Here is a 288,358-nt window from a genome sequence, read left to right as displayed (position 1 = left end):
GTTCCATCGTCATTAGGAGGCCCTGAATGTTACAATTAACTATCAGTTTTTCGTCGGATTCGAAAATCTAGACCCACAGCAGACGAACCATTAGGTGCCCGAGGCAGCAATATCCCCTTGGAGACAAATCGGCTGGAGGACGATGTATTGAATGCCGACGCATTTTGAGTCTTCTATCGTCATTAGAAGGCCCTGAACGTTACAATTAACTATCATTTTTGCGTCGGATTCGAAAATCTAGACTCACAGGGGAACGACCATACGGTGCCCGAGGCAGCTATTGACCCTTGGAGACAAGTCGGTTGGAGGACGATGTATTGGATCGCGACGCAAAATGAGTGTTCCATCGTCATTAGGAGGCCCTGAATGTTACAATTAACTATCAGTTTTTCGTCGGATTCGAAAATCTAAACTCACAGGAGAACGACCATAAGGTGCCCGAATCAGAAATAGGCCGTTGGAGACAAGTCGGCTGGAGGCCGATGTATTGAATCTCGACGCAATTTGAGTGTTCCATCGTCATTACAAGGCCCTGAACCTTACAATTAACTATCAGTTTCGCGTCGGATTCGAAAATCTACTCACAGGAGAAGTTCATACGGTGCTCGAGACAGCAGTATACCCCTTGGAGACAAATCGGCAGGAGGACGATGTATTGAATCTCGACGCAATTTGAGTCTTCTATCGTCATTAGGAGGCGCTGAACGTTACAATTCACTATCATTTTTGCGTCGGATTCGAAAATCTAGACTCACAGGAGAAAGATCAAATTGTGACCGAGACAGCAATATCCCCTTGGAGACAAGTCGGCTGGAGGACGATGTATTGAATCTGGACGCAATTTGAGTGTTCCATCGTCATTAGAAGGCCCTGAACGTTACAATTAACTATGATTTTGGCGTCGGATTCGAAAATCTAGACCCACAGGAGAACCACCATAAGGTGCCCGAGGAAGCAATAGACCCTTGGAGACAAGTCGCCTGGAGGACGATGTATTGAATCTCAAACGCAATTTGAGTGTTCCATCGTCATTAGAAGGCCCTCAACGTTAAAATTAACTATCATTTTTCCGTCGGATTCGATAATCTAAACTCACAGGAGAACGACCATACGGTGCCCGAGGCAGCAACAGACCCTTGGAGACAAGTCGGCTGGAGGACGATGTATTGAATCTCGACGCAAAATGAGTGTTCCATCGTCATTACAAGGCCCTGAACGTTACAATTAACTATCATTTTTGCGTCGGATTCGAAAATCTAGACTCACAGGAGAACGACCATTAGGTGCCCGAGGCAGCAATAGACCCTTGGAGACAAGTCGGCTGGAGGACGATGTATTGGATCGCGACGCAATTTGAGTCTTCTGTCGTCATTAGGAGGCGCTGAACGTTACAATTCACTATCATTTTTGCGTCGGATTCGAAAATCTAGACTCACAGGAGAAGGACCATGTGGTGCCCGAGGCAGCGATATCCCCTTGGAGACAAGTCGGCTGGAGGCCGATGTATTGAATCTCGACGCAATTTGAGTGTTCCATCGACATGACAAACCCCTGAACCTTACAATTAACTATCAGTTTCGCGTCGGATTCGAAAATCTACTCACAGGAAAAGTTCATACGGTGCTCGAGACAGCAATATACCCCTTGGAGACAAATCGGCTGGAGGACGATGTATTGAATTTCGACGCAATTTGAGTGTTCCATCGTCATTAGAAGGCCCTGAACGTTACAATTAACTATCATTTTTGCGTCGGATTCGAAAATCTAGACTCACAGGAGAACGACCATAAGGTGCCCGAGGCAGCAATAGACCCTTGGTGACAAGTCGGCTGGAGGCCGATGTATTGAATCTCGACGCAATTTGAGTGTTCCATCGTCATTAGAAGGCCCTGAACGTTACAATTAATTATGATTTTGGCGTCGGATTCGTAAATCTAGACTTACAAGAGAACGACCATAAAGCGCCCGAGGCAGCATTAGACCCTTGGAGAGCAGTCGGTTGGAGGACGATGTATTGGATCGCGACGCAAAATGAGTGTTCCATCGTCATTAGGAGGCCCTGAATGTTACAATTAACTATCAGTTTTTCGTCGGATTCCAAAATCTAAATTCACAGGAGAACGACCATAAGGTGCCCGAGGCAGCAATAGACCGTTGGAGACAAGTTGGCTGGAGGCCGATGTATTGAATCTCGACGCAATATGAGTGTTCCATCGTCATTACAAGGCCCTGAACCTTACAATTAACTATCAGTTTCGCGTCGGATTCGAAAATCTACTCACAGGAGAAGATCATACGGTGCTCGAGACATCAATTTACCCCTTGGAGACAAATCGGCTGGAGGACGATGTATTGAATCTCGACGCAATTTGAGTCTTCTATCGTCATTAGGAGGCGCTGAACGTTACAATTCACTATCATTTTTGCGTCGGATTCGAAAATCTAGACTCACTGGAGAAAGATCATATTGTGCCCGAGACAGCAATATCCCCTTGGAGTCAAGTCGGCTGGAGGACGATGTATTGAATCTCGACGCAATTTAAGAGTTCCATCGTCATTAGAAGGCCCTGAACGTTACAATTAACAATGATTTTTGCGTCGGATTCGAAAATCTAGACTCACAGGACAACGACCATAAGGTGCCCGAGGCAGCAATAGACCCTTGGAGACAAGTCGGCTGGAGGACGATGTATTGAATCTCAACGCAATTTGAGAGTTCCATCGTCATTAGGCGGCCCTGAACGTTACAATTAACTATCATTTTGGCGTCGGATTCGTAAATCTAGACTTACAAGAGAACGACCATAAAGTGCCCGAGGCAGCATTAGAGCCTTGGAGACAAGTGGGCTAGAGGACGATGTATTGGATCGCGACGCAATTTGAGTGTTCCATCGTCATTAGGAGGCCCTGAATGTTACAATTAACTATCAGTTTTTCGTCGGATTCGAAAATCTAGACCCACAGCTGACGAACCATTTGGTGCCCGAGGCAGCAATATCCCCTTGGAGACAAATCGGCTGGAGGACGATGTATTGAATGCCGACGAATTTTGAGTCTTCTATCGTCATTAGAAGGCCCTGAACGTTACAATTAACTATCATTTTTGCGTCGGATTCGAAAATCTAGACTCACAGGAGAACGACCATAAGGTGCCCGAGGCAGCAATATCCCCTTGGAGACAAGTCGGCTGGAGGCCGATGTATTGAATCTCGACGCAATTTGAGTGTTCCATCGGCATTAGGAGGCGCTGAACGTTTAAATTCACTATCATTTTTGCGTCGGATTCGAAAATCTAGACTCACAGGAGAAAGATCATATTGTGCCCGAGACAGCAATATACCCCTTGGAGACAAGTCGGCTGGAGGACGATGTATTGAATCTCGACGCAATTTGAGTGTTCCATCGTCATTAGAAGGCCCTGAACGTTACAATTAACTATGATTTTTGCGTCGGATTCGAAAATCTAGACTCACAGGGGAACGACCATAAGGTGCCCGAGGCAGAAATAGACCGTTGGAGACAAGTCGGCTGGAGGCCGATGTATTGAATCTCGACGCAATTTGAGTGTTCCATCGTCATTACAAGGCCCTGAACGTTACAATTAACTATCATTTTTGCGTCGGATTCGAAAATCTAGACTCACAGGAGAACGACCATTAGGTGCCCGAGGCAGCAATAGACCCTTGGAGACAAGTCGGCTGGAGGACGATGTATTGGATCGCGACGCAATTTGAGGCTTCTGTCGTCATTAGGAGGCGCTGAACGTTACAATTCACTATCATTTTTGCGTCGGATTCGAAAATCTAGACTCACAGGAGAAGGACCATGTGGTGCCCGAGGCAGCGATATCCCCTTGGAGACAAGTCGGCTGGAGGACGATGTATTGAATCTGGACGCAATTTGAGTGTTCCATCGTCATTAGAAGGCCCTGAACGTTACAATTAACTATCATTTTTGCGTCGGATTCGAAAATCTAGACTCACAGGAGAACGACCATAAGGTGCCCGAGGCAGCAATAGACCCTTGGTGACAAGTCGCCTGGAGGCCGATGTATTGAATCTCGACGCAATTTGAGTGTTCCATCGTCATTAGAAAGCCCTGAACGTTACAATTAACTATGATTTTGGCGTCGGATTCGTAAATCTAGACTTACAAGAGAACGACCATAAAGTGCCCGAGGCAGCATTAGACTCTTGGAGAGAAGTCGGTTGGAGGACGATGTATTGGATCGCGACGCAAAATGAGTGTTCCATCGTCATTAGGAGGCCCTGAATGTTACAATTAACTATCAGTTTTTCGTCGGATTCGAAAATCTAAATTCACAGGAGAACGACCATAAGGTGCCCGAGGCAGCAATAGACCGTTGGAGACAAGTCGGCTGGAGGCCGATGTATTGAATCTCGACGCAATATGAGTGTTCCATCGTCATTAGAAGGCCCTGAACGTTACAATTAACTATGATTTTTGCGTCGGATTCGAAAATCTAGACACACAGGAGAACGACCATAAGGTGCCCGAGGCAGCAATAGACCCTTGGAGACAAGTCGGCTGGAAGACGATGTATTGAATCTCGACGCAATTTGAGAGTTCCATCGTCATTAGGCGGCCTTGAACGTTACAATTAACTATCATTTTGGCGTCGGATTCGTAAATCTAGACTCACAGGAGAAAGATCATATTGTGCCCGAGACAGCAACATCCCCATGGCGACAAGTCGTCTGGAGGACGATGTATTGAATCACGACGCAATTTGAGTGTTCCATCGTCATTAGAAGGCCCTGAACGTTACAACTAACTATCATTTTGGCGTCGGATTCGTAAATCTAGACTTACAAGAGAACGACCATAAAGTGCCCGAGGCAGCATTAGACCCTTGGAGACAAGTCGGCTTGAGGACGATGTATTGGATCGAGACGCAATTTGAGTGTTCCATCGTCATTAGGAGGCCCTGAATGTTACAATTAACTATCAGTTTTTCGTCGGATTCGAAAATCTAGACCCACAGCAGACGAACCATTTGGTGCCCGAGGCAGCAACATCGCCTTGGAGACAAATCGGCTGGAGGACGATGTATTGAATGCCGACGCATTTTGAGTCTTCTACCGTCATTAGGAGGCGCTGAACGTTACAATTCACTATCATTTTTGCGTCGGATTCGAAAATCTAAACTCACAGGAGAAGGATCATATTGTGCCCGAGAGAGCAATATCCCCTTGGAGACAAGTCGCCTGAAGGACGATGTATTGAATCTCGACGCAATTTGAGTGTTCCATCGTCATTAGAAGGCCCTGAACGTTACAATTAACCATCATTTTTGCGTCTGATTCTAAAATCTAGACTCACAGGAGAACGACCGTAAGGTGCCCGAGGCAGCAATAGACCCGTGGAGACAAGTCGGCTGGAGGACGATGTATTGGATCGCGACGCAATTTGAGTCTTCTGTCGTCATTAGGAGGCGCCGAACGTTACAATTCACTATCATTTTTGCGTCGGATTCAAAAATCTAGACTCACAGGAGAAGGACCATGTGGTGCCCGAGGCAGCGATATCCCCTTGGAGACAAGTCGGCTGGAGGCCGATGTATTGAATCTCGACGCAATTTGAGTGTTCCATCGTCATGACAAAACCCTGAACCTTACAATTAACTATCAGTTTCGCGTCGGATTCGAAAATCTACTCACAGGAGAAGTTCATACGGTGCTCGAGACAGCAATATACCCCTTGGAGACAAATCGGCTGGAGGACGATGTATTGAATCTCGACGCAATTTGAGTCTTCTATCATCATTAGGAGGCGCTGAACGTTACAATTCACTATCATTTTTGCGTCGGATTCGAAAATCTAGACTCAAAGGAGAAAGATCATATTGTGCCCGAGACAGCAATATACCCCTTGGAGACAAGTCGGCTGGAGGACGATGTATTGAATCTCGACGCAATTTGAGTCTTCTATCATCATTAGGAGGCGCTGAACGTTACAATTCACTATTATTTTTGCGTCGGATTCGAAAATCTAGACTCACAGGAGAAGGATCATATTGTGCCCGAGAGAGCAATATCCCCTTGGAGACAAGTCGCCTGGAGGACGATGTATTGAATCTCGACGCAATTTGAGTGTTCCATCGTCATTAGGAGGCCCTGAATGTTACAATTAACTATCAGTTTTTCGTCGGATTCGAAAATCTAAACTCACAGCAGCCGAACCAATTGGTGCCCGAGGCAGCAATATCCCCTTGGAGACAAATCGGCTGGAGGACGATGTATTGAATGCCGACGCATTTTGAGTCTTCTGTCGTCATTAGGAGGCGCTGAACGTTACAATTAACTATCATTTTGGCGTCGGATTCGTAAATCTAGACTTACAAGAGAACGACCATAAAGTGCCCGAGGCAGCATTAGACCCTTGGAGAGAAGTCGTTTGGAGGACGATGTATTGGATCGCGACGCAAAATGAGTGTTCCATCGTCATTAGGAGGCCCTGAATGTTACAATTAACTATCAGTTTTTCGTCGGATTCGAAAATCTAAATTCACAGGAGAACGACCATAAGGCGCCCGAGGCAGCAATAGACCGTTGGAGACAAGTCGGCTGGAGGCCGATGTATTGAATCTCGACGCAATATGAGTGTTCCATCGTCATTACAAGGCCCTGAACCTTACAATTAACCATCAGTTTCGCGTCGGATTCGAAAATCTACTCACAGGACAAGTTCATACGGTGCTCGAGACAGCAATATACCCCTTGGAGACAAATCGGCTGGAGGACGATGTATTGAATCTCGACGCAATTTGAGTCTTCTATCGTCATTAGGAGGCGCTGAACGTTACAATTGACTGTCATTTTTGCGTCGGATTCGAAAATCTAGACTCACTGGAGAAAGATCATATTGTGCCCGAGACAGCAATATTCCCTTGGAGACAAGTCGGCTGGAGGACGATGTATTGAATCTCGACGCAATTTGAGAGTTCCATCGTCATTAGGCGGCCCTGAACGTTACAATTAACTATCATTTTGGCGTCGGATTCGTAAATCTAGACTTACAAGGGAACGACCATAAGGTGCCCGAGGCAGCAATAGACCCTTGGAGACAAGCCGGCTGGAGGCCGATGTAATGAATCTCGACGCAATTTGAGTGTTCCATCGTCATTACAAGGTCCTGAACCTTACTATTAACTATCAGTTTCGCGTCGGATTGGAAAATCTACTCACAGGAGAAGTTCATACGGTGCTCGAGACGGCAATATACCCCTTGGAGACAAATTGGCTGGAGGACGATGTATTGAATCTCGACGCAATATGAGTGTTCCATCGTCATTACAAGGCCCTGAACCTTACAATTAACTATCAGTTTCGCGTCGGATTCGAAAATCTACTCACAGGAGAAGTTCATACGGTGCTCGAGACAGAAATATACCCCTTGGAGACAAATCGGCTGGAGGACGATGTATTGAATTTCGACGCAATTTGAGTGTTCCATCGTCATTAGAAGGCCCTGAACGTTACAATTAACTATCATTTTTGCGTCGGATTCGAAAATCTAGACTCACAGGAGAACGACCATAAGATGCCCGAGGCAGCAATAGACCCTTGGTGACAAGTCGGCTGGAGGCCGATGTATTGAATCTCGACGCAATTTGAGTGTTCCATCGTCATTAGAAGGCACTGAACGTTACAATTAACTATGATTTTGGCGTCGGATTCGTAAATCTAGACTTACAAGAGAACGACCATAAGGTGCCCGAGGCAGCAATAGACCCTTGGAGACAAGTCGGCTGGAGGCAGATGTATTGGATCTCGACGCAATTTGAGTGTTCCATCGTCATTAGGAGGCCCTGAATGTTACAATTAACTATCAGTTTTTCGTCGGATTCGAAAATCTAGACTCACAGCAGCCGAACCTTTTGGTGCCCGAGGCTGCAATATCCCCTTGGAGACAAATCGGCTGGAGGACGATGTATTGAATGCCGACGCATTTTGAGTCTTCTATCGACTTTAGGAGGCGCTGAACGTTACAATTAGCTATCATTTTAGCGTCGGATTCGTAAATCTAGACTTACAAGAGAACGACCATAAAGTGCCTGAGGCAGCATTAGACCCTTGGAGAAGAGTCGGCTAGAGGAGGATGTATTGGATCGCGACGCAATTTGAGTGTTCCATCGTCATTAGGAGGCCCTGAATGTTACAATTAACTATCAGTTTTTCGTCGGATTCGAAAATCTAGACCCACAGCAGACGAACCATTTGGTGCCCGAGGCAGCAATATCCCCTTGGAGACAAATCGGCTGGTGGACGATGTATTGAATGCCGACGCATTTTGAGTCTTCTATCGTCATTAGAAGGCCCTGAACGTTAAAATTAACTATCATTTTTGCGTCGGATTCGAAAATCTAGACTCACAGGAGAACGATCATAAGGTGCCCGAGGCAGCAATATCGCCTTGGAGACAAGTCGGCTGGAGGCCGATGTATTGAATCTCGACGCAATTTGAGTGTTCCATCGGCATTAGGAGGCGCTGAACGTTTAAATTCACTATCATTTTTGCGTCGGATTCGAAAATCTAGACTCACAGGAGAAGGACCATGTGGTGCCCGAGGCCGCGATATCCCCTTGGAGACAAGTTGGCTGGAGGCCGATGTATTGAATCTCGACGCAATTTGAGTGTTCCATCGTCATTGCAAGGCCCTGAACGTTACAATTAACTATGATTTTTGCGTCGGATTGGAAAATCTAGACTCACAGGGTAACGACCATACGGTGCCCGAGGCAGCTATTGACCCTTGGAGACAAGTCGGTTGGAGGACGATGTATCGCGACGCAAAATGAGTGTTCCATCGTCATTAGGAGGCCCTGAATGTTACAATTAACTATCAGTTTTTCGTCGGATTCGAAAATCTAAACTCACAGGAGAACGACCATAAGGTGCCCGAGGCAGCAATAGACCGTTGGAGACAAGTCGGCTGGAGGCCGATGTATTGAATCTCGACGCAATATGAGTGTTCCATCGTCATTACAAGGCCCTGAACCTTACAATTAACTATCAGTTTCGCGTCGGATTCGAAAATCTACTCACAGGAGAAGGTCATACGGTGCTCGAGACAGCAATATACCCCTTGGAGACAAATCGGCTGGAGGACGATGTATTGAATCTCGACGCAATTTGAGTGTTCCATCGTCATTAGAAGGCCCTGAACGTTACAATTAACTATCATTTTTGCGTCGGATTCGAAAATCTAGACTCACAGGAGAACGACCATAAGGTGCCCGAGGCAACAATAGACCCTTGGTGACAAGTCGGCTGGAGGCCGATGTATTGAATCTCGACGCATTTTGAGTCTTCTATCGTCATTAGGAGGCGCTGAACGTTACAATTAACTATCATTTTGGCGTCGGATTCGTAAATCTAGACTTACAAGAGAACGACCATAAAGTGCCCGAGGCAGCATTAGACCCTTGGAGAGAAGTCGGCTGGAGGCCGATGTATTGAATCTCGACGCAATATGAGTGTTCCATCGTCATTACAAGGCCCTGAACCTTACAATTAACTATCAGTTTCGCGTCGGATTCGAAAATCTACTCACAGGAGAAGTTCATACGGTGCTCGAGACAGCAATATACCCCTTGGAGACAAATCGGCTGGAGGACGATGTATTGAATCTCGACGCAATTTGAGTCTTCTATCGTCATTAGGAGGCGCTGAACGTTACAATTCACTATCATTTTTGCGTCGGATTCGAAAATCTAGACTCACTGGAGAAAGATCATATTGTGCCCGAGACAGCAATATCCCCTTGGAGACAAGTCGGCTGGAGGACGATGTATTGAATCTCGACGCAATTTGAGTGTTCCATCGTCATTACAAGGCCCTGAACGTTACAATTAACTATGATTTTTGCGTCGGATTCGAAAATCTAGACTCACAGGAGAACGACCATAAGGTGCCCGAGGCAGCAATAGACCCTTGGAGACAAGTCGGCTGGAGGACGATGTATTGAATCTCGACGCAATTTGAGAGTTCCATCGTCATTAGTCGGCCCTGAACGTTACAATTAACTATCATTTTTGCGTCGGATTCGAAAATCTAGACTCACAGGAGAACGACCATAAAGTGCCCCAGGCAGCATTAGACCCTTGGAGACATGTCGGCTAGAGGACGATGTATTGGATCGCGACGCAATTTGAGTGTTCCATCGTCATTAGGAGGCCCTGAATGTTACAATTAACTATCAGTTTTTCGTCGGATTCGAAAATCTAGACCCACAGCAGACGAACCATTTGGTGCCCGAGGCAGCAATATCCCCTTGGAGACAAATCGGCTGGAGGACGATGTATTGAATGCCGACGCATTTTGAGTCTCCTATCGTCATTAGAAGCCCCTGAACGTTACAATTAACTATCATTTTTGCGTCGGATTCGAAAATCTAGACTCACAGGAGAACGACCATAAAGTGCCCGAGGCAGCAATATCCCCTTGGAGACAAGTCGGCTGGAGGCCGATGTATTGAATCTCGACGCAATTTGAGTGTTCCATCGTCATTACAAGGCCCTGAACCTTACTATTAACTATCAGTTTCGCGTCGGATTGGAAAATCTACTCACAGGAGAAGTTCATACGGTGCTCGAGACAGCAATATACCCCTTGGAGACAAATTGGCTGGAGGACGATGTATTGAATCTCGACGCAATTTGAGTCTTCTATCGTCATTAGGAGGCTCTGAACGTTACAATTCACTATCATTTTTGCGTCGGATTCGAAAATCTAGACTCACAGGAGAAAGATCATATTGTGCCCGAGACAGCAATATACCCCTTGGAGACAAGTCGGCTGGAGGACGATGTATTGAATCTCGACGCAATTTGAGTGTTCCATCGTCATTAGAAGGCCCTGAACGTTACAATTAACTATGATTTTTGCGTCGGATTCGAAAATCTAGACTCACAGGGGAACGACCATACGGTGCCCGAGGCAGCTATTGACCCTTGGAGACAAGTCGGTTGGAGGACGATGTATTGGATCGCGACGCAAAATGAGTGTTCCATCGTCATTAGGAGGCCCTGAATGTTACAATTAACTATCAGTTTTTCGTCGGATTCGAAAATCTAAACTCACAGGAGAACGACCATAAGGTGCCCGAGGCAGCAATAGACCCTTGGTGACAAGTCGGCTGGAGGCCGATGAATTGAATCTCGACGCAATTTGAGTGTTCCATCGTCATTAGAAGGCCCTGAACGTTACAATTAACTATCATTTTTCCGTCGGATACGAAAATCTAGACTCACAGGAGAACGACCATAAGGTGCCCGAGGCAGCAATAGACCCTTGGAGTCAAGTCGGCTGGAGGACGATGTATTGAATCTCGACGCAATTTGAGAGTTCCATCGTCATTAGGCGGCCCTGAACGTTACAATTAACTATCATTTTGGCGTCGGATTCGTAAATCTAGACTTACAAGAAAACGACCATAAAGTGCCCGAGGCAGCATTAGACCCTTGGAGACAAGTCGGCTGGAGGACGATGTATTGGATCGCGACGCAATTTGAGTGTTCCATCGTCATTAGGAGGCCCTGAATGTTACAATTAACTATCAGTTTTTCGTCGGATTCGAAAATCTAGACTCACAGCAGACGAACCATTTGGTGCCCGAGGCAGCAATATCCCCTTGGAGACAAATCGGCTGGAGGACGATGTATTGAATGCCGACGCAGTTTGAGTCTTCTATCGTCATTAGGAGGCGCTGGACGTTACAATTCACTATCATTTTTGCGTCGGATTCGAAAATCTAGACTCACAGGAGAACGACCATAAGGTGCCGGAGGCAGCAATAGACCCTTGGAGACAAGTCGGCTGGAGGCCGATGTATTGAATCTCGACGCAATTTGAGTGTTCCATCGGAATTAGGAGGCCCTGAACGTTAAAATTAACTATCATTTTTGCGTCGGATTCGATAATCTAAACTCACAGGAGAACGACCATACGGTGCCCGAGGCAGCAACAGACCCTTGGAGACAAGTCGGCTGGAGGACGATGTATTGAATCTCGACGCAATTTGAGTGTTCCATCGTCATTACAAGGCCCTGAACGTTACAATTAACTATCATTTTTGCGTCGGATTCGAAAATCTAGACTCACAGGAGAACGACCATAAGGTGCCCGAGGCAGCAATAGACCCTTGGAGAAAAGGCGGCTGGAGGACGATGTATTGGATCGCGACGCAATTTGAGTCTTCTATCGTCATTAGGAGGCGCTGAACGTTTCAATTCACTATCATTTTTGCGTCGGATTCGAAAATCTAGACCCACAGGGGAACGACCATACGGTGCCCGAGGCAGCTATTGACCCTTGGAGACAAGTTGGTTGGAGGACGATGTATTGGATCGCGACGCAAAATGAGTGTTCCATCGTCATTAGGAGGCCCTGAATGTTACAATTAACTATCAGTTTTTCGTCGGATTCGAAAATCTAAACTCACAGGAGAACGACCATAAGGTGCCCGAGGCAGCAATAGACCGTTGGAGACAAGTCGGCTGGAGGCCGATGTATTGTATCTCGACGCAATTTGAGTGTTCCATCGTCATTACAAGGCCCTGAACCTTACAATTAACTATCAGTTTCGCATCGGATTCGAAAATCCACTCACAGGAGAAGTTCATACGGTGCTCGAGACAGCAATATACCCCTTGGAGACAAATCGGCTGGATGACGATGTATTGAATCTCGACGTAATTTGAGTCTTCTATCGTCATTAGGAGGCGCTGAACGTTACAATTCACTATCATTTTTGCGTCGGATTCGAAAATCTAGACTCACAGGAGAAAGATCATATTGTGCCCGAGACAGCAATATACCCTTGGAGACAAGTCGGCTGGAGGACGATGTATTGAATCTCGACGCAATTTGAGTGTTCCATCGGCATTAGGAGGCCCTGAACGTTACAATTAACTATCATTTTTGCGTCGGATTCGAAAATCTAGACTCACAGGATAACGACCATAAGGTGTCCGAGGCAGCAATAGACCCTTGGTGACAAGTCGGCTGGAGGCCGATGTATTGAATATCGTCATTAGAAGGCGTGAACGTTACAATCAACTATCATTTTTGCGTCGGATACGAAAATCTAGACTCACAGGAGAACGACCATAAGGTGCCCGAGGCAGCAATAGACCCTTGGCGACAAGTCGGCTGGAGGACGATGAATTGAATCTCGACGCAATTTGAGAGTTCCATCGTCATTAGGAGGCCCTGAACGTTACAATTAATTTTCATTTTGGCGTTGGATTCGTAAATCTAGACTTACAAGAGAACGACCATAAAGTGCCCGAGGCAGCATTAGACCCTGGGAGACAAGTCGGCTGGAGGACGATGTATTGGATCGTGACGCAATTTGAGTGTTCCATCGTCATTAGGAGGCCCTGAATGTTACAATTAACTATCAGTTTTTCGTCGGATTCGAAAATCTAGACTCACAGCAGACGAACCATTTGGTGCCCGAGGCAGCAATATGCCCTTGGAGACAAATCGGCTGGAGGACGATGTATTGAATGCCGACGCAATTTGAGTCTTCTATCGTCATTAGGAGGCGCTGAACGTTACAATTCACTATCATTTTTGCGTCGGATTCGAAAATCTATACTCACAGGGGAAGGATCATATTGTGCCCGAGACAGCAATATCCCCTTGGAGACAAGTCGGCTGGAGGACGATTTATTGAATCTCGACGCAATTTGAGTGTTCCATCGTCATTACAAGGCCCTGAACCTTACAATTAACTATCAGTTTCGCGTCGGATTCGAAAATCTACTCACAGGAGAAGTTCATACGGTGCTCGAGACAGCAATATACCCCTTGGAGACAAATCGGCTGGAGGACGATGTATTGAATCTCGACGCAATTTGAATCTTCTATCGTCATTAGGAGGCGCTGAACGTTACAATTCACAATCATTTTTGCGTCGGATTCGAAAATCTAGACTCACAGGAGAAAGATCATATTGTGCCCGAGACAGCAATATACCCTTGGAGACAAGTCGGCTGGAGGACGATGTATTGAATCTCGACGCAATTTGAGAGTTCCATCGTCATTAGGCGGCCCTGAACGTTACAATTAACTATCATTTTGGCGTCGGATTCGTAAATCTAGACTTACAAGAGAACGACCATAAAGTGCCCGAGGCAGCATTAGACCCTTGGAGACAAGTCGCCTGGAGGACGATGTATTGGATCGCGACGCAATTTGAGTATTCCATGGTCATTAGGAGGCCCTGAATGTTACAATTAACTATCAGTTTTTCGTCGGATTCGAAAATCTAGACTCACAGCAGACGAACCATTTGGTGCCCGAGGCAGCAATAACCCCTTGGGGACAAATCGGCTGGAGGACGATGTATTGAATCTCGACGCAATTTGAGTCTTCTATCGTCAGTAGGAGGCGCTGAACGTTACAATTCACTATCATTTTTGCGTCGGATTCGAAAATCTAGGCTCACAGGGGAAAGATCATATTGTGCCCGAGACAGCAATATCCCCTTGGAGACAAGTCGGCTGGAGGACGATGTATTGAAACTCGACGCAATTTGAGTGTTCCATCGTCATTAGAAGGCCCTGAACGTTACAATTAACTATGATTTTTCGTCGGATTCGAAAATCTAGCCTCACAGGAGAAAGATCATATTGTGCCCGAGAAAGCAATATCCCCTTGGAGACAAGTTGGCTGGAGGACGATGTATTGAATCTCGACGCAATTTGAGTGTTCCATCGTCATTAGAAGGCCCTGAACGTTACAATTAACTATGATTTTTGCGTCGGATTCGAAAATCTAGATTCACAGGGGAACGACCATACGGTGCCCGAGGCAGCTATTGACCCTTGGAGACAAGTCGGTTGGAGGATGATGTATTGGATCGCGACGCAATTTGAGTCTTCTATCGTCATTAGGAGGCGCTGAACGTTACAATTCACTATCATTTTTGCGTCGGATTCGAAAATCTAGACTCACAGGAGAAGGACCATGTGGTGCCCGAGGCAGCGATATCCCCTTGGAGACAAGTCGGCTGGAGGCCGATGTATTGAATCTCGACGCAATTTGAGTGTTCCATTGTCATTACAAAGCCCTGAACCTTACAATTAACTATCAGTTTCGCGTCGGATTCGAAAATCTACTCACAGGAGAAGTTCATACGGTGCTCGAGACAGCAATATACCCCTTGGAGACAAATCGGCTGGAGGACGATATTGAATCTCGACGCAATTTGAGTCTTCTATCGTCATTAGGAGGCTCTGAACGTTACAATTCACTATCATTTTTGCGTCGGATTCGAAAATCTAGCCTCACAGGAGAAAGATCATATTGTGCCCGAGAAAGCAATATCCCCTTGGAGACAAGTCGGCTGGAGGACGATGTATTGAATCTCGACGCAATTTGAGTGTTCCATCGTCATTAGAAGGCCCTGAACGTTACAATTAACTATGATTTTTGCGTCGGATTCGAAAATCTAGATTCACAGGGGAACGACCATACGGTGCCCGAGGCAGCTATTGACCCTTGGAGACAAGTCGGTTGGAGGACGATGTATTGGATCGCGACGCAAAATGAGTGTTCCATCGTCATTAGGAGGCCCTGAATGTTACAATTAACTATCAGTTTTTCGTCGGATTCGAAAATCTAAACTCACAGGAGAACGACCATAAGGTGCCCGAGGCAGCAATAGACCGTTGGGGACAAGTCGGCTGGAGGCCGATGTATTGAATCTTGACGCAATTTGAGTGTTCCATCGTCATTACAAGGCCCTGAACCTTAAAATTAACTATCAGTTTCGCATCGGATTCGAAAATCTACTCACAGGAGAAGTTCATACGGTGCTCGAGACAGCAATATAACCCTTGGAGACAAATCGGCTGGAGGACGATGTATTGAATCTCGACGCAATTTGAGTCTTCTATCGTCATTAGGAGGCGTTGAACGTTACAATTCACTATCATTTTGGCGTCGGATTCGTAAATCTAGACTTACAAGAGAACGACCATAAAGTGCCCGAGGCAGCATTAGACCCTTGGAGACAAGTCGCCTGGAGGACGATGTATTGGATCGCGACGCAATTTGAGTGTTCCATCGTCATTAGGAGGCCCTGAACGTTAAAATGAACTATAATTTTTCCGTCGGATTCGATAATCTAAACTCACAGGAGAACGACCATACGGTGACCGAAGCAGCAACAGACCCTTGGAGACAAGTCGGCTGGAGGACGATGTATTGAATCTCGACGCAATTTGAGTGTTCCATCGTCATTACAAGGCGCTGACCGTTACAATTAACTATCATTTTTGCGTCGGATTCGAAAATCTAGACTCACAGGAGAACGACCATAAGGTGCCCGAGGCAGCAATAGACCCTTGGAGACAAGTCGGCTGGAGGACGATGTATTGGATCGCGACGCAATTTGAGTCTTCTATCGTCATTAGGAGGCGCTGAACGTTACAATTCACTATCATTTTTGCGTCGGATTCGAAAATCTAGGCTCACAGGAGAAAGATCATATTGTGCCCTAGACAGCAATATCCCCTTGGAGACAAGTCGGCTGGAGGACGATGTATTGGATCTCGACGCAATTTGTTCCATCGTCATTAGAAGGCCCTGAACGTTAGAATTAACTATCATTTTTGCGTCGGATTCGAAAATCTAGACTCACAGGAGAACGACCATAAGGTGCCCGAGGCAGCAATAGACCCTTGGAGACAAGTCGGCTGGAGGACGATGTATTGGATCGCGACGCAATTTGAGTCTTCTATCGTCATTAGGAGGCGCTGAACGTTACAATTCACTATCATTTTTGCGTCGGATTCGAAAATCTAGACTCACAGGAGAAGGACCATGTGGTGCCCGAGGCAGCGATATCCCCTTGGAGACAAGTCGGCTGGAGGCCGATGTATTGAATCTCGACGCAATTTGAGTGTTCCATTGTCATTACAAAGCCCTGAACCTTACAATCAACTATCAGTTTCGCGTCGGATTCGAAAATCTACTCACAGGAGAAGTTCATACGGTGCTCGAGACAGCAATATACCCCTTGGAGACAAATCGGCTGGAGGACGATGTATTGAATCTCGACGCAATTTGAGTCTTCTATCGTCATTAGGAGGAGCTGAACGTCACATTTCACTATCATTTTTGCGTCGGATTCGAAAATCTAGGCTCACAGGAGAAAGATCATATTGTGCCCTAGACAGCAATATCCCCTTGGAGACATGTCGGCTGGAGGACGATGTATTGAATCTCGACGCAATTTGTTCCATCGTCTTTAGAAGGCCCTGAACGTTAGAATTAACTATCATTTTTGCGTCGGATTCGAAAATCTAGACTCACAGGAGAACGACCATAAGGTGCCCGAGGCAGCATTGGACCCTTGGAGACAAGTCGGCTGGAGGCCGATGTATTGGATCTCGACGCAATTTGAGTGTTCCATCGTCATTAGAAGGCCCTGAACGTTACAATTAACTATCATTTTTGCGTCGGATTCGAAAATCTAGACTCACAGGAGAACGACCATAAGGTGCCCGAGGCAGCAATAGACCCTTGGTGACAAGTCGGCTGGAGGCCGATGTATTGAATCTCGACGCAATTTGAGTGTTCCATCGTCATTAGAAGGCCCTGAACGTTACAATTAACTATCATTTTTGCGTCGAATACGAAAATCTAGACTCACAGGAGAACTACCATAAGGTGCCCGAGGCAGCAATAGACCCTTGGAGACAAGTCGGCTGGAGGACGATGTATTGAATCTCGACGCAATTTGAGAGTTCCATCGTCATTGGGCGGCCCTGAACGTTACAATTAACTAACATTTTGGCGTCGGATTCGTAAATCTAGACTTACAAGAGAACGACCATAAAGTGCCCGAGGCAGCATTAGACACTTGGAGACAAGTCGGCTGGAGGACGATGTATTGAATCTCGACGCAATTTGAGTGTCCCATCGTCATTAGGAATCCCTAAACGTTAGAATTAACTATCATTTTTGCGTCGGAATCGATAATCTAAACTCACAGGGGAACGACCATACGGTGCCCGAGGCAGCTATTGACCCTTGGAGTCAAGTCGGTTGGAGGACGATGTATTGGATCGTGACGCAATTTGAGTGTTCCATCGTCATTACAAAGCCCTGAACCTTACAATTAACTATCAGTTTCGCGTCGGATTCGAAAATCTACTCACAGGAGAAGTTCATACGGTGCTCGAGACAGCAATATACCCCTTGGAGACAAATCGGCTGGAGGACGATGTATTGAATCTCGACGCAATTTGAGTCTTCTATCGTCATTAGGAGGAGCTGAACGTTACATTTCACTATCATTTTTGCGTCGGATTCGAAAATCTAGGCTCACAGGAGAAAGATCATATTGTGCCCTAGACAGCAATATCCCCTTGGAGACATGTCGGCTGGAGGACGATGTATTGAATCTCGACGCAATTTGTTCCATCGTCTTTAGAAGGCCCTGAACGTTAGAATTAACTATCATTTTTGCGTCGGATTCGAAAATCTAGACTCACAGGAGAACGACCATAAGGTGCCCGAGGCAGCATTGGACCCTTGGAGACAAGTCGGCTGGAGGCCGATGTATTGGATCTCGACGCAATTTGAGTGTTCCATCGTCATTAGAAGGCCCTGAACGTTACAATTAACTATCATTTTTGCGTCGGATTCGAAAATCTAGACTCACAGGAGAACGACCATAAGGTGCCCGAGGCAGCAATAGACCCTTGGTGACAAGTCGGCTGGAGGCCGATGTATTGAATCTCGACGCAATTTGAGTGTTCCATCGTCATTAGAAGGCCCTGAACGTTACAATTAACTATCATTTTTGCGTCGAATACGAAAATCTAGACTCACAGGAGAACTACCATAAGGTGCCCGAGGCAGCAATAGACCCTTGGAGACAAGTCGGCTGGAGGACGATGTATTGAATCTCGACGCAATTTGAGAGTTCCATCGTCATTGGGCGGCCCTGAACGTTACAATTAACTATCATTTTGGCGTCGGATTCGTAAATCTAGACTTACAAGAGAACGACCATAAAGTGCCCGAGGCAGCATTAGACCCTGGGAGACAAGTCGGCTGGAGGACGATGTATTGGATCGTGACGCAATTTGAGTGTTCCATCGTCATTAGGAGGCCCTGAATGTTACAATTAACTATCAGTTTTTCGTCGGATTCGAAAATCTAGACTCACAGCAGACGAACCATTTGGTGCCCGAGGCAGCAATATCCCCATGGAGACAAATCGGCTGGAGGACGATGTATTGAATGCCGACGCAATTTGAGTCTTCTATCGTCATTAGGAGGCGCTGAACGTTACAATTCACTATCATTTTTGCGTCGGATTCGAAATCCTATACTCACAGGGGAAGGATCATATTGTGCCCGAGACAGCAATATCCCCTTGGAGACAAGTCGGCTGGAGGACGATTTATTGAATCTCGACGCATTTTGAGTGTTCCATCGTCATTACAAGGCCCTGAACCTTACAATTAACTATCAGTTTCGCGTCGGATTCGAAAATCTACTCACAGGAGAAGTTCATACGGTGCTCGAGACAGCAATATACCCCTTGGAGACAAATCGGCTGGAGGACGATGTATTGAATCTCGACGCAATTTGAGTCTTCTATCGTCATTAGGAGGCGCTGAACGTTACAATTCACAATCATTTTTGCGTCGGATTCGAAAATCTAGACTCACAGGAGAAAGATCATATTGTGCCCGAGACAGCAATATACCCTTGGAGACAAGTCGGCTGGAGGACGATGTATTGAATCTCGACGCAATTTGAGAGTTCCATCGTCATTAGGCGGCCCTGAACGTTACAATTAACTATCATTTTGGCGTCAGATTCGTAAATCTAGACTTACAAGAGAACGACCATAAAGTGCCCGAGGCAGCATTAGACCCTTGGAGACAAGTCGCCTGGAGGACGATGTATTGGATCGCGACGCAATTTGAGTGTTCCATGGTCATTAGGAGGCCCTGAATGTTACAATTAACTATCAGTTTTTCGTCGGATTCGAAAATCTAGACTCACAGCAGACGAACCATTTGGTGCACCAGGCAGCAATAACCCCTTGGAGACAAATCGGCTGGAGGACGATGTATTGAATCTCGACGCAATTTGAGTCTTCTATCGTCAGTAGGAGGCGCTGAACGTTACAATTCACTATCATTTTTGCGTCGGATTCGATAATCTAGGCTCACAGGGGAAAGATCATATTGTGCCCGAGACAGCAATATCCCCTTGGAGACAAGTCGGCTGGAGGACGATGTATTGAAACTCGACGCAATTTGAGTGTTCCATCGTCATTAGAAGGCCCTGAACGTTACAATTAACAATGATTTTTGCGTCGGATTCGAAAATCTAGACTCACAGGGGAACGACCATACGGTGCTCGAGGCAGCTATTGACCCTCGGAGACAAGTCGGTTGGAGGACGATATATTGGATCGCGACGCAAAATGAGTGTTCCATCGTCATTAGGAGGCCCTGAATGTTACAATTAACTATCAGTTTTTCGTCGGATTCGAAAATCTAAACTCACAGGAGAACGACCATAAGGTGCCCGAGGCAGCAATAGACCGTTGGAGACAAGTCGGCTGGAGGCCGATGTATTGAATCTCGACGCAATTTGAGTGTTCCATCGTCATTACAAGGCCCTGAACCTTACAATTAACTATCAGTTTCGCGTCGGATTCGAAAATCTACTCACAGGAGAAGTTCATACGGTGCTCGAGACAGCAATATACCCCTTGGAGACAAATCGGCTGGAGGACGATGTATTGAATCTCGACGCAATTTGAGTCTTCTATCGTCATTAGGAGGCGCTGAACGTTACAATTCACTATCATTTTTGCGTCGGATTCGAAAATCTAGACTCACAGGAGAAAGATCATATTGTGCCCGAGACAGCAATATCCCCTTGGAGGCAAGTCGGCTGGAAGCCGATGTATTGAATCTCGACGCAATTTGAGTGTTCCATCGTCATTAGATAGCCCTGAACGTTACAATTAACTATCATTTTTGCGTCGGATTAGAAAATCTAGACTCACAGGAGAACGACCATAAGGTGCCCGAGGCAGCAATGGACCCTTGGAGACAAGTCGGCTGGAGGCCGATGTATTGGATCTCGACGCAATTTGAGTGTTCCTTCGTCATTAGAAGGCTCTGAACGTTAGAATTAACTATCATTTTTGCGTCGGATTCGAAAATCTAGACTCACAGGAGAACGACCATAAGGTGCCCGAGGAAGCAATAGACCCTTGGTGACAAGTCGGCTGGAGGCCGATGTATTGAATCTCGACGCAATTTGAGTGTTCCATCGTCATTAGAAGGCCCTGAACGTTACAATTAACTATCATTTTTGCGTCGGATACGAAAATCTAGACTCACAGGAGAACGACCATAAGGTGCCCGAGTCAGCAATAGACCCTTGGAGCCAAGTCGGCTGGAGGACGATGTATTGAATCTCGACGCAATTAGAGAGTTCCATCGTCATTAGGCGGCCCTGAACGTTACAATTAACTTTCATTTTGGCGTCGGATTCGTAAATCTAGACTTACAAGAGAACGACCATAAAGTGCCCGAGGCAGCATTCGACCCTTGGAGACAAGTCGCCTGGAGGACGATGTATTGGATCGCGACGCAATTTGAGTGTCCCATCGTCATTAGGAGGCCCTGAATGTTACAATTAACTATCAGTTTTTCGTCGGATTCGAAAATCTAGACTCACAGCAGACGAACCATTTGGTGCCCGAGGCAGCAATATCCCCTTGGAGACAAATCGGCTGGAGGACGATGTATTGAATCTCGACGCAATTTGAGTGTTCCATCCTCATTAGAAGGCCCTGAACGTTACAATTAACTATGATTTTTGCGTCGGATTCCAAAATCTAGACTCACAGGGGAACGACCATACGGTGCCCGAGGCAGCTATTGACCCTCGGAGACAAGTCGGTTGGAGGACGATAAATTGGATCGCGACGCAAAATGAGTGTTCCATCGTCATTAGGAGGTCCTGAATGTTACAATTAACTATCAGTTTTTCTCCGGATTCGAAAATCTAAACTCACAGGAGAACGACCATAAGGTGCCCGAGGCAGCAATGGACCCTTGGAGACAAGTCGGCTGGAGGCCGATGTATTGAATCTCGACGCAATTTGAGTGTTCCATCGTCATTACAAGGCCCTGAACCTTACAATTAACTATCAGTTTCGCGTCGGATTCGAAAATCTACTCACAGGAGAAGTTCATACGGTGCTCGAGACAGCAATATACCCCTTGGAGACAAATCGGCTGGAGGACGATGTATTGAATCTCGACGCAATTTGAGTCTTCTATCGTTATTAGGAGGCGCTGAACGTTACAATTCACTATCATTTTTGCGTCGGATTCGAAAATCTAGACTCACAGGAGAAAGATCATATTGTGCCCGAGACAGCAATATCCCCTTGGAGGCAAGTCGACTGGAAGCCGATGTATTGAATCCCGACGCAATTTGAGTCTTCTATTGTCATTAGGAGGCGCTGAACGTTACAATTCACTATCATTTTTGCGTCGGATTCGAAAATCTAGACTCACAGGAGAAGGATCATATTGTACCCGAGACAGCAATATCCCCTTGGAGACAAGTTGGCTGGAGGACGATGTATTGAATCTCGACGCAATTTGAGTGTACCATCGTCATTAGAAGGCCCTGAACGTTACAATTAACTATCATTTTTGCGTTGGATTCGAAAATCTAGACTCACAGGAGAACGACCATAAGGTGCCCGAGGCAGCAATAGACCCTTGGAGACAAGTCGGCTGGAGGACGATGTATTGGATAGCGACGCAATTTGAGTCTTCTATCGTCATTAGGAGGCGCTGAACGTTACAATTCACTATCATTTTTGCGTCGGATTCGAAAATCTAGACTCACAGGAGAAGGACCATGTGGTGCCCGAGGCAGCGATATCCCCTCGGAGACAAGTCGGCTGGAGGCCGATGTATTGAATCTCGACGCAATTTGAGTGTTCCATCGTCATTAGAAGGCCCTGAACGTTACAATTAACTATCATTTTTGCGTCGGATACGAAAATCTAGACACACAGGAGAACGACCATAAGGCGCCCGAGGCAGCAATAGACCCTTGGAGACAAGTCGGCTGGAGGACGATGTATTGAATCTCGATGCAATTTGAGAGTTCCATCGTCATTAGGCGGCCCTGAACGTTACAATTAACTATCATTTTGGCGTCGGATTCGTAAATCTAGACTTATAAGAGAACGACCATATAGTGCCCGAGGCAGCATTAGACCCTTGGAGACAAGTCGGCTGGAGGACGATGTATTGGATCGCGACGCAATTTGAGTGTTCCATCGTCATTAGGAGGCCCTGAATGTTACAATTAACTATCAGTTTTTCGTCGGATAAGAAAATCTAGACTCACAGCAGACGAACCATTTGGTGCCCGAGGCAGCAATATCCCCTTGGAGACAAATCGGCTGGAGGACGATGTATTGAATCTCGACGCAATTTGAGTGTTCCATCCTCATTAGAAGGCCCTGAACGTTACAATTAACTATGATTTTTGCGTCGGATTCGAAAATCTAGACTCACAGGGGAACGACCATACGGTGCCCGAGGCAGCTATTGACCCTCGGAGACAAGTCGGTTGGAGGACGATATATTGGATCGCGACGCAAAATGAGTGTTCCATCGTCATTAGGAGGCCCTGAATGTTACAATTAACTATCAGTTTTTCTCCGGATTCGAAAATCTAAACTTACAGGAGAACGACCATAAGGTGCCCGAGGCAGCAATAGACCGTTGGAGACAAGTCGGCTGGAGGCCGATGTATTGAATCTCGACGCAATTTGAGTGTTCCATCGTCATTACAAGGCCCTGAACCTTACAATTAACTATCAGTTTCGCGTCGGATTCGAAAATCTACTCACAGGAGAAGTTCATACGGTGCTCGAGACAGCAATATACCCCTTGGAGACAAATCGGCTGGAGGACGATGTATTGAATCTCGACGCAATTTGAGTCTTCTATCGTCATTAGGAGGCGCTGAACGTTACAATTCACTATCATTTTTGCGTCGGATTCGAAAATCTAGACTCACAGGAGAAAGATCATATTGTGCCCGAGACAGCAATATCCCCTTGGAGGCAAGTCGGCTGGAAGCCGATGTATTGAATCTCGACGCAATTTGAGTGTTCCATCGTCATTAGATAGCCCTGAACGTTACAATTAACTATCATTTTTGCGTCGGATTAGAAAATCTAGACTCACAGGAGAACGACCATAAGGTGCCCGAGGCAGCAATGGACCCTTGGAGACAAGTCGGCTGGAGGCCGATGTATTGGATCTCGACGCAATTTGAGTGTTCCTTCGTCATTAGAAGGCTCTGAACGTTACAATTAACTATCATTTTTGCGTCGGATTCGAAAATCTAGACTCACAGGAGAACGACCATAAGGTGCCCGAGGCAGCAATAGACCCTTGGTGACAAGTCAGCTGGAGGCCGATGTATTGAATCTCGACGCAATTTGAGTGTTCCATCGTCATTAGAAGGCCCTGAACGATGCAATTAACTATCATTTTTGCGTCGGATACGAAAATCTAGACTCACAGGAGAACGACCATAAGGTGCCCGAGACAGCAATAGACCCTTGGAGACAAGTCGGCTGGAGGACGATGTATTGAATCTCGACGCAATTTGAGAGTTCCATCGTCATTAGGCGGCCCTGAACGTTACAATTAACTTTCATTTTGGCGTCGGATTCGTAAATCTAGACTTACAAGAGAACGACCATAAAGTGCCCGAGGCAGCATTCGACCCTTGGAGACAAGTCGCCTGGAGGACGATGTATTGGATCGCGACGCAATTTGAGTGTTCCATCGTCATTAGGAGGCCCTGAATGTTACAATTAACTATCAGTTTTTCGTCGCATTCGAAAATCTAGACTCACAGCAGACGAACCATTTGGTGCCCGAGGCAGCAATAACCCCTTGGAGACAAATCGGCTGGAGGACGATGTATTGAATCTCGACGCAATTTGAGTGTTCCATCCTCATTAGACGGCCCTGAACGTTACAATTAACTATGATTTTTGCGTCGGATTCGAAAATCTAGACTCACAGGGGAACGACCATACGGTGCCCGAGGCAGCTATTGACCCTCGGAGACAAGTCGGTTGGAGGACGATATATTGGATCGCGACGCAAAATGAGTGTTCCATCGTCATTAGGAGGCCCTGAATGTTACAATTAACTATCAGTTTTTCTCCGGATTCGAAAATCTAAACTCACAGGAGAACGACCATAAGGAGCCCGAGGCAGCAATAGACCGTTGGAGACAAGTCGGCTGGAGGCCGATGTATTGAATCTCGACGCAATTTGAGTGTTCCATCGTCATTACAAGGCCCTGAACCTTACAATTAACTAGCAGTTTCGCGTCGGATTCGAAAATCTACTCACAGGAGAAGTTCATACGGTGCTCGAGACAGCAATATACCCCTTGGAGACAAATCGGCTGGAGGACGATGTATTGAATCTCGACGCAATTTGAGTCTTCTATCGTTATTAGGAGGCGCTGAACGTTACAATTCACTATCATTTTTGCGTCGGATTCGAAAATCTAGACTCACAGGAGAAAGATCATATTGTGCCCGAGACAGCAATATCCCCTTGGAGGCAAGTCGACTGGAAGCCGATGTATTGAATCTTGACGCAATTTGAGTGTTCCATCGTCATTAGAAGGCCCTGAACGTTACAATTAACTATCATTTTTGCGTCGGATTCGAAAATCTAGACTCACAGGAGAACGACCATAAGGTGCCCGAGGCAGCAATGGACCCTTGGAGACAAGTCGGCTGGAGGCCGATGTATTGGATCTCGACGCAATTTGAGTGTTTAATCGTCATTAGAAGGCCCTGAACGTTACAATTAACTATCATTTTTGCGTCGGATTCGAAAATCTAGACTCACAGGAGAACGACCATAACGTGCCCGAAGCAGCAATAGACCCTTGGATACAAGGAGGCTGGAGGCTGATGTATTGAATCTCGACGCAATTTGAGTGTTCCATCGGCATCAGGAGGCCCTGAACGTTAAAATTAACTATCATTTTTGCGTCGGATTCGATAATCTAAACTCACAGGAGAACGACCATACGGTGCCCGAGGCAGCAACAGACCCTTGAGGACAAGTCGGCTGGAGGACGATGTATTGAATCTCGACGCAATTTGAGTGTTCCATCGTCATTACAAGGCCCTGAACGTTACAATTAACTATCATTTTTGCGTCGGATTCGAAAATCTAGACTCACAGCAGACGAACCATTTGGTGCCCGAAGCAGCAATATCCCCTTGGAGACAAATCGGCTGGAGGACGATGTATTGAATCCCGACGCAATTTGAGTCTTCTATTGTCATTAGGAGGCGCTGAACGTTACAATTCACTATCATTTTTGCGTCGGATTCGAAAATCTAGACTCACAGGAGAAGGATCATATTGTACCCGAGACAGCAATATCCCCTTGGAGACAAGTTGGCTGTAGGACGATGTATTGAATCTCGACGCAATTTGAGTGTTCCATCGTCATTACAAGGCCCTGAACGTTACAATTAACTATCATTTTTGCGTCGGAATCGAAAATCTAGACTCACAGGAGAAGGACCATGTGGTGCCCGAGGCAGCGATATCCCCTTGGAGACAAGTCGGCTGGAGGCCGATGTATTGAATCTCGACGCAATTTGAGAGTTCCATCATCATTAGGCGGTCCTGAACGTTACAATTAACTATCATTTTGGCGACGGATTCGATAATCTAAACTCACAGGGGAACGACCATAAAGTGCCCGCGGCAGCATTAGACCCTTGGAGACAAGTCGGCTGGAGGACGATGTATTGGATCGCGACGCAATTTGAGTGTTCCATCCTCATTAGGAGGCCCTGAATGTTACAATTAACTATCAGTTTTTCGTCGGATTCGAAAATCTAAACTCACAGGAGAACGACCATAAGGTGCCCGAGGCAGCAATAGACCGTTGGAGACAAGTCGGCTGGAGGCCGATGTATTGAATCTCGACGCAATTTGAGTGTTCCATCGTCATTACAAGGCCCTGAACCTTACAATTAACTATCAGTTTCGCGTCGGATTCGAAAATCTACTCACAGGAGAAGTTCATACGGTGCTCGAGACAGCAATATACCTCTTGGAGACAAATCGGCTGGAGGACGATGTATTGAATCTCGACGCAACTTGAGCCTTCTATCGTCATTAGGAGGCGCTGAACGTTACAATTCACTATCATTTTTGCGTCGGATTCGAAAATCTAGACTCACAGGATAAGGATCATATTGTGCCCGAGACAGACAAGTCGGCTGGAGGACGATGTATTGAATCTCGACGCAATTTGAGTGTTCCATCGTCATTAGAAGGACCTGAACGTTACAATTAACTATCATTTTTGCGTCGGATTCGAAAATCTAGACTCACAGGAGAACGACCATAAGGTGCCCGAGGCAGCAATAGACCCTTGGAGACAAGTCGGCTGGAGGCCGATGTATTGAATCTCGACGCAATTTGAGTGTTCCATCGGCATTAGGAGGCCCTGAACGTTAAAAGTAACTATCATTTTTCCGTCGGATTCGATAATCTATACTCACAGGAGAAGGACCATGTGGTGCCCGAGGCAGCGATATCCCCTTGGAGACAAGCCTGCTGGAGGCCGATGTATTGAATCTCGACGCAATTTGAGTGTTCCATTGTCATTACAAAGCCCTGAACCTTACAATTAACTATCAGTTTCGCGTCGGATTCGATAATCTACTCACAGGAGATGTTCATACGGTGCTCGAGACAAATCGGCTGGAGGACGATGTATTGAATCTCGACGCAATTTGAGTCTTCTATCGTCATTAGGAGGCGCTGAACGTTACAATTCACTATCATTTTTGCGTCGGATTCGAAAATCTAGGCTCACAGGAGAAAGATCATATTGTGCCCGAGACAGCAATATCCCCTTGGAGGCAAGTCGGCTGGAAGCCGATGTATTGAATCTCGACGCAATTTGAGTGTTCCATCGTCATTAGAAGGCCCTGAACGTTACAATTAACTATCATTTTTGCGTCGGATACGAAAATCTAGACTCACAGGAGAACGACCATAAGGTGCCCGAGGCAGCAATAGACCCTTGGAGACAAGTCGGCTGGAGGACGATGTATTGAATCTCGACGCAATTTGAGAGTTCCATCGTCATTAGGCGGACCTGAACGTTACAATTAACTATCATTTTGGCGTCGGATTCGTAAATCTAGACTTACAAGAGAACGACCATAAAGTGCCCGAGGCAGCAATAGACCCTTGGAGACAAGTCGGCTGGAGGACGATGTATTGGATCGCGACGCAATTTGAGTGTTCCATCGTCATTAGGAGGCCCTGAATGTTACAATTAACTATCAGTTTTTCGTCGGATTCGAAAATCTAGACTCACAGGAGAAGGACCATGTGGTGCCCGAGGCAGCGATATCCCCTTGGAGACAAGTCGGCTGGAGGCCGATGTATTGAATCTCGACGCAATTTGAGTGTTCCATCGTCATTAGAAGGCCCTGAACGTTACAATTAACTATCATTTTTGCGTCGGATACGAAAATCTAGACACACAGGAGAACGACCATAAGGTGCCCGAGGCAGCAATAGACCCTTGGAGACAAGTCGGCTGGAGGACGATGTATTGAATCTCGACGCAATTTGAGAGTTCCATAGTCATTAGGCGGCCCTGAACTTTACAATTAACTATCATTTTGGCGTCGGATTCGTAAATCTAGACTTACAAGAGAACGACCATATAGTGCCCGAGGCAGCATTAGACCCTTGGAGACAAGTCGGCTGGAGGACGATGTATTGGATCGCGACGCAATTTGAGTGTTCCATCGTCATTAGGAGGCCCTGAATGTTACAATTAACTATCAGTTTTTCGTCGGATAAGAAAATCTAGACTCACAGCAGACGAACCATTTGGTGCCAGAGGCAGCAATATCCCCTTGGAGACAAATCGGCTGGAGGACGATGTATTGAATCTCGACGCAATTTGAGTGTTCCATCCTCATTAGAAGGCCCTGAACGTTACAATTAACTATGATTTTTGCGTCGGATTCGAAAATCTAGACTCACAGGGGAACGACCATACGGTGCCCGAGGCAGCTATTGACCCTCGGAGACAAGTCGGTTGGAGGACGATATATTGGATCGCGACGCAAAATGAGTGTTCCATCGTCATTAGGAGGCCCTGAATGTTACAATTAACTATCAGTTTTTCTCCGGATTCGAAAATCTAAACTCACAGGAGAACGACCATAAGGTGCCCGAGGCAGCAATAGACCGTTGGAGACAAGTCGGCAGGAGGCCGATGTATTGAATCTCGACGCAATTTGAGTGTTCCATCGTCATTACAAGGCCCTGAACCTTACAATTAACTATCAGTTTCGCGTCGGATTCGAAAATCTACTCACAGGAGAAGTTCATACGGTGCTCGAGACAGCAATATACCCCTCGGAGACAAATCGGCTGGAGGACGATGTATTGAATCTCGACGCAATTTGAGTCTTCTATCGTCATTAGGAGGCGCTGAACGTTACAATTCACTATCATTTTTGCGTCGGATTCGAAAATCTAGACTCACAGGAGAAAGATCATATTGTGCCCGAGACAGCAATATCCCCTTGGAGGCAAGTCGGCTGGAAGCCGATGTATTGGATCTCGACGCAATTTGAGTGTTCCTTCGTCATTAGAAGGCTCTGAACGTTACAATTAACTATCATTTTTGCGTCGGATTCGAAAATCTAGACTCACAGGAGAACGACCATAAGGTGCCCGAGGCAGCAATAGACCCTTGGTGACAAGTCGGCTGGAGGCCGATGTATTGAATCTCGACGCAATTTGAGTGTTCCATCGTCATTAGAAGGCCCTGAACGTTACAATTAACTTTCATTTTGGCGTCGGATTCGTAAATCTAGACTTACAAGAGAACGACCATTAAGTGCCCGAGGCAGTTTTCGACCCTTGGAGCCAAGTCGCCTGGAGGACGATGTATTGGATCGCGACGCATTTTGAGTGTTCCATCGTCATTAGGAGGCCCTGAATGTTACAATTAACTATCAGTTTTTCGTCGGATTCGAAAATCTAGACTCACAGCAGACGAACCATTTGGTGCCCGAGGCAGCAATATCCCCTTGGAGACAAATCGGCTGGAGGACGATGTATTGAATCTCGACGCAATTTGAGTGTTCCATCCTCATTAGAAGGCCCTGAACGTTACAATTAACTATGATTTTTGCGTCGGATTCGAAAATCTAGACTCACAGGGGAACGACCATACGGTGCCCGAGGCAGCTATTGACCCTCGGAGACAAGTCGGTTGGAGGACGATATATTGGATCGCGACGCAAAATGAGTGTTCCATCGTCATTAGGAGGCCCTGAATGTTACAATTAACTATCAGTTTTTCTCCGGATTCGAAAATCTAAACTCACAGGAGAACGACCATAAGGTGCCCGAGGCAGCAATAGACCGTTGGAGACAAGTCGGCTGGAGGCCGATGTATTGAATCTCGACGCAATTTGAGTGTTCCATCGTCATTACAAGGCCCTGAACCTTACAATTAACTATCAGTTTCGCGTCGGATTCGAAAATCTACTCACAGGAGAAGTTCATACGGTGCTCGAGACAGCAATATACCCCTTGGAGACAAATCGGCTGGAGGACGATGTATTGAATCTCGACGCAATTTGAGTCTTCTATCGTTATTAGGAGGCGCTGAACGTTACAATTCACTATCATTTTTGCGTCGGATTCGAAAATCTAGACTCACAGGAGAAAGATCATATTGTGCCCGAGACAGCAATATCCCCTTGGAGGCAAGTCGACTGGAAGCCGATGTATTGAATCTTGACGCAATTTGAGTGTTCCATCGTCATTAGAAGGCCCTGAACGTTACAATTAACTATCATTTTTGCGTCGGATTCGAAAATCTAGACTCACAGGAGAACGACCATAAGGTGCCCGAGGCAGCAATGGACCCTTGGAGACAAGTCGGCTGGAGGCCGATGTATTGGATCTCGACGCAATTGGAGTGTTCAATCGTCATTAGAAGGCCCTGAACGTTACAATTAACTATCATTTTTGCGTCGGATTCGAAAATCTAGACTCACAGGAGAACGAAAATAAGGTGCCTGAGGCAGCAATAGACCCTTGGTGACAAGTCGGCTGGAGGCCGATGTATTGAATCTCGACGCAATTTGAGTGTTCCATCGTCATTAGAAGGCCCTGAACGTTACAATTAACTATCATTTTTGCGTCGGATTCGAAAATCTAGACTCACAGGAGAACGAGCATAACGTGCCCGAAGCAGCAATAGACCCTTGGATACAAGTCGGCTGGAGGCTGATGTATTGAATCTCGACGCAATTTGAGTCTTCTATTGTCATTAGGAGGCGCTGAACGTTACAATTCACTATCATTTTTGCGTCGGATTCGAAAATCTAGACTCACAGGAGAAGGATCATATTGTACCCGAGACAGCAATATCCCCTTGGAGACAAGTTGGCTGGAGGACGATGTATTGAATCTCGACGCAATTTGAGTGTACCATCGTCATTAGAAGGCCCTGAACGTTACAATTAACTATCATTTTTGCGTCGGATTCGAAAATCTAGACTCACAGGAAAACGACCACAAGGTGCCCGAGGCAGCAATAGACCCTTGGAGACAAGTCGGCTGGAGGACGATGTATTGGATCGCGACGCAATTTGAGTCTTCTATCGTCATTAGGAGGCGCTGAACGTTACAATTCACTATCATTTTTGCGTCGGATTCGAAAATCTAGACTCACAGGAGAAGGACCATGTGGTGCCCGAGGCAGCGATATCCCCTTGGAGACAAGTCGGCTGGAGGCCGATGTATTGAATCTCGACGCAATTTGAGTGTTCCATCGTCATTAGAAGGCCCTGAACGTTACAATTAACTATCATTTTTGCGTCGGATACGAAAATCTAGACACACAGGAGAACGACAGTAAGGTGCCCGAGGCAGCAATAGACCCTTGGAGACAAGTCGGCTGGAGGACGATGTATTGAATCTCGACGCAATTTGAGAGTTCCATCGTCATTAGGCGGCCCTGAACGTTACAATTAACTATCATTTTGGCGTCGGATTCGTAAATCTAGACTTACAAGAGAACGACCATATAGTGCCCGAGGCAGCATTAGACCCTTGGAGACAAGTCGGCTGGAGGACGATGTATTGGATCGCGACGCAATTTGAGTGTTCCATCGTCATTAGGAGGCCCTGAATGTTACAATTAACTATCAGTTTTTCGTCGGATTCGAAAATCTAGACTCACAGCAGACGAACCATTTGGTGCCTGAGGCAGCAATATCCCCTTGGAGACAAATCGGCTGGAGGACGATGTATTGAATCCCGACGCAATTTGAGTCTTCTATCGTCATTAGGAGGCGCTGAACGTTACAATTAACTATCATTTTTGCGTCGGATTCGAAAATCTAGACTCACAGGAGAAAGATCATATTGTGCCCGAGACAGCAATATCCCCTTGGAGGCAAGTCGGCTGGAAGCCGATGTATTGGATCTCGACGCAATTTGAGTGTTCCTTCGTCATTAGAAGGCTCTGAACGTTACAATTAACTATCATTTTTGCGTCGGATTCGAAAATCTAGACTCACAGGAGAACGACCATAAGGTGCCCGAGGCAGCAATAGACCCTTGGTGACAAGTCGGCTGGAGGCCGATGTATTGAATCTCGACGCAATTTGAGTGTTCCATCGTCATTAGAAGGCCCTGAACGTTACAATTAACTTTCATTTTGGCGTCGGATTCGTAAATCTAGACTTACAAGAGAACGACCATTAAGTGCCCGAGGCAGTTTTCGACCCTTGGAGCCAAGTCGCCTGGAGGACGATGTATTGGATCGCGACGCATTTTGAGTGTTCCATCGTCATTAGGAGGCCCTGAATGTTACAATTAACTATCAGTTTTTCGTCGGATTCGAAAATCTAGACTCACAGCAGACGAACCATTTGGTGCCCGAGGCAGCAATATCCCCTTGGAGACAAATCGGCTGGAGGACGATGTATTGAATCTCGACGCAATTTGAGTGTTCCATCCTCATTAGAAGGCCCTGAACGTTACAATTAACTATGATTTTTGCGTCGGATTCGAAAATCTAGACTCACAGGGGAACGACCATACGGTGCCCGAGGCAGCTATTGACCCTCGGAGACAAGTCGGTTGGAGGACGATATATTGGATCGCGACGCAAAATGAGTGTTCCATCGTCATTAGGAGGCCCTGAATGTTACAATTAACTATCAGTTTTTCTCCGGATTCGAAAATCTAAACTCACAGGAGAACGACCATAAGGTGCCCGAGGCAGCAATAGACCGTTGGAGACAAGTCGGCTGGAGGCCGATGTACTGAATCTCGACGCAATTTGAGTGTTCCATCGTCATTACAAGGCCCTGAACCTTACAATTAACTATCAGTTTCGCGTCGGATTCGAAAATCTACTCACAGGAGAAGTTCATACGGTGCTCGAGACAGCAATATACCCCTTGGAGACAAATCGGCTGGAGGACGATGTATTGAATCTCGACGCAATTTGAGTCTTCTATCGTTATTAGGAGGCGCTGAACGTTACAATTCACTATCATTTTTGCGTCGGATTCGAAAATCTAGACTCACAGGAGAAAGATCATATTGTGCCCGAGACAGCAATATCCCCTTGGAGGCAAGTCGACTGGAAGCCGATGTATTGAATCTTGACGCAATTTGAGTGTTCCATCGTCATTAGAAGGCCCTGAACGTTACAATTAACTATCATTTTTGCGTCGGATTCGAAAATCTAGACTCACAGGAGAACGACCATTAGGTGCCCGAGGCAGCAATGGACCCTTGGAGACAAGTCGGCTGGAGGCCGATGTATTGGATCTCGACGCAATTGGAGTGTTCAATCGTCATTAGAAGGCCCTGAACGTTACAATTAACTATCATTTTTGCGTCGGATTCGAAAATCTAGACTCACAGGAGAACGAAAATAAGGTGCCTGAGGCAGCAATAGACCCTTGGTGACAAGTCGGCTGGAGGCCGATGTATTGAATCTCGACGCAATTTGAGTGTTCCATCGTCATTAGAAGGCCCTGAACGTTACAATTAACTATCATTTTTGCGTCGGATTCGAAAATCTAGACTCACAGGAGAACGAGCATAACGTGCCCGAAGCAGCAATAGACCCTTGGATACAAGTCGGCTGGAGGCTGATGTATTGAATCTCGACGCAATTTGAGTCTTCTATTGTCATTAGGAGGCGCTGAACGTTACAATTCACTATCATTTTTGCGTCGGATTCGAAAATCTAGACTCACAGGAGAAGGATCATATTGTACCCGAGACAGCAATATCCCCTTGGAGACAAGTTGGCTGGAGGACGATGTATTGAATCTCGACGCAATTTGAGTGTACCATCGTCATTAGAAGGCCCTGAACGTTACAATTAACTATCATTTTTGCGTCGGATTCGAAAATCTAGACTCACAGGAAAACGACCATAAGGTGCCCGAGGCAGCAATAGACCCTTGGAGACAAGTCGGCTGGAGGACGATGTATTGGATCGCGACGCAATTTGAGTCTTCTATCGTCATTAGGAGGCGCTGAACGTTACAATTCACTATCATTTTTGCGTCGGATTCGAAAATCTAGACTCACAGGAGAAGGACCATGTGGTGCCCGAGGCAGCGATATCCCCTTGGAGACAAGTCGGCTGGAGGCCGATGTATTGAATCTCGACGCAATTTGAGTGTTCCATCGTCATTAGAAGGCCCTGAACGTTACAATTAACTATCATTTTTGCGTCGGATACGAAAATCTAGACACACAGGAGAACGACAGTAAGGTGCCCGAGGCAGCAATAGACCCTTGGAGACAAGTCGGCTGGAGGACGATGTATTGAATCTCGACGCAATTTGAGAGTTCCATCGTCATTAGGCGGCCCTGAACGTTACAATTAACTATCATTTTGGCGTCGGATTCGTAAATCTAGACTTACAAGAGAACGACCATATAGTGCCCGAGGCAGCATTAGACCCTTGGAGACAAGTCGGCTGGAGGACGATGTATTGGATCGCGACGCAATTTGAGTGTTCCATCGTCATTAGGAGGCCCTGAATGTTACAATTAACTATCAGTTTTTCGTCGGATTCGAAAATCTAGACTCACAGCAGACGAACCATTTGGTGCCTGAGGCAGCAATATCCCCTTGGAGACAAATCGGCTGGAGGACGATGTATTGAATCCCGACGCAATTTGAGTCTTCTATCGTCATTAGGAGGCGCTGAACGTTACAATTCACTATCATTTTTGCGTCGGATTCGAAAATCTAGACTCACAGGAGAACGACCATAAGGTGCCCGAGGCAGCAATAGACCCTTGGAGACAAGTCGGCTGGAGGCCGATGTACTGAATCTCGACGCAATTTGAGTGTTCCATCGGCATTAGGAGGCCCTGAACGTTAAAATTAACTATCATTCTTGCGTCGGATTCGATAATCTAAACTCACAGGAGAACGACCATAAGGTGCCGAGGCAGCAACAGACCCTTGGAGACAAGTCGGCTGGAGGCCGATGTATTGAATCTCGACGCAATTTGAGTGTTCCATCGGCATTAGGAGGCCCTGAACGTTACAATTAACTATCATTTTTGCGTCGGATTCGATAATCTAATCTCACAGGAGAACGAACATAAGGTGCCCGAGGCAGCAATAGACCCTTGGAGACAAGTCGGCTGGAGGCCGATGTATTGAATCTCGACGCAATTTGAGAGTTCCATCATCATTAGGCGGTCCTGAACGTTACAATTAACTATCATTTTGGCGACGGATTCGATAATCTAAACTCACAGGGGAACGACCATAAAGTGCCCGCGGCAGCATTAGACCCTTGGAGACAAGTCGGCTGGAGGACGATGTATTGGATCGCGACGCAATTTGAGTATTCCATCCTCATTAGGAGGCCCTGAATGTTACAATTAACTATCAGTTTTTCGTCGGATTCGAAAATCTAAACTCACAGGAGAACGACCATAAGGTGCCCGAGGCAGCAATAGACCGTTGGAGACAAGTCGGCTGGAGGCCGATGTATTGAATCTCGACGCAATTTGAGTGTTCCATCGTCATTACAAGGCCCTGAACCTTACAATTAACTATCAGTTTTGCGTCGGATTCGAAAATCTACTCACAGGAGAAGTTCATACGGTGCTCGAGACAGCAATATACCTCTTGGAGACAAATCGGCTGGAGGACGATGTATTGAATCTCGACGCAACTTGAGCCTTCTATCGTCATTAGGAGGCGCTGAACGTTACAATTCACTATCATTTTTGCGTCGGATTCGAAAATCTAGACTCACAGGATAAGGATCATATTGTGCCCGAGACAGACAAGTCGGCTGGAGGACGATGTATTGAATCTCGTCGCAATTTGAGTGTCCATCGTCATTAGAAGGACCTGAACGTTACAATTAACTATCATTTTTGCGTCGGATTCGAAAATCTAGACTCACAGGAGAACGACCATAAGGTGCCCGAGGCAGCAATAGACCGTTGGAGACAAGTCGGCTGGAGGCCGATGTATTGAATCTCGACGCAATTTGAGTGTTCCATTGTCATTACAAAGCCCTGAACCTTACAATTAACTATCAGTTTCGCGTCGGATTCGAAAATCTACTCACAGGAGATGTTCATACGGTGCTCGAGACAGCAATATACCCCTTGGAGACAAATCGGCTGGAGGACGATGTATTGAATCTCGACGCAATTTGAGTTTTCTATCGTCATTAGGAGGCGCTGAACGTTACAATTCACTATCATTTTTGCGTCGGATTCGAAAATCTAGGCTCACAGGAGAAAGATCATATTGTGCCCGAGACAGCAATATCCCCTTGGAGGCAAGTCGGCTGGAAGCCGATGTATTGATTCTCGACGCAATTTGAGTGTTCCATCGTCATTAGAAGGCCCTGAACGTTACAATTAACTATCATTTTTGCGTCGGATACGAAAATCTAGACTCACAGGAGAACGACCATAAGGTGCCCGAGGCAGCAATAGACCCTTGGAGACAAGTCGGCTGGAGGACGATGTATTGAATCTCGACGCAATTTGAGAGTTCCATCGTCATTAGGCGGATTTGAACGTTACAATTAACTATCATTTTGGCGTCGGATTCGTAAATCTAGACTTACAAGAGAACGACCATAAAGTGCCCGAGGCAGCAATAGACCCTTGGAGACAAGTCGGCTGGAGGACGATGTATTGGATCGCGACGCAATTTGAGTGTTCCATCGTCATTAGGAGGCCCTGAATGTTACAATTAACTATCAGTTTTTCGTCGGATTCGAAAATCTAGACTCACAGCAGACGAACCATATGGTGCCCGAGGCAGCAATATCCCCTTGGAGACAAATCGGCTGGAGGACGATGTATTGAATCCCGACGCAATTTGAGTCTTCTATTGTCATTAGGAGGCGCTGAACGTTACAATTCACTATCATTTTAGCGTCGGATTCGAAAATCTAGACTCACAGGAGAAAGATCATATTGTACCCGTGACAGCGATATCCCCTTGGAGACAAGTCGGCTGGAGGACGATGTATTGAATCTCGACGCAATTTGAGTGTTCCATCGTCATTAGAAGGCCCTGAACGTTACAATTAACTATCAGTTTTGCGTCGGATTCGAAAATCTACTCACAGGACCATAAGGTGCCCGAGGCAGCAATAGACCCTTGGTAACAAGTCGGCTGGAGGCCGATGTATTGAATCTCGACGCAATTTGAGTGTTCCATCGTCATTAGAAGGCCCTGAACGTTACAATTAACTATCATTTTTGCGTCGGATTCGAAAATCTAGACTCACAGGAGAACGACCATAACGTGCCCGAAGCAGCAATAGACCCTTGGATACAAGTCGGCTGGAGGCCGATGTATTGAATCTCGACGCAATTTGAGTGTTCCATCGTCATTAGAAGGCCCTGAACGTTACAATTAACTATCATTTTTGCGTCGGATACGAAAATCTAGACTCACAGGAGAACGACCATAAGTTGCCCGAGACAGCAATAGACCCTTGGAGACAAGTCGGCTGGAGGCCGATGTATTGAATCTCGACGCAATTTGAGTGTTCCATCGTCATTAGGAGGCCCTGAATGTTACAATTAACTATCAGTTTTTCGTCGGATTCGAAAATCTAGACTCACAGCAGACGAACCATTTGGTGCCCGAGGCAGCAATATCCCCTTGGAGAGAAATCGGCAGGAGGACGATGTATTGAATCTCGACGCAATTTGAGTGTTCCATCCTCATTACAAGGCCCTGAACGTTACAATTAACTATGATTTTTGCGTCGGATTCGAAAATCTAGACTCACAGGGGAACGACCATACGGTGCCCGAGGCAGCTATTGACCCTCGGAGACAAGTCGGTTGGAGGACGATATATTGGATCGCGACGCAAAATGAGTGTTCCATCGTCATTAGGAGGCCCTGAATGTTACAATTAACTATCAGTTTTTCTCCGGATTCGAAAATCTAAACTCACAGGAGAACGACCATAAGGTGCCCGAGGCAGCAATAGACCGTTGGAGACAAGTCGGCTGGAGGCCGATGTATTGAATCTCGACGCAATTTGAGTGTTCCATCGTCATTACAAGGCCCTGAATCTTACAATTAACTATCAGTTTCGCGTCGGATTCGAAAATCTACTCACAGGAGAAGTTCATACGGTGCTCGAGACAGCAATATACCCCTTGGAGACAAATCGGCTGGAGGACGATGTATTGAATCTCGACGCAATTTGAGTCTTCTATCGTTATTAGGAGGCGCTGAACGTTACAATTCACTATCATTTTTGCGTCGGATTCGAAAATCTAGACTCACAGGAGAAAGATCATATTGTGCCCGAGACAGCAATATCCCCTTGGAGGCAAGTCGGCTGGAAGCCGATGTATTGAATCTTGACGCAATTTGAGTGTTCCATCGTCATTAGAAGGCCCTGAACGTTACAATTAACTATCATTTTTGCGTCGGATTCGAAAATCTAGACTCACAGGAGAACGAAAATAAGGTGCCTGAGGCAGCAATAGACCCTTGGTGACAAGTCGGCTGGAGGCCGATGTATTGAATCTCGACGCAATTTGAGTGTTCCATCGTCATTAGAAGGCCCTGAACGTTACAATTAACTATCATTTTTGCGTCGGATTCGAAAATCTAGACTCACAGGAGAACGACCATAAGGTGCCCGAGGCAGCAATGGACCCTTGGAGACAAGTCGGCTGGAGGCCGATGTATTGGATCTCGACGCAATTGGAGTGTTCAATCGTCATTAGAAGGCCCTGAACGTTACAATTAACTATCATTTTTGCGTCGGATTCGAAAATCTAGACTCACAGGAGAACGAAAATAAGGTGCCTGAGGCAGCAATAGACCCTTGGTGACAAGTCGGCTGGAGGCCGATGTATTGAATCTCGACGCAATTTGAGTGTTCCATCGTCATTAGAAGGCCCTGAACGTTACAATTAACTATCATTTTTGCGTCGGATTCGAAAATCTAGACTCACAGGAGAACGAGCATAACGTGCCCGAAGCAGCAATAGACCCTTGGATACAAGTCGGCTGGAGGCTGATGTATTGAATCTCGACGCAATTTGAGTGTTCCATCGGCATCAGGAGGCCCTGAACGTTAAAATTAACTATCATTTTTGCGTCGGATTCGATAATCTAAACTCACAGGAGAACGACCATACGGTGCCCGAGGCAGCAACAGACCCTTGGAGACAAGTCGGCTGGAGGACGATGTATTGAATCTCGACGCAATTTGAGTGTTCCATCGTCATTACAAGGCCCTGAACGTTACAATTAACTATCATTTTTGCGTCGGATTCGAAAATCTAGACTCACAGCAGACGAACCATTTGGTTCCCGAGGCAGCAATATCCCCTTGGAGACAAATCGGCTGGAGGACGATGTATTGAATCCCGACGCAATTTGAGTCTTCTATTGTCATTAGGAGGCGCTGAACGTTACAATTCACTATCATTTTTGCGTCGGATTCGAAAATCTAGACTCACAGGAGAAGGATAATATTGTACCCGAGACAGCAATATCCCCTTGGAGACAAGTTGGCTGGAGGACGATGTATTGAATCTCGACGCAATTTGAGTGTACCATCGTCATTAGAAGGCCCTGAACGTTACAATTAACTATCATTTTTGCGTCGGATTCGAAAATCTAGACTCACAGGAGAACGACCATAAGGTGCCCGAGGCAGCAATAGACCCTTGGAGACAAGTCGGCTGGAGGACGATGTATTGGATCGCGACGCAATTTGAGTCTTCTATCGTCATTAGGAGGCGCTGAACGTTACAATTCACTATCATTTTTGCGTCGGATTCGAAAATCTAGACTCACAGGAGAAGGACCATGTGGTGCCCGAGGCAGCGATATCCCCTTGGAGACAAGTCGGCTGGAGGCCGATGTATTGAATCTCGACGCAATTTGAGTGTTCCATCGTCATTAGAAGGCCCTGAACGTTACAATTAACTATCATTTTTGCGTCGGATACGAAAATCTAGACACACAGGAGAACGACCATAAGGTGCCCGAGGCAGCAATAGACCCTTGGAGACAAGTCGGCTGGAGGACGATGTATTGAATCTCGACGCAATTTGAGAGTTCCATCGTCATTAGGCGGCCCTGAACGTTACAATTAACTATCATTTTGGCGTCGGATTCGTAAATCTAGACTTACAAGAGAACGACCATATAGTGCCCGAGGCAGCATTAGAGCCTTGGAGACAAGTCGGCTGGAGTACGATGTATTGGATCGCGACGCAATTTGAGTATTCCATCCTCATTAGGAGGCCCTGAATGTTACAATTAACTATCAGTTTTTCGTCGGATTCGAAAATCTAGACTCACAGGAGAAAGATCATATTGTGCCCGAGACAGCAATATCCCCTTGGAGGCAAGTCGGCTGGAAGCCGATGTATTGGATCTCGACGCAATTTGAGTGTTCCTTCGTCATTAGAAGGCTCTGAACGTTACAATTAACTATCATTTTTGCGTCGGATTCGAAAATCTAGACTCACAGGAGAACGACCATAAGGTGCCCGAGGCAGCAATAGACCCTTGGTGACAAGTCGGCTGGAGGCCGATGTATTGAATCTCGACGCAATTTGAGTGTTCCATCGTCATTAGAAGGCCCTGAACGTTACAATTAACTTTCATTTTGGCGTCGGATTCGTAAATCTAGACTTACAAGAGAACGACCATTAAGTGCCCGAGGCAGTTTTCGACCCTTGGAGCCAAGTCGCCTGGAGGACGATGTATTGGATCGCGACGCATTTTGAGTGTTCCATCGTCATTAGGAGGCCCTGAATGTTACAATTAACTATCAGTTTTTCGTCGGATTCGAAAATCTAGACTCACAGCAGACGAACCATTTGGTGCCCGAGGCAGCAATATCCCCTTGGAGACAAATCGGCTGGAGGACGATGTATTGAATCTCGACGCAATTTGAGTGTTCCATCCTCATTAGAAGGCCCTGAACGTTACAATTAACTATGATTTTTGCGTCGGATTCGAAAATCTAGACTCACAGGGGAACGACCATACGGTGCCCGAGGCAGCTATTGACCCTCGGAGACAAGTCGGTTGGAGGACGATAAATTGGATCGCGACGCAAAATGAGTGTTCCATCGTCATTAGGAGGCCCTGAATGTTACAATTAACTATCAGTTTTTCTCCGGATTCGAAAATCTAAACTCACAGGAGAACGACCATAAGGTGCCCGAGGCAGCAATAGACCGTTGGAGACAAGTCGGCTGGAGGCCGATGTACTGAATCTCGACGCAATTTGAGTGTTCCATCGTCATTACAAGGCCCTGAACCTTACAATTAACTATCAGTTTCGCGTCGGATTCGAAAATCTACTCACAGGAGAAGTTCATACGGTGCTCGAGACAGCAATATACCCCTTGGAGACAAATCGGCTGGAGGACGATGTATTGAATCTCGACGCAATTTGAGTCTTCTATCGTTATTAGGAGGCGCTGAACGTTACAATTCACTATCATTTTTGCGTCGGATTCGAAAATCTAGACTCACAGGAGAAAGATCATATTGTGCCCGAGACAGCAATATCCCCTTGGAGGCAAGTCGACTGGAAGCCGATGTATTGAATCTTGACGCAATTTGAGTGTTCCATCGTCATTAGAAGGCCCTGAACGTTACAATTAACTATCATTTTTGCGTCGGATTCGAAAATCTAGACTCACAGGAGAACGACCATAAGGTGCCCGAGGCAGCAATGGACCCTTGGAGACAAGTCGGCTGGAGGCCGATGTATTGGATCTCGACGCAATTGGAGTGTTCAATCGTCATTAGAAGGCCCTGAACGTTACAATTAACTATCATTTTTGCGTCGGATTCGAAAATCTAGACTCACAGGAGAACGAAAATAAGGTGCCTGAGGCAGCAATAGACCCTTGGTGACAAGTCGGCTGGAGGCCGATGTATTGAATCTCGACGCAATTTGAGTGTTCCATCGTCATTAGAAGGCCCTGAACGTTACAATTAACTATCATTTTTGCGTCGGATTCGAAAATCTAGACTCACAGGAGAACGAGCATAACGTGCCCGAAGCAGCAATAGACCCTTGGATACAAGTCGGCTGGAGGCTGATGTATTGAATCTCGACGCAATTTGAGTCTTCTATTGTCATTAGGAGGCGCTGAACGTTACAATTCACTATCATTTTTGCGTCGGATTCGAAAATCTAGACTCACAGGAGAAGGATCATATTGTACCCGAGACAGCAATATCCCCTTGGAGACAAGTTGGCTGGAGGACGATGTATTGAATCTCGACGCAATTTGAGTGTACCATCGTCATTAGAAGGCCCTGAACGTTACAATTAACTATCATTTTTGCGTCGGATTCGAAAATCTAGACTCACAGGAAAACGACCATAAGGTGCCCGAGGCAGCAATAGACCCTTGGAGACAAGTCGGCTGGAGGACGATGTATTGGATCGCGACGCAATTTGAGTCTTCTATCGTCATTAGGAGGCGCTGAACGTTACAATTCACTATCATTTTTGCGTCGGATTCGAAAATCTAGACTCACAGGAGAAGGACCATGTGGTGCCCGAGGCAGCGATATCCCCTTGGAGACAAGTCGGCTGGAGGCCGATGTATTGAATCTCGACGCAATTTGAGTGTTCCATCGTCATTAGAAGGCCCTGAACGTTACAATTAACTATCATTTTTGCGTCGGATACGAAAATCTAGACACACAGGAGAACGACAGTAAGGTGCCCGAGGCAGCAATAGACCCTTGGAGACAAGTCGGCTGGAGGACGATGTATTGAATCTCGACGCAATTTGAGAGTTCCATCGTCATTAGGCGGCCCTGAACGTTACAATTAACTATCATTTTGGCGTCGGATTCGTAAATCTAGACTTACAAGAGAACGACCATATAGTGCCCGAGGCAGCATTAGACCCTTGGAGACAAGTCGGCTGGAGGACGATGTATTGGATCGCGACGCAATTTGAGTGTTCCATCGTCATTAGGAGGCCCTGAATGTTACAATTAACTATCAGTTTTTCGTCGGATTCGAAAATCTAGACTCACAGCAGACGAACCATTTGGTGCCTGAGGCAGCAATATCCCCTTGGAGACAAATCGGCTGGAGGACGATGTATTGAATCCCGACGCAATTTGAGTCTTCTATCGTCATTAGGAGGCGCTGACCGTTACAATTCACTATCATTTTTGCGTCGGATTCGAAAATCTAGACTCACAGGATAAGGATCATATTGTGCCCGAGACAGACAAGTCGGCTGGAGGACGATGTATTGAATCTCGTCGCAATTTGAGTGTCCATCGTCATTAGAAGGACCTGAACGTTACAATTAACTATCATTTTTGCGTCGGATTCGAAAATCTAGACTCACAGGAGAACGACCATAAGGTGCCCGAGGCAGCAATAGACCCTTGGAGACAAGTCGGCTGAAGGCCGATGTATTGAATCTCGACGCAATGTGAGTGTTCCATCGGCATTAGGAGGCCCTGAACGTTAAAAGTAACTATCATTTTTCCGTCGGATTCGATAATCTAGACTCACAGGAGAAGGACCATGTGGTGCCCGAGGCAGCGATATCCCCTTGGAGACAAGCCGGCTGGAGGCCGATGTATTGAATCTCGACGCAATTTGAGTGTTCCATTGTCATTACAAAGCCCTGAACCTTACAATTAACTATCAGTTTCGCGTCGGATTCGAAAATCTACTCACAGGAGATGTTCATACGGTGCTCGAGACAGCAATATACCCCTTGGAGACAAATCGGCTGGAGGACGATGTATTGAATCTCGACGCAATTTGAGTCTTCTATCGTCATTAGGAGGCGCTGAACGTTACAATTCACTATCATTTTTGCGTCGGATTCGAAAATCTAGGCTCACAGGAGAAAGATCATATTGTGCCCGAGACAGCAATATCCCCTTGGAGGCAAGTCGGCTGGAAGCCGATGTATTGATTCTCGACGCAATTTGAGTGTTCCATCGTCATTAGAAGGCCCTGAACGTTACAATTAACTATCATTTTTGCGTCGGATACGAAAATCTAGACTCACAGGAGAACGACCATAAGGTGCCCGAGGCAGCAATAGACCCTTGGAGACAAGTCGGCTGGAGGACGATGTATTGAATCTCGACGCAATTTGAGAGTTCCATCGTCATTAGGCGGATTTGAACGTTACAATTAACTATCATTTTGGCGTCGGATTCGTAAATCTAGACTTACAAGAGAACGACCATAAAGTGCCCGAGGCAGCAATAGACCCTTGGAGACAAGTCGGCTGGAGGACGATGTATTGGATCGCGACGCAATTTGAGTGTTCCATCGTCATTAGGAGGCCCTGAATGTTACAATTAACTATCAGTTTTTCGTCGGATTCGAAAATCTAGACTCACAGCAGACGAACCATATGGTGCCCGAGGCAGCAATATCCCCTTGGAGACAAATCGGCTGGAGGACGATGTATTGAATCCCGACGCAATTTGAGTCTTCTATTGTCATTAGGAGGCGCTGAACGTTACAATTCACTATCATTTTAGCGTCGGATTCGAAAATCTAGACTCACAGGAGAAAGATCATATTGTACCCGTGACAGCGATATCCCCTTGGAGACAAGTCGGCTGGAGGACGATGTATTGAATCTCGACGCAATTTGAGTGTTCCATCGTCATTAGAAGGCCCTGAACGTTACAATTAACTATCAGTTTTGCGTCGGATTCGAAAATCTACTCACAGGACCATAAGGTGCCCGAGGCAGCAATAGACCCTTGGTAACAAGTCGGCTGGAGGCCGATGTATTGAATCTCGACGCAATTTGAGTGTTCCATCGTCATTAGAAGGCCCTGAACGTTACAATTAACTATCATTTTTGCGTCGGATTCGAAAATCTAGACTCACAGGAGAACGACCATAACGTGCCCGAAGCAGCAATAGACCCTTGGATACAAGTCGGCTGGAGGCCGATGTATTGAATCTCGACGCAATTTGAGTGTTCCATCGTCATTAGAAGGCCCTGAACGTTACAATTAACTATCATTTTTGCGTCGGATACGAAAATCTAGACTCACAGGAGAACGACCATAAGTTGCCCGAGACAGCAATAGACCCTTGGAGACAAGTCGGCTGGAGGACGATGTATTGAATCTCGACGCAATTTGAGAGTTCCATCGTCATTAGGCGGCCCTGAACGTTACAATTAACTTTCATTTTGGCGTCGGATTCGTAAATCTAGACTTACAAGAGAACGACCATAAAGTGCCCGAGGCAGCATTCGACCCTTGGAGCCAAGTCGCCTGGAGGACGATGTATTGGATCGCGACGCATTTTGAGTGTTCCATCGTCATTAGGAGGCCCTGAATGTTACAATTAACTATCAGTTTTTCGTCGGATTCGAAAATCTAGACTCACAGCAGACGAACCATTTGGTGCCCGAGGCAGCAATATCCCCTTGGAGAGAAATCGGCAGGAGGACGATGTATTGAATCTCGACGCAATTTGAGTGTTCCATCCTCATTACAAGGCCCTGAACGTTACAATTAACTATGATTTTTGCGTCGGATTCGAAAATCTAGACTCACAGGGGAACGACCATACGGTGCCCGAGGCAGCTATTGACCCTCGGAGACAAGTCGGTTGGAGGACGATATATTGGATCGCGACGCAAAATGAGTGTTCCATCGTCATTAGGAGGCCCTGAATGTTACAATTAACTATCAGTTTTTCTCCGGATTCGAAAATCTAAACTCACAGGAGAACGACCATAAGGTGCCCGAGGCAGCAATAGACCGTTGGAGACAAGTCGGCTGGAGGCCGATGTATTGAATCTCGACGCAATTTGAGTGTTCCATCGTCATTACAAGGCCCTGAATCTTACAATTAACTATCAGTTTCGCGTCGGATTCGAAAATCTACTCACAGGAGAAGTTCATACGGTGCTCGAGACAGCAATATACCCCTTGGAGACAAATCGGCTGGAGGACGATGTATTGAATCTCGACGCAATTTGAGTCTTCTATCGTTATTAGGAGGCGCTGAACGTTACAATTCACTATCATTTTTGCGTCGGATTCGAAAATCTAGACTCACAGGAGAAAGATCATATTGTGCCCGAGACAGCAATATCCCCTTGGAGGCAAGTCGGCTGGAAGCCGATGTATTGAATCTTGACGCAATTTGAGTGTTCCATCGTCATTAGAAGGCCCTGAACGTTACAATTAACTATCATTTTTGCGTCGGATTCGAAAATCTAGACTCACAGGAGAACGACCATAAGGTGCCCGAGGCAGCAATGGACCCTTGGAGACAAGTCGGCTGGAGGCCGATGTATTGGATCTCGACGCAATTGGAGTGTTCAATCGTCATTAGAAGGCCCTGAACGTTACAATTAACTATCATTTTTGCGTCGGATTCGAAAATCTAGACTCACAGGAGAACGAAAATAAGGTGCCTGAGGCAGCAATAGACCCTTGGTGACAAGTCGGCTGGAGGCCGATGTATTGAATCTCGACGCAATTTGAGTGTTCCATCGTCATTAGAAGGCCCTGAACGTTACAATTAACTATCATTTTTGCGTCGGATTCGAAAATCTAGACTCACAGGAGAACGAGCATAACGTGCCCGAAGCAGCAATAGACCCTTGGATACAAGTCGGCTGGAGGCTGATGTATTGAATCTCGACGCAATTTGAGTGTTCCATCGGCATCAGGAGGCCCTGAACGTTAAAATTAACTATCATTTTTGCGTCGGATTCGATAATCTAAACTCACAGGAGAACGACCATACGGTGCCCGAGGCAGCAACAGACCCTTGGAGACAAGTCGGCTGGAGGACGATGTATTGAATCTCGACGCAATTTGAGTGTTCCATCGTCATTACAAGGCCCTGAACGTTACAATTAACTATCATTTTTGCGTCGGATTCGAAAATCTAGACTCACAGCAGACGAACCATTTGGTTCCCGAGGCAGCAATATCCCCTTGGAGACAAATCGGCTGGAGGACGATGTATTGAATCCCGACGCAATTTGAGTCTTCTATTGTCATTAGGAGGCGCTGAACGTTACAATTCACTATCATTTTTGCGTCGGATTCGAAAATCTAGACTCACAGGAGAAGGATAATATTGTACCCGAGACAGCAATATCCCCTTGGAGACAAGTTGGCTGGAGGACGATGTATTGAATCTCGACGGAATTTGAGTGTACCAACGTCATTAGAAGGCCCTGAACGTTACAATTAACTATCATTTTTGCGTCGGATTCGAAAATCTAGACTCACAGGAGAACGACCATAAGGTGCCCGAGGCAGCAATAGACCCTTGGAGACAAGTCGGCTGGAGGACGATGTATTGGATCGCGACGCAATTTGAGTCTTCTATCGTCATTAGGAGGCGCTGAACGTTACAATTCACTATCATTTTTGCGTCGGATTCGAAAATCTAGACTCACAGGAGAAGGACCATGTGGTGCCCGAGGCAGCGATATCCCCTTGGAGACAAGTCGGCTGGAGGCCGATGTATTGAATCTCGACGCAATTTGAGTGTTCCATCGTCATTAGAAGGCCCTGAACGTTACAATTAACTATCATTTTTGCGTCGGATACGAAAATCTAGACACACAGGAGAACGACCATAAGGTGCCCGAGGCAGCAATAGACCCTTGGAGACAAGTCGGCTGGAGGACGATGTATTGAATCTCGACGCAATTTGAGAGTTCCATCGTCATTAGGCGGCCCTGAACGTTACAATTAACTATCATTTTGGCGTCGGATTCGTAAATCTAGACTTACAAGAGAACGACCATATAGTGCCCGAGGCAGCATTAGACCCTTGGAGACAAGTCGGCTGGAGGACGATGTATTGGATCGCGACGCAATTTGAGTGTTCCATCGACATTAGGAGGCCCTGAATGTTACAATTAACTATCAGTTTTTCGTCGGATTCGAAAATCTAGACTCACAGCAGACGAACCATTTGGTGCCTGAGGCAGCAATATCCCCTTGGAGACAAATCGGCTGGAGGACGATGTATTGAATCCCGACGCAATTTGAGTCTTCTATCGTCATTAGGAGGCGCTGAACGTTACAATCCACTATCATTTTTGCGTCGGATTCGAAAATCTAGACTCACAGGAGAACGACCATAAGGTGCCCGAGGCAGCAATAGACCCTTGGAGACAAGTCGGCTGGAGGCCGATGTATTGAATCTCGACGCAATTTGAGTTTTCCATCGGCATTAGGAGGCCCTGAACGTTAAAATTAACTATCATTCTTGCGTCGGATTCGATAATCTAAACTCACAGGAGAACGACCATAAGGTGCCGAGGCAGCAACAGACCCTTGGAGACAAGTCGGCTGGAGGCCGATGTATTGAATCTCGACGCAATTTGAGTGTTCCATCGGCATTAGGAGGCCCTGAACGTTACAATTAACTATCATTTTTGCGTCGGATTCGATAATCTAATCTCACAGGAGAACGAACGTAAGGTGCCCGAGGCAGCAATAGACCCTTGGAGACAAGTCGGCTGGAGGCCGATGTATTGAATCTCGACGCAATTTGAGAGTTCCATCATCATTAGGCGGTCCTGAACGTTACAATTAACTATCATTTTGGCGACGGATTCGATAATCTAAACTCACAGGGGAACGACCATAAAGTGCCCGCGGCAGCATTAGACCCTTGGAGACAAGTCGGCTGGAGGACGATGTATTGGATCGCGACGCAATTTGAGTATTCCATCCTCATTAGGAGGCCCTGAATGTTACAATTAACTATCAGTTTTTCGTCGGATTCGAAAATCTAAACTCACAGGAGAACGACCATAAGGTGCCCGAGGCAGCAATAGACCGTTGGAGACAAGTCGGCTGGAGGCCGATGTATTGAATCTCGACGCAATTTGAGTGTTCCATCGTCATTACAAGGCCCTGAACCTTACAATTAACTATCAGTTTCGCGTCGGATTCGAAAATCTACTCACAGGAGAAGTTCATACGGTGCTCGAGACAGCAATATACCTTTTGGAGAAAAATCGGCTGGAGGACGATGTATTGAATCTCGACGCAACTTGAGCCTTCTATCGTCATTAGGAGGCGCTGAACGTTACAATTCACTATCATTTTTGCGTCGGATTCGAAAATCTAGACTCACAGGATAAGGATCATATTGTGCCCGAGAGAGACAAGTCGGCTGGAGGACGATGTATTGAATCTCGACGCAATTTGAGTGTCCATCGTCATTAGAAGGACCTGAACGTTACAATTAACTATCATTTTTGCGTCGGATTCGAAAATCTAGACTCACAGGAGAACGACCATAAGGTGCCCGAGGCAGCAATAGACCCTTGGAGACAAGTCGGCTGAAGGCCGATGTATTGAATCTCGACGCAATTTGAGTGTTCCATCGGCATTAGGAGGCCCTGAACGTTAAAAGTAACTATCATTTTACCGTCGGATTTGATAATCTAGACTCACAGGAGAAGGACCATGTGGTGCCCGAGGCAGCGATATCCCCTTGGAGACAAGCCGGCTGGAGGCCGATGTATTGAATCTCGACGCAATTTGAGTGTTCCATTGTCATTACAAAGCCCTGAACCTTACAATTAACTATCAGTTTCGCGTCGGATTCGAAAATCTACTCACAGGAGATGTTCATACGGTGCTCGAGACAGCAATATACCCCTTGGAGACAAATCGGCTGGAGGACGATGTATTGAATCTCGACGCAATTTGAGTCTTCTATCGTCATTAGGAGGCGCTGAACGTTACAATTCACTATCATTTTTGCGTCGGATTCGAAAATCTAGGCTCACAGGAGAAAGATCATATTGTGCCCGAGACAGCAATATCCCCTTGGAGGCAAGTCGGCTGGAAGCCGATGTATTGAATCTCGACGCAATTTGAGTGTTCCATCGTCATTAGAAGGCCCTGAACGTTACAATTAACTATCATTTTTGCGTCGGATACGAAAATCTAGACTCACAGGAGAACGACCATAAGGTGCCCGAGGCAGCAATAGACCCTTGGAGACAAGTCGGCTGGAGGACGATGTATTGAATCCCGACGCAATTTGAGTCTTCTATTGTCATTAGGAGGCGCTGAACGTTACAATTCACTATCATTTTAGCGTCGGATTCGAAAATCTAGACTCACAGGAGAAAGATCATATTGTACCCGTGACAGCAATATCCCCTTGGAGACAAGTCGGCTGGAGGACGATGTATTGAATCTCGACGCAATTTGAGTGTTCCATCGTCATTAGAAAGCCCTGAACGTTACAATTAACTATCAGTTTTGCGTCGGATTCGAAAATCTACTCACAGGACCATAAGGTGCCCGAGGCAGCAATAGACCCTTGGTAACAAGTCGGCTGGAGGCCGATGTATTGAATCTCGACGCAATTTGAGTGTTCCATCGTCATTAGAAGGCCCTGAACGTTACAATTAACTATCATTTTTGCGTCGGATTCGAAAATCTAGACTCACAGGAGAACGACCATAACGTGCCCGAAGCAGCAATAGACCCTTGGATACAAGTCGGCTGGAGGCCGATGTGTTGAATCTCGACGCAATTTGAGTGTTCCATCGGCATCAGGAGGCCCTGAACGTTAAAATTAACTATCATTTTTGCGTCGGATTCGATAATCTAAACTCACAGGAGAACGACCATACGGTGCCCGAGGCAGCAACAGACCCTTGGAGACAAGTCGGCTGGAGGACGATGTATTGAATCTCGACGCAATTTGAGTGTTCCATCGTCATTAGAAGGCCCTGAACGTTACAATTAACTATCATTTTTGCGTCGGATTCGAAAATCTAGACTTACAGCAGACGAAACATTTGGTGCCCGAGGCAGCAATAGACCCTTGGAGACAAGTCGGCTGGAGGACGATGTATTGGATCGCGACGCAATTTGAGTCTTCTATCGTCATTAGGAGGCGCTGAACGTTACAATTCACTATCATTTTTGCGTCGGATTCGAAAATCTAGACTCACAGGAGAAGGACCATGTGGTGCCCGAGGCAGCGATATCCCCTTGGAGACAAGTCGGCTGGAGGCCGATGAATTGAATCTCGACGCAATGTGAGTGCTCCATCGTCATTAGAAGGCCCTGAACGTTACAATTAACTATCATTTTTGCGTCGGATACGAAAATCTAGACACACAGGAGAACGACCATAAGGTGCCCGAGGCAGCAATAGACCGTTGGAGACAAGTCGGCTGGAGGACGATGTATTGAATCTCGACGCAATTTGAGAGTTCCATCGTCATTAGGCGGCCCTGAACGTTACAATTAACTATCATTTTGGCGTCGGATTCGTAAATCTAGACTTACAAGAGAACGACCATATAGTGCCCGAGGCAGCATTAGACCCTTGGAGACAAGTCGGCTGGAGGACGATGTATTGGATCGCGACGCAATTTGAGTGTTCCATCGTCATTAGGAGGCCCTGAATGTTACAATTAACTATCAGTTTTTCGTCGGATTCGAAAATCTAGACTCACAGCAGACGAACCATTTGGTGCCCGAGGCAGCAATATCCCCTTGGAGACAAATCGGCTGGAGGACGATGTATTGAATCCCGACGCAATTTGAGTCTTCTATCGTCATTAGGAGGCGCTGAACGTTACAATTAACTATCATTTTTGCGTCGGATTCGATAATCTAGACTCACAGGAGAACGACCATAAGGTGCCCGAGGCAGCAATGGACCCTTGGAGACAAGTCGGCTGGAGGCCGATGTATTGGATCTCGACGCAATTTGAGTGTTCCATCGTCATTAGAAGGCCCTGAACGTTACAATTAACTATCATTTTTGCGTCGGATTCGAAAATCTAGACTCACAGGAGAACGACCATAAGGTGCCCGAGGCAGCAATAGACCCTTGGTGACAAGTCGGCTGGAGGCCGATGTATTGAATCTCGACGCAATTTGAGTGTTCCATCGTCATTAGAAGGCCCTGAACGTTATAATTAACTATCATTTTTGCGTCGGATTCGAAAATCTAGACTCACAGGAGAACGACCATAACGTGCCCGAAGCAGCAATAGACCCTTGGATACAAGTCGGCTGGAGGCTGATGTATTGAATCTCGACGCAATTAGAGTGTTCCATCGGCATCAGGAGGCCCTGAACGTTAAAATTAACTATCATTTTTGTGTCGGATTCGATAATCTAAACTCACAGGAGAAAGACCATACGGTGCCCGAGGCAGCAATAGACCCTTGGAGACAAGTCGGCTGGAGGACGATGTATTGAATCTCGACGCAATTTAAGTGTTCCTTCGTCATTACAAGGCCCTGAACGTTACAATTCACTATCATTTTTGCGTCGGATTCGAAAATCTAGACTCACAGGAGAAGGATCATATTGTGCCCGAGACAGACAAGTCGGCTGGAGGACGATGTATTGAATCTCGACGCAATTTGAGTGTTCCATCGTCATTAGAAGGACCTGAACGTTACAATTAACTATCATTTTTCCGTCGGATTCGATAATCTAAACTCACAGGAGAACGACCATACGGTGCCGGAGGCAGCAACAGACCCTTGGAGACAAGTCGGCTGGAGGATGATGTATAAAATCTCGACGCAATTTGAGTGTTCCATCGTCATTACAAGGCCCTGAACGTTACAATTAACTATCATTTTTGCGTCGGATTCGAAAATCTAGACTCACAGGAGAAGGATCATATTGTGCCCGAGACAGACAAGTCGGCTGGAGGACGATGTATTGAATCTCGACGCAATTTGAGTGTTCCATCGTCATTAGAAGGACCTGAACGTTACAATTAACTATCATTTTTCCGTCGGATTCGATAATCTAAACTCACAGGAGAACGACCATACGGTGCCGGAGGCAGCAACAGACCCTTGGAGACAAGTCGGCTGGAGGATGATGTATAAAATCTCGACGCAATTTGAGTGTTCCATCGTCATTACAAGGCCCTGAACGTTACAATTAACTATCATTTTTGCGTCGGATTCGAAAATCTAGACTCACAGGAGAAGGACCATGTGGTGCCCGAGGCAGCGATATCCCCTTGGAGACAAGTCGGCTGGAGGCCGATGTATTGAATCTCGACGCAATTTGAGTGTTCCATCGTCATTAGAAGGCCCTGAACGTTACAATTAACTATCATTTTGGCGACGGATTCGATAATCTAAACACACAGGGGAACGACCATAAAGTGCCGGCGGCAGCATTAGACCCTTGGAGACAAGTCGGCTGGAGGACGATGTATTGGATCGCGACGCAATTTGAGTGTTCCATCCTCATTAGGAGGCCCTGAATGTTACAATTAACTATCAGTTTTTCGTCGGATTCGAAAATCTAGACTCACAGCAGACGAACCATTTGGTGCCCGAGGCAGCAATATCCCCTTGGAGACAAATCGGCTGGAGGACGATGTATTGAATCCCGACGCAATTTGAGTCTTCTATTGTCATTAGGAGGCGCTGAACGTTACAATTCACTATCATTTTAGCGTCGGATTCGAAAATGTAGACTCACAGGAGAAGGATCATATTGTACCCGTGACAGCAATATCCCCTTGGAGACAAGTCGGCTGGAGGACGATGTATTGAATCTCGACGCAATTTGAGTGTTCCATCGTCATTAGAAGGCCCTGAACGTTACAATTAACTATCAATTTTGCGTCGGATTCGAAAATCTACTCACAGGACATGTTCATACGATGCTCGAGACAGCAATATACCCCTTGGAGACAAATCGGCTGGAGGACGATGTATTGAATCTCGACGCAAATTGAGTCTTCTATCGTCATTAGGAGGCGCTGAACGTTACAATTAACTATCATTTTTGCGTCGGATTCGAAAATCTAGACTCACTGGAGAACGACCATAAGGTGCCCGAGGCAGCAATAGACCCTTGGTGACAAGTCGGCTGGAGGCCGATGTATTGAATCTCGACGCAATTTGAGTGTTCCATCGTCATTAGAAGGCCCTGAACGTTACAATTAACTATCATTTTTGCGTCGGATTCGAAAATCTAGACTCACAGGAGAACGACCATAACGTGCCCGAAGCAGCTATAGACCCTTGGATACAAGTCGGCTGGAGGCTGATGTATTGAATCTCGACGCAATTTGAGTGTTCCATCGGCATCAGGAGGCCCTGAACCTTACAATTAACTATCATTTATGCGTCGGATTTGAAAATCTAGACTCACAGCAGCCGAACCATTTGGTGCCCGAGGCAGCAATATCCCCTTGGAGACAAATCGGCTGGAGGACGATGTATTGAATCCCGACGCAATTTGAGTCTTCTATTGTCATTAGGAGGCGCTGAACGTTACAATTCACTATCATTTTTGCGTCGGATTCGAAAATCTAGACTCACAGGAGAAGGATCATATTCTACCCGAGACAGCAATATCCCCTTGGAGACAAGTCGGCTGGAGGACGATGTATTGAATCTCGACGCAATTTGAGTGTACCATCGTCATTAGAAGGCCCTGAACGTTACAATTAACTATCATTTTTGCGTCGGATTCGAAAATCTAGACTCACAGGAGAACGACCATAAGGTGCCCGAGGCAGCAATAGACCCTTGGAGACAAGTCGGCTGGAGGACGATGTATTGGATCGCGACGCAATTTGAGTCTTCTATCGTCATTAGGAGGCGCTGAACGTTACAATTCACTATCATTTTTGCGTCGGATTCGAAAATCTAGACTCACAGGAGAAGGACCATGTGGTGCCCGAGGCAGCGATATCCCCTTGGAGACAAGTCGGCTGGAGGCCGATGTATTGAATCTCGACGCAATTTGAGTGTTCCATCGTCATTAGAAGGCCCTGAACGTTACAATTAACTATCAATTTTGCGTCGGATACGAAAATCTAGACACACAGGAGAACGACCATAAGGTGCCCGAGGCAGCAATAGACCCTTGAAGACAAGTCGGCTGGAGGCCGATGTATTGAATCTCGACGCAATTTGAGAGTTCCATCGTCATTAGGCGGCCCTGAACGTTACAATTAACTATCGTTTTGGCGTCGGATTCGTAAATCTAGACTTACAAGAGAACGACCATATAGTGCCCGAGGCAGCATTAGACCCTTGGAGACAAGTCGGCTGGAGGACGATGTATTGGATCGCGACGCAATTTGAGTGTTCCATCGTAATTAGGAGGCCCTGAATGTTACAATTAACTATCAGTTTTTCGTCGGATTCGAAAATCTAGACTCACAGCAGACGAACCATTTGGTGCCCGAGGCAGCAATATCCCCTTGGAGACAAATCGGCTGGAGGACGATGTATTGAATCCCGACGCAATTTGAGTCTTCTATCGTCATTAGGAGGCGCTGAACGTTACAATTCACTATCATTTTTGCGTCGGATTCGAAAATCTAGACTCACAGGAGAACGACCATAAGGTGCCCGAGGCAGCAATAGACCCTTGGAGACAAGTCGGCTGGAGGCCGATGTATTGAATCTCGACGCAATTTGAGTGTTCCATCGGCATTAGGAGGCCCTGAACGTTAAAATTAACTATCATTCTTGCGTCGGATTCGATAATCTAAACTCACAGGAGAACGACCATAAGGTGCCGAGGCAGCAACAGACCCTTGGAGACAAGTCGGCTGGAGGCCGATGTATTGAATCTCGACGCAATTTGAGTGTTCCATCGGCATTAGGAGGCCCTGAACGTTACAATTAACTATCATTTTTGCGTCCGATTCGATAATCTAATCTCACAGGAGAACGAACATAAGGTGCCCGAGGCAGCAATAGACCCTTGGAGACAAGTCGGCTGGAGGCCGATGTATTGAATCTCGACGCAATTTGAGAGTTCCATCATCATTAGGCGGTCCTGAACGTTACAATTAACTATCATTTTGGCGACGGATTCGATAATCTAAACTCACAGGGGAACGACCATAAAGTGCCCGCGGCAGCATTAGACCCTTGGAGACAAGTCGGCTGGAGGACGATGTATTGGATCGCGACGCAATTTGAGTGTTCCATCCTCATTAGGAGGCCCTGAATGTTACAATTAACTATCAGTTTTTCGTCGGATTCGAAAGTCTAAACTCACAGGAGAACGACCATAAGGTGCCCGAGGCAGCAATAGACCGTTGGAGACAAGTCGGCTAGAGGCCGATGTATTGAATCTCGACGCAATTTGAGTGTTCCATCGTCATTACAAGGCCCTGAACCTTACAATTAACTATCATTTTTGCGTCGGATTCGAAAATCTAGACTCACAGCAGCCGAACCATTTGGTGCCCGAGGCAGCAATATCCCCTTGGAGACAAATCGGCTGGAGGACGATGTATTGAATCCCGACGCAATTTGAGTCTTCTATTGTCATTAGGAGGCGCTGAACGTTACAATTCACTATCATTTTTGCGTCGGATTCGAAAATCTAGACTCACAGGAGAAGGATCATATTCTACCCGAGACAGCAATATCCCCTTGGAGACAAGTCGGCTGGAGGACGATGTATTGAATCTCGACGCAATTTGAGTGTACCATCGTCATTAGAAGGCCCTGAACGTTACAATTAACTATCATTTTTGCGTCGGATTCGAAAATCTAGACTCACAGGAGAACGACCATAAGGTGCCCGAGGCAGCAATAGACCCTTGGAGACAAGTCGGCTGGAGGACGATGTATTGGATCGCGACGCAATTTGAGTCTTCTATCGTCATTAGGAGGCGCTGAACGTTACAATTCACTATCATTTTTGCGTCGGATTCGAAAATCTAGACTCACAGGAGAAGGACCATGTGGTGCCCGAGGCAGCGATATCCCCTTGGAGACAAGTCGGCTGGAGGCCGATGTATTGAATCTCGACGCAATTTGAGTGTTCCATCGTCATTAGAAGGCCCTGAACGTTACAATTAACTATCATTTTTGCGTCGGATACGAAAATCTAGACACACAGGAGAACGACCATAAGGAGCCCGAGGCAGCAATAGACCCTTGAAGACAAGTCGGCTGGAGGACGATGTATTGAATCTCGACGCAATTTGAGAGTTCCATCGTCATTAGGCGGCCCTGAACGTTACAATTAACTATCATTTTGGCGTCGGATTCGTAAATCTAGACTTACAATAGAACGACCATATAGTGCCCGAGCCAGCATTAGACCCTTGGAGACAAGTCGGCTGGAGGACGATGTATTGGATCGCGACGCAATTTGAGTCTTCTATCGTCATTAGGAGGCGCTGAACGTTACAATTCACTATCATTTTTGCGTCGGATTCGAAAATCTAGACTCACAGGAGAAAGACCATAAGGTGCCCGAGGCAGCAATAGACCCTTGGAGACAAGTCGGCTGGAGGCCGATGTATTGAATCTCGACGCAATTTGAGTGTTCCATCGGCATTAGGAGGCCCTGAACGTTAAAATTAACTATCATTCTTGCGTCGGATTCGATAATCTAAACTCACAGGAGAACGACCATAAGGTGCCGAGGCAGCAACAGACCCTTGGAGACAAGTCGGCTGGAGGCCGATGTATTGAATCTCGACGCAATTTGAGTGTTCCATCGGCATTAGGAGGCCGTGAACGTTACAATTAACTATCATTTTTGCGTCGGATTCGATAATCTAATCTCACAGGAGAACGAACATAAGGTGCCCGAGGCAGTAATAGACCCTTGGAGACAAGTCGGCTGGAGGCCGATGTATTGAATCTCGACGCAATTTGAGAGTTCCATCATCATTAGGCGGTCCTGAACGTTACAATTAACTATCATTTTGGCGACGGATTCGATAATCTAAACTCACAGGGGAACGACCATAAAGTGCCCGCGGCAGCATTAGACCCTTGGAGACAAGTCGGCTGGAGGACGATGTATTGGATCGCGACGCTATTTGAGTGTTCCATCCTCATTAGGAGGCCCTGAATGTTACAATTAACTATCAGTTTTTCGTCGGATTCGAAAATCTAAACTCACAGGAGAACGACCATAAGGTGCCCGAGGCAGCAATAGACCGTTGGAGACAAGTCGGCTGGAGGCCGATGTATTGAATCTCGACGCAATTTGAGTGTTCCATCGTCATTACAAGGCCCTGAACCTTACAATTAACTATCAGTTTCGCGTCGGATTCGAAAATCTACTCACAGGAGAAGTTCATACGGTGCTCGAGACAGCAATATACCTCTTGGAGACAAATCGGCTGGAGGACGATGTATTGAATCCCGACGCAATTTGAGTCTTCTATCGTCATTAGGAGGCGCTGAACGTTACAATTCACTATCATTTTTGCGTCGGATTCGAAAATCTAGACTCACAGGAGAAGGATCATATTGTGCCCGAGACAGACAAGTCGGCTGGAGGACGATGTATTGAATCTCGACGCAATTTGAGTGTTCCATCGTCATTAGAAGGACCTGAACGTTACAATTAACTATCATTTTTGCGTCGGATTCGAAAATCTAGACTCACAGGAGAACGACCATAAGTTGCCCGAGGCAGCAATAAACCCTTGGAGACAAGTCGGCTGGAGGCCGATGTATTGAATCTCGACGCAATTTGAGTGTTCCATCGGCATTAGGAGGCCCTGAACGTTAAAATTAACTATCTTTTTTCCGTCGGATTCGATAATCTAAACTCACAGGAGAACGACCATACGGTGCCGGAGGCAGCAACAGACCCTTGGAGACAAGTCGGCTGGAGGACGATGTATAAAATCTCGACGCAATTTGAGTGTTCCATCGTCATTACAAGGCCCTGAACGTTACAATTAACTATCATTTTTGCGTCGGATTCGAAAATCTAGACTCACAGGAGAACGACCATAAGGTGCCCGAGGCAGCAATAGACCCTTGGAGACAAGTCGGCTGGAGGCCGATGTATTGAATCTCGACGCAATTTGAGTGTTCCATCGGCATTAGGAGGCCCTGAACGTCACAATTAACTATCATTTTTGCGTCGGATTCGATAATCTAATCTCACAGGAGAACGAACATAAGGTGCCCGAGGCAGCAATAGACCCTTGGAGACAAGTCGGCTGGAGGCCGATGTATTGAATCTCGACGCAATTTGAGAGTTCCATCATCATTAGGCGGTCCTGAACGTTACAATTAACTATCATTTTGGCGACGGATTCGATAATCTAAACTCACAGGGGAACGACCATAAAGTGCCCGCGGCAGCATTAGACCCTTGGAGACAAGTCGGCTGGAGGACGATGTATTGGATCGCGACGCAATTTGAGTGTTCCATCCTCATTAGGAGGCCCTGAATGTTACAATTAACTATCAGTTTTTCGTCGGATTCGAAAATCTAAACTCACAGGAGAACGACCATAAGATGCCCGAGGCAGCAATAGACCGTTGGAGACAAGTCGGCTGGAGGCCGATGTATTGAATCTCGACGCAATTTGAGTGTTCCATCGTCATTAGAAGGCCCTGAACCTTACAATTAACTATCAGTTTCGCGTCGGATTCGAAAATCTACTCACAGGAGAAGTTCATACGGTGCTCGAGACAGCAATATACCTCTTGGAGACAAATCGGCTTGAGGACGATGTATTGAATCCCGACGCAATTTGAGTCTTCTATCGTCATTAGGAGGCGCTGAACGTTACAATTCACTATCATTTTTGCGTCGGATTCGAAAATCTAGACTCACAGGAGTAGGATCATATTGTGCCCGAGACAGACAAGTCGGCTGGAGGACGATGTATTGAATCTCGACGCAATTTGAGTGTTCCATCGTCATTAGAAGGACCTGAACGTTACAATTAACTATCATTTTTGCGTCGGATTCGAAAATCTAGACTCACAGGAGAACGACCATAAGGTGCCCGAGGCAGCAATAAACCCTTCGAGACAAGTCGGCTGGAGGCCGATGTATTGAATCTCGACGCAATTTGAGTGTTCCATCGGCATTAGGAGGCCCTGAACGTTAAAATTAACTATCATTTTTCCGTCGGATTCGATAATCTAAACTCACAGGAGAACGACCATACGGTGCCGGAGGCAGCAACAGACCCTTGGAGACAAGTCGGCTGGAGGACGATGTATAAAATCTCGACGCAATTTGAGTGTTCCATCGTCATTACAAGGCCCTGAACGTTACAATTAACTATCATTTTTGCGTCGGATTCGAAAATCTAGACTCACAGGAGAACGACCATAAGGTGCCCGAGGCAGCAATAGACCCTTGGAGACAAGTCGGCTGGAGGACGATGTATTGGATCGCGACGCAATTTGAGTCTTCTATCGTCATTAGGAGGCGCTGAACGTTACAATTCACTATCATTTTTGCGTCGGATTCGAAAATCTAGACTCACAGGAGAAGGACCATGTGGTGCCCGAGGCAGCGATATCCCCTTGGAGACAAGTCGGCTGGAGGCCTATGTATTGAATCTCGACGCAATTTGAGTGTTCCATTGTCATTACAAAGCCCTGTACCTTACAATTAACTATCAGTTTCGCGTCGGATTCGAAAATCTACTCACAGGAGATGTTCATACGGTGCTCGAGACAGCAATATACCCCTTGGAGACAAATCGGCTGGAGGACGATTATTGAATCTCGACGCAATTTGAGAGTTCCATCGTCATTAGGCGGACCTGAACGTTACAATTAACTATCATTTTGGCGTCGGATTCGTAAATCTAGACTTACAAGAGAACGACCATAAAGTGCCCGAGGCAGCAATAGACCCTTGGAGACAAGTCGGCTGGAGGACGATGTATTGGATCGCGACGCAATTTGAGTGTTCCATCGTCATTAGGAGGCCCTGAATGTTACAATTAACTATCAGTTTTTCGTCGGATTCGAAAATCTAGACTCACAGCAGACGAACCATTTGGTGCCCGAGGCAGCAATATCCCCTTGGAGACAAATCGGCTGGAGGACGATGTATTGAATCTCGACGCAATTTGAGTGTTCCATCGGCATTAGAAGGCCCTGAACGTTACAATTAACTATCATTGTTGCGTCGGATACGAAAATCTAGACTCACAGGAGAACGACCATAAGGTGCCCGAGGCAGCAATAGACCCTTGGAGACAAGTCGGCTGGAGGACGATGTATTGAATCTCGACGCAATTTGAGAGTTCCATCGTCATTAGGCGGACCTGAACGTTACAATTAACTATCATTTTGGCGTCGGATTCGTAAATCTAGACTTACAAGAGAACGACCATAAAGTGACCGAGGCAGCAATAGACCCTTGGAGACAAGTCGGCTGGAGGACGATGTATTGGATCGCGACGCAATTTGAGTGTTCCATCGTCATTAGGAGGCCCTGAATGTTACAATTAACTATCAGTTTTTCGTCGGATTCGAAAATCAAGACTCACAGCAGACGAACCATTTGGTGCCCGAGGCAGCAATATCCCCTTGGAGACAAATCGGCTGGAGGACGATGTATTGAATCCCGACGCAATTTGAGTCTTCTATTGTCATTAGGAGGCGCTGTACGTTACAATTCACTATCATTTTAGCGTCGGATTCGAAAATCTAGACTCACAGGAGAAGGATCATATTGTACCAGAGACAGCAATATCCCCTTGGAGACAAGTCGGCTAGAGGACGATGTATTGAATCTCGACGCAATTTGAGTGTTCCATCGTCATTAGAAGGCCCTGAACGTTACAATTAACTATCATTTTGGCGTCGGATTCGTAAATCTAGACTTACATATAGTGCCCGAGGCAGCATTAGACCCTTGGAGACAAGTCGGCTGGAGGATCGCGACGCAATTTGAGTGTTCCATCGTCATTAGGAGGCCCTGAATGTTACAATTAACTATCAGTTTTTCGTCGGATTCGAAAATCTAGTCTCACAGCAGACGAACCATTTGGTGCCCGAGGCAGCAATATCCCCTTGGAGACAAATCGGCTGGAGGACGATGTATTGAATCCCGACGCAATTTGAGTCTTCTATCGTCATTAGGAGGCGCTGAACGTTACAATTCACTATCATTTTTGCGTCGGATTCGAAAATCTAGACTCACAGGAGAACGACCATAAGGTGCCCGAGGCAGCAATAGACCCTTGGTGACAAGTTGGCTGGAGGCCGATGTATTGAATCTCGACGCAATTTGAGTGTTCCATCGGCATTAGGAGGCCCTGAACGTTAAAATTAACTATCATTCTTGCGTCGGATTCGATAATCTAAACTCACAGGAGAACGACCATAAGGTGCCCGAGGCAGCAACAGACCCTTGGAGACAAGTCGGCTGGAGGCCGATGTATTGAATCTCGACGCAATTTGAGTGTTCCATCGGCATTAGGAGGCCCTGAACGTTACAATTAACTATCATTTTTGCGTCGGATTCGATATTCTAATCTCACAGGAGAACGAACATAAGGTGCCCGAGGCAGCAATAGACCCTTGGAGACAAGTCGGCTGGAGGCCGATGTATTGAATCTCGACGCAATTTGAGAGTTCCATCGTCATTACAAGGCCCTGATCCTTACAATTAACTATCAGTTTCGCGTCGGATTCGAAAATCTACTCACAGGAGAAGTTCATACGGTGCTCGAGACAGCAATATACCTCTTGGAGACAAATCGGCTGGAGGACGATGTATTGAATCCCGACGCAATTTGAGTCTTCTATCGTCATTAGGAGGCGCTGAACGTTACAATTCACTATCATTTTTGCGTCGGATTCGAAAATCTAGACTCACAGGAGAAGGATCATATTGTGCACGAGACAGACAAGTCGGCTGGAGGACGATGTATTGAATCTCGACGCAATTTGAGTGTTCCATCGTCATTAGAAGGACCTGAACGTTACAATTAACTATCATTTTTGCGTCGGATTCGAAAATCTAGGCTCACAGGAGAAAAATCATATTGTGCCCGAGACAGCAATATCCCCTTGGAGGCAAGTCGGCTGGAAGCCGATGTATTGAATCTCGACGCAATTTGAGTGTTCCATCGGCATTAGAAGGCCCTGAACGTTACAATTAACTATCATTGTTGCGTCGGATACGAAAATCTAGACTCACAGGAGAACGACCATAAGGTGCCCGAGGCAGCAATAGACCCTTGGAGACAAGTCGGCTGGAGGACGATGTATTGAATCTCGACGCAATTTGAGAGTTCCATCGTCATTAGGCGGACCTGAACGTTACAATTAACTATCATTTTGGCGTCGGATTCGTAAATCTAGACTTACAAGAGAACGACCATAAAGTGACCGAGGCAGCAATAGACCCTTGGAGACAAGTCGGCTGGAGGACGATGTATTGAATCCCGACGCAATTTGAGTCTTCTATCTTCATTAGGAGGCGCTGAACGTTACAATTCACTATCATTTTTGCGTCGGATTCGAAAATCTAGACTCACAGGAGAACGACCATAAGGTGCCCGAGGCAGCAATAGACCCTTGGAGACAAGTCGGCTGGAGGACGATGTATTGAATCTCGACGCAATTTGAGAGTTCCATCGTCATTAGGCGGACCTGAACGTTACAATTAACAATCATTTTGGCGTCGGATTCGTAAATCTAGACTTACAAGAGAACGACCATAAAGTGACCGAGGCAGCAATAGACCCTTGGAGACAAGTCGGCTGGAGGACGATGTATTGGATCGCGACGCAATTTGAGTGTTCCATCGTCATTAGGAGGCCCTGAATGTTACAATTAACTATCAGTTTTTCGTCGGATTCGAAAATCAAGACTCACAGCAGACGAACCATTTGGTGCCCGAGGCAGCAATATCCCCTTGGAGATAAATCGGCTGGAGGACGATGTATTGAATCTCGACGCAATTTGAGTGTTCCATCGGCATTAGGAGGCCCTGAACGTTAAAATTAACTATCATTCTTGCGTCGGATTCGATAATCTAAACTCACAGGAGAACGACCATAAGGTGCCCGAGGCAGCAACAGACCCTTGGAGACAAGTCGGCTGGAGGCCGATGTATTGAATCTCGACGCAATTTGAGTGTTCCATCGGCATTAGGAGGCCCTGAACGTTACAATTAACTATCATTTTTGCGTCGGATTCGATATTCTAAACTCACAGGAGAACGAACATAAGGTGCCCGAGGCAGCAATAGACCCTTGGAGACAAGTCGGCTGGAGGCCGATGTATTGAATCTCGACGCAATTTGAGAGTTCCATCGTCATTACAAGGCCCTGATCCTTACAATTAACTATCAGTTTCGCGTCGGATTCGAAAATCTACTCACAGGAGAAGTTCATACGGTGCTCGAGACAGCAATATACCTCTTGGAGACAAATCGGCTGGAGGACGATGTATTGAATCCCGACGCAATTTGAGTCTTCTATCGTCATTAGGAGGCGCTGAACGTTACAATTCACTATCATATTTGCGTCGGATTCGAAAATCTAGACTCACAGGAGAAGGATCATATTGTGCACGAGACAGACAAGTCGGCTGGAGGACGATGTATTGAATCTCGACGCAATTTGAGTGTTCCATCGTCATTAGAAGGACCTGAACGTTACAATTAACTATCATTTTTGCGTCGGATTCGAAAATCTAGGCTCACAGGAGAAAGATCATATTGTGCCCGAGACAGCAATATCCCCTTGGAGGCAAGTCGGCTGGAAGCCGATGTATTGAATCTCGACGCAATTTGAGTGTTCCATCGTCATTAGAAGGCCCTGAACGTTACAATTAACTATCATTTTTGCGTCGGATACGAAAATCTAGACTCACAGGAGAACGACCATAAGGTGCCCGAGGCAGCAATAGACCCTTGGAGACAAGTCGGCTGGAGGACGATGTATTGAATCTCGACGCAATTTGAGAGTTCCATCGTCATTAGGCGGACCTGAACGTGACAATTAACTATCATTTTGGCGTCGGATTCGTAAATCTAGACTTACAAGAGAACGACCATAAAGTGACCGAGGCAGCAATAGACCCTTGGAGACAAGTCGGCTGGAGGACGATGTATTGGATCGCGACGCAATTTGAGTGTTCCATCGTCATTAGGAGGCCCTGAATGTTACAATTAACTATCAGTTTTTCGTCGGATTCGAAAATCTAGACTCACAGCAGACGAACCATTTGGTGCCCGAGGCAGCAATATCCCCTTGGAGACAAATCGGCTGGAGGACGATGTATTTAATCCCGACGCAATTTGAGTCTTCTATTGTCATTAGGAGGCGCTGTACGTTACAATTCACTATCATTTTAGCGTCGGATTCGAAAATATAGACTCACAGGAGAAGGATCATATTGTACCAGAGACAGCAATATCCCCTTGGAGACAAGTCGGCTGGAGGACGATGTATTGAATCTCGACGCAATTTGATTGTTCCATCGTCATTAGAAGGCCCTGAACGTTACTATTAACTATCAGTTTTGCGTCGGATTCGAAAATCTAGACTCACAGGAGAACGACCATAAGGAGGCCGAGGCAGCAATAGACTATCATTTTTGCGTCGGATACGAAAATCTAGACACACAGGAGAACGACCATAAGGTGCCCGAGGCAGCAATAGACCCTTGGAGACAAGTCGGCTGGAGGACGATTATTGAATCTCGACGCAATTTGAGAGTTCCATCGTCATTAGGCGGCCCTGAACGTTACAATTAACTATCATTTTGGCGTCGGATTCGTAAATCTAGACTTACATATAGTGCCCGAGGCAGCATTAGACCCTTGGAGACAAGTCGGCTGGAGGATCGCGACGCAATTTGAGTGTTCCATCGTCATTAGGAGGCCCTGAATGTTACAATTAACTATCAGTTTTTCGTCGGATTCGAAAAACTAGTCTCACAGCAGACGAACCATTTGGTGCCCGAGGCAGCAATATCCCCTTGGAGACAAATCGGCTGGAGGACGATGTATTGAATCCCGACGCAATTTGAGTCTTCTATCGTCATTAGGAGGCGCTGAACGTTACAATTCACTATCATTTTTGCGTCGGATTCGAAAATCTAGACTCACAGGAGAACGACCATAAGGTGCCCGAGGCAGCAATAGACCCTTGGTGACAAGTCGGCTGGAGGCCGATGTATTGAATCTCGACGCAATTTGAGTGTTCCATCGGCATTAGGAGGCCCTGAACGTTAAAATTAACTATCATTCTTGCGTCGGATTCGATAATCTAAACTCACAGGAGAACGACTATAAGGTGCCCAAGGCAGCAACAGACCCTTGGAGACAAGTCGGCTGGAGGCCGATGTATTGAATCTCGACGCAATTTGAGTGTTCCATCGGCATTAGGAGGCCCTGAACGTTACAATTAACTATCATTTTTGCGTCGGATTCGATATTCTAATCTCACAGGAGAACGAACATAAGGTGCCCGAGGCAGCAATAGACCCTTGGAGGCAAGTCGGCTGGAGGACGATGTATTGAATCTCGACGCAATTTGAGAGTTCCATCGTCATTAGGCGACCCTGAACGTTACAATTAACTATCATTTTGGCGTCGGATTCGTAAATCTAGACTTACAAGAGAACGACCATATAGTGCCCGAGGCAGCATTAGACCCTTGGAGACAAGTCGGCTGGAGGACGATGTATTGGATCGCGACGCAGTTTGAGTGTTCCATCGTCATTAGGAGGCCCTGAATGTTACAATTAACTATCAGTTTTTCGTCGGATTCGAAAATCTAGACTCACAGCAGACGAACCATTTGGTGCCCGAGGCAGCAATATCCCCTTGGAGACAAATCGGCTGGAGGACGATGTATTGAATCTCGACGGAATTTGAGAGTTCCATCGTCATTAGGCGGCCCTGAACGTTACAATTAACTATCATTCTTGCGTCGGATTCGATAATCTAAACTCACAGGAGAACGACCATAAGGTGCCCGAGGCAGCAACAGCCCCTTGGAGACAAGTCGGCTGGAGGCCGATGTATTGAATCTCGACGCATTTTGAGAGTTCCATCATCATTAGGCGGTCCTGAACGTTACAATTAACTATCATTTTGGGGTCGGATTCGATAATCTAAACTCACAGGGGAACAACCATATAGAGCCCGCGGCAGCATTAGACCCTTGGAGACAAGTCGGCTGGAGGACGATGTATTGGATCGCGACGCAATTTGAGTATTCCATCGTCATTAGGAGGCGCTGAACGTTACAATTGACTATCATTTTTGCGTCGGATTCGAAAATCTAGACTCACAGGAGAAGGACCATGTGGTGCCCGAGGCAGCGATATCCCCTTGGAGACAAGTCGGCTGAAGGCCGATGTATTGAATCTCGACGCAATTTGAGTGTTCCATCGTCATTAGAAGGCCCTGAACGTTACAATTCACTATCATTTTTGCGTCGGTTTCGAAAATCTAGGCTCACAGGAGAAAGATCATATTGTGGCCGAGACAGCAATATCCCCTTGGAGACAAGTCGGCTGGAGGACGATGTATTGAATCTCGACGCAATTTGAGTGTTCCATCGTCATTAGAAGGCCCTGAACGTTACAATTAACTATGATTTTAGCGTCGGATTCGAAAATCTAGACTCACAGGGGAACGACCATACGGTGCCCGAGGCAGCTATTGACCCTCGGAGACAAGTCCGTTGGAGGACGATGTATTTGATCGCGACGCAAAATGAGTGTTCCATCGTCATTAGGAGGCCCTGAATGTTACAATTAACTATCAGTTTTTCGTCGGATTCGAAAATCTAAACTCACAGGAGAACGAACATAAGGTGCCCGAGGCAGCAATAGACCGTTGGAGACAAGTCGGCTGGAGGCCGATGTATTGAATCTCGACGCAATTTTAGTGTTCCATCGTCATTACAAGGCCCTGAACCTTACAATTAACTATCAGTTTCGCGTCGGATTCGAAAATCTACTCACAGGAGAAGTTCATACGGTGCTCGAGACAGCAATATACCCCTTTGAGACAAATCGGCTGGAGGACGATGTATTGAATCTCGACGCAATTTGAGTCTTCTATCGTCATTAGGAGGCGCTGAACGTTACAATTCACTATCATTTTTGCGTCGGATTCGAAAATCTAGACTCACAGGAGAAAGATCATATTGTGCCCGAGACAGCAATATCCCCTTGGTGGCAAGTCGGCTGGAAGCCGATGTATTGAATCTCGACGCAATTTGAGTGTTCCATCGTCATTAGAAGGCCCTGAACGTTACAATTAACTATCATTTTTGCGTCGGATTCGAAAATCTAGACTCACAGGAGAACGACCATAAGGTGCCCGAGGCTGCAATGGACCCTTGGAGACAAGTCGGCTGGAGGCCGATGTATTGGATCTCGACGCAATTTGAGTGTTCCATCGTCATTAGAAGGCCCTGAACGTTACAATTAACTATGATTTTTGGGTCGGATTCGAAAGACTAGACTCACAGGAGAACGACCATAAGGTGCCCGAGGCAGCAATAGACCCTTGGTGACAAGTCGGCTGGAGGCCGATGTGTTGAATCTCGACGCAATTTGAGTGTTCCATCGTCATTAGAAGGCCCTGAACGTTACAATTAACTATCATTTTTGCGTCGGATTCGAAAATCTAGACTCACAGGGGAACGACCATAAGGTGCCCGAGACAGCAATGGACCCTTGGAGACAAGTCGGCTGGAGGCCGATGTATTGGATCTCGACGCAATTTGAGTGTTCCATCGTCATTAGAAGGCCCTGAACGTTACAAATAACTATGATTTTTGCGTCGGATTCGAAAATCTAGACTCACAGGAGAACAACCATACGGTGCCCGAGGCAGCAACAGAACCTTGGAGACAAGTCGGTTGGAGGACGATGTATTGAATCTCGACGCAATTTGAGTGTTCCATCGTCATAACAAGGCCCTGAACGTCGGATTCGAAAATCTAGACTCACAGGAGAACGACCATAAGGTGCCCGAGGCAGCAATAGACCCTTGGAGACAAGTCGGCTGGAGGACGATGTATTGGATCGCGACGCAATTTGAGTCTTCTATCGTCATTAGGAGGCGCTGAACGTTACAATTCACTATCATTTTTGCGTCGGATTCGAAAATCTAGACTCACAGGAGAAGGACCATGTGGTGCCCGAGGCAGCGATATCCCCTTGGAGACAAGTCGCCTGGAGGCCGATGTATTGAATCTCGACTCTATTTGAGTGTTCCATTGTCATTACAAAGCCCTGAACCTTACAATTAACTATCAGTTTCGCGTCGGATTCGAAAATCTACTCACAGGAGAAGTTCATACGGTGCTCGAGACAGCAATATACCCCTTGGAGACAAATCGGCTGGAGGACGATGTATTGAATCTCGACGCAATTTGAGTCTTCTGTCGTCATTAGAAGGCCCTGAACGTTACAATTAACTATGATTTTTGCGTCGGATTCGAAAATCTAGACTCACAGGGGAACGACCATACGGTGCCCGAGGCAGCTATTGACCCTCGGAGACAAGTCGGTTGGAGGACGATGTATAGGATCGCGACGGAAAATGAGTGTTCCATCGTCATTAGGAGGCCCTGAATGTTACAATTAACTATCAGTTTTTCGTCGGATTCGAAAATCTAAACTCACAGGAGAACGACCATAAGGTGCCCGAGGCAGCAACAGACCCTTGGAGACAAATCGGCTGGAGGACGATGTATTGAATGCCGACGCAATTTGAGTCTTCTATCGTCATTAGGAGGCGCTGAACGTTACAATTCACTATCATTTTTGCGTCGGATTCGAAAATCTAGACTCACAGGGGAAGGATCATATTGTGCCCAAGACAGCAATATCCCCTTGGAGACAAGTCGGCTGGAGGACGATTTATTGAATCTCGACGCAATTTGAGTGTTCCATCGTCATTAGAAGGCCCTGAACGTTACATTTAACTATCATTTATGCGTCGGATTCGAAAATCTAGACTCACAGGAGAACGACCATAAGGTGCCCGAAGCACCAATAGACCCTTGGAGACAAGTCGGCTGGAGGCTGATGTATTGAATCTCGACGCAATTTGAGTGTTCCATCGGCATTAGGAGGCCCTGAACGTTAAAATTAACTATCATTTTTGCGTCGGATTCGAAAATCTAGACTCTCAGGAGAACGACCATAAGGTGCCCGAAGCACCAATGGACCCTTGGAGACAAGTCGGCTGGAGGCTGATGTATTGAATCTCGACGCAATTTGTGTGTTCCATCGTCATTAGATGGCCCTGAACGTTACAATTAACTATCATTTTTGCGTCGGATTCGAAAATCTAGACTCACAGGAGAACGACCATAACGTGGCCGAGGGAGCAATAGACCCTTGGAGACAAGTCGGCTGGAGGACGATGTATTGAATCTCGACGCAATTTGAGAGTTCCATCGTCATTAGGCGGCCCTGAACGTTACAATTAACTATCATGTTGGCGTCGGATTCGTAAATCTAGACTTACAAGAGAACGACCATATAGTGCCCGAGGCAGCATTAGACCCTTGGAGACAAGTCGGCTGGAGGACGATGTATTGGATCGCGACGCAATTTGAGTGTTCCATCGTCATTAGGAGGCCCTGAATGTTACAATTAACTATCAGTTTTTCGTCGGATTCGAAAATCTAGACTCACAGCAGACGAACCATTTGGTGCCCGAGGCAGCAATATCCCCTTGGAGATAAATCGGCTGGAGGACGATGTATTGAATCCCGACGCAATTTGAGTCTTCTATCGTCATTAGGAGGCGCTGAACGTTACAATTAACTATCATTTTTGCGTCGGATACGAAAATCTAGACACACAGGAGAACGACCATAAGGTGCCCGAGGCAGCAATAGACCCTTGGAGACAAGTCGGCTGGAGGACGATGTATTGAATCTCGACGGAATTTGAGAGTTCCATCGTCATTAGGCGGCCCTGAACGTTACAATTAACTATCATTCTTGCGTCGGATTCGATAATCTAAACTCACAGGAGAACGACCATAAGGTGCCCGAGGCAGCAACAGACCCTTGGAGACAAGTCGGCTAGAGGCCGATGTATTGAATCTCGACGCAATTTGAGAGTTCCATCATCATTAGGCGGTCCTGAACGTTACAATTGACTATCATTTTGGGGTCGGATTCGATAATCTAAACTCACAGGGGAACGACCATAAAGAGCCCGCGGCAGCATTAGACCCTTGGAGACAAGTCGGCTGAAGGACGATGTATTGGATCGCGACGCAATTTGAGTGTTCCATCGTCATTAGGAGGCCCTGAACGTTACAATTAACTATCAGTTTTTCGTGGGATTCGAAAATCTAAACTCACAGGAGAACGACCATAAGGTGCCCGAGGCAGCAATAGACCGTTGGAGACAAGTCGGCTGGTGGCCGATGTATTGAATCTCGACGCAATTTGAGTGTTCCATCGACATTACAAGGCCCTGAACCTTACAATTAACTATCAGTTTCGCGTCGGATTCGAAAATCTACTCACAGGAGAAGTTCATACGGTGCTCGGGACAGCAATATACCCCTTGGAGACAAATCGGCTGGAGGACGATGTATTGAATCTCGACGCAATTTGAGTCTTCTATCGTCATTAGGAGGCGCTGAACGTTACAATTCACTATCATTTTTGCGTCGGATTCGAAAATCTAGACTCACAGGAGAAGGATCATATTGTGCCCGAGACAGCAATATCCCCTTGGAGACAAGTCGGCTGGAGGACGATGTATTGAATCTCGACGCAATTTGAGTGTTCCATCGTCATTACAAGGCGCTGAACGTTACAATTAACTATCATTTTTGCGTCAGATTCGAAAATCTAGACTCACAGGAGAACGACCATAAGGTGCCCGAGGCAGCAATAGACCCTTGGAGACAAGTCGGCTGGAGGACGATGTATTGGATCGCGACGCAATTTGAGTGTTCCATCGTCATTAGGAGGCGCTGAACGTTACAATTGACTATCATTTTTGCGTCGGATTCGAAAATCTAGACTCACAGGAGAAGGACCATGTGGTGCCCGAGGCAGCGATATCCCCTTGGAGACAAGTCGGCTGGAGGCCGATGTATTGAATCTCGACGCAATTTGAGTGTTCCATTGTCATTACAAAGCCCTGAACCTTACAATTAACTATCAGTTTCGCGTCGGATTCGAAAATCTACTCACAGGAGAAGTTCATACGGTGCTCGAGACAGCAATATACCCCTTGGAGACAAATCGGCTGGAGGACGATGTATTGCATCTCGACGCAATTTGAGTCTTCTATCGTCATTAGGAGGCGCTGAACGTTACAATTCACTATCATTTTTGCGTCGGTTTCGAAAATCTAGGCTCACAGGAGAAAGATCATATTGTGCCCGAGACAGCAATATCCCCTTGGAGACAAGTCGGCTGGAGGACGATGTATTGAATCTCGACGCAATTTGAGTGTTCCATCGTCATTAGAAGGCCCTGAACGTTACAATTAAGTATGATTTTAGCGTCGGATTCGAAAATCTAGACTCACAGGGGAATGACCATACGGTGCCCGAATCAGCTATTGACCCTCGGAGACAAGTCCGTTGGAGGACGATGTATTTGATCGCGACGCAAAATGAGTGTTCCATCGCCATTAGGAGGCCCTGAATGTTACAATTAACTATCAGTTTTTCGTCGGATTCGAAAATCTAGACTCACAGCAGACGAACCATTTGGTGCTCGAGGCAGCAATATCCCCATGGAGACAAATCGGCTGGAGGACGATGTATTGAATGCCGACGCAATTTGAGTCTTCTATCGTCATTAGGAGGCGCTGAACGTTACAATTCACTATCATTTTTGCGTCGGATACGAAAATCTAGACTCACAGGAGAACGACCATAGGGTGCCCGAGGCAGCAACAGACCCTTGGAGACAAGTCGCCTGGAGGCCGATGTATTGTACTCACAGGAGAAGTTCATACGGTGCTCGAGACAGCAATATACCCCTTGGAGACAAATCGGCTGGAGGACGATGTATTGAATCTCGACGCAATTTGAGTCTTTTATCGTCATTAGGAGGCGCTGAACGTTACAATTCACTATCATTTTTGCGTCGGATTCGATAATCTAGACTCACAGGAGAAAGATCATATTGTGCTCGAGACAGCAATATCCCCTTGGAGGCAAGTCGGCTGGAAGCCGATGTATTGAATCTCGACGCAATTTGAGTGTTCCATCGTCATTAGAAGGCCCTGAACGTTACAATTAACTATCATTTTTGCGTCGGATTCGAAAATCTAGACTCACAGGAGAACGACAATAAGGTGCCCGAGGCAGCAATGGACCCTTGGAGACAAGTCGGCTGGAGGCCGATGTATTGGATCTCGACGCAATTTGAGTGTTCCATCGTCATTAGAAGGCCCTGAACGTTACAATTAACTATGATTTTTGCGTCGGATTCGAAAATCTAGACTCACAGGAGAACGACCATAAGGTGCCCGAGGCAGCAATAGACCCTTGGTGACAAGTCGGCTGGAGGACGATGTAATGGATCGCGACGCAATTTGAGTGTTCCATCGTCATTAGGAGGCCCTGAATGTTACAATTAACTATCAGTTTTTCGTCGGATTCGAAAATCTAGACTCACAGCAGACGAACCATTTGGTGCTCGAGGCAGCAATATCCCCATGGAGACAAATCGGCTGGAGGACGATGTATTGAATGCCGACGCAATTTGAGTCTTCTATCGTCATTAGGAGGCGCTGAACGTTACAATTCACTATCATTTTTGCGTCGGATTCGAAAATCTAGACTCACAGGGGAAGGATCATATTGTGCCCGAGACAGCAATATCCGCTTGGAGACAAGTCGGCTGGAGGACGATTTATTGAATCTCGACGCAATTTGAGTTTTCCATCGTCATTAGAAGGCCCTGAACGTTACAATTAACTATCATTTTTGCGTCGGATTCGAAAATCTAGACTCACAGGAGAACGACCATAAGGTGCCCGAAGCAGCAATAGACCCTTGGAGACAAGTCGGCTGGAGGCAGATGTATTGAATCTCGACGCAATTTGAGTGTTCCATCAGCATTAGGAGGCCCTGAACGTTAAGATTAACTATCATTTTTGCGTCGGATTCGATAATCTAAACTCACAGGATAACGACCATACGGTGCCCGAGGCAGCAACAGACCCTTGGAGACAAGTCGGCTGGAGGACGATGTATTGAATCTCGACGCAATTTGAGTGTTCCATCGTCATTACAAGGCCCTGAACGTTACAATTATCTACCATTTTTGCGTCGGATTCGAAAATCTAGACTCACAGCTGACGAACCATTTGGTGCCCGAGGCAGCAATATCCCCTTGGAGACAAATCGGCAGGAGGACGATGTATGGAATCCCGACGCAATTTGAGTCTTCTATCGTCATTAGGAGGCGCTGAACGTATCAATTCACTATCATTTTTGCGTCGGATACGAAAATCTAGACTCACAGGAGAACGACCATAAGGTGCCCGAGGCAGCAATAGACCCTTGGGGACAAGTCGGCTGGAGGCCGATGTATTGAATCTCGACGCAATTTGAGTCTCCTATCGTCATTAGAAGGCCCTGAACATTACAATTAACTATCATTTTTGCGTCGGATTCGAAAATCTAGACTCACAGGAGAACGACCATAAGGTGCCCGAGGCAGCTATAGATCCTTGGAGACAAGTCGGCTGGAGGCCGATGTATTGAATCTCGACGCAATTTGAGTGTTCCATCGGCATTAGGAGGCCCTGAACGTTAAAATTAACTATCATTTTTCCGTCGGATTCGATACTCTAAACTCACAGGAGAACGACCATACGGTGCCCGAGGCAGCAACAGACCCTTGGAGACAAGTCGGCTGGAGGACGATGTATTGAATCTCGACGCAATTTGAGTGTTCCATCGTCATTACAAGGCCCTGAACGTTACAATTAACTATCATTTTTGCGTCGGATTCGAAAATCTAGACTCACAGGAGAACGACCATAAGGTGCCCGAGGCAGCAATAGACCCTTGGAGACAAGTCGGCTGGAGGACGATGTATTGGATCGCCACGCAATTTGAGTCTTCTATCGTCATTAGGAGGCGCTGAACGTTACAATTCACTATCATTTTTGCGTCGGATTCGAAAATCTAGGCTCACAGGAGAAAGATCATATTGTGCCCGAGACAGCAATATCCCCTTGGAGACAAGTCGGCTGGAGGACGAAGTATTGAATCTCGACGCAATTTGAGTGTTCCATCGTCATTAGAAGGCCCTGAACGTTACAATTAACTATGATTTTTGCGTCGGATTCGAAAATCTAGACTCACAGGAGAACGACCATAAGGTGCCCGAGGCAGCAATAGACCCTTGGAGACAAGTCGGCCGGAGGACGATGTATTGAATCTCGACGCAATTTGAGAGTTCCATCGTCATTAGGCGGCCCTGAACGTTACAATTAGCTATCATTTTGGCGTCGGATTCGTAAATCTAGACTTACAAGAGAACGACCATAAAGTGCCCGAGGCAGCAATATCCCCTTGGAGACAAATCGGCTGGAGGACGATGTATTGAATGCCGACGCAATTTGAGTCTTCTATCGTCATTAGGAGGCGCTGAACGTTACAATTCACTATCATTTTTGCGTCGGATTCGAAAATCTAGACTCACAGGGGAAGGATCATATTGTGCCCGAGACAGCAATATCCCTTTGGAGACAAGTCGGCTGGAGGACGATTTATTGAATCTCGACGCAATTTGAGTGTTCCATCGGCATTAGGAGGCCCTGAACATTACAATTAACTATGATTTTTGCGTCGGATTCGATAATCTAAACTCACAGGAGAACGAACATAAGGTGCCCGAGGCAGCAATAGACCCTTGGAGACAAGTCGGCTGGAGGCCGATGTATTGGATCTCGACGCAATTTGAGTGTTCCATCGTCATTAGAAGGCCCTGAACGATACAATTAACTATCATTTTTGCGTCGGATTCGAAAATCTAGACTCACAGGAGAACGACCATATGGTGCCCGAGGCAGCAATAGACCCTTGGTGACAAGTCGGCTGGAGGCCGATGTATTGAATCTCGACGCAATTTGAGTGTCCCATCGTCATTAGAAGGCCCTGAACGATACAATTAACTATCATTTTTGCGTCGGATACGAAAATCTAAACTCACAGGAGAACGACCATAAGGTGCCCGAGGCAGCAATAGTCCCTTGGAGACAAGTCGGCTGGAGGACGATGTATTGGATCGCGACGCAATTTGAATCTTCTATCGTCATTAGGAGGCGCTGAACGTTACAATTCACTATCATTTTTGCGTCGGATTCGAAAATCTAGACTCACAGAAGAAAGAACATATTGTGCCAGAGACAGCAATATCCCCTTGGAGACAAGTCGGCTGGAGGACGATGTATTGAATCTCGACGCAATTCGAGTGTTCCATCGTCATTAGAAGGCCCTGAACGTTACAATTAACTATGATTTTTGCGTCGGATTCGAAAATCTAGACTCACTGGAGAACGACCATAAGGTGCCCGAGGCAGCAATAGACCCTTGGAGACAAGTCGGCTGGAGGCCGATGTATTTGATCTCGACGCAATTTGAGTGTTCCATCGTCATTAGAAGGCCCTGAACGATACAATTAACTATCATTTTTGCGTCGGATTCGAAAATCTAGACTCACAGGAGAACGACCATAAGGTGCCCGAGGCAGCAATAGACCCTTGGTGACAAGTCGGCTGGAGGCCGATGTATTGAATCTCGACGCAATTTGAGTGTTCCATCGTCATTAGAAGGCCCTGAACGTTACAATTAACTATCATTTTTGCGTCGGATACGAAAATCTAAACTCACAGGAGAACGACCATAAGGTGCCCGAGGCAGCAATAGACCCTTGGAGACAAGTCGGCTGGAGGATGATGTATTGGATCGCGACGCAATTTGAGTCTTCTATCGTCATTAGGAGGCGCTGAACGTTACAATTCACTATCATTTTTGCGTCGGATTCGAAAATCTAGACTCACAGGAGAAGGACCATGTGGTGCCCGAGGCAGCGATATCCCCTTGGAGACAAGTCGGCTGGAGGCCGATGTATTGAATCTCGACGCAATTTGAGTGCTCCATCGTCATTAGAAGGCCCTGAACGTTACAATTAACTATCATTTTTGCGTCGGATTCGAAAATCTAGACTCACAGGAGAACGACCATAAGGTGGCCGAGGCAGCAATAGACCCTTGGAGACAAGTCGGCTGGAGGACGATGTATTGAATCTCGACGCAATTTGAGAGTTCCATCGTCATTAGAAGGCCCTGAACGTTACAATTAACTATCATTTTTGCGTCGGATTCGAAAATCTAGACTCACAGGAGAACGACCATAAGGTGGCCGAGGCAGCATTAGACCCTTTGGAGTCAAGTCGGCTGGAGGACGATGTATTGGATCGCGACGCAATTTAAATGTTCCATAGTCATTAGGAGGCCCTGAATGTTACAATTAACTATCAGTTTTTCGTCGGATTCGAAAATCTAGACTCAAAGCAGACGAACCATTTGGTGCCCGAGGCAGCAATATCCCCTTGGAGACAAATCGGCTGGAGGACGATGTATTGAATGCCGACGCAATTTGAGTCTTCTATCGTCATTAGGAGGCGCTGAACGTTACAATTCACTATCATTTTTGCGTCGGATTCGAAAATCTAGACTCACAGGGGAAGGATCATATTGTGCACGAGACAGCAATATCCCTTTGGAGACAAGTCGGCTGGGGGACGATTTATTGAATCTCGACGCAATTTGAGTGCTCCATCGTCATTAGAAGGCCCTGAACGTTACAATTAACTATCATTTTTGCGTCCGATTCGAAAATCTAGACTCACAGGAGAACGACCATAAGGTGGCCGAGGCAGCAATAGACCCTTGGAGACAAGTCGGCTGGAGGACGATGTATTGAATCTCGACGCAATTTGAGAGTTCCATCGACATTAGGCGGCCCTAAACGTTACAATTATCTATCATTTTGGCGTCGGATTCTTAAATCTAGACTTACAACGGAACGACCATATAGTGCCCGAGGCAGCATTAGACCCTTGGAGACAAGTCGGCTGGAGGACGATGTATTGGATCGCGACGCAATTTAAATGTTCCATCGTCATTAGGAGGCCCTGAATGTTACAATTAACTATCAGTTTTTCGTCGGATTCGAAAATCTAGACTCACAGCAGACGAACCATTTGGTGCCCGAGGCAGCAATATCCCCTTGGAGACAAATCGGCTGGAGGACGATGTATTGAATCCCGACGCAATTTGAGTGTCCTATCGTCATTAGGAGGCGCTGAACGTTACAATTCACTATCATTTTTGCGTCGGATTCGAAAATCTTGACTCACAGGAGAACGACCACAAGGTGCCCGAGGCAGCAATAGACCCTTGGAGACAAGTCGGCTGGAGGCCGATGTATTGAATCTCGACGCAATTTTAGTGTTCCATCGGCATTAGGAGGCCCTGAACGTTACAATTAACTATCATTTTTGCGTCGGATTCGATAATCTAAACTCACAGGAGAACGAACATAAGGTGCCCGAGGCAGCAATAGACCCTTGGAGACAAGTCGGCTGGAGGCCGATGTATTGAAACTCGACGCAATTTGAGAGTTCAATCATCATTAGGCGGTCCTGAACGTTACAATTAACTATCATTTTGGCGTCGGATTCGATAATCTAAACTCACAGGGGAACGACCATAAAGTGCCCGCGGCAGCATTAAGACCCTTGGAGACAAGTCGGCTGGAGGACGATGTATTGAATCTCGACGCAATTTGAGTGTTCCATCGTCATTACAAGGCGCTGAACGTTACAATTAACTATCATTTTTGCGTCAGATTCGAAAATCTAGACTCACAGGAGAACGACCATAAGGTGCCCGAGGCAGCAATAGACCCTTGGAGACAAGTCGGCTGGAGGACGATGTATTGGATCGCGACGCAATTTGAGTGTTCCATTGTCATTAGGAGGCGCTGAACGTTACAATTGACTATCATTTTTGCGTCGGATTCGAAAATCTAGACTCACAGGAGAAGGACCATGTGGTGCCCGAGGCAGCGATATCCCCTTGGAGACAAGTCGGCTGGAGGCCGATCTATTGAATCTCGACGCAATTTGAGTGTTCCATTGTCATTACAAAGCCCTGAACCTTACAATTAACTATCAGTTTCGCGTCGGATTCGAAAATCGACTCACAGGAGAAGTTCATACGGTGCTCGAGACAGCAATATACCCCTTGGAGACAAATCGGCTGGAGGACGATGTATTGCATCTCGACGCAATTTGAGTCTTCTATCGTCATTAGGAGGCGCTGAACGTTACAATTCACTATCATTTTTGCGTCGGTTTCGAAAATCTAGGCTCACAGGAGAAAGATCATATTGTGCCCGAGACAGCAATATCCCCTTGGAGACAAGTCGGCTAGAGGACGATGTATTGAATCTCGACGCAATTTGAGTGTTCCATCGTCATTAGAAGGCCCTGAACGTTACAATTAAGTATGATTTTAGCGTCGGATTCGAAAATCTAGACTCACAGGGGAATGACCATACGGTGCCCGAGGCAGCTATTGACCCTCGGAGACAAGTCCGTTGGAGGACGATGTATTTGATCGCGACGCAAAATGAGTGTTCCATCGCCATTAGGAGGCCCTGAATGTTACAATTAACTATCAGTTTTTCGTCGGATTCGAAAATCTAGACTCACAGCAGACGAACCATTTGGTGCTCGAGGCAGCAATATCCCCATGGAGACAAATCGGCTGGAGGACGATGTATTGAATGCCGACGCAATTTGAGTCTTCTATCGTCATTAGGAGGCGCTGAACGTTACAATTCACTATCATTTTTGCGTCGGATACGAAAATCTAGACTCACAGGAGATCGACCATAGGGTGCCCGAGGCAGCAACAGACCCTTGGAGACAAGTCGCCTGGAGGCCGATGTATTGTACTCACAGGAGAAGTTCATTCGGTGCTCGAGACAGCAATATACCCCTTGGAGACAAATCGGCTGGAGGACGATGTATTGAATCTCGACGCAATTTGAGTGTTCCATCGGCATTAGGAGGCCCTGAACGTTAAAATTAACTATCATTTTTCCGTCGGATTCGATACTCTAAACTCACAGGAGAACGACCATACGGTGCCCGAGGCAGCAACAGACCCTTGGAGACAAGTCGGCTGGAGGCCGATGTATTGAATCTCGACGCAATTTGAGTCTTCTATCGTCATTAGATGGCCCTGAACGTTACAATTAACTATCATTTTTGCGTCGGATTCGAAAATCTAGACTCACAGGAGAACGACCATAAGGTGCCCGAGGCAGCCATAGATCCTTGGAGACAAGTCGGCTGGAGGCCGATGTATTGAATCTCGACGCAATTTGAGTGTTCCATCGGCATTAGGAGGCCCTGAACGTTAAAATTAACTATCATTTTTCCGTCGGATTCGATACTCTAAACTCACAGGAGAACGACCATACGGTGCCCGAGGCAGCAACAGACCCTTGGAGACAAGTCGGCTGGAGGACGATGTATTGAATCTCGACGCAATTTGAGTGTTCCATCGTCATTACAAGGCCCTGAACGTTTCAATTAACTATCATTTTTGCGTCGGATTCGAAAATCTAGACTCACAGGAGAACGACCATAAGGTGCCCGAGGCAGCAATAGACCCTTGGAGACAAGTCGGCTGGAGGACGATGTATTGGATCGCCACGCAATTTGAGTCTTCTATCGTCATTAGGAGGCGCTGAACGTTACAATTCACTATCATTTTTGCGTCGGATTCGAAAATCTAGGCTCACAGGAGAAAGATCATATTGTGCCCGAGACAGCAATATCCCCTTGGAGACAAGTCGGCTGGAGGACGAAGTATTGAATCTCGACGCAATTTGAGTGTTCCATCGTCATTAGGCGGCCCTGAACGTTACAATTAACTATCATTTTGGCGTCGGATTCGTAAATCTAGACTTACAAGAGAACGACCATAAAGTGCCCGAGGCAGCAATATCCCCTTGGAGACAAATCGGCTGGAGGACGATGTATTGAATGCCGACGCAATTTGAGTCTTCTATCGTCATTAGGAGGCGCTGAACGTTACAATTCACTATCATTTTTGCGTCGGATTCGAAAATCTAGACTCACAGGGGAAGGATCATATTGTGCCCGAGACAGCAATATCCCTTTGGAGACAAGTCGGCTGGAGGACGATTTATTGAATCTCGACGCAATTTGAGTGTTCCATCGGCATTAGGAGGCCCTGAACGTTACAATTAACTATGATTTTTGCGTCGGATTCGATAATCTAAACTCACAGGAGAACGAACATAAGGTGCCCGAGGCAGCAATAGACCCTTGGAGACAAGTCGGCTGGAGGCCGATGTATTGGATCTCGACGCAATTTGAGTGTTCCATCGTCATTAGAAGGCCCTGAACGATACAATTAACTATCATTTTTGCGTCGGATTCGAAAATCTAGACTCACAGGAGAACGACCATATGGTGCCCGAGGCAGCAATAGAACCTTGGTGACAAGTCGGCTGCAGGCCGATGTATTGAATCTCGACGCAATTTGAGTGTCCCATCGTCATTAGAAGGCCCTGAACGTTACAATTAACTATCATTTTTGCGTCGGATACGAAAATCTAAACTCACAGGAGAACGACCATAAGGTGCCCGAGGCAGCAATAGTCCCTTGGAGACAAGTCGGCTGGAGGACGATGTATTGGATCGCGACGCAATTTGAATCTTCTATCGTCATTAGGAGGCGCTGAACGTTACAATTCACTATCATTTTTGCGTCGGATTCGAAAATCTAGACTCACAGAAGAAAGAACATATTGTGCCAGAGACAGCAATATCCCCTTGGAGACAAGTCGGCTGGAGGACGATGTATTGAATCTCGACGCAATTCGAGTGTTCCATCGTCATTAGAAGGCCCTGAACGTTACAATTAACTATGATTTTTGCGTCGGATTCGAAAATCTAGACTCACTGGAGAACGACCATAAGGTGCCCGAGGCAGCAATAGACCCTTGGAGACAAGTCGGCTGGAGGCCGATGTATTGGATCTCGACGCAATTTGAGTGTTCCATCGTCATTAGAAGGCCCTGAACGATACAATTAACTATCATTTTTGCGTCGGATTCGAAAATTTAGACTCACAGGAGAACGACCATAAGGTGCCCGAGGCAGCAATAGACCCTTGGTGACAAGTCGGCTGGAGGCCGATGTATTGAATCTCGACGCAATTTGAGTGTTCCATCGTCATTAGAAGGCCCTGAACGTTACAATTAACTATCATTTTTGCGTCGGATACGAAAATCTAAACTCACAGGAGAACGACCATAAGGTGCCCGAGGCAGCAATAGACCCTTGGAGACAAGTCGGCTGGAGGATGATGTATTGGATCGCGACGCAATTTGAGTCTTCTATCGTCATTAGGAGGCCCTGAACGTTACAATTCACTATCATTTTTGCGTCGGATTCGAAAATCTAGACTCACAGGAGAAGGACCATGTGGTGCCCGAGGCAGCGATATCCCCTTGGAGACAAGTCGGCTGGGGGACGATTTACTGAATCTCGACGCAATTTGAGTGCTCCATCGTCATTAGAAGGCCCTGAACGTTACAATTAACTATCATTTTTGCGTCCGATTCGAAAATCTAGACTCACAGGAGAACGACATAAGGTGGCCGAGGCAGCAATAGACCCTTGGAGACAAGTCGGCTGGAGGACGATGTATTGAATCTCGACGCAATTTGAGAGTTTCATCGACATTAGGCGGCCCTAAACGTTACAATTATCTATCATTTTGGCGTCGGATTCGTAAATCTAGACTTACAACGGAACGACCATATAGTGCCCGAGGCAGCATTAGACCCTTGGAGACAAGTCGGCTGGAGGACGATGTATTGGATCGCGACGCAATTTAAATGTTCCATCGTCATTAGGAGGCCCTGAATGTTACAATTAACTATCAGTTTTTCGTCGGATTCGAAAATCTAGACTCACAGCAGACGAACCATTTGGTGCCCGAGGCAGCAATATCCCCTTGGAGACAAATCGGCTGGAGGACGATGTATTGAATCCCGACGCAATTTGAGTGTCCTATCGTCATTAGGAGGCGCTGAACGTTACAATTCACTATCATTTTTGCGTCGGATTCGAAAATCTTGACTCACAGGAGAACGACCACAAGGTGCCCGAGGCAGCAATAGACCCTTGGAGACAAGTCCGCTGGAGGCCGATGTATTGAATCTCGACGCAATTTTAGTGTTCCATCGGCATTAGGAGGCCCTGAACGTTACAATTAACTATCATTTTTGCGTCGGATTCGATAATCTAAACTCACAGGAGAACGAACATAAGGTGCCCGAGGCAGCAATAGACCCTTGGAGACAAGTCGGCTGGAGGCCGATGTATTGAAACTCGACGCAATTTGAGAGTTCAATCATCATTAGGCGGTCCAGAACGTTACAATTAACTATCATTTTGGCGTCGGATTCGATAATCTAAACTCACAGGGGAACGACCATAAAGTGCCCGCGGGAGCATTAGACCCTTGGAGACAAGTCGGCTGGAGGACGATGTATTGGATCGCGACGCAATTTGAGTGTTCCATCGTCATTAGGAGGCCCTGAATGTTACAATTAACTATCAGTTTTTCGTCGGATTCGAAAATCTAAACTCACAGGAGAATGACCATAAGGTGCCCGAGGCAGCAATAGACCGTTGGAGACAAGTCTGCTGGAGGCCGAGGTATTGAATCTCGACGCAGTTTTGAGTGTTCCATCGTCATTACAAGGCCCTGAACCTTACAATTAACTATCAGTTTCGCGTCGGATTCGAAAATCTACTCACAGGAGAAGTTCATACGGTGCTCGAGACAGCAATATACCCCTTGGAGACAAATCGGCTGGAGGACGATGTATTGAATCTCGACGCAATTTGAGTCTTCTATCGTCATTAGGAGGCGCTGAACGTTACAATTAACTATCAGTTTTTCGTCGGATTCGAAAATCTAAACTCACAGGAGAATTACCATAAGGTGCCCGAGGCAGCAATAGACCCTTGGAGACAAGTCGGCTGGAGGCCGATATATTGGATCTCGACGCAATTTGAGTGTTCCATCGTCATTAGAAGGCCCTGAACGATACAATTAACTATCATTTTTGCGCCGGATTCGAAAATCTAGACTCACAGCAGACGAACCATTTGGTGCACGAGGCAGCAATATCCCCTTGGAGACAAATCGGCTGGAGGACGATGTATTGAATGCCGACGCAATTTGAGTCTTCTATCGTCATTAGGAGGCGCTGAACGTTACAATTCACTATCAGTTTTGCGTCGGATTCGAAAATCTAGACTCACAGGAGAAGGATCATATTGTGCCTGATACAGCACTATCCCCTTGGAGACAAGTCGGCTGGAGTACGATGTATTGAATATCGACGCAATTTGAGTGTTCCATCGTCATTAGCAGGCCCTGAGCGTTACAATTAACTATCATTTTGGCGTCGAATTCGATAATCTAAACTCACAGGGGAACGACCATAAAGTGCCCGCGGCAGCATTAGACCCTTGGAGACAAGTCGGCTGGAGGACGATGTATTGGTTCGCGACGCAATTTGAGTGTTCCATCGTCATTAGGAGGCCCTGAATGTTACAATTAACTATCAGTTTTTCGTCGGATTCGAAAATCTAAACTCACAGGAAAACGACCATAAGGTGCCCGAGGCAGCAATAGACCGTTGGAGACAAGTCGGCTGGAGGCCGATGTATGGAATCTCTACGCAATTTGAGTGTTCCATCGTCATTAGAAGGCCCTGAACGTTACAATTAACTATCATTTTTGCGTCGGATACGAAAATCTAAACTCACAGGAGAACGACCATAGGGTGCCCGAGGCAGCAATAGTCCCTTGGAGACAAGTCGGCTGGAGGACGATGTATTGGATCGCGACGCAATTTGAATCTTCTATCGTCATTAGGAGGCGCTGAACGTTACAATTCACTATCATTTTTGCGTCGGATTCGAAAATCTAGACTCACAGAAGAAAGAACATATTGTGCCCGAGACAGCAATATCCCCTTGGAGAAAAGTCGGCTGGAGGACGATGTATTGAATCTCGACGCAATTTGAGTGTTCCATCGTCATTAGAAGGCCCTGAACGTTACAATTAACTATCATTTTTGCGTCGGATACGAAAATCTAAACTCACAGGAGAACGACCATAGGGTGCCCGAGGCAGCAATAGTCCCTTGGAGACAAGTCGGCTGGAGGACGATGTATTGGATCGCGACGCAATTTGAATCTTCTATCGTCATTAGGAGGCGCTGAACGTTACAATTCACTATCATTTTTGCGTCGGATTCGAAAATCTAGACTCACAGAAGAAAGAACATATTGTGCCCGAGACAGCAATATCCCCTTGGAGAAAAGTCGGCTGGAGGACGATGTATTGAATCTCGACGCAATTCGAGTGTTCCATCGTCATTAGAAGGCCCTGAACGTTACAATTAACTATGATTTTTGCGTCGGATTCGAAAATCTAGACTCACAGGAGAACGACCATAAGGTGCCCGAGGCAGCAATAGACCCTTGGAGACAAATCGGCTGGAGGCCGATGTATTGGATCTCGACGCAATTTGAGTGTTCCATCGTCATTAGAAGGCCCTGAACGATACAATTAACTATCATTTTTGCGTCGGATTCGAAAATCTAGACTCACAGGAGAACGACCATAAGGTGCCCGAGGCAGCAATAGACCCTTGGTGACAAGTCGGCTGGAGGCCGATGTATTGAATCTCGACGCAATTTGAGTGTTCCATCGTCATTAGAAGGCCCTGAACGTTACAATTAACTATCATTTTTGCGTCGGATACGAAAATCTAAACTCACAGGAGAACGACCATAAGGTGCCCGAGGCAGCAATAGACCCTTGGAGACAAGTCGGCTGGAGGATGATGTATTGGATCGCGACGCAATTTGAGTCTTCTATCGTCATTAGGAGGCGCTGAACGTTACAATTCACTATCATTTTTGCGTCGGATTCGAAAATCTAGACTCACAGGAGAAGGACCATGTGGTGCCCGAGGCAGCGATATCCCCTTGGAGACAAGTCGGCTGGAGGCCGATGTATTGAATCTCGACGCAATTTGAGTGTTCCATTGTCATTACAAAGCCCTGAACCTTACAATTAACTATCAGTTTCGCGTCGGATTCGAAAATCTACTCACAGGAGAAGTTCATACGGTGCTCGAGACAGCAATATACCCCTTGGAGACAAATCGGCTGGAGGACGATGTATTGAATCTCGACGCAATTTGAGTCTTCTATCGTCATTAAAAGGCCCCGAACGTTACAATTCACTATCATTTTTGCGTCGGATTCGAAAATGTAGGCTCACAGGCGAAAGATCATATTGTGCCCGAGACAGCAATATCCCCTTGGAGACAAGTCGGCTGGAGGACGATGTATTGAATCTCGACGCAATTTGAGTGCTCCATCGTCATTAGAAGGCCCTGAACGTTACAATTAACTATCATTTTTGCGTCGGATTCGAAAATCTAGACTCACAGGAGAACGACCATAAGGTGGCCGAGGCAGCAATAGACCCTTGGAGACAAGTCGGCTGGAGGACGATGTATTGAATCTCGACGCAATTTGAGTGTTCCATCGTCATTAGAAGGCCCTGAACGTTACAATTAACTATGATTTTTGCGTCGGATTCGAAAATCTAGACTCACAGGAGAACGACCATAAGGTGCCCGAGGCAGCAATAGACCCTTGGAGACAAGTCGGCTGGAGGACGATGTATTGAATCTCGACGCAATTTGAGAGTTCCATCGTCATTAGGCGGCCCTGAACGTTATAATTAACTATCATTTTGGCGTCGGATTCGTAAATCTAGACTTACAAGAGAACGACCATAAGGTGCCCGAGGCAGCAATAGACCCTTGGAGACAAGTCGGCTGGAGGACGATGTATTGGATCGCGACGCAATTTGAGTGTTCCATCGTCATTAGGAGGCCCTGAATGTTACAATTAACTATCAGTTTTTCGTCGGATTCGAAAATCTAGACTCAAAGCAGACGAACCATTTGGTGCCCGAGGCAGCAATATCCCCTTGGAGACAAATCGGCTGGAGGACGATGTATTGAATGCCGACGCAATTTGAGTCTTCTATCGTCATTAGGAGGCGCTGAACGTTACAATTCACTATCATTTTTGCGTCGGATTCGAAAATCTTGACTCACAGGAGAACGACCACAAGGTGCCCGAGGCAGCAATAGACCCTTGGAGACAAGTCGGCTGGAGGCCGATGTATTGAATCTCGACGCAATTTTAGTGTTCCATCGGCATTAGGAGACCCTGAACGTTACAATTAACTATCATTTTTGCGTCGGATTCGATAATCTAAACTCACAGGAGAACGAACATAAGGTGCCCGAGGCAGCAATAGACCCTTGGAGACAAGTCGGCTGGAGGCCGATGTATTGAAACTCGACGCAATTTGAGAGTTCAATCATCATTAGGCGGTCCTGAACGTTACAATTAACTATCATTTTGGCGTTGGATTCGATAATCTAAACTCACAGGGGAACGACCATAAAGTGCCCGCGGCAGCATTAGACCCTTGGAGACAAGTCGGCTGGAGGACGATGTATTGGATCGCGACGCAATTTGAGTGTTCCATCGTCATTAGGAGGCCCTGAATGTTACAATTAACTATCAGTTTTTCTTCGGATTCGAAAATCTAAACTCACAGGAGAATGACCATAAGGTGCCCGAGGCAGCAATAGACCGTTGGAGACAAGTCTGCTGGAGGCCGATGTATTGAATCTCGACGCAATTTGAGTGTTCCATCGTCATTACAAGGCCCTGAACCTTACAATTAACTATCAGTTTCGCGTCGGATTCGAAAATCTACTCACACTAGAAGTTCATACGGTGCTCGAGACAGCAATATACCCCTTGGAGACAAATCGGCTGGAGGACGATGTATAAAATCTCGACGCAATTTGAGTCTTCTATCGTCATTAGGAGGCGCTGAACGTTACAATTAACTATCAGTTTTTCGTCGGATTCGAAAATCTAAACTTACAGGAGAATGACCATAAGGTGCCCGAGGCAGCAATAGACCCTTGGAGACAAGTCGGCTGGAGGCCGATATATTGGATCTCGACGCAATTTGAGTGTTCCATCGTCATTAGAAGGCCCTGAACGATACAATTAACTATCATTTATGCGCCGGATTCGAAAATCTAGACTCACAGCAGACGAACCATTTGGTGCACGAGGCAGCAATATCCCCTTGGAGACAAATCGGCTGGAGGATGATGTATTGAATGCCGACGCAATTTGAGTCTTCTATCGTCATTAGGAGGCGCTGAACGTTACAATTCACTATCAGTTTTGCGTCGGATTCGAAAATCTAGACTCACAGGAGAAGGATCATATTGTGCCCGATACAGCACTATGCCCTTGTGACAAGTCGGCTGGAGGACGATGTATTGAATATCGACGCAATTTGAGTGTTCCATCGTCATTAGAAGGCCCTGAGCGTTACAATTAACTATCATTTTGGCGTCGAATTCGATAATCTAAACTCACAGGGGAACGACCATAAAGTGCCCGCGGCAGCATTAGCCCCTTGGAGACAAGTCGGCTGGAGGACGATGTATTGGATCGCGATGCAATTTGAGTGTTCCATCGTCATTAGGAGGCCCTGAATGTTACAATTAACTATCAGTTTTTCGTCAGTTTCGAAAATCTAAACTCACAGGAAAACGACCATAAGGTGCCCGAGGCAGCAATAGACCGTTGGAGACAAGTCGGCTGGAGGCCGATGTATGGAATCTCGACGCAATTTGAGTGTTCCATCGTCATTACAAGGCCCTGAACCTTACGATTAACTATCAGTTTCGCGTCGGATTCGAAAATCTAGACTCACAGGAGAAGGATCATATTGTGCCCGAGACAGCACTATCCCCTTGGAGACAAGTCGGCTGGAGGCCGATGTATTGAATCTCGACGCAATTTGAGTGTTCCATCGTCATTACAAGGCCCTGAACCTTACAATTAACTATCATTTTTGCGTCGGATACGAAAATCTAAACTCACAGGAGAACGACCATAAGGTGCCCGAGGCAGCAATAGACCCTTGGAGACAAGTCGGCTGGAGGACGATGTATTGGATCGCGACGCAATTTGAGTCTTCTATCGTCATTAGGAGGCGCTGAACGTTACAATTCACTATCATTTTTGCGTCGGATTCGAAAATCTAGACTCACAGGAGAAGGACCATGTGGTGCCCGAGGCAGCGATATCCCCTTGGAGACAAGTCGGCTGGAGGCCGATGTATTGAATCTCGACGCAATTTGAGTGTTCCATTGTCATTACAAAGCCCTGAACCTTACAATTAACTATCAGTTTCGCGTCGGATTCGAAAATCTACTCACAGGAGAAGTTCATACGGTGCTCGAGACAGCAATATACCCCTTGGAGACACTTCGGCTGGAGGACGATGTATTGAATCTCGACGCAATTTGAGTCTTCTATCGTCATTAGAAGGCCCCGAACGTTACAATTCACTATCATTTTTGCGTCGGATTCGAAAATGTAAGCTCACAGGCGAGAGATCATATTGTGCCCGAGACAGCAATATCCCCTTGGAGACAAGTCGGCTGGAGGACGATGTATTGAATCTCGACGCAATTTGAGTGCTCCATCGTCATTAGAAGGCCCTGAACGTTACAATTAACTATCATTTTTGCGTCGGATTCGAAAATCTAGACTCACAGGAGAACGACCATAAGGTGGCCGAGGCAGCAATAGACCCTTGGAGACAAGTCGGCTGGAGGACGATGTATTGAATCTCGACGCAATTTGAGAGTTCCATCGTCATTAGGCGGCCCTGAACGTTACAATTAACTTTCATTTTGGCGTCGGATTCGTAAATCTAGACTTACAAGAGAACGACCATATAGTGCCCGAGGCAGCATTAGACCCTTTGGAGTCAAGTCGGCTGAAGGCCGATGTATTGGATCGCGACGCAATTTAAATGTTCCATCGTCATTAGGAGGCCCTGAATGTTACAATTAACTATCAGTTTTTCGTCGGATTCGAAAATCTAGACTCACAGCAGACGAACCATTTGGTGCCCGAGGCAGCAATATCCCCTTGGATACAAAACGGCTGGAGGACGATGTATTGAATCCCGACGCAATTTGAGTGTTCTATCGTCATTAGGAGGCGCTGAACCTTACAATTAACTATCAGTTTCGCGTCGGATTCGAAAATCTACTCACAGGAGAAGTTCATACGGTGCTCGAGACAGCAATATACCCCTTGGAGACAAATCGGCTGGAGGACGATGTATTGAATCTCGACGCAATTTGAGTCTTCTATCGTCATTAGGAGGCGCTGAACGTTACAATTCACTATCATTTTTGCGTCGGATTCGAAAATGTAGGCTCACAGGCGAAAGATCATATTGTGCCCGAGACAGCAATATCCCCTTGGAGACAAGTCGGCTGGAGGACGATGTATTGAATCTCGACGCACTTTGAGTGTTCCATCGTCATTAGAAGGCTCTGAACGTTACAATTAACTATGATTTTTGCGTCGGATTCGAAAATCTAGACTCACAGGAGAACGACCATAAGGTGCCCGAGGCAGCAATAGACCCTTGGAGACAAGTCGGCTGGAGGACGATGTATTGAATCTCGACGCAATTTGAGAGTTCCATCGTCATTAGGCGGCCCTGAACGTTATAATTAACTATCATTTTGGCGTCGGATTCGTAAATCTAGACTTACAAGAGAACGACCATAAGGTGCCCGAGGCAGCAATAGACCCTTGGAGACAAGTCGGCTGGAGGACGATGTATTGGATCGCGACGCAATTTGAGTGTTCCATCGTCATTAGGAGGCCCTGAATGTTACAATTAACTATCAGTTTTTCGTCGGATTCGAAAATCTAGACTCAAAGCAGACGAACCATTTGGTGCCCGAGGCAGCAATATCCCCTTGGAGACAAATCGGCTGGAGGACGATGTATTGAATGCCGACGCAATTTGAGTCTTCTATCGTCATTAGGAGGCGCTGAACGTTACAATTCACTATCATTTTAGCGTCGGATTCGAAAATCTAGACTCACAGGGGAAGGATCATATTGTGCACGAGACAGCAATATCCCTTTGGAGACAAGTCGGCTGGGGGACGATTTATTGAATCTCGAAGCAATTTGAGTGCTCCATCGTCATTAGAAGGCCCTGAACGTTACAATTAACTATCATTTTTGCGTCGGATTCGAAAATCTAGACTCACAGGAGAACGACCATAAGGTGGCCGAGGCAGCATTAGACCCTTGGAGACAAGTCGGCTGGAGGACGATGTATTGAATCTCGACGGAATTTGAGAGTTCCATCGACATTAGGCGGCCCTGAACGTTACAATTAACTATCATTTTGGCGTCGGATTCGTAAATCTAGACTTACAACAGAACGACCATATAGTGCCCGAGGCAGCATTAGACCCTTGGAGACAAGTCGGCTGCAGGACGATGTATTGGATCGCGACGCAATTTAAATGTTCCATCGTCATTAGGAGGCCCTGAATGTTACAATTAACTATCAGTTTTTCGTCGGATTCGAAATTCTAGACTCACAGCAGACGAACCATTTGGTGCCCGAGGCAGCAATATCCCCTTGGAGACAAATCGGCTGGAGGACGATGTATTGAATCCCGACGCAATTTGAGTGTCCTATCGTCATTAGGAGGCGCTGAACGTTACAATTCACTATCATTTTTGCGTCGGATTCGAAAATCTAGACTCACAGGAGAACGACCACAAGGTGCCCGAGGCAGCAATAGACCCTTGGAGACAAGTCGGCTGGAGGACGATGTATTGAATCTCGACGCAATTTGAGTCTTCTATCGTCATTAGGAGGCGCTGAACGTAACAATTCACTATCATTTTTGCGTCGGATTCCAAAATCAAGACTCACAGGAGAAAGATCATTTTGTGCCCGAGACAGCAATATCCCCTTGGAGACAAGTCGGCTGGAGGACGATGTATTGAATCTCGACGCAATTCGAGTGTTCCATCGTCATTAGAAGGCCCTGAACGTTACAATTAACTATGATTTTTGCGTCGGATTCGAAAATCTAGACTCACAGGAGAGCGACCGTAAGGTGCCCGAGGCCGCAATAGACCCTTGGAGACAAGTCGGCTGGAGGACGATGTATTGGATCGCGACGCAATTTAAATTTTCCATCGTCATTAGGAGGCCCTGAATGTTACTATTAACTATCAGTTTTTCGTCGGATTCGAAAATCTAGACTCACAGCAGACGAACCATTTGGTGCCCGAGGCAGCAATATCCCCTTGGAGACAAATCGGCTGGAGGACGATGTATGGAATCCCGACGCAATTTGAGTGTCCTATCGTCATTAGGAGGCGCTGAACGTTACAATTCACTATCATTTTTGCGTCGGATTCGAAAATCTAGACTCACAGGAGAACGACCACAAGGTGCCCGAGGCAGCAATAGACCCTTGGAGACAAGTCGGCTGGAGGACGATGTATTGAATCTCGACGCAATTTTAGTGTTCCATCGGCATTAGGAGGCCCTGAACGTTACAATTAACTATGATTTTTGCGTCGGATTCGAAAATCTAGACTCACAGGAGAACGACCATAAGGTGCCCGAGGCAGCAATAGACCCTTGGAGACAAGTCGGCTGGAGGCCGATGTATAGGATCTCGACGCAATTTGAGTGTTCCATCGTCATTACAAGGCCCTGAACCTTACGATTAACTATCAGTTTCGCGTCGGATTCGAAAATCTACTCACAGGACAAGTTCATACGGTGCTCGAGACAACAATATACCCCTTGGAGACAAATCGGCTGGAGGTCGATGTATTGAATCCCGACGCAATTTGAGTGTCCTATCGTCATTAGGAGGCGCTGAACGTTACAATTCACTATCATTTATGCGTCGGATTCGAAAATCTAGACTCACAGGAGAACGACCACAAGGTGCCCGAGGCAGCAATAGACCCTTGGAGACAAGTCGGCTGGAGGACGATGTATTGAATCTCGACGCAATTTTAGTGTTCCATCGGCATTAGGAGGCCCTGAACGTTACAATTAACTATGATTTTTGCGTCGGATTCGAAAATCTAGACTCACAGGAGAACGACCATAAGGTGCCCGAGGCAGCAATAGACCCTTGGAGACAAGTCGGCTGGAGGCCGATGTATAGGATCTCGACGCAATTTGAGTGTTCCATCGTCATTACAAGGCCCTGAACCTTACGATTAACTATCAGTTTCGCGTCGGATTCGAAAATCTACTCACAGGAGAAGTTCATACGGTGCTCGAGACAACAATATACCCCTTGGAGACAAATCGGCTGGAGGACGATGTATTGAATCTCGACGCAATTTGAGTCTTCTATCGTCATTAGGAGGCGCTGAACGTAACAATTCACTATCATTTTTGCGTCGGATTCGAAAATCTAGACTCACAGGAGAAAGATCATATTGTGCCCGAGACAGCAATATCCCCTTGGAGACAAGTCGGCTGGAGGACGATGTATTGAATCTCGACGCAATTCGAGTGTTCCATCGTCATTAGAAGGCCCTGAACGTTACAATTAACTATGATTTTTGCGTCGGATTCGAATATCTAGACTCACAGGAGAACGACCATAAGGTGCCCGAGGCAGCAATTGACCCTTGGAGACAAGTCGGCTGGAGGCCGATGTATTGAATCTCGAAGCAATTTGAGAGTTCCATCGTCAATAGGCGGCCCTGAACGTTACAACTAACTATCATTTTGGCGTCGGATTCGTAAATCTAGACTTACAAGAGAACGACCATAAAGTGCCCGAGGCAGCATTAGACCCTTGGAGACAAGTTGCTGGAGGACGATGTATTGGATCGCGACGCAATTTGAGTGTTCCATCGTCATTAGGAGGCCCTGAATGTTACAATTAACTATCAGTTATTCGTCGGATTCGAAAATCTAGACTCAAAGCAGACGAACCATTTGGTGCCCGAGGCAGCAATATCCCCTTGGAGACAAATCGGCTGGAGGACGATGTATTGAATGCCGACGCAATTTGAGTCTTCTATCGTCATTAGGAGGCGCTGAACTTTACAATTCACTATCATTTTTGCGTCGGATTCGAAAATCTAGACTCACAGGGGATGGATCATATTGTGCACGAGACAGCAATATCCCTTTGGAGACAAGTCGGCTGGGGGACGATTTATTGAATCTCGAAGCAATTTGAGTGCTCCATCGTCATTAGAAGGCCCTGAACGTTACAATTAACTATCATTTTTGCGTCGGATTTGAAAATCTAGACTCACAGGAGAACGACCATAAGGTGGCCGAGGCAGCATTAGACCCTTGGAGACAAGTCGGCTGGAGGACGATGTATTGAATCTCGACGCAATTTGAGAGTTCCATCGACATTAGGCGGCCCTGAACGTTACAATTAACTATCATTTTGGCGTCGGATTCGTAAATCTAGACTTACAACAGAACGACCATACAGTGCCCGAGGCAGCATTAGACCCTTGGAGACAAGTCGGCTGGAGGACGATGTATTGGATCGCGACGCAATTTAAATGTTCCATCGTCATTAGGAGGCCCTGAATGTTACAATTAACTATCAGTTTTTCGTCGGATTCGAAAATCTAGACTCAAAGCAGACGAACCATTTGGTGCCCGAGGCAGCAATATCTCCTTGGAGACAAATCGGCTGGAGGACGATGTATTGAATCCCGACGCAATTTGAGTGTCCTATCGTCATTAGGAGGCGCTGAACGTTACAATTCACTATCATTTTTGCGTCGGATTCGTAAATCTAGACTCACAGGAGAACGACCACAAGGTGCCCGAGGCAGCAATAGACCCTTGGAGACAAGTCGGCTGGAGGCCGATGTATTGAATCTCGACGCAATTTTAGTGTTCCATCGGCATTAGGAGGCCCTGAACGTTACAATTAACTATCATTTTTGCGTCGGATTCGATAATCTAAACTCACAGGAGAACGAACATAAGGTGCCCGAGGCAGCAATAGACCCTTGGAGACAAGTCGGCTGGAGGATGATGTATTGGATCGCGACGCAATTTGAGAAGGCTCAAACTGCGTCGGGATTCAATACATCGTCCTCCAGCCGATTTGTCTCCAAGGGGATATTGCTGTCTCGGGCACAATGTGATCCTTCTCCTGTGAGTCTAGATTTTCGAATCCGACGCAAAAATGATAGTGAATTGTAACGTTCAGCGCCTCCTAAGGATGATAGAAGACTCAAATTGCGTCGGGCTTCAGTACATCGTCCTCCAGCCGATTTCTCTCCAAGGGTCTAATGCTGCCTCGGGCACTTTATGGTCGTTCTCCTGCGAGTCTAGATTGTCGAATCCGACGCAAAAATGATAGTTAATTGTAACGTTCAGGGCCTTGTAATGACGATGGAACACTCAAATTGCGTCGAGATTCAATACATCGTCCTCCAGCCGACTTGCCTCCAAGGATCTGAGGCTGCCTCGGGCACCGTATGGTCGTGCTCCTGTGAGATTAGATTATCGAATCCGACGCAAATATGATCATTAATTTTAACGTTCAGGGCCTCCTAATGCCGATGGAACACTCAAATTGCGTCGAGATTCAATGCATCGGCCTCCAGCCGACTTGTCTCCAAGGGTCTATTGCTGCCTCGGGCACCTTATGGTCGTTCTCCTGTGAGTAGATTTTCGAATCCGACGCGAAACTGATAATTAATTGTGAGGTTCAGGGCCTTGTAATGACGATGGAACACTCATTTTGCGTCGCGATCCAATACATCGTCCTCCAACCGACTTGTCTCCAAGGTTCAATAGCTGCCTCGGGCACCGTATGGTCTTTCCCCTGTGAGTTTAGATTATCGAATCCGACGCAAAAATGATAGTTAATTGTAACGTTTAGGGCCTCCTAATGACGATGGGACACTCAAATTGCGTCGAGATTCAATACATCGTCCTCCAGCCGACTTGTCTACAAGGGGATATTGCTGCCTCGGGCACCAAATGGTTCGTCTGCTGTGAGTCTAGATTTTCGAATCCGACGAAAAACTGATAGTTAATTGTAACATTCAGGGCCTCCTAATGACGATGGAACACTCAAATTGCGTCGATATTCAATACATCGGCCTCCAGCAGACTTGTCTCCAAGGGTCTGTTGCTGCCTCGGGCACCATATGATCCTTCTCCTGTAAGTCTAGATTTTCGAATCCGGCGCAAAAATGATAGTGAATAGTAACGTTCAGCGCCTCCTGATGACGATAGAACTCTCAAATTGCGTCGAGATTCAATACATCGTCCTCCAGCCGACTTGTCTCCAAGGGTCTAATGCTGCCTCGGGCACCTTCTGGTCGTTCTCTTGTAAGTCTAGATTTTAGAATCCGACGTAAAAATGATAGTTAATTGTACCGTTCATGGCCTCCTAATGCCCATGGAACTCTCAAATTGCGTCGAGATTCAATACATCGGCCTCCAGCGGAATTGTCTCCAAGGGGATATTGCTGTCTCGAGCACCGTCTGAACTTCTCCTGTGAGTAGATTTTCGAATCCGACGCAAAAATGATAGTTAATTTTTACGTTCAGGGCTTCCTAATGCCGATGGAACACTCAAATTGCGTCGAGATTCAATACATCGGCCTCCAGCCGACTTGTCTCCAAGGGTCTATAGCTGCCTCGGGCACCTTATGGTCGTTCTCCTGTGAGTCTAGATTTTCGAACCCGACGCAAAAATGATAGTTAATTGTAACGTTCAGGGCCTCCTAATGCCGATGGAACACTCAAATTGGGTCGAGATTCAATACATCGTCCTCCAGCCGATTTGTCTCCAAGGGGTATATTGCTGTCTCGAGCACCGTATGAACTTCTCCTGTGAGTAGATTTACGAATCCGACGCGAAACTGATAGTTAATTGTAAGGTTCAGGGCCTTGTAATGACGATGGAACACTCAAATTGCGTCGAGATTCAATACATCGTCCTCCAGCCGACTTGTCTCCAAGGGTCAATAGCTTCCTCGGGCACCGTATGGTCTTTCCCCTGTGAGTTTAGATTATCGAATCCGACGCAAAAATGATAGTTAAATATAACGTTTAGGGCCTCCTAATGACGATGGGACACTCAAATTGCGTCGAGATTCAATACATCGTCCTCCAGCCGACTTGTCTACAAGTCTGTCTCGAGCACCGTATGAACTTCTCCTGTGAGTAGATTTTCGAATCCGACGCGAAACTGATAGTTAATTGTAAGGTTCAGGGCCTTGTAATGACGATGGAACACTCAAATTGCGTCGAGATTCAATACATATCCTGTGAGTCTAGATTTTCGAATCCGACGCAAAAATGATAGTGAATTGTAACGTTCGGCGCCTCCTAATGACGATGGGACACTCAAATTGCGTCGAGATTCAATACATCGTCCTCCAGCCGACTTGTCTCCAAGGGGATATTGCTGTCTCGGGCACAATGTGATCGTTCTCCTGTGAGTCTAGATTTTCGAATCCGACGCAAAAATGATAGTGAATTGTAACGTTCAGCGCCTCCTAATGACGATAGAAGACTCAAATTGCGTCGGGCTTCAATACATCGTCCTCCAGCCGATTTGTCTCCAAGGGGATATTGCTGCCTCGGGCACCAGATGGTTCGTCTGCTGTGAGTCTAGATTTTCGAATCCGACGAAAAACTGATTGTTAATTGTAACATTCAGGGCGTCCTAATGACGATGGAACACTCAAATTGCGTCGCGATCCAATACATCGTCCTCCAGCCGACTTGTTTCCAAGGGGATATAGGTGCCTCGGGCACCACATGGTCCTTCTCCTGTGAGTCTAGATTTTGGAATCCGACGCAAAAATGATAGTGAATTGTAACGTTCAGCGCCTCCTAATGACGATAGAAGACTCAAATTGCGTCGCGATCCAATACATCGTCCTCCAGCCGACTTGTCTCCAAGGGTCTAATGCTGCCTCGGGCACTTTATGGTCGTTCTCTTGTAAGTCTAGATTTACGAATCCGACGCCAAAATGATAGTTAATTGTAACGTTCAGGGCCGCCTAATGACGATGGAACTCTCAAATTGCGTCGAGATTCAATACATGGTCCTCCAGCCGACTTGTCTCCAAGGGTCTATTGCTGCCTCGGGCACCTTTTTGTCGTTCTCCTGTGAGTCTAGATTTTCGTATCCGACGCAAAAATGATAGTTAATTGTAACGTTCAGGGCCTTCTAATGACGATGGAACACTCAAATTGCGTCGAGATTCAATACATCGGCCTCCAGCCGACTTGTCTCTAAGGGGATATCGCTGCCTCGGGCACCACATGGTCCTTCTCCTGTGAGTCTAGATTTTCGAATCCGACGCAAAAATGATAGTGAATTGTAACGTTCAGCGCCTCCTAATGACGATAGAAGACTCAAATTGCATCGCGATCCAATACATCGTCCTCCAGCCGACTTGTCTCCAAGGGTCTTTTGCTGCCTCGGGCACCTTATGGTCGTTCTCCTGTGAGTTTAGATTATCGAATCCGACGCAAAAATGATAGTTAATCTTAACGTTCAGGGCCTCCTAATGCCGATGGAACACTCAAATTGCGTCGAGATTCAATACATCGGCCTCCAGCCGACTTGTCTCCAAGGGTCTATTGCTGCCTCGGGCACCTTATGGTCGTTCTCCTGTGAGTCTAGATTTTCGAATCCGACGCAAAAATGATAGTTAATTGTAACATTCAGGGCCTCCTAATGACGATGGAACACTCAAATTGCGTCGCGATCCAATACATCGTCCTCCAGCCGTCTTGTCTCCAAGGATCTAATGCTGCCTCGGGCACTTTATGTTCGTTCTCTTGTAAGTCTAGATTTTCGAATCCGACGCAAAAATGATAGTTAATTGTAACGTTCAGGGCCGCCTAATGACGATCTAACTCTCAAATTGCGTCGAGATTCAATACATCGTCCTCCAGCCGACTTGTCTCCAAGGGTCAATAGCTGCCTCGGGCACCGTATGGTCGTTCCCCTGTGAGTTTAGATTATCGAATCCGACGCAAAAATTGTAACGTTTAGGGCCTCCTAATGACGATGGGACACTCAAATTGCGTCGAGATTCAATACATCGTCCTCCAGCCGATTTGTCTCCAAGGGGATATTGCTGCCTCGGGCACCAAATGGTTCGTCTGCTGTGAGTCTAGATTTTCGAATCCGGCGAAAAGCTGATAGTTAATTGTAACATTCAGGGCCTCCTAATGACGATGGAACACTCAAATTGCGTCGCGATCCAATACATCGTCCTCCAGCCGACTTGTCTCCAAGGGTCCAATGCTGCCTCGGGCACTTTATGGTCGTTCTCTTGTAAGTCTAGATTTACGAATCCGACGCCAAAATGATAGTTAATTGTAACGTTCAGGGCCGCCTAATGACGATGGAACTCTCAAATTGCGTCGAGATTCAATACATCGTCCTCCACCCGACTTGTCTCCAAGGGTATATTGCTGCCTCGGGCACCTTATGGTCGTTCTCCTGTGAGTCTAGATTTTCGAATCCGACGCGAAACTGATAGTTAATTGTAAGGTTCAGGGCCTTGTAATGACGATGGAACACTCGTTTTGCGTCGCGATCCAATACATCGTCCTCCAACCGACTTGTCTCCAAGGGTCAATAGCTGCCTCGGGGACCGTATGGTCGTTCCCCTGTGAGTTTAGATTATCGAATCCGACGCAAAGATGATAGTTAATTGTAACGTTTAGGGCCTCCTAATGACGATGGGACACTCAAATTGCGTCGAGATTCAATACATCGTCCTCCAGCCGACTTGTCTCCAAGGGTCTGTTGCTGCCTCGGGCACCGTATGGTCGTTCTCCTGTGAGTTTAGATTATCGAATCCGACGCAAAAATGATCGTTAATTTTAACGTTCAGGGCCTCCTAATGCCGATGGAACACTCAAATTGCGTCGAGATTCAATACATCGGCCTCCAGCCGACTTGTCTCCAAGGGTCTATTGCTGCCTCGGGGACCTTATGGTGGTTCTCCTGTGAGTCTAGATTTTCGAATCCGAAGCAAAAATGATAGTTAATTGTAACATTCAGGGCCTCCTAATGACGATGGAACACTCAAATTGCGTCGCGATCCAATACATCGTCCTCCAGCCGACTTGTCTCCAAGGATCTAATGCTGCCTCGGGCACTTTATGGTCGTTCTCTTGTAAGTCTAGATTTTCGAATCCGACGCAAAAATGATAGTGAATAGTAACGTTCAGGGCCGCCTAATGACGATGGAACTCTCAAATGGCGTCGAGATTCAATACATCGTCCTCCAGCCGATTTGTCTCCAAGGGGTATATTGCTGTCTCGAGCACCGTATGAACTTCTCCTGTGAGTAGATTTTCGATTCCGACGCGAAACTGATAGTTAATTGTAAGGTTCAGGCCTTGTAATGACGATGGAACACTCATATTGCGTCGCGATCCAATACATCGTCCTCCAACCGACTTGTCTCCAAGGGTCAATAGCTGCCTCGGGCACCGTATGGTCTTTCCCCTGTGAGTTTAGATTATCGAATCCGACGCAAAAATGATAGTTAATTGTAACGTTTAGGGCCTCCTAATGACGATGCGACACTCAAATTGCGTCGAGTTTCAATACATCGTCCTCCAGCCGACTTGTCTACAAGTGGATATTGCTGTCTCGGGCACAATATGATCCTTCTCCTGTGAGTCTAGATTTGCGAATCCGACGCAAAAATGATAGTGAATTGTAACTTTCAGCGCCTCCTAATGACGATAGAAGACTCAAATTGCGTCGGGATTCAATACATCGTCCTCCAGCCGATTTGTCTCAAGGGGATATTACTGCCTCGGGCACCAAATGGTTCGTCTGCTGTGAGTCTAGATTTTCGAATCCGACGAAAAACTGATAGTTAATTGTAACATTCAGGGCCTCCTAATGACGATGGAACACTCAAATTGCGTCGCGATCCAATACATCGTCCTCCAGCCGACTTGTCTCCTAGGGTCTAATGCTGCCTCGGGCACGTTATGGTCATTCTCTTGTAAGTCTAGATTTTCGAATCCGACGCAAAAATGATAGTTAATTGTAACGTTCAGGGCCGCCTAATGACGATGGAACTCTCAAATTGCGTCGAGATTCAATACATCGTCCTCCAGCCGACTTGTCTACAAGTGGATATTGCTGTCTCGGGCACAATATGATCCTTCTCCTTTGAGTCTAGATTTGCGAATCCGACGCAAAAATGATAGTTAATTGTAACGTTCAAGGCCGCCTAATGACGATGGAACTCTCAAATTGCGTCGAGATTCAATACATCGTCCTCCAGCCGACTTGTCTCCAAGGGTCTATTGCTGCCTCGGGCACCTTATGGTCGTTCTCCTGTGAGTCTAGATTTTCGTATCCGACGAAAAAATGATAGTTAATTGTAACGTTCAGGGCCTTCTAATGACGATGGAACACTCAAATTGCGTCGAGATTCAATACATCGGCCGCCAGCCGACTTGTCTCCAAGGGTCTATAGCTGCCTCGGGCACCTTATGGTCGTTCTCCTGTGAGTCTAGATTTTCGAATCCGACGCAAAAATGATAGTTAATTGTAACGTTCAGCGCCTCCTAATGACGATAGAAGACTCAAATTGCGTCGCGATCCAATACATCGTCCTCCAGCCGACTTGTCTCCAAGGGTCTATTGCTGCCTCGGGCACCTTTTGGTCGTTCTCCTGTGAGTTTAGATTATCGAATCCGACGCAAAAATGATAGTTAATTTTAACGTTCAGGGCCTCCTAATGCCGATGGAACACTCAAATTGCGTCGAGATTCAATACATCGGCCGCCAGCCGACTTGTCTCCAAGGGTCTATAGCTGCCTCGGGCACCTTATGGTCGTTCTCCTGTGAGTCTAGATTTTCGAATCCGACGCAAAATTGATAGTTAATTGTAACATTCACGGCCTCCTAATGACGATGGAACACTCAAATTGCGTCGCGATCCAATACATCGTCCTCCAGCCGACTTGTCTCCAAGGATCTAATGCTGCCTCGGGCACTTTATGGTCGTTCTCTTGTAAGTCTAGATTTTCGAATCCGACGCAAAAATGATAGTTAATTGTAACGTTCAGGGCCGCCTAATGACGATCTAACTCTCAAATTGCGTCGAGATTCAATACATCGTCCTCCAGCTGACTTGTCTCCAAGGGTCAATAGCTGCCTCGGGCACCGTATGGTCGTTCCCCTGTGAGTTTAGATTATCGAATCCGACGCAAAAATTGTAACGTTTAGGGCCTCCTAATGACGATGGGACACTCAAATTGCGTCGAGATTCAATACATGGTCCTCCAGCCGACTTCTCTCCAAGGGGATATTGCTGTCTCGGGCACAATATGATCCTTCTCCTGTGAGTCTAGATTTTCGAATCCGACGCAAAAATGATAGTGAATTGTAACGTTCAGCGCCTACTAATGACGATAGAAGACTCAAATTGCGTCGGGATTCAATACATCGTCCTCCAGCCGATTTGTCTCCAAGGGGATATTGCTGCCTCGGGCACCAAATGGTTCGTTTGCTGTGAGTCTAGATTTTCGAATCCGGCGAAAAGCTGATAGTTAATTGTAACATTCAGGGCCTCCTAATGACGATGGAACACTCAAATTGCGTCGCGATCCAATACATCGTCCTCCAGCCGACTTGTCTCCAAGGGTCTAATGCTGCCTCGGGCACTTTATTGTCGTTCTCTTTTAAGTCTAGATTTACGAATCCGACGCCAAAATGATAGTTAATTGTAACGTTCAGGGCCGCCTAATGACGATGGAACTCTCAAATTGCGTCGAGATTCAATACATCGTCCTCCAGCCGACTTGTCTCCAAGGGTCTATTGCTGCCTTCGGCACCTTATGGTCGTTCTCCTGTGAGTCTAGATATTCGTATCCGACGCAAAAATGAAAGTTAATTGTAACGTTCAGGGCCTTGTAATGACGATGGAACACTCAAATTGCGTCGAGATTCAATACATCGCCCTCCAGCCGACTTGTCTCCAAGGGGATATTGCTGTCTCGGGCACAATATGATCTTTCTCCTGTGAGTCTAGATTTTCGAATCCGACGCAAAAATGATAGTTAATTGTAACGTTCAGGGCCTTGTAATGACGATGGAACACTCAAATTGCGTCGAGATTCAATACATCGTCCTCCAGCCGATTTGTCTCCAAGGGGTATATTGCTGTCTCGAGCACCGTATGAACTTCTCCAGTGAGTAGATTTTCGATTCCGACGCGAAACTGATAGTTAATTGTAAGGTTCAGGCCTTGTAATGACGATGGAACACTCATTTTGCCTCGCGATCCAATACATCGTCCTCCAACCGACTTGTCTCCAAGGGTCAATAGCTGCCTCGGGCACCGTATGGTCTTTCCCCTGTGAGTTTAGATTATCGAATCCGACGCAAAAATGATAGTTAATTGTAACGTTTAGGGCCTCCTAATGACGATGCGACACTCAAATTGCGTCGAGTTTCAATACATCGTCCTCCAGCCGACTTGTCTACAAGTGGATATTGCTGTTTCGGGCACAATATGATCCTTCTCCTGTGAGTCTAGATTTGCGAATCCGACGCAAAAATGATAGTGATTTGTAACGTTCAGCGTCTCCTAATGACGATAGAAGACTCAAATTGCGTCGGGATTCAAAACATCGTCCTCCAGCCGATTTGTCTCAAGGGGATATTACTGCCTCGGGCACCAAATGGTTCGTCTGCTGTGAGTCTAGATTCTCGAATCCGACGAAAAACTGATAGTTAATTGTAACATTCAGGGCCTCCTAATGACGATGGAACACTCAAATTGCGTCGCGATCCAATACATCGTCCTCCAGCCGACTTGTCTCCTAGGGTCTAATGCTGCCTCGGGCACTTTATGGTCGTTCTCTTGTAAGTCTAGATTTTCGAATCCGACGCAAAAATGATAGTTAATTGTAACGTTCAGGGCCGCCTAATGACGATGGAACTCTCAAATTGCGTCGAGATTCAATACATCGTCCTCCAGCCGACTTGTCTACAAGTGGATATTGCTGTCTCGGGCACAATATGATCCTTCTCCTGTGAGTCTAGATTTGCGAATCCGACGCAAAAATGATAGTTAATTGTAACGTTCAGGGCCGCCTAATGACGATGGAACTCTCAAATTGCGTCGAGATTCAATACATCGTCCTCCAGCCGACTTGTCTCCAAGGGTCTATTGCTGCCTCGGGCACCTTATGGTCGTTCTCCTGTGAGTCTAGATTTTCGTATCCGACGAAAAAATGATAGTTAATTGTAACGTTCAGGGCCTTCTAATGACGATGGAACACTCAAATTGCGTCGAGATTCAATACATCGTCCTCCAGCCGATTTGTCTCCAAGGGGATATCGCTGCCTCGGGCACCACATGGTCCTTCTCCTGTGAGTCTAGATTTTCGAATCCGACGCAAAAATGATAGTGAATTGTAACGTTCAGCGCCTCCTAATGACGATAGAAGACTCAAATTGTTTCGCGATCCAATACATCGTCCTCCAGCCGACTTGTCTCCAAGGGTCTATTGCTGCCTCGGGCACCTTTTGGTCGTTCTCCTGTGAGTTTAGATTATCGAATCCGACGCAAAAATGATAGTTAATTTTAACGTTCAGGGCCTCCTAATGCCGATGGAACACTCAAATTGCGTCGCGATCCAATACATCGTCCTCCAGCCGACTTGTCTCCAAGGATCTAATGCTGCCTCGGGCACTTTATGGTCGTTCTCTTGAAAGTCTAGATTTTCGAATCCGACGCAAAAATGATAGTTAATTGTAACGTTCAGGGCCGCCTAATGACGATCTAACTCTCAAATTGCGTCGAGATTCAATACATCGTCCTCCAGCCGACTTGTCTCCAAGGGTCAATAGCTGCCTCGGGCACCGTATGGTCGTTCCCCTGTGAGTTTAGATTATCGAATCCGACGCAAAAATTGTAACGTTTAGGGCCTCCTAATGACGATGGGACACTCAAATTGCGTCGAGATTCAATACATCGTCCTCCAGCCGACTTCTCTCCAAGGGGATATTGCTGTCTCGGGCACAATATGATCCTTCTCCTGTGAGTCTAGATTTTCGAATCCGACGCAAAAATGATAGTGAATTGTAACGTTCAGCGCCTACTAATGACGATAGAAGACTCAAATTGCGTCGGGATTCAATACATCGTCCTCCAGCCGATTTGTCTCCAAGGGGATATTGCTGCCTCGGGCACCAAATGGTTCGTCTGCTGTGAGTCTAGATTTTCGAATCCGGCGAAAAGCTGATAGTTAATTGTAACATTCAGGGCCTCCTAATGACGATGGAACACTCAAATTGCGTCGCGATCCAATACATCGTCCTCCAGCCGACTTGTCTCCAAGGGTCTAATGCTGCCTCGGGCACTTTATTGTCGTTCTCTTTTAAGTCTAGATTTACGAATCCGACGCAAAACGATAGTTAATTGTAACGTTCAGGGCCGCCTAATGACGATGGAACTCTCAAATTGCGTCGAGATTCAATACATCGTCCTCCAGCCGACTTGTCTCCAAGGGTCTATTGCTGCCTTCGGCACCTTATGGTCGTTCTCCTGTGAGTCTAGATATTCGTATCCGACGCAAAAATGAAAGTTAATTGTAACGTTCAGGGCCTTGTAATGACGATGGAACACTCAAATTGCGTCGAGATTCAATACATCGCCCTCCAGCCGACTTGTCTCCAAGGGGATATTGCTGTCTCGGGCACAATATGATCTTTCTCCTGTGAGTCTAGATTTTCAAATCCGACGCAAAAATGATAGTTAATTGTAACGTTCAGGGCCTTGTAATGACGATGGAACACTCAAATTGCGTCGAGATTCAATACATCGTCCCCCAGCCGACTTGTCTCCAAGTGTCTGTTGCTGCCTCGGGCACCGTATGGTCGTTCTCCTGTGAGTTTAGATTATCGAATCCGACGCAAAAATGATCGTTAATTTTAACGTTCAGGGCCTCCTAATGACGATGGAACACTCAAATTGCGTCGAGATTCAATACATCGTCCTCCAGCCGACTTGTCTCCAAGGATCTAATGCTGCCTCGGGCACTTTATGGTCGTTCTCTTGTTAGTCTAGATTTTCGAACCCGACGCAAAAATGATAGTTCATTGTAACGTTCAGGGCCTCCTAATGCCGATGGAACACTCAAATTGCGTCGAGATTCAATACATCGTCCTCCAGCCGATTTGTCTCCAAGGGGTATATTGCTGTCTCGAGCACCGTATGAACTTCTCCTGTGAGTAGATTTTCGAATCCGACGCGAAACTGATAGTTAATTGTAAGGTTCAGGGTCTTGTAATGACGATGGAACACTCATTTTGCGTCGCGATCCAATACATCGTCCTCCAACCGACTTGTCTCCAACGGTCAATTGCTGCCTCGGGCACCGTATGGTCTTTCCCCTGTGAGTTTAGATTATCGAATCCGACGCAAAAATGATAGTTAATTGTAACGTTTAGGGCCTCCTAATGATGATGGGACACTCAAATTGCGTCGAGATTCAATACATCGTCCTCCAGCCGACTTGTCTACAAGGGGATATTGCTGTCTCGGGCACAATATGATCCTTCTGCTGTGAGTCTAGATTTGCGAATCCGACGCAAAAATGATAGTGAATTGTAACGTTCAGCGCCTCCTAATGACGATAGAAGACTCAAATTGCGTCGGGATTCAATACATCGTCCTCCAGCCGATTTGTCTCAAGGGGATATTACTGCCTCGGGCACCAAATGGTTCGTCTGCTGTGAGTCTAGATTTTCGAATCCGACGAAAAACTGATAGTTAATTGTAACATTCAGGGCCTCCTAATGACGATGGAACACTCAAATTGCGTCGCGATCCAATACATCGTCCTTCAGCCGACTTGTCTCCTAGGGTCTAATGCTGCCTCGGGCACGTTATGGTCATTCTCTTGTAAGTCTAGATTTTCGAATCCGACGCAAAAATGATAGTTAATTGTAACGTTCAGGGCCGCCTAATGACGATGGAACTCTCAAATTGCGTCGAGATTCAATACATCGTCCTCCAGCCGACTTGTCTACAAGTGGATATTGCTGTCTCGGGCACAATATGATCCTTCTCCTGTGAGTCTAGATTTGCGAATCCGACGCAAAAATGATAGTTAATTGTAACGTTCAGCGCCGCCTAATGACGATGGAACTCTCAAATTGCGTCGAGATTCAATACATCGTCCTCCAGCCGACTTGTCTCCAAGGGTCTATTGCTGCCTCGGGCACCTTATGGTCGTTCTCCTGTGAGTCTAGATTTTCGTATCCGACGAAAAAATGATAGTTAATTGTAACGTTCAGGGCCTTCTAATGACGATGGAACACTCAAATTGCGTCGAGATTCAATACATCGGCCGCCAGCCGACTTGTCTCCAAGGGTCTATAGCTGCCTCGGGCACCTTATGGTCGTTCTCCTGTGAGTCTAGATTTTCGAATCCGACGCAAAAATGATAGTTAATTGTAACGTTCAGCGCCTCCTAATGACGATAGAAGACTCAAATTGCGTCGCGATCCAATACATCGTCCTCCAGCCGACTTGTCTCCAAGGGTCTATTGCTGCCTCGGGCACCTTTTGGTCGTTCTCCTGTGAGTTTAGATTATCGAATCCGACGCAAAAATGATAGTTAATTTTAACGTTCAGGGCCTCCTAATGCCGATGGAACACTCAAATTGCGTCGAGATTCAATACATCGGCCGCCAGCCGACTTGTCTCCAAGGGTCTATAGCTGCCTCGGGCACCTTATGGTCGTTCTCCTGTGAGTCTAGATTTTCGAATCCGACGCAAAATTGATAGTTAATTGTAACATTCACGGCCTCCTAATGACGATGGAACACTCAAATTGCGTCGCGATCCAATATATCGTCCTCCAGCCGACTTGTCTCCAAGGATCTAATGCTGCCTCGGGCACTTTATGGTCGTTCTCTTGTAAGTCTAGATTTTCGAATCCGACGCAAAAATGATAGTTAATTGTAACGTTCAGGGCCGCCTAATGACGATCTAACTCTCAAATTGCGTCGAGATTCAATACATCGTCCTCCAGCTGACTTGTCTCCAAGGGTCAATAGCTGCCTCGGGCACCGTATGGTCGTTCCCCTGTGAGTTTAGATTATGGAATCCGACGCAAAAATTGTAACGTTTAGGGCCTCCTAATGACGATGGGACACTCAAATTGCGTCGAGATTCAATACATGGTCCTCCAGCCGACTTCTCTCCAAGGGGATATTGCTGTCTCGGGCACAATATGATCCTTCTCCTGTGAGTCTAGATTTTCGAATCCGACGCAAAAATGATAGTGAATTGTAACGTTCAGCGCCTACTAATGACGATAGAAGACTCAAATTGCGTCGGGATTCAATACATCGTCCTCCAGCCGATTTGTCTCCAAGGGGATATTGCTGCCTCGGGCACCAAATGGTTCGTTTGCTGTGAGTCTAGATTTTCGAATCCGGCGAAAAGCTGATAGTTAATTGTAACATTCAGGGCCTCCTAATGACGATGGAACACTCAAATTGCGTCGCGATCCAATACATCGTCCTCCAGCCGACTTGTCTCCAAGGGTCTAATGCTGCCTCGGGCACTTTATTGTCGTTCTCTTTTAAGTCTAGATTTACGAATCCGACGCCAAAATGATAGTTAATTGTAACGTTCAGGGCCGCCTAATGACGATGGAACTCTCAAATTGCGTCGAGATTCAATACATCGTCCTCCAGCCGACTTGTCTCCAAGGGTCTATTGCTGCCTTCGGCACCTTATGGTCGTTCTCCTGTGAGTCTAGATATTCGTATCCGACGCAAAAATGAAAGTTAATTGTAACGTTCAGGGCCTTGTAATGACGATGGAACACTCAAATTGCGTCGAGATTCAATACATCGCCCTCCAGCCGACTTGTCTCCAAGGGGATATTGCTGTCTCGGGCACAATATGATCTTTCTCCTGTGAGTCTAGATTTTCGAATCCGACGCAAAAATGATAGTTAATTGTAACGTTCAGGGCCTTGTAATGACGATGGAACACTCAAATTGCGTCGAGATTCAATACATCGTCCTCCAGCCGATTTGTCTCCAAGGGGTATATTGCTGTCTCGAGCACCGTATGAACTTCTCCAGTGAGTAGATTTTCGATTCCGACGCGAAACTGATAGTTAATTGTAAGGTTCAGGCCTTGTAATGACGATGGAACACTCATTTTGCCTCGCGATCCAATACATCGTCCTCCAACCGACTTGTCTCCAAGGGTCAATAGCTGCCTCGGGCACCGTATGGTCTTTCCCCTGTGAGTTTAGATTATCGAATCCGACGCAAAAATGATAGTTAATTGTAACGTTTAGGGCCTCCTAATGACGATGCGACACTCAAATTGCGTCGAGTTTCAATACATCGTCCTCCAGCCGACTTGTCTACAAGTGGATATTGCTGTCTCGGGCACAATATGATCCTTCTCCTGTGAGTCTAGATTTGCGAATCCGACGCAAAAATGATAGTGATTTGTAACGTTCAGCGTCTCCTAATGACGATAGAAGACTCAAATTGCGTCGGGATTCAAAACATCGTCCTCCAGCCGATTTGTCTCAAGGGGATATTACTGCCTCGGGCACCAAATGGTTCGTCTGCTGTGAGTCTAGATTCTCGAATCCGACGAAAAACTGATAGTTAATTGTAACATTCAGGGCCTCCTAATGACGATGGAACACTCAAATTGCGTCGCGATCCAATACATCGTCCTCCAGCCGACTTGTCTCCTAGGGTCTAATGCTGCCTCGGGCACTTTATGGTCGTTCTCTTGTAAGTCTAGATTTTCGAATCCGACGCAAAAATGATAGTTAATTGTAACGTTCAGGGCCGCCTAATGACGATGGAACTCTCAAATTGCGTCGAGATTCAATACATCGTCCTCCAGCCGACTTGTCTACAAGTGGATATTGCTGTCTCGGGCACAATATGATCCTTCTCCTGTGAGTCTAGATTTGCGAATCCGACGCAAAAATGATAGTTAATTGTAACGTTCAGGGCCGCCTAATGACGATGGAACTCTCAAATTGCGTCGAGATTCAATACATCGTCCTCCAGCCGACTTGTCTCCAAGGGTCTATTGCTGCCTCGGGCACCTTATGGTCGTTCTCCTGTGAGTCTAGATTTTCGTATCCGACGAAAAAATGATAGTTAATTGTAACGTTCAGGGCCTTCTAATGACGATGGAACACTCAAATTGCGTCGAGATTCAATACATCGTCCTCCAGCCGATTTGTCTCCAAGGGGATATCGCTGCCTCGGGCACCACATGGTCCTTCTCCTGTGAGTCTAGATTTTCGAATCCGACGCAAAAATGATAGTGAATTGTAACGTTCAGCGCCTCCTAATGACGATAGAAGACTCAAATTGTGTCGCGATCCAATACATCGTCCTCCAGCCGACTTGTCTCCAAGGGTCTATTGCTGCCTCGGGCACCTTTTGGTCGTTCTCCTGTGAGTTTAGATTATCGAATCCGACGCAAAAATGATAGTTAATTTTAACGTTCAGGGCCTCCTAATGCCGATGGAACACTCAAATTGCGTCGCGATCCAATACATCGTCCTCCAGCCGACTTGTCTCCAAGGATCTAATGCTGCCTCGGGCACTTTATGGTCGTTCTCTTGAAAGTCTAGATTTTCGAATCCGACGCAAAAATGATAGTTAATTGTAACGTTCAGGGCCGCCTAATGACGATCTAACTCTCAAATTGCGTCGAGATTCAATACATCGTCCTCCAGCCGACTTGTCTCCAAGGGTCAATAGCTGCCTCGGGCACCGTATGGTCGTTCCCCTGTGAGTTTAGATTATCGAATCCGACGCAAAAATTGTAACGTTTAGGGCCTCCTAATGACGATGGGACACTCAAATTGCGTCGAGATTCAATACATCGTCCTCCAGCCGACTTCTCTCCAAGGGGATATTGCTGTCTCGGGCACAATATGATCCTTCTCCTGTGAGTCTAGATTTTCGAATCCGACGCAAAAATGATAGTGAATTGTAACGTTCAGCGCCTACTAATGACGATAGAAGACTCAAATTGCGTCGGGATTCAATACATCGTCCTCCAGCCGATTTGTCTCCAAGGGGATATTGCTGCCTCGGGCACCAAATGGTTCGTCTGCTGTGAGTCTAGATTTTCGAATCCGGCGAAAAGCTGATAGTTAATTGTAACATTCAGGGCCTCCTAATGACGATGGAACACTCAAATTGCGTCGCGATCCAATACATCGTCCTCCAGCCGACTTGTCTCCAAGGGTCTAATGCTGCCTCGGGCACTTTATTGTCGTTCTCTTTTAAGTCTAGATTTACGAATCCGACGCCAAACGATAGTTAATTGTAACGTTCAGGGCCGCCTAATGACGATGGAACTCTCAAATTGCGTCGAGATTCAATACATCGTCCTCCAGCCGACTTGTCTCCAAGGGTCTATTGCTGCCTTCGGCACCTTATGGTCGTTCTCCTGTGAGTCTAGATATTCGTATCCGACGCAAAAATGAAAGTTAATTGTAACGTTCAGGGCCTTGTAATGACGATGGAACACTCAAATTGCGTCGAGATTCAATACATCGCCCTCCAGCCGACTTGTCTCCAAGGGGATATTGCTGTCTCGGGCACAATATGATCTTTCTCCTGTGAGTCTAGATTTTCAAATCCGACGCAAAAATGATAGTTAATTGTAACGTTCAGGGCCTTGTAATGACGATGGAACACTCAAATTGCGTCGAGATTCAATACATCGTCCCCCAGCCGACTTGTCTCCAAGTGTCTGTTGCTGCCTCGGGCACCGTATGGTCGTTCTCCTGTGAGTTTAGATTATCGAATCCGACGCAAAAATGATCGTTAATTTTAACGTTCAGGGCCTCCTAATGACGATGGAACACTCAAATTGCGTCGAGATTCAATACATCGTCCTCCAGCCGACTTGTCTCCAAGGATCTAATGCTGCCTCGGGCACTTTATGGTCGTTCTCTTGTTAGTCTAGATTTTCGAACCCGACGCAAAAATGATAGTTCATTGTAACGTTCAGGGCCTCCTAATGCCGATGGAACACTCAAATTGCGTCGAGATTCAATACATCGTCCTCCAGCCGATTTGTCTCCAAGGGGTATATTGCTGTCTCGAGCACCGTATGAACTTCTCCTGTGAGTAGATTTTCGAATCCGACGCGAAACTGATAGTTAATTGTAAGGTTCAGGGTCTTGTAATGACGATGGAACACTCATTTTGCGTCGCGATCCAATACATCGTCCTCCAACCGACTTGTCTCCAACGGTCAATTGCTGCCTCGGGCACCGTATGGTCTTTCCCCTGTGAGTTTAGATTATCGAATCCGACGCAAAAATGATAGTTAATTGTAACGTTTAGGGCCTCCTAATGATGATGGGACACTCAAATTGCGTCGAGATTCAATACATCGTCCTCCAGCCGACTTGTCTACAAGGGGATATTGCTGTCTCGGGCACAATATGATCCTTCTGCTGTGAGTCTAGATTTTCGAATCCGACGCAAAAATGATAGTGAATTGTAACGTTCAGCGCCTCCTAATGAAGATAGAAGACTCAAATTGCGTCGGGATTCAATACATCGTCCTCCAGCCGATTTGTCTCAAGGGGATATTGCTGCCTCGGGCACCAAATGGTTCGTCTGCTGTGAGTCTAGATTTTCGAATCCGACGAGAAACTGATAGCTAGTTGTAACATTCAGGGCCTCCTAATGACGATGGAACACTCAAATTGCGTCGCGATCCAATACATCGTCCTCCAGCCGACTTGTCTCCAAGGGTCTAATGCTGCCTCGGGCACCTTATGGTCGTTCTCTTGTAAGTCTAGATTTACGAATCCGACGCCAAAATGATAGTTAATTGTAACGTTCAGGGCCGCCTAATGACGATGGAACTCTCAAATTGAGTCGAGATTCAATACATCGTTCTCCAGCCGACTTGTCTCCAAGGGTCTATTGCTGCCTCGGGCACCTTATGGTCGTTCTCCTGTGAGTCTAGATTTTTGTATCCGACGCAAAAATGATAGTTAATTGTAACGTTCAGGTCCTTCTAATGATGATGGAACACTCAAATTGCGTCGAGATTCAATACATCGGCCTCCAGCCGACTTGTCTCCAAGGGGATATCGCTGCCTCGGGCACCTTATGGTCGTTCTCCTGTGAGTCTAGATTTTCGAATCCGTCGCAAAAATGATAGTGAATTGTAACGTTCAGCGCCTCCTAATGACGATAGAAGACTCAAATTGCGTCGCGATCCAATACATCGTCCTCCAGCCGACTTGTCTCCAAGGGTCTATTGCTGCCTCGGGCACCTTATGGTCGTTCTCCTGTGAGTCTAGATTTTCGAATCCGACACAAAAATGATAGTTAATTGTAACGTTCAGGGCCTTGTAATGACGATGGAACACTCAAATTGCGTCGAGATTCAATACATCGTCCTCCAGTCGACTTGTCTCCAAGGGTTTGTTGCTGCCTCGGGCACCGTATGGTCGTTCTCCTGTGAGTTTAGATTATCGAATCCGACGCAAAAATGATCGTTATTTTTAACGTTCAGGGCCTCCTAATGCCGATGGAACACTCAAATTGCGTCGAGATTCAATACATCGGCCTCCAGCCGACTTGTCTCCAAGGGTCTATTGCTGCCTCGGGCACCTTATGGTCGTTCTCCTGTGAGTCTAGATTTTCGAATCCGACGCAAAAATGATAGTTAATTGTAACATTCAGGGCCTCCTAATGACGATGGAACACTCAAATTGCGTCGCGATCCAATACATCGTCCTCCAGCCGACTTGTCTCAAAGGATCTAATGCTGCCTCGGGCACTTTATGGTCGTTCTCTTGTAAGACTAGATTTTCGAATCCGACGCAAAAATGATAGTTAATTGTAACGTTCATGGCCGCCTAATGACGATCTAACTCTCAAATTGCGTCGAGATTCAATACATCGTCCTTCAGCCGACTTGTCTCCAAGGGTCTATTGCAGCCTAGGGGCACCTTATGGTCGTTCTCCTGTGAGTCTAGATTTTCGAACCCGACGCAAAAATGATAGTTAATTGTAACGTTCAGGGCCTCCTAATGCCGATGGAACACTCAAATTGCGTCGAGATTCAATACATCGGCCTCCAGCCGACTTGTCTCCAAGGGTCTATTGCTGCCTCGGGCACCTTATGGTCGTTCTCCTGTTACTCTAGATTTTCGAATCCGACGCAAAAATGATATTTAATTGTAACGTTCAGGGCATTGTAATGACGATGGAACACTCAAATTGCGTCGAGATTCAATACATCGGCCTCCAGCCGACTTGTCTCCAAGGGTCTATTGCTGCCTCGGGCACCTTATGGTCGTTCTCCTGTAAGTTTAGATAATCGAATCCGACGCAAAAATGATAGTTAATTATAACGTTCAGGGCCTCCTAATGCCGATGGAAGACTCAAATTGCGTCGAGATTCAATACATCGTCCTCCAGCCGACTTGTCTCCAAGGGTCTAATGCTGCCTCGGGCACTTTATTGTCGTTCTCTTTTAAGTCTAGATTTACGAATCCGACGCCAAAATGATAGTTAATTGTAACGTTCAGGGCCGCCTAATGACGATGGAACTCTCAAATTGCGTCGAGATTCAATACATCGTCCTCCAGCCGACTTGTCTCCAAGGGTCTATTGCTGCCTTCGGCACCTTATGGTCGTTCTCCTGTGAGTCTAGATATTCGTATCCGACGCAAAAATGAAAGTTAATTGTAACGTTCAGGGCCTTGTAATGACGATGGAACACTCAAATTGCGTCGAGATTCAATACATCGCCCTCCAGCCGACTTGTCTCCAAGGGGATATTGCTGTCTCGGGCACAATATGATCTTTCTCCTGTGAGTCTAGATTTTCGAATCCGACGCAAAAATGATAGTTAATTGTAACGTTCAGGGCCTTGTAATGACGATGGAACACTCAAATTGCGTCGAGATTCAATACATCGTCCTCCAGCCGATTTGTCTCCAAGGGGTATATTGCTGTCTCGAGCACCGTATGAACTTCTCCAGTGAGTAGATTTTCGATTCCGACGCGAAACTGATAGTTAATTGTAAGGTTCAGGCCTTGTAATGACGATGGAACACTCATTTTGCCTCGCGATCCAATACATCGTCCTCCAACCGACTTGTCTCCAAGGGTCAATAGCTGCCTCGGGCACCGTATGGTCTTTCCCCTGTGAGTTTAGATTATCGAATCCGACGCAAAAATGATAGTTAATTGTAACGTTTAGGGCCTCCTAATGACGATGCGACACTCAAATTGCGTCGAGTTTCAATACATCGTCCTCCAGCCGACTTGTCTACAAGTGGATATTGCTGTCTCGGGCACAATATGATCCTTCTCCTGTGAGTCTAGATTTGCGAATCCGACGCAAAAATGATAGTGATTTGTAACGTTCAGCGTCTCCTAATGACGATAGAAGACTCAAATTGCGTCGGGATTCAAAACATCGTCCTCCAGCCGATTTGTCTCAAGGGGATATTACTGCCTCGGGCACCAAATGGTTCGTCTGCTGTGAGTCTAGATTCTCGAATCCGACGAAAAACTGATAGTTAATTGTAACATTCAGGGCCTCCTAATGACGATGGAACACTCAAATTGCGTCGCGATCCAATACATCGTCCTCCAGCCGACTTGTCTCCTAGGGTCTAATGCTGCCTCGGGCACTTTATGGTCGTTCTCTTGTAAGTCTAGATTTTCGAATCCGACGCAAAAATGATAGTTAATTGTAACGTTCAGGGCCGCCTAATGACGATGGAACTCTCAAATTGCGTCGAGATTCAATACATCGTCCTCCAGCCGACTTGTCTACAAGTGGATATTGCTGTCTCGGGCACAATATGATCCTTCTCCTGTGAGTCTAGATTTGCGAATCCGACGCAAAAATGATAGTTAATTGTAACGTTCAGGGCCGCCTAATGACGATGGAACTCTCAAATTGCGTCGAGATTCAATACATCGTCCTCCAGCCGACTTGTCTCCAAGGGTCTATTGCTGCCTCGGGCACCTTATGGTCGTTCTCCTGTGAGTCTAGATTTTCGTATCCGACGAAAAAATGATAGTTAATTGTAACGTTCAGGGCCTTCTAATGACGATGGAACACTCAAATTGCGTCGAGATTCAATACATCGTCCTCCAGCCGATTTGTCTCCAAGGGGATATCGCTGCCTCGGGCACCACATGGTCCTTCTCCTGTGAGTCTAGATTTTCGAATCCGACGCAAAAATGATAGTGAATTGTAACGTTCAGCGCCTCCTAATGACGATAGAAGACTCAAATTGTGTCGCGATCCAATACATCGTCCTCCAGCCGACTTGTCTCCAAGGGTCTATTGCTGCCTCGGGCACCTTTTGGTCGTTCTCCTGTGAGTTTAGATTATCGAATCCGACGCAAAAATGATAGTTAATTTTAACGTTCAGGGCCTCCTAATGCCGATGGAACACTCAAATTGCGTCGCGATCCAATACATCGTCCTCCAGCCGACTTGTCTCCAAGGATCTAATGCTGCCTCGGGCACTTTATGGTCGTTCTCTTGAAAGTCTAGATTTTCGAATCCGACGCAAAAATGATAGTTAATTGTAACGTTCAGGGCCGCCTAATGACGATCTAACTCTCAAATTGCGTCGAGATTCAATACATCGTCCTCCAGCCGACTTGTCTCCAAGGGTCAATAGCTGCCTCGGGCACCGTATGGTCGTTCCCCTGTGAGTTTAGATTATCGAATCCGACGCAAAAATTGTAACGTTTAGGGCCTCCTAATGACGATGGGACACTCAAATTGCGTCGAGATTCAATACATCGTCCTCCAGCCGACTTCTCTCCAAGGGGATATTGCTGTCTCGGGCACAATATGATCCTTCTCCTGTGAGTCTAGATTTTCGAATCCGACGCAAAAATGATAGTGAATTGTAACGTTCAGCGCCTACTAATGACGATAGAAGACTCAAATTGCGTCGGGATTCAATACATCGTCCTCCAGCCGATTTGTCTCCAAGGGGATATTGCTGCCTCGGGCACCAAATGGTTCGTCTGCTGTGAGTCTAGATTTTCGAATCCGGCGAAAAGCTGATAGTTAATTGTAACATTCAGGGCCTCCTAATGACGATGGAACACTCAAATTGCGTCGCGATCCAATACATCGTCCTCCAGCCGACTTGTCTCCAAGGGTCTAATGCTGCCTCGGGCACTTTATTGTCGTTCTCTTTTAAGTCTAGATTTACGAATCCGACGCCAAACGATAGTTAATTGTAACGTTCAGGGCCGCCTAATGACGATGGAACTCTCAAATTGCGTCGAGATTCAATACATCGTCCTCCAGCCGACTTGTCTCCAAGGGTCTATTGCTGCCTTCGGCACCTTATGGTCGTTCTCCTGTGAGTCTAGATATTCGTATCCGACGCAAAAATGAAAGTTAATTGTAACGTTCAGGGCCTTGTAATGACGATGGAACACTCAAATTGCGTCGAGATTCAATACATCGCCCTCCAGCCGACTTGTCTCCAAGGGGATATTGCTGTCTCGGGCACAATATGATCTTTCTCCTGTGAGTCTAGATTTTCAAATCCGACGCAAAAATGATAGTTAATTGTAACGTTCAGGGCCTTGTAATGACGATGGAACACTCAAATTGCGTCGAGATTCAATACATCGTCCCCCAGCCGACTTGTCTCCAAGTGTCTGTTGCTGCCTCGGGCACCGTATGGTCGTTCTCCTGTGAGTTTAGATTATCGAATCCGACGCAAAAATGATCGTTAATTTTAACGTTCAGGGCCTCCTAATGACGATGGAACACTCAAATTGCGTCGAGATTCAATACATCGTCCTCCAGCCGACTTGTCTCCAAGGATCTAATGCTGCCTCGGGCACTTTATGGTCGTTCTCTTGTTAGTCTAGATTTTCGAACCCGACGCAAAAATGATAGTTCATTGTAACGTTCAGGGCCTCCTAATGCCGATGGAACACTCAAATTGCGTCGAGATTCAATACATCGTCCTCCAGCCGATTTGTCTCCAAGGGGTATATTGCTGTCTCGAGCACCGTATGAACTTCTCCTGTGAGTAGATTTTCGAATCCGACGCGAAACTGATAGTTAATTGTAAGGTTCAGGGTCTTGTAATGACGATGGAACACTCATTTTGCGTCGCGATCCAATACATCGTCCTCCAACCGACTTGTCTCCAACGGTCAATTGCTGCCTCGGGCACCGTATGGTCTTTCCCCTGTGAGTTTAGATTATCGAATCCGACGCAAAAATGATAGTTAATTGTAACGTTTAGGGCCTCCTAATGATGATGGGACACTCAAATTGCGTCGAGATTCAATACATCGTCCTCCAGCCGACTTGTCTACAAGGGGATATTGCTGTCTCGGGCACAATATGATCCTTCTGCTGTGAGTCTAGATTTTCGAATCCGACGCAAAAATGATAGTGAATTGTAACGTTCAGCGCCTCCTAATGAAGATAGAAGACTCAAATTGCGTCGGGATTCAATACATCGTCCTCCAGCCGATTTGTCTCAAGGGGATATTGCTGCCTCGGGCACCAAATGGTTCGTCTGCTGTGAGTCTAGATTTTCGAATCCGACGAGAAACTGATAGCTAGTTGTAACATTCAGGGCCTCCTAATGACGATGGAACACTCAAATTGCGTCGCGATCCAATACATCGTCCTCCAGCCGACTTGTCTCCAAGGGTCTAATGCTGCCTCGGGCACCTTATGGTCGTTCTCTTGTAAGTCTAGATTTACGAATCCGACGCCAAAATGATAGTTAATTGTAACGTTCAGGGCCGCCTAATGACGATGGAACTCTCAAATTGAGTCGAGATTCAATACATCGTTCTCCAGCCGACTTGTCTCCAAGGGTCTATTGCTGCCTCGGGCACCTTATGGTCGTTCTCCTGTGAGTCTAGATTTTTGTATCCGACGCAAAAATGATAGTTAATTGTAACGTTCAGGTCCTTCTAATGATGATGGAACACTCAAATTGCGTCGAGATTCAATACATCGGCCTCCAGCCGACTTGTCTCCAAGGGGATATCGCTGCCTCGGGCACCTTATGGTCGTTCTCCTGTGAGTCTAGATTTTCGAATCCGTCGCAAAAATGATAGTGAATTGTAACGTTCAGCGCCTCCTAATGACGATAGAAGACTCAAATTGCGTCGCGATCCAATACATCGTCCTCCAGCCGACTTGTCTCCAAGGGTCTATTGCTGCCTCGGGCACCTTATGGTCGTTCTCCTGTGAGTCTAGATTTTCGAATCCGACACAAAAATGATAGTTAATTGTAACGTTCAGGGCCTTGTAATGACGATGGAACACTCAAATTGCGTCGAGATTCAATACATCGTCCTCCAGTCGACTTGTCTCCAAGGGTTTGTTGCTGCCTCGGGCACCGTATGGTCGTTCTCCTGTGAGTTTAGATTATCGAATCCGACGCAAAAATGATCGTTATTTTTAACGTTCAGGGCCTCCTAATGCCGATGGAACACTCAAATTGCGTCGAGATTCAATACATCGGCCTCCAGCCGACTTGTCTCCAAGGGTCTATTGCTGCCTCGGGCACCTTATGGTCGTTCTCCTGTGAGTCTAGATTTTCGAATCCGACGCAAAAATGATAGTTAATTGTAACATTCAGGGCCTCCTAATGACGATGGAACACTCAAATTGCGTCGCGATCCAATACATCGTCCTCCAGCCGACTTGTCTCAAAGGATCTAATGCTGCCTCGGGCACTTTATGGTCGTTCTCTTGTAAGACTAGATTTTCGAATCCGACGCAAAAATGATAGTTAATTGTAACGTTCATGGCCGCCTAATGACGATCTAACTCTCAAATTGCGTCGAGATTCAATACATCGTCCTTCAGCCGACTTGTCTCCAAGGGTCTATTGCAGCCTAGGGGCACCTTATGGTCGTTCTCCTGTGAGTCTAGATTTTCGAACCCGACGCAAAAATGATAGTTAATTGTAACGTTCAGGGCCTCCTAATGCCGATGGAACACTCAAATTGCGTCGAGATTCAATACATCGGCCTCCAGCCGACTTGTCTCCAAGGGTCTATTGCTGCCTCGGGCACCTTATGGTCGTTCTCCTGTTACTCTAGATTTTCGAATCCGACGCAAAAATGATATTTAATTGTAACGTTCAGGGCATTGTAATGACGATGGAACACTCAAATTGCGTCGAGATTCAATACATCGGCCTCCAGCCGACTTGTCTCCAAGGGTCTATTGCTGCCTCGGGCACCTTATGGTCGTTCTCCTGTAAGTTTAGATAATCGAATCCGACGCAAAAATGATAGTTAATTATAACGTTCAGGGCCTCCTAATGCCGATGGAAGACTCAAATTGCGTCGAGATTCAATACATCGTCCTCCAGCCGTCTTGTCTCCAAGGGTCTAATGCTGCCTCGGGCACCTTATGGTCGTTCTCCTGTGAGTTTAGATTATCGAATCCGACGCAAAAATTATAGTTAATTGTAACGTTTAGGGCCTCCTAATGACGATGGAACACTCAAATTGCGTCGATATTCAATACATCGGTCTCCAGCCGACTTGTCTCCAAGGGTCTGTTGCTGCCTCGGGCACCATATGATCCTTCTCCTGTAAGTCTAGCTTTTCGAATCCGACGCAAAAATGATAGTGAATAGTAACGTTCAGCTCCTCCTGATGACGATAGAACTCTCAAATAGCGTCGAGATTCAATACATCGTCCTCCAGCCGACTTGTCTCCAAGGGTCTAATGCTGCCTCGGGCACCTTATGGTCGTTCTCTTGTAAGTCTAGATTTTAGAATCCGACGCAAAAATGATAGTTAATTTTAATGTTCAGGGCTTCCTAATGCCGATGGAACACTCAAATTGCGTCGAGATTCAATACATCGGCCTCCAGCCGACTTGTCTCCAAGGGTCTATTGCTGCCTAGGGGCACCTTATGGTCGTTCTCCTGTGAGTCTAGATTTTCGAACCCGACGCAAAAATGATAGTTAATTGTAACGTTCAGGGCCTCCTAATGCCGATGGAACACTCAAATTGCGTCGAGATTCAATACATCGGCCTCCAGCCGACTTGTCTCCAAGGGTCTATTGCTGCCACGGGCACCTTATGGTCGTTCTCCTGTGAGTCTAGATTTTCGAATCCGACGCAAAAATGATAGTTAATTGTAACGTTCAGGGCCTTGTAATGACAATGGAACACTCATTTTGCGTCGCGATCCAATACATCGTCCTCCAACCGACTTGTCTCCAAGGGTCAATAGCTGCCTCGGGCACCGTATGGTCGCTCCCCTGTGAGTTTAGATTATCGAATCCGACGCAAAAATGATAGTTAATTGTAACGTTTAGGGCCTCCTAATGACGATGGGACACTCAAATTGCGTCGAGATTCAATACATCGTCCTCCAGCCGACTTGTCTCCAAGGGGATATTGCTGTCTCGGGCACAATATGATCCTTCTCCAGTGAGTCTAGATTTTCGAATCCGACGCAAAAATGATAGTGAATTGTAACGTTCAGCGCCTCCTAATGACGATGGGACACTCAAATTGCGTCGAGATTCAATACATCGTCCTCCAGCCGACTTGTCTCCAAGGGGATATTGCTGTCTCGGGCACAATATGATCCTTCTCCTGTGAGTATCTATTTTCCATTCCGACACATAACTGCTAGTTAATTGTAACATTCAGGGCCTCCTAATGACGATGGAACACTCAAATTGCGTCGCGATCCAATACATCGTCCTCAAGCCGACTTGTCTCCAAGGGTCTAATGCTGCCTCGGGCACTTGATGGTCGTTCTCTTGTAAGTCTAGATTTACGAATCCGACGCCAAAATGATAGTTAATTGTAACGTTCAGCGCCGCCTAATGACGATGGAACTCTCAAATTGCGTCGAGATTCAATACATCGGCCTCCAGCCGACTTGTCTCCAAATTGCTGCCTCGGGCACCTTATGGTCGTTCTCCTGTGAGTTTAGATTATCGAATCCGACGCAAAAATGATAGTTAATTGTAACGTTTAGGGCCTTGTAATGACGATGGGACACTTAAATTGCGTCGAGATTCATTACATCGTCCTGCAGCCGACTTGTCTCCAAGGGTCTAATGCTGCCTCGGGCACCTTATGCTCGTTCTCCTGTGAGTTTAGATTATCGAATCCGACGCAAAAATTATAGTAAATTGTAACGTTTAGGGCCTCCTAATGACGATGGAACACTCAAATTGCGTCGATATTCAATACATCGGTCTCCAGCCGACTTGTCTCCAAGGGTCTGTTGCTGCCTCGGGCACCATATGATCCTTCTCCTGTAAGTCTAGATTTTCGAATCGACGCAAAAATGATAGTGAATACTAACGTTCAGCGCCTCCTGATGACGATAGAACTCCCAAATTGCGTCGAGATTCAATACATCGTCCTCCAGCCGACTTGTCTCCAAGGGTCTAATGCTGCCTCGGGCACCTTATGGTCGTTCTCTTGTAAGTCTAGATTTTAGAATCCGTCGCAAAAATGATAGTTAATTGTAACGTTCATGGCCTCCTAATGCCGATGGAACCCTCAAATTGCGTCGAGATTCAATACATCGGCCTCCAGCGGAATTGTCTCCAAGGGGATATTACTGTCTCGAGCACCGTATGAAGTTCTCCTGTGAGTAGATTTTCGAATCCGACGCAAAAATGATAGTTAATTTTAACGTTCAGGGCTTCCTAATGCCGATGGAACACTCAAATTGCGTCGAGATTCAATACATCGTCCTCCAGCCGACTTGTCTCCAAGGGGATATTACTGTCTCGGGCACAATATGATCTTTCTCCTGTGAGTCTAGATTTTCGAATCCGACGCAAAAATGATAGTGAATTGTAACGTTCAGCGCCTCCTAATGACGATAGAAGACTCAAATTGCGTCGAGATTCAATACATCGTCCTCCAGCCGATCTGTCTCGGGCACCTTATGGTCGTTCTCTTGTGAGTTTAGATTTTCGAATCCGACGAAAAACTGATAGTTAATTGTAACATTCAGGGCCTCCTAATGACGATGGAACACTCATTTTGCGTCGCGATCCAATACATCGTCCTCCAACCGACTTGTCTCCAAGGGTCAATGGCTGCCTCGGGCACCGTATGGTCCTTCCCCTGTGAGTTTAGATTATCGAATCCGACGCCAAAATGATAGTTAATTGTAACGATCAGGGCCGCCTAATGACGATGGAACACTCAAATTGCGTCGAGATTCAATACATCGTCCTCCAGCCGACATGTCTCCAAGGGTCTGTTGCTGCCTCGGGCACCGTATGGTCGTTCTCCTGTGAGTTTAGATTATCGAATCCGACGCAAAAATGATCGTTAATTTTAATGTTCAGGGCCTCCTAATGCCGATGGAACACTCAATTGCGTCGAGATTCAATACATCGGCCTCCAGCCGACTTGTCTACAAGTGGATATTGCTGTCTCGGGCACAATATGATCCTTCTCCTGTGAGTCTAGATTTGCGAATCCGACGCAAAAATGATAGTTAAATGTAACGTTCAGGGCCGCCTAATGACGATGGAACTCTCAAATTGCGTCGAGATTCAATACATCGTCCTCCAGCCGACTTGTCTCCAAGGGTCTATTGCTGCCTCGGGCACCTTATGGTCGTTCTCCTGTGATTCTAGATTTTCGTATCCGACGAAAAAATGATAGTTAATTGTAACGTTCAGGGCCTTCTAATGACGATGGAACTCTCAAATTGCGTCGAGATTCAATACATCGTCCTCCAGCCGATTTGTCTCCAAGGGGATATCGCTGCCTCGGGCACCACATGGTCCTTCTCCTGTGAGTCTAGATTTTCGAATCCGACGCAAAAATGATAGTGAATTGTAACGTTCAGCGCCTCCTAATGACGATAGAAGACTCAAATTGCGTCGCGATCCAATACATCGTCCTCCAGCCGACTTGTCTCCAAGGGTCTATTGCTGCCTCGGGCACCTTTTGGTCGTTCTCCTGTGAGTTTAGATTATCGAATCCGACGCAAAAATGATGGTTAATTTTAACGTTCAGGGCCTCCTAATGCCGATGGAACACTCAAATTGCGTCGAGATTCAATACATCGGCCGCCAGCCGACTTGTCTCCAAGGGTCTATTGCTGCCTCGGGCACCTTATGGTCGTTCTCCTGTGAGTCTAGATTTTCGAATCCGACGCAAAAATGATAGTTAATTGTAACATTCAGGGCCTCCTAATGACGATGGAACACTCAAATTGCGTCGCGATCCAATACATCGTCCTCCAGCCGACTTGTCTCCAAGGATCTAATGCTGCCTCGGGCACTTTATGGTCGTTCTCTTTTAAGTCTAGATTTTCGAATCCGACGCAAAAATGATAGTTAATTGTAACGTTCAGGGCCGCCTAATGACGATCTAACTCTCAAATTGCGTCGAGATTCAATACATCGTCCTCCAGCCGACTTGTCTCCAAGGGTCAATAGCTGCCTCGGGCACCGTATGGTCGTTCCCCTGTGAGTTTAGATTATCGAATCCGACGCAAAAATTGTAACGTTTAGGGCCTCCTAATGACGATGGGACACTCAAATTGCGTCGAGATTCAATACATCGTCCTCCAGCCGACTTCTCTCCAAGGGGATATTGCTGTCTCGGGCACAATATGATCCTTCTCCTGTGAGTCTAGATTTTCGAATCCGACGCAAAAATGATAGTGAATTGTAACGTTCAGCGCCTACTAATGACGATAGCAGACTCAAATTGCGTCGGGATTCAATACATCGTCCTCCAGCCGATTTGTCTCCAAGGGGATATTGTTGCCTCGGGCACCAAATGGTTCGTCTGCTGTGAGTCTAGATTTTCGAATCCGGCGATAAGCTGATAGTTAATTGTAACATTCAGGGCCTCCTAATGACGATGGAACACTCAAATTACGTCGCGATCCAATACATCGTCCTCCAGCCGACTTGTCTCCAAGGGTCTAATGCTGCCTCGGGCACTTTATGGTCGTTCTCTTTTAAGTCTAGATTTACGAATCCGACGCCAAAATGATAGTTAATTGTAACGTTCAGGGCCGCCTAATGACGATGGAACTCTCAAATTGCGTCGAGATTCAATACATCGTCCTCCAGCCGACTTGTCTCCAAGGGTCTATTGCTGCCTTCGGCACCTTATGGTCGTTCTCCTGTGAGTCTAGATTTTCGTATCCGACGCAAAAATGATAGTTAATTGTAACGTTCAGGGCCTTGTAATGACGATGGAACACTCAAATTGCGTCGAGATTCAATACATCGTCCTCCAGCCGACTTGTCTCCAAGTGTCTGTTGCTGCCTCGGGCACCGTATCGTCGTTCTCCTGTGAGTTTAGATTATCGAATCCGACGCAAAAATGATCGTTAATTTTAACGTTCAGGGCCTCCTAATGACGATGGAACACTCAAATTGCGTCGAGATTCAATACATCGTCCTCCAGCCGACTTGTCTCCAAGGATCTAATGCTGCCTCGGTCACTTTATGGTCGTTCTCTTGTAAGTCTAGATTTTCGAACCCGACGCAAAAATGATAGTTCATTGTAACGTTCAGGGCCTCCTAATGCCGATGGAACACTCAAATTGCGTCGAGATTCAATACATCGTCCTCCAGCCGATTTGTCTCCAAGGGGTATATTGCTGTCTCGAGCACCGTATGAACTTCTCCTGTGAGTAGATTTTCGAATCCGACGCGAAACTGATAGTTAATTGTAAGGTTCAGGGCCTTGTAATGACGATGGAACACTCATTTTGCGTCGCGATCCAATACATCGTCCTCCAGCCGACTTGTCTCCAAGGGGATATCGCTGCCTCGGGCACCTTATGGTCGTTCTCCTGTGAGTCTAGATTTTCGAATCCGTCGCAAAAATGATAGTGAATTGTAACGTTCAGCGCCTCCTAATGACGATAGAAGACTCAAATTGCGTCGCGATCCAATACATCGTCCTCCAGCCGACTTGTCTCCAAGGGTCTATTGCTGCCTCGGGCACCTTATGGTCGTTCTCCTGTGAGTCTAGATTTTCGAATCCGACACAAAAATGATAGTTAATTGTAACGTTCAGGGCCTTGTAATGACGATGGAACACTCAAATTGCGTCGAGATTCAATACATCGTCCTCCAGTCGACTTGTCTCCAAAGGTTTGTTGCTGCCTCGGGCACCGTATGGTCGTTCTCCTGTGAGTTTAGATTATCGAATCCGACGCAAAAATGATCGTTAATTTTAACGTTCAGGGCCTCCTAATGCCGATGGAACACTCAAATTGCGTCGAGATTCAATACATCGGCCTCCAGCCGACTTGTCTCCAAGGGTCTATTACTGCCTCGGGCACCTTATGGTCGTTCTCCTGTGAGTCTAGATTTTCGAATCCGACGCAAAAATGATAGTTAATTGTAACATTCAGGGCCTCCTAATGACGATGGAACACTCAAATTGCGTCGCGATCCAATACATCGTCCTCCAGCCGACTTGTCTCCAAGGAGCTAATGCTGCCTCGGGCACTTTATGGTCGTTCTCTTGTAAGTCTAGATTTTCGAATCCGACGCAAAAATGATAGTTAATTGTAACGTTCAGGGCCGCCTAATGACGATCTAACTCTCAAATTGCGTCGAGATTCAATACATCGTCCTCCAGCCGACTTGTCTCCAAGGGTCAATAGCTGCCTCGGGCACCGTATGGTCGTTCCCCTGTGAGTTTAGATTATCGAATCCGACGCAAAAATTGTAACGTTTAGGGCCTCCTAATGACGATGGGACACTCAAATTGCGTCGAGATTCAATACATCGTCCTCCAGCCGACTTGTCTCCAAGGGGATATTGCTGTCTCGGGCACAATATGATCCTTCTCCTGTGAGTCTAGATTTTCGAATCCGACGCAAAAATGATAGTGAATTGTATCGTTCAGCGCCTACTAATGACGATAGAAGACTCAAATTGCGTCGGGATTCAATACATCGTCCTCCAGCCGATTTGTCTCCAAGGGGATATTGCTGCCTCGGGCACCAAATGGTTCGTCTGCTGTGAGTCTAGATTTTCGAATCCGGCGATAAGCTGATAGTTAATTGTAACATTCAGGGCCTCCTAATGACGATGGAACACTCAAATTGCGTCGCGATCTAATACATCGTCCTCCAGCCGACTTGTCTCCAAGGGTCTAATGCTGCCTCGGGCACTTTATGGTCGTTCTCTTTTAAGTCTAGATTTACGAATCCGACGCCAAAATGATAGTTAATTGTAACGTTCAGGGCCGCCTAATGACGATGGAACTCTCAAATTGCGTCGAGATTCAATACATCGTCCTCCAGCCGACTTGTCTCCAAGGGTCTATTGCTGCCTTCGGCACCTTATGGTCGTTCTCCTGTGAGTCTAGATTTTCGTATCCGACGCAAAAATGATAGTTAATTGTAACGTTCAGGGCCTTGTAATGACGATGGAACACTCAAATTGCGTTGAGATTCAATACATCGTCCTCCAGCCGACTTGTCTCCAAGTGTCTGTTGCTGCCTCGGGCACCGTATGGTCGTTCTCCTGTGAGTTTAGATTATCGAATCCGACGCAAAAATGATCGTTAATTTTAACGTTCAGGGCCTCCTAATGACGATGGAACACTCAAATTGCGTCGAGATTCAATACATCGTCCTCCAGCCGACTTGTCTCCAAGGATCTAATGCTGCCTCGGGCACTTTATGGTCGTTCTCTTGTAAGTCTAGATTTTCGAACCCGACGCAAAAATGATAGTTCATTGTAACGTTCAGGGCCTCCTAATGCCGATGGAACACTCAAATTGCGTCGAGATTCAATACATCGTCCTCCAGCCGATTTGTCTCCAAGGGGTATATTGCTGTCTCGAACACCGTATGAACTTCTCCTGTGAGTAGATTTTCGAATCCGACGCGAAACTGATAGTTAATTGTAAAGTTCAGGGCCTTGTAATGACGATGGAACACTCATTTTGCGTCGCGATCCAATACATCGTCCTCCAGCCGACTTGTCTCCAAGGGGATATCGCTGCCTCGGGCACCTTATGGTCGTTCTCCTGTGAGTCTAGATTTTCGAATCCGTCGCAAAAGTGATAGTGAATTGTAACGTTCAGCGCCTCCTAATGACGATAGAAGACTCAAATTGCGTCGCGATCCAATACATCGTCCTCCAGCCGACTTGTCTCCAAGGGTCTATTGCTACCTCGGGCACCCTATGGTCGTTCTCCTGTGAGTCTAGATTTTCGAATCCGACACAAAAATGATAGTTAATTGTAACGTTCAGGGCCTTGTAATGACGATGGAACACTCAAATTGCGTCGCGATCTAATACATCGTCCTCCAGCCGACTTGTCTCCAAGGGTCTAATGCTGCCTCGGGCACTTTATGGTCGTTCTCTTTTAAGTCTAGATTTACGAATCCGACGCCAAAATGATAGTTAATTGTAACGTTCAGGGCCGCCTAATGACGATGGAACTCTCAAATTGCGTCGAGATTCAATACATCGTCCTCCAGCCGACTTGTCTCCAAGGGTCTATTGCTGCCTTCGGCACCTTATGGTCGTTCTCCTGTGAGTCTAGATTTTCGTATCCGACGCAAAAATGATCGTTAATTTTAACGTTCAGGGCCTCCTAATGCCGATGGAACACTCAAATTGCGTCGAGATTCAATACATCGGCCTCCAGCCGACTTGTCTCCAAGGGTCTATTGCTGCCTCGGGCACCTTATGGTCGTTCTCCTGTGAGTCTAGATTTTCGAATCCGACGCAAAAATGATAGTTAATTGTAACATTCAGGGCCTCCTAATGACGATGGAACACTCAAATTGCGTCGCGATCCAATACATCGTCCTCCAGCCGACTTGTCTCCAAGGAGCTAATGCTGCCTCGGGCACTTTATGGTCGTTCTCTTGTAAGTCTAGATTTTCGAATCCGACGCAAAAGTGATAGTTAATTGTAACGTTCAGGGCCGCCTAATGACGATCTAACTCTCAAATTGCGTCGAGATTCAATACTTCGTCCTCCAGCCGACTTGTCTCCAAGGGTCAATAGCTGCCTCGGGCACCGTATGGTCGTTCCCCTGTGAGTTTAGATTATCGAATCCGACGCAAAAATTGTAACGTTTAGGGCCTCCTAATGACGATGGGACACTCAAATTGCGTCGAGATTCAATACATCGTCCTCCAGCCGACTTGTCTCCAAGGGGATATTGCTGTCTCGGGCACAATATGATCCTTCTCCTGTGAGTCTAGATTTTCGAATCCGACGCAAAAATGATAGTGAATTGTAACGTTCAGCGCCTACTAATGACGATAGAAGACTCAAATTGCGTCGGGATTCAATACATCGTCCTCCAGCCGATTTGTCTCCAAGGGGATATTGCTGCCTCGGGCACCAAATGGTTCGTCTGCTGTGAGTCTAGATTTTCGAATCCGGCGATAAGCTGATAGTTAATTGTAACATTCAGGGCCTCCTAATGACGATGGAACACTCAAATTGCGTCGCGATCCAATACATCGTCCTCCAGCCGACTTGTCTCCAAGGGTCTAATGCTGCCTCGGGCACTTTATGGTCGTTCTCTTTTAAGTCTAGATTTACGAATCCGACGCCAAAATGATAGTTAATTGTAACGTTCAGGGCCGCCTAATGACGATGGAACTCTCAAATTGCGTCGAGATTCAATACATCGTCCTCCAGCCGACTTGTCTCCAAGGGTCTATTGCTGCCTTCGGCACCTTATGGTCGTTCTCCTGTGAGTCTAGATTCTCGTATCCGACGCAAAAATGATAGTTAATTGTAACGTTCAGGGCCTTGTAATGACGATGGAACACTCAAATTGCGTCGAGATTCAATACATCGTCATCCAGCCGACTTGTCTCCAAGTGTCTGTTGCTGCCTCGGGCACCGTATGGTCGTTCTCCTGTGAGTTTAGATTATCGAATCCGACGCAAAAATGATCGTTAATTTTAACGTTCAGGGCCTCCTAATGACGATGGAACACTCAAATTGCGTCGAGATTCATTACATCGTCCTCCAGCCGACTTGTCTCCAAGGATCTAATGCTGCCTCGGGCACTTTATGGTCGTTCTCTTGTAAGTCTAGATTTTCCAACCCGACGCAAAAATGATAGTTCATTGTAACGTTCAGGGCCTCCTAATGCCGATGGAACACTCAAATTGCGTCGAGATTCAATACATCGTCCTCCAGCCGATTTGTCTCCAAGGGGTATATTGCTGTCTCGAACACCGTATGAACTTCTCCTGTGAGTAGATTTTCGAATCCGACGCGAAACTGATAGTTAATTGTAAGGTTCAGGGCCTTGTAATGACGATGGAACACTCATTTTGCGTCGCGATCCAATACATCGTCCTCCAGCCGACATGTCTCCAAGGGGATATCGCTGCCTCGGGCACCTTATGGTCGTTCTCCTGTGAGTCTAGATTTTCGAATCCGTCGCAAAAATGATAGTGAATTGTAACGTTCAGCGCCTCCTAATGACGATAGAAGACTCAAATTGCGTCGCGATCCAATACATCGTCCTCCAGCCGACTTGTCTCCAAGGGTCTTTTGCTGCCTCGGGCACCTTATGGTCGTTCTCCTGTGAGTCTAGATTTTCGAATCCGACACAAAAATGATAGTTAATTGTAACGTTCAGGGCCTTGTAATGACGATGGAACACTCAAATTGCGTCGAGATTCAATACATCGTCCTCCAGTCGACTTGTCTCCAAAGGTTTGTTGCTGCCTCGGGCACCGTATGGTCGTTCTCCTGTGAGTTTAGATTATCGAATCCGACGCAAAAATGATCGTTAATTTTAACGTTCAGGGCCTCCTAATGCCGATGGAACACTCAAATTGCGTCGAGATTCAATACATCGGCCTCCAGCCGACTTGTCTCCAAGGGTCTATTGCTGCCTCGGGCACCTTATGGTCGTTCTCCTGTGAGTCTAGATTTTCGAATCCGACGCAAAAATGATAGTTAATTGTAACATTCAGGGCCTCCTAATGACGATGGAACACTCAAATTGCGTCGCGATCCAATACATCGTCCTCCAGCCGACTTGTCTCAAAGGATCTAATGCTGCCTCGGGCACTTTATGGTCGTTCTCTTGTAAGACTAGATTTTCGAATCCGACGCAAAAATGATAGTTAATTGTAACGTTCAGGGCCGCCTAATGACGATCTAACTCTCAAATTGCGTCGAGATTCAATACATCGTCCTCCAGCCGACTTGTCTCCAAGGGTCTATTGCTGCCTAGGGGCACCTTATGGTCGTTCTCCTGTGAGTCTAGATTTTCGAACCCGACGCAAAAATGATAGTTAATTGTAACGTTCAGGGCCTCCTAATGCCGATGGAACACTCAAATTGCGTCGAGATTCAATACATCGGCCTCCAGCCGACTTGTCTCCAAGGGTCTATTGCTGCCTCGGGCACCTTATGGTCGTTCTCCTGTTAATCTAGATTTTCGAATCCGACGCAAAAATGATATTTAATTGTAACGTTCAGGGCATTGTAATGACGATGGAACACTCAAATTGCGTCGAGATTCAATACATCGGCCTCCAGCCGACTTGCCTCCAAGGGTCTATTGCTGCCTCGGGCACCTTATGGTCGTTCTCCTGTAAGTTTAGATAATCGAATCCGACGCAAAAATGATAGTTAATTATAACGTTCAGGGCCTCCTAATGCCGATGGAAGACTCAAATTGCGTCGAGATTCAATACATCGTCCTCCAGCCGTCTTGCCTCCAAGGGTCTAATGCTGCCTCGGGCACCTTATGGTCGTTCTCCTGTGAGTTTAGATTATCGAATCCGACGCAAAAATTATAGTTAATTGTAACGTTTAGGGCCTCCTAATGACGATGGAACACTCAAATTGCGTCGATATTCAATACATCGGTCTCCAGCCGACTTGTCTCCAAGGGTCTGTTGCTGCCTCGGGCACCATATGATCCTTCTCCTGTAAGTCTAGCTTTTCGAATCCGACGCAAAAATGATAGTGAATAGTAACGTTCAGCTCCTCCTGATGACGATAGAACTCTCAAATAGCGTCGAGATTCAATACATCGTCCTCCAGCCGACTTGTCTCCAAGGGTCTAATGCTGCCTCGGGCACCTTATGGTCGTTCTCTTGTAAGTCTAGATTTTAGAATCCGACGCAAAAATGATAGTTAATTGTAACGTTCATGGCCTCCTAATGCCGATGGAACTCTCAAATTGCGTCGAGATTCAATACATTGGCCTCCAGCGGAATTGTCTCCAAGGGGATATTCTTGTCTCGAGCACCGTATGAACTTCTCCTGTGAGTAGATTTTCGAATCCGACGCAAAAATGATAGTTAATTGTAACGTTCAGGGCCTCCTAATGCCGATGGAACACTCAAATTGCGTCGAGATTCAATACATCGGCCTCCAGCCGACTTGTCTCCAAAGGTCTATTGCTGCCTCGGGCACCTTTTGGTAGATATCCTGTTACTCTAGATTTTCGAATCCGACGCAAAAATGATAGTTAATTCTCACGTTCAGCGCCTCCTAATGACGATAGAAGACTCAAATTGCGTCGAGATTCAATACATCGTCCTCCAGCCGATTTGTCTCGGGCACCTTATGGTCGTTCTCCTGTGAGTTTAGATTTTCGAATCCGACGAAAAACTGATAGTTAATTGTAACATTCAGGGCCTCCTAATGACGATGGAACACTCATTTTGCGTCGCGAACCAATACATCGTCCTCCAACCGACTTGTCTCCAAGCGTCAATGGCTGCCTCGGGCATCGTATGGTCGTTCCCCTGTGAGTTTAGATTATCGAATCCGACGCCAAAATGATAGTTAATTGTAACGATCAGGGCCGCCTAATGACGATGGAACACTCAAATTGCGTCGAGATTCAATACATCGTCCTCCAGCCGACTTGTCTCCAAGGGTCTGTTGCTGCCTCGGGCACCGTATGGTCGTTCTCCTGTGAGTTTAGATTATCGAATCCGACGCAAAAATGATCGTTAATTTTAACGTTCAGGGCCTCCTAATGCCGATGGAACACTCAAATTGCGTCGAGATTCAATACATCGGCCTCCAGCCGACTTGTCTCCAAGGGTCTATTGCTGCCACGGGCACCTTATGGTCGTTCTCCTGTGAGTCTAGATTTTCGAATCCGACGCAAAAATGATAGTTAATTGTAACGTTCAGGGCCTTGTAATGACAATGGAACACTCATTTTGCGTCGTGATCCAATACATCGTCCTCCAACCGACTTGTCTCCAAGGGTCAATAGCTGCCTCGGGCACCGTATGGTCGCTCCCCTGTGAGTTTAGATTATCGAATCCGACGCAAAAATGATAGTTAATTGTAACGTTTAGGGCCTCCTAATGACGATGGGACACTCAAATTGCGTCGAGATTCAATACATCGTCCTCCAGCCGACTTGTCTCCAAGGGGATATTGCTGTCTCGGGCACAATATGATCCTTCTCCTGTGAGTATCTATTTTCCATTCCGACACATAACTGATAGTTAATTGTAACATTCAGGGCCTCCTAATGACGATGGAACACTCAAATTGCGTCGCGATCCAATACATCGTCCTCCAGCCGACTTGTCTCCAAGGGTCTAATGCTGCCTCGGGCACTTGATGGTCGTTCTCTTGTAAGTCTAGATTTACGAATCCGACGCCAAAATGATAGTTAATTGTAACGTTCAGCGCCGCCTAATGACGATGGAACTCTCAAATTGCGTCGAGATTCAATACATCGTCCTCCACCCGACTTGTCTCCAAGGGTATATTGCTGCCTCGGGCACCTTATGGTCGTTCTCCTGTGAGTCTAGATTTTCGTATCCGACGCAAAACTGATAGTTAATTGTAACGTTCAGGGCCTCCTAATGCCGATGGAACACTCAAATTGCGTCGAGATTCAATACATCGGCCTCCAGCCGACTTGTCTCCAAATTGCTGCCTCGGGCACCTTATGGTCGTTCTCCTGTGAGTTTAGATTATCGAATCCGACGCAAAAATGATAGTTAATTGTAACGTTTAGGGCCTTGTAATGACGATGGGACACTTAATTTGCGTCGAGATTCATTACATCGTCCTGCAGCCGACTTGTCTCCAAGGGTCTAATGCTGCCTCGGGCACCTTATGCTCGTTCTCCTGTGAGTTTAGATTATCGAATCCGACGCAAAAATTATAGTTAATTGTAACGTTTAGGGCCTCCTAATGACGATGGAACACTCAAATTGCGTCGATATTCAATACATCGGTCTCCAGCCGACTTGTCTCCAAGGGTCTGTTGCTGCCTCGGGCACCATATGATCCTTCTCCTGTAAGTCTAGATTTTCGAATCCGACGCAAAAATGATAGTGAATACTAACGTTCAGCGCCTCCTGATGACGATAGAACTCCCAAATTGCGTCGAGATTCAATACATCGTCCTCCAGCCGACTTGTCTCCAAGGGTCTAATGCTGCCTCGGGCACCTTATGGTCGTTCTCTTGTAAGTCTAGATTTTAGAATCCGACGCAAAAATGATAGTTAATTGTAACGTTCATGGCCTCCTAATGCCGATGGAACTCTCAAATTGCGTCGAGATTCAATACATCGGCCTCCAGCGGAATTGTCTCCAAGGGGATATTAGTGTCTCGAGCACCGTATGAAGTTCTCCTGTGAGTAGATTTTCGAATCCGACGCAAAAATGATAGTTAATTTTAACGTTCAGGGCTTCCTAATGCCGATGGAACACTCAAATTGCGTCGAGATTCAATACATCGGCCTCCAGCCGACTTGTCTCCAAGGGTCTATTGCTGCCTCGGGCACCTTATGGTCGTTCTCCTGTGAGTCTAGATTTTCGAATCCGACGCAAAAATCATAGTTAATTGTAACGTTCAGGGCCTTCTAATGACGATGGAACACTCATTTTGCGTCGCGATCCAATACATCGTCCTCCAACCGACTTGTCTCCAAGGGTCAATGGCTGCCTCGGGCACCGTATGGTCCTTCCCCTGTGAGTTTAGATTATCGAATCCGACGCCAAAATGATAGTTAATTGTAACGATCAGGGCCGCCTAATGACGATGGAACACTCAAATTGCGTCGAGATTCAATACATCGTCCTCCAGCCGACTTGTCTCCAAGGGTCTGTTGCTGCCTCGGGCACCGTATGGTCGTTCTCCTGTGAGTTTAGATTATCGAATCCGACGCAAAAATGATCGTTAATTTTAATGTTCAGGGCCTCCTAATGCCGATGGAACACTCAATTGCGTCGAGATTCAATACATCGGCCTCCAGCCGACTTGTCTCCAAGGGTCTATTGCTGCCTCGGGCACCTTATGGTCGTTCTCCTGTGAGTCTATTTTTTCGAATCCGACGCAAAAATGATAGTTAATTGTAACGTTCAGGGCCTTGTAATGACAATGGAACACTCATTTTGCGTCGCGATCCAATACATCGTCCTCCAACCGACTTGTCTCCAAGGGCCAATAGCTGCCTCGGGCACCGTATGGTCGTTCCCCTGTGAGTTTAGATTATCGAATCCGACGCAAAAATGATAGTTAATTGTAACGTTTAGGGCCTCCTAATGACGATGGGACACTCAAATTGCGTCGAGATTCAATACATCGTCCTCCAGCCGACTTGTCTCCAAGGGGATATTGCTGTCTCGGGCACAAATGATCCTTCTCCTGTATCTATTTTCCATTCCGACACATAACTGATAGTTAATTGTAACATTCAGGGCCTCCTAATGACGATGGAACACTCAAATTGCGTCGCGATCCAATACATCGTCCTCCAGCCGACTTGTCTCCAAGGGTCTAATGCTGCCTCGGGCACTTTATGGTCGTTCTCTTGTAAGTCTAGATTTACGAATCCGACGCCAAAATGATAGTTAATTGTAACGTTCAGGGCCGCCTAATGACGATGGAACTCTCAAATTGCGTCGAGATTCAATACATAGTCCTCCAGCCGACTTGTCTCCAAGGGTCTATTGCTGCCTCCGGCACCGTATGGTCGTTCCCCTGTGAGTCTAGATTTTCGTATCCGACGCAAAAATGATAGTGAATTCTAACGTTCAGCGCCTCCTAATGACGATAGAAGACTCAAATTGCGTCGAGATTCAATACATCGTCCTCCAGCCGATTTGTCTCGGGCACCTTATGGTCGTTCTCCTGGGAGTTTAGATTTTCGAATCCGACGAAAAACTGATAGTTAATTGTAACATTCAGGGCCTCCTAATGACGATGGAACACTCATTTTGCGTCGCGATCGAATACATCGTCCTCCAACCGACTTGTCTCCAAGGGTCTGTTGCTGCCTCGGGCACCGTATGGTCGTTCTCCTGTGAGTTTAGATTATCGAATCCGACGTAAAAATGATCGTTAATTTTAACGTTCAGGGCCTCCTAATGCCGATGGAACACTCAAATTGCGTCGAGATTCAATACATCGGCCTCCAGCCGACTTGTCTCCAAGGGTCTATTGCTGCCTCGGGCACCTTATGTTCGTTCTCCTGTGAGATTAGATTATCGAATCCGACGCAAAAATGATAGTTAATTGTAACGTTCAGGGCCTTGTAATGACGATGGAACACTCAAATTGCGTCGAGATTCAATACATCGTCCTCCAGTCGACTTGTCCCCAAGGGTCTGTTGCTGCCTCCGGTACCGTATGGTCGTTCTCCTGTGAGTTTAGATTATCGAATCCGACGCAAAAATGATAGTTAATTTTAACGTTCAGGGCCTCCTAATGCCGATGGAACACTCAAATTGCGTCGAGATTCAATACATCGGCCTCCAGCCGACTTGTCTCCAAATTGCTGCCTCGGGCACCTTATGGTCGTTCTCCTGTGAGTTTAGATTATCGAATCCGACGCAAAAATGATAGTTAATTGTAACGTTTAGGGCCTTGTAATGACGATGGGACACTTAAATTGCGTCGAGATTCATTACATCGTCCTGCAGCCGACTTGTCTCCAAGGGTCTAATGCTGCCTCGGGCACCTTATGCTCGTTCTCCTGTGAGTTTAGTTTATCGAATCCGACGCAAAAATTATAGTTAATTGTAACGTTTAGGGCCTCCTAATGACGATGGAACACTCAAATTGCGTCGATATTCAATAAATCGGTCTCCAGCCGACTTGTCTCCAAGGGTCTGTTGCTGCCTCGGGCACCACTTGATCCTTCTCCTGTAAGTCTAGATTTTCGAATCCGACGCAAAAATGATAGTGAATAGTAACGTTCAGCGCCTCCTGATGACGATAGAACTCCCAAATTGCGTCGAGATTCAATACATCGTCCTCCAGCCGACTTGTCTCCAAGGGTCTAATGCTGCCTCGGGCACCTTATGGTCGTTGTCTTGTAAGTCTAGATTTTAGAATCCGACGCAAAAATGATAGTTAATTGTAACGTTCATGGCCTCCTAAAGCCGATGGAACTCTCAAATTGCGTCGAGATTCAATACATCGGCCTCCAGCGGAATTGTCTCCAAGGGGATATTACTGTCTCGAGCACCGTATGAAGTTCTCCTGTGAGTAGATTTTCGAATCCGACGCAAAAATGATAGTTAATTTTAACGTTCAGGGCTTCCTAATGCCGATGGAACACTCAAATTGCGTCGAGATTCAATACATCGGCCTCCAGCCGACTTGTCTCCAAGGGTCTATTGCTGCCTCGGGCACCTTATGGTCGTTCTCCTGTGAGTCTAGATTTTCGAATCCGACGCAAAAATCATAGTTAATTGTAACGTTCAGGGCCTTCTAATGACGATGGAACACTCAAATTGCGTCGAGATTCAATACATCGTCCTCCAACCGACTTGTCTCCAAGGGGATATTGCTGTCTCGGGCACAATATGATCTTTCTCCTGTGAGTCTAGATTTTCGAATCCGACGCAAAAATGATAGTGAATTGTAACGTACAGCGCCTCCTAATGACGATAGAAGACTCAAATTGCGTCGAGATTCAATACATCGTCCTCCAGCCGATCTGTCTCGGGCACCTTATGGTCGTTCTCCTGTGACTTTAGATTTTCGAATCCGACGAAAAACTGATAGTTAATTGTAACATTCAGGGCCTCCTAATGACGATGGAACACTCATTTTGCGTCGCGATCCAATACATCGTCATCCAACCGACTTGTCTCCAAGGGTAAATGGCTGCCTCGGGCACCGTATGGTCCTTCCCCTGTGAGTTTAGATTATCGAATCCGACACCAAAATGATAGTTAATTGTAACGATCAGGGCCGCCTAATGACGATGGAACACTCAAATTGCGTCGAGATTCAATACATCGTCCTCCAGCCGACTTGTCTCCAAGGATCTGTTGCTGCCTCGGGCACCGTATGGTCGTTCTCCTGTGAATTTAGATTATCGAATCCGACGCAAAAATGATCGTTAATTTTAACGTTCAGGGCCTCCTAATGCCGATGGAACACTCAAATTGCGTCGAGATTCAATACATCGGCCTCCAGCCGACTTGTCTCCTAGGGTCTATTGCTGCCACGGGCACCTTATGGTCGTTCTCCTGTGAGTCTAGATTTTCGAATCCGACGCAAAAATGATAGTTAATTGTAACGTTCAGGGCCTTGTAATGACAATGGAACACTCATTTTGCGTCGTGATCCAATACATCGTCCTCCAACCGACTTGTCTCCAAGGGTCAATAGCTGCCTCGGCCACCGTATGGTCGCTCCCCTGTGAGTTTAGATTATCGAATCCGACGCAAAAATGATAGTTAATTGTAACGTTTAGGGCCTCCTAATGACGATGGGACACTCAAATTGCGTCGAGATTCAATACATCGTCCTCCAGCCGACTTGTCTCCAAGGGGATATTGCTGTCTCGGGCACAATATGATCCTTCTCCTGTGAGTATCTATTTTCCATTCCGACACATAACTGATAGTTAATTGTAACATTCAGGGCCTCCTAATGACGATGGAACACTCAAATTGCGTCGCGATCCAATACATCGTCCTCCAGCCGACTTGTCTCCAAGGGTCTAATGCTGCCTCGGGCACTTGATGGTCGTTCTCTTGTAAGTCTAGATTTACGAATCCGACGCCAAAATGATAGTTAATTGTAACGTTCAGCGCCGCCTAATGACGATGGAACTCTCAAATTGCGTCGAGATTCAATACATCGTCCTCCACCCGACTTGTCTCCAAGGGTATATTGCTGCCTCGGGCACCTTATGGTCGTTCTCCTGTGAGTCTAGATTTTCGTATCCGACGCAAAACTGATAGTTAATTGTAACGTTCAGGGCCTCCTAATGCCGATGGAACACTCAAATTGCGTCGAGATTCAATACATCGGCCTCCAGCCGACTTGTCTCCAAATTGCTGCCTCGGGCACCTTATGGTCGTTCTCCTGTGAGTTTAGATTATCGAATCCGACGCAAAAATGATAGTTAATTGTAACGTTTAGGGCCTTGTAATGACGATGGGACACTTAATTTGCGTCGAGATTCATTACATCGTCCTGCAGCCGACTTGTCTCCAAGGGTCTAATGCTGCCTCGGGCACCTTATGCTCGTTCTCCTGTGAGTTTAGATTATCGAATCCGACGCAAAAATTATAGTTAATTGTAACGTTTAGGGCCTCCTAATGACGATGGAACACTCAAATTGCGTCGATATTCAATACATCGGTCTCCAGCCGACTTGTCTCCAAGGGTCTGTTGCTGCCTCGGGCACCATATGATCCTTCTCCTGTAAGTCTAGATTTTCGAATCCGACGCAAAAATGATAGTGAATACTAACGTTCAGCGCCTCCTGATGACGATAGAACTCCCAAATTGCGTCGAGATTCAATACATCGTCCTCCAGCCGACTTGTCTCCAAGGGTCTAATGCTGCCTCGGGCACCTTATGGTCGTTCTCTTGTAAGTCTAGATTTTAGAATCCGACGCAAAAATGATAGTTAATTGTAACGTTCATGGCCTCCTAATGCCGATGGAACTCTCAAATTGCGTCGAGATTCAATACATCGGCCTCCAGCGGAATTGTCTCCAAGGGGATATTAGTGTCTCGAGCACCGTATGAAGTTCTCCTGTGAGTAGATTTTCGAATCCGACGCAAAAATGATAGTTAATTTTAACGTTCAGGGCTTCCTAATGCCGATGGAACACTCAAATTGCGTCGAGATTCAATACATCGGCCTCCAGCCGACTTGTCTCCAAGGGTCTGTTGCTGCTCGGGCACCGTATGGTCGTTCTCCTGTGAGTTTAGATTATCGAATCCGACGCAAAAATGATCGTTAATTTTAATGTTCAGGGCCTCCTAATGCCGATGGAACACTCAATTGCGTCGAGATTCAATACATCGGCCTCCAGCCGACTTGTCTCCAAGGGTCTATTGCTGCCTCGGGCACCTTATGGTCGTTCTCCTGTGAGTCTATTTTTTCGAATCCGACGCAAAAATGATAGTTAATTGTAACGTTCAGGGCCTTGTAATGACAATGGAACACTCATTTTGCGTCGCGATCCAATACATCGTCCTCCAACCGACTTGTCTCCAAGGGCCAATAGCTGCCTCGGGCACCGTATGGTCGTTCCCCTGTGAGTTTAGATTATCGAATCCGACGCAAAAATGATAGTTAATTGTAACGTTTAGGGCCTCCTAATGACGATGGGACACTCAAATTGCGTCGAGATTCAATACATCGTCCTCCAGCCGACTTGTCTCCAAGGGGATATTGCTGTCTCGGGCACAAATGATCCTTCTCCTGTATCTATTTTCCATTCCGACACATAACTGATAGTTAATTGTAACATTCAGGGCCTCCTAATGACGATGGAACACTCAAATTGCGTCGCGATCCAATACATCGTCCTCCAGCCGACTTGTCTCCAAGGGTCTAATGCTGCCTCGGGCACTTTATGGTCGTTCTCTTGTAAGTCTAGATTTACGAATCCGACGCCAAAATGATAGTTAATTGTAACGTTCAGGGCCGCCTAATGACGATGGAACTCTCAAATTGCGTCGAGATTCAATACATAGTCCTCCAGCCGACTTGTCTCCAAGGGTCTATTGCTGCCTCCGGCACCGTATGGTCGTTCCCCTGTGAGTCTAGATTTTCGTATCCGACGCAAAAATGATAGTGAATTCTAACGTTCAGCGCCTCCTAATGACGATAGAAGACTCAAATTGCGTCGAGATTCAATACATCGTCCTCCAGCCGATTTGTCTCGGGCACCTTATGGTCGTTCTCCTGGGAGTTTAGATTTTCGAATCCGACGAAAAACTGATAGTTAATTGTAACATTCAGGGCCTCCTAATGACGATGGAACACTCATTTTGCGTCGCGATCGAATACATCGTCCTCCAACCGACTTGTCTCCAAGGGTCTGTTGCTGCCTCGGGCACCGTATGGTCGTTCTCCTGTGAGTTTAGATTATCGAATCCGACGCAAAAATGATCGTTAATTTTAACGTTCAGGGCCTCCTAATGCCGATGGAACACTCAAATTGCGTCGAGATTCAATACATCGGCCTCCAGCCGACTTGTCTCCAAGGGTCTATTGCTGCCTCGGGCACCTTATGTTCGTTCTCCTGTGAGATTAGATTATCGAATCCGACGCAAAAATGATAGTTAATTGTAACGTTCAGGGCCTTGTAATGACGATGGAACACTCAAATTGCGTCGAGATTCAATACATCGTCCTCCAGTCGACTTGTCCCCAAGGGTCTGTTGCTGCCTCCGGTACCGTATGGTCGTTCTCCTGTGAGTTTAGATTATCGAATCCGACGCAAAAATGATAGTTAATTTTAACGTTCAGGGCCTCCTAATGCCGATGGAACACTCAAATTGCGTCGAGATTCAATACATCGGCCTCCAGCCGACTTGTCTCCAAATTGCTGCCTCGGGCACCTTATGGTCGTTCTCCTGTGAGTTTAGATTATCGAATCCGACGCAAAAATGATAGTTAATTGTAACGTTTAGGGCCTTGTAATGACGATGGGACACTTAAATTGCGTCGAGATTCATTACATCGTCCTGCAGCCGACTTGTCTCCAAGGGTCTAATGCTGCCTCGGGCACCTTATGCTCGTTCTCCTGTGAGTTTAGATTATCGAATCCGACGCAAAAATTATAGTTAATTGTAACGTTTAGGGCCTCCTAATGACGATGGAACACTCAAATTGCGTCGATATTCAATAAATCGGTCTCCAGCCGACTTGTCTCCAAGGGTCTGTTGCTGCCTCGGGCACCACTTGATCCTTCTCCTGTAAGTCTAGATTTTCGAATCCGACGCAAAAATGATAGTGAATAGTAACGTTCAGCGCCTCCTGATGACGATAGAACTCCCAAATTGCGTCGAGATTCAATACATCGTCCTCCAGCCGACTTGTCTCCAAGGGTCTAATGCTGCCTCGGGCACCTTATGGTCGTTGTCTTGTAAGTCTAGATTTTAGAATCCGACGCAAAAATGATAGTTAATTGTAACGTTCATGGCCTCCTAAAGCCGATGGAACTCTCAAATTGCGTCGAGATTCAATACATCGGCCTCCAGCGGAATTGTCTCCAAGGGGATATTACTGTCTCGAGCACCGTATGAAGTTCTCCTGTGAGTAGATTTTCGAATCCGACGCAAAAATGATAGTTAATTTTAACGTTCAGGGCTTCCTAATGCCGATGGAACACTCAAATTGCGTCGAGATTCAATACATCGGCCTCCAGCCGACTTGTCTCCAAGGGTCTATTGCTGCCTCGGGCACCTTATGGTCGTTCTCCTGTGAGTCTAGATTTTCGAATCCGACGCAAAAATCATAGTTAATTGTAACGTTCAGGGCCTTCTAATGACGATGGAACACTCAAATTGCGTCGAGATTCAATACATCGTCCTCCAACCGACTTGTCTCCAAGGGGATATTGCTGTCTCGGGCACAATATGATCTTTCTCCTGTGAGTCTAGATTTTCGAATCCGACGCAAAAATGATAGTGAATTGTAACGTACAGCGCCTCCTAATGACGATAGAAGACTCAAATTGCGTCGAGATTCAATACATCGTCCTCCAGCCGATCTGTCTCGGGCACCTTATGGTCGTTCTCCTGTGAGTTTAGATTTTCGAATCCGACGAAAAACTGATAGTTAATTGTAACATTCAGGGCCTCCTAATGACGATGGAACACTCATTTTGCGTCGCGATCCAATACATCGTCATCCAACCGACTTGTCTCCAAGGGTCAATGGCTGCCTCGGGCACCGTATGGTCCTTCCCCTGTGAGTTTAGATTATCGAATCCGACACCAAAATGATAGTTAATTGTAACGATCAGGGCCGCCTAATGACGATGGAACACTCAAATTGCGTCGAGATTCAATACATCGTCCTCCAGCCGACTTGTCTCCAAGGATCTGTTGCTGCCTCGGGCACCGTATGGTCGTTCTCCTGTGAATTTAGATTATCGAATCCGACGCAAAAATGATCGTTAATTTTAATGTTCAGGGCCTCCTAATGCCGATGGAACACTCAATTGCGTCGAGATTCAATACATCGGCCTCCAGCCGACTTGTCTCCAAGGGTCTATTGCTGCCTCGGGCACCTTATGGTCGTTCTCCTGTGAGTCTAGATTTTCGAATCCGACGCAAAAATCATAGTTAATTGTAACGTTCAGGGCCTTGTAATGACAATGGAACACTCATTTTGCGTCGCGATCCAATACATCGTCCTCCATCCCACTTGTCTCCAAGGGTCAATAGCTGCCTCGGGCACCGTATGGTCGCTCCCCTGTGAGTTTAAATTATCGAATCCGACGCAAAAATGATAGTTAATTGTAACGTTTAGGGCCTCGTAATGACGATGGGACACTCAAATTGCGTCGAGATTCAATACATCGTCCTCCAGCCGACTTGTCTCCAAGGGGAAATTGCTGTCTCGGGCACAAATGATCCTTCTCCTGTGAGTATCTATTTTCCATTCCGACACATAACTGATAGTTAATTGTAACATTCAGGGCCTCCAAATGACGATGGAACACTCAAATTGCGTCGCGATCCAATACATCGTCCTCCAGCCGACTTGTCTCCAAGGGTCTAATGCTGCCTCGGGCACTTTATGGTCGTTCTCTTGTAAGTCTAGATTTACGAATCCGACGCCAAAATGATAGTTAATTGTAACGTTCAGGGCCGCCTAATGACGATGGAACTCTCAAGTTGCGTCGAGATTCAATACATAGTCCTCCAGCCGACTTGTCTCCAAGGGTCTATTGCTGCCTCCGGCACCGTATGGTCGTTCCCCTGTGAGTCTAGATTTTCGTATCCGACGCAAAAATGATAGTGAATTCTAACGTTCAGCGCCTCCTAATGACGATAGAAGACTCAAATTGCGTCGAGATTCAATACATCGTCCTCCAGCCGATTTGTCTCGGGCACCTTATGGTCGTTCTCCTGGGAGTTTAGATTTTCGAATCCGACGAAAAACTGATAGTTAATTGTAACATTCAGGGCCTCCTAATGACGATGGAACACTCATTTTGCGTCGCGATCCAATACATCGTCCTCCAACCGACTTGTCTCCAAGGGTCTGTTGCTGCCTCGGGCACCGTATGGTCGTTCTCCTGTGAGTTTAGATTATCGAATCCGACGCAAAAATGATAGTTAATTTTAACGTTCAGGGCCTCCTAATGCCGATGGAACACTCAAATTGCGTCGAGATTCAATACATCGGCCTCCAGCCGACTTGTCTCCAAGGGTCTATTGCTGCCTCGGGCACCTTATGGTCGTTCTCCTGTGAGTCTAGATTTTCGAATCCGACGCAAAAATGATAGTTAATTGTAACGTTCAGGGCATTGTAATGACAATGGAACACTCATTTTGCGTCGCGATCCAATACATCGTCCTCCAACCGACTTGTCTCCAAGGGTCAATAGCTGCCTCGGGCACCGTATGGTCGCTCCCCTGTGAGTTTAGATTATCGAATCCGACGCAAAAATGATATTAATTGTAACGTTTAGGGCCTCCTAATGACGATGGGACACTCAAATTGCGTCGAGATTCAATACATCGTCCTCCAGCCGACTTGTCTCCAAGGGGATATTGGTGGCTCGGGCACAATATGATCCTTCTCCTGTGAGTCTAGATTTTCGAATCGGACGCAAAAATGATAGTGAATTGTAACGTTCAGCGCCTCCTAATGACGATAGAAGACTCAAATTGCGTCGGGATTCAATACATCGTCCTCCAGCCGATTAGTCTCCAAGGGGATATTGCTGCCTCGGGCACCAAATGGTTCGTCTGCTGTGAGTCTAGATTTTCGAATCCGACGCAAAAATGATAGTTAATTGTAACGTTCAGGGCCTTGTAATGACAATGGAACACTCATTTTGCGTCGCGATCCAATACATCGTCCTCCAACCGACTTGTCTCCAAGGGTCAATAGCTGCCTCGGGCACCGTATGGTCGTTCCCCTGTGAGTTTAGATTATCGAATCCGACGCAAAAATGATAGTTAATTGTAACGTTTAGGGCCTCCTAATCACGATGGGACACTCAAATTGCGTCGAGATTCAATACATCGTCCTCCAGCCGACTTGTCTCCAAGGGGATATTGCTGTCTCGGGCACAAATGATCCTTCTCCTGTGAGTATCTATTTTCCATTCCGACACATAACTGATAGTTAATTGTAACATTCAGGGCCTCCTAATGACGATGGAACACTCAAATTGCGTCGCGATCCAATACATCGTCCTCCAGCCGACTTGTCTCCAAGGGTCTAATGCTGCCTCGGGCACTTTATGGTCGTTCTCTTGTAAGTCTAGATTTACGAATCCGACGCCAAAATGATAGTTAATTGTAATGTTCAGGGCCGCCTAATGACGATGGAACTCTCAAATTGCGTCGAGATTCAATACATCGTCCTCCAGCCGACTTGTCTCCAAGGGTCTATTGCTGCCTCGGGCACCTTATGGTCGTTCTCCTGTGAGTCTAGATTTTCGAATCCGACGCAAAAATGATAGTTAATTGTAACATTCAGGGCCTCCTAATGACGATGGAACACTCAAATTGCGTCGCGATCCAATACATCGTCCTCCAGCCGACTTTTCTCCAAGGATCTAATGCTGCCTCGGGCACTTTATGGTCGTTCTCTTGTAAGACTAGATTTTCGAATCCGACGCAAAAATGATAGTTAATTGTAACGTTCAGGGCCTTGTAATGACGATGGAACACTCAAATTGCGTCGAGATTCAATACATCGGCCTCCCGCCGACTTGTCTCCAAGGGTCTGTTGCTGCCTCGGGCACCTTATGGTCGTTCTCCTGTGAGTTTAGATTATCGAATCCGACGCAAAAATGATAGTTAATTGTAACGTTTAGGGCCTTGTAATGACGATGGGACACTTAAATTGCGTCGAGATTCAATACATCGTCCTCCAGCCGACTTGTCTCCAAGGGTCTAATGCTGCCTCGGGCACCTTATGCTCGTTCTCCTGTGAGTTTAGATTATCGAATCCGACGCAAAAATTATAAGTTAATTGTAACGTTTAGGGCATCCTAATGACGATGGAACACTCAAATTGCGTCGATATTTAATACATCGGCCTCCAGCGGAATTGTCTCCAAGGGGATATTACTGTCTCGAGCACCGTATGAACTTCTCCTGTGAGTAGATTTTCGAATCCGACGCAAAAATGATAGTTAATTTTAACGTTCAGGGCTTCCTAATGCCGATGGAACACTCAAATTGCGTCGAGATTCAATACATCGGCCTCCAGCCGACTTGTCTCCAAGGGTCTGTTGCTGCCTCGGGCACCGTATGGTCGTTCTCCTGTGAGTTTAGATTATCGAATCCGACGCAAAAATGATCGTTAATTTTAACGTTTAGGGCCTCCTAATGCCGATGGAACACTCAAATTGCGTCGAGATTCAATACATCGGCCTCCAGCCGACTTGTCTCCAAGGGTCTATTGCTGTCTCGGGCACAATATGATCCTTCTCCTGTGAGTCTAGATTTTCGAATCCGACGCAAAAATGATAGTGAATTGTAACGTTCAGCGCCTCCTAATGACGATAGAAGACTCAAATTGCGTCGGGATTCAATACATCGTCCTCCAGCCGATTTGTCTCCAAGGGGATATTGCCGCCTCGGGCACCAAATGGTTCGTCTGCTGTGAGTCTAGATTTTCGAATCCGACGCAAAAATGATAGTTAATTGTAACGTTCAGTGCCTTGTAATGACAATGGAACACTCATTTTGCGTCGCGATCCAATACATCGTCCTCCAACCGACTTGTCTCCAAGGGTCAATAGCTGCCTCGGGCACCGTATGGTCGTTCCCCTGTGAGTTTAGATTATCGAATCCGACGCAAAAATTATAGTTAATTGTAACGTTTAGGGCCTCCTAATGACGATGGGACACTCAAATTGCGTCGAGATTCAATACATCGTCCTCCAGCCGACTTGTCTCCAAGGGGATATTGCTGTCTCGGGCACAATATGATCCTTCTCCTGTGAGTATCTATTTTCCATTCCGGCACATAACTGATAGTTAATTGTAACATTCAGGGCCTCCTAATGACGATGGAACACTCAAATTGCGTCGCGATCCAATACATCGTCCTCCAGCCGACTTGTCTCCAAGGGTCTATTGCTGCCTCCGGCACCTTATGGTCGTTCTCCTGTGAGTCTAGATTTTCGTATCCGACGCAAAAATAATAGTTAATTGTAACTTTCAGGGCCTTCTAATGACGATGGAACACTCAAATTGCGTCGAGATTCAATACATCGGCCTCCAGCCGACTTGTCTCCAAGGGGATATCGCTGCCTCGGGCACCACATGGTTCTTCTCCTGTGAGTCTAGATTTTCGAATCCGACGCATAAATGATAGTGAATTGTAACGTTCAGCGCCTCCTAATGACGTTAGAAGACTCAAATTGCTTCGCGATCCAATACATTGTCCTCCAGCCGACTTGTCTCCAAGGGTCTATTGCTGCCTCCGGCTCCTTATGGTCGTTCTCCTGTGTGTTTAGATTTTCGAATCCAACGAAAAACTGATAGTTAATTGTAACATTCAGGGCCTCCTAATGACGATGGAACACTCATTTTGCGTCGCGATCCAATACATCGTCCTCCAACCGACTTGTCTCCAAGGGTCAATGGCTGCCTCGGGCACCGTATGGTCGTTCCCCTGTGAGTTTAGATTATCGAATCCGACGCCAAAATGATAGTTAATTGTAACGATCAGGGCCGCCTAATGACGATGGAACACTCAAATTTCGTCGAGATTCAATACATCGTCCTCCAGCCGACTTGTCTCCAAGGGTCTGTTGCTGCCTCGGGCACCGTATGGTCGTTCTCCTGTGAGTTTAGATTATCGAATCCGACGCAAAAATGATCGTTAATTTTAACGTTCAGGGCCTCCTAATCCCGATGGAACACTCAAATTGCGTCGAGATTCAATACATCGGCCTCCAGCCGACTTGTCTCCAAGGGTCTATTGCTGCCTCGGGCACCTTATGGTCGTTCTCGTCTAGATTTTCGAATCCGACGCAAAAATCATAGTTAATTGTAACGTTCAGGGCCTTGTAATGACAATGGAACACTCATTTTGCGTCGCGATCCAATACATCGTCCTCCATCCCACTTGTCTCCAAGGGTCAATAGCTGCCTCGGGCACCGTATGGTCGCTCCCCTGTGAGTTTAAATTATCGAATCCGACGCAAAAATGATAGTTAATTGTAACGTTTAGGGCCTCGTAATGACGATGGGACACTCAAATTGCGTCGAGATTCAATACATCGTCCTCCAGCCGACTTGTCTCCTAGGGGATATTGCTGTCTCGGGCACAATTTGATCCTTCTCCTGTGAGTCTAGATTTTCGAATCCGACGCAAAAATGATAGTGAATTGTAACGTTCAGCGCCTCCTAATGACGATAGAAGACTCAAATTGCGTCGGGATTCAATACATCGTCCTCCAGCCGATTAGTCTCCAAGGGGATATTGCTGCCTCGGGCAACAAATGGTTCGTCTGCTGTGAGTCTAGATCTTCGAATCCGACGCAAAAATGATAGTTAATTGTAACGTTCAGGGCCTTGTAATGACAATGGCACACTCATTTTGCGTCGCGATCCAATACATCGTCCTCCAACCGACTTGTCTCCAAGGGTCAATAGCTGCCTCGGGCACCGTATGGTCGTTCCCCTGTGAGTTTAGATTATCGAATCCGACGCAAAAATGATAGTTAATTGTAACGTTTAGGGCCTCCTAATGACGATGGGACACTCAAATTGCGTCGAGATTCAATACATCGTCCTCCAGCCGACTTGTCTCCAAGGGGAAATTGCTGTCTCGGGCACAAATGATCCTTCTCCTGTGAGTATCTATTTTCCATTCCGACACATAACTGATAGTTAATTGTAACATTCAGGGCCTCCAAATGACGATGGAACACTCAAATTGCGTCGCGATCCAATACATCGTCCTCCAGCCGACTTGTCTCCAAGGGTCTAATGCTGCCTCGGGCACTTTATGGTCGTTCTCTTGTAAGTCTAGATTTACGAATCCGACGCCAAAATGATAGTTAATTGTAACGTTCAGGGCCGCCTAATGACGATGGAACTCTCAAATTGCGTCGAGATTCAATACATAGTCCTCCAGCCGACTTGTCTCCAAGGGTCTATTGCTGCCTCCGGCACCGTATGGTCGTTCCCCTGTGAGTCTAGATTTTCGTATCCGACGCAAAAATGATAGTGAATTCTAACGTTCAGCGCCTCCTAATGACGATAGAAGACTCAAATTGCGTCGAGATTCAATACATCGTCCTCCAGCCGATTTGTCTCGGGCACCTTATGGTCGTTCTCCTGGGAGTTTAGAATTTCGAATCCGACGAAAAACTGATAGTTAATTGTAACATTCAGGGCCTCCTAATGACGATGGAACACTCATTTTGCGTCGCGATCCAATACATCGTCCTCCAACCGACTTGTCTCCAAGGGTCTGTTGCTGCCTCGGGCACCGTATGGTCGTTCTCCTGTGAGTTTAGATTATCGAATCCGACGCAAAAATGATCGTTAATTTTAACGTTTAGGGCCTCCTAATGCCGATGGAACACTCAAATTGCGTCGAGATTCAATACATCGGCCTCCAGCCGACTTGTCTCCAAGGGTCTATTGCTGTCTCGGGCACAATATGATCCTTCTCCTGTGAGTCTAGATTTTCGAATCCGACGCAAAAATGATAGTTAATTGTAACGTTCAGTGCCTTGTAATGACAATGGAACACTCATTTTGCGTCGCGATCCAATACATCGTCCTCCAACCGACTTGTCTCCAAGGGTCAATAGCTGCCTCGGGCACCGTATGGTCGTTCCCCTGTGAGTTTAGATTATCGAATCCGACGCAAAAATTATAGTTAATTGTAACGTTTAGGGCCTCCTAATGACGATGGGACACTCAAATTGCGTCGAGATTCAATACATCGTCCTCCAGCCGACTTGTCTCCAAGGGGATATTGCTGTCTCGGGCACAATATGATCCTTCTCCTGTGAGTATCTATTTTCCATTCCGGCACATAACTGATAGTTAATTGTAACATTCAGGGCCTCCTAATGACGATGGAACACTCAAATTGCGTCGCGATCCAATACATCGTCCTCCACCCGACTTGTCTCCAAGGGTCTATTGCTGCCTCCGGCACCTTATGGTCGTTCTCCTGTGAGTCTAGATTTTCGTATCCGACGCAAAAATAATAGTTAATTGTAACTTTCAGGGCCTTCTAATGACGATGGAACACTCAAATTGCGTCGAGATTCAATACATCGGCCTCCAGCCGACTTGTCTCCAAGGGGATATCGCTGCCTCGGGCACCACATGGTTCTTCTCCTGTGAGTCTAGATTTTCGAATCCGACGCATAAATGATAGTGAATTGTAACGTTCAGCGCCTCCTAATGACGTTAGAAGACTCAAATTGCTTCGCGATCCAATACATTGTCCTCCAGCCGACTTGTCTCCAAGGGTCTATTGCTGCCTCCGGCTCCTTATGGTCGTTCTCCTGTGTGTTTAGATTTTCGAATCCGACGAAAAACTGATAGTTAATTGTAACATTCAGGGCCTCCTAATGACGATGGAACACTCATTTTGCGTCGCGATCCAATACATCGTCCTCCAACCGACTTGTCTCCAAGGGTCAATGGCTGCCTCGGGCACCGTATGGTCGTTCCCCTGTGAGTTTAGATTATCGAATCCGACGCCAAAATGATAGTTAATTGTAACGATCAGGGCCGCCTAATGACGATGGAACACTCAAATTTCGTCGAGATTCAATACATCGTCCTCCAGCCGACTTGTCTCCAAGGGTCTGTTGCTGCCTCGGGCACCGTATGGTCGTTCTCCTGTGAGTTTAGATTATCGAATCCAACGCAAAAATGATCGTTAATTTTAACGTTCAGGGCCTCCTAATGCCGATGGAACACTCAAATTGCGTCGAGATTCAATACATCGGCCTCCAGCCGACTTGTCTCCAAGGGGATATCGCTGCCTCGGGCACCACATGGTTCTTCTCCTGTGAGTCTAGATTTTCGAATCCGACGCATAAATGATAGTGAATTGTAACGTTCAGCGCCTCCTAATGACGTTAGAAGACTCAAATTGCTTCGCGATCCAATACATTGTCCTCCAGCCGACTTGTCTCCAAGGGTCTATTGCTGCCTCCGGCACCTTATGGTCGTTCTCCTGTGAGTTTAGATTATCGAATCCGACGCAAAAATGATAGTTAATTTTAACGTTCAGGGCCTCCTAATGACGATGGAACACTCAAATTGCGTCGAGATTCAATACATCGGCCTCCAGCCGACTTGTCTCCAAGGGTCTATTGCTGCCTCGGGCACCTTATGGTCGTTGTCCTGTGAGTCTAGATTTTCGAATCCGACGCAAAAATGATAGTTAATTGTAACATTCAGGGCCTCCTAATAACGATGGAACACTAAAATTGCGTCGCGATCCAATACATCGTCCTCCAGCCGACTTGTCTCCAAGGATCTAATGCTGCCTCGGGCACCTTATGGTCGTTCTCTTGTAAGTCTAGATTTTCGAATCCGACGCAAAAATGATAGTTAATTGTAACGTTCAGGGCCGCCTAATGACGATGGAACTCTCAAATTGCGTCGAGATTCAATACATCGTCCTCCAGCCGACTTGTCTCCAAAGGTCTATTGCTGCCTCGGGCACCTTATGGTCGTTCTCCTGTGAGTTTAGATTATCGAATCCGACGCAAAAATGATAGTGAATTGTAACGTTCAGCGCCTCCTAATAACGATAGAAGACTCAAATTGCGTCGAGATTCAATACATCGTCCTCCAGCCGATTTGTCTCCAAGGGGTATATTGCTGTCTCGAGCACCGTATGAACTTCTCCTGTGAGTAGATTTTCGAATCCGACGCGAAACTGATAGTTAATTGTAAGGTTCAGGGCCTTGTAATGACGATGGAACACTCAAATTGCGTCGATATTCAATACATCGGCCTCCAGCCGACTTGTCTCCAGGGGTCTATTGCTGCGTCGGGCACCTTATGGTCGTTGTCCTGTGAGTTTAGGTTTTCGAATTCGACGCAAAAATGATAGTTAACTGTAACGTTCAGGGCCTTGTAATGACGATGGAACACTCAAATTGCGTCGAGATTCAATACATCGGCCTCCCGCCGACTTGTCTCCAAGTGTCTGTTGCTGCCTCGGGCACCTTATGGTCGTTCTCCTGTGAGTTTAGATTATCGAATCCGACGCAAAAATGATAGTTAATTGTAACGTTTAGGGCCTTGTAATGACGATGGGACACTCAAATTGCGTCGAGATTCAATACATCGTCCTCCAGCCGACTTGTCTCCAAGGGTCTAATGCTGCCTCGGGCACCTTATGGTCGTTCTCCTGTGAGTTTAGATTATCGAATCCGACGCAAAAATTATAGTTAATTGTAACGTTTAGGGCCTCCTAATGACGATGTTACACTCAAATTGCGTCGATATTCAATACATCGGCCTCCAGCCGACTTGTCTCCAAGGGTCTGTTGCTGCCTCGGGCACCATATGATCCTTCTCCTGTTAGTCTAGATTTTCGAATCCGACGCAAAAATGATAGTTAATTGTAACGTTTAGGGCCTTGTAATGACGATGGAACACTCAAATTGCGTCGAGATTCAATACATCGGCCTCCCGCCGACTTGTCTCCAAGTGTCTGTTGCTGCCTCGGGCACCTTATGGTCGTTCTCCTGTGAGTTTAGATTATCGAATCCGACGCAAAAATGATAGTTAATTGTAACGTTTAGGGCCTTGTAGTGACGATGGGACACTCAAATTGCGTCGAGATTCAATACATCGTCCTCCAGCCGACTTGTCTCCAAGGGTCTAATGCTGCCTCGGGCACCTTATGGTCGTTCTCCTGTGAGTTTAGATTATCGAATCCGACGCAAAAATGATAGTTAATTGTAACGTTAATGGCCTCCTAATGCCGATGGGACTCTCAAATTGCGTCGAGATTCAATACATCGGCCTCCAGCGGAATTGTCTCCAAGGGAATATTGCTGTCTCGAGCACCGTATGAACTTCTCCTGTGAGTAGATTTTCGAATCCGACGCAAAAATGATAGTTAATTTTAACGTTCAGGGCCTCCTAATGCCAATGGAACACTCAAATTGCGTCGGGATTCAATACATCGGCCTCCAGCCGACTTGTCTCCAAGGGTCTATTGCTGCCTTGGGCACGTTATGGTCGTTCTCCTGTGAGTCTAGATTTTCGAATCCGACGCAAAAATGATAGTTAATTGTGACGTTCAGGCCCTTGTAATGACGATGGAACACTCAAATTGCGTCGAGATTCAATACATCGCCCTCCAGCCGACTTGTCTCCAGGGGTCTATTGCTGCCTCGGGCACCTTATGGTCGTTCTCCTGTGAGTCAAAAATTTCGAATCCGACGCAAAAATGATAGTTAATTGTAACGTTCAGGGCCGCCTAATGACGATGCAACTCTCAAATTTCGTCGAGATTCAATACATAGTCCTCCAGCCGACTTGTCTCCAAGGGTCTATTGCTGCCTCCGGTACCTTATGGTCGTTCTCGTGTGGGTCTAGATTTTCGTATCCGACGCAAAAATGATAGTTCATTGTAACTTTCAGGGCCTTCTAATGACGATGGAACACTCAAATTGCGTCGAGATTCAATACATCGGCCTCCAGCCGACTTGTCTCCAAGGGGATATCGCTGCCTCGGGCACCACATGGTCCTTCTCCTGTGAGTCTAGATTTTCGAATCCGACGTATAAATGATAGTGAATTGTAACGTTCAGCGCCTCCTAATGACGATAGAAGACTGAAATTGCGTCGCGATCCAATACATCGTCCTCCAGCCGACTTGTCTCCAAGGGTCTATTGATGCCTCGGGCACCTTATAGTCGTTCTCCTGTGAGTCTAGATTTTCGAATCCGACGCAAAAATGATAGTTAATTGTAACGTTCAGGGCCTTCTAATGACGATGGAACACTCAAATTGCGTCGAAATTCAATACATCGTCCTCCAGCCGACTTGTCTCCAAGGGTCTGTTGCTGCCTCGGGCACCGTATGGTCGTGCTCCTGTGAGTTTAGATTATCGAATCCGACGCAAAAATGATAGTTAATTTTAACGTTCAGGGCCTCCTAATGCCGATGGAACACTCAAATTGCGTCGAGATTCAATACATCGTCCTCCAGCCGACTTGTCTCCAAGGATCTAATGCTGCCTCGGGCACTTTATGGTCGTTCTCTTGTAAGTCTAGATTTTCGTATCCGACGCAAAAATGATAGTTAATTGTAACGTTCAGGGCCGCCTAATGACGATGGAACTCTCAAATTGCGTCGAGATTCAATACATCGTCCTCCAGCCGACTTGTCTCCAAAGGTCTATTGCTGCCTCGGGCACCTTATGGTCGTTCTCCTGTGAGTTTAGATTATCGAATCCGACGCAAAAATGATAGTTAATTATAACGTTCAGGGCCTCCTAATGCCGATGGAACACTCAAATTGCGTCGATATTCAATACATCGGCCTCCAGCCGACTTGTCTCCAGGGGTCTATTGCTGCGTCGGGCACCTTATGGTCGTTGTCCTGTGAGTTTAGATTTTCGAATCCGACGCAAAAATGATAGTTAACTGTAACGTTCAGGGCCTTGTAATGACGATGGAACACTCAAATTGCGACGAGATTCAATACATCGGCCTCCAGCCGACTTGTCTCCAAGTGTCTGTTGCTGCCTCGGGCACCATATGATCCTTCTCCTGTAAGTCTAGATTTTCGACTCCGACGCAAAAGTGATAGTGAATAGTAACGCTCAGCGCCTCCTGATGACGATAGAACTCTCAATTTGCGTCGAGATTCAATACATCGTCCTCCAGCCGACTGGTCTCCAAGGGTCTAATGCTGCCTCGGGCACCTCATGGTCGTTCTCTTGTAAGTCTAGATTTTAGAATCCGCCGCAAAAATGATAGTTAATTGTAACGTTCGGGGCCTCCTAATGCCGATGGGACTCTCAAATTGCGTCGAGATTCAATACATCGGCCACCAGCGGAATTGTCTCAAAGGGGATAATACTGTCTCGAGCACCGTATGAACTTCTCCTGCGAGTAGATTTTCGAATCCGACGCAAAAATGATAGTTAATTTTAACGTTCAGGGCCTCCTAATGCCGATGGAACACTCAAATTGCGTCGAGATTCAATACATCGGCCTCCAGCCGACTTGTCTCCAAGGGTCTATTGCTGCCTCGGGCACCTTATTATCGTTCTCCTGTGAGTCTAGATTTTCGAATCCGACGCAAAAATGATAGTTAATTGTGACGTTCAGGCCCTTGTAATGACGATGGAACACTCAAATTGCGTCGAGATTCAATACGTCGGCCTCCAGCCGACTTGTCTCCAAGGGTCTATTGCTGCCTCGGGCACCTTATGGTCGTTCTCCTGTGAGTCTAGATTTTCGAATCCGACGCAAAAATGATAGTTAATTGTAACGTTCAGGGCCTTGTAATGACGTGGAACACTCAAATTGCGTCGAGATTCAATACATCGGCCTTCAGCCGACTTGTCTCCAAGGGTCTATTGCTGCCTCGGGCACGTTATGGTCGTTCTCCTGTGAGTTTAGATTATCGAATCCGACGCAAAAATGATAGTTAATTATAACGTTCAGGGCCTCCTAATGACGATGGAACACTCAAATTGCGTCGATATTCAATACATCGGCCTCCAGCCGACTTGTCTCCAAGGGTCTGTTGCTGCCTCGGGCACCATGTGATCCTTCTCCTGTAAGTCTAGATTTTCGAATCCGACGCAAAAATGATAGTGAATAGTAACGTTCAGCGCCTCCTGATGACGACAGAACTCTCAAATTGCGTCGAGATTCAATTCATCGTCCTCCAGCCGACTTGTCTCCAAGGGGATATTGCTGTCTTGGTCACAATATGATCTTTCTCCTGTGAGTCTAGATTTTCTAATCCGACGCAAAAATGATAGTGAATTGTAGCGTTCAGCGCCTCCTAATGACGATAGAAGAGTCAAATTGCGTCGCGATCCAATACATCGTCCTCCAGCCGACTGGTCTCCAAGGGTCTATTGCTGCCTCGGACACCTTATGGTCGTTCTCCTGTGAGTCTAGATTTTCGAATCCGACGCAAAAATGATAGTTAATTGTAACGTTCAGGGCCTTGTAATGACGATGGAACACTCAAATTGCGTCGAGATTCAATACATCGTCCTCCAGCCGACTTGTCTCCAAGGGTCTGTTGCTGCCTCGGGCACCGTATGGTCTTTCTCCTGTGAGTTTAGATTATCGAATCCGACGCAAAAATGATAGTTAATTTTAACGTTCAGGGCCTCCTAATGCCGATGGAACACTCAAATTTCGTCGAGATTCAATACATCGGCCTCCAGCCGACTTGTCTCCAAGGGTCTATTCCTGCCTCGGGCACCTTATGGTCGTTCTCCTGTGAGTCTATATTTTCGAATCCGACGCAAAAATGATAGTTAATTGTAACATTCAGGGCCTCCTAATGACGATGGAACACTCAAATTGCGTCGCGATCCAATACATCGTCCTCCAGCCGACTTGTCTCCAAGGATCTAATGCTGCCTCATGCACTTTATGGTCGTTCTCTTGTAAGTCTAGATTTTCGAATCCGACGCAAAAATGATAGTGAATTGTAACGTTCAGCGCCTCCTAATGACGATAGAAGACTCAAATTGCGTCGAGATTCAATACATCGGCCTCCAGCCGACTTGTCTCCAAGGGTCTATTGCTGCCTCGGGCACCTTATTATCGTTCTCCTGTGAGTCTAGATTTTCGAATCCGACGCAAAAATGATAGTTAATTGTGACGTTCAGGCCCTTGTAATGACGATGGAACACTCAAATTGCGTCGAGAATCAATACATCGGCCTCCAGCCGACTTGTCTCCAACGGTCTATTGCTGCCTCGGGCACCTTATGGGCGTTCTCCTGTGAGTTTAGATTTTCGAATCCGACGAAAAACTGATAGTTAATTGTAACATTCAGAGCCTCCTAATGACGATGGAACACTCATTTTGCGTCGCGATCCAATACATCGTCCTCCAACCGACTTGTCTCCAAGGGTCGGCACCGTATGGTCGTTCCCCTGTGAGTTTAGATTATCGAATCCGACGCAAAAATGATAGTTAATTGTAACGTTCAGGGCCTCCTAATGACGATAGAAGACTCAAACTGCGTCGGGATTCAATTCTTCGTCCTCCAGCCGATTTGTCTCCAAGGGGATATTGCTGCCTCGGGCACCAAATGGTTCGTCTGCTGTGAGTCTAGATTTTCGAATCCGACGAAAAACTGATAGTTAATTGTAACATTCAGGGCCTCCTAATGACGATGGAACACTCAAATTGAATCGCGATCCAATACATCGTCCTCAAGCCCACTTCTCTCCAAGGGTCGAATGCTGCCTCGGGCACTTTATGGTCGTTCTCTTGTAAGTCTAGATTTTCGAATCCGACGCAAAAATGATAGTTAATTGTAACGTTCAGGGCCTCCTAATGCCGATGGAACACTCAAATTGCGTCGAGATTCAATACATCGGCCACCAGCCGACTTGTCTCCAAGGGTCTATTGCTGCCTCGGGCACCTTATGGTCGTTCTCCTGTGAGTCTAGATTTTCGAATCCGACGCAAAAATGATAGTTAATTGTAAACTTCAGGGCCATGTAATGACGATGGAACACTCAAATTGCGTCGAGATTCAATACATCGGCCTCCCGCCGACTTGTCTCCAAGGGTGTTGCTGCCTCGGGCACCTTATGGTCGTTCTCCTGTGAGTTTAGATTACCGAATCCGAGGCAAAAATGATAGTTAATTGTAACGTTCATGGCCTCCTAATGCCGATGGAACTCTCAAATTGCGTCGAGATTCAATACATCGGCCTCCAGCGGACTTGTCTCCAAGGGGATATTGCTGTCTCGAGCACCGTATGAACTTCTCCTGTGAGTAGATTTTCGAATCCGACGCATAAATGATAGTTAATTGTAACGTTCAGGGCCTTTTAATGACGATGGGACACTCATTTTGCGTCGCGATCCAATACATCGTCCTCCAACCGACTTGTCTCCAAGGGTCAATGGCTGCCTCGGGCACCGTATGGTCTTTCCCCTTTGAGTTTAGATTATCGAATCCGACGCAAAAATGATAGTTAATTGTAACGTTAGGGCCTCCTAATGACGATTGAACACTCAAATTGCGTCGAGATTCAATACATCGTCCTCCAGCCGACTTGTCTCCAAGGGGATATTGCTGTCTCGAGCACCGTATGAACTTCTCCTGTGAGTAGATTTTCGAATCCGACGCGAAACTGATAGTTAATTCTAACGTTCAGGGCCATGTAATGACGATGGAACACTCAAATTGCGTCGAGATCAATACATCGGCCTCCAGCCGACTTGTCTCCAAGGGTCTATTGCTGCCTCGGGCACCTTATGGTCGTTCTCCTGTGAGTTTAGATTTTCGAATCCGACGAAAAACTGATAGTTAATTGTAACATTCAGGGCCTCCTAATGACGATGGAACACTCATTTTGCGTCGCGATCCAATACATCGTCCTCCAACCGACTTGTCTCCAAGGGTCAATAGCTGCCTCGGGCACCGTATGGTCGTTCCCCTGTGAGTTTAGATTATCGAATTCGACGCATAAATGATAGTTAATAGTAACGTTTAGGGCCTCCTAATGACGATGGGACACTCAAATTGCGTCGAGATTCAATACATCGGTCTCCAGCCGATTTGTCTCCAAGGGTCTATTGCTGCCTCGGGCACCTTATGGTCGTTCTCCTGTGAGTCTAGATTTTCGAATCCGACGCAAAAATGATAGTTAATTGTAACGTTCAGGGCCATGTAATGACGATGGAACACTCAAATTGCGTCGAGATTCAATACATCGGCCTCCCGCCGATTTGTCTCCAAGGGTGTTGCTGCCTCGGGCACCTTATGGTCGTTCTCCTGTGAGTTTAGATTATCGAATCCGACGCAAAAATGATAGTTAATTGTAACGTTTAGGGCCTTGTAATGACGATGGGACACTCAAATTGCGACGAGATTCAATACATCGTCCTCCAGCCGACTTGTCTCCAAGGGTCTAATGCTGCCTCGGGCACCTTATGGTCGTTCTCCTGTGAGTCTAGATTTTCGAATCCGACGCAAAAATGATAGTGAATAGTAACGTTCAGCGCCTCCTGGTGTCGAAGAACTCTCAAATTGCGTCGGGATTCAATACATCGTCCTCCAGCCGACTTGTCTCCAAGGGTCTAATGCTGCCTCTGGCACCTTATGTTCGTTCTCTTGTAAGTCTAGATTTTCGAATCCGACGCAAAAATGATAGTTAATTGTAACGTTCATGGCCTCCTAATGCCGATGGAACTCTCAAATTGCGTCGAGATAGAATACATCGGCCTCCAGCGGACTTGTCTCCAAGGGGATATTGCTGTCTCGAGCACCGTATGAAATTCTCCTGTGAGTAGATGTTCGAATCCGACGCATAAATGATAGTTAATTGTAACGTTCAGGGCCTTTTAATGACGATGGGACACTCATTTTGCGTCGCGATCCAATACATCGTCCTCCAACCGACTTGTCTCCAAGGGTCAATAGCTGCCTCGGGCACCGTATGGTCCTTCCCCTGTGAGTTTAGATTATCGAATCCGACGCAAAAATGATATTTAATTGTAACGTTTAGGGCCTCCTAATGACGATTGAACACTCAAATTGCGTCGAGATTCAATACATCGTCCTCCAGCCGACTTGTCTCCAAGGGTCTAATGCTGCCTCAAGCACCTTATGGTCGTTCTCCTGTGAGTCTTGATTTTCGAATCCGACGCAAAAATGATAGTGAATAGTAACGTTCAGCGCCTCCTGATGACGATAGAACTCTCAAATTGCGTCGAGATTCAATACATCGTCCTCCAGCTGACTTGTCTCCAAGGGTCTAAAGCTGCCTTGGGCACCTTATGGTCGTTCTCTTGTAAGTCTAGATTTTCGAATCCGACGCAAAAATGATAGTTAGTTGTAACGTTCATGGCCTCCTAATGCCGATTGAACTCTCAAATTGCGTCGAGATTCAATACATCGGCCTCCAGCGGACTTGTCTCCAAGGGGATATTGCTGTCTCGAGCACCGTATGAACTTCTCCTGTGAGTAGATTTTCGAATCCGACGCGAAACTGATAGTTAATTCTAACGTTCAGGGCCTTGTAATGACGATGGAACACTCAAATTGCGTCGAGATCAATACATCGGCCTCCAGCCGACTTGTCTCCAAGGGTCTATTGCTGCCTCGGGCACCTTATGGTCGTACCCCTGTGAGTTTAGATTTTCGAATCCGACGAAAAACTGATAGGTAATTGTAACATTCAGGGCCTCCTAATGACGATGGAACACTCATTTTGCGTCGCGATCCAATACATCGTCCTCCATCCGACTTGTCTCCAAGGGTCAATAGCTGCCTTGGGTACCGTATGGTCGTTCCCCTGTGAGTTTAGATTATCGAATCCGACGCAAAAATGATAGTTAATTGTAACGTTTAGTGCCTCCTAATGAAGATCGGACACTCAAATTGCGTCGAGATTCAATACATCGTCCTCCAGCCGACTTGTCTCCAAGGGGATATTGCTGTCTCGGGCACAATATGATCCTTCTCCTGTGAGTCTAGATTTTCGAATCCGACGCAAAAATGATAGTTAATTGTAGCGTTCAGGGCCGCCTAATGACGTTGGAACTCTCAAATTGCGTCGAGATTATATACATCGTCCTCCAGCCGACTTGTCTCCAAGGGTCTATTGCTGCCTCGGGCACCTTATGGTCGTTATCCTGTGAGTCTAGATTTTCGAATCCGACGCAAAATGATAGTTAATTGTAACGTTCCAATCCTTGTAATGACGATGGAACACTCAAATTGCGTCGAGATTCAATACATCGGCCTCCAGCCGACTTGTCTCCAAGGGTCTATTGCTGCCTCGGGCACCTTATGGTCGTTCTCCTGTGAGTCTAGATTTTCGAATCCGACGCAAAAATGATAGTTAATTGTAACGTTCAGGGCATCCTAATGCCGATGGAACACCCAAATTGCGTCGACATTCAATACATCGGCCTCCAGCCGACTTGTCTCCAAGGGTCTATTACTGCCTCGGGCACCTTATGGTCGTCCTCCTGTGAGTCTAGATTTTCGAATCCGACGCAAAAATGATAGTTAATTGTAACGTTCAGGGCCTTGTAATGACGATGGAACACTCAAATTGCGTCGAGATTCAATACATCGGCCTCCAGCCGACTTGTCTCCAAGGGTCTATTGCTGCCTCGGGCACCTTATGGTCGTTCTCCTGTGAGTTTAGATTATCGAATCCGACGCAAAAATGATAGTTAATTATAACGTTCAGGGCCTCCTAATGCCGATGAAACACTCAAATTGTGTCGAGATTCAATACATCGGCCTCCAGCCGACTTGTCTCCAAGGGTCTATTGCTGCCTCGGGCACCTTTTGGTCGTTCTCCTGTGAGTCTAGATTTTCGAATCCGACGCAAAAATGATAGTTAATTGTAACGTTCAGGGCCTTGTAATGACGATGGAACAGTCAAATTGCGTCGAGATTCAATACATCGGCCTCCAGCCGACTTGTCTCCAAGGGGATATCGCTGCCTCGGGCACCACATGGTCCTTCTCCTGTGAGTCTAGATTTTCGAATCCGACGCAAAAATGATAGTGAATTGTAACGTTCAGCGCCTCCTAATGACGATAGAAGACTCAAATTGCGTCGCGATCCAATACATCGTCCTCCAGCCGACTTGTCTCCAAGGGTCTATTGCTGCCTCGGGCACCTTATGGTCGTTCTCCTGTGAGTTTAGATTTTCGAATCCGACGCAAAAATGATAGTTAATTGTAACGTTCAGGGCCTTGTAATGACGATGGAACACTCAAATTGCGTCGAGATTCAATACATCGTCCTCCAGCCGACTTGTCTCCAAGGGGTTGTTGCTGCCTCGGGCAGCTTATGGTCGTTCTCCTGTGAGTATAGATTTTCGAATCCGACGCAAAAATGATAGTTAATTGTAACGTTCAGGGCCTTGTAATGCCGATGGAACACTCAAATTGCGTCGAGATTCAATACATTGGCCTCCAGCCGACTTGCCTCCAAAGGTATATTGCTGCCTCGGGCACCTTATGGTCGTTCTCCTGTGAGTCTAGATTTTCGATTCCGACACAAAAATGATAGTTAATTGTAACGTTCAGGGCTTTGTAATGACGATGGAACACTCAAATTGCGTCGAGATTCAATACATCGGCCTCCAGCCGACTTGTCTCCATGGGTCTATTGCTGCCTCGGGCACATTATGGTCGTTCTCCTGTGAGTTTAGATTATCGAATCCGAGGCAAAAATGATAGTTAATTGTAACGTTTAGGGCCTTGTAATGACGATGGGACACTCAAATTGCGACGAGATTCAATATATCGTCCTCCAGCCGACTTGTCTCCAAGGGTCTAATGCTGCCTCGGGCACCTTATGGTCGTTCTCCTGTGAGTCTAGATTTTCGAATCCGACGCAAAAATGATAGTGAATAGTAACGTTCAGCGCCTCCTGATGTCGATAGAACTCTCAAATTGCGTCGAGATTCAATACATCGTCCTCCAGCCGACTTGTCTCCAAGGGTCTAATGCTGCCTCGGGCACCTTATGGTCGTTCCCTTGTAAGTCTAGATTTCCGAATCCGACGCAAAAATGATAATTAATTGTAACGTTCAGGGCCGCCTAATGACGATGAAACACTCAAATTGCGTCGAGATTCAATACATCGGCCTCCCGCCGACTTGTCTCCAAGGGTGTTGCTGCCTCGGGCACCTTATGGTCGTTCTCCTGTGAGTTTAGATTATCGAATCCGACGCAAAAATGATAGTTAATTGTAACGTTTAGGGCCTTGTAATGACGATGGGACACTCAAATTGCGACGAGATTCAATACATCGTCCTCCAGCCGACTTGTCTCCAAGGGTCTAATGCTGCCTCGGGCACCTTATGGTCGTTCTCCTGTGAGTCTAGATTTTCGAATCCGACGCAAAAATGATAGTGAATTGTAACGTTCAGCGCCTCCTGGTGACGAAGAACTCTCAAATTGCGTCGGGATTCAATACATCGTCCTACAGCCGACTTGTCTCCAAGGGTCTAATGCTGCCTCGGGCACCTTATGTTCGTTCTCTTGTAAGTCTAGATTTTCGAATCCGACGCAAAAATGATAGTTAATTGTAACGTTCATGGCCTCCTAATGCCGATGGAACTCTCAAATTGCGTCGAGATTCAATACATCGGCCTCCAGCGGACTTGTCTCCAAGGGGATATTGCTGTCTCGAGCACCGTATGAACCTCTCCTGTGAGTAGATTTTCGAATCCGACGCATAAATGACAGTTAATTGTAACGTTCAGGGCCTTTTAATGACGATGGGACACTCATTTTGCGTCGCGATCCAATACGTCGTCCTCCAACCGACTTGTCTCCAAGGGTCAATAGCTGCCTCGGGCACCGTATGGTCGTTCCCCTGTGAGTTTAGATTATCGAATCCGACGCAAAAATGATAGTTAATTGTAACGTTTAGGACGTCCTAATGACGATTGGACACTCAAATTGCGTCGAGATTCAATACATCGTCCTCCAGCCGACTTGTCTCCAAGGGGATATTGCTGTCTCGAGCACCGTATGAACTTCTCCTGTGAGTAGATTTTCGAATCCGACGCGAAACTGATAGTTAATTCTAACGTTCAGGGCCTTGTAATGACGATGGAACACTCAAATTGCGTCGAGATCAATACATCGGCCTCCAGCCGACTTGTCTCCAAGGGTCTATTGCTGCCTCGGGCACCTTATGGTCGTTCTCCTGTGAGTCTAGATTTTCGAATCCGACGCAAAAATGATAGTTAATTGTAACGTTCAGGGCCTCCTAATGCCGATGGAACACTCAAATTGCGTCGAGATTCAATACATCGGCCTCCCGCCGACTTGTCTCCAAGGGAGTTGCTGCCTCGGGCACCTTATGGTCGTTCTCCTGTGAGTTTAGATTATCGAATCCGACGCAAAAATGATAGTGAATAGTAACGTTCATGGCCTCCTAATGCCGATGGAACTCTCAAATTGCGTCGAGATTGAATACATCGGCCTCCAGCGGACTTGTCTCCAAGGGGATATTGCTGTCTCGAGCACCGTATGAAATTCTCCTGTGAGTAGAAGTTCGAATCCGACGCATAAATGATAGTTAATTGTAACGTTCAGGGCCTTTTAATGACGATGGGACACTCATTTTGCGTCGCGATCCAATACATCGTCCTCCAACCGACTTGTCTCCAAGGGTCAATAGCTGCCTCGGGCACCGTATGGTCTTTCCCCTGTGAGTTTAGATTATCGAATCCGACGCAAAAATGATAGTTAATTGTAACGTTTAGGGCCTCCTAATGACGATTGAACACTCAAATTGCGTCGAGATTCAATACATCGTCCTCCAGCCGACTTGTCTCCAAGGGGATATTGCTGTCTCGAGCACCGTATGAACTTCTCCTGTGAGTAGATTTTCGAATCCGACGCGAAACTGATAGTTAATTCTAACGTTCAGGGCCATGTAATAACGATGGAACACTCAAATTGCGTCGAGATCAATACATCGGCCTCCAGCCGACTTGTCTCCAAGGGTCTATTGCTGCCTCGGGCACCTTATGGTCGTTCTCCTGTGAGTTTAGATTTTCGAATCCGACGAAAAACTGATAGTTAATTGTGACATTCAGGGCCTCCTAATGACGATGGAACACTCATTTTGCGTCGCGATCCAATACATCGTCCTCCAACCGACTTGTCTCCAAGGGTCAATAGCTGCCTCGGGCACCGTATGGTCGTTCCCCTGTGAGTTTAGATTTTCGAATCCGCGGCAAAAATGATAGTGCATTGTAACGTTCAGCGCCTCCTAATGCCGATGGAACACTCAAATTGCGTCGACATTTAATACGTCGGCCTCCAGCCGACTTGTCTCCAAGGGTCTATTGCTGCCTCGGGCACCTTATGGTCGTTCTCCTGTGAGTCTAGATTTTCGAATCCGACGCAAAAATGATAGTTAATTGTAACGTTCAGGGCCAAGTAATGACGATGGAACACTCAAATTGCGTCGAGATTCAATACATCGGCCTCCCGCCGACTTGTCTCCAAGGGTGTTGCTGCCTCGGGCACCTTATGGTCGTTCTCCTGTGAGTTTAGATTATCGAATCCGACGCAAAAATGATAGTTAATTGTAACGTTTAGGGCCTTGTAATGCCGATGGGACACCCAAATTGCGACGAGATTCAATACATCGTCCTCCAGCCGACTTGTCTCCAAGGGTCTAATAATGCTGCCTCGGGCACCTTATGGTCGTTCTCCTGTGAGTCTTGATTTTCGAATCCGACGCAAAAATGATAGTGAATAGTAACGTTCAGCGCCTCCTGATGACGATAGAACTCTCAAATTGCGTCGAGATTCAATACATCGTCCTCCAACCGACTTCTCCAAGGGTCAATAGCTGCCTCGGGCACCGTATGGTCGTTCCCCTGTGAGTTTAGATTATCGAATCCGACGCAAAACTGATAGTTAATTGTAACGTTTAGGGCGTCCTAATGACGATTCTACACTCAAATTGCGTCGAGATTCAATACATCGTCCTCCAGCCGACTTTTCTCCAAGGGGATATTGCTGTCTCGAGCACCGTATGAACTTCTCCTGTGAGTAGATTTTCGAATCCGACGCGAAACTGATAGTTAATTCTAACGTTCAGGGCCTTGTAATGACGATGGAACACTCAAATTGCGTCGAGATCAATACATCGGCCTCCAGCCGACTTGTGTCCAAGGGTCTATTGCTGCCTCGGGCACCTTATGGTCGTTCTCCTGTGAGTTTAGATTATCGAATCCGACGAAAAACTGATAGTTAATTGTAACATTCAGGGCCTCCTAATGACGATGGAACACTCATTTTGCGTCGCGATCCAATACATCGTCCTCCATCCGACTTGTCTCCAAGGGTCAATAGCTGCCTTGGGCACCGTATGGTCGTTCCCCTGTGAGTTTAGATTATCGAATCCGACGCAAAAATGATAGTTAATTGTAACGTTTAGGGCCTCCTAATGAAGATCGGACACTCAAATTGCGTCGAGATTCAATACATCGTCCTCCAGCCGACTTGTCTCCAAGGGGATATTGCTGTCTCGGGCACAATATGATCCTTCTCCTGTGAGTCTAGATTTTCGAATCCGACGCAAAAATGATAGTTAATTGTAGCGTTCAGGGCCGCCTAATGACGTTGGAACTCTCAAATTGCGTCGAGATTATATACATCGTTCTCCAGCCGACTTCTCTCCAAGGGTCTATTGCTGCCTCGGGCACCTTATGGTCGTTATCCTGTGAGTCTAGATTTTCGAATCCGACGCAAAATGATAGTTAATTGTAACGTTCCAATGCTTGTAATGACGATGGAACACTCAAATTGCGTCGAGATTCAATACATCGGCCTCCAGCCGACTTGTCTCCAAGGGTCTATTGCTGCCTCGGGCACCTTATGGTCGTTCTCCTGTGAGTCTAGATTTTCGAATCCGACGCAAAAATGATAGTTAATTGTAACGTTCAGGGCCTCCTAATGCCGATGGAACACTCAAATTGCGTCGACATTCAATACATCGGCCTCCAGCCGACTTGTCTCCAAGGGTCTATTACTGCCTCGGGCACCTTATGGTCGTCCTCCTGTGGTTCTAGATTTTCGAATCCGACGCAAAAATGATAGTTAATTGTAACGTTCAGGGCCTTGTAATGACGATGGAACACTCAAATTGCGTCGAGATTCAATACATCGGCCTCCAGCCGACTTGTCTCCAAGGGTCTATTGCTGCCTCGGGCACCTTATGGTCGTTCTCCTGTGAGTTTAGATTATCGAATCCGACGCAAAAATGATAGTTAATTATAACGTAATGCCGATGAAACACTCAAATTGTGTCGAGATTCAATACATCGGCCTCCAGCCGACTTGTCTCCAAGGGTCTATTGCTGCCTCGGGCACCTTATGGTCGTTCTCCTGTGAGTCTAGATTTTCGAATCCGACGCAAAAATGATAGTTAATTGTAACGTTCAGGGCCGCCTAATGACGATGGAACACTCAAATTGCGTCGAGATTCAATACATCGGCCTCCCGCCGACTTGTCTCCAAGGGTGTTGCTGCCTTGGGCACCGTATGGTCGTTCCCCTGTGAGTTTAGATTATCGAATCCGACGCAAAAATGATAGTTAATTGTAACGTTTAGGGCCTCCTAATGAAGATCGGACACTCAAATTGCGTCGAGATTCAATACATCGTCCTCCAGCCGACTTGTCTCCAAGGGGATATTGCTGTCTCGGGCACAATATGATCCTTCTCCTGTGAGTCTAGATTTTCGAATCCGACGCAAAAATGATAGTTAATTGTAGCGTTCAGGGCCGCCTAATGACGTTGGAACTCTCAAATTCCGTCGAGATTATATACATCGTTCTCCAGCCGACTTCTCTCCAAGGGTCTATTGCTGCCTCGGGCACCTTATGGTCGTTATCCTGTGAGTCTAGATTTTCGAATCCGACGCAAAATGATAGTTAATTGTAACGTTCCAATCCTTGTAATGACGATGGAACACTCAAATTGCGTCGAGATTCAATACATCGGCCTCCAGCCGACTTGTCTCCAAGGGTCTATTGCTGCCTCGGGCACCTTATGGTCGTTCTCCTGTGAGTCTAGATTTTCGAATCCGACGCAAAAATGATAGTTAATTGTAACGTTCAGGGCCTCCTAATGCCGATGGAACACTCAAATTGCGTCGACATTCAATACATCGGCCTCCAGCCGACTTGTCTCCAAGGGTCTATTACTGCCTCGGGCACCTTATGGTCGTCCTCCTGTGAGTCTAGATTTTCGAATCCGACGCAAAAATGATAGTTAATTGTAACGTTCAGGGCCTTGTAATGACGATGGAACACTCAAATTGCGTCGAGATTCAATACATCGGCCTCCAGCCGACTTGTCTCCAAGGGTCTATTGCTGCCTCGGGCACCTTATGGTCGTTCTCCTGCGAGTTTAGATTATCGAATCCGACGCAAAAATGATAGTTAATTATAACGTAATGCCGATGAAACACTCAAATTGTGTCGAGATTCAATACATCGGCCTCCAGCCGACTTGTCTCCAAGGGTCTATTGCTGCCTCGGGCACCTTATGGTCGTTCTCCTGTGAGTCTAGATTTTCGAATCCGACGCAAAAATGATAGTTAATTGTAACGTTCAGGGCCGCCTAATGACGATGGAACACTCAAATTGCGTCGAGATTCAATACATCGGCCTCCCGCCGACTTGTCTCCAAGGGTGTTGCTGCCTTGGTCACCGTATGGTCGTTCCCCTGTGAGTTTAGATTATCGAATCCGACGCAAAAATGATAGTTAATTGTAACGTTTAGGGCCTCCTAATGAAGATCGGACACTCAAATTGCGTCGAGATTCAATACATCGTCCTCCAGCCGACTTGTCTCCAAGGGGATATTGCTGTCTCGGGCACAATATGATCCTTCTCCTGTGAGTCTAGATTTTCGAATCCGACGCAAAAATGATAGTTAATTGTAGCGTTCAGGGCCGCCTAATGACGTTGGAACTCTCAAATTGCGTCGAGATTATATACATCGTTCTCCAGCCGACTTCTCTCCAAGGGTCTATTGCTGCCTCGGGCACCTTATGGTCGTTATCCTGTGAGTCTAGATTTTCGAATCCGACGCAAAATGATAGTTAATTGTAACGTTCCAATCCTTGTAATGACGATGGAACACTCAAATTGCGTCGAGATTCAATACATCGGCCTCCAGCCGACTTGTCTCCAAGGGTCTATTGCTGCCTCGGGCACCTTATGGTCGTTCTCCTGTGAGTCTAGATTTTCGAATCCGACGCAAAAATGATAGTTAATTGTAACGTTCAGGGCCTCCTAATGCCGATGGAACACTCAAATTGCGTCGACATTCAATACATCGGCCTCCAGCCGACTTGTCTCCAAGGGTCTATTACTGCCTCGGGCACCTTATGGTCGTCCTCCTGTGAGTCTAGATTTTCGAATCCGACGCAAAAATGATAGTTAATTGTAACGTTCAGGGCCTTGTAATGACGATGGAACACTCAAATTGCGTCGAGATTCAATACATCGGCCTCCAGCCGACTTGTCTCCAAGGGTCTATTGCTGCCTCGGGCACCTTATGGTCGTTCTCCTGTGAGTTTAGATTATCGAATCCGACGCAAAAATGATAGTTAATTATAACGTAATGCCGATGAAACACTCAAATTGTGTCGAGATTCAATACATCGGCCTCCAGCCGACTTGTCTCCAAGGGTCTATTGCTGCCTCGGGCACCTTATGGTCGTTCTCCTGTGAGTCTAGATTTTCGAATCCGACGCAAAAATGATAGTTAATTGTAACGTTCAGGGCCGCCTAATGACGATGGAACACTCAAATTGCGTCGAGATTCAATACATCGGCCTCCCGCCGACTTGTCTCCAAGGGTGTTGCTGCCTCGGGCACCTTATGGTCGTTCTCCTGTGAGTTTAGATTATCGAATCCGACGCAAAAATGATAGTTAATTGTAACGTTTAGGGCCTTGTAATGACGATGGGACACGCAAATTGCGACGAGATTCAATACATCGTCCTCCAGCCGACTTGTCTCCAAGGGTCTAATGCTGCCTCGGGCACCTTATGGTCGTTCTCCTGTGAGTCTAGATTTTCGAATCCGACGCAAAAATGATAGTGAATAGTAACGTTCAGCGCCTCCTGGTGACGAAGAACTCTCAAATTGCGTCGGGATTCAATACATCGTCCTCCAACCGACTTGTCTCCAAGGGTCAATAGCTGCCTCGGGCACCGTATGGTCGTTCCCCTGTGAGTTTAGATTATCGAATCCGACGCAAAAATGATAGTTAATTGTAACGTTTAGGGCGTCCTAATAACGATGGGACACTCAAATTGCGTCGAGATTCAATACATCGGCCTCCCGCCGACTTGTCTCCAAGGGAGTTGCTGCCTCGGGCACCTTATGGTCGTTCTCCTGTGAGTTTAGATTATCGAATCCGACGCAAAAATGATAGTGTATAGTAACGTTCATGGCCTCCTAATGCCGATGGAACTCTCAAATTGCGTCGAGATTGAATACATCGGCCTCCAGCGGACTTGTCTCCAAGGGGATATTGCTGTCTCGAGCACCGTATGAAATTCTCCTGTGAGTAGATGTTCGAATCCGACGCATAAATGATAGTTAATTGTAACGTTCAGGGCCTTTTAATGACGATGGGACACTCATTTTGCGTCGCGATCCAATACATCGTCCTCCAACCGACTTGTCTCCAAGGGTCAATAGCTGCCTCGGGCACCGTATGGTCTTTCCCCTGTGAGTTTAGATTATCGAATCCGACGCAAAAATGATAGTTAATTGTAACGTTTAGGGCCTCCTAATGACGATTGAACACTCAAATTGCGTCGAGATTCAATACATCGTCCTCCAGCCGACTTGTCTCCAAGGGGATATTGCTGTCTCGAGCCCGTATGAACTTCTCCTGTGAGTAGATTTTCGAATCCGACGCGAAACTGATAGTTAATTCTAACGTTCAGGGCCATGTAATAACGATGGAACACTCAAATTGCGTCGAGATCAATACATCGGCCTCCAGCCGACTTGTCTCCAAGGGTCTATTGCTGCCTCGGGCACCTTATGGTCGTTCTCCTGTGAGTTTAGATTTTCGAATCCGACGAAAAACTGATAGTTAATTGTAACATTCAGGGCCTCCTATTGACGATGGAACACTCATTTTGCGTCGCGACCCAATACATCGTCCTCCAACCGACTTGTCTCCAAGGGTCAATAGCTGCCTCGGGCACCGTATGGTCGTTCCCCTGTGAGTTTAGATTTTCGAATCCGACGCAAAAATGATAGTGAATTGTAACGTTCAGCGCCTCCTAATGCCGATGGAACACTCAAATTGCGTCGACATTTAATACATCGGCCTCCAGCCGACTTGTCTCCAAGGGTCTATTGCTGCCTCGGGCACCTTATGGTCGTTCTCCTGTGAGTCTAGATTTTCGAATCCGACGCAAAAATGATAGTTAATTGTAACGTTCAGGGCCATGTAATGACGATGGAACACTCAAATTGCGACGAGATTCAATACATCGTCCTCCAGCCGACTTGTCTCCAAGGGTCTAATGCTGCCTCGGGCACCTTATGGTCGTTCTCCTGTGAGTCTTGATTTTCGAATCCGACGCAAAAATGATAGTGAATAGTAACGTTCAGCGCCTCCTGATGACGATAGAACTCTCAAATTGCGTCGAGATTCAATACATCGTCCTCCAGCCGACTTGTCTCCAAGGGTCTAATGCTGCCTCGGGCACCTTATGGTCGTTCTCTTGTAAGTCTAGATTTTCGAATCCGACGCAAAAATGATAGTTAATTGTAACGTTCATGGCCTCCTAATGCCGATGGAACTCTCAAATTGAGTCGAGATCCAATACATCGGCCTCCAGCGGACTTGTCTCCAAGGGGATATTGCTGTCTCGAGCACCGTATGAACTTCTCCTGTGAGTAGATTTTCGAATCCGACGCATAAATGATAGTTAATTGAAACGTTCAGGGCCTTTTAATGACGATGGGACACTCATTTTGCGTCGCGATCCAATACATCGTCCTCCAACCGACTTGTCTCCAAGGGTCAATAGCTGCCTCGGGCACCGTATGGTCGTTCCCCTGTGAGTTTAGATTATCGAATCCGACGCAAAAATGATAGTTAATTGTAACGTTTAGGGCGTCCTAATGACGATTCTACACTCAAATTGCGTCGAGATTGAATACATCGTCCTCCAGCCGACTTGTCTCCAAGGGGATATTGCTGTCTCGAGCACCGTATGAACTTCTCCTGTGAGTAGATTTTCGAATCCGACGCGAAACTGATAGTTAATTCTAACGTTCAGGGCCTTGTAATGACGATGGAACACTCAAATTGCGTCGAGATCAATACATCGGCCTCCAGCCGACTTGTCTCCAAGGGTCTATTGCTGCCTCGGGCACCTTATGGTCGTTCTCCTGTGAGTTTAGATTTTCGAATCCGACGAAAAACTGATAGTTAATTGTAACATTCAGGGCCTCCTAATGACGATGGAACACTCATTTTGCGTCGCGATCCAATACATCGTCCTCCATCCGACTTGTCTCCAAGGGTCAATAGCTGCCTTGGGCACCGTATGGTCGTTCCCCTGTGAGTTTAGATTATCGAATCCGACGCAAAAATGATAGTTAATTGTAACGTTTAGGGCCTCTTAATGAAGATCGGACACTCAAATTGCGTCGAGATTCAATACATCGTCCTCCAGCCGACTTGTCTCCAAGGGGATATTGCTGTCTCGGGCACAATATGATCCTTCTCCTGTGAGTCTAGATTTTCGAATCCGACGCAAAAATGATAGTTAATTGTAGCGTTCAGGGCCGCCTAATGACGTTGGAACTCTCAAATTGCGTCGAGATTATATACATCGTCCTCCAGCCGACTTGTCTCCAAGGGTCTATTGCTGCCTCGGGCACCTTATGGTCGTTATCCTGTGAGTCTAGATTTTCGAATCCGACGCAAAAATGATAGTTAATTGTAACGTTCCAGGCCTTGTAATGACGATGGAACACTCAAATTGCGTCGAGATTCAATACATCGGCCTCCAGCCGACTTGTCTCCAAGGGTCTATTGCTGCCTCGGGCACCTTATGGTCGTTCTCCTGTGAGTCTAGATTTTCGAATCCGACGCAAAAATGATAGTTAATTGTAACGTTCAGGGCCTCCTAATGCCGATGGAACACTCAAATTGCGTCGACATTCAATACATCGGCCTCCAGCCGACTTGTCTCCAAGGGTCTATTACTGCCTCGGGCACCTTATGGTCGTCCTCCTGTGAGTCTAGATTTTCGAATCCGACGCAAAAATGATAGTTAATAGTAACGTTCAGGGCCTTGTAATGACGATGGAACACTCAAATTGCTTCGAGATTCAATACATCGGCCTCCAGCCGACTTGTCTCCAAGGGTCTATTGCTGCCTCGGGCACCTTATGGTCGTTCTCCTGTGAGTTTAGATTATCGAATCCGACGCAAAAATGATAGTTAATTATAACGTTCAGGGCCTCCTAATGCCGATGAAACACTCAAATTGTGTCGAGATTCAATACATCGGCCTCCAGCCGACTTGTCTCCAAGGGTCTATTGCTGCCTCGGGCACCTTATGGTCGTTCTCCTGTGAGTCTAGATTTTCGAATCCGACGCAAAAATGATAGTTAATTGTAACGTTCAGGGCCTTGTAATGACGATGGAACACTCAAATTGCGTCGAGATTCAATACATCGGCCTCCAGCCACTTGTCTCCAAGGGGATATCGCTGCCTCGGGCACCACATGGTCCTTCTCCTGTGAGTCTAGATTTTCGAATCCGACGCAAAAATGATAGTGAATTGTAACGCTCAGCGCCTCCTAATGACGATAGAAGACTCAAATTGCGTCGCGATCCAATACATCGTCCTCCAGCCGACTTGTCTCCAAGGGTCTATTGCTGCCTCGGGCGCCTTATGGTCGTTCTCCTGTGAGTTTAGATTTTCGAATCCGACGCAAAAATGATAGTTAATTGTAACGTTCAGGGCCTTGTAATGACGATGGAACACTCAAATTGCGTCGAGATTCAATACATCGTCCTCCAGCCGACTTGTCTCCAAGGGTTTGTTGCTGCATCGGGCAGCTTATGGTCGTTCTCCTGTGAGTCTAGATTTTCGATTCCGACGCAAAAATGATAGTTAATTGTAACGTTCAGGGCTTTGTAATGACGATGGAACACTCAAATTGCGTCGAGATTCAATACATCGGCCTCCAGCCGACTTGTCTCCATGGGTCTATTGCTGTTTCGGGCACATTATGGTCGTTCTTCTGTGAGTTTAGATTATCGAATCCGAGGCAAAAATGATAGTTAATTGTAACGTTTAGGGCCTTGTAATGACGATGGGACACTCAAATTGCGACGAGATTCAATACATCGTCCTCCAGCCGACTTGTCTCTAAGGGTCTAATGCTGCCTCGGGCACCTTATGGTCGTTCTCCTGTGAGTCTAGATTTTCGAATCCGACGCAAAAATGATAGTGAATAGTAACGTTCAGCGCCTCCTGATGTCGATAGAACTCTCAAATTGCGTCGAGATTCAATACATCGTCCTCCAGCCGACTTGTCTCCAAGGGTCTAATGCTGCCTCGGGCACCTTATGGTCGTTCTCTTGTAAGTCTAGATTTTCGTATCCGACGCAAAAATGATAGTTAATTGTAACGTTCAGGGCCTTCTAATGACGATGGAACACTCAAATTGCGTCGAGATTCAATACATCGGCCTCCAGCCGACTTGTCTCCAAGGGGAAATTGCTGTCTCGGGCACAATATGATCCTTCTCCTGTGAGTCTAGATTTTCGAATCCGACGCAAAAATGATTGTGAATTGTAACGTTCAGCGCCTCCTAATGACGATAGAAGACTCAAATTGCGTCGAGATTCAATATATCGTCCTCCAGCCGACTTGTCTCCAAGGGTCTATTGCTGACTCGGGCACCTTATGGTCGTTCTCCTGTGAGTCTAGATTTTCGTATCCGACGCAAAAATGATAGTTAATTATAACGTTCAGGGCCTTCTAATGACGATGGAACACTCAAATTGCGTCGAGATTCAATACATCGGCCTCCAGCCGACTTGTCACCAAGGGTCTATTGCTGCCTCGGGCACCTTATGGTCGTTCTCCTGTGAGTCTAGATTTTCGAATCCGACGCAAAAATGATAGTTAATTGTAACGTTTAGGGCCTTCTAATGACGATGGAACACTCAAATTGCGTCGAGATTCAATACAACGTCCTCCAGCCGACTTGTCTCCAAGGGGATATTGCTGTCTCGGTCACAATATGATCTTTCTCCTGTGGGTCTAGATTTTCGAATCCGACGCAAAAATGATAGTGAATTGAAACGTTCAGCGCCTCCTAATGACGATGGAACACTCAAATTGCGTCGAGATTCAATACATCGGCCTCCAGCCGACTTGTCACCAGGGGTCTATTGCTGCATCGGGCACCTTATGGTCGTTCTCCTGTGAGTCTAGATTTTCAAATCCGACGCAAAAATGATAGTTAATTGTAACGTTCAGGGCCTTCTAATGACGATGGAACACTCAAATTGCGTAGAGATTCAATACATCGGCCTTCAGCCGACTTGTCTCCAAGGGTCTATTGCTACTACGGGCACCTTATGGTCGTTCTACTGTGAGTTTAGATTATCGAATTCGACGCAAAAATGAATGTTAATTGTAACGTTCAGGGCCTCCTAATGCCGATGGAACACTCAAATTGCATCGAGATTCAATACATCGGCCTCCAGCCGCCTTGTCTCCAAGGGTCTGTTGCTGCCTCGGGCATCTTATGGTCGTTCTCCTGTGAGTTTAGATTATCGAATCCGACGCAAGAATGATAGTTAATTTTAACGTTCAGGGCCTCCTAATGCCGATGGAACACTCAAATTGCGTCGAGATTCAATACATCGGCCTCCAGCCGACTTGTCTCCAATTGTTTATTGCTGCCTCGGGCACCTTATGGTCGTTCTCCTGTGAGTCTAGATTTTCGAATCCGACGCTAAAATGATAGTGAATTGTAACTTTCAGGGCCTTCTAATGACGATGGAACACTCAAATTGCGTCGCGATCCAATACATCGTCCTACAGCCGACTTGTCTCCAAGGGTCTAATGATGCCTTGGGCACTTTATGGTCGTTCTCTTGTAAGTCTAGATTTACGAATCCGGCGCCAAAATGATAGTTAATTGTAACGTTCAGGGCCGCCTAATGACGATGGAACTCTCAAATTGCGTCGTGATTCAATACATCGTCCTCCAGCCGACTTGTCTCCAAGGGTCTATTGCTGCCTCGGGCACCTTATGGTCGTTCTCCTGTGAGTCTAGATTTTCGTATCCGACGCAAAAATGATAGTTAATTGTAACGTTCAGGGCCTTCTAATGACGATGGAACACTCAAATTGCGTCGAGATTCAATACATCGGCCTCCAGCCGACTTGTCTCCAAGGGTCTATAGCTGCCTCGGGCACCTTATGGTCGTTCTCCTGTGAGTCTAGATTTTCGAATCCGACGCAAAAATGGTAGTGAATTGTAACGTTCAGCGCCTCCTAATGACGATAGAAGACTCAAATTGCGTCGAGATTCAATACATCGTCCTCCAGCCGATTTGTCTCCAAGGGGTATATTGCTGTCTCGAGCACCGTATGAACTTCTCCTGTGAGTAGATTTTCGAATCCGACGCGAAACTGATAGTTAATTGTAAGTTTCAGGGCCTCCTAATGACGATGGAACACTCATTTTGCGTCGCGATCCAATACATCGTCCTCCAACCGACTTGTCTCCAAGGGTCAATAGCTGCCTCGGGCACCGTATGGTCGTTCCTCTGTGAGTTTAGATTACCGAATCCGACGCAAAAATGATAGTGAATTGTAACGTTCAGCGCCACCTAATGACGATAGAAGACTCAAATTGCGTCGGGATTCAATACATCGTCCTCCAGCCGATTTGTCTCCAAGGGGATATTGCTGCCTCGGGCACCAAATGTTTCGTCTGCTGTGAGTCTAGCTTTTCGAATCCGACGAAAAACTGATCGTTAATTGTAACATTCAGGGCCTGCTGGTGTCGATGGAACACTCAAATTGTGTCGCGATCCAATACATCGTCCTCCAGCCGACTTGCCTCCAAGGGTCTAATGCTGCCTCGGGAACTTATTGTCGTTCTCTTGTAAGTCTAGATTTACGAATCCGACGCCAAAATGATAGTTAATTGTAACGTTCAGTCCTCCTAATGACGATGGAACTCTCAAATTGCGTCGAGATTCAATACATCGTCCTCCAGCCGACTTGTCTCCAAGGGTCTGTTGCTGCCTCGGGCACCGTATGGTCGTTCTCCTGTGAGTTTACATTATCGAATCCGACGCAAAAATGATAGTTAATCTTAACGTTCAGGGCCTCCTAATGCCGATGGAACACTCAAATTGCGTCGAGATTCAATACATCGGCCTCCAGCCGACTTGTCTCCAAGGGGATATTGCTGCCTCGGGCACGAAATGGTTCGTCTGCTGTGAGTCTAGATTTTCGAATTCGACGAAAAACTGATAGTTAATTGTAACGTTCAGGCCCTTCTTATGACGATGGAACACTCAAATTGCATCGAGATTCAATAGATCGTCCTCCAGCCGACTTGTCTCCAAGGTGATATCGCTGCCTCGGGCACCACATGGTCCTTCTCCTGTGAGTCTAGATTTTCGAATCCGACGCAAAAATGATAGTGAATTGTAACGTTCAGCGCATCCTAATGACTATAGAAGACTCAAATTGCGTCGCGATCCAATGCATCGTCCTCCAGCCGACTTGTCTCCAAGGGTCTAATGATGCCTCGGGCACTTTATAGTCGTTCTCTTGTAAGTCTAGATTTACGAATCCGACGCCAAAATGATAGTTAATTGTAACGTTCAGGGCCTTCTAATGACGATGGAACACTCAAATTGCGTCGAGATTCAATACATCGGCCTCCAGCCGACTTGTCTCCAATGGTCTATTGCTGCCTCGGGCACCTTATGGTCGTTCTCCTGTGAGTCTAGATTTTCGAATCCGACGCAAAAATGATGGTTAATTGTAACGTTCAGGGCCTTCTAATGACGATGGAACACTCAAATTGCGTCGCGATCCAATACATAGGCCTCCAGCCGACTTGTCTCCAAGGGTCTATTGTTGCCTCGGCCACCTTATGGTCGTTCTCCTGTGAGTCTAGATTTTCGAATCCGACGCAAAAATCATAGTTAATTGTAACGTTCAGGCCTTCTAATGACGATGGAACACTCAAATTGCGTCGAGATTCAATACATCGTTCTCCAGCCGACTTGTCTCCAAGGGGTATCGCTGCCTCGGGCACCACATGGTCCTTCTCCTGTGAGTCTAGATTTTCGAATCCGACGCAAAAATGATAGTGAATTGTAACGTTCAGCGCCTCCTAATGAGGATAGAAGACTCAAATTGCGTCGCGATCCAATACATCGTCCTCCAGCCGACTTGTCTCCAAGGGTCTATTGCTGCCTCGGGCACCCTATGGTCGTTCCCCTGTGAGTCTAGATTTTCGCATCCGACGCAAAAATGATAGTTAATTTTAACGTTCAGGGCCTCCTAATGCCGATGGAACACTAAAATTGCGTTGAGATTCAATACATCGGCCTCCAGCCGACTTGTCTCCAAGGGTCTATAGCTGCCTCGGGCACCGTATGGTCGTTCCCCTGTGAGTTTAGATTACCGAATCCGACGCAAAAATGATAGTGAATTGTAACGTTCAGCGCCTCCTAATGACTATAGAAGACTCAAATTGCGTCGGCATTCAATACATTGTCCTCCAGCCGATTTGTCTCCAAGGGGATATTGCTGCCTCGGGGACCAAATGGTTCGTCTGCTGTGAGTCTAGATTTTCGAATCCGACGAAAAACTGATAGTTAATTGTAACGTTCAGGGCCTTCTTATGACGATGGAACACTCAAATTGCGTCGAGATTCAATACATCGTCCTCCAGCCGACTTGTCTCCAAGGGGATATTGCTGTCTCGGGCACAATATGATCTTTCTCCTGTGAGTCTAGATTTTCGAATCCGACGAAAAAATGATAGTGAATTGTAACGTTCAGCGCCTCCTAATGACGATAGAAGACTCAAATTGCGTCGAGATTCAATACATCGTCCTCCAGCCGACTTGTCTCCAAGGGGATATCGCTGCCTCGGGCACCACATGGTCCTTCTCCTGTGAGTCTAGATTTTCGAATCCGACGCAAAAATGATAGTGAATTGTAACGTTCAGCGCCTCCTAATGACGATAGAAGACTCAAATTGCGTCGGGATTCAATACATCGTCCTCCAGCCCATTTGTCTCCAAGGGGATATTGCTGCCTCGGGCACCAAATGGTTCGTCTGCTGTGAGTCTAGATTATCGAATCCGACGAAAAACTGATAGTTAATTGTAACGTTCAGGGCCTTCTAATGACGATGGAACACTCAAATTGCGTCGAGATTCAATACATCGTCCTCCAGCCGACTTGTCTCCAAGGGGATATTGCTGTCTCGGGCACAATATGATCCTTCTCCTGTGAGTCTAGATTTTCGAATCCGACGCAAAAATGATAGTGAATTGTAACGTTCAGCGAATGCTAATGACGATAGAAGACTCAAATTGCGTCGGCATTCAATACATTGTCCTCCAGCCGATTTGTCTACAAGGGGATATTGCTGCCTCGGGCACCAAATGGTTCGTCTGCTGTGAGTCTAGATTTTCGAATCCGACGAAAAACTGATAGTTAATTGTAACATTCAGGGCCTCCTAATGACGATGGAACACTCAAATTTCGTCGAGATTCAATACATCGGCCTCCAGCCGACTTGTCTCCAAGGGTCTAATGCTGCCTCGGGCACTTTATGGTCGTTCTCTTGTAAGTCTAGATTTACGAATCCGACGCCAAAATGATAGTTAATTGTAACGTTCAGGGCCGCCTAATGACGATGGAACTCTCAATTTGCGTCGAGATTCAATACATCGTCCTCCAGCCGACTTGTCTCCAAGGGTCTATTGCTGCCTCGGGCACCTTATGGTCGTTCTCCTGTGAGTCTAGATTTTCGTATCCGACGCAAAAATGATAGTTAATTGTAACGTTCAGGGCCTTTTAATGACGATGGAACACTCAAATTGCTTCGAGATTCAATACATCGGCCTCCAGCCGACTTGTCACCAAGGGTCTATTGCTGCCTCGGGCACCTTATGGTCGTTCTCCTGTGAGTCTAGATTTTCGAATCCGACGCAAAAATGATAGTTAATTGTAACGTTCAGGGCCTTCTAATGACGATGGAACACTCAAATTGCGTCGAGATCCAATACATCGGCCTCCAGAAGACTTGTCTCCAAGGGTCTATTGCTGCCTCGGGCACCTTATGGTCGTTTTGCTGTGAGTCTAGATTTTCGAATCCGACGCAAAAATCATAGTTAATTGTAACGTTCAGGGCCTTCTAATGACGATGGAACACTCAAATTGCGTCGAGATTCAATACATCGTCCTCCAGCCGACTTGTCTCCAAGGGGATATTGCTGTCTCGGACACAATATGGTCTTTCTCCTGTGAGTCTAGATTTTCGAATCCTACGCAAAAATGATAGTGAATTGTAACGTTCAGCGCCTCCTAATGACGATAGACGACTCAAATTGCGTCGAGATTCAATACATCGTCCTCCAGCCGACTTGTCTCCAAGGGGGTATCGCTGCCTCGGGCACCACATGCTCCTCCTGTGAGTCTAGATTTTCGAATCCGACGCAAAAATGATAGTGAATTGTAACGTTCAGCGCCTCCTAATGACGATAGAAGTCTCAAATTGCGTCGGGATTCAATACATCGTCCTCCAGCCGATTTGCCTCGGGCACCATATGGTTCTTCTGCTGTGAATCTAGATTTTCGAATCCGACAAAAAAATGATAGTTAATAGTAATGTTCAGGGCCTTCTAATGACGATGGAACACTCAAATTGCGTCGAGATTCAATACATCGGCCTCCAGCCGACTTGTCTCCAAGGGGTATCGCTGCCACGGGCACCACATGGTCCTTCTCCTGTGAGTCTGGATTTTCGAATCCGACGCAAAAATGATAGTGAATTGTAACGTTCAGCGCCTCCTAATGACGATAGAAGTCTCAAATTGCGTCGGGATTCAATACATCGTCCTCCAGCCGATTTGTCTCCAAGGGGATATTGCTGCCTCGGGCTCCATATGGTACTTCTGCTGTGAATCTAGATTTTTCGAATCCGACGAAAAAATGATAGTTAATAGTAACGTTCAGAGCCTTCTAATGACGATGGAACACTAAAATTGCGTCGAGATTCAATACATCGGCCTCCAGCCGACTTGTCTCCAAGGGGATATCGCTGCCTCGCGCACCACATGGTCCTTCTCCTGTGAGTCTAGATTTTCGAATCCGACGCAAAAATGATAGTGAATTGTAACGTTCAGCGCCTCCTAATGAGGATAGAAGACTCAAATTGCGTCGCGATCCAATACATCGTCCTCCAGCCGACTTGTCTCCAAGGGTCTATTGCTCCCTCGGGCACCCTATGGTCGTTCCCCTGTGAGTCTAGATTTTCGAATCCGACGCAAAAATGATAATTAATTTTAACGTTCAGGGCCTCCTAATGCCGATGGAACACTAAAATTGCGTTGAGATTCAATACATCGGCCTCCAGCCGACTTGTCTCCAAGGGTCTATAGCTGCCTCGGGCACCGTATGGTCGTTCCCCTGTGAGTTTAGATTATCGAATCCGACGCAAAAATGATAGTTAATTGTAACGTTTAGGGCCTCCTAATGACGATGGGACACTCAAATTGCGTCGAGATTCATTACATCGGCCTCCAGCCGACTTGTCTCCAAGGGGATATCGCTGCCTCGGGCACCACATGGTCCTTCTCCTGTGAGTCTAGATTTTCGAATCCGACGCAAAAATGATAGTTAAATGTATCGTTCAAGGCCTTCTAATGACGATTAAACACTCAAATTGCGTCGAGATTCAATACATCGTCCTCCAGCCGACTTGTCTCCAAGGGGTATTGCTGTCTCGGGCACAATATGATCCTTCTCCTGTGAGTCTAGATTTTCGAATCCGACGCAAAAATGATAGTGAATTGTAACGTTCAGCGCCTCCTAATGACGATAGAAGACTCAAATTGCGTCGGGATTCAATGCATCGTCCACCAGCCGATTTGTCTCCAAGGGGATATTGCTGCCTCGGGCACCAAATTGTTCGTCTGCTGTGAGTCTAGATTTTCGAAACCGACGAAAAACTGATAGTTAATTGTAACATTCAGGGCCTCCTAATGACGATGGAACACTCAAAATGCGTCGCGATCCAATACATCGTCCTCCAGCCGACTTGTCTCCAAGGGTCTAATGCTGCCTCGGGCACTTTATGGTCGTTCTCTTGTAAGTCTAGATTTACGAATCCGACGCCAAAATGATAGTTAATTGTAACGTTCAGTCCTCCTAATGACGATGGAACTCTCAAATTGCGTCGAGATTCAATACATCGTCCTCCAGCCGACTTGTCTCCAAGGGTCTATTGCTGCCTCGGGCACCTTATGGTCGTTCTCCTGTGTGTCCAGATTTTCGTATCCGACGCAAAAGTGATAGTTAATTGTAACGTTCAGGGCCTTCTAATGACGATGGAACACTAAAATTGCGTCGAGATTCAATACATCGGCCTCCAGCCGACTTGTCTCCAAGGGGATATTGCTGCCTCGGGCACGAAATGGTTCGTCTGCTGTGAGTCTAGATTTTCGAATTCGACGAAAAACTGATAGTTAATTGTAACGTTCAGGGCCTTCTTATGACGATGGAACACTCAAATTGCATCGAGATTCAATAGATCGTCCTCCAGCCGACTTGTCTCCAAGGGGATATCGCTGCCTCGGGCACCACATGGTCCTTCTCCTGTGAGTCTAGATTTTCGAATCCGACGCAAAAATGATAGTGAATTGTAACGTTCAGCGCATCCTAATGACTATAGAAGACTCAAATTGCGTCGCGATCCAATGCATCGTCCTCCAGCCGACTTGTCTCCAAGGGTCTAATGATGCCTCGGGCACTTTATAGTCGTTCTCTTGTAAGTCTAGATTTACGAATCCGACGCCAAAATGATAGTTAATTGTAACGTTCAGGGCCTTCTAATGACGATGGAACACTCAAATTGCGTCGAGATTCAATACATCGGCCTCCAGCCGACTTGTCTCCAAGGGTCTATTGCTGCCTCGGGCACCTTATGGTCGTTCTCCTGTGAGTCTAGATTTTCGAATCCGACGCAAAAATGATGGTTAATTGTAACGTTCAGGGCCTTCTAATGACGATGGAACACTCAAATTGCGTCGCGATCCAATACATAGGCCTCCAGCCGACTTGTCTCCAAGGGTCTATTGCTGCCTCGGCCACCATATGGTCGTTCTCCTGTGAGTCTAGATTTTCGAATCCGACGCAAAAATCATAGTTAATTGTAACGTTCAGGGCCTTCTAATGACGATGGAACACTCAAATTGCGTCGAGATTCAATACATCGTTCTCCAGCCGACTTGTCTCCAAGGGGTATCGCTGCCTCGGGCACCACATGGTCCTTCTCCTGTGAGTCTGGATTTTCGAATCCGACGCAAAAATGATAGTGAATTGTAACGTTCAGCGCCTCCTAATGACGATAGATGTCTCAAATTGCGTCGGGATTCAATACATCGTCCTCCAGCCGATTTGTCTCCAAGGGGATATTGCTGCCTCGGGCTCCATATGGTACTTCTGCTGTGAATCTAGATTTTTCGAATCCGACGAAAAAATGATAGTTAATAGTAACGTTCAGAGCCTTCTAATGACGATGGAACACTAAAATTGCGTCGAGATTCAATACATCGGCCTCCAGCCGACTTGTCTCCAAGGGGATATCGCTGCCTCGCGCACCACATGGTCCTTCTCCTGTGAGTCTAGATTTTCGAATCCGACGCAAAAATGATAGTGAATTGTAACGTTCAGCGCCTCCTAATGAGGATAGAAGACTCAAATTGCGTCGCGATCCAATACATCGTCCTCCAGCCGACTTGTCTCCAAGGGTCTATTGCTGCCTCGGGCACCCTATGGTCGTTCCCCTGTGAGTCTAGATTTTCGCATCCGACGCAAAAATGATAATTAATTTTAACGTTCAGGGCCTCCTAATGCCGATGGAACACTAAAATTGCGTTGAGATTCAATACATCGGCCTCCAGCCGACTTGTCTCCAAGGGTCTATAGCTGCCTCGGGCACCGTATGGTCGTTCCCCTGTGAGTTTAGAATACCGAATCCGACGCAAAAATGATAGTGAATTGTAACGTTCAGCGCCTCCTAATGACTATAGAAGACTCAAATTGCGTCGGCATTCAATACATTGTCCTCCAGCCGATTTGTCTCCAAGGGGATATTGCTGCCTCGCGGACCAAATGGTTCGTCTGCTGTGAGTCTAGATTTTCGAATCCGACGAAAAACTGATAGTTAATTGTAACGTTCAGGGCCTTCTTATGACGATGGAACACTCAAATTGCGTCGACATTCAATACATCGTCCTCCAGCCGACTTGTCTCCAAGGGGATATTGCTGTCTCGGGCACAATATGATCTTTCTCCTGTGAGTCTAGATTTTCGAATCCGACGAAAAAATGATAGTGAATTGTAACGTTCAGCGCCTCCTAATGACGATAGAAGACTCAAATTGCGTCGAGATTCAATACATCGTCCTCCAGCCGACTTGTCTCCAAGGGGATATCGCTGCCTCGGGCACCACATGGTCCTTCTCCTGTGAGTCTAGATTTTCGAATCCGACGCAAAAATGATAGTGAATTGTAACGTTCAGCGCCTCCTAATGACGATAGAAGACTCAAATTGCGTCGGGATTCAATACATCGTCCTCCAGCCCATTTGTCTCCAAGGGGATATTGCTGCCTCGGGCACCAAATGGTTCGTCTGCTGTGAGTCTAGATTATCGAATCCGACGAAAAACTGATAGTTAATTGTAACGTTCAGGGCCTTCTAATGACGATGGAACACTCAAATTGCGTCGAGATTCAATACATCGTCCTCCAGCCGACTTGTCTCCAAGGGGATATTGCTGTCTTGGGCACAATATGATCCTTCTCCTGTGAGTCTAGATTTTCGAATCCGACGCAAAAATGATAGTGAATTGTAACGTTCAGCGAATGCTAATGACGATAGAAGACTCAAATTGCGTCGGCATTCAATACATTGTCCTCCAGCCGATTTGTCTACAAGGGGATATTGCTGCCTCGGGCACCAAATGGTTCGTCTGCTGTGAGTCTAGATTTTCGAATCCGACGAAAAACTGATAGTTAATTGTAACATTCAGGGCCTCCTAATGACGATGGAACACTCAAATTTCGTCGAGATTCAATACATCGGCCTCCAGCCGACTTGTCTCCAAGGGTCTAATGCTGCCTCGGGCACTTTATGGTCGTTCTCTTGTAAGTCTAGATTTACGAATCCGACGCCAAAATGATAGTTAATTGTAACGTTCAGGGCCGCCTAATGACGATGGAACTCTCAATTTGCGTCGAGATTCAATACATCGTCCTCCAGCCGACTTGTCTCCAAGGGTCTATTGCTGCCTCGGGCACCTTATGGTCGTTCTCCTGTGAGTCTAGATTTTCGTATCCGACGCAAAAATGATAGTTAATTGTAACGTTCAGGGCCTTTTAATGACGATGGAACACTCAAATTGCGTCGAGATTCAATACATCGGCCTCCAGCCGACTTGTCACCAAGGGTCTATTGCTGCCTCGGGGACCTTATGGTCGTTCACCTGTGAGTCTAGATTTTCGAATCCGACGCAAAAATGATAGTTAATTGTAACGTTCAGGGCCTTCTAATGACGATGGAACACTCAAATTGCGTCGAGATCCAATACATCGGCCTCCAGAAGACTTGTCTCCAAGGGTCTATTGCTGCCTCGGGCACCTTATGGTCGTTTTGCTGTGAGTCTAGATTTTCGAATCCGACGCAAAAATCATAGTTAATTGTAACGTTCAGGGCCTTCTAATGACGATGGAACACTCAAATTGCGTCGAGATTCAATACATCGTCCTCCAGCCGACTTGTCTCCAAGGGGATATTGCTGTCTCGGACACAATATGGTCTTTCTCCTGTGAGTCTAGATTTTCGAATCCGACGCAAAAATGATAGTGAATTGTAACGTTCAGCGCCTCCTAATGACGATAGACGACTCAAATTGCGTCGAGATTCAATACATCGTCCTCCAGCCGACTTGTCTCCAAGGGGGTATCGCTGCCTCGGGCACCACATGCTCCTTCTCCTGTGAGTCTAGATTTTCGAATCCGACGCAAAAATGATAGTGAATTGTAACGTTCAGCGCCTCCTAATGACGATAGAAGTCTCAAATTGCGTCGGGATTCAATACATCGTCCTCCAGCCGATTTGCCTCGGGCACCATATGGTTCTTCTGCTGTGAATCTAGATTTTCGAATCCGACAAAAAAATGATAGTTAATAGTAATGTTCAGGGCCTTCTAATGACGATGGAACACTCAAATTGCGTCGAGATTCAATACATCGGCCTCCAGCCGACTTGTCTCCAAGGGGTATCGCTGCCTCGGGCACCACATGGTCCTTCTCCTGTGAGTCTGGATTTTCGAATCCGACGCAAAAATGATAGTGAATTGTAACGTTCAGCGCCTCCTAATGACGATAGAAGTCTCAAATTGCGTCGGGATTCAATACATCGTCCTCCAGCCGATTTGTCTCCAAGGGGATATTGCTGCCTCGGGCTCCATATGGTACTTCTGCTGTGAATCTAGATTTTTCGAATCCGACGAAAAAATGATAGTTAATAGTAACGTTCAGAGCCTTCTAATGACGATGGAACACTAAAATTGCGTCGAGATTCAATACATCGGCCTCCAGCCGACTTGTCTCCAAGGGGATATCGCTGCCTCGCGCACCACATGGTCCTTCTCCTGTGAGTCTAGATTTTCGAATCCGACGCAAAAATGATAGTGAATTGTAACGTTCAGCGCCTCCTAATGAGGATAGAAGACTCAAATTGCGTCGCGATCCAATACATCGTCCTCCAGCCGACTTGTCTCCAAGGGTCTATTGCTCCCTCGGGCACCCTATGGTCGTTCCCCTGTGAGTCTAGATTTTCGAATCCGACGCAAAAATGATAATTAATTTTAACGTTCAGGGCCTCCTAATGCCGATGGAACACTAAAATTGCGTTGAGATTCAATACATCGGCCTCCAGCCGACTTGTCTCCAAGGGTCTATAGCTGCCTCGGGCACCGTATGGTCGTTCCCCTGTGAGTTTAGATTATCGAATCCGACGCAAAAATGATAGTTAATTCTAACGTTCAGGGCCTCCTAATGCCGATGGAACACTCAAATTGCGTCGAGATTCAATACATCGTCCTCCAGCCGACTTGTCTCCAAGGGGATATTGCTGTCTCGGGCACAATATGATCCTTCTCCTGTGAGTCTAGATTTTCGAATCCGACGCAAAAATGATAGTGAATTGTAACGTTCAGCGCCTCCTAATGACGATAGAAGACTCAAATTGCGTCGGGATTCAATGCATCGTCCACCAGCCGATTTGTCTCCAAGGGGATATTGCTGCCTCGGGCACCAAATTGTTCTTCTGCTGTGAGTCTAGATTTTCGAAACCGACGAAAAACTGATAGTTAATTGTAACATTCAGGGCCTCCTAATGACGATGGAACACTCAAAATGCGTCGCGATCCAATACATCGTCCTCCAGCCGACTTGTCTCCAAGGGTCTAATGCTGCCTCGGGCACTTTATGGTCGTTCTCTTGTAAGTCTAGATTTACGAATCCGACGCCAAAATGATAGTTAATTGTAACGTTCAGTCCTCCTAATGACGATGGAACTCTCAAATTGCATCGAGATTCAATCCATCGTCCTCCAGCCGACTTGTCTCCAAGGGTCTATTGCTGCCTCGGGCACCTTATGGTCGTTCTCCAGTGAGTCTAGATTTTCGTATCCGACGCAAAAATGATAGTTAATTGTAACTTTCAAGGCCTTCTAATGACAATGGAACACTCAAATTGCGTCGCGATCCAATACATCGTCCTCCAGCCGACTTGTCTCCAAGGGTCTAATGCTGCCGCGGGCACTTTATGGTCGTTCTCTTGTAAGTCTAGATTTACGAATCCGACGCCAAAATGATAGTTAATTGTAACGTTCAGGGCCGCCTAATGATGATGGAACTCACAAATTGCGTCGAGATTCAATACATCGTCCTCCAGCCGACTTGTCTCCAAGGGTCAATTGCTGCCTCGAGCACCTTATGGTCGTTCTCCTGTGAGTCTAGATTTTCGTATCCGACGCAAAAATGATAGTTAATTGTAACGTTCAAGGCCTTCTAATGACGATGGGACACTCAAATTGCGTCGAGATTCTTTACATCGGCCTCCAGCCGACTTGTCTCCAAGGGGATATCGCTGCCTCGGGCACCACATGGTCCTTCTCCTGTGAGTCTAGATTTTCGAATCCGACGCAAAAATGATAGTTAAATGTATCGTTCAAGGCCTTCTAATGACGATTAAACACTCAAATTGCGTCGAGATTCAATACATCGTCCTCCAGCCGACTTGTCTCCAAGGGGATATTGCTGTCTCGGGCACAATATGATCCTTCTCCTGTGAGTCTAGATTTTCGAATCCGACGCAAAAATGATAGTGAATTGTAACGTTCAGCGCCTCCTAATGACGATAGAAGACTCAAATTGCGTCGCGATCCAATACATCGTCATCCAGCCGACTTGTCTCCAAGGGTCTATTGCTGCCTCGGGCACCTTATGGTCGTTCTCCTGTAAGTCTAGATTTTCGAATCCGACGCAAAAATGATAGTTAATTGTAACGTTCAGGGCCTTCTAATGACGATGGAACACTCAAATTGCGTCGAGATTCAATACATCGTCCTCCAGCCGACTTGTCTCCAAGGTGATATTGCTGTCTCGGGCACAATATGATCATCGTCCTGTGAGTCTAGATTCTCGAATCCGACGCAAAAATGATAGTGAATTGTAACGTTCAGCGCCTCCTAATGACGATAGAAGACTCAAATGGCGTCGGGATTCAATCCATCGTCCTCCAGCCGATTTGTCTCCAAGGCGATTTTGCTGCCTCGGGCACCAAATGGTTCGTCTGCTGTGAGTCTAGATTTTCGAATCCGACAAAAACTGATAGTTAATTGTAACGTTCAGGGCCTTGTAATGACGATGGAACACTCAAATTGCGTCGAGATCCAATACATCGTCCTCCAGCCGACTTGTCTCCAAGGGTCTGTTGCTGCCTCGGGCACCGTATGGTCGTTCTCCTGTGAGTTTACATTATCGAATCCGACGCAAAAATGATAGTTAATCTTAACGTTCAGGGCCTCCTAATGCCGATGGAACACTCAAATTGCGTCGAGATTCAATACATCGGCCTCCAGCCGACTTGTCTCCAAGGGGATATTGCTGCCTCGGGCACGAAATGGTTCGTCTGCTGTGAGTCTAGATTTTCGAATTCGACGAAAAACTGATAGTTAATTGTAACGTTCAGGGCCTTCTTATGGCGATGGAACACTCAAATTGCATCGAGATTCAATAGATCGTCCTCCAGCCGACTTGTCTCCAAGGGGATATCGCTGCCTCGGGCACCACATGGTCCTTCTCCTGTGAGTCTAGATTTTCGAATCCGACGCAAAAATGATAGTGAATTGTAACGTTCAGCGCATCCTAATGACTATAGAAGACTCAAATTGCGTCGCGATCCAATGCATCGTCCTCCAGCCGACTTGTCTCCAAGGGTCTAATGATGCCTCGGGCACTTTATAGTCGTTCTCTTGTAAGTCTAGATTTACGAATCCGACGCCAAAATGATAGTTAATTGTAACGTTCAGGGCCTTCTAATGACGATGGAACACTCAAATTGCGTCGAGATTCAATACATCGGCCTCCAGCCGACTTGTCTCCAAGGGTCTATTGCTGCCTCGGGCACCTTATGGTCGTTCTCCTGTGAGTCTAGATTTTCGAATCCGACGCAAAAATGATGGTTAATTGTAACGTTCAGGGCCTTCTAATGACGATGGAACACTCAAATTTCGTCGCGATCCAATACATAGGCCTCCAGCCGACTTGTCTCCAAGGGTCTATTGCTGCCTCGGCCACCTTATGGTCGTTCTCCTGTGAGTCTAGATTTTCGAATCCGACGCAAAAATCATAGTTAATTGTAACGTTCAGGGCCTTCTAATGACGATGGAACACTCAAATTGCGTCGAGATTCAATACATCGTTCTCCAGCCGACTTGTCTCCAAGGGGTATCGCTGCCTCGGGCACCACATGGTCCTTCTCCTGTGAGTCTGGATTTTCGAATCCGACGCAAAAATGATAGTGAATTGTAACGTTCAGCGCCTCCTAATGACGATAGAAGTCTCAAATTGCGTCGGGATTCAATACATCGTCCTCCAGCCGATTTGTCTCCAAGGGGATATTGCTGCCTCGGGCTCCATATGGTACTTCTGCTGTGAATCTAGATTTTTCGAATCCGACGAAAAAATGATAGTTAATAGTAACGTTCAGAGCCTTCTAATGACGATGGAACACTAAAATTGCGTCGAGATTCAATACATCGGCCTCCAGCCGACTTGTCTCCAAGGGGATATCGCTGCCTCGCGCACCACATGGTCCTTCTCCTGTGAGTCTAGATTTTCGAATCCGACGCAAAAATGATAGTGAATTGTAACGTTCAGCGCCTCCTAATGAGGATAGAAGACTCAAATTGCGTCGCGATCCAATACATCGTCCTCCAGCCGACTTGTCTCCAAGGGTCTATTGCTCCCTCGGGCACCCTATGGTCGTTCCCCTGTGAGTCTAGATTTTCGAATCCGACGCAAAAATGATAATTAATTTTAACGTTCAGGGCCTCCTAATGCCGATGGAACACTAAAATTGCGTTGAGATTCAATACATCGGCCTCCAGCCGACTTGTCTCCAAGGGTCTATAGCTGCCTCGGGCACCGTATGGTCGTTCCCCTGTGAGTTTAGATTATCGAATCCGACGCAAAAATGATAGTTAATTGTAACGTTTAGGGCCTCCTAATGACGATGGGACACTCAAATTGCGTCGAGATTCTTTACATCGGCCTCCAGCCGACTTGTCTCCAAGGGGATATCGCTGCCTCGGGCACCACATGGTCCTTCTCCTGTGAGTCTAGATTTTCGAATCCGACGCAAAAATGATAGTTAAATGTATCGTTCAAGGCCTTCTAATGACGATTAAACACTCAAATTGCGTCGAGATTCAATACATCGTCCTCCAGCCGACTTGTCTCCAAGGGGATATTGCTGTCTCGGGCACAATATGATCCTTCTCCTGTGAGTCTAGATTTTCGAATCCGACGCAAAAATGATAGTGAATTGTAACGTTCAGCGCCTCCTAATGACGATAGAAGACTCAAATTGCGTCGGGATTCAATGCATCGTCCACCAGCCGATTTGTCTCCAAGGGGATATTGCTGCCTCGGGCACCAAATTGTTCGTCTGCTGTGAGTCTAGATTTTCGAAACCGACGAAAAACTGATAGTTAATTGTAACATTCAGGGCCTCCTAATGACGATGGAACACTCAAAATGCGTCGCGATCCAATACATCGTCCTCCAGCCGACTTGTCTCCAAGGGTCTAATGCTGCCTCGGGCACTTTATGGTCGTTCTCTTGTAAGTCTAGATTTACGAATCCGACGCCAAAATGATAGTTAATTGTAACGTTCAGGGCCGCCTAATGACGATGGAACTCTCAAATTGCATCGAGATTCAATCCATCGTCCTCCAGCCGACTTGTCTCCAAGGGTCTATTGCTGCCTCGGGCACCTTATGGTCGTTCTCCAGTGAGTCTAGATTTTCGTATCCGACGCAAAAATGATAGTTAATTGTAACTTTCAAGGCCTTCTAATGACAATGGAACACTCAAATTGCGTCGCGATCCAATACATCGTCCTCCAGCCGACTTGTCTCCAAGGGTCTAATGCTGCCGCGGGCACTTTATGGTCGTTCTCTTGTAAGTCTAGATTTACGAATCCGACGCCAAAATGATAGTTAATTGTAACGTTCAGGGCCGCCTAATGATGATGGAACTCACAAATTGCGTCGAGATTCAATACATCGTCCTCCAGCCGACTTGTCTCCAAGGGTCAATTGCTGCCTCGAGCACCTTATGGTCGTTCTCCTGTGAGTCTAGATTTTCGAATCCGACGCAAAAATGATAGTTAATTGTAACGTTCAAGGCCTTCTAATGACGATGGAACACTCAAATTGCGTCGAGAATCAATACGTCGGACTCCAGCCGACTTGTCACCAGGGGTCTACTGCTGCCTCGGGCACCTTATGGTCGTTCTCCTGTGAGTCTAGATTTTCGAATTCGACGAAAAAACGATAGTTAATTGTAACGTTCAGGGCCTTCTAATGACGATGGAACACTCAAATTGCGTCGAGATTCAATACATCGGCCTCCAGCCGACTTGACTCCAAGGGGATATCACTGCCTCGGGCACCACATGGTCCTTCTCCTGTGAGTCTAGGTTTTCGAATCCGACGCAAAAATGATAGTGAATTATAACGTTCAGCGCCTCCTAATGACGATAGAAGACTCAAATTGCGTCGCGATCCAATACATCGTCATCCAGCCGACTTGTCTCCAAGGGTCTATTGCTGCCTCGGGCACCTTATGGTCGTTCTCCTGTAAGTCTAGATTTTCGAATCCGACGCAAAAATGATAGTTAATTGTAACGTTCAGGGCCTTCTAATGACGATGGAACACTCAAATTGCGTCGAGATTCAATACATCGTCCTCCAGCCGACTTGTCTCCAAGGTGATATTGCTGTCTCGGGCACAATATGATCATCGTCCTGTGAGTCTAGATTCTCGAATCCGACGCAAAAATGATAGTGAATTGTAACGTTCAGCGCCTCCTAATGACGATAGAAGACTCAAATTGCGTCGGGATTCAATCCATCGTCCTCCAGCCGATTTGTCTCCAAGGCGATTTTGCTGCCTCGGGCACCAAATGGTTCGTCTGCTGTGAGTCTAGATTTTCGAATCCGACGAAAAACTGATAGTTAATTGTAACGTTCAGGGCCTTGTAATGACGATGGAACACTCAAATTGCGTCGAGATCCAATACATCGTCCTCCAGCCGACTTGTCTCCAAGGGTCTGTTGCTGCCTCGGGCACCGTATGGTCGTTCTCCTGTGAGTTTACATTATCGAATCCGACGCAAAAATGATAGTTAATCTTAACGTTCAGGGCCTCCTAATGCCGATGGAACACTCAAATTGCGTCGAGATTCAATACATCGGCCTCCAGCCGACTTGTCTCCAAGGGGATATTGCTGCCTCGGGCACGAAATGGTTCGTCTGCTGTGAGTCTAGATTTTCGAATTCGACGAAAAACTGATAGTTAATTGTAACGTTCAGGGCTTTCTTATGACGATGGAACACTCAAATTGCATCGAGATTCAATAGATCGTCCTCCAGCCGACTTGTCTCCAAGGGGATATCGCTGCCTCGGGCACCACATGGTCCTTCTCCTGTGAGTCTAGATTTTCGAATCCGACGCAAAAATGATAGTGAATTGTAACGTTCAGCGCATCCTAATGACTATAGAAGACTCAAATTGCGTCGCGATCCAATGCATCGTCCTCCAGCCGACTTGTCTCCAAGGGTCTAATGATGCCTCGGGCACTTTATAGTCGTTCTCTTGTAAGTCTAGATTTACGAATCCGACGCCAAAATGATAGTTAATTGTAACGTTCAGGGCCTTCTAATGACGATGGAACACTCAAATTGCGTCGAGATTCAATACATCGGCCTCCAGCCTACTTGTCTCCAAGGGTCTATTGCTGCCTCGGGCACCTTATGGTCGTTCTCCTGTGAGTCTAGATTTTCGAATCCGACGCAAAAATGATGGTTAATTGTAACGTTCAGGGCCTTCTAATGACGATGGAACACTCAAATTGCGTCGCGATCCAATACATAGGCCTCCAGCCGACTTGTCTCCAAGGGTCTATTGCTGCCTCGGCCACCGTATGGTCGTTCTCCTGTGAGTCTAGATTTTCGAATCCGACGCAAAAATCATAGTTAATTGTAACGTTCAGGGCCTTCTAATGACGATGGAACACTCAAATTGCGTCGAGATTCAATACATCGTTCTCCAGCCGACTTGTCTCCAAGGGGTATCGCTGCCTCGGGCACCACATGGTCCTTCTCCTGTGAGTCTGGATTTTCGAATCCGACGCAAAAATGATAGTGAATTGTAACGTTCAGCGCCTCCTAATGACGATAGAAGTCTCAAATTGCGTCGGGATTCAATACATCGTCCTCCAGCCGATTTGTCTCCAAGGGGATATTGCTGCCTCGGGCTCCATATGGTACTTCTGCTGTGAATCTAGATTTTTCGAATCCGACGAAAAAATGATAGTTAATAGTAACGTTCAGAGCCTTCTAATGACGATGGAACACTAAAATTGCGTCGAGATTCAATACATCGGCCTCCAGCCGACTTGTCTCCAAGGGGATATCGCTGCCTCGCGCACCACATGGTCCTTCTCCTGTGAGTCTAGATTTTCGAATCCGACGCAAAAATGATAGTGAATTGTAACGTTCAGCGCCTCCTAATGAGGATAGAAGACTCAAATTGCGTCGCGATCCAATACATCGTCCTCCAGCCGACTTGTCTCCAAGGGTCTATTGCTGCCTCGGGCACCCTATGGTCGTTCCCCTGTGAGTCTAGATTTTCGCATCCGACGCAAAAATGATAATTAATTTTAACGTTCAGGGCCTCCTAATGCCGATGGAACACTAAAATTGCGTTGAGATTCAATACATCGGCATCCAGCCGACTTGTCTCCAAGGGTCTATAGCTGCCTCGGGCACCGTATGGTCGTTCCCCTGTGAGTTTAGATTACCGAATCCGACGCAAAAATGATAGTGAATTGTAACGTTCAGCGCCTCCTAATGACTATAGAAGACTCAAATTGCGTCGGCATTCAATACATTGTCCTCCAGCCGATTTGTCTCCAAGGGGATATTGCTGCCTCGGGGACTAAATGGTTCGTCTGCTGTGAGTCTAGATTTTCGAATCCGACGAAAAACTGATAGTTAATTGTAACGTTCAGGGCCTTCTTATGACGATGGAACACTCAAATTGCGTCGAGATTCAATACATCGTCCTCCAGCCGACTTGTCTCCAAGGGGATATTGCTGTCTCGGGCACAATATGATCTTTCTCCTGTGAGTCTAGATTTTCGAATCCGACGAAAAAATGATAGTGAATTGTAACGTTCAGCGCCTCCTAATGACGATAGAAGACTCAAATTGCGTCGAGATTCAATACATCGTCCTCCAGCCGACTTGTCTCCAAGGGGATATTGCTGTCTCGGGCACAATATGATCCTTCTCCTGTGAGTCTAGATTATCGAATCCGACGAAAAAATGATAGTGAATTGTAACGTTCAGCGAATCCTAATGACGATAGAAGACTCAAATTGCGTCGGCATTCAATACATTGTCCTCCAGCCGATTTGTCTACAAGGGGATATTGCTGCCTCGGGCACCAAATGGTTCGTCTGCTGTGAGTCTAGATTTTCGAATCCGACGAAAAACTGATAGTTAATTGTAACATTCAGGGCCTCCTAATGACGATGGAACACTCAAATTTCGTCGAGATTCAATACATCGGCCTCCAGCCGACTTGTCTCCAAGGGTCTAATGCTGCCTCGGGCACTTTATGGTCGTTCTCTTGTAAGTCTAGATTTACGAATCCGACGCCAAAATGATAGTTAATTGTAACGTTCAGGGCCGCCTAATGACGATGGAACTCTCAATTTGCGTCGAGATTCAATACATCGTCCTCCAGCCGACTTGTCTCCAAGGGTCTATTGCTGCCTCGGGCACCTTATGGTCGTTCTCCTGTGAGTCTAGATTTTCGTATCCGACGCAAAAATGATAGTTAATTGTAACGTTCAGGGCCTTTTAATGACGATGGAACACTCAAATTGCGTCGAGATTCAATACATCGGCCTCCAGCCGACTTGTCACCAAGGGTCTATTGCTGCCTCGGGCACCTTATGGTCGTTCTCCTGTGAGTCTAGATTTTCGAATCCGACGCAAAAATGATAGTTAATTGTAACGTTCAGGGCCTTCTAATGACGATGGAACACTCAAATTGCGTCGAGATCCAATACATCGGCCTCCAGAAGACTTGTCTCCAAGGGTCTATTGCTGCCTCGGGCACCTTATGGTCGTTTTGCTGTGAGTCTAGATTTTCGAATCCGACGCAAAAATCATAGTTAATTGTAACGTTCAGGGCCTTCTAATGACGATGGAACACTCAAATTGCGTCGAGATTCAATACATCGTCCTCCAGCCGACTTGTCTCCAAGGGGATATTGCTGTCTCGGACACAATATGGTCTTTCTCCTGTGAGTCCAGATTTTCGAATCCGACGCAAAAATGATAGTGAATTGTAACGTTCAGCGCCTCCTAATGACGATAGACGACTCAAATTGCGTCGAGATTCAATACATCGTCCTCCAGCCGACTTGTCTCCAAGGGGGTATCGCTGCCTCGGGCACCACATGCTCCTTCTCCTGTGAGTCTAGATTTTCGAATCCGACGCAAAAATGATAGTGAATTGTAACGTTCAGCGCCTCCTAATGACGATAGAAGTCTCAAATTGCGTCGGGATTCAATACATCGTCCTCCAGCCGATTTGCCTCGGGCACCATATGGTTCTTCTGCTGTGAATCTAGATTTTCGAATCCGACAAAAAAATGATAGTTAATAGTAATGTTCAGGGCCTTCTAATGACGATGGAACACTCAAATTGCGTCGAGATTCAATACATCGGCCTCCAGCCGACTTGTCTCCAAGGGGTATCGCTGCCTCGGGCACCACATGGTCCTTCTCCTGTGAGTCTGGATTTTCGAATCCGACGCAAAAATGATAGTGAATTGTAACGTTCAGCGCCTCCTAATGACGATAGAAGTCTCAAATTGCGTCGGGATTCAATACATCGTCCTCCAGCCGATTTGTCTCCAAGGGGATATTGCTGCCTCGGGCTCCATATGGTACTTCTGCTGTGAATCTAGATTTTTCGAATCCGACGAAAAAATGATAGTTAATAGTAACGTTCAGAGCCTTCTAATGACGACGGAACACTAAAATTGCGTCGAGATTCAATACATCGGCCTCCAGCCGACTTGTCTCCAAGGGGATATCGCTGCCTCGCGCACCACATGGTCCTTCTCCTGTGAGTCTAGATTTTCGAATCCGACGCAAAAATGATAGTGAATTGTAACGTTCACCGCCTCCTAATGAGGATAGAAGACTCAAATTGCGTCGCGATCCAATACATCGTCCTCCAGCCGACTTGTCTCCAAGGGTCTATTGCTCCCTCGGGCACCCTATGGTCGTTCCCCTGTGAGTCTAGATTTTCGAATCCGACGCAAAAATGATAATTAATTTTAACGTTCAGGGCCTCCTAATGCCGATGGAACACTAAAATTGCGTTGAGATTCAATACATCGGCCTCCAGCCGACTTGTCTCCAAGGGTCTATAGCTGCCTCGGGCACCGTATGGTCGTTCCCCTGTGAGTTTAGATTATCGAATCCGACGCAAAAATGATAGTTAATTGTAACGTTTAGGGCCTCCTAATGACGATGGGACACTCAAATTGCGTCGAGATTCATTACATCGGCCTCCAGCCGACTTGTCTCCAAGGGGATATCGCTGCCTCGGGCACCACATGGTCCTTCTCCTGTGAGTCTAGATTTTCGAATCCGACGCAAAAATGATAGTTAAATGTATCGTTCAAGGCCTTCTAATGACGATTAAACACTCAAATTGCGTCGAGATTCAATACATCGTCCTCCAGCCGACTTGTCTCCAAGGGGATATTGCTGTCTCGGGCACAATATGATCCTTCTCCTGTGAGTCTAGATTTTCGAATCCGACGCAAAAATGATAGTGAATTGTAACGTTCAGCGCCTCCTAATGACGATAGAAGACTCAAATTGCGTCGGGATTCAATGCATCGTCCACCAGCCGATTTGTCTCCAAGGGGATATTGCTGCCTCGGGCACCAAATTGTTCGTCTGCTGTGAGTCTAGATTTTCGAAACCGACGAAAAACTGATAGTTAATTGTAACATTCAGGGCCTCCTAATGACGATGGAACACTCAAAATGCGTCGCGATCCAATACATCGTCCTCCAGCCGACTTGTCTCCAAGGGTCTAATGCTGCCTCGGGCACTTTATGGTCGTTCTCTTGTAAGTCTAGATTTACGAATCCGACGCCAAAATGATAGTTAATTGTAACGTTCAGGGCCGCCTAATGACGATGGAACTCTCAAATTGCATCGAGATTCAATCCATCGTCCTCCAGCCGACTTGTCTCCAAGGGTCTATTGCTGCCTCGGGCACCTTATGGTCGTTCTCCAGTGAGTCTAGATTTTCGTATCCGACGCAAAAATGATAGTTAATTGTAACTTTCAGGGCCTTCTAATGACAATGGAACACTCAAATTGCGTCGCGATCCAATACATCGTCCTCCAGCCGACTTGTCTCCAAGGGTCTAATGCTGCCGCGGGCACTTTATGGTCGTTCTCTTGTAAGTCTAGATTTACGAATCCGACGCCAAAATGATAGTTAATTGTAACGTTCAGGGCCGCCTAATGATGATGGAACTCACAAATTGCGTCGAGATTCAATACATCGTCCTCCAGCCGACTTGTCTCCAAGGGTCAATTGCTGCCTCGAGCACCTTATGGTCGTTCTCCTGTGAGTCTAGATTTTCGTATCCGACGCAAAAATGATAGTTAATTGTAACATTCAAGGCCTTCTAATGACGATGGAACACTCAAATTGCGTCGAGAATCAATACGTCGGACTCCAGCCGACTTGTCACCAGGGGTCTACTGCTGCCTCGGGCACCTTATGGTCGTTCTCCTGTGAGTCTAGATTTTCGAATTCGACGCAAAAACGATAGTTATTTGTAACGTTCAGGGCCTTCTAATGACGATGGAACACTCAAATTGCGTCGAGATTCAATACATCGGCCTCCAGCCGACTTGACTCCAAAGGGATATCACTGCCTCGGGCACCACATGGTCCTTCTCCTGTGAGTCTAGGTTTTCGAATCCGACGCAAAAATGATAGTGAATTATAACGTTCAGCGCCTCCTAATGACGATAGAAGACTCAAATTGCGTCGCGATCCAATACATCGTCATCCAGCCGACTTGTCTCCAAGGGTCTATTGCTGCCTCGGGCACCTTATGGTCGTTCTCCTGTAAGTCTAGATTTTCGAATCCGACGCAAAAATGATAGTTAATTGTAACGTTCAGGGCCTTCTAATGACGATGGAACACTCAAATTGCGTCGAGATTCAATACATCGTCCTCCAGCCGACTTGTCTCCAAGGTGATATTGCTGTCTCGGGCACAATATGATCATCGTCCTGTGAGTCTAGATTCTCGAATCCGACGCAAAAATGATAGTGAATTGTAACGTTCAGCGCCTCCTAATGACGATAGAAGACTCAAATTGCGTCGGGATTCAATCCATCATCCTCCAGCCGATTTGTCTCCAAGGCGATTTTGCTGCCTCGGGCACCAAATGGTTCGTCTGCTGTGAGTCTAGATTTTCGAATCCGACGAAAAACTGATAGTTAATTGTAACGTTCAGGGCCTTGTAATGACGATGGAACACTCAAATTGCGTCGAGATCCAATACATCGTCCTCCAGCCGACTTGTCTCCAAGGGTCTGTTGCTGCCTCGGGCACCGTATGGTCGTTCTCCTGTGAGTTTACATTATCGAATCCGACGCAAAAATGATAGTTAATCTTAACGTTCAGGGCCTCCTAATGCCGATGGAACACTCAAATTGCGTCGAGAATCAATACATCGGCCTCCAGCCGACTTGTCTCCAAGGGTCTATTGCTGCCTCGGGCACCTTATGGTCGTTCTCCTGTGAGTCTAGATTTTCGAATCCGACGCAAAAATGATAGTTAATTGTATCGTTCAGGGCCTTCTAATGACGATGGAACACTCAAATTGCGTCGAGATTCAATACATCGTCCTCCAGCCGACTTGTCTCCAAGGGGATATTGCTGTCTCGGGCACAATATGATCCTTCTCCTGTGAGTCTAGATTTTCGAATCCGACGCAAAAATGATAGTGAATTGTAACGTTCAGCGCCTCCTAATGACCTAATGACCACATGGTCCTTCTCCTGTGAGTCTAGATTTTCGAATCCGACGCAAAAATGATAGTTAATTGTAACATTCAGGGCCTCCTAATGACGATGGAACACTCAAATTGCGTCGCGATCCAATACATCGTCCTCCAGCCGACTTGTCTCCAAGGGTCTAATGCTGCCGCGGGCACCTTATGGTCGTTCTCCTGTGAGTCTAGATTTTCGAATCCGACGCAAAAATGATAGTTAATTGTAACGTTCAGGGCCTTCTAATGACGATGGAACACTCAAATTGCGTCGAGATTCAATACATCGTCCTCCAACCGACTTGTCTCCAAGGGTCTAATGCTGCCTCGGGCACTTTATGGTCGTTCTCTTGTAAGTCTAGATTTACGAATCCGACGCCAAAATGATAGTTAATTGTAACGTTCACGGCCGCCTAATGACGATGGAACTCTCAAATTGCGTCGAGATTCAATACATCGTCCTACAGCCGACTTGTCTCCAAGGGTCTATTGCTGCCTCGGGCACCTTATGGTCGTTCTCCTGTGTGTCCAGATTTTCGTATCCGACGCAAAAATGATAGTTAATTGTAACGTTCAGGGCCTTCTAATGAGGATGGAACACTCAAATTGCCTCGAGATTCAATACATCGTCCTCCAGCTGACTTGTCGCCAAGGGTCTATTGCTGCCTCGGGCACCTTATGGTCGTTCTCCTGTGAGTCTAGATTTTCGAATCCGACGCAAAAATGATAGTTAATTGTAACGTTCAGGGCCTTCTAATGACGATGGAACACTCAAATTGCGTCGAGATTCGATACATCGTCCTCCAGCCGACTTGTCTCCAAGGGGATATTGCTGTCTCGGGAACAATATGATCCTTCTCCTGTGAGTCTAGATTTTCGAATCCGACGCAAAAATGATAGTGAATTGTAACGTTCAGCGCCTCCTAATGACGATAGAAGACTCAAATTGCGTCGGGATTCAATACATCGTCCTCCAGCCGATTTGTCTCCAAGGGGATATTGCTGCCTCGGGCACCAAATGGTTCGTCTGCTGTGAGTCTAGATTTTCGAATCCGACGAAAAACTGATAGTTAATTGTAACATTCAGGGCCTCCTAATGACGATGGAACACTCAAATTGCGAGGCGATCCAATACGTCGTCCTCCAGCCGTCTTGTCTCCAAGGGTCTAATGCTGCCTCGGGCACTTTATGGTCGTTCTCTTGTAAGTCTAGATTTACGAATCCGATGCCAAAATGATAGTTAATTGTAACGTTCAGGGCCGCCTAATGACGATGGAACTCTCAAATTGCGTCGAGATTCAATACATCGTCCTCCAGCCGACTTGTCTCCAAGGGTCTATTGCTCCCTCGGGCACTTTATGGTCGTTTTCCTGTGAGTCTAGATTTTCGTATCCGACGCAAAAATGATAGTTAATTGTAACTTTCAGGGCCTTCTAATGACGATGGAACATTCAAATTGCGTCGAGATTCAATACATCGGCCTCCAGCCGTCTTGTCTCCAAGGGGATATCGCTGCCTCGGGCACCACATGGTCCTTCTCCTGTGAGTCTAGATTTTCGAATCCGACGCAAAAATGATAGTGAATTGTAACGTTCAGCGCCTCCTAATGACCTAATGACCACATGGTCCTTCTCCTGTGAGTCTAGATTTTCGAATCCGACGCAAAAATGATAGTTAATTGTAACATTCAGGGCCTCCTAATGACGATGGAACACTCAAATTGCGTCGCGATCCAATACATCGTCCTCCAGCCGACTTGTCTCCAAGGGTCTAATGCTGCCGCGGGCACTTTATGGTCGTTCTCTTGTAAGTCTAGATTTACGAATCCGACGCAGAAATGATAGTTTATTGTAACGTTTAGGGCCTCCTAATGACGATGGGACACTCAAATTGCGTCGAGATTCAATACATTGTCCTCCAGCCGACTTGTCTCCAAGGGGATATTGCTGTCTCGAGCACAATATGATCCTTCTCCTGTGAGTCTAGATTTTCGAATCCGACGCAAAAATGATAGTGAATTGTAACGTTCAGCGCCTCCTAATGACGATAGAAGACTCAAATTGCGTCGGGATTCAATACATCGTCCTCCAGCCGATTTGTCTCCAAGGGGATATTGCTGCCTCGGGCACCAAATGGTTCGTCTGCTGTGAGTCTAGATTTTCGAATCCGACGAAAAACTGATAGTTAATTGTAACATTCAGGGCCTCCTAGTGACGATGGAACACTCATATTGCGTCGCGATCCAATACATCGTCCTCCAGCCGACTTGACTCCAAGGGGATATCACTGCCTCGGGCACCACATGGTCCTTCTCCTGTGAGTCTAGATTTTCGAATCCGACGCAAAAATGATAGTGAATTATAACGTCCAGCGCCTCCTAATGACGATAGAAGACTCAAATTGCGTCGCGATCCAATACATCGTCCTCCAGCCGACTTGTCTCCAAGGGTCTATTGCTGCCTCGGGCACCTTATGGTCGTTCTCCTGTGAGTCTAGATTTTCGAATCCGACGCAAAAATGAACGTTAATTGTAACGTTCAGGGCCTTCTAATGACGATGGAACACTCAAATTGCGTCGAGGTTCAATACATCGTCCTCCAGCCGACTTGTCTCCAAGGGGACATTGCTGTCTCGGGCACAATATGATCCTTCTCCTGTGAGTCTAGATTTTCGAATCCGACGCAAAAATGATAGTGAATTGTAACGTTCAGCGCCTCCTAATGACGATAGAAGACTCAAATTGCGTCGGGATTCAATTCATCGTCCTCCAGCCGATTTGTCTCCAAGGGGATATTGCTGTATCGGGCACCAAATGGTTCGTCTGCTGTAGGTCTAGATTTTCGAATCCGACGAAAAACTGATAGTTAATTGTAACATTCAGGGCCTCCTAATGACGATGGAACACTCAAATTGCGTCGCGATCCAATACATCGTCCTCCAGCCGACTTGTCTGCAAGTGTCTAATGCTGCCTCGGGCACTTTATGGTCCTTCTCTTGTAAGTCTAGATTTACGAATCCGACGCCAAAATGATAGTTAATTGTAACGTTCAGGGCCGCCTAATGACGATGGAACTCTCAAATTGCGTCGAGATTCAATACATCGTCCTCCAGCCGACTTGTCTCCAAGGGTCAATTGCTGCCTCGGGCACCTTATGGTCGTTCTCCTGTGTGTCCAGATTTTCGTATCCGACGCAAAAATGATAGTTAATTGTAACGTTCAGGGCCTTCTAATGACGATGGAACACTCAAATTCCGTCGAGATTCAATACATCGTCCTCCAGCCGACTTGTCTCCAAGGGTCTATTGCTGCCTCGGGCACCTTATGGTCGTTCTCCTGTGAGTCTAGATTTTCGTATCCGACGCAAAAATGATAGTTAATTGTAACTTTCAGGGTCTTCTAATGAAGATGGAACACTCAAATTGCGTCGAGATTCAATACATCGGCCTCCAGCCGACTTGTCTCATAGGGGATATCGCTGCCTTGGGCACCACATGGTCCTTCTCCTGTGAGTCTAGATTTTCGAATCCGACGCAAAAATGATAGTGAATTGTAACGTTCAGCGCCTCCAAATGACCTAATGACCACAAGGTCCTTCTCCTGTGAGTCTAGATTTTCGAATCCGACGCAAAAATGATAGTTAATTGTAATATTCAGGGCCTCCTAATGACGACGGAACACTCAAATTGCGTCGAGATTCAATACATAGGCCTCCAGCCGACTTGTCTCCAAGGGTCTATTGCTGCCTCGGGCACCTTATAGTCGTTCTCCTGCGAGTTTAGATTATCGAATCCGACGCAAAAATGATAGTTAATTGTAACGTTCAACGCCTCCTAATGCCGATGGAACACTCAAATTGCGTCGAGATTCAATACATCGGCCTCCAGCCGACTTGTCTCCAAGGGTCTGTTGCTGCCTCGGGCACCTTATGGTCGTTCTCCTGTGAGTTTAGATTATCGAATCCGACGCAAGAATGATAGTTATTTTAACGTTCAGGGCCTCCTAATGCCGATGGAACACACAAATTGCGTCGAGATTCAATACATCGGCCTCCAGCCGACTTGTCTCCAAGGGGATATCGCTGCCTCGGGCACCACATGGTCCTTCTTCTGTGAGTCTAGATTTTCGAATCCGACGCAAAAATTATAGTGAATTATAACGTTGAGCGCCTCCTAATGACGATAGAAGACTCAAATTGCGACGCGATCCAATACATCGTCCTCCAGCCGACTTGTCTCCAAGGGTCTATTGCAGCCTCGGGCACCACATGGTCCTTCTCCTGTGAGTCTAGATTTTCGAATCCGACGCAAAAATGATAGTGAATTGTAACGTTCAGCGCCTCCTAATGACCTAATGACCACATGGTCTTTCTCCTGTGAGTCTAGATTGTCGAATCCGACGCAAAAATGATAGTTAATTGTAACATTCAGGGCCTCCTAATGACGATGGAACACTCAAATTGCGTCGCGATCCAATACATCGTCCTCCAGCCGACTTGTCTCCAAGGGTCTAATGCTGCCGCGGGCACTTTATGGTCGTTCTCTTGTAAGTCTAGATTTACGAATCCGACGCCAAAATGATAGTTAATTGTAACGTTCAGGGCCGCCTAATGATGATGGAACTCTCAAATTGCGTCGAGATTCAATACATCGTCCTCCAGCCGACTTGTCTCCAAGGGTCTATTGCTGCCTCGAGCACCTTACGGTCGTTCTCCTGTGAGTCTAGATTTTCGTATCCGACGCAAAAATGATAGTTAATTGTAACGTTCAGGGCCTTCTAATGACGATGGAACACTCAAATTGCGTCGAGATTCAATACATCGGCCTCCAGCCGACTTGTCACCAGGGGTCTATTGCTGCCTCGGGCACCTTATGGTCGTTCTCCTGTGAGTCTAGATTTTGGAATCCGACGCAAAAATGATAGTTAATTGTAACGTTCAGGGCCTTCTAATGACGATGGAACACTCAAATTGCGTCGAGATTCAATACATCGGCCTCCAGCCGACTTGTCTCCAAGGGTCTATTGCTGCCTCGGGCACCTTATAGTCGTTCTCCTGTGAGTTTAGATTATCGAATCCGACGCAAAAATGATAGTTAATTGTATCGTTCAGGGCCTCCTAATGCCGATGGAACACTCAAATTGCGTCGAGATTCAATACATCGGCCTCCAGCCGACTTGTCTCCAAGGGTCTGTTGCTGCCTCGGGCACCTTATGGTCGTTCTCCTGTGAGTTTAGATTATCGAATCCGACGCAAGAATGATAGTTAATTTTAACGTTCAGGGCCTCCTAATGCCGATGGAACACTCAAATTGCGTGGAGGTTCAATACATCGTCCTCCAGCCGACTTGTCTCCAAGGGGATATTGCTGTCTCGGGCACAATATGATCCTTCTCCTGTGAGTCTAGATTTTCGAATCCGACGCAAAAATGATAGTGAATTGTAACGTTCAGCGCCTCCTAATGACGATAGAAGACTCAAATTGCGTCGGGATTCAATTCATCGTCCTCCAGCCGACTTGTCTCCAAGGGTCTATTGCTGCCTAGAGCACCTTATGGTCGTTCTCCTGTGAGTCTAGATTTTCGTATCCGACGCAAAAATGATAGTTGATTGTAACGTTCAGGGCCTTCTAATGACGATGGAACACTCAAATAGCGTCGAGATTCAATACATCGTCCTCCAGCCGACTTGTCTCCAAGGGTCTATTGCTGCCTCGGGCACCTTATGGTCGTTCTCCTGGGAGTCTAGATTTTCGAATCCGACGCAAAAATGATAGTTAATTGTAACGTTCAGGGCCTTCTAATGACGATGGAACACTCAAATTGCGTCGAGATTCAATACATAGGCCTCCAGCCGACTTGTCTCCAAGGGTCTATTGCTGCCTCGGGCACCTTATAGTCGTTCTCCTGTGAGTTTAGATTATCGAATCCGACGCAAAAATGATAGTTAATTGTAACGTTCAGGGCCTCCTAATGCCGATGGAACACTCAAATTGCGTCGAGATTCAATACATCGGCCTCCAGCCGACTTGTCTCCAAGGGTCTGTTGCTGCCTCGGGCACCTTATGGTCGTTCTCCTGTGAGTTTAGATTATCGAATCCGACGCAAGAATGATAGTTAATTTTAACGTTCAGGGCCTCCTAATGCCGATGGAACACACAAATTGCGTCGAGATTCAATACATCGGCCTCCAGCCGACTTGTCTCCAAGGGGATATCGCTGCCTCGGGCACCACATGGTCCTTCTTCTGTGAGTCTAGATTTTCGAATCCGACGCAAAAATTATAGTGAATTATAACGTTGAGCGCCTCCTAATGACGATAGAAGACTCAAATTGCGACGCGATCCAATACATCGTCCTCCAGCCGACTTGTCTCCAAGGGTCTATTGCAGCCTCGGGCACCACATGGTCCTTCTCCTGTGAGTCTAGATTTTCGAATCCGACGCAAAAATGATAGTGAATTGTAACGTTCAGCGCCTCCTAATGACCTAATGACCACATGGTCTTTCTCCTGTGAGTCTAGATTGTCGAATCCGACGCAAAAATGATAGTTAATTGTAACATTCAGGGCCTCCTAATGACGATGGAACACTCAAATTGCGTCGCGATCCAATACATCGTCCTCCAGCCGACTTGTCTCCAAGGGTCTAATGCTGCCGCGGGCACTTTATGGTCGTTCTCTTGTAAGTCTAGATTTACGAATCCGACGCCAAAATGATAGTTAATTGTAACGTTCAGGGCCGCCTAATGATGATGGAACTCTCAAATTGCGTCGAGATTCAATACATCGTCCTCCAGCCGACTTGTCTCCAAGGGTCTATTGCTGCCTCGAGCACCTTATGGTCGTTCTCCTGTGAGTCTAGATTTTCGTATCCGACGCAAAAATGATAGTTAATTGTAACGTTCAGGGCCTTCTAATGACGATGGAACACTCAAATTGCGTCGAGATTCAATACATCGGCCTCCAGCCGACTTGTCACCAGGGGTCTATTGCTGCCTCGGGCACCTTATGGTCGTTCTCCTGTGAGTCTAGATTTTCGAATCCGACGCAAAAATGATAGTTAATTGTAACGTTCAGGGCCTTCTAATGACGATGGAACACTCAAATTGCGTCGAGATTCAATACATCGGCCTCCAGCCGACTTGTCTCCAAGGGTCTATTGCTGCCTCGGGCACCTTATAGTCGTTCTCCTGTGAGTTTAGATTATCGAATCCGACGCAAAAATGATTGTTAATTGTATCGTTCAGGGCCTCCTAATGCCGATGGAACACTCAAATTGCGTCGAGATTCAATACATCGGCCTCCAGCCGACTTGTCTCCAAGGGTCTGTTGCTGCCTCGGGCACCTTATGGTCGTTCTCCTGTGAGTTTAGATTATCGAATCCGACGCAAGAATGATAGTTAATTTTAACGTTCAGGGCCTCCTAATGCCGATGGAACACTCAAATTGCGTGGAGGTTCAATACATCGTCCTCCAGCCGACTTGTCTCCAAGGGGATATTGCTGTCTCGGGCACAATATGATCCTTCTCCTGTGAGTCTAGATTTTCGAATCCGACGCAAAAATGATAGTGAATTGTAACGTTCAGCGCCTCCTAATGACGATAGAAGACTCAAATTGCGTCGGGATTCAATTCATCGTCCTCCAGCCGATTTGTCTCCAAGGGGATATTGCTGTATCGGGCACCAAATGGTTCGTCTGCTGTAGGTCTAGATTTTCGAATCCGACGAAAAACTGATAGTTAATTGTAACATTCAGGGCCTCCTAATGACGATGGAACACTCAACTTGCGTCGCGATCCAATACATCGTCCTCCAGCCGTCTTGTCTGCAAGTGTCTAATGCTGCCTCGGGCACTTTATGGTCCTTCTCTTGTAAGTCTAGATTTACGAATCCGACGCCAAAATGATAGTTAATTGTAACGTTCAGGGCCGCCTAATGACGATGGAACTCTCAAATTGCGTCGAGATTCAATACATCGTCCTCCAGCCGACTTGTCCCCAAGGGTCTATTGCTGCCTCGGGCACCTTATGGTCGTTCTCCTGTGTGTCCAGATTTTCGTATCCGACGCAAAAATGACAGTTAATTGTAACGTTCAGGGCCTTCTAATGACGATGGAACACTCAAATTGCGTCGAGATTCAATACATCGTCCTCCAGCCGACTTGTCTCCAAGGGGATATTGCTGTCTCGGGCACAATATGATCCTTCTCCTGTGAGTCTAGATTTTCGAATCCGACGCAAAAATGATAGTGAATTGTAACGTTCAGCGCCTCCTAATGACGATAGAAGACTCAAATTGCGTCGGGATTCAATACATCGTCCTCCAGCCGATTTGTCTCCAAGGGGATATTGCTGCCTCGGGCACCAAATGGTTCGTCTGCTGTGAGTCTAGATTTTCGAATCCGACGAAAAACTGATAGTTAATTGTAACATTCAGGGCCTCCTAATGACGATGGAACACTCAAATTGCGTCGCGATCCAATACATCGTCCTCCAGCCGACTTGTCTCCAAGGGTCTAATGCTGCCTCGGGCACTTTATGGTCGTTCTCTTCTAAGTCTAGATTTACGAATCCGACGCCAAAATGACAGTTAATTGTAACGTTCAGGGCCGCCTAATGACGATGGAACTCTCAAATTGCGTTGAGATTCAATACATCGTCCTCCAGCCGACTTGTCTCCAAGGGTTTATTGCTGCCTCGGGCACCTTATGGTCGTTCTCCTGTGAGTCTAGATTTTCGTATCCGACGCAAAAATGATAGTTAATTGTAACTTTCAGGGTCTTCTAATGAAGATGGAACACTCAAATTGCGTCGAGATTCAATACATCGGCCTACAGCCGACTTGTCTCAAAGGGGATATCGCTGCCTCGGGCACCACATGGTCCTTCTCCTGTGAGTCTAGATTTTCGAATCCGACGCCAAAATGATAGTGAATTATAATGTTGAGCGCCTCCTAATGACGATAGAAGACTCAAATTGCGACGCGATCCAATACATCGTCCTCCAGCCGACTTGTCTCCAAGGGTCTATTGCTGCCTCGGGCACCTTATGGTCGTTCTCCTGTGAGTCTAGATTTTCGAATCCGACGCAAAAATGATAGTTAATTGTAACGTTCAGGACCTTCTAATGACGATGGAACACTCAAATTGCGTCGAGATTCAATACATCGTCCTCCAGCGGACTTGTCTCCAAGGGGATATTGCTGTCTCGGGCACAATATGATCCTTCTCCTGTGAGTCTAGATTTTCGTATCGGACGCAAAAATGATAGTTAATTGTAACGTTCAGGGCCTTCTAATGACGATGGAACACTCAAATTGCGTCGAGATTCAATACATCGGCCTCCAGCCGACTTGTCTCCAAGGGTCTATTGCTGCCTCGGGCACCTTATAGTCGTTCTCCTGTGAGTTTAGATTATCGAATCCGACGCAAAAATGATAGTTAATTGTATCGTTCAGGGCCTCCTAATGCCGATGGAACACTCAAATTGCGTCGAGATTCAATACATCGGCCTCCAGCCGACTTGTCTCCAAGGGTCTGTTGCTGCCTCGGGCACCTTATGGTCGTTCTCCTGTGAGTTTAGATTATCGAATCCGACGCAAGAATGATAGTTAATTTTAACGTTCAGGGCCTCCTAATGCCGATGGAACACTCAAATTGCGTCGAGGTTCAATACATCGTCCTCCAGCCGACTTGTCTCCAAGGGGATATTGCTGTCTCGGGCACAATATGATCCTTCTCCTGTGAGTCTAGATTTTCGAATCCGACGCAAAAATGATAGTGAATTGTAACGTTCAGCGCCTCCTAATGACGATAGAAGACTCAAATTGCGTCGGGATTCAATTCATCGTCCTCCAGCCGATTTGTCTCCAAGGGGATATTGCTGTATCGGGCACCAAATGGTTCGTCTGCTGTAGGTCTAGATTTTCGAATCCGACGAAAAACTGATAGTTAATTGTAACATTCAGGGCCTCCTAATGACGATGGAACACTCAAATTGCGTCGCGATCCAATACATCGTCCTCCAGCCGACTTGTCTGCAAGTGTCTAATGCTGCCTCGGGCACTTTATGGTCCTTCTCTTGTAAGTCTAGATTTACGAATCCGACGCCAAAATGATAGTTAATTGTAACGTTCAGGGCCGCCTAATGACGATGGAACTCTCAAATTGCGTCGAGATTCAATACATCGTCCTCCAGCCGACTTGTCTCCAAGGTTCTATTGCTGCCTCGGGCACTTATGGTCGTTCTCCTGTGTGTCCAGATTTTCGTATCCGACGCAAAAATGACAGTTAATTGTAACGTTCAGGGCCTTCTAATGACGATGGAACACTCAAATTGCGTCGAGATTCAATACATCGTCCTCCAGCCGACTTGTCTCCAAGGGGATATTGCTGTCTCGGGCACAATATGATCCTTCTCCTGTGAGTCTAGATTTTCGAATCCGACGCAAAAATGATAGTGAATTGTAACGTTCAGCGCCTCCTAATGACGATAGAAGACTCAAATTGCGTCGGGATTCAATACATCGTCCTCCAGCCGATTTGTCTCCAAGGGGATATTGCTGCCTCGGGCACCAAATGGTTCGTCTGCTGTGAGTTTAGATTTTCGAATCCGACGAAAAACTGATAGTTAATTGTAACATTCAGGGCCTCCTAATGACGATGGAACACTCAAATTGCGTCGCGATCCAATACATCGTCCTCCAGCCGACTTGTCTCCAAGGGTCTAATGCTGCCTCGGGCACTTTATGGTCGTTCTCTTCTAAGTCTAGATTTACGAATCCGACGCCAAAATGACAGTTAATTGTAACGTTCAGGGCCGCCTAATGACGATGGAACTCTCAAATTGCGTCGAGATTCAATACATCGTCCTCCAGCCGACTTGTCTCCAAGGGTTTATTGCTGCCTCGGGCACCTTATGGTCGTTCTCCTGTGAGTCTAGATTTTCGTATCCGACGCAGAAATGATAGTTAATTGTAACGTTCAGGGCCTTCTAATGACGATGGAACACTCAAATAGCGTCGAGATTCAATACATCGTCCTCCAGCCGACTTGTCTCCAAGGGTCTATTGCTACCTCGGGCACCTTATGGTCGTTCTCCTGGGAGTCTAGATTTTCGAATCCGACGCAAAAATGATAGTTAATTGTAACGTTCAGGGCCTTCTAATGACGATGGAACACTCAAATTGCGTCGAGATTCAATACATCGGCCTCCAGCCGACTTGTCTCCAAGGGTCTATTGCTGCCTCGGGCACCTTATAGTCGTTCTCCTGTGAGTTTAGATTATCGAATCCGACGCAAAAATGATAGTTAATTGTAACGTTCAGGGCCTCCTAATGCCGATGGAACACTCAAATTGCGTCGAGACTCAATACATCGGCCTCCAGCCGACTTGTCTCCAAGGGTCTGTTGCTGCCTCGGGCACCTTATGGTCGTTCTCCTGTGAGTTTAGATTTTCGAATCCGACGCAAGAATGATAGTTAATTTTAACGTTCAGGGCCTCCTAATGCCGATGGAACTCTCAAATTGCGTCGAGATTCAATACATCGGCCTCCAGCCGACTTGTCTCCAAGGGGATATCGCTGCCTCGGGCACCACATGGTCCTTCTCCTGTGAGTCTAGATTTTCGAATCCGACGCGTTGAGCGCCTCCTAATGACGATAGAAGACTCAAATTGCGACGCGATCCAATACATCGTCCTCCAGCCGACTTGTCTCCAAGGGTCTATTGCTGCCTCGGGCACCTTATGGTCGTTCTCCTGTGAGTCTAGATTTTCGAATCCGACGCAAAAATGATAGTTAATTGTAACGTTCAGGACCTTCTAATGACGATGGAACACTCAAATTGCGTCGAGATTCAATACATCGTCCTCCAGCGGACTTGTCTCCAAGGGGATATTGCTGTCTCGGGCACAATATGATCCTTCTCCTGTGAGTCTAGATTTTCGTATCGGACGCAAAAATGATAGTTAATTGTAACGTTCAGGGCCTTGTAATGACGATGGAACACTCAAATTGCGTCGAGATCCAATACATCGTCCTCCAGCCGACTTGTCTCCAAGGGTCTGTTGCTGCCTCGGGCACCGTATGGTCGTTCTCCTGTGAGTTTAGATTATCGAATCCGACGCAAAAATGATAGTTAATTGTAACGTTCAGGGCCTCCTAATGACGATGGAACACTCAAATTGCGTCGCGATCCAATACATCGGCCTCCAGCCGACTTGTCTCCAAGGGTCTAATGCTGCCGCGGTCACTTTATGGTCGTTCTCTTGTAAGTCTAGATTTACGAATCCGACGCCAAAATGATAGTTAATTGTAACGTTCAGGGCCGCCTAATGATGATGGAACTCTCAAATTGCGTCGAGATTCAATACATCGTCCTCCAGCCGACTTGTCTCCAAGGGTCTGTTGCTGCCTCGGGCACCTTATGGTCGTTCTCCTGTGAGTTTAGATTTTCGAATCCGACGCAAGAATGATAGTTAATTTTAACGTTCAGGGCCTCCTAATGCCGATGGAACTCTCAAATTGCGTCGAGATTCAATACATCGGCCTCCAGCCGACTTGTCTCCAAGGGGATATCGCTGCCTCGGGCACCACATGGTCCTTCTCCTGTGAGTCTAGATTTTCGAATCCGACGCAAAAATGATAGTGAATTGTAACGTTCAGCGCCTCCTAATGACCTAATGACCACATGGTCTTTCTCCTGTGAGTCTAGATTGTCGAATCCGACGCAAAAATGATAGTTAATTGTAACATTCAGGGCCTCCTAATGACGATGGAACACTCAAATTGCGTCGCGATCCAATACATCGTCCTCCAGCCGACTTGTCTCCAAGGGTCTAATGCTGCCGCGGTCACTTTATGGTCGTTCTCTTGTAAGTCTAGATTTACGAATCCGACGCCAAAATGATAGTTAATTGTAACGTTCAGGGCCGCCTAATGATGATGGAACTCTCAAATTGCGTCGAGATTCAATACATCGTCCTCCAGCCGACTTGTCTCCAAGGGTCTATTGCTGCCTCGAGCACCTTATGGTCGTTCTCCTGTGAGTCTAGATTTTCTTATCCGACGCAAAAATGATAGTTAATTGCAATGTTCAGGGCCTCCTAATGACGATGGAACACTCAAATTGCGTCGAGATTCAATACATCGGCCTCCAGCCGACTTGTCACCAGGGGTCTATTGCTGCCTCGGGCACCTTATGGTCGTTCTCCTGAGAGTCTAGATTTTCGAATCCGACGCAAAAATGATAGTTAATTGTAACGTTCAGGGCCTTCTAATGACGATGGAACATTCAAATTGCGTCGAGATTCAATACATCGGCCTCCAGCCGACTTGTCTCCAAGGGTCTATTGCTGCCTCGGGCACCTTATTGTCGTTCTCCTGTGAGTTTAGATTATCGAATCCGACGCAAAAATGATAGTTAATAGTAACGTTCAGGGCCTCCTAATGCCGATGGAACACTCAAATTGCGACGAGATTCAATACATCGTCCTCCAGCCGACTTGTCTCCAAGGGGATATTGCTGCCTCGGGCACCTTATAGTCGTTCTCCTGTGAGTTTAGATTATCGAATCCGACGCAAAAATGATAGTTATTTGTAACGTTCAGGGTCTCCTAATGCCGATGGAACACTCAAATTGCGTCGAGATTCAATACATCGGCCTCCAGCCGACTTGTCTCCAAGGGTCTGTTGCTGCCTCGGGCACCTTATGGTCGTTCTCCTGTGAGTTTAGATTATCGAATCCGACGCAAGAATGATAGTTAATTTCAACGTTCAGGGCCTCCTAATGCCGATGGAACACTCAAATTGCGTCGAGATTCAATACATCGGCCTCCAGCCGACTTGTCTCCAAGGGGATATCGCTGCCTCGGGCACCACATGGTCCTTCTCCTGTGAGTCTAGATTTTCGAATCCGACGCAAAAATGATAGTGAATTATAACGTCCAGCGCCTCCTAATGACGATAGAAGACTCAAATTGCGTCGGGATTCAATACATCGTCCTCCAGCCGATTTGTCTCCAAGGGGATATTGCTGCATCGGGCACCAAATGGTTCGTCTGCTGTAGGTCTAGATTTTCGAATCCGACGAAAAACTGATAGTTAATTGTAACATTCAGGGCCTTGTAATGACGATGGAACACTCAAATTGCGTCGCGATCCAATACATCGTCCTCCAGCCGACTTGTCTCCAAGGGTCTAATGCTGCCTCGGGCACTTTATGGTCGCTCTCTTGTAAGTCTAGATATACGAATCCGACGCCAAAAGGATAGTTAATTGTAACGTTCAGGGCCGCCTAATGACGATGGAACTCTCAAATTGCGTCGAGATTCAATACATCGTCCTCCAGCCGACTTGTCTCCAAGGGTCTATTGCTGCCTCGGGCACCTTATGGTCGTTCTCCTGTGAGTCTAGATTTTCGTATCCGACGCAAAAATGATAGTTAATTGTAACGTTCAGGGCCTTCTAATGACGATGGAACACTCAAATTGCGTCGAGATTCAATACATCGGCCTCCAGCCGACTTGTCTCCAAGAGGATATCGCTGCCTCGGGCACCTTATGGTCCTTCTCCTGTGAGTCTAGATTTTCGAATCCGACGCAAAAATGATAGTGAATTGTAACGTTCAGCGCCTCCTAATGACGATAGAAGACTCAAATTGCGTCGCGATCCAATACATCGTCCTCCAGCCGACTTGTCTCCAAGGGACTGTTGCTGCCTCGGGCACCGTATGGTCGTTCTCCTGTGAGTTTAGATTATCGAATCCGACGCAAAAATGATAGTTAAATTTAACGTTCAGGGCCTCCTAATGCCGATGGAACACTCAAATTGCGTCGAGATTCATAACATCGGCCTCCAGCCGACTTGTCTCCAAGGGTCTATTGCTGCCTCGGGCACCTTATGGTCGTTCTCCTGTGAGCCTAGATTTTCGAATCCCACGCAAAAATGATAGTTAATTGTAACGTTCAGGGCCTTCTAATGACGATGGAACACTCAAATTGCGTTGAGATTCAATACATCGGCCTCCAGCCGACTTGTCTCCAAGGGTCTATTGCTGCCTCGGGCACCTTATGGTCCTTCTCCTGTGAGTCTAGATTTTCGAATCCGATGCAAAAATGATAGTGAATTGTAACGTTCAGCGCCTCCTAATGACCTAATGACCACATGGTCCTTCTCCTGTGAGTCTAGATTTTCGAATCCGACGCAAAAATGATAGTTAATTGTAACATTCAGGGCCTCGTAATGACGATGGAACACTCAAATTGCGTCGCGATCCAATACATCGTCCTCCAGCCGACTTGTCTCCAAGGGTCTAATGCTGACGCGGGCACTTTATGGTCGTTCTCTTGTAAGTCTAGATTTACGAATCCGACGCCAAAATGATAGTTAATTGTAACGTTCAGGGCCGCCTAATGATGATGGAACTCTCAAATTGCGTCGAGATTCAATACATCGTCCTCCAGCCGACTTGTCTCCACGGGGATATTGCTGTCTCGGGCACAATATGATCCTTCTCCTGTGAGTCTAGATTTTCGAATCCGACGCAAAAATGATATTGAATTGTAACGTTCAGCGCCTCCTAATGACGATAGAGGACTCAAATTGCGTCGGGATTCGATACATCGTCCTCCAGCCGATTTGTCTCCAAGGGGATATCGCTGCCTCGGGCACCACGTGGTCCTTCTCCTGTGAGTCTAGATTTTCGAGTCCGTCGCAAAAATGATAGTGAATTGTAACGTTCAGCGCCTCCTAATGACCTAATGACCACAAGGTCCTTCTCCTGTGAGTCTACATTTTCGAATCCGACGCAAAAATGATAGTTAATTGTAACGTTCAGGGCCTTCTAATGACGATGAAACACTCAAATTGCGTCGAGATTCAATACATCGGCCTCCAGCCGACTTGTCTCCAAGGGGATATCGCTGCCTCAGGCACCTTATGGTCCTTCTCCTGTGAGTCTAGATTTTCGAATCCGACGCAAAAATGATAGTGAATTGTAACGTTCAGTGCCTCCTAATGACGATAGAAGACTCAAATTGCGTCGCGATCCAATACATCGTCCTCCAGCCGACTTGTCTCCGAGGGTCTATTGCTGCCTCGGGCACCTTATGGTCGTTCTCCTGTGAGTCTAGATTTTCGAATCCGACGCAAAAATGATAGTTAATTGTAACGTTCAGGGCCTTGTAATGACGATGGAACACTCAAATTGCGTCGAGATCCAATACATCGTCCTCCAGCCGACTTGTCTCCAAGGGTCTGTTGCTGCCTCGGGCACCGTATGGTCGTTCTCCTGTGAGTTTAGATTATCGAATCCGACGCAAAAATGATAGTTAAATTTAACATTCAGGGCCTCCTAATGCCGATGGAACACTCAAATTGCGTCGAGATTCAATACATCGGCCTCCAGCCGACTTGTCTCCAAGGGTCAATTGCTGCCTCGGGCACCTTATGGTCGTTCTCCTGTGAGTCTAGATTTTCGAATCCGACGCAAAAATGATAGTTAATTGTAACGTTCAGGGCCTTCTAATGACGATGGAACACTCAAATTGCGTCGAGATTCAATACATCGTCCTCCAGCCGACTTGTCTCCAAGGGGATATTGCTGTCTCGGGCACAATATGATCCTTCTCCAGTGAGTCTAGATTTTCGAATCCAACGCAAAAATGATAGTGAATTGTAACGTTCAGCGCCTCCTAATGACGATAGAAGACTCAAATTGCATCGGCATTCAATACATCGTCCTCCAGCCGATTTGTCTCCAAGGGGATATTGCTGCCTCGGGCACCAAATGGTTCGTCTTCTGTGAGTCTAGATTTTCGAATCCGACGAAAAACTGATAGTTAATTGTAACATTCAGGGCCTCCTAATGACGATGGAACACTAAAATTACGTCGCGATCCAATACATCGTCCTCCAGCCGACTTGTCTCCAAGGGTCTAATGCTGCCTCGGGCACTTTATGGTCGTTCTCTTGTAAGTCTAGATTTACGAATCCGACGCCAAAACGATAGTTAATTGTAACGTTCAGGTCCGCCTAATGACGATGGAACTCTCAAATTGCGTCGAGATTCAATACATCGTCCTCCAGCCGACTTGTCTCCAAGGATCTATTGCTGCCTCGGGCACCTTATGGTCGTTCTCCTGTGTGTCTAGATTTTCGTATCCGACGCAAAAATGATAGTTAATTGTAACGTTCAGGGCCTTCTAATGAAGATGGAACACTCAAATTGCGTCGAGATTCAATACATCGGCCTCCAGCCGACTTGTCTCCAAGGGGATATTGCTGTCTCGGGCACAATATGATCCTTCTCCTGTGAGTATGGATTTTCGAATCCGACGCAAAAATGATAGTGAATTGTAACGTTCAGCGCCTCCTAATGACGATAGAAGACTCAAATTGCGTCGGGATTCAATACATCGTCCTCCAGCCAATTTGTCTCCAAGGGTATATTGCTGCCTCGGGCACCAAATGGTTCGTCTGCTGTGAGTCTAGATTTTCGAATCCGACGAAAAACTGTTAGTTAATTGTAACATTCTGGGCCTCCTAATGACGATGGAACACTCAAATTGCGTCGCGATCCAATACATCGTCCTCCAGCCGACTTCTTTCCAAGGATCTAATGCTGCCTCGGGCACTTTATGGTCGTTCTCTTGTAAGTCTAGATTTTCGAATCCGACGCCAAAGTGATAGTTAATTGTAACGTTCAGGGCCGCCTAATGATGATGGAACTCTCAAATTGCGTCGAGATTCAATACATCGTCCTCCAGCCGACTTGTCTCCAAGGGTCTATTGCTGCCTCGAGCACCTTATGGTCGTTCTCCTGTGTGTCTAGATTTTCGTATCCGACGCAAAAATTATAGTTAATTGTAACGTTCAGGGCCTTCTAATGACGATGGAACACTGAAATTGCGTCGAGATTCAATACATCGTCCTCCAGCCGACTTCTCTCCAAGGGTCTAATGCTGCCTCGGGCACTTTATGGTCGTTCTCTTGTAAGTCTAGATTTTCGAATCCGACGCCAAAATGATAGTTAATTGTAACGTTCAAGGCCGCCTAATGATGATGGAACTCTCAAATTGCGTCGAGATTCAATACATCGTCCTCCAGCCGACTTGTCTCCAAGGGTCTATTGCTGCCTCGGGCACTTTATGGTCGATCTCTTGTAAGTCTAGAATTTCGAATCCGACGCAAAAATGATAGTTAATTGTAACGTTCAGGGCCTTCTAAAGACGATGTAACACTCAAATTGCGTCGAGATTCAATACGTCGGCCTCCAGCCGACTTGTCACCAGGGGTCTATTGCTGCCTCGGGCACCTTATGGTCGTTCTCCTGTGAGTCTTTCGAATCCGACGCAAAAATTATAGTGAATTGTAACGTTCAGCGCCTCCTAATGACGATAGAAGACTGAAATTGCGTCGCGATTCAATACATCGTCCTCCAGCCGATTTGTCTCCAAGTCTGCCTCGGGCACCAAATGGTTCGTCTGCTGTGAGTCTAGATTTTCGAATCCGACGAAAAACTGATAGTTAATTCTAACATTCAGGCCTCCTAATGACGATGGAACACTCAAATTGCGTCGCGATCCAATACATCGTCCTCCAGCCGACTTGTCTCCAAGGGTCTAAAGCTGCCTCGGGCACTTTATGGTCGTTCTCTTGTAAGTCTAGATTTACGAATCCGAGGCCAAAATGATTGTTAGTTGTAACGTTCAGGGCCGCCTAATGACGATGGAACTCTCAAATTGCGTCGAGATTCAATACATCGTCCTCCAGCCGACTTGTCTCCAAGGGTCTATTGCTGCCTCGGGCACCTTATGGTCGTTCTCCTGTGAGTCTAGATTTTCGTATCCGACGCAAAAATGATAGTTAATTGTAACTTTCAGGGCCTTCTAATGACGATGGAACACTCAAATTGGTTCGAGATTCAATACATCGGCCTCCAGCCGACTTGTCTCCAAGGGGATATCGCTGCCTCGGGCACCACATGGTCCTTCTCCTGTGAGTCTAGATTTTCGAATTCGACGCAAAAATGATAGTGAATTGTAACGTTCAGCGCCTCCTAATGACCTAATGACCACATGGTCCTTCTCCTGTGAGTATAGATTTTCGAATCCGACGAAAAAATGATAGTTAATTGTAACATTCAGGGCCTCCTAATGACGATGGAACACTCAAATTGCGTCGCGATCCAATACATCGTCCTCCAGCCGACTTGTCTCCAAGGGTCTAATGCTGCCGCGGGCACTTTATGGTCGTTCTCTTGTAAGTCTAGATTTACGAATCCGACGCAAAAATGATAGTTAATTGTAACGTTTAGGGCCGCCTAATGACGATGGGACACTCAAATTGCGTCGAGATTCAAAACATTGTCCTCCAGCCGACTTGTCTCCAAGGGGATATAGCTGTCTCGGGCACAATATGATCCTTCTCCTGTGAGTCTAGATTTTCGAATCCGACGCAAAAATGATAGTGAATTGTAACGTTCAGCGCCTCCTAATGACGATAGAAGACTCAAATTGCGTCGGGATTCAATACGTCGTCCTCCAGCCGATTTGTCTCAGAGGGGATATTGCTGCCTCGGGCACCAAATGGTTCGTCTGCTGTGAGTCTAGATTTTCGAATCCGACGAAAAACTGATAGTTAATTGTAACATTCAGGGCCTCCTAGTGACGATGGAACACTCAAATTACGTCGCGATCCAATACATCGTCCTCCAGCCGACTTGTCTCCAAGGGTGTAATGCTGCCTCGGGCACTTTATGGTCGTTCTCTTGTAAGTCTAGATTTACGAATCCGACGCCAAAATGATAGTTAATTGTAACGTTCAGGGCCGCCTAATGACGATGGAACTCTCAAATTGCGTCGAGATTCAATACATCGTCCTCCAGCCGACTTGTCTCCAAGGGTCTATTGCTGCCTCGGGCACCTTATGGTCGTTCTCCTGTGTGTCCAGATTTTCGTATCCGACGCAAAAATGATAGTTAATTGTAACATTCAGGGCCTCCTAATGACGATGGAACACTCAAATTGCGTCGCGATCCAATACATCGTCCTCCAGCCGACTTCTCTCCAAGGGTCTAATGCTGCCTCGGGCACTTTATGGTCGTTCTCTTGTAAGTCTAGATTTTCGAATCCGACGCCAAAATGATAGTTAATTGTAACGTTCAGGGCCGCCTAATGATGATGGAACTCTCAAATTGCGTCGAGATTCAATACATCGTCCTCCAGCCGACTTGTCTCCAAGGGTCTATTGCTGCCTCGGGCACTTTATGGTCGTTCTCTTGTAAGTCTAGATTTTCGAATCCGACGCAAAAATGATAGTTAATTGCAACGTTCAGGGCCTTCTAATGACGATGTAACACTCAAATTGCGTCGAGATTCAATACGTCGGCCTCCAGCCGACTTGTCACCAGGGGTCTATTGCTGCCTCGGGCACCTTATGGTCGTTCTCCTGTGAGTCTAGATTTTCGAATCCGACGCAAAAATGATAGTTAATTGTAACGTTCAGGGCCTTCTAATGACGATGTAACACTCAAATTGCGTCGAGATTCAATACGTCGGCCTCCAGCCGACTTGTCACCAGGGGTCTATTGCTGCCTCGGGCACCTTATGGTCGTTCTCCTGTGAGTCTAGATTTTCGAAGCCGACCCAAAAATGATAGTTAATTGTAACGTTCAGGGCCTTCTAATGACGATGGAACACTCAAATTGCGTCGAGATTCAATGCATCGTCCTCCAGCCGACTTGTCTCCAAGGGGATATTGCTGTCTCGGGCACAATATGATCCCTCTCCTGTGAGTCTAGATTTTCGAATCCGACGCAAAAATGATAGTGAATTGTAACGTTCAGCGCCTCCTAATGACGATAGAAGACTCAAATTGCGTCGGGATTCAATACATCGTCCTCCAGCCGATTTGTCTCCAAGGGGATATTGCTGCCTCGGGCACCAAATGGTTCGTTTGCTGTGAGTCTAGATTTTCGAATCCGACGAAAAACTGATAGTTAATTGTAACCTTCAGGGCCTTGTAATGACGATGGAACACTCAAATTGCGTCGAGATCCAATACATCGGCCTCCAGCCGCCTTGTCTCCAAGGGTCTGTTGCTGCCTCGGGCACCGTATGGTCGTTCTCCTGTGAGTTTAGATTATCGAATCCGACGCAAAAATGATAGTTAATTTTAACGTTCAGGGCCTCCTAATGTCGATGGAACACTCAAATTGCGTCGAGATTCAATCCATCGGTCTCCAGCCGACTTGTCTCCAAGGGTCTATTGCTGCCTCGGGCACCTTATGGTCGATCTCCTGTGAGTCTAGATTTTCGAATCCGACGCAAAAATGATAGTTAATTAGAACGTTCAGGGCCTTCTAATGACGATGGAACACTCAAATTGCGTCGAGATCCAATACATCGTCGTCCAGCCGACTTGTCTCCAAGGGGATATTGCTGTCTCGTGCACAATATGATCGTTCTCCTGTGAGTCTAGATTTTCGAATCCGACGCAAAAATGATAGTGAATTGTAACGTTCAGAGCCTCCTAATGACGATAGAAGACTGAAATTGCGTCGCGATTCAATACATCGTCCTCCAGCCGATTTGTCTCCAAGTCTGCCTCGGGCACCAAATGGTTCGTCTGCTGTGAGTCTACATTTTCGAATCCGACGAAAAACTGATAGTTAATTGTAACATTCAGGCCTCCTAATGACGATGGAACACTCAAATTGCGTCGCGATCCAATACATCGTCCTCCAGCCGACTTGTCTCCAAGGGTCTAATGCTACCTCGGGCACTTTATGGTCGTTCTCTTGTAAGTCTAGATTTACGAATCCGACGCCAAAATGATTGTTAGTTGTAACGTTCAGGGCCGCCTAATGACGATGGAACTCTCAAATTGCGTCGAGATTCAATACTTCGTCCTCCAGCCGACTTGCCTCGGGCACCTTATGGTCGTTCTCCTGTGAGTCTAGATTTTCGTATCCGACGCAAAAATGATAGTTAATTGTAACTTTCAGGGCCTTCTAATGACGATGGAACACTCAAATTGCTTCGAGATTCAATACATCGGCCTCCAGCCGACTTGTCTCCAAGGGGATATCGCTGCCTCGGGCACCACATGGTCTTTCTCCTGTGAGTCTAGATTTTCGAATTCGACGCAAAAATGATAGTGAATTGTAACGTTCAGCGCCTCCTAATGACCTAATGACCACATGGTCCTTCTCCTGTGAGTCTAGATTTTCGAATCCGACGCAAAAATGATAGTTAATTATAACATTCAGGGCCTCCTAATGACGATGGAACACTCAAATTGCGTCGCGATCCAATACATAGTCCTCCAGCCGACTTGTCTCCAAGGGTCTAATGCTGCCGCGGGCACTTTATGGTCGTTCTCTTGTAAGTCTAGATTTACAAATCCGACGCAAAAATGATAGTTAATTGTATCGTTTAGGGCCGCCTAATGACGATGGGACACTCAAATTGCGACGAGATTCAAAACATTGTCCTCCAGCCGACTTGTCTCCAAGGGGATATTGCTGTCTCGGGCACAATATGATCCTTCTCCTGTGAGTCTAGATTTTCGAATCCGACGCAAAAATGATAGTGAATTGTAACGTTCAGCGCCTCCTAATGACGATAGAAGACTCAAATTGCGTCGGGATTCAATACGTCGTACTCCAGCCGATTTGTCCCAAAGGGGATATTGCTGCCTCGGGCACCAAATGGTTCGTCTGCTGTGAGTCTAGATTTTCGAATCCGACGAAAAACTGATAGTTAATTGTAACATTCAGGGCCTCCTAGTGACGATGGAACACTCAAATTGCGTCGCGATCCAATACATCGTCCTCCAGCCGACTTGTCTCCAAGGGTCTAATGCTGTCTCGGGCACAATATGATCCTTCTCCTGTGAGTCTAGATTTTCGAATCCGACGCAAAAATGATAGTGAATTGTAACGTTCAGCGCCTCCTAATGACGATAGAAGACTCAAATTGCGTCGCGATCCAATACATCGTCCTCCAGCCGACTTGTCTCCAAGGGTCTAATGCTGTCTCGGGCACCACATGGTCCGTCTCCTGTGAGTCTAGATTTTCGAATCCGACGCAAAAATGATAGTGAATTGTAACGTTCAGCGCCTCCTAATGACGAAAGAAGACTCAACTTGCGTCGGGATTCAATACATCGTCCTCCAGCCGATTTGTCTCCAAGGGGATATTGCTGCATCGGGCACCAAATGGTTCGTTCGCTGTAGGTCTAGATTTTCGAATCCGACGAAAAACTGATAGTTAATTGTAACATTCAGGGCCTCCTAATGACGATGGGACACTCAAATTGCGTCGAGATTCAATACATCGGCCTCCAGCCGACTTGTCTCCAAGGGGATATCGCTGCCTCGGGCACCACATGGTCCTTCTCCTGTGAGTCTAGATTTTCGAATCCGACGCAAAAATGATAGTGAATTGTAACGTTCAGCGCCTCCTAATGACGATAGAAGACTCAAATTGCGTCGCGATCCAATACATCGTCCTCCAGCCGACTTGTCTCCAAGGGTCTATTGCTGCCTCGGGCACCTTATGGTCGTTTTCCTGTGAGTCTAGATTTTCGAATCCGACGCAAAAATGATAGTGAATTGTAACGTTCAGCGCCTCCTAATGACGATAGAAGACTCAAATTGCGTCGAGATCCAATACATCGTCCTCCAGCCGACTTGTCTCCAAGGGGATATTGCTGTCTCGGGCACAATATGATCCTTCTCCTGTGAGTCTAGATTTTAGAATCCGACGCAAGAAAGATAGTTAATTGAAACGTTCAGGGCCTTCTAATGACGATGGAACACTCAAATTGCGTCGAGATTCAATACGTCGGCCTCCAGCCGACTTGTCACCAGGGGTCTATTGCTGACTCGGGCACCTTATGCACGTTCTCCTGTGAGTCTAGATTTTCGAATCCGACGCAAAAACGATAGTTAATTGTAACGTTCAGGGCCTTCTAATGACGATGGAACACTCAAATTGCGTCGAGATTCAATACATCGGCCTCCAGCCGACTTGTCTCCAAGGGTCTATTGCTGCCTCGGGCACCTTATAGTCGTTCTCCTGTGAGTTTAGATTATCGAATCCGACGCAAAAATGATAGTTAATTGTAACGTTCAGGGCCTTCTAATGCCGATGGAACACTCAAATTGCGTCGAGATTCAATACATCGGCCTCCAGCCGACTTGTCTCCAAGGGTCTGTTGCTGCCTCGGGCACCTTATGGTCGTTCTCCTGTGAGTTTAGATTATCGAATCCGACGCAAGAATGATAGTTAATTTTAACGTTCAGGGCCTCCTAATGCCGATGGAACACTCAAATTGCGTCGAGATTAAATACATCGGCCTCCAGCCGACTTGTCTCCAAGGGGATATCGCTGCCTCGGGCACCACATGGTCCTTCTCCTGTGAGTCTAGATTTTCGAATCCGACGCAAAAATGATAGTGAATTATAACATTCAGCGCCTCCTAATGACGATAGAAGACTCAAATTGCGTCGCGATCCAATACATCGTCCTCCAGCCGACTTGTCTCCAAGGGTCCATTGCTGCCTCGGGCACCTTATGGGTGTTCTCCTGTGAGTCTAGATTTTCGAATCCGACGCAAAAATGATAGTTAATTGTAACATTCAGGGCCTCCTAATGACGATGGAACACTCAAGTTGCGTCGCGATCCAATAAATCGTCCTCCAGCCGACTTGTCTCCAATGGTCTAATGCTGCCGCGGGCACTTTAAGGTCGTTCTCTTGTAAGTGTAGATTTACGAATCCGACGCAAAAATGATAGTTAATTGTAACGTTTAGGGCCGCCTAATGACGATGGAACACTCAAATTGCGTCGAGATTCAATACGTTGTCCTCCAGCCGACTTGTCTCCAAGGGGATATTGCTGTCTCGGGCACAATATGATCCTTCTCCTGTGAGTCTAGATTTTCGAATCCGACGCAAAAATGATAGTGAATTGTAACGTTCAGCGCCTCCTAATGACGATAGAAGACTCAAATTGCGTCGGGATTCAATAATTCGTCCTCCAGCCGATTTGTCTGCGTCGGGAACCAAATGGTTCGTCTGCTGTGAGTCTAGATTTTCGAATCCGACGAAAAACTGATAGTTAATTGTAACATTCAGGGCCTCCTAGTGACGATGGAACACTCAGATTGCGTCGCGATCCAATACATCGTCCTCCAGGCGACTTGTCTCCATGGGTCTAATGCTGCCTCGGGCACTTTATGGTCGTTCTCTTGTAAGTCTAGATTTACGAATCCGACGCCAAAATGATAGTTAATTGTAACGTTCAGGGCCGCCTAATGATGATGGAACTCTCAAATTGCGTCGAGATTCAATACATCGTCGTCCAGCCGACTTGTCTCCAAGGGTCTATTGCTGCCTCGAGCACCTTATGGTCGTTCTCCTGTGAGTCTAGATTTTCGTATGCGACGCAAAAATGATAGTTAATTGTAACGTTCAGGGCCTTCTAATGACGATGGAACACTCAAATTGCGTCGAGATTCAATACATCGGCCTCCAGCCGACTTGTCACCAGGGGTCTATTGCTGCCTCAGCACCTTATGGTCGTTCTCCTGTGAGTCTAGATTTTCGAATCCGACACAAAAATAATAGTTAATTGTAACGTTCAGGGCCTTCTAATGACGATGGAACACTCAAATTGCGTCGAGATTCAATACATCGGCCTCCAGCCGACTTGTCTCCAAGGGTCTATTGCTGCCTCGGGAACCTTATAGTCGTTCTCCTGTGAGTTTAGATTATCGAATCCGACGCAGAAGTGATAGTTAATTGTAACGTTCAGGGCCTCCTAATGCCGATGGAACACTCAAATTGCGTCGAGATTCAATACATCGGCCTCCAGCCGACTTGTCTCCAAGGGTCTGTTGCTGCCTCGGGCAATATATGGTCGTTCTCCTGTGAGTTTAGATTATCGAATCCGACGCAAAAATGATAGTGAATTGTAACGTTCAGCGCCTCCTAATGACGATAGAAGACTCAAATTGCGTCGGGATTCAATACATCGTCCTCCAGCCGATTTGTCTCCAAGGGGATATTGCTGCCTCGGGCAACAAATGGTTCGTCTGCTGTGAGTCTAGATTTTCGAATCCGACGAAAAACTGATAGTTAATTGTAACGTTCAGGGCCTTGTAATGACGATGGAACACTCAAATTGCGTCGAGATCCAATACATCGTCCTCCAGCCAACTTTTCTCCAAGGGTCTGTTGCTGCCTCGGGCACCACATGGTCCTTCTCCTGTGAGTCTAGATTTTCGAATCCGACGCAAAAATGATAGTGAATTGTAACGTTCAGCGCCTCCTAATGACGATAGAAGACTCAAATTGCGTCGGGAATCAATACATCGTCCTCCAGCCGATTTGTCTCCAAGGGGATATTGCTGCATCGGGCACCAAATGGTTCGTCTGCTGTAGGTCTAGATTTTTGAATCCGACGAAAAACTGATAGTTAATTGTAACATTCAGGGCCTCCTAATGACGATGGAACACTCAAATTGCGTCGAGATTCAATACATCGGCCTCCAGCCGACTTGTCTCCAAGGGGATATCGCTGCTTCGGGCACCACATGGTCCTTCTCCTGTGAGTCTAGATTTTCGAATCCGACGCAAAAATGATAGTGAATTGTAACGTTCAGCGCCTCCTAATGACGATAGAAGACTCAAATTGCGTCGCGATCCAATACATTGTCCTCCAGCCGACTTGTCTCCAAGGGTCTATTGCTGCCTCGGGCACCTTATGGTCGTTCTCCTGTGAGTCTAGATTTTCGAATCCGACGCAAAAATGATAGTTAATTGTAACGTTCAGGGCCTTGTAATGACGATGGAACACTCAAATTGCGTCGAGATCCAATACATCGTCCTCCAGCCGACTTGTCTCCAAGAATCTGTTGCTGCCTCGGGCACCGTATGGTCGTTCTCCTGTGAGTTTAGATTATCGAATCCGACGCCAAAATGATAGTTAATTGTAACCTTCAGGTCCGCCTAATGACGTTGGAACTCTCAAATTGCGTCGAGATTCAATACATCGTCTCCCAGCCGACATGTCTCCAAGGGTCTATTGCTGCTTCGGGCACCTTATGGTCGTTCTCCTGTGTGTCTAGATTTTCGTATCCGACGCAAAAATGATAGTTAATTGTAACGTTCAGGGTCTTCTAATGACGATGGAACACTCAAATTGCGTCGAGATTCAATACATCGGCCTCCAGCCAACTTGTCTCCAAGGGTCTATTGCTGCCTCGGGCACCTTATAGTCGTTCTCCTGTGAGTTTAGATTATCGAATCCGACGCAAAAATGATAGTTAATTGTAACGTTCAGGGCCTCCTAATGCCGATGGAACACTCAAATTGCGTCGAGATTCAATACATCGGCCTCCAGCCGACTTGTCTCCAAGGGTCTGTTGCTGCCTAGGGCACCTTATGGTCGTTCTCCTGTGAGTTTAGATTATCGAATCCGACGCAAGAATGATAGTTAATTTTAACGTTCAGGTCCTCCTAATGCCGATGGAACACTCAAATTGCGTCGAGATTAAATACATCGGCCTCCAGCCGACTTGTCTCCAAGGGTCTATTGCTGCCTCGGGCACCTTATGGTCGTTCTCCTGTGAGTCTAGATTTTCGAATCCGACGCAAAAATTATAGTTAATTGTAACGTTCAGGGCGTTCTAATGACGATGGAACACTCAAATTGCGTCGAGATTCAATACATCGTCCTCCAGCCGACTTGTCTCCAAGGGGATATTGCTGTCTCGGGCGCAATATGATCCTTCTCCTGTGAGTCTAGATTTTCGAATCCGACGCAAAAATGATAGTAAATTGTAACGTTCAGGGTCTTCTAATGACGATGGAACACTCAAATTGCGTCGAGATTCAATACATCGGCCTCCAGCCAACTTGTCTCCAAGGGTCTATTGCTGCCTCGGGCACCTTATAGTCGTTCTCCTGTGAGTTTAGATTATCGAATCCGACGCAAAAATGATAGTTAATTGTAACGTTCAGGGCCTCCTAATGCCGATGGAACACTCAAATTGCGTCGAGATTCAATACATCGGCCTCCAGCCGACTTGTCTCCAAGGGTCTGTTGCTGCCTAGGGCACCTTATGGTCGTTCTCCTGTGAGTTTAGATTATCGAATCCGACGCAAGAATGATAGTTAATTTTAACGTTCAGGTCCTCCTAATGCCGATGGAACACTCAAATTGCGTCGAGATTAAATACATCGGCCTCCAGCCGACTTGTCTCCAAGGGTCTATTGCTGCCTCGGGCACCTTATGGTCGTTCTCCTGTGAGTCTAGATTTTCGAATCCGACGCAAAAATTATAGTTAATTGTAACGTTCAGGGCGTTCTAATGACGATGGAACACTCAAATTGCGTCGAGATTCAATACATCGTCCTCCAGCCGACTTGTCTCCAAGGGGATATTGCTGTCTCGGGCGCAATATGATCCTTCTCCTGTGAGTCTAGATTTTCGAATCCGACGCAAAAATGATAGTAAATTGTAACGTTCAGCGCCTCCTAATGACGATAGAAGACTCAAATTGCGTCGGGATTCAATACATCGTCCTCCAGCCGATTTGTCTCCAAGGGGATATTGCTGCCTCGGGCACCAAATGGTTCGTCTGCTGTGAGTCTAGATTTTCGAATCCGACGAAAAACTGATAGTTAATTGTAACGTTCAGGGCCTTGTAATGACGATGGAACACTCAAATTGCGTCGAGATCCAATACATCGTCCTCCAGCCAACTTTTCTCCAAGGGTCTGTTGCTGCCTCGGGCACCACATGGTCCTTCTCCTGTGAGTCTAGATTTTCGAATCCGACGCAAAAATGATAGTGAATTGTAACGTTCAGCGCCTCCTAATGACGATAGAAGACTCAAATTGCGTCGGGAATCAATACATCGTCCTCCAGCCGATTTGTCTCCAAGGGGATATTGCTGCATCGGGCACCAAATGGTTCGTCTGCTGTAGGTCTAGATTTTAGAATCCGACGAAAAACTGATAGTTAATTGTAACATTCAGGGCCTCCTAATGACGATGGAACACTCAAATTGCGTCGAGATTCATTACATCGGCCTCCAGCCGACTTGTCTCCAAGGGGATATCGCTGCTTCGGGCACCACATGGTCCTTCTCCTGTGAGTCTAGATTTTCGAATCCGACGCAAAAATGATAGTGAATTGTAACGTTCAGCGCCTCCTAATGACGATAGAAGACTCAAATTGCGTCGCAATCCAATACATCGTCCTCCAGCCGACTTGTCTCCAAGGGTCTATTGCTGCCTCGGGCACCTTATGGTCGTTCTCCTGTGAGTCTAGATTTTCGAATCCGACGCAAAAATGATAGTTAATTGTAACGTTCAGGGCCTTGTAATGACGATGGAACACTCAAATTGCGTCGAGATCCAATACATCGTCTTCCAGCCGACTTGTCTCCAAGGGTCTGTTGCTGCCTCGGACACCGTATGGTCGTTCTCCTGTGAGTTTAGATTATCGAATCCGACGCCAAAATGATAGTTAATTGTAACGTTCAGGTCCGCCTAATGACGTTGGAACTCTCAAATTGCGTCGAGATCCAATACATCGTCTTCCAGCCGACATGTCTCCAAGGGTCTATTGCTGCTTCGGGCACCTTATGGTCGTTCTCCTGTGTGTCTAGATTTTCGTATCCGACGCAAAAATGATAGTTAATTGTAACGTTCAGGGCCTTCTAATGACGATGGAACACTCAAATTGCGTCGAGATTCAATACATCGGCCTCCAGCCGACTTGTCTCCAAGGGGATATCGCTGCCTCGGGCACCACATGGTCCTTCTCCTGTGAGTCTAGATTTTCGAATCCGACGAAAAAATGAAAGTGAATTGTAACGTTCAGCGCCTCCTAATGACGATAGAAGACTCAAATTGCGTCGCGATCCAATACATCGTCCTCCAGCCGACTTGTCTCCAAGGGTCTATTGCTGCCTCGGGCACCTTATGTTCGTTCTCCTGTGAGTCTAGATTTTCGAATCCGACGCAAAAATGATAGTTAATTGTAACGTTCAGGTCCATCTAATGACGATGCAACACTCAAATTGCGTCGAGATTCAATACATCGCCCTCCAGCCGACTTGTCTCCAAGGGGATATTGCTGTCTCGGGCACAATATGATCCTTCTCCTGAGAGTCTAGATTTTCGAATCCGACGCAAAAATGATAGTTAATTGTAACGTTCAGGGCCTTCTAATGACGATGGAACACTCAAATTGCGTCGAGATTCAATACGTCTGCCTCCAGCCGACTTGTCAGCAGGGGTCTATTGCTGCCTCGGGCACCTTATGGTCGTTCTCCTGTGAGTCTAGATTTTCGAATCCGACGCAAAAATGATAGTTAATTGTAACTTTCAGGGCCTTCTAATGACGATGGAACACTCAAATTGCGTCGAGATTCAATACATCGGCCTCCAGCCGACTTGTCTCCAAGGGTCTATTGCTGCCTCGGGCACCTTATAGTCGTTCTCCTGTGAGTTTAGATTATCGAATCCGACGCAAAAATGATAGTTAATTCTAACGTTCAGGGCCTCCTAATGCCGATGGAACACTCAAATTGCGTCGAGATTCAATACATCGGCCTCCAGCCGACTTGTCTCCAAGGGTCTGTTGCTGCCTCGGGCATCTTATGGTCGTTCTCCTGTGAGTTTAGATTATCGAATCCGACGCAAGAATGATAGTTAATTTTAACGTTCAGGGCCTCCTAATGCCGATGGAACACTCAAATTGCGTCGAGAATAAATATATCGGCCTCCAGCCGACTTGTCTCCAAGGGGATATCGCTGCCTCGGGCACCACATGGTCCTTCTCCTGTGAGTCTAGATTTTCGAATCCGACGCAAAAATTATAGTGGATTGTAACGTTCAGCGCCTCCTAATGACGATAGATTGCGTCGGGTTTCAATACATCGTCCTCCAGCCGATTTGTCTCCAAGGGGATATTGCTGCCTCGGGCACCGAATGGTTCGTCTGCTGTGAGTTTAGATTTTCGAATCCGACGAAAAACTGATAGTTAATTGTAACGTTCAGGGCCTTGTAATGACGATGGAACACTCAAATTGCGTCGAGATCCAATACATCATCCTCCAGACGACTTGTCTCCAAGAGTCTGTTGCTGCCTCGGTCACCGTATGGTCGTTCTCCTGTGAGTCTAGATTATCGAATCCGACGCAAAAATGATAGTTAATTTTAACGTTGAGGGCCTCCTAATGCCGATGGAACACTCAAATTGCGTCGCGATCCAATACATCGTCCTCCAGCCGACTTGTCTCCAAGGGTCTAATGCTGCCACGGGCACTTTATGGTCGTTCTCTTGTAAGTCTAGATTTACGAATCCGACGCAAAAATGATAGTTAATTGTAACGTTTAGGGCCTCCTAATGACGATGGGACACTCAAATTGCGTCGAGATTCAATACATTGTCCTCCAGCCGACTTGTCTCCAAGGGGATATTGCTGCCTCGGGCACAATTTGATCGTTCTCCTGTGAGTCTAGATTTTCGAATCCGACGCAAAAATGATAGTGAATTGTAACGTTCAGCGCCTCCTAATGACGATAGAAGACTCAAATTGCGTCGGGATTCAATACATCGTCCTCCAGCCGATTTGTCTCCAAGGGGATATTGCTGCCTCGGGCACCAAATGGTTCGTCTGCTGTGAGTCTAGATTTTCGAATCCGACGAAAAACTCATAGTTAGTTGTAACGTTCAGGGCCGCCGAATGACGATGGAACTCTAAAATTGCGTCGAGATACAATACATCGTCCTCCAGCCGACTTGTCTCCAAGGGTCTATTGCTGCCTCGGGCACCTTATGGTCGTTCTCCTGTGAGTCTAGATTTTCGTATCCGACGCAAAAATGATAGTTAATTGTAACATTCAGGGCCTCCTAATGACGATGGAACACTCAAATTGCGTCGCGATCCAATACATCGTCCTCCAGCCGACTTGTCTCCAAGGGTCTAATGCTGCCACGGGCACTTTATGGTCGTTCTCTTGTAAGTCTAGATTTACGAATCCGACGCAAAAATGATAGTGAATTGTAACGTTCAGCGCCTCCTAATGACCTAATGACCACATGGTCCTTCTCCTGTGAGTCTAGATTTTCGAATCCGACGCAAAAATGATAGTTAATTGTAACATTCAGGGCCTCCTAATGACGATGGAACACTCAAATTGCGTCGCGATCCAATACATCGTCCTCCAGCCGACTTGTCTCCAAGGGTCTAATGCTGCCACGGGCACTTTATGGTCGTTCTCTTGTAAGTCTAGATTTACGAATCCGACGCAAAAATGATAGTTAATTGTAACGTTTAGGGCCTCCTAATGACGATGGGACACTCAAATTGCGTCGAGATTCAATACATTGTCCTCCAGCCGACTTGTCTCCAAGGGTCTGTTGCTGCCTCGGGCACCGTATGGTCGTTCTCCTGTGAGTTTAGATTTTCGAATCCGACGCAGAAATGATAGTGAATTGTAACGTTCAGCGCCTCCTAATGACCTAATGACCACATGGTCCTTCTCCTGTGAGTCTTGATTTTCGAATCCGACGCAAAAATGATAGTTAATTGTAACATTCAGGGCCTCCTAATGACGATGGAACACCCAAATTGCGTCGCGATCCAATACATCGTCCTCCAGCCGACTAGTCTCCAATGGTCTAATGCTGCCGCCGCCACTTTATGGTCGTTCTCTTGTAAGTCTAGATTTACGAATCCGACGCCAAAATGATAGTGAATTGTAACGTTCAGCGCCTCCTAATGACGATAGAAGACTCAAATTGCGTCGGGATTCAATACATCGTCCTCCAGCCGATTTGTCTCCAAGGGGATATTGCTGCATCGGGCACCAAATGGTTCGTCTGCTGTAGGTTTAGATTTTCGAACCCGACGAAAAACTGATAGTTAATTGTAACATTCAGGGCCTCCTAATGACGATGGAACACTCAAATTGCGTCGCGATCCAATACATCGTCCTCCAGCCGACTTGTCTCCAAGGGTCTATTGCTGCCTCGAGCACCTTATGGTCGTTCTCCTGTGAGTCTAGATTTTCGAATCCGACGCAAAAATGATAGTTAATTGTAACGTTCAGGGCCTTGTAATGACGATGGAACACTCAAATTGCGTCGAGATCCAATACATCGTCCTCCAGCCGACTTGTCTCCAAGGGTCTGTTGCTGCCTCGGGCACCGTATGGTCGTTCTCCTGTGAGTTTAGATTATCGAATCCGACGCCAAAATGATAGTTAATTGTAACGTTCAGGTCCGCCTAATGACGTTGGAACTCTCAAATTGCCTCGAGATTCAATACATCGTCTTCCAGCCGACTTGTCTCAAAGGGTCTATTGCTGCCTAGGGCACCTTATGGTCGTTCTCCTGTGTGTCTAGATTTTCGTATCCGACGCAAAAATGATAGTTGATTGTAACGTTCAGGGCCTTCTAATGACGATGGAACACTCAAATTGCGTCGAGATTCAATACGCCGGCCTCCAGCCGACTTGTCTCCAAGGGGATATTGCTGCCTCGGGCACCAAATGGTTCGTCTGCTGTGAGTCTAGATTTTCGAATCCGACGAAAAACTGATAGTTAATTGTAACATTCAGGGCCTCCTAATGACGATGGAACACTCAAATTGCGTCGCGATCCAATACATCGTCCTCCAGCCGACTTGTCTCCAAGGGTCTAATGCTGCCTCGGGCACTTTATGGTCGTTCTCTTGTAAGTCTAGATTTACGAATCCGACGCCAAAATGATAGTTAGTTGTAACGTTCAGGGCCTTCTAATGACGATGGAACACTCAAATTGCATCGAGATTCAATACATCGGCCTCCAGCCGACTTGTCTCCAAGGGGATATCGCTGCCTCGGGCACCACATGGTCCTTCTCCTGTGAGTCTAGATTTTCGAATCCGACGCAAAAATGATAGTGAATTGTAACGTTCTGCGTCTCCTAATGACCTAATGACCACATGGTCCTTCTCCTGTGAGTCTAGATTTTCGAATCGGACGCAAAAATGATAGTTAATTGTAACGTTCAGGGCCTTCTAATGACGATGGAACACTCAAATTGCGTCGAGATTCAATACATCGTCCTCCAGCCGACTTGTCTCCAAGGGTCTATTGCTGTCTCGGGCACAATATGATCCTTCTCCTGTGAGTCTAGATTTTCGAATCCGACGCAAAAATGATAGTGAATTGTAACGTTCAGCGCCTCCTAATGACGATAAAAGACTCAAATTGCGTCGGCATTCAATACATCGTTCTCCAGCCGATTTGTCTCCATGGGGATATTGCTGCCTCGGGCACCAAATGGTTCGTCTGCTGTGAGTCTAGATTTTCGAATCCGACGAAAAACTGATAGTTAATTGTAACATTCAGGGCCTCCTAATGACGATGGAACACTCAAATTGCGTCGCGATCCAATACATCGTCCTCCAGCCGACTTGTCTCCAAGGGTCTAATGCTGCCTCGGGCACTTTATGGTCGTTCTCTTGTAAGTCTAGATTTACGAATCCGACGCCAAAATGATAGTTAGTTGTAACGTTCAGGGCCGCCTAATGACGATAGAACTCTCAAATTGCTTCGAAATTCAATACATCGTCCTCCAGCCGACTTGTCTCCAAGGGTCTATTGCTGCCTCGGGCACCTAATTGTCGTTCTCCTGTGAGTCTACATTTTCGTATCCGACGATAAAATGATAATTAATTGTAACGTTCGGGGCCTTCTAATGACGATGGAACACTCAAACTGCGTCGAGATCCAATACATCGGCCTCCAGCCGACTTGTCTCCAAGGGTCTATTGCTGCCTCGGGCACCTTATGGTCGTTCTCCTGCGAGTCTAGATTTTCGAATCCGACGCAAAAATCATAGTTAATTGTAACGTTCAGGGCCTTCTAATGACGATGGAACACTCAAATTGCATCGAGATTCAATACATCGGCCTCCAGCCGACTTGTCTCCAAGGGGATATCGCTGCCTCGGGCACCACATGGTCCTTCTCCTGTGAGTCTAGATTTTCGAATCCGACGCAAAAATGATAGTGAATTGTAACGTTCAGCGCCTCCTAATGACCTAATGACCACATGGTCCTTCTCCTGTGAGTCTAGATTTTCCAATCCGACGCAAAAATGATAGTTAATTGTAACATTCAGGGCCTCCTAATGACGATGGAACACCCAAATTGCGTCGCGATCCAATACATCGTCCTCCAGCCGACTTGTCTCCAAGGGTCTAATGCTGCCTCGGGCACTTTATGGTCGTTCTCTTGTAAGTCTAGATTTACGAATCCGACGCCAAAATGATAGTTAGTTGTAACGTTCAGGGCCGCCTAATGACGATAGAACTCTCAAATTGCTTCGAAATTCAATACATCGTCCTCCAGCCGACTTGTCTCCAAGGGTCTATTGCTGCCTCGGGCACCTAATTGTCGTTCTCCTGTGAGTCTACATTTTCGTATCCGACGATAAAATGATAATTAATTGTAACGTTCGGGGCCTTCTAATGACGATGGAACACTCAAACTGCGTCGAGATCCAATACATCGGCCTCCAGCCGACTTGTCTCCAAGGGTCTATTGCTGCCTCGGGCACCTTATGGTCGTTCTCCTGCGAGTCTAGATTTTCGAATCCGACGCAAAAATCATAGTTAATTGTAACGTTCAGGGCCTTCTAATGACGATGGAACACTCAAATTGCATCGAGATTCAATACATCGGCCTCCAGCCGACTTGTCTCCAAGGGGATATCGCTGCCTCGGGCACCACGTGGTCCTTCTCCTGTGAGTCTAGATTTTCGAATCCGACGCAAAAATGATAGTGAATTGTAACGTTCAGCGCCTCCTAATGACCTAATGACCACATGGTCCTTCTCCTGTGAGTCTAGATTTTCCAATCCGACGCAAAAATGATAGTTAATTGTAACGTTCAGCGCCTCCTAATGACGATAGAAGACTCAAATTGCGTCGGGATTCAATACATCGTCCTCCAGCCGATTTGTCTCCAAGGGGATATTGCTGCATCGGGCACCAAATGGTTCGTCTGCTGTGGGTCTAGATTTTCGAAACCGACGAAAAACTGATAGTTAATTGTAACATTCAGGGCCTCCTAATGACGATGGAACACTCAAATTGCGTCGCGATCCTATACATCGTCCTCCAGCCGACTTGCCACCAAGGGTCTATTGCTGCCTAGGGCACCTTATGGTCGTTCTCCTGTGAGTCTAGATTTTCGAATCCGACGCAAAAATGATAGTTAATTGTAACGTTCAGGGCCTTGTAATGACGATGGAACACTCAAATTGCGTGGAGATCCAATACATCGTCCTCCAGCCGACTTGTCTCCAAGGGTCTGTTGCTGCCTCGGGCACCGTATGGTCGTTCTCCTGTGAGTTTAGATTATCGAATCCGACGCCAAAATGATAGTTAATTGTAACGTTCAGGTCCGCCTAATGACGTTGGAACTCTCAAATTGCGTCGAGATTCAATAGATCGTCTTCCAGCCGACTTGTCTCCAAGGGTCTATTGCTGCCTCGGGCACCTTATGGTCGTTCTCCTGTGTGTCTAGATTTTCGTATCCGACGCAAAAATGATAGTTAATTGTAACGTTCAGGGCCTTCTAATGACGATGGAACACTCAAATTGCGTCGAGATTCAATACATCGGCCTCCAGCCGACTTGTCTCCAAGGGGATATCGCTGCCTCGGGCACCACATGTTCCTTCTCCTGTGAGTCTAGATTTTCGAATCCGACGCAAAAATGATAGTGAATTGTAACGTTCAGCGCCTCCTAATGACGATAGAAGACTCAAATTGCGTCGCGATCCAATACATCGTCCTCCAGCCGACTTGTCTTCAAGGGGATATTGCTGTCTCGGGCACAATTTGATCCTTCTCCTGTGAGTCTAGATTTTCGAATCCGACGCAAAAATGATAGTGAATTGTAACGTTGAGCGCCTCCTAATGACGATAGAAGACTCAAATTGCGTCGGCATTCAATACATCGTCCTCCAGCCGATTTGTCTCCAAGGGGATATTGCTGCCTCGGGCACCAAATGGTTCGTCTGCTGTGAGTCTAGATTTTCGAATCCGACGAAAAACTGATAGTTAATTGTAACATTCAGGGCCTCCTAATGACGATGGAACACTCAAATTGCGTCGCGATCCAATACATCGTCCTCCAGCCGACTTGTCTCCAAGGGTCTAATGCTGCCTCGGGCACTTTATGGTCGTTCTCTTGTAAGTCTAGATTTACGAATCCGACGCCAAAATGATAGTTAGTTGTAACGTTCAGGGCCGCCTAATGACGATGGAACTCTCAAATTGCTTCGAGATTCAATACATCGTCCTCCAGCCGACTTGTCTCCAAGGGTCTATTGCTGCCTCGGGCACCTTATTGTCGTTCTCCTGTGAGTCTAGATTTTCGTATCCGACGCAAAAATGATAGTTAATTGTAAAGTTCAAAGCCTTCTAATGACGATGGATCACTAAAATTGCGTCGCGATCCAATACATCGTCCTCCAGCCGACTTGTCTCCAAGGGTCTAATGCTGCCACGGGCACTTTATGGTCGTTCTCTTGTAAGTCTAGATTTACGAATCCGACGCAAAAATGATAGTTAATTGTAACGTTTAGGGCCTCCTAATGACGATGGGACACTCAAATTGCGTCGAGATTCAATACATTGTCCTCCAGCCGACTTGTCTCCAAGGGGATATTGCTGTCTCGGGCACAATTTGATCCTTCTCCTGTGAGTCTAGATTTTCGAATCCGACGCAAAAATGATAGTGAATTGTAACGTTCAGCGCCTCCTAATGACGATAGAAGACTCAAATTGCGTCGGGATTCAATACATCGTCCTCCAGCCGATTTGTCTCCAAGGGGATATTGCTGCCTCGGGCACCAAATGGTTCGTCTGCTGTGAGTCTAGATATTCGAATCCGACGAAAAACTCATAGTTAGTTGTAACGTTCAGGGCCGCCGAATGACGATGGAACTCTCAAATTGCGTCGAGATTCAATACATCGTCCTCCAGCCGACTTGTCTCCAAGGGTCTATTGCTGCCTCGGGCACCTTATGGTCGTTCTCCTGTGAGTCTAGATTTTCGTATCCGACGCAAAAATGATAGTTAATTGTAACATTCAGGGCCTCCTAATGACGATGGAACACTCAAATTGCGTCGCGATCCAATACATCGTCCTCCAGCCGACTTGTCTCCAAGGGTCTAATGCTGCCACGGGCACTTTATGGTCGTTCTCTTGTAAGTCTAGATTTACGAATCCGACGCAATAATGATAGTGAATTGTAACGTTCAGCGCCTCCTAATGACCTAATGACCACATGGTCCTTCTCCTGTGAGTCTAGATTTTCGAATCCGACGCAAAAATGATAGTTAATTGTAACATTCAGGGCCTCCTAATGACGATGGAACACTCAAATTGCGTCGCGATCCAATACATCGTCCTCCAGCCGACTTGTCTCCAAGGGTCTAATGCTGCCACGGGCACTTTATGGTCGTTCTCTTGTAAGTCTAGATTTACGAATCCGACGCAAAAATGATAGTTAATTGTAACGTTTAGGGCCTCCTAATGACGATGGGACACTCAAATTGCGTCGAGATTCAATACATTGTCCTCCAGCCGACTTGTCTCCAAGGGGATATTGCTGTCTCGGGCACAATATGATCCTTCTCCTGTGAGTCTAGATTTTCGAATCCGACGCAAAAATGATAGTGAATTGTAACGTTCAGCGCCTCCTAATGACGATAGAAGACTCAAATAGCGTCGGGATTCAATACATCGTCCTCCAGCCGATTTGTCTCCAAGGGGATATTGCTGCCTCGGGCACCAAATGGTTCGTCTGCTGTGAGTCTAGATTTTCGAATCCGACGAAAAACTGATAGTTAATTGTAACATCCAGGACCTCCTAGTGACGATGGAACACTCAAATTGCGTCGCGATCCAATACATCGTCCTCCAGCCGACTTGTCTCCAAGGGTCTAATGCTGCCTCGGGCACTTTATGGTCGTTCTCTTGTAAGTCTAGATTTACGTATCCGACGCCAAAATGATAGTTAATTGTAACGTTCAGGGCCGCCTAATGACGATGGAACTCTCAAATTGCGTCGAGATTCAATACATTGTCCTCCAGCCGACTTGTCTCCAAGGGTCTATTGCTGCCTCGGGCACCTTATGGTCGTTCTCCTGTGTGTCCAGATTTTCGTATCCGACGCAAAAATGATAGTTAATTGTAACGTTCAGGGCCTTCTAATGACGATGGAACACTCAAATTGCATCGAGATTCAATACATCGGCCTCCAGCCGACTTGTCTCCAAGGGGATATCGCTGCTTCGGGCACCACATGGTCCTTCTCCTGTGAGTCTAGATTTTCGAATCCGACGCAGAAATGATAGTGAATTGTAACGTTCAGCGCCTCCTAATGACCTAATGACCACATGGTCCTTCTCCTGTGAGTCTTGATTTTCGAATCCGACGCAAAAATGATAGTTAATTGTAACATTCAGGGCCTCCTAATGACGATGGAACACCCAAATTGCGTCGCGATCCAATACATCGTCCTCCAGCCGACTAGTCTCCAATGGTCTAATGCTGCCGCCGCCACTTTATGGTCGTTCTCTTGTAAGTCTAGATTTACGAATCCGACGCCAAAATGATAGTGAATTGTAACGTTCAGCGCCTCCTAATGACGATAGAAGACTCAAATTGCGTCGGGATTCAATACATCGTCCTCCAGCCGATTTGTCTCCAAGGGGATATTGCTGCATCGGGCACCAAATGGTTCGTCTGCTGTAGGTTTAGATTTTCGAATCCGACGAAAAACTGATAGTTAATTGTAACATTCAGGGCCTCCTAATGACGATGGAACACTCAAATTGCGTCGCGATCCAATACATCGTCCTCCAGCCGACTTGTCTCCAAGGGTCTATTGCTGCCTCGAGCACCTTATGGTCGTTCTCCTGTGAGTCTAGATTTTCGAATCCGACGCAAAAATGATAGTTAATTGTAACGTTCAGGGCCTTGTAATGACGATGGAACACTCAAATTGCGTCGAGATCCAATACATCGTCCTCCAGCCGACTTGTCTCCAAGGGTCTGTTGCTGCCTCGGGCACCGTATGGTCGTTCTCCTGTGAGTTTAGATTATCGAATCCGACGCCAAAATGATAGTTAATTGTAACGTTCAGGTCCGCCTAATGACGTTGGAACTCTCAAATTGCCTCGAGATTCAATACATCGTCTTCCAGCCGACTTGTCTCAAAGGGTCTATTGCTGCCTAGGGCACCTTATGGTCGTTCTCCTGTGTGTCTAGATTTTCGTATCCGACGCAAAAATGATAGTTGATTGTAACGTTCAGGGCCTTCTAATGACGATGGAACACTCAAATTGCGTCGAGATTCAATACGCCGGCCTCCAGCCGACTTGTCTCCAAGGGGATATTGCTGCCTCGGGCACCAAATGGTTCGTCTGCTGTGAGTCTAGATTTTCGAATCCGACGAAAAACTGATAGTTAATTGTAACATTCAGGGCCTCCTAATGACGATGGAACACTCAAATTGCGTCGCGATCCAATACATCGTCCTCCAGCCGACTTGTCTCCAAGGGTCTAATGCTGCCTCGGGCACTTTATGGTCGTTCTCTTGTAAGTCTAGATTTACGAATCCGACGCCAAAATGATAGTTAGTTGAAACGTTCAGGGCCTTCTAATGACGATGGAACACTCAAATTGCATCGAGATTCAATACATCGGCCTCCAGCCGACTTGTCTCCAAGGGGATATCGCTGCCTCGGGCACCACATGGTCCTTCTCCTGTGAGTCTAGATTTTCGAATCCGACGCAAAAATGATAGTGAATTGTAACGTTCTGCGTCTCCTAATGACCTAATGACCACATGGTCCTTCTCCTGTGAGTCTAGATTTTCGAATCGGACGCAAAAATGATAGTTAATTGTAACGTTCAGGGCCTTCTAATGACGATGGAACACTCAAATTGCGTCGAGATTCAATACATCGTCCTCCAGCCGACTTGTCTCCAAGGGTCTATTGCTGTCTCGGGCACAATATGATCCTTCTCCTGTGAGTCTAGATTTTCGAATCCGACGCAAAAATGATAGTGAATTGTAACGTTCAGCGCCTCCTAATGACGATAAAAGACTCAAATTGCGTCGGCATTCAATACATCGTTCTCCAGCCGATTTGTCTCCATGGGGATATTGCTGCCTCGGGCACCAAATGGTTCGTCTGCTGTGAGTCTAGATTTTCGAATCCGACGAAAAACTGATAGTTAATTGTAACATTCAGGGCCTCCTAATGACGATGGAACACTCAAATTGCGTCGCGATCCAATACATCGTCCTCCAGCCGACTTGTCTCCAAGGGTCTAATGCTGCCTCGGGCACTTTATGGTCGTTCTCTTGTAAGTCTAGATTTACGAATCCGACGCCAAAATGATAGTTAGTTGTAACGTTCAGGGCCGCCTAATGACGATAGAACTCTCAAATTGCTTCGAAATTCAATACATCGTCCTCCAGCCGACTTGTCTCCAAGGGTCTATTGCTGCCTCGGGCACCTAATTGTCGTTCTCCTGTGAGTCTACATTTTCGTATCCGACGATAAAATGATAATTAATTGTAACGTTCGGGGCCTTCTAATGACGATGGAACACTCAAACTGCGTCGAGATCCAATACATCGGCCTCCAGCCGACTTGTCTCCAAGGGGATATCGCTGCCTCGGGCACCACATGGTCCTTCTCCTGTGAGTCTAGATTTTCGAATCCGACGCAAAAATGATAGTTAATTATAACGTTCAGCGCCTCCTAATGACGATAGAAGACTCAAATTGCGTCGCGATCCAATACATCGTCCTCCAGCCGACTTGTCTCCAAGGGTCTATTGCTGCCTCGGGCACCTTATGGTCGTTCTACTGTGAGTCTAGATTTTCGAATCCGACGCAAAAATGATAGTTAATTGTAACGTTCAGGGCCTTCTAATGACGATGGAACACTCAAATTGCGTCGAGATTCAATACATCGTCCTCCAGCCGACTTGTCTCCAAGGGGATATTGCTGTCTCGGGCACAATATGATCCTTCTCCTGTGAGTCTAGATTTTCGAATCCGACGCAAAAATGATAGTGAATTGTAACGTTCAGCGCCTCCTAATGACGATAGAAGACTCAAATTGCGTCGGGATTCAATACATCGTCCTCCAGCCGATTTGTCTCCAAGGGGATATTGCTGCATCGGGCACCAAATGGTTCGTCTGCTGTGGGTCTAGATTTTCGAAACCGACGAAAAACTGATAGTTAATTGTAACATTCAGGGCCTCCTAATGACGATGGAACACTCAAATTGCGTCGCGATCCTATACATCGTCCTCCAGCCGACTTGCCACCAAGGGTCTATTGCTGCCTAGGGCACCTTATGGTCGTTCTCCTGTGAGTCTAGATTTTCGAATCCGACGCAAAAATGATAGTTAATTGTAACGTTCAGGGCCTTGTAATGACGATGGAACACTCAAATTGCGTGGAGATCCAATACATCGTCCTCCAGCCGACTTGTCTCCAAGGGTCTGTTGCTGCCTCGGGCACCGTATGGTCGTTCTCCTGTGAGTTTAGATTATCGAATCCGACGCCAAAATGATAGTTAATTGTAACGTTCAGGTCCGCCTAATGACGTTGGAACTCTCAAATTGCGTCGAGATTCAATAGATCGTCTTCCAGCCGACTTGTCTCCAAGGGTCTATTGCTGCCTCGGGCACCTTATGGTCGTTCTCCTGTGTGTCTAGATTTTCGTATCCGACGCAAAAATGATAGTTAATTGTAACGTTCAGGGCCTTCTAATGACGATGGAACACTCAAATTGCGTCGAGATTCAATACATCGGCCTCCAGCCGACTTGTCTCCAAGGGGATATCGCTGCCTCGGGCACCACATGTTCCTTCTCCTGTGAGTCTAGATTTTCGAATCCGACGCAAAAATGATAGTGAATTGTAACGTTCAGCGCCTCCTAATGACGATAGAAGACTCAAATTGCGTCGCGATCCAATACATCGTCCTCCAGCCGACTTGTCTCCAAGGGGATATTGCTGTCTCGGGCACAATTTGATCCTTCTCCTGTGAGTCTAGATTTTCGAATCCGACGCAAAAATGATAGTGAATTGTAACGTTGAGCGCCTCCTAATGACGATAGAAGACTCAAATTGCGTCGGCATTCAATACATCGTCCTCCAGCCGATTTGTCTCCAAGGGGATATTGCTGCCTCGGGCACCAAATGGTTCGTCTGCTGTGACTCTAGATTTTCGAATCCGACGAAAAACTGATAGTTAATTGTAACATTCAGGGCCTCCTAATGACGATGGAACACTCAAATTGCGTCGCGATCCAATACATCGTCCTCCAGCCGACTTGTCTCCAAGGGTCTAATGCTGCCTCGGGCACTTTATGGTCGTTCTCTTGTAAGTCTAGATTTACGAATCCGACGCCAAAATGATAGTTAGTTGTAACGTTCAGGGCCGCCTAATGACGATGGAACTCTCAAATTGCTTCGAGATTCAATACATCGTCCTGCAGCCGACTTGTCTCCAAGGGTCTATTGCTGCCTCGGGCACCTTATTGTCGTTCTCCTGTGAGTCTAGATTTTCGTATCCGACGCAAAATGATAGTTAATTGTAAAGTTCAAAGCCTTCTAATGACGATGGATCACTAAAATTGCGTCGAGATTCAATACATCGTCTTCCAGCCGACTTGTCTCCAAGTGTCTATTGCTGCCTCGGGCACCTTATGGTCGTTCTCCTGTGAGTCTAGATTTTCGAATCCGACGCAAAAATCATAGTTAATTGTAACGTTCAGGGCCTTCTAATGACGATGGAACACTCAAATTGCATCGAGATTCAATACATCGGCCTCCAGCCGACTTGTCTCCAAGGGGATATCGCTGCCTCGGGCACCACATGGTCCTTCTCCTGTGAGTCTAGATTTTCGAATCCGACGCAAAAATGATAGTGAATTGTAACGTTCAGCGCGTCCTAATGACCTAATGACCACATGGTCCTTCTCCTGTGAGTCTAGATTTTCGAATCCGACGCAAAAATGATAGTTAATTGTAACGTTCAGGGCCTTCTAATGACGATGGAACACTCAAATTGCGTCGAGATTCAATACATCGGCCTCCAGCCGACTTGTCTCCAAGGGGATATTGCTGTCTCGGGCACAATATGATCCATCTCCTGTGAGTCTAGATTTTCGAATCCGACGCAAAAATGATAGTTAATTTTAACGTTCAGGGCCTCCTAATGCCGATGGAACACTCAAATTGCGTCGAGATTCAATACATCGTCCCCCAGCCGACTTGTCTCCAAGGGTCTGTTGCTGCCTCGGGCACCGTATGGTCGTTCTCCTGTGAGTTTAGATTATCGAATCCAACGCAAAAATGATAGTTAATTTTAACGTTCAGGGCCTCCTAATGCCGATAGAACACTCAAATTGCGTCGAGATTCAATACATCAGCCTCCAGCCTACTTGTCTCCAAGGGTCTATTGCTGCCTCGGGCACCTTATGGTCGTTCTCCTGTGAGTCTAGATTTTCGAATCGGACGCAAAAATGATAGTTAATTGTAACGTTCAGGGCCTTCTAATGACGATGGAACACTCAAATTGCGTCGAGATTCAATACATCGTCCTCCAGCCGACTTTTCTCCAAGGGGATATTGCTGTCTCGGGCACAATATGATCCTTCTCCTGTGAGTCTAGATTTTCGAATCCGACGCAAAAATGATAGTGAATTGTAACGTTCAGCGCCTCCTAATGACGATAAAAGACTCAAATTGCGTCGGCATTCAATACATCGTCCTCCAGCCGATTTGTCTCCAAGGGGATATTGCTGTCTCGGGCACCAAATGGTTCGTCTGCTGTGAGTCTAGATTTTCGAGTCCGACGAAAAACTGATAGTTAATTGTAACATTCAGGGCCTCCTAATGACGATGGAACACTCAAATTGCGTCGCGATCCAATACATCGTCCTCCAGCCGACTTGTCTCCAAGGGTCTAAAGCTGCCTCGGGCACTTTATGGTCGTTCTCTTGTAAGTCTAGATTTACGAATCCGACGCCAAAATGATAGTTAGTTGTAACGTTCAGGGCCGCCTAATGACGATGGAACTCTCAAATTGCTTCGAGATTCAATACATCGTCCTCCAGCCGACTTGTCTCCAAGGGTCTATTGCTGCCTCGGGCACCTTATTGTCGTTCTCCTGTGAGTCTAGATTTTCGTATCCGACGCAAAAATGATAGTTAATTGTAAAGTTCAAAGCCTTCTAATGACGATGGAACACTAAAATTGCGTCGAGATTCAATACATCGTCTTCCAGCCGACTTGTCTCCAAGTGTCTATTGCTGCCTCGGGCACCTTATGGTCGTTCTCCTGTGAGTCTAGATTTTCGAATCCGACGCAAAAATCATAGTTAATTGTAACGTTCAGGGCCTTCTAATGACGATGGAACACTCAAATTGCATCGAGATTCAATACATCGGCCTCCAGCCGACTTGTCTCCAAGGGGATATCGCTGCCTCGGGCACCACATGGTCCTTCTCCTGTGAGTCTAGATTTTCGAATCCGACGCAAAAATGATAGTGAATTGTAACGTTCAGCGCGTCCTAATGACCTAATGACCACATGGTCCTTCTCCTGTGAGTCTAGATTTTCGAATCCGACGCAAAAATGATAGTTAATTGTAACGTTCAGGGCCTTCTAATGACGATGGAACACTCAAATTGCGTCGAGATTCAATACATCGGCCTCCAGCCGACTTGTCTCCAAGTGGATATTGCTGTCTCGGGCACAATATGATCCATCTCCTGTGAGTCTAGATTTTCGAATCCGACGCAAAATTGATAGTTAATTTTAACGTTCAGGGCCTCCTAATGCCGATGGAACACTCAAATTGCGTCGAGATTCAATACATCGTCCTCCAGCCGACTTGTCTCCAAGGGTCTGTTGCTGCCTCGGGCACCGTATGGTCGTTCTCCTGTGAGTTTAGATTATCGAATCCAACGCAAAAATGATAGTTAATTTTAACGTTCAGGGCCTCCTAATGCCGATAGAACACTCAAATTGCGTCGAGATTCAATACATCGGCCTCCAGCCTACTTGTCTCCAAGGGTCTATTGCTGCCTCGGGCACCTTATGGTCGTTCTCCTGTGAGTCTAGATTTTCGAATCGGACGCAAAAATGATAGTTAATTGTAACGTTCAGGGCCTTCTAATGACGATGGAACACTCAAATTGCGTCGAGATTCAATACATCGTCCTCCAGCCGACTTTTCTCCAAGGGGATATTGCTGTCTCGGGCACAATATGATCCTTCTCCTGTGAGTCTAGATTTTCGAATCCGACGCAAAAATGATAGTGAATTGTAACGTTCAGCGCCTCCTAATGACGATAAAAGACTCAAATTGCGTCGGCATTCAATACATCGTCCTCCAGCCGATTTGTCTCCAAGGGGATATTGCTGCCTCGGGCACCAAATGGTTCGTCTGCTGTGAGTCTAGATTTTCGAATCCGACGAAAAACTGATAGTTAATTGTAACATTCAGGGCCTCCTAATGACGATGGAACACTCAAATTGCGTCGCGATCCAACACATCGTCCTCCAGCCGACTTGTCTCCAAGGGTCTAATGCTGCCTCGGGCACTTTATGGTCGTTCTCTTGTAAGTCTAGATTTACGAATCCGACGCCAAAATGATAGTTAGTTGTAACGTTCAGGGCCGCCTAATGACGATAGAACTCTCAAATTGCTTCGAGATTCAATACATCGTCCTCCAGCCGACTTGTCTCCAAGGGTCTATTGCTGCCTCGGGCACCTTATTGTCGTTCTCCTGTGAGTCTAGATTTTCGTATCCGACGATAAAATGATAATTAATTGTAACGTTCGGGGCCTTCTAATGACGATGGAACACTCAAATTGCGTCGAGATTCAATACATCGGCCTCCAGCCGACTTGTCTCCAAGGGTCTATTGCTGCCTCGGGCACCTTATGGTCGTTCTCCTGTGAGTCTAGATTTTCGAATCCGACGCAAAAATCATAGTTAATTGTAACGTTCAGGGCCTTCTAATGACGATGGAACACTCAAATTGCATCGAGATTCAATACATCGGCCTCCAGCCGACTTGTCTCCAAGGGGATATCGCTGCCTCGGGCACCACATGGTCCTTCTCCTGTGAGTCTAGATTTTCGAATCCGACGCAAAAATGATAGTGAATTGTAACGTTCAGCGCCTCCTAATGACCTAATGACCACATGGTCCTTCTCCTGTGAGTCTAGATTTTCGAATCCGACGCAAAAATGATAGTGAATTATAACGTTCAGCGCCTCCTAATGACGATAGAAGACTCAAATAGCGTCGCGATTCAATACATCGTCCTCCAGCCGATTTGTCTCCAAGGGGATATTGCTGCATCGGGCACCAAATGGTTCGTCTGCTGTGGGTCTAGATTTTCGTATCCGACGCAAAAATGATAGTTAATTGTAACGTTCAGGGCCTTCTAATGACGATGGAACACTCAAATTGCGTCGAGATTCAATACATCGGCCTCCAGCCGACTTGTCTCCAAGGGGATATCGCTGCCTCGGGCACCACATGTTCCTTCTCCTGTGAGTCTAGATTTTCGAATCCGACGCAAAAATGATAGTGAATTGTAACGTTCAGCGCCTCCTAATGACGATAGAAGACTCAAATTGCGACGCGATCCAATACATCGTCCTCCAGCCGACTTGTCTCCAAGGGGATATTGCTGTCTCGGGCACAATATGATCCTTCTCCTGTGAGTCTAGATTTTCGAATCCGACGCAAAAATGATAGTGAATTGTAACGTTGAGCGCCTCCTAATGACGATAGAAGACTCAAATTGCGTCGGCATTCAATACATCGTCCTCCAGCCGATTTGTCTCCAAGGGGATATTGCTGCCTCGGGCACCAAATGGTTCGTCTGCTGTGAGTCTAGATTTTCGAATCCGACGAAAAACTGATAGTTAATTGTAACATTCAGGGCCTCCTAATGACGATGGAACACTCAAATTGCGTCGCGATCCAATACATCGTCCTCCAGCCGACTTGTCTCCAAGGGTCTAATGCTGCCTCGGGCACTTTATGGTCGTTCTCTTGTAAGTCTAGATTTACGAATCCGACGCCAAAATGATAGTTAGTTGTAACGTTCAGGGCCGCCTAATGACGATGGAACTCTCAAATTGCTTCGAGATTCAATACATCGTCCTCCAGCCGACTTGTCTCCAAGGGTCTATAGCTGCCTCGGGCACCTTATTGTCGTTCTCCTGTGAGTCTAGATTTTCGTATCCGACGCAAAAATGATAGTTAATTGTAAAGTTCTAAGCCTTCTAATGACGATGGAACACTAAAATTGCGTCGAGATTCAATACATCGGCCTCCAGCCGACTTGTAACCAAGGGTCTATTGCTGCCTCGGGCACCTTATGGTCGTTCTCCTGTGAGTCTAGATTTTCGACTCCGACGCAAAAATGATAGTTAATTGTAACGTTCGGGGCCTTCTAATTACGATGGAACACTCAAATTGCGTCGAGATTCAATAGATCGGCCTCCAGCCGACTTGTCTCCAAGGGGATATTGCTGTCTCGGGCACAATATGATCCTTCTCCTGTGAGTCTAGATTTTCGAATCCGACGCAAAAATGATAGTTAATTTTAACGTTCAGGGCCTCCTAATGCCGATGGAACACTCAAATTGCGTCGAGATTCAATACATCGTCCTCCAGCCGACTTGTCTCCAAGGGTCTGTTGCTGCCTCGGGCACCGTATGGTCGTTCTCCTGTGAGTTTAGATTATTGAATCCGACGCAAAAATGATAGTTAATTTTAACGTTCAGGGCCTCCTAATGCCGATGGAACACTCAAATTGCGTCGAGATTCAATACATCGGCCTCCAGCCGACTTGTCTCCAAGGGTCTATTGCTGCCTCGGGCACCTTATGGTCGTTCTCGTGTGAGTCGAGATTTTCGAATCCGACGCAAAAATGATAGTGAATTGTAACGTTCAGCGCCTCCTAATGACGATAGAAGACTCAAATTGCGTCGGCATTCAATACATCGTCCTCCAGCCGATTTGTCTCCAAGGGGATATAGCTGCCTCGGGCACCAAATGGTTCGTCTGCTGTGAGCCTAGATTTTCGAATCCGACGAAAAACTGATAGTTAATTGTAACATTCAGGGCCTCCTAATGACGATGGAACACTCAAATTGCGTCGCGATCCAATACATCGTCCTCCAGCCGACTTGTCTCCAAGGGTCTAATGCTGCCTCGGGCACTTTATGGTCGTTCTCTTGTAAGTCTAGATTTACGAATCCGACGCCAAAATGATAGTTAGTTGTAACGTTCAGGGCCGCCTAATGACGATGGAACTCTCAAATTGCTTCGAGATTCAATACATCGTCCTCCAGCCGACTTGTCTACAAGGTTCTATTGCTGCCTCGGGCACCTTATTGTCGTTCTCCTGTGAGTCTAGATTTTCGTATCCGACGCAAAAATGATAATTAATTGTAACGTTCGGGGCCTTCTAATGACGATGGAACACTCAAATTGCGTCGAGATGCAATACATCGGCCTCCAGCCGACTTGTCTCCAAGGGTCTATTGCTGCCTCGGGCACCTTATGGTCGTTCTCCTGTGAGTCTAGATTTTCGAATCCGACGCAAAAATCATAGTTAATTGTAACGTTCAGGGCCTTTTAATGACGATGGAACACTCGAATTGCGTCGAGATTCAATACATCGTCCTCCAGCCGACTTGTCTCCAAGGGGATATTGGTGTCTCGGGCACAATATGATCTTTCTCCTGTGAGTCTAGATTTTCGAATCCGACGCAAAAATGATAGTGAATTGTAACGTTCAATGCCTCCTAATGACGATGGAACACTCAAATTGCGTCGCGATCCAATACATCGTCCTCCAGCCGACTTGTCTCCATGGGTCTAATGCTGCCGCGGGCACTTTATGGTCGTTCCCCTGTGAGTTTAGATTATCGAATCCGACGCCAAAATGATAGTTAATTGTAACGCTCAGGACCGCCTAATGATGATGGAACTCTCAAATTGCGTCGAGATTCAATACATCGTCCTCCAGCCGACTTGTCTCCAAGGGTCTATTGCTGCCTCGGGCACCTTATGGTCGTTCTCCTGTGAGTCTAGATTTTCGAATCCGACGCAAAAATGATAGTTAATTGTAACGCTCAGGACCTTCTAATGACGATGGAACACTCAAATTGCGTCGAGATTCAATACATCGTCCTCCAGCCGACTTGTCTCCAAGGGGATATTTCTGTCACGGGCACAATATGATCCATCTCCTGTGAGTCTAGATTTTCGAAACCGACGCAAAAATGATAGTGAATTGTAACGTTCAGCGCCGCCTAATGACGATAGAAGACTCAAATTGCGTCGGCATTCAATACATCGTCCTCCAGCCGATTTGTCTCCAAGGGGATATTGCTGCCTCGTGCACCAAATGGTTCGTCTGCTGTGAGTTTAGATTTTCGAACCCGACGAAAAACTGATAGTTAATTGTAACATTCAGGGCCTCCTAATGACGATGAAACACTCAAATTGCGTCGCGATCCAATACATCGCCCTCCAGCCGACTTGTCTCCAAGGGTCTAATGCTGCCTCGGGCACTTTATGGTCGTTCTCTTGTAAGTCTAGATTTACGAATCCGACGCCAAAATGATAGTTTATTGTAACGTTCAGGGCCTTCTAATGACGATGGAACTCTCAAATTGCGTCGAGATTCAATACATCGTCCTCCAGCCGACTTGTCTCCAAGGGTCTATTGCTGCCTCGGGCACCTTATTGTCGTTCTCCTGTGAGTCTAGATTTTCGTATCCGACGCAAAAATGATAGTTAATTGTAACGTTCAGGCCTTGTAATGACGATGGAACACTCAAATTGCGTCGAGATTCAATACATCGTCCTCCAGCCGACTTGTCTCCAAGGGTCTGTTGCTGCCTCGGGCACCGTATGGTCGTTCTCCCGTGAGTTTAGATTATCGACTCCGACGCAAAAATGATAGTTAATTTTAACGTTCAGGGCCTCCTAATGCCGATGGAACACTCAAATTGCGTCGAGATTCAATACATCAGCCTCCAGCCGACTTGTCTCCAAGGGTCTATTGCTGCTTCGGGCACCTTATGGTCGTTCTCCTGTGAGTCTAGATTTTCGAATCCGACGCAAAAATAATAGTTAATTGTAACGTTCAGGGCCTTCTAATGACGATGGAACACTCAAATTGCGTCGAGATTCAATAAATCGTCCTCCAGCCGACTTGTCTCCAAGGGGATATTGCTGTCTCGGGCACAATATGATCCTTCCCCTGTGAGTCTAGATTTTCGAATCCGACGCAAAAATGATAGTGAATTGTAACGTTCAGCGCCTCCTAATGGCGATAGAAGACTCAAATTGCGTCGGCATTCAATACATCGTCCTCCAGCCGACTTGTCTCCAAGGGTCTTTTGCTGCCTCGGGCACTTTATGGTCGTTCTCTTGTAAGTCTAGATTTACGAATCCGACGCAAAAATGATAGTTAATTGTAACGTTCAGTGCCGCCTAATGACGATGGAACACTCAAATTGCTTCGAGATCCAATACATCGGCCTCCAGCCGACTTGTCTCCAAGGGTCCATTGCTGCCTCGGGCACCGTATGGTCGTTCCCCTGTGGTGTAGATTTTCGAATCCGACGCAAAAATCAAAGTTAATTGTAACGTTCAGGGCCTTCTAATGACGATGGAACACTCAAATTGCGTCGAGATTCAATACATCGTCCTCCAGCCGACTTGTCTCCAAGGGGATATTGCTGTGTCGGGCACCAAATGGTTCGTCTGCTGTGAGTCTAGATTTTCGAATCCGACGAAAAACTGATAGTTAATTGTAACATTCAGGGCCTCCTAATGACGATGGAACATTCAAATTGCGTCGCGATCCAATACATCGTCCTCCAGCCGACTTGTCTCCAAGGGTCTTTTGCTGCCTCGGGCACTTTATGGTCGTTCTCTTGTAAGTCTAGATTTACGAATCCGACGCAAAAATGATAGTTAATTGTAACGTTCAGGGCCGCCTAATGACGATGGAACACTCAAATTGCGTCGAGATCCAATACATCGGCCTCCAGCCGACTTGTCTCCAAGGGTCCATTGCTGCCTCGGGCACTGTATGGTCGTTCCCCTGTGGTCTAGATTTTCGAATCCGACGTAAAAATCATAGTTAATTGTAACGTTCAGGGCCTTCTAATGACGATGGAACACTGAAATTGCGTCGAGATTCAATACATCGGCCTCCAGCCGACTTGTCACCAAGGGTCTATTGCTGCCTCGGGCACCTTATGTTCGTTCTCCTGTGAGTTTAGATTATCGAATCCGACGCAAAAATGATAGTTAATTTTAACGTTCAGGGCCTCCTAATGCCGATGGAACACTCAAATTGCGTCGAGATTCAATACATCGGCCTCCAGCCGACTTCTCTCCAAGGGTCTGTTGCTGCCTCGGGCACCTTATGGTCGTTCTCCTGTGAGTTTAGATTATCGAATCCGACGCAAGAATGATAGTTAATTTTAACGTTCAGGGCCTCCTAATGCCGATGGAACACTCAAATTGCGTCGAGATTCAATACATCGGCCTCCAGCCGACTTGTCTCCAAGTGTCTATTGCTGCCTCGGGCACCTTATGGTCGTTCTCCTGTGAGTCTAGATTTTCGAATTCGACGCAAAAATGATAGTGAATTGTAACGTTCAGCGCCTCCTAATGACGATAGAACACTCAAATTGCGTCGGGATTCAATACATCGTCCTCCAGCCGATTTGTCTCCAAGGGGATATTGCTGCCTCGGGCACCAAATGGTTCGTCTGCTGTGAGTCTAGATTTTCGAATCCAACGAAAAACTGGTAGTTAATTGTAACGTTCAGGGCCTTCTAATGACGATGGAACACTCAAATTGCGTCGAGATTCAATACATCGGCCTCCAGCCGACTTGTCTCCAAGGGGATATTGCTGTCTCGGGCACAATATGATCCTTCTCCTGTGAGTCTAGATTTTCGAATCCGACGCAAAAATGATAGTTAATTTTAACGTTCAGGGCCTCCTAATGCCGATGGAACACTCAAATTGCGTCGAGATTCAATACATCGTCCTCCAGCCGACTTGTCTCCAAGGGTCTGTTGCTGCCTCGGGCACCGTATGGTCGTTCTCATGTGAGTTTAGATTATCGAATCCGACGCAAAAATGATAGTTAATTTTAACGTTCAGGGCCTCCTAATGCCGATGGAACACTCAAATTGCGTCGAGATTCAATACATCGGCCTCCAGCCGACTTGTCTCCAAGGGTCTATTGCTGCCTCGGGCACCTTATGGTCGTTCGCCTGTGAGTCTAGATTTTCGAATCCGACGCAAAAATGATAGTTAATTGTAACGTTCAGGGCCTTCTAATGACGATGGAACACTCAAATTGCGTCGAGATTCAATACATCGTCCTCCAGCCGACTTGTCTCCAAGGGGATATTTCTGTCTCGGGTACAATATGATCCTTCTCCTGTGAGTCTAGATTTTCGAATCCGACGTAAAAATGATAGTGAATTTTAACGTTCAGCGCCTCCTAATGACAATAGAAGACTCAAATTGCGTCGGGATTCAATACATCGTCCTCCAGCCGATTCGTCTCCAAGGGGATATTGCTGCCTCGGGCACCAAATGGTTCGTCTGCTGTGAGTCTAGATTTTCGAATCCGACGCAAAAATGATAGTTAATTGTAACGTTCAGGCCTTGTAATGACGATGGAACACTCAAATTGCGTCGAGATTCAATACATCGTCCTCCAGCCGACTTGTCTCCAAGGGTCTGTTGCTGCCTCGGGCACCGTATGGTCGTTCTCCTGTGAGTTTAGATTATCGAATCCGACGAAAAAATGATAGTTAATTTTAACGTTCAGGGCCTCCTAATGCCGATGGAACACTCATATTGCGTCGAGATTCAATACATCAGCCTCCAGCCGACTTGTCTCCAAGGGTCTATTGCTGCTTCGGGCACCTTATGGTCGTTCTCTTGTGAGTCTAGATTTTCGAATCCGACGCAAAAATGATAGTTAATTGTAACGTTCAGGGCCTTCTAATGACGATGGAACACTCAAATTGCGTCGAGATTCAATAAATCGTCCTCCAGCCGACTTGTCTCCAAGGGGATATTGCTGCCTCGGGCACAATATGATCCTTCCCCTGTGAGTCTAGATTTTCGAATCCGACGCAAAAATGATAGTGAATTGTAACGTTCAGCGCCTCCTAATGGCGATAGAAGACTCAAATTGCGTCGGCATTCAATACATCGTGCTCCAGCCGATTTGTCTCCAAGGGGATATTGCTGCCTCGGGCACCAAATGGTTCGTCTGCTGTGAGTCTAGATTTTCGAATCCGACGAAAAACTGATAGTTAATTGTAACATTCAGGGCCTCCTAATGACGATGGAACATTCAAATTGCGTCGCGATCCAATACATCGTCCTCCAGCCGACTTGTCTCCAAGGGTCTTTTGCTGCCTCGGGCACTTTATGGTCGTTCTCTTGTAAGTCTAGATTTACGAATCCGACGCCAAAATGATAGTTAATTGTAACGTTCAGGGCCGCCTAATGACGATGGAACACTCAAATTGCGTCGAGATCCAATACATCGTCCTCCAGCCGACTTGTCTCCAAGGGTCTATTGCTGCCTCGGGCACCTTATGGTCGTTCTCCTGTGTGTCTAGATTTTCGTATCCGACGCAAAAATGATAGTTAATTGTAACGTTCAGGGCCTTCTAATGACGATGGAACACTCAAATTGCGTCGAGATTCAATACATCGGCCTCCAGCCGACTTGTCTCCAAGGGTCTATTGCTGCCTCGGCCACCTTATGGTCGTTCTCCTGTGAGTCTAGATTTTCGAATCCGACGCAAAAATGATAGTTAATTGTAACGTTCAGGGCCTTCTAATGAGGATGGAACACTCAAATTGCGTCGAGATTCAATAAATCGTCCTCCAGCCGACTTGTCTCCAAGGGGATATTGCTGTCTCGGGCACAATATGATCCTTCCCCTGTGAGTCTAGATTTTCGAATCCGACGCAAAAATGATAGTGAATTGTAACGTTCAGCGCCTCCTAATGGCGATAGAAGACTCAAATTGCGTCGGCATTCAATACATCGTCCTCCAGCCGATTTCTCTCCAAGGGGATATTGCTGCCTCGGGCACCAAATGGTTCGTCTGCTGTGAGTCTAGATTTTCGAATCCGACGAAAAACTGATAGTTAATTGTAACATTCAGGGCCTCCTAATGACGATGGAACATTCAAATTGCGTCGCGATCCAATACATCGTCCTCCAGCCGACTTGTCTCCAAGGGTCTTTTGCTGCCTCGGGCACTTTATGGTCGTTCTCTTGAAAGTCTAGATTTACGAATCCGACGCCAAAATGATAGTTAATTGTAACGTTCAGGGCCGCCTAATGACGATGGAACACTCAAATTGCGTCGAGATCCAATACATCGGCCTCCAGCCGACTTGTCTCCAAGGGTCCATTGCTGCCTCGGGCACCTTATGGTCGTTCCCCTGTGGTCTAGATTTTCGAATCCGACGCAAAAATCATAGTTAATTGTAACGTTCAGGGCCTTCTAATGACGATGGAACACTCAAATTGCGTCGAGATTCAATACATCGTCCTCCAGCCGACTTGTCTCCAAGGGGATATTGCTGTCTCGGGCACAATATGATCTTTCTCTTGTGAGCCTAGATTTTAGAATCCGACGCAAAAATGATAGTGAATTGTAACGTTCAGCGCCTCTTAATGACGATAGAAGACTCAAATTGCGTCGAGATTCAATACATCGTCCTCCTGCCGATTTGTCTCCAAGGGGATATTGCTGCCTCGGGCACCAAATGGTTCGTCTGCTGTGAGTCTAGATTTTCGAATCCGACGAAAAACTGATAGTTAATTGTAACTTTCAGGGCCTCCTAATGACGATGGAACACTCAAATTGCGTCGCGATCCAATACATCGTCCTTCAGCCGACTTGTCTCCAAGGGTCTATTGCTGCCTCGGGCACCTTATGGTCGTTCTCCTGTGAGTCTAGATTTTCGAATCCGACGCAAAAATGATAGTTAATTGTAACGTTCAGGGCCTTCTAATGACGATGGAACACTCAAATTGCGTCGAGATTCAATACATCCTCCTCCAGCCGACTTGTCTCCAAGGGGATATTGCTGTCTCTGGTACAATATGATCCTTCTCCTGTGAGTCTAGATTTTCGAATCCGACGCAAAAATGATAGTGAATTTTAACGTTCAGCGCCTCCTAATGACAACAGAAGACTCAAATTGCTTCGGGATTCAATACATCGTCCTCCAGCCGATTTGTCACCAAGGGGATATTGCTGCCTCGGGCACCAAATGGTTCGTCTACTGTGAGTCTAGATTTTCGAATCCGACGCAAAAATGGTAGTTAATTGTAACGTTCAGGGCCTTGTAATGACGATGGAACACTCAAATTGCGTCGAGATTCAATACATCGTCCTCCAGCCGACTTGTCTCCAAGGGTCTATTGCTGCCTCGGGCACCGTATGGTCGTTCTCCTGTGAGTTTAGATTATCGAATCCGACGCAAAAATGATAGTTAATTGTAACATTCATGGCCTATTAATGACGATGGAACACTCAAATTGCGTCGCGATCCAATACATCGTCCTCCAGCCGACTTGTCTCCAAGGGTCTAATGCTGCCGCGGGCACTTTATGGTCGTTCCCCTGTGAGTTTAGATTATCGAATCCGACGCCAAAATGATAGTTAATTGTAACGTTCAGGACCGCCTAATGATGATGGAACTCTCAAATTGCGTCGAGTTTCAATACATCGGCCTCCAGCCGACTTGTCTCCAAGGATCTATTGCTGCCTCGGGCACCTTATGTTCGTTCTCCTGTGAGTTTAGATTATCGAATCCGACGCAAAAATGATAGTTAATTGTAACGTTCAGGGTCTCCTAATGCCGTTGGAACACTCAAATTCCGTCGAGATACAATACATCGGCCTCCAGCCGACTTGTCTCCAAGGGTCTGTTGCTGCCTCGGGCACCCTATGGTCGTTCTCCTGTGAGTCTAGATTTTCGAATCCGACGCAGAAATGATAGTTAATTGTAACGTTCAGGGCCTTCTAATGACGATGGAACACTCAAATTGCGTCGAGATTCATTACATCGTCCTCCAGCCGACTTGTCTCTAAGGGGATATTGCTGTCTCGGGAACAATATGATCCTTCTCCTGTGAGTCTAGATTTTCGAATCCGACGCAAAAATGATAGTGAATTTTAACGTTCAGCGCCTCCTAATGACAACAGAAGACTCAAATTGCGTCGGGATTCAATACATCGTCCTCCAGCCGATTTGTCTCCAAGGGGATATTGCTGCCTCGGGCACCAAATGGTTCGTCTGCTGTGAGTCTAGATTTTCGAATCCGACGCAAAAATCATAGTTAATTGTAACGTTCAGGCCTTGTAATGACGATGGATCACTCAAATTGCGTCGAGATTCAATACATCGTCCTCCAGCCGATTTGTCTCCAAGGGGTATATTGCTGTCTCGAGCACCGTATGAACTTCTCCTGTGAGTAGATTTTCGAATCCGACGCGAAACTGATAGTTAATTGTAAGGTTCAGGGCCTTGTAATGACGATGGAACACTCAAATTGCGTCGAGATACAATACATCGGCCTCCAGCCGACTTGTCTCCAAGGGTCTGTTGCTGCCTCGGGCAGCGTATGGTCGTTCTCCTGTGAGTTTAGATTATCGAATCCGACGCAAAAATGATAGTTAATTGTAACGTTCAGGGCCTTCTAATGACGATGGAACACTCAAATTGCGTCGAGATTCAATACATCGTCCTCCAGCCGACTTGTCTCCAAGGGGATATTGCTGTCTCGGGTACAATATGATCCTTCTCCTGTGAGTCTAGATTTTCGAATCCGACGCAAAAATGATAGTGAATTGTAACGTTCAGCGCCTCCTAATGACAATAGAAGACTCAAATTGCGTCGGGATTCAATACATCGTCCTCCAGCCGATTCGTCTCCAAGGGGATATTGCTGCCTCGGGCACCAAATGGTTCGTCTGCTGTGAGTCTAGATTTTCGAATCCGACGCAAAAATGATAGTTAATTGTAACGTTCAGGCCTTGTAATGACGATGGAACACTCAAATTGCGTCGAGATTCAATACATCGTCCTCCAGCCGACTTGTCTCCAAGGGTCTGTTGCTGCCTCGGGCACCGTATGGTCGTTCTCCTGTGAGTTTAGATTATCGAATCCGACGCAAAAATGATAGTTAATTTTAACGTTCAGGGCCTCCTAATGACGATGGAACACTCAAATTGCGTCGAGATCCAATACATCGTCCTCCAGCCGACTTGTCTCCAAGGGTCTATTGCTGCCTCGGGCTCCTTATGGTCGTTCTCCTGTGTGTCTAGATTTTCGTATCCGACGCAAAAATGATAGTTAATTGTAACGTTCAGGGCCTTCTAATGACGATGGAACACTCAAATTGCGTCGAGATTCAATACATCGGCCTCCAGCCGACTTGTCTACAAGGGGATATTGCTGTCTCGGGCACAATATGATCCTTCTCCTGTGAGTCTAGATTTTCGAATCCGACGCAGAAATGATAGTTAATTTTAACGTTCAGGGCCTCCTAATGCCGATGGAACACTCAAATTGCGTCGAGATTCAATACATCGGCCTCCAGCCGACTTGTCTCCAAGGGTCTATTGCTGCCTCGGCCACCTTATGGTCGTTCTCCTGTGAGTCTAGATTTTCGAATCCGACGCAAAAATGATAGTTAATTGTAACGTTCAGGGCCTTCTAATGACGATGGAACACTCAAATTGCGTCGAGATTCAATAAATCGTCCTCCAGCCGACTTGTCTCCAAGGGGATATTGCTGTCTCGGGCACAATATGATCCTTCCCCTGTGAGTCTAGATTTTCGAATCCGACGCAAAAATGATAGTGAATTGTAACGTTCAGCGCCTCCTAATAGCGATAGAGGACTCAAATTGCGTCGGCATTCAATACATCGTCCTCCAGCCGATTTCTCTCCAAGGGGATATTGCTGCCTCGGGCACCAAATGGTTCGTCTGCTGTGAGTCTAGATTTTCGAATCCGACGAAAAACTGATAGTTAAATGTAACATTCAGGGCCTCCTAATGACGATGGAACATTCAAATTGCGTCGCGATCCAATACATCGTCCTCCAGCCGACTTGTCTCCAAGGGTCTTTTGCTGCCTCGGGCACTTTATGGTCGTTCTCTTGAAAGTCTAGATTTACGAATCCGACGCCAAAATGATAGTTAATTGTAACGTTCAGGGCCGCCTAATGACGATGGAACACTCAAATTGCGTCGAGATCCAATACATCGGCCTCCAGCCGACTTGTCTCCAAGGGTCCATTGCTGCCTCGGGCACCTTATGGTCGTTCCCCTGTGGTCTAGATTTTCGAATCCGACGCAAAAATCATAGTTAATTGTAACGTTCAGGGCCTTCTAATGACGATGGAACACTCAAATTGCGTCGAGATTCAATACATCGTCCTCCAGCCGACTTGTCTCCAAGGGGATATTGCTGTCTCGGGCACAATATGATCTTTCTCTTGTGAGCCTAGATTTTCGAATCCGACGCAAAAATGATAGTGAATTGTAACGTTCAGCGCCTCTTAATGACGATAGAAGACTCAAATTGCGTCGAGATTCAATACATCGTCCTCCTGCCGATTTGTCTCCAAGGGGATATTGCTGCCTCGGGCACCAAATGGTTCGTCTGCTGTGAGTCTAGATTTTCGAATCCGACGAAAAACTGATAGTTAATTGTAACATTCAGGGCCTCCTAATGACGATGGAACACTCAAATTGCGTCGCGATCCAATACATCGTCCTTCAGCCGACTTGTCTCCAATGGTCTATTGCTGCCTCGGGCACCTTATGGTCGTTCTCCTGTGAGTCTAGATTTTCGAATCCGACGCAAAAATGATAGTTAATTGTAACGTTCAGGGCCTTCTAATGACGATGGAACACTCAAATTGCGTCGAGATTCAATACATCGTCCTCCAGCCGACTTGTCTCCAAGGGTCTGTTGCTGCCTCGGGCACCGTATGGTCGTTCTCCTGTGAGTTTAGATCATCGAATCCGACGCAAAAATGATAGTTAATTGTAACATTCATGGCCTCCTAATGACGATGGAACACTCAAATTGCGTCGCGATCCAATACATCGTCCTCCAGCCGACTTGTCTCCAAGGGTCTAATGCTGCCGCGGGCACTTTATGGTCGTTCCCCTGTGAGTTTAGATTATCGAATCCGACGCCAAAATGATAGTTAATTGTAACGTTCAGGACCGCCTAATGATGATGGAACTCTCAAATTGCGTCGAGTTTCAATACATCGGCCTCCAGCCGACTTGTCTCCAAGGGTCTATTGCTGCCTCGGGCACCTTATGTTCGTTCTCCTGTGAGTTTAGATTATCGAATCCGACGCAAAAATGATAGTTAATTGTAACGTTCAGGGCCTTCTAATGACGATGGAACACTCAAATTGCGTCGAGATTCATTACATCGTCCTCCAGCCGACTTGTCTCTAAGGGGATATTGCTGTCTCGGGTACAATATGATCCTTCTCCTGTGAGTCTAGATTTTCGAATCCGACGCAAAAATGATAGTGAATTTTAACGTTCAGCGCCTCCTAATGACAACAGAAGACTCAAATTGCGTCGGGATTCAATACATCGTCCTCCAGCCGATTTGTCTCCAAGGGGATATTGCTGCCTCGGGCACCAAATGGTTCGTCTGCTGTGAGTCTAGATTTTCGAATCCGACGCAAAAATGATAGTTAATTGTAACGTTCATTCCTTGTAATGACGATGGATCACTCAAATTGCGTCGAGATTCAATACATCGTCCTCCAGCCGATTTGTCTCCAAGGGGTATATTGCTGTCTCGAGCACCGTATGAACTTCTCCTGTGAGTAGATTTTCGAATCCGACGCGAAACTGATAGTTAATTGTAAGTTTCAGGGCCTTGTAATGACGATGGAACACTCAAATTGCGTCGAGATACAATACATCGGCCTCCAGCCGACTTGTCTACAAGGGTCTGTTGCTGCCTCGGGCAGCGTATGGTCGTTCTCCTGTGAGTTTAGATTATCGAATCCGACGCAAAAATGATAGTTAATTTTAACGTTCAGGGCCTCCTAATGCCGATGGAACACTCAAATTGCGTCGAGATTCAATACATCGGCCTCCAGCCGACTTGTCTCCAAGGGTCTATTGCTGCTTCGGGCACCTTATGGTCGTTCTCCTGTGAGTCTAGATTTTCGAATCCGACGCAAAAATGATAGTTAATTGTAACGTTCAGGGCCTTCTAATGACGATGGAACACTCAAATTGCGTCGAGATTCAATAAATCGTCCTCCAGCCGACTTGTCTCCAAGGGGATATTGCTGTCTCGGGCACAATTTGATCCTTCCCCTGTGGGTCTAGATTTTCGAATCAGACGCAAAAATGATAGTGAATTGTAACGTTCAGCGCCTCCTAATGACGATAGAAGACTCAAATTGCGTCGGCATTCAATACATCGTCCTCCAGCCGATTTGTCTCCAAGGGGATATTGCTGCCTCGGGCAACAAATGGTTCGTCTGCTGTGAGTCTAGATTTTCGAATCCGACGAAAAACTGATAGTTAATTGTAACATTCAGGGCCTCCTAATGACGATGGAACACTCAAATTGCGTCGCGATCCAATACATCGTCCTCCAGCCGACTTGTCTCCAAGGGTCTATTGCTGCCTCGGGCACTTTATGGTCGTTCTCTTGTAAGTCTAGATTTACGAATCCGACGCCAAAATGATAGTTAATTGTAACGTTCAGGGCCGCCTAATGACGATGGAACTCTCAAATTGCGTCGAGATTCAATACATCGTCCTCCAGCCGACTTGTCTCCAAGGGTCTATTGCTGCCTCGGGCACCTTATGGTCGTTCTCCTGTGAGTCTAGATTTTCGTATCCGACGCAAAAATGATAGTTAATTGTAACGTTCAGGACCGCCTAATGATGATGGAACTCTCAAATTGCGTCGAGTTTCAATACATCGGCCTCCAGCCGACTTGTCTCCAAGTGTCTATTGCTGCCTCGGGCACCTTATGTTCGTTCTCCTGTGAGTTTAGATTATCGAATCCGACGCAAAAATGATAGTTAATTGTAACGTTCAGGGCCTTCTAATGACGATGGAACACTCAAATTGCGTCGAGATTCATTACATCGTCCTCCAGCCGACTTGTCTCTAAGGGGATATTGCTGTCTCGGGTACAATATGATCCTTCTCCTGTGAGTCTAGATTTTCGAATCCGACGCAAAAATGATAGTGAATTTTAACGTTCAGCGCCTCCTAATGACAACAGAAGACTCAAATTGCGTCGGGGTTCAATACATCGTCCTCCAGCCGATTTGTCTCCAAGGGGATATTGCTGCCTCGGGCACCAAATGGTTCGTCTGCTGTGAGTCTAGATTTTCGAATCCGACGCAAAAATGATAGTTAATTGTAACGTTCATTCCTTGTAATGACCATGGATCACTCAAATTGCGTCGAGATTCAATACATCGTCCTCCAGCCGATTTGTCTCCAAGGGGTATATTGCTGTCTCGAGCACCGTATGAACTTCTCCTGTGAGTAGATTTTCGAATCCGACGCGAAACTGATAGTTAATTGTAAGGTTCAGGGCCTTGTAATGACGATGGAACACTCAAATTGCGTCGAGATACAATACATCGGCCTCCAGCCGACTTGTCTACAAGGGTCTGTTGCTGCCTCGGGCAGCGTATGGTCGTTCTCCTGTGAGTTTAGATTATCGAATCCGACGCAAAAATGATAGTTAATTTTAACGTTCAGGGCCTCCTAATGCCGATGGAACACTCAAATTGCGTCGAGATTCAATACATCTGCCTCCAGCCGACTTGTCTCCAAGGGTCTATTGCTGCTTCGGGCACCTTATGGTCGTTCTCCTGTGAGTCAGGATTTTCGAATCCGACGCAAAAATGATAGTTAATTGTAACGTTCAGGGCCTTCTAATGACGATGGAACACTCAAATTGCGTCGAGATTCAATAAATCGTCCTCCAGCCGACTTGTCTCCAAGGGGATATTGCTGTCTCGGGCACAATTTGATCCTTCCCCTGTGGGTCTAGATTTTCGAATCAGACGCAAAAATGATAGTGAATTGTAACGTTCAGCGCCTCCTAATGACGATAGAAGACTCAAATTGCGTCGGCATTCAATACATCGTCCTCCAGCCGATTTGTCTCCAAGGGGATATTGCTGCCTCGGGCAACAAATGGTTCGTCTGCTGTGAGTCTAGATTTTCGAATCCGACGAAAAACTGATAGTTAATTGTAACATTCAGGGCCTCCTAATGACGATGGAACACTCAAATTGCGTCGCGATCCAATACATCGTCCTCCAGCCGACTTGTCTCCAAGGGTCTATTGCTGCCTCGGGCACTTTATGGTCGTTCTCTTGTAAGTCTAGATTTACGAATCCGACGCCAAAATGATAGTTAATTGTAACGTTCAGGGCCGCCTAATGACGATGGAACTCTCAAATTGCGTCGAGATTCAATACATCGTCCTCCAGCCGACTTGTCTCCAAGGGTCTATTGCTGCCTCGGGCACCTTATGGTCGTTCTCCTGTGAGTCTAGATTTTCGTATCCGACGCAAAAATGATAGTTAATTGTAACGTTCAGGGCCTTCTAATGACGATGGAACACTCAAATTGCGTCGAGATGCGATACATCGGCCTCCAGCCGACTTGTCTCCATGGGTCCATTGCTGCCTCGGGCACCTTATGGTCGTTCTCCTGTGAGTCTAGATTTTCGAATCCGACGCAAAAATGATAGTTAATTGTAACGTTCAGGGCCTTCTAATGACGATGGAACACTCAAATTGCGTCGAGATTCAATACATCGGCTTCCAGCCGACTTGCCTCCAAGGGGATATTGCTGTCTCGGGCACAATATGATCTTTCTCCTGTGAGTCTACATTTTCGAATCCGACGCAAAAATGATAGTGAATTGTAACGTTCAGCGCCTCCTAATGACGATAGAAGACTGAAATTGCGTCGAGATTCAATACATCGTCCTCCAGCCGATTTGTCTCCAAGGGGTATATTGCTGTCTCGAGCACCGTATGAACTTCTCCTGTGAGTAGATTTTCGAATCCGACGCGAAACTGATAGTTAATTGTAAAGTTCAGGGCCTTGTAATGACGATGGAACACTCAAATTGCGTCGAGATTCAATACATCGGCCTCCAGCCGACTTGTCTCCAACGGTCTATTGCTGCCTCGGGCACCTTATGGTCGTTCTCCTGTGAGTTTAGATTTTCGAATCCGACGAAAAACTGATAGTTCATTGTAACATTCAGGGCCTCCTAATGACGATGGAACACTCATTTTGCGTCGCGATCCAATACATCGTCCTCCAACGGACTTGTCTCCGAGGGTCAATAGCTGCCTCGGGCACCGTATGGTCCTTCTCCTGTGAGTCTGGATTTTCGAATCCGACGAAAAACTGATAGTTAATTGTAACATTCAGGGCCTCCTAATGACGATGGAACACTCAAATTGCGTCGCGATCCAATACATCGTCCTCCAGCCGACTTGTCTCCAAGGGTCTAATGCTGCCTCGGGCACTTTATGGTCGTTCTCTTGTAAGTCTAGATTTACGAATCCGACGCCAAAATGATAGTTAATTGTAACGTTCAGGGCCGCCTAATGACGATGGAACTCTCAAATTGCGTCGAGATTCAATACATCGTCCTCCAGCCGACTTGTCTCCAAGGGTCTATTGCTGCCTCGAGCACCTTATGGTCGTTCTCCTGTGAGTCTAGATTTTCGTATCCGACGCAAAAATGGTAGTTAATTGTAACGTTCAGGGCCTCCTAATGCCGATGGAACACTCAAATTGCGTCGTGATTCAATACATCGTCCTCCAGCCGACTTGTCTCCAAGGGTATTTTGCTGTCTCGGGCACAATATGATCTTTCTCCTGTGAGTCTAGATTTTCGAATCCGACGCAAAAATAATAGTGAATTGTAACGTTCAGCGCCTCCTAATGACGATAGAAGACTCAAATTGCGTCGAGATTCAATACATCGTCCTCCAGCCGATTTGTCTCCAAGGGGTATATTGCTGTCTCGAGCACCGTATGAACTTCTCCTGTGAGTAGATTTTAGAATCCGATGCGAAACTGATAGTTAATTGTAAGGTTGAGGGCCTTGTAATGACGATGGAAGACTCAAATTGCGTCAAGATTCAATACATCGGCCTCCAGCCGACTTGTCCCCAACGGTCTATTGCTGCCTCGGGCACCTTATGGTCGTTCTCCTGTGAGTTTAGATTTTCGAATCCGACGAAAAACTGATAGTTAATTGTAACATTCAGGGCCTTGTAATGACGGTGGAACACTCATTTTGCGTCGCGATCCAATACATCGTCCTCCAACCGACTTGTCTCCAAGGGTCAATAGCTGCCTCGGGCACCGTATTGTCGTTCCCCTGTGAGTCTATATTTTCGAATCCGACGCAAAAATCATAGTTGATTGTAACGGTCAGGGCCTTCTAATGACGATAGAAGACTCAAATTGCGTCGAGATTCAATACATCGTCCTCCAGCCGATTTGTCTCCAAGGGGTATTTTGCTGTCTCGAGCACCGTATGAACTTCTCCTGTGAGTAGATTTTCGAATCCGACGCGAAACTGATAGTTAATTGAAGGTTCAGGGCTTTGTAATGACGATGGAACACTCAAATTGCGTCGAGATTCAATACATCGGCCTCCAGCCGACTTGTCCCCAACGGTCTATTGCTGCCTCGGGCACCGTATGGTCGTTCTCCTGTGAGTTTAGATTATCGAATCCGACGCAAAAATGATAGTTAATTTTAACGTTCAGGACCTCCTAATGCCGATGGAGCACTCAAATTGCGTCGAGATTCAATTCATCGGCCACCAGCCGACTTGTCCCCAAGGGTCTATTGCTGCCTCGGGCACCTTATGGTCGTTCTCCTGTGAGTCTAGATTTTCGAATCCGACGCAAAAATGATAGTTCATTGTAACGTTCAGGGCCTTCTAATGACGATGGAAAACTCAAATTGCGTCGAGATTCAATACATCGTCCTCCAGCCGACTTGTCTCCAAGGGGATATTGCTGTCTCGGGCACAATATGATCCTTCTCCTGTGAGTCTAGATTTTCGAATCCGACGCAAAAATGATAGTGAATTGTAACGTTCAGCGCCTCCTAATGACGATAGAAGACTCAAAATGCGTCGGCATTTAATACATCGTCCTCCAGCCGATATGTCTCCAAGGGGATAATGCTGCCTCGGGCACCAAATGGTTCGTCTGCTGTGAGTCTGGATTTTCGAATCCGACGGAAAACTGATAGTTAATTGTAACATTCAGGGCCTCCTAATGCCGATGGAACACTCAAATTGCGTCGAGATTCAATACATCGGCCTCCAGCCGACTTGTCTCCAAGGCTCTATTGCTGCCTCGGGCACCTTATGGTCGTTCTCCTGTGAGTCTAGATTTTCGAATCCGACGCAAAAATAATAGTGAATTGTAACGTCCAGCGCCTCCTAATGACGATAGAAGACTCAAATTGCGTCGGCATTCAATACATCGTCCTCCAGCCGATTTGTCTCCAAGGGGATATTGCTGCCTCGGGCACCAAATGGTTCGTCTGCTGTGAGTCTAGATTTTCGAATCCGACGATAAACTGATAGTTAATTGTAACATTCAGGGCCTCGTAATGACGATGGAACACACAAATTGCGTCGCGATCCAATACATCGTCCTCCAGCCGACTTGTCTCCAAGGGTCTAATGCTGCCTCGGGCACTTTATGGTCGTTCTCTTGTAAGTCTAGATTTACGAATCCGACGCCAAAATGATAGTTAATTGTAACGTTCAGGGCCGCCTAATGACGATGGATCTCTCAAATTGCGTCGAGATTCAATACAACGTCCTCAAGCCGACTTGTCTCCAAGGGTCTATTGCTGCCTCGGGCACCTTATGGTCGTTCTCCTATGAGTCTAGATTTTCGTATCCGACGCCAAAATGATAGTTGATTGTAACGTTCAGGCCTTCTAATGACGATGGAACACTCAAATTGCGTCGACATTCAATACATCGGCCTCCAGCCGACTTGTCACCAAGGGTCTATTGCTGCCTCGGACACCTTATGGTCGTTCTCCTGTGAGTCTAGATTTTCGAATCCGACGCAAAAATGATAGTTAATTGTAACGTTCAGGGCCTCCTAATGCCGATGGAACACTCAAATTGCGTCGAGATTCAATACATCGTCCTCCAGCCGACTTGTCTCCAAGGGTATATTGCTGTCTCGGGCACAATATGATCTTTCTCCTGTGAGTCTAGATTTTCGAATCCGACGCAAAATTGATAGTGAATTGTAACGTTCAGCGCCTCCTAATGACGATAGAAGACTCAAATTGCGTCGAGATTCAATACATCGTTCTCCAGCCGATTTGTCTCCAAGGGGTATATTGCTGTCTCGAGCACCGTATGAACTTCTCCTGTGAGTAGATTTTCGAATCCGATGCGAAACTGATAGTTAATTGTAAGGTTCAGGGCCTTGTAATGACGATGGAACACTCAATTTGCGTCGAGATTCAATACATCGGCCTCCAGCCGACTTGACTCCAACGGTCTATTGCTGCCTCGGGCACCTTATGGACGTTCTCCTGTGAGTTTAGATTTTCGAATCCGACGAAAAACTGATAGTTAATTGTAACATTCAGGGCCTCCTAATGACGATGGAACACTCATTTTGCGTCGCGATCCAATACATCGTCCTCCAACCGACTTGTCTCCAAGGGTCAATAGCTGCCTCGGGCAACGTATGGTCGTTCCCCTGTGAGTCTAGATTTTCGAATCCGACGCAAAAATCATAGTTAATTGTAACGTTCAGGGCCTTCTAATGACGATGGAACACTCAAATTGCGTCGAGATTCAATACATCGTCCTCCAGCCGACTTGTCTCCAAGGGGTATATTGCTGTCTCGAGCACCGTATGAACTTCTCCTGTGAGTAGATTTTCGAATCCGACGCGAAACTGATAGTTAATTGAAGGTTCAGGGCCTTGTAATGACGATGGAACATTCAAATTGCGTCGCGATCCAATACATCGTCCTCCAGCCGACTTGTCTCCAAGGGTCTAATGCTGCCTCGGGCACTTTATGGTCGTTCTCTTGTAAGTATAGATTTACGAATCCGACGCCAAAATGATAGTTAATTGTAACGTTCAGCGCCTCCTAATGACGATAGAATACTCAAAATGCGTCGGCATTCAATACATCGTCCTCCAGCCGATTTGTCTCCAAGGGGATATTGCTGCCTCGGGCACCAAATGGTTCGTCTGCTGTGAGTCTAGATTTTCGAATCCGACGAAAAACTGATAGTTAATTGTAACATTCAGGGCCTCCTAATGACGATGGAACACTCAAATTGCGTCGAGATCCAATACATCGGCCTCCAGCCGACTTGTCTCCAAGGGTCTATTGCTGCCTCGGGCACCTTATTGTCGTTCTCTTGTAAGTCTAGATTTACGAATCCGACGCCAAAATCATAGTTAATTGTAACGTTCAGGGCCTTGTAATGACGATGGAACACTCAAATTGCGTCGAGATTCAATACATCGTCCTCCAGGCGACTTGTCTCCAAGGGGATATTGCTCTCTCGGGCACAATATGATCCTTCTCCTGTGAGTCTAGATTTTCCAATCCGACGCAAAAATGTTAGTGAATTGTAACGTTCAGCGCCTCCTAATGACGATAGAAGACTCAAAATGCGTCGGCATTCAATACATCGTCCTCCAGCCGATTTGTCTCCAAGGGGATATTGCTGCCTCGGGCACCAAATGGTTCGTCTGCTGTGGGTCTTGATTTTCGAATCCGACGAAAAACTGATAGTTAATTGTAACATTCAGAGCCTCCTAATGACGATGGAACAGTAAAATTGCGTCGCGATCCAATACATCGTCCTCCAGCCGACTTGTCTCCAAGGGTCTACTGCTGCCTCGGGCACCTTATGGTCGTTCTCCTGTGAGTCTAGATTTTCGTATTCGACGCAAAAATGATAGTTAATTGTAACGTTCAGGGCCGCCTAATGACGATGGAACTCTCAAATTGCGTCCAGATTCAATACATCGTCCTCCAGCCGACTTGTCTCCAAGGGGTTATTGCTGTCTTGGTCACAATATGATCTTTCTCCTGTGAGTCTAGATTTTCGAATCCGACGCAAAAATGATAGTGAATTGTAACGTTCAGCGCCTCCTAATGACGATAGAAGACTCAAATTGCGTCAAGATTCAATACATCGTCCTCCAGCCGATTTGTCTCGAGCACCGTATTAACTTCTCCTGTGAGTAGATTTTCGAATCCGACGCGAAACTGATAGTTAATTGTAAGGTTCAGGGCCGCCTAATGACGATGGAACACTCAAATTGCGTCGAGATTCAATACATCGTCCTCCAGCCGACTTGTCTCCAAGGGTCTATTTCTGCCTCGGGCACCTTATGGTCGTTCTCCTGTGAGTTTAGATTTTCGAATCCGACGAAAAACTGATAGTTAATTGTAACATTCAGGGCCTCCTAATGAGGCGTCGGATTCGAAAATCTAGACTCACAGGAGAAGGATCATATTGTGCCCGAGAGAGCAATATCCCCTTGGAGACAAGTCGCCTGGAGGACGATGTATTGGATCGCGACGCAATTTGAGACTTCTGTCGTCATTAGGAGGCGCTGAACGTTACAATTCACTATCATTTTGGCGTCGGATTCGTAAATCTAGACTTACAAGAGAACGACCATAAAGTGCCCGAGGCAGCATTAGACCCTTGGAGAGAAGTCGGTTGGAGGACGATGTATTGGATCGCGACGCAAAATGAGTGTTCCATCGTCATTAGGAGGCCCTGAATGTTACAATTAACTATCAGTTTTTCGTCGGATTCGAAAATCTAAACTCACAGGAGAACGACCATAAGGTGCCCGAGGCAGCAATAGACCGTTCGAGACAAGTCGGCTGGAGGCCGATGTATTGAATCTCGACGCAATTTGAGTGTTCCATCGTCATTACAAAGCCCTGAACCTTCAATTAACTATCAGTTTCGCGTCGGATTCGAAAATCTACTCACAGGAGAAGTTCATACGGTGCTCGAGACAGCAATATACCCCTTGGAGACAAATCGGCTTGAGGACGATGTATTGAATCTCGACGCAATTTGAGTGTTCCATCGTCATTAGAAGGCCCTGAACGTTACAATTAACTATGATTTTTGCGTCGGATTCGAAAATCTAGACTCACAGGAGAACGACCATAAGGTGCCCGAGGCAGCAATAGACCCTTGGAGACAAGTCGGCTGGAGGCCGATGTATTGGATCTCGACGCAATTTGAGAGTTCCATCGTCATTAGGCGGCCCTGAATGTTACAATTAACTATCATTTTTGCGTCGGATACGAAAATCTTGACTCACAGGAGAACGACCATGAGGTGCCCGAGGCAGCAATGGATCCTTGGAGACAAGTCGGCTGGAGGACGATGTATTGAATCTCGACGCAATTTGAGAGTTCCATCGTTATTAGGCGGCCCTGAACGTTAAAATTAACTATCATTTTGGCGTCGGATTCGTAAATCTAGACTTACAAGAGAACTACCATAAAGTGCCCGAGGCAGCATTAGCCCCTTGGAGACAAGTCGCCTGGAGGACGATGTATTGGATCGCGACGCAATTTGAGTCTTCTATCGTCATTAGGAGGCGCTGAACGTTACAATTCACTATCATTTTTGCGTCGGATTCGAAAATCTAGACTCACAGGAGAAGGAACATGTGGTGCCCGAGGCAGCGATATCCCCTTGGAGACAAGTCGGCTGGAGGCCGATGTATTGAATCTCGACGCAATTAGAGTGTTCCATTGTCATTACAAAGCCCTGCTCGAGACAGCAATATACCCCTTGGAGACAAATCGGCTGGAGGACGATGTATTGAATCTCGATGCAATTTGAGTGTTCTATCGTCATTAGGAGGCGCTGAACGTTACAATTCACTATCATTTCTGCGTCGGATTCGAAAATCTAGGCTCACAGGAGAAAGATCATATTGTGCCCGAGACAGCAATATCCCCTTGGAGACAAGTCGGCTGGAGGACGATGTATTGAATCTCGACGCAATTTGAGTGTTCCATCGTCATTAGAAGGCCCTGAACGTTACAATTAACTATGATTTTTGCGTCGGATTCGAAAATCTAGACTCACAGGGGAACGACCATACGGTGCCCGAGGCAGCTATTGACCCTCGGAGACAAGTCGGTTGGAGGACGATGTATTGGATCGCGACGCAAAATGAGTGTTCCATCGTCATTAGGAGGCCCCGAATGTTACAATTAACTATCAGTTTTTCGTCGGATTCGAAAATCTAAACTCACAGGAGAACGACCATAAGGTGCCCGAGGCAGCAATAGACCGTTGGAGACAATTCGGCTGGAGGCCGATGTATTGAATCTCGACGCAATTTGAGTGTTCCATCGTCATTACAAGGCCCTGAACCTTACAATTAACTATCAGTTTCGCGTCGGATTCGAAAATCTACTCACAGGAGAAGTTCTTACGGTGCATGAGACAGCAATATACCCCTAGTAGACAAATCGGCTGGAGGACGATGTATTGAATCTCGACGCAATTTGAGTCTTCTATCGTCATTAGGAGGCGCTGAACATTACAATTCGCTATCATTTTTGCGTCGGATTCGAAAATCTAGACTCACAGGAGAACGACCATAAGGTGCCCGAGGCAGCAATGGACCCTTGGAGACAAGTCGGCTGGAGGCCGATGTATTGGATCTCGACGCAATTTGAGTGTTCCATCGTCGTTAGAAGGCCCTGAACGTTACAATTAACTATCATTTTTGCGTCGGATACGAAAATCTAGACTCACAGGAGAACGACCATAAGGTGCCCGAGGCAGCAATAGACCCTTGGAGACAAGTCGGCTGGAGGACGATGTATTGAATCTCGACGCAATTTGAGAGTTCCATCGTCATTAGGCGGCCCTGAACGTTACAAATAACTTTCATTTTGGCGTCGGATTCGTAAATCTAGACTTACAAGAGAACGACCATAAAGTGCCCGAGGCAGCATTAGACCCTTGGAGACAAGTCGGCTGGAGGACGATGTATTGGATCGTGACGCAATTTGAGTCTTCTATCGTCATTAGGAGGCCCTGAATGTTACAATTAACTATCAGTTTTTCGTCGGATTCAAAAATCTAGACTCACAGGAGAAGGATCATATTGTACCCGAGACAGCAATATCCCCTTGGAGACAAGTCGGCTGGAGGACGATGTGTTGAATCTCGACGCAATTTGAGTGTTCCATCGTCATTAGAAGGCCCTGAACGTTACAATTAAGTTTCATTTTTGCGTCGGATTCGAAAATCTAGACTCACAGGATAACGACCATAAGGTGGCCGAGGCAGCAATAGACCCTTGGAGACAAGTCGGCTGGAGGACGATGTATTGGTTCGCGACGCAATTTGAGTCTTCTATCGTCATTAGGAGGCGCTGAACGTTACAATTCACTATCATTTTTGCGTCGGATTCGAAAATCTAGACTCACAGGAGAAGGACCATGTGGTGCCCGAGGCAGCGATATCCCCTTGGAGATAAGTCGGCTGGAGGCCGATGTATTGAATCTCGACGCAATTTGAGTGTTCCATCGTCATTAGAAGGCCCTGAACGTTACAATTAACTATCATTTTTGCGTCGGATACGAAAATCTAGACACACAGGAGAACGACCATAAGGTGCCCGAGGCAGCAATAGACCCTTGGAGACAAGTCGGCTGGAGGACGATGTATTGAATCTCGACGCAATTTGAGAGTTCCATCGTCATTAGGCGGCCCTGAACGTTACAATTAACTATCATTTTGGCGTCGGATTCGTAAATCTAGACTTACAAGAGAACGACCATATAGTGCCCGAGGCAGCATTAGACCCTTGGAGACAATTCGGCTGGAGGACGATGTATGGATCGCGACGCAATTTGAGTGTTCCATCGTCATTAGGAGGCCCTGAATGTTACAATTAACTATCAGTTTTTCGTCGGATTCGAAAATCTAGACTCACAGCAGACGAACCATTTGGTGCCCGAGGCAGCAATAGACCCTTGGAGACAAGTCGGCTGGAGGCCGATGTATTGAATCTCGACGCAATTTGAGTGTTCCATCGTTATTACAAGGCCCTGAACCTTACAATTAACTATCAGTTTCGCGTCGGATTCGAAAATCTACTCACAGGAGAAGTTCATACGGTGCTCGGGACAGCAATATACCCCTTGGAGACAAATCGGCTGGAGGACGATGTATTGAATCTCGACGCAATTTGAGTCTTCTATCGTCATTAGGAGGCGCTGAACGTTACAATTCACTATCATTTTTGCGTCGGATTCGAAAATCTAGACTCACAGATCATATTGTGCCCGGGACAGCAATATACCCTTGGACACAAGTCGGCTGGAGTACGATGTATTGAATCTCGACGCAATTTGAGTGTTCCATCGACATTAGGCGGCCCTGAACGTTACAATTAACTATCATTTTTGCGTCGGATTCGAAAATCTAGACTCACAGGGGAACGACCATACGGTGCCCGAGGCAGCAATTGACCCTCGGAGACAAGTCGGTTGGAGGACGATATATTGGATCGCGACGCAAAATGAGTGTTCCATCGTCATTAGGAGGCCCTGAATGTTACAATTTACTATCATTTTAGCGTCGGATACGAAAATCTAGACTCACAGGAGAACGACCATAAGGTGCCCGAGGCAGCAATAGACAATTGGAGACAAGTCGGCTGGAGGACGATCTATTGAATCTCGACGCAATTTGAGAGTTCCATCGTCATTAGGCGGCCCTGAACGTTACAATTAACTATCATTTTTGCGTCGGATTCGAAAATCTAGACTCACAGGGGAACGACCATACGGTGCCCGAGGCAGCAATTGACCCTCGGAGACAAGTCGGTTGGAGGACGATATATTGGATCGCGACGCAAAATGAGTGTTCCATCGTCATTAGGAGGCCCTGAATGTTACAATTAACTATCAGTTTTTCGTCGGATTCGAAAATCTAAACTCACAGGAGAACGACCATAAGGTGCCCGAGGCAGCAATAGACCGTTGGAGACAAGTCGGCTGGAGGCTGATGTATTGAATCTCGACGCAATTTGAGCGTTCCATCGTCATTACAAGGCCCTGAAACTTACAATTAACTATCAGTTTCGCGTCGGATTCGAAAATCTACTCACAGGAGAAGTTCATACGGTGCTCGAGACAGCAATATACCCCTTGGAGACAAATCGGCTGGAGGACGATGTATTGAATCTCGACGCAATTTGAGTCTTCTATCGTCATTAGGAGGCGCTGAACGTTACAATTAACTATCATTTTTGCGTCGGATTCGAAAATCTAGACTCACAGGAGAAAGATCATATTGTGCCCGAGACAGCAATATCCCCTTGGAGGCAAGTCGGCTGGAAGCCGATGTATTGAATCTCGACGCAATTTGAGAGTTCCATCGTCATTAGAAGGCCCTGAACGTTACAATTAACTATCATTTTTGCGTCGGATTCGAAAATCTAGACTCACAGGAGAACGACCATAAGGTGGCCGAGGCAGCAATGGACCCTTGGAGACAAGTCGGCTGGAGGCCGATGTATTGGATCTCGACGCAATTTGAGTGTTCCATCGTCATTAGAAGGCCCTGAACGTTACAATTAACTATCATTTTTGCGTCGGATTCGAAAATCTAGACTCACAGGAGAACGACCATAAGTTGCCCGAGGCAGTAATAGACCCTTGGTGACAAGTCGGCTGGAGGCCGATGTATTGAATCTCGACGCAATTTGAGTGTTCCATCGTCATTAGAAGGCCCTGAACGTTACAATTAACTATCATTTTTGCGTCGGATACGAAAATCTAGACTCACAGGAGAACGACCATAAGGTGCCCGAGGCAGCAATAGACCCTTGGAGACAAGTGGCTGGAGGACGATGTATTGAATCTCGACGCAATTTGAGAGTTCCATCGTCATTAGGCGGCCCTGAACGTTACAATTAACTTTCATTTTGGCGTCGGATTCGTAAATCTAGACTTACAAGAGAACGACCATAAAGTGCCCGAGGCAGCATTAGACCCTTGGAGACAAGTCGGCTGGAGGACGATGTATTGGATCGTGACGCAATTTGAGTGTTCCATCGTCATTAGGAGGCCCTGAATGTTACAATTAACTATCAGTTTTTCGTCGGATTCGAAAATCTAGACTCACAGCAGACGAACCATTTGGTGCCCGAGGCAGCAATATCCCCTTGGAGACAAACCGGCTGGAGGACGATGTATTGAATCTCGACGCAATTTGAGTCTTCTATCGTCATTAGGAGGCGCTGAAAGTTACAATTCACTATCATTTTTGCGTCGGATTCTTAAATCTAGGCTCACAGGAGAAAGATCATATTGTGCCCGAGACAGCAATATCCCCTTGGAGACAAGTCGGCTGGAGGACGATGTATTGAATCTCGACGCAATTTGAGTGTTCCATCGTCATTAGAAGGCCCTGAACGTTACAATTAACTATGATTTTTCCGTCGGATTCGAAAATCTAGACTCACAGGGGAACGACCATACGGTGCCCGAGGCAGCTATTGACCCTCGGAGACTAGTCGGTTGGAGGACGATATATTGGATCGCGACGCAAAATGAGTGTTCCATCGTCATTAGGAGGCCCTGAATGTTACAATTAACTATCAGTTTTTCGTCGGATTCGAAAATCTAAACTCACAGGAGAACGAACATAAGGTGCCCGAGGCAGCAATAGACCGTTGGAGACAAGTCGGCTGGAGGCCGATGTATTGAATCTCGACGCAATTTGAGTGTTCCGTCGTCTTTACAAGGCCCTGAACCTTACAATTAACTATCAGTTTCGCGTCGGATTCGAAAATCTACTCACAGGAGAAGTTCATACGGTGCTCGAGACAGCAATATACCCCTTGGAGACAAATCGGCTGGGGGACGATGTATTGATTCTCGACGCAATTTGAGTCTTCTATCGTCATTAGGAGGCGCTGAACGTTACAATTCACTATCATTTTTGCGTCGGATTCGAAAATCTAGACTCACAGGAGAAGGATCATATTTACCCGAGACAATAATATCCCCTTGGAGACAAGTCGGCTGGAGGACGATGTATTGAATCTCGACGCAATTTGAGTGTTCCATCGTCATTAGAAGGCCCTGAACGTTACAATTAACTATCATTTTTGCGTTGGAAAAGAAAATCTAGACTCACAGGAGAACGACCATAAGGTGGCCGAGGCAGCAATAGACCCTAGGAGACAAGTCGGCTGGAGGACGATGTATTGGATCGCGACGCAATTTGAGTCTTCTATCGTCATTAGGAGGCGCTGAACGTTACAATTCACTATCATTTTTGCGTCGGATTCGAAAATCTAGACTCACAGGAGAAGGACCATGTGGTGCCCCAGGCAACGATATCCCCTTGGAGACAAGTCGGCTGGAGGCCGATGTATTGAATCTCGACGCAATTTGAGTGTTCCATCGTCATTAGAAGGCCCTGAACGTTACAATTAACCATCATTTTGACGTCGGATACGAAAATTAGACACACAGGAGAACGACCATAAGGTGCCCGAGGCAGCAATAGCCCCTTGGAGACAAGTCGGCTGGAGGACGATGTATTGAATCTCGACGCAATTTGAGAGTTCCATCGTCATTAGGCGGTCCTGAACGTTACAATTAACTATCATTTTGGCGTCGGATTCGTAAATCTAGACTTACAAGAGAACGACCATCAGGTGCCCGAGGCAGCAATTGACCCTTGGAGATAAGTCGGCTGGAGGCCGATGTATTGGATCTCGACGCAATTTGAGTGTTCCATCGTCATTAGGAGGCCCTGAATGTTACAATTAACTATCAGTTTTTCGTCGGATTCGAAAATCTAGACTCACAGCAGACGAACCATTTGGTGCCCGAGGCAGCAACATCCTTTTGGAGACAAATCGGCTGGAGGACGATGTATTGAATGCCGACGCATTTTGAGTCTTCTATCGTCATTAGGAGGCGCTGAACGTTACAATTCACTATCATTTTTGCTTCGGATTCGAAAATCTAGACACACAGGAGAACGACCACAAGGTGCCCGAGGCAGCAATAGACCCTTGGAGACAAGTCGGCTGGAGGCCGATGTATTGAATCTCGACGCAATTTGAGTGTTCCATCGGCATTAGGAGGCCCTGAACGTTAAAATTAACTATCATTCTTGCGTCGGATTCGAAAATCTAAACTCACAGGAGAACGACCATAAGGTGCCCGAGGCAGCAACAGACCCTTGGAGACAAGTCGGCTGGAGGCCGATGTATTGAATCTCGACGAAATTTGAGTGTTCCATCGGCATTAGGAGGCCCTGAACGTTACAATTAACTATCATTTTTGCGTCGGATTCGATAATCTAATCTCACAGGAGAACGACCATAAGGTGCCCGAGGCAGCAAAAGACCCTTGGAGACAAGTCGGCTGGAGGCCGATGTATTGAATCTCGACGCAATTTGAGAGTTCCATCATCATTAGGCGGTCCTGAACGTTACAATTAACTATCATTTTTGCGTCGGATTCGAAAATCTAGACTCACAGGAGAAGGATCATATTGTGCCCGAGACAGCAATATCCCCTTGGACACAAGTCGGCTGGAGGACGATATATTGAATCTCGACGCAATTTGAGTGTTCCATCGTCATTAGAAGGCCCTGAACGTTACAATTAACTATCATTTTTGCGTCGGATTCGAAAATCTAGACTCACAGGAGAACGACCATAAGGTGCCCGAGGCAGCAATAGACCCTTGGAGACAAGTCGGCTGGAGGCCGATGTATTGAATCTCGACGCAATTTGAGTGTTCCATCGTCATAACAAGGCCCTGAACCTTACAATTAACTATCAGTTTCGCGTCGGATTCGAAAATCTACTCACAGGAGAAGTTCATACGGTGTTCGAGACAGCAATATACCCCTTGGAGACAAATCGGCTGGAGGACGATGTATTGAGTCTCGACGCAATTTGAGTCTTCTATCGTCATTAGGAGGCGCTAAAAGTCACAATTCACTATCATTTTTGCGTCGGATTCGAAAATCTAGACTCACAGGAGAAGGATCATATTGTGCCCGAGACAGCAATATCTCCTTGGACACAAGTCGGCTGGAGGACGATGTATTGAATCTCGACGCAATTTGAGTGTTCCATCGTCATTAGAAGGCCCTGAACGTTACAATTAACTATCATTTTTGCGTCGGATTCGAAAATCTAGACTCACAGGAGAACGACCATAAGGTGCCCGAGGCAGCAATAGACCCTTGGAGACAAGTCGGCTGGAGGACGATGTATTGAATCTCGACGCAATTTGAGTGTTCCATCGTCATTACAAGGCACTGAACGTTACAATTAACACGTTCACTGCCACTGTAATTGGCCTTGCTTTGCCACGTAACCAATATTTTTCTTAATAGAATCTGAAAATATATTGCTAAAAGTAATATAACATGTATTTATTTTATAAGTACACAATCAAATTTACTCTCGTGAATCAAAGTTGTTTTGGGGCGCACTAAGGCGTCAGTGGCATATCAGGCCATATTCTGTAGCGGGTGGCCGTGGACGCGCCAATGCGTCTAGTGTATTGTTCCTGGTTAGTGTGACAGTTTAGGTTACTACAATTTCATTTTATATTCATAAATGAAACGAAACATCCTACTGACAAACGACATATTTATTGGACAAAAAATATAGTAGAAACATTCAAATACAAACACAAGATCTCGAAGAAACTTCTGAAATAAAATGTATGTCAAATCTAAGAAAAATACAATCTAGAGCTTTATCCATTACACTCTCAAACAAATAAAATAAATACAAAGTTTACGAATAGTACCGACACATAACTGTCGAAAAATAAATGAGCAACGAAAGTGCTATCTGCCTTTAGAGGTGGTGAATAACATAACAATTCAAACAATATCCTGCTTTATTTGGGCAATCTAGGCACTCGTAAATCGTGTCTGTTCGTTGTCCACGGCTGGCGCATGATCTGCACTTTTTTCGCGGTGTTTTTGATTTTCCATTTGATTCTCGTTTTACCACAACATGTTGGGGATTTCGGACTGGCCGTTCTACCTGCTTTCGTGGCAATAGTGCTCTTATAATACTGAGTCTAAATTCTTGGAGGGGCATTTTTGTGCCACAATATTTATTGTGTAGGGCATGTGCGTTTGTCAGTATCATTTCCACAACGTGGATAAAAAGTTTCTTGTACCAGCGTATGGTTTTGCGTTCCGAGAGGTAATATGATAACATCTGATCGTGCCGATCAACTCCCGCCATAAATTTATTGTAGTTTACAATGGCCAAGGGCTTAGATTTCTTCTCCTTTCTTTTGGTTTCAACCTCAACCATTTCATTTGTAAATGCATTAGAAATGTAGCAAACCTCCCTCTTATCACGCCACTTACCTATCATAACTCCTTCCGCAAATCTGGCAACGGCTTCACCTTTTCGTAGTTTTGCTTCCTGTATTTCCTTGGGTGTATCCTTCCTATTCGCCCTCAGAGTTCCCGTGCAGTGGGTCTTCTTATCCAGGAGCAGCTTTGCCAATGCGAAGCTGTTATAGTAATTGTCCATGTACACATGGTGACCAGCATTCAACTTTTCATCTAGTAAATGAAGAACAATTTTTTGCGCATGGCCTCTTCCTCCTAAATCGTCCAGCATGCCAGTGTATACCGCGAATTTTAGGACCATTCCAGTGGGAGTTGTCAAAATATATAGCTTTATGCCATATTTGTGCTTTTTGTTTTTGATGTATTGGCGGAAAAGTAATCGTCCACGCCAAAGGATCATTGATTCGTCCAGAGACAGTTCCCGTCCAGGGTAGTAAACTTGGCACATCCTTTCATTGAAAAAATTGATAACGGGACGTATTTTATACAACCTGTCGGATGGTGTTGGTTTGCCCTGTTTTGGATTTTCAGAAAAGTGTAATGCACGTAGTATTAGCAGAAAACGATTTCGTGAAATACTATCGGCAATTCCTTTCACGTTGAATAAAGCGTCCTTTTTCCAATAGTCCTGCAAATTCCTCATCTTTACATTTCCCATGTGCAGGAAAACTCCCAAGAACACTAACAATTCGCCAACAGTCACATCTTTCCAACAGTTTATTCGTGATTGTCCTTTGGTTCCCGCAGAAAGGAATAATTCAATCGCGTTTCGATTTGTTTCTTCTACAACTGTCAATAGAAATTCGTCCGTCAGCAAAAGACGAAAATAATCTAAGGGAGTGTTTTCCGTCGGTTGAATAAGCAGTCCCTCATTTTTTATAAATGGGCAATTTATCATTCCAACTGGCTCTCTTTCCCACGCAACAGTTGTATCAGCTGCGTTATCTCTTGTTACCACTCCTTCTGCCATTTCCCTGTCGCTAGGATTCACAGCCATTTCTACAGTCTCATCTAAAACAAACTCGGCTCCGTCAGACTCTTCACTGGATTCCACGCCGTCCTCCTCACTGGCCAGTTCCGTTTCCGAATCGCTTTCTTCTAATATTCGTAATAATTCCGCATCCGTTAGTTTTTGTACGTTTCTTGTGTCCTGTGTTTTACGTTTCTTAGGTTCTGAAGGGCCCGCCGTGTCACGATTGTCTTCCATTTTCAGTCCCACAACAGAGAAAAACTGTAGGGAAAACACACGAACCGCACCCGCAAAAATTGAAAACAATACGTTCTTAGAGTGCCTGCGCAATGAACCACACCGAATGGCTGTGCCCGACTAAACTGTGGCGCTGAGAAACAGCTGAGTGTCTCGCCGCGCAGGCGCGTCGACGGCATATGCACTAGTATCGGCCGGACGCGCTGGTGCGCCGATGGCAGTGAACGTGTTAACTATCATTTTTGCGTCGGATTCGAAAATCTAGACTCACAGGAGAACGACCATAAGGTGCCCGAGGCAGCAATAGACCCTTGGAGACAAGTCGGCTGGAGGACGATGTATTGGATCGCGACGCAATTTGAGTCTTCTATCGTCATTTGGAGGCGCTGAACGTTACAATTCACTATCATTTTTGCGTCGGATTCGAAAATCTAGACTCACAGGAGAAGGACCATGTGGTGCCCGAGGCAGCGATATCCCCTTGGAGACAAGTCGGCTGGAGGCCGATGTATTGAATCTCGACGCAATTTGAGTGTTCCATTGTCATTACAAAGCCCTGAACCTTACAATTAACTATTAGTTTCGCGTCGGATTCGAAAATCTACTTCACAGGAGAAGTTCATATGGTGCTGAGACAGCAATATACCCCTTGGAGACAAATCGGCTGGAGGACGATGTATTGAATCTCGACGCAATTTGAGTCTTCTATCGTCATTAGGAGGCGCTGAACGTTACAATTCACTATCATTTTTGCGTCGGATTCGGAAATCTAGGCTCACAGGAGAAAGATCATATTGTGCCCGAGACAAGTCGGCTGGAGGACGATGTATTGAATCTTGACGCAATTTGAGTGTTCCATCGTCATTAGGAGGCCCTGAACGTTACAATTAACTATGATTTTTGCGTCGGATTCGAAAATCTAGACTCACAGGGGAACGACCATACGGTGCCCGAGGCAGCTATTGACCCTCGGAGACAAGTCGGTTGGAGGACGATGTATTGGATCGCGACGCAAAATGAGTGTTCCATCGTCATTAGGAGGCCCTGAATGTTACAATTAACTATCAGTTTTTCGTCGGATTCGAAAATCTAAACTCACAGGAGAACGACCATAAGGTGCCCGAGGCAGCAATAGACCGTTAGAGACAAGTCGGCTGGAGGCCGATGTATTGAATCTCGACGCAATTTGAGTGTTCCATCGTCATTACAAGGCCCTGAACTTTACAATTAACTATCAGTTTCGCGAGGGATTCGAAAATCTACTCACAGGAGAAGTTCATACGGTGCTCGAGACAAATCGGCAGGAGGACGATGTATTGAATCTCGACGCAATTTGAGTCTTCTATCGTCATTAGGAGGCGCTGAACGTTACAATTCACTATCATTTTTGCGTCGGATTCGAAAATCTAGAGTCACAGGAGAAAGATCATATTGTGCCCGAGACAGCAATATCCCCTTGGAGGCAAGTTGGCTGGAAGCCGATGTATTGAATCTCGACGCAATTTGAGTGTTCCATCGCCATTAGAAGGCCCTGAACGTTACAATTAACTATCATTTTGGCGTCGGATTCGTAAATCTAGACTTACAAGAGAACGACCATAAAGTGCCCGAGGCAGCAATAGACCCTTGGAGACAAGTCGGCTGGAGGACGATGTATTGGATCGCGACGCAATTTGAGTGTTCCATCGTCATTAGGAGACCCTGAATGTTACAATTAACTATCAGTTTTTCGTCGGATTCGAAAATCTAGACTCACAGCAGACGAACCATTTGGTGCCCGAGGCAGCAATATCCCCTTGGAGACAAATCGGCTGGAGGACGATGTATTGAATGCCGACGCAATTTGAGTCTTCTATCGTCATTAGGAGGCGCTGAACGTTACAATTCACTATCATTATTGCGTCGGATTCGAAAATCTAGACTCACAGGGGAAGGATCATATTGTGCCCGAGACAGCAATATCCCCTTGGAGACAAGTCGGCTGGAGGACGATTTATTGAATCTCGACGCAATTTGAGTGTTCCATCGTCATTAGCAGGCCCTGAACGTTACAATTCACTATCATTTTTGCGTCGGATTCGAAAATCTAGACTCACAGGAGAAGGACCATGTGGTGCCCGAGGCAGCGATATCCCCTTGGAGACAAGTCGGCTGGAGGCCGATGTATTGAATCTCGACGCAATTTGAGTGTTCCATCGTCATTAGAAGGCACTGAACGTTACAATTAACTATAATTTTTGCGTCGGATACGAAAATCTAGACACACAGGAGAACGACCATAAGGTGCCCGAGGCAGCATTAGACCCTTGGAGACAAGTCGGCTGGAGAACGATGTATTGGATCGCGACGCAATTTGAGTGTTCCATCGTCATTAGGAGGCCCTGAATGTTACAATTAACTATCAGTTTTTCGTCGGATTCGAAAATCTAGACTCACAGCAGACGAACCATTTGGTGCCCGAGGCAGCAATATCCCCTTGGAGACAAATCGGCTGGAGGACGATGTATTGAATCTCAATTTGAGTGTTCCATCGTCATTAGAAGGCCCTGAATGTTACAATTAACTATCATTTTTGCGTCGGATTCGATAATCTAAACTCACAGGAGAACGAACATAAGGTGCCCGAGGCAGCAATAGACCCTTGGAGACAAGTCGGCTGGAGGCCGATGTATTGAATCTCGACGCAATTTGAGAGTTCCATCATCATTAGGCGGTCCTGAACGTTACAATTAACTATCATTTTGGCGTCGGATTGGATAATCTAAACTCACAGGGGAACGACCATAAAGAGCCCGCGGCAGCATTAGACCCTTGGAGACAAGTCGGCTGGAGGACGATGTATTGGATCGCGACGCAATTTGAGTGTTCCATCGTCATTAGGAGGCCCTGAATGTTACAATTAACTATCAGTTTTTCGTCGGATTCGAAAATCTAAACTCACAGGAGAACGACCATAAGGTGCCCGAGGCAGCAATAGACCGTTGGAGACAAGTCGGCTGGAGGCCGATGTATTGAATCTCGACGCAATTTGAGTGTTCCATCGTCATTACAAGGCCCTGAACCTTACAATTAACTATCAGTTTCGCGTCGGATTCGAAAATCTACTCACAGGAGAAGTTCATACGGTGCTCGAGACAGCAATATACCCCTTGGAGACAAATCGGCTGGAGGACGATGTATTGAATCTCGACGCAATTTGAGTCTTCTATCGTCATTAGGAGGCGCTGAACGTTACAATTCACTATCATTTTTGCGTCGGATTCGAAAATCTAGACTCACAGGAGAAGGATCATATTGTGCCCGAGACAGCAATATCCCCTTGGAGACAAGTCGGCTGGAGGACGATGTATTGAATCTCGACGCAATTTGAGTGTTCCATCGTCATTAGAAGGCCCTGAACGTTACAATTAACTATCATTTTTGCGTCGGATTCGAAAATCTAGACTCACAGGAGAACGACCATAAGGTGCCCGAGGCAGCAATAGACCCTTGGAAACAAGTCGGCTGGAGGCCGATGTATTGAATCTCGACGCAATTTGAGTGTTCCATCAGCATTAGGAGGCCCTGAACGTTAAAATTAACTATCATTTTTCCGTCGGATTCGATAATCTAAACTCACAGGAGAACGACCATACGGTGCCCGAGGCAGCAACAGACCCTTGGAGACAAGTCGGCTGGAGGACGATGTATTGAATCTCGACGCAATTTGAGTGTTCCATCGTCATTACAAGGCCCTGAACGTTACAATTAACTATCATTTTTGCGTCGGATTCGAAAATCTAGACTCACAGGAGAATGACCATAAGGTGCCCGAGGCAGCAATAGACCCTTGGAGACAAGTCGGCTGGAGGACGATGTATTGGATCGCGACGCAATATGAGTCTTCTATCGTCATTAGGAGGTGCTGAACGTTACAATTCACTATCATTTTTGCGTCGGATTCGAAAATCTAGACTCACAGGAGAAAGATCAAATTGTGCCCGAGACAGCAATATCCCCTTGGAGGCAAGTCGGCTGGAAGCCGATGTATTGAATCTCGACGCAATTTGAGTGTTCCATCGTCATTAGAAGGCCCTGAACGTTACAATTAACTATCATTTATGCGTCGGATTCGAAAATCTAGACTCACAGGAGAAAGATCATATTGTGCCCGAGACAGCAATATCCCCTTGGAGGCAAGTCGGCTGGAAGCCGATGTATTGAATGTCGACGCAATTTGAGTGTTACATTGTCATTACAAAGCCCTGAACCTTACAATTAACTATCAGCTTCGCGTCGGATTCGAAAATCTACTCACAGGTGAAGTTCATACGGTGCTCGAGACAGCAATATACCCCTTGGAGACAAATCGGCTGGAGGACGATGTATTGAATCGCGACGCAATTTGAGTCTTCTATCGTCATTAGGAGGCGCTGAACGTTACAATTCACTATCATTTTTGCGTCGGATTCGAAAATCTAGGCTCACAGGAGAAAGATCATATTGTGCCCGAGACAGCAATATCCCCTTGGAGACAAGTCGGCTGGAGGACGATGTATTGAATCTCGACGCAATTTGAGTGTTCCATCGTCATTAGAAGGCCCTGAACGTTACAATTAACTATGATTTTTGCGTCGGATTCGAAAATCTAGACTCACAGGAGAACGACCATAAGGTGCCCGAGGCAGCAATAGACCGTTGGAGACAAGTCGGCTGGAGGACGATGTATTGAATCTCGACGCAATTTGAGTGTTCCATCGTCATTACAAGGCCCTGAACCTTACAATTAATTATCAGTTTCGCGTCGGATTCGAAAATCTACTCACAGGAGAAGTTCATACGTTGCTCGAGACAGCAATATACCCGTTGGAGACAAATCGGCTGGAGGACGATGTATTGAATCCCGACGCAATTTGAGTCTTCTATCGTCATTAGGAGGCGCTGAACGTTACAATTCACTATCATTTTTGCGTCGGATTCGAAAATCTAGACTCACAGGAGAAAGATCATATTGTGCCCGAGACAGCAATATCCCCTTGGAGGCAAGTCGGCTGGAAGCCGATGTATTGAATCTCGACGCAATATCAGTGTTCCATCGTCATTAGAAGGCCCTGAACGTTACAATTAACTATCATTTTTGCGTCGGATTCGAAAATCTAGACTCACAGGAGAACGACCATAAGGTGCCCGAGGCAGCAATGGACCCTTGGAGACAAGTCGGCTGGAGGCCGATGTATTGGATCTCGACGCAATTTGAGTGTTCCATCGTCATTAGAAGGCCATGTACGTTACAATTAACTATGATTTTTGCGTCGGATTCGAAAATCTAGACTCACAGGAGAACGACCAAAAGGTGCCCGAGGCAGCAATAGACCCTTGGTGACAAGTCGGCTGGCGGCCGATGTATTGAATCTCGACGCAATTTGAGTGTTCCATCGTCATTAGAAGGCCCTGAACGTTACAATTAACTATCATTTTTGCGTCGGATACGAAAATCTAGACTCACAGGAGAACGACCATAAGGTGCCCGAGGCAGCAATAGACCCTTGGAGACAAGTCGGCTGGAGGACGGTGTATTGAATCTAGACGCAATTTGAGAGTTCCATCGTCATTAGGCGGCCCTGAACGTTACAATTAAATATCATTTTGGCGTCGGATTCGTAAATCTAGACTTACAAGAGAACGACCATAAAGTGCCCGAGGCAGCAATTGACCCTTGGAGACAAGTCGGCTGGAGGACGATGTATTGGATCGCGACGCAATTTGAGTGTTCCATCGTCATTAGGAGGCCCTGAATGTTACAATTAACTATCAGTTTTTCGTCGGATTCGAAAATCTAGACTCACAGCAGACGAACCTTTTGGTGCCCGAGACAGCAATATCCCCTTGGAGACAAATCGGCTGGAGGACGATGTATTGAATGCCGACGCAATTTGAGTCTTCTATCGTCATTAGGAGGCGCTGAACGTTACAATTCACTATCATTTTTGCGTCGGATTCGAAAATCTAGACTCACAGGGGAAGGATCATATTGTGCCCGAGACAGCAATATCCCCTTGGAGACAAGTCGGCTGGAGGACGATTTATTGAATCTCGACGCAATTTGAGTGTTCCATCGTCATTAGAAGGCCCTGAACGTTACAATTAACTATCATTTTTGCGTCGGATTCGAAAATCTAGACTCACAGGAGAACGACCATAAGGTGCCCGAAGCAGCAGTAGACCCTTGGAGACAAGTCGGCTGGAGGCAGATGAATTGAATCTCGACG

The sequence above is a fragment of the Schistocerca serialis genome, chromosome 10 (genome assembly GCF_023864345.2).
Source record: "Schistocerca serialis cubense isolate TAMUIC-IGC-003099 chromosome 10, iqSchSeri2.2, whole genome shotgun sequence".
Taxonomy (NCBI): domain Eukaryota; kingdom Metazoa; phylum Arthropoda; class Insecta; order Orthoptera; family Acrididae; genus Schistocerca; species Schistocerca serialis.
Note: the sequence above shows the minus strand (reverse complement) of the source record.